The sequence below is a fragment of the Primulina eburnea genome, chromosome 3 (assembly GCF_022965805.1).
Source record: "Primulina eburnea isolate SZY01 chromosome 3, ASM2296580v1, whole genome shotgun sequence".
NCBI lineage: Eukaryota > Viridiplantae > Streptophyta > Magnoliopsida > Lamiales > Gesneriaceae > Primulina > Primulina eburnea.
The window spans coordinates 40,752,756-41,041,113 of NC_133103.1; positions in this window are offsets into that span (position 1 = coordinate 40,752,756).

The window sequence follows — 288,358 nt, forward strand, 5'->3', positions numbered from 1 at the left end:
GTTGGAGAAGTTATGATTTTGTTAGAGATATGTGTTCTTGGTATATTGAGTATCGTAGAAATACAATTGGATCGATTTTCAGATAACGTATGACGTTGTTTCGATTTTCCAGCATATTTATTGAGTTGAGATGGAATAAATTCAGTATGATATTGTGTTTTGATGAGATTACGAATTGTTGATATTGAGCTTGGTGTTGTTGAGTTATCGGTATGGAAGAAGTACGTCGTTATGCCGTCGATTTTATATCGAGACCGATTATTGAATTGCACAAGATTGTTTGAGTTGTGTTTTGATATTTATAGCACATTGATTATGCCATTTCAGATTTGTATTGGCTATTGTTTACGCAAGACTCCGACTACGACACCGACTATTCGACAAGAAAGGTATAATTCATGTGGTCACGGGATTGCACAACTCGATTCAGATTTGATATGAGTTTCCCTAAATCACATACTAGATTGTTATTGCATTGATTATGTAATGTCTTGTTTATTGATTTATATTCGAGTCCTGAGATAGGAGATATTGGCAGATTGGCCAAAACTAGACGTTTCGGTGTATCGACGCATAGGAGTAGATTTGATCTATGTGTAGACCATCGATACAGAATTGACCGAAGTCTAGGAATAAGACGTACCGTCACCCCGAGTGGTTGGGTAGGTGACAGACCATCTTATTCACACCGGGATCCCTAGATTAGAAATGAGTCGAGTCAAGATTTAAATGTTGAATACAGATTTGTATTCTTCTACATGTTTAGATTTGCATTCATGTTACTTGATATATGATATGCTTTTGTATATGATTATTACATTGCATGCAACCATGTTTTATACTGGGATATGTTCTCACCGGAGTCATCCGGCTGTTGTCGTGTCTGTATGTGTGCATGGCAACAGGTGGGGCAGGATCTGGGTCACGAGGAAGATGAGAGATTGTTGATAGCGTGGAGATCTCGGGCGTTGCAGTTTACTAGTTGTTTGTACTAGACTTGTACTGAGACTTTTAAACATTAGTGGATGATTGTACTAAACAGACTTGTATGTACAGTATGTTGTTTTATTATTATAAAATGATGTCATGTTTTAATTACACATTTGAGTTAATGTTAAAAGCAAAATTTTGACCCACATTTTCGAGCAAAGATCCAATAAATCCCAATAAGAATTGAGTTAGAGCCCGGGTCCCCACAGTCAATTTCCAAGTTCTTTTTAAGAATAGCACGCAAAAGTGTTCCCAAAGTTTTATTGACAACTTCAGTTTATCCATCCGTTTGATGATGACAAGTAGTAGAAAACAACAATTTTGTGCCAAGTTTAGCCCATAAAGTCTTCCAAAAGTAACTCAAGAATTTAACATCGCGACCAGAAACAATAGTCCTAGGCATGCCATGCACCCTAGCGACTTCTCTGAAGAACAAATCCGCAATGTTTGAAGCATCATCGGTTTTATGACAAGCTAAAAATGTGCCATCTTAGAGAATCTATCCACAACAACAAAAATAGAATCCCTCCCCTTCTTAGTTCTAGGCGGCCCCAAAATAAAGTCCACAGAAATGTCAATCCAAGTCCTTTTTAAGAATAGCACGCAAAAGTGTTCCCAAAGTTCTATTGACAACTTCTGTTTTTCCATCCGTTTGAAGATGACAAGTAGTAGAAAACAACAATTTTGTGCCAAGTTTAGCCCATAAAGTCTTCCAAAAGTAACTCAAGAATATAACATCGCGATCAGAAACAATATTCCTAGGCATGCCATGCAACCTAGCGACTTCTCTAAAGAACAAATCCGCAATGTTGGAAGCATCATCGGTATTATGACAACCTATGACAACCTATAAAATGGACCACATTTCCATGGATTTCGTGACGAAGTTACCTCGATCATCCAGAGGTTGCGATGCGATTTGGGTCATTATTGACAGATTGACCAAATCTGCTTGTTTCATCCCTTATAGAATGACGTATAGACAGGATCAGATGGCGGAGATTTATATTCGTGAGGTAGTCAGATTGCATGGAGTGCCGAAGTCTATCGTATCAGATCGTGATCCACGATTCACTTCACACTTCTGGCACAGTTTACAGCAGGCGTTAGGTACGACCTTACACCTTAGCACTGCTTACCATCCTCAGACAGACGGACAGTCAGAACGGACTATCCAGACATTAGAGGATATGTTGAGAGCCGTCGTGCTAGATTTTGGCATTAGTTGGCAAGATTCCCTACCTCTTTGCGAATTCTCGTATAATAACAGCTATCAGACGAGCATTGAGATGGCACCGTTTGAAGCGTTGTATGGCAAGAAGTGCAGATCTCCGCTATATTGGGATGACGTTTCAGAGGTACCAGAACTTGGGCCAGATATGATTCGTGACATGACTGAGAAGGTAAAGATCATTCAGAAACGAATGAAGACAGCACAAGATCGACAAGCAAAGTACGCCAATATCAGACGTAGACCGTTAGTATTTGAGGCGGGAGATAGAGTGTTTTTAAAGATTTCTCCATTCAGAGGCGTTGTTCGATTTGGCAAACGCGGAAAACTCTCTCCTCGATACATTGGTCCTTACGAGATTCTTGAAAAGATTGGCGATCGAGCTTATCGACTTGCTCTTCCTCCTTCTTTATCCGGAATACATGACGTATTTCATATATCCATGTTACGAAGATATATGCCAGATGTTTCTCATGTTATTCAACCGAACGAAGCTGAACTTGATCAAACCTTAAGCTATATAGAACGACCGATACAGATTCTTGATCGAAAGGACAAACAGCTCAGAACGAAGACCATTCCACTTGTGAAAGTTCAGTGGAGTCGACATGGCATTGAGGAAGCGACGTGGGAAACGGAAGAAAACATGAGGCAGAAACACCCCGAGTTATTTATATGATATGAGTATGTATTCAGTTTTAGATTATCAAACTGTTTTAGATACTTTGTATGGTTACTTCAGTTCGAGGACGAACTTCTGTCTTAGAGGGGGAGAAATGTAATGCCCAGAACAATGATTGACATATACGAATATGTTGTGAAGATTGTACATAACCATAAGAAATAAGAAATGATATCATATATGATTTTCAGTATGATTATGACTTGTTGGGACAGAAGTACTGTATTGGATTATGATTGAGAATATGATAGTGTTGATATCTATTGAGAATTAGATTGACCGATATCGAGAATATTGGAGTATTTATATTTCGGTGAGACCGGAAGGACCGAACCGAGATCGGAACGTACGATCAGAGTTCGCATCGTCCGTTCGGAGTTCGGAGCGTCCGAGCCAGGTGGCTGGACACATGGATGGCATGCAATAGTTCGGATCGACCGATCGTAGTTCGGATCATCCGAGACAGTTGGCTAGAGACGTGGAAGACATGCAGGATTCGGAACGTCCGAAGTAAGTTCGGAGCGTCCGACGTGTGTCAGATCGGATCGTCCGAAGTGGATCGGATCTTCCGATCGTTGTCTATAAATAGAGACGCGAGGTCTCAGTTTAGAGTCATTCCTACGAGCTCTCAGTAGAAGTAGAAGTGTTAAGAGTCATTTCTATTTCAGATTCATCTTCTCGACTGTGACAGCAATTCTACGACGAAAGGTATAATACATGTTTTGTTTTGGGGAATCACGACTCAAATGAGATCACATTTGAGTTTCCCAACCAAAACCACATACGAGTTTTATTGTTTATATCTTGATATAGGTATTATTATTATAGATTTGTTTATAGATCTTGTATGCAAATCTCGCTATGCTTTGTTTACAGATCATGTTACATTGCATTAGATGTTTATTAGAACTTGTATTCAATTCTTATTATGCTTTGTTTACAGATCATGTTACATTGCATTAGATGATTATGCTTGTTTACAGATTTTGTATTCATGCATTAAGATAGGACAGTCTGGAGATCAGGCAGACTTCTAGATGTTCGGTTCTATCCCAGCTTAGGGGAAGATCACCGCCCCTTTGTAGACGTGGATACAGATCAGGCCGAAGTCTAGGAATAAGACGTACCGTCACCCCGATTGGGAGGGTAGGTGATAGATCGTCTTATTCACACCGGGATCCCTAGAGTTTTAGTCGAGTCGCATCTAGACATGATTAGGCTCGCATTTCATGATTATATATGAATGACATTCATATCAGCATGTTTCATGTTTTAGATGGTTTTATTGCATGTTTACATGTTTATACTGGGATTTGTTCTCACCGGTTTTCCGGCTGTTGTTATGTCTGTATGTGTGCATAACAACAGGTGGGGCAGGATCTGGGTCGAGACAGAGATGATCGTGTTAGCGTGGAGATCTCGGGCCTAGCAGATGGACCAGTAGTTGTCTTTTGGTTATGTATTGTATTACTGGTTAGGTGAGGACATACAGAATAATACATGTATTTGATGTTTGTATGTTGTATTTAAATAAAGAACTCATGCTCGTTTGTTTACATTAGATTTAAGGTAAAAAGCGAAAAATTGACCCACGTTTTTAATAACAATCCATTTAATCCCAAGAAAAAGAATTAGAGCCCGGGTCCCCACAACAGGTGGTATCAGAGCCGATAGTTCCGTTAGACTGAAATAGGATAGAATGAGCGGGGTAGATCGAGTCTTCTTCCTTGCTTGATGATGTGCTAGCATGATTATTGCTTTCTTATTACATGTTGTTTGGTATTTGATTAATTTCAGCATATGATTGACTGAATCAGAACCGATTCTAGATCAGAGGTAACTGACTAGATGATGGCGGAGACAGTTGTATATCTTGTTTACTAATCAGTTGGATTATTAGATATGCCTCCTAGAAGAGCAGCCGTACCTCTACGACCAGCAGCGCCAGAGCAGGGGAGTACATCCGGAGATCCTATGGATGTTACGGCGACCCCTATGGAGACGTTGCTGAAGCGATTCCAATCCTTTCGACCTCCCACTTTAAAAGGTACCGAGAATGCCATCGAGTGCGAAAGTTGGCTTGAAGATATTGAGATGCTATTCGACTCGTTGGAGTACAGTGATGAGAAGAGGATCAAGCTAATTGGCCATCAATTGCAAGATATAGCAAAGAATTGGTGGTTGAACATTAGGAGAGCTTTAGAGCAGCGGGGTACCGAAATTTCTTGGAAGGTATTCAAGACCGAGTTTTATCAGCGATTCTTCCCTGTATCCTACCGTAAAGATAAAGGCGCTGAATTCGCAAACCTGAGGCAAGGGCCATTGAACATTGAGGAGTACGTTGCTAAATTCTCTTCTTTGCTTCGTTTTGCACCCCATGTTTCAGGAAATGACGAGGCCATGGCGGATCAGTTTATAAATGGCCTGAATCCAGATATCTTTACGTTGGTCAATACTGGGAGACCCGATAACTTCTCGGATGCATTGAATCGTGCCAAAGGAGCTGAAGCAGGATTGCTTAGACAACGGAGTGCTCCGTATGTTGCACCGAGTTCGAGACCGCCACTACCTCCATCCCAAGTTCCTCCTCCTCGATTCGAAAGTGGTGGTAGTGGTAGTGGACGCAAAGAACAGTTGAAGGCGAAGGGGAAGCAGTTTAAGCGACCTGGGAGCAGTTCATCCAGCTCCAGCGGATCAAGACAGACTGGTTTTGATCAAAGTTCAAGGACTTCAGGTGTATATTGCAATAATTGTGGAGGTAGGCATGCGACTGAACAGTGCCAAGGAGTTACAGGCCGATGCAACATTTGTAGGCAACCGGGGCATTTTGCCAAAGTCTGTCCACAGAGAGGTGTACAGCAAGGCCAGAGTGGAAGAGCATCCGGTTCAGTACCTCAGTTTGAGCGGCAGGCATCGTCGGTTCACTCTTTTCAGCCTCCACCAGCACCGACTCCACCCAGAGGCCGAGGTAGTCAGACTGTGACTCAACCTCCGAGGCAACAGGCCCAAGTGTTTGCGTTGACAGAGGAGCAAGCACAAGATGCACCAGATGATGTTATAGCAGGTAACTGTCTCCTTTATGGTTATCCTGCTTATATCTTGATAGATACAGGTGCATCGCATACATTCATCTCAGAACGATTTGCATTGTTGCATTCATTGCCTGTTGAGTCTTTGTTAGACGTTGTGTCTATTAATTCTCCGTTGGGAAGTGGATTAATATCTGTAACTACGGTTAGACATTGCATTCTACAGTTTGAGGGGCATGAGATTGACCTAGATTGTATAGTGTTGGGTCTAGCTGATTTTGATTGTATAGTCGGTATTGACATGCTAACGAAGTACAGAGCCACCGTGGATTGTTTCCACAAGATTGTCAGATTCAGACCCGAGATGACAGACGAGTGGAAATTCTACGGGAAGGGTTCCAGATCTCGGATTCCCTTGATTTCGGCTCTTACTATGAACAGACTGTTACAGAAAGGAGCGGATGGTTTCTTTGTTTATGCTGTAGATATGCAGAAGTCGAGCCCGGCATTGGCAGATCTGCCAGTAGTACGGGAATTTCCAGATATTTTTCCAGATGAGATCCCAGGATTACCTCCGGTTCGTGAGGTAGATTTCAGCATTGAACTTGCGCCAGGTACCGTACCTATTTCGAGAGCTCCATATAGGATGGCACCCATCGAACTCAAAGAATTGAAAGCACAATTAGAAGATCTTCTAGCCAAGGGATATATCAGACCTAGTGTATCTCCTTGGGGCGCGCCGGTGCTGTTCGTGCGAAAGAAAGATGGGTCGATGCGGTTGTGTATCGATTACCGGCAGTTGAACAAGGCAACGATCAAGAATAAATATCATTTGCCTAGGATCGATGACCTATTTGATCAGTTGCAGGGATCCTCGGTCTATTCTAAGATTGATTTACGTTCTGGTTATCATCAGCTCAGAGTTCGAGATATAGACATACCAAAGACAGCGTTTCGAACCAGGTATGGACATTACGAATTTATTGTCATGCCTTTTGGTTTAACAAATGCTCCTGCGGTATTTATGGGCTTGATGAACCAAGTGTTTCAGAGATATCTAGATGAATTTGTGATTGTCTTCATTGATGACATTTTGGTGTATTCGAAGAACAGAAATGAGCATGCAGAGCATCTCAGAATTGTTTTGCAGACGTTGAGAAACGAGCGACTGTATGCTAAATTGTCAAAGTGTGAGTTTTGGTTGAATAGAGTTGTCTTCTTAGGACATATCATTTCTGGAGATGGTATTTCTGTTGATCCGAGTAAAGTGGAAGCTGTGATTAGTTGGTCGAGACCGACTTCTGTACCAGAAATACGCAGTTTCATGGGCTTAGCCGGATACTACAGAAGATTTATCAAAGATTTCTCCAGTATTGCAAAACCAATAACTCAATTAACACAAAAGAATGCACCATTTGTTTGGTCAGAGGAGTGTGAGTCTAGCTTTGTTGAATTGAAGAAAAGGCTGACCAGTGCTCCAGTATTGACGATACCTTCAGGTACAGGTGATTTTGTTGTATATTGTGATGCTTCTCATAGAGGTTTGGGATGTGTTCTTATGCAGCGAGGTCATGTGATCGCATACGCCTCGAGACAATTGAAGCCACATGAAGTTCGATACCCCATTCATGATCTTGAATTGGCGGCTATCGTGTTTGCATTAAAGATTTGGCGTCATTATCTCTATGGCGAGAAATTTGAGATCTTTTCCGATCACAAGAGCTTAAAGTACCTATTTTCTCAATCAGAATTGAATATGAGGCAACGTAGATGGCTAGATCTTCTGAAAGACTTTGACTGTGAAATCAAATATTATCCAGGAAAGTCAAATGCAGCAGCCGATGCCTTGAGTCGTAAGGTATGTTCTTTGTCCTTATCGACGATAGGTGTTAACAAGTTAGTTGAAAATTGCTGTACATCTGGATTAGAATTTGATACAGATAGTAAGCCACTACGACTCTTTACGATCCAAGTTGAGCCCAATTTGATTATGAGGATTAAGGAAGCACAAAGAACTGATCAGAATGTGCAAAGATCAATCCAAATGGTCAGATCAGGGCATGTATCAGAATATCAGGTACGAGATCATGTGTTGTACGTGAATAACCGTCTAGTTGTGCCAGATGTTGCAGATTTGAGACAGCAGATTCTGACGGAGGCACATTGTAGTCGGTTCAGCATCCATCCTGGTGGCAGAAAGATGTACAATGACTTGAAGACACAGTTCTGGTGGAAGCAAATGAAGTCAGACATTGCCGAATTTGTGTCTAAATGCTTGAACTGCCAACAGGTGAAGGCCGAGAGGAAGAAGCCGGGGGGTTTACTTCAGAGTTTATCCATTCCAGAATGGAAATGGGACCACATTTCCATGGATTTCGTGACGAAGTTACCTCGATCATCCAGAGGTTGCGATGCGATTTGGGTCATTATTGACAGATTGACCAAATCTGCTTGTTTCATCCCTTATAGAATGACGTATAGACAGGATCAGATGGCGGAGATTTATATTCGTGAGGTAGTCAGATTGCATGGAGTGCCGAAGTCTATCGTATCAGATCGTGATCCACGATTCACTTCACACTTCTGGCACAGTTTACAGCAGGCGTTAGGTACGACCTTACACCTTAGCACTGCTTACCATCCTCAGACAGACGGACAGTCAGAACGGACTATCCAGACATTAGAGGATATGTTGAGAGCCGTCGTGCTAGATTTTGGCATTAGTTGGCAAGATTCCCTACCTCTTTGCGAATTCTCGTATAATAACAGCTATCAGACGAGCATTGAGATGGCACCGTTTGAAGCGTTGTATGGCAAGAAGTGCAGATCTCCGCTATATTGGGATGACGTTTCAGAGGTACCAGAACTTGGGCCAGATATGATTCGTGACATGACTGAGAAGGTAAAGATCATTCAGAAACGAATGAAGACAGCACAAGATCGACAAGCAAAGTACGCCAATATCAGACGTAGACCGTTAGTATTTGAGGCGGGAGATAGAGTGTTTTTAAAGATTTCTCCATTCAGAGGCGTTGTTCGATTTGGCAAACGCGGAAAACTCTCTCCTCGATACATTGGTCCTTACGAGATTCTTGAAAAGATTGGCGATCGAGCTTATCGACTTGCTCTTCCTCCTTCTTTATCCGGAATACATGACGTATTTCATATATCCATGTTACGAAGATATATGCCAGATGTTTCTCATGTTATTCAACCGAACGAAGCTGAACTTGATCAAACCTTAAGCTATATAGAACGACCGATACAGATTCTTGATCGAAAGGACAAACAGCTCAGAACGAAGACCATTCCACTTGTGAAAGTTCAGTGGAGTCGACATGGCATTGAGGAAGCGACGTGGGAAACGGAAGAAAACATGAGGCAGAAACACCCCGAGTTATTTATATGATATGAGTATGTATTCAGTTTTAGATTATCAAACTGTTTTAGATACTTTGTATGGTTACTTCAGTTCGAGGACGAACTTCTGTCTTAGAGGGGGAGAAATGTAATGCCCAGAACAATGATTGACATATACGAATATGTTGTGAAGATTGTACATAACCATAAGAAATAAGAAATGATATCATATATGATTTTCAGTATGATTATGACTTGTTGGGACAGAAGTACTGTATTGGATTATGATTGAGAATATGATAGTGTTGATATCTATTGAGAATTAGATTGACCGATATCGAGAATATTGGAGTATTTATATTTCGGTGAGACCGGAAGGACCGAACCGAGATCGGAACGTACGATCAGAGTTCGCATCGTCCGTTCGGAGTTCGGAGCGTCCGAGCCAGGTGGCTGGACACATGGATGGCATGCAATAGTTCGGATCGACCGATCGTAGTTCGGATCATCCGAGACAGTTGGCTAGAGACGTGGAAGACATGCAGGATTCGGAACGTCCGAAGTAAGTTCGGAGCGTCCGACGTGTGTCAGATCGGATCGTCCGAAGTGGATCGGATCTTCCGATCGTTGTCTATAAATAGAGACGCGAGGTCTCAGTTTAGAGTCATTCCTACGAGCTCTCAGTAGAAGTAGAAGTGTTAAGAGTCATTTCTATTTCAGATTCATCTTCTCGACTGTGACAGCAATTCTACGACGAAAGGTATAATACATGTTTTGTTTTGGGGAATCACGACTCAAATGAGATCACATTTGAGTTTCCCAACCAAAACCACATACGAGTTTTATTGTTTATATCTTGATATAGGTATTATTATTATAGATTTGTTTATAGATCTTGTATGCAAATCTCGCTATGCTTTGTTTACAGATCATGTTACATTGCATTAGATGTTTATTAGAACTTGTATTCAATTCTTATTATGCTTTGTTTACAGATCATGTTACATTGCATTAGATGATTATGCTTGTTTACAGATTTTGTATTCATGCATTAAGATAGGACAGTCTGGAGATCAGGCAGACTTCTAGATGTTCGGTTCTATCCCAGCTTAGGGGAAGATCACCGCCCCTTTGTAGACGTGGATACAGATCAGGCCGAAGTCTAGGAATAAGACGTACCGTCACCCCGATTGGGAGGGTAGGTGATAGATCGTCTTATTCACACCGGGATCCCTAGAGTTTTAGTCGAGTCGCATCTAGACATGATTAGGCTCGCATTTCATGATTATATATGAATGACATTCATATCAGCATGTTTCATGTTTTAGATGGTTTTATTGCATGTTTACATGTTTATACTGGGATTTGTTCTCACCGGTTTTCCGGCTGTTGTTATGTCTGTATGTGTGCATAACAACAGGTGGGGCAGGATCTGGGTCGAGACAGAGATGATCGTGTTAGCGTGGAGATCTCGGGCCTAGCAGATGGACCAGTAGTTGTCTTTTGGTTATGTATTGTATTACTGGTTAGGTGAGGACATACAGAATAATACATGTATTTGATGTTTGTATGTTGTATTTAAATAAAGAACTCATGCTCGTTTGTTTACATTAGATTTAAGGTAAAAAGCGAAAAATTGACCGACGTTTTTAATAACAATCCATTTAATCCCAAGAAAAAGAATTAGAGCCCGGGTCCCCACAATCAGAAACAATAGTCCTAGTCATGCCATGCGACCTAGAGACTTCTCTAAAGAACAAATCTGCAATGTTTGAAACATCATCAGTTTTATGACAAGCTATAAAATGTGTCATCTTAGAGAATCTGTCCACAACAACGAAAATATAATCCCTCCCTTTCTTAGTCCTAGGCAACCCCAAAATAAAGTCCATAGAAGTGTCAATCCAAGTTCTTTTTAAGAATTGCATGCAAAAGTGTTCCCAAAGTTCTATTGACAACTTCATTTTGTCCATCCGTTTGAAAATGACAAGTAGTAGAAAACAACAATTTTGTGCCAAGTTTAGCCCATAAAGTCTTCCAAAAGTAACTCAAGAATATAACATCGCGATCAGAAACAATAGTTCTAGGCATGCCATGTAACCTTGCGACTTCTCTAAAGAACAAATCCGCAATGTTTGAAGCATCATCGGTTTTATGACAAGCTATAAAATGTGCCATCTTAGAGAATCTATCAACAACAACAAAAATAGAATCTCTCCCCTTCTTAGTCCTAGGAAACCCCAAAATAAAGTCCATAGAAATGTCAATCCAAGTTCTTTTTAAGAATAGCACGCAAAAGTGTTCCCAAAGTTTTATTGACAACTTCAGTTTATCCATCCGTTTGATGATGACAAGTAGTAGAAAACAACAATTTTGTGCTAAGTTTAGCCCATAAAGTCTTCCAAAAGTAACTCAAGAATTTAACATCGCGACCAGAAACAATAGTCCTAGGCATGCCATGCAACCTAGCGACTTCTCTAAAGAACAAATCCGCAATGTTTGAAGCATCATCGGTTTTATGACAAGCTATAAAATGTGCCATCTTAAAGAATCTATCCACAACAACAAAAATAGAATCCCTCCCCTTCATAGTTCTTGGCGGCCCCAAAATAAAGTCCATAGAAATGTCAATCCAAGTCCTTTTTAAGAATATCACGCAAAAGTGTTCCCAAAGTTCTATTGACAACTTCTGTTTTTCCATCCGTTTGAAGATGACAAGTAGTAGAAAACAACAATTTTGTGCCAAGTTTAGCCCATAAAGTTTTCCAAAAGTAACTCAAGAATATAACATCGCGATAAGAAACAATAGTCCTAGTCATGCCATGCAACCAAACGACTTCTCCAAAGAACAAATCCGCAATGTTTGAAGCATCATCGGTTTTATGACAAGTTATAAAATGTGCCATCTTAGAGAATCTATCCACAACAACGAAAATAGAATCCTTCCCTTTCTTAGTCCTAGGCAACCCCAAAATAAAGTCCATAGAAATGTCAATCCAAGTTCTTTTTAAGAATAGCACGCAAAAGTGTTCCCAAAGTTCTACTGACAAATTCATTTTGTCCATCCGTTTGAAGATGACAAGTAGTAGAAAACGACAATTTTGTGCCAAGTTTAGCCCATAAAGTCTTCCAAAAGTAACTCAAGAATATAACATCGCGATCAGAAACAATATTCCTAGGCATGCCATGCAACCTAGCGACTTTTCTAAAGAACAAATCCGCAATGTTGGATGCATCATCGGTATTATGACAAGCTATAAAATGTGTTATCTTAGAGGATCTATCCACAACAACAAAAAAAAGAATCCCTCCCCTTCTTAGTCCTAGGCAACCCCAAAATAAAGTCCATAGAAATGTCAATCCAAGTTCATTTTAAGAATAACACGCAAAAGTGTTCCCAAAGTTCTATTGACAACTTCAGTTTGTATATCCGTTTGAGGATGACAAGTAGTAGAAAACAACAATTTTGTGCCAAGTTTAGCCCATAAAGTCTTTTAAAAGTAACTCAAGAATTTAACATCGCGACCAGAAACAATAATCCTAGGCATGCCATGCAACCTAGCGACTTCTCTGAATAACAAATACGCAAGGTTTGAAGCGTCATCGGTTTTATGACAAGCTATAAAATGTGCCATCTTAGAGAATCTATCCACAACAACGAAAATAGAATCACTCCCTTTCTTAGTCCTAGGCAACCCCAAAATAAAGTCCATAGAAATGTCAATCCAAGTTCTTTTTAAGAATAGCACGCAAAAGTGTTCCCAAAGTTCTATTGACATATTCAGTTTGTCCATCCGTTTGAGGATGACAAGTAGTAGAAAACAACAATTTTGTACCAAGTTTAGCCCATGAAGTATTCCAAAAGTAACTCAAGAATATAACATCGCGATAAGAAACAAGAGTCCTAGTCATGCCATACAACCTAACGACTTTTCTAAAGAACAAATCCGCAATGTTTGAAGCATTATCGGTTTTATGACAAGCTATAAAATGTGCCATATTAGAGATTCTATCCACAACAACGAAAATAGAATCCCTCCCCGTCTTAGTCCTAGGCAACCCCAAAATAAAGTCCATAGAAATGTCAATCCAAGTTCTTTTCTAGAATAACACGCAAAAGTGTTCCCAAAGTTCTATTTACAACTTCAGTTTGTCCATCCGTTTGAGGATGACAAGTAGTAGAAAACAAAAATTTTGTGCCAAGTTTAGCCCATAAAGTCTTCCAAAAGTAACTCAAGAATATAACATCGCGACCAAAAGCAATAGTCCTAGTCATACCATGCCATGCAACCTAACGACTTCTCTAAAGAACAAATCCGCAATGTTTGAAGCATCATCGATTTTATGACAAGCTATAAAATGTGCCATCTGAGATAATCTATCCACAACAACAAAAATAGAATCCCTCCCCTTCTTAGTCCTAGGCAACCCCAAAATAAATTCCATAGAAATGTCAATCCAAATTCTTTTTAAGAATAGCACGCAAAAGTGTTCCCAAAGTTCTATTGACAACTTCAGTTTGTCCATCCGTTGAGGATGAAAAGTAGTAGAAAACAACAATTTTGTGCCAAGTTTAGCCCATAAAGTTTTCCAAAAAAAACTCAAGAATTTAACATCGCGACCAAAAGCAATAGTCCTAGTCATGCCATGCAACCTAGAGACTTCTCTAAAGAACAAATCCGCAATGTTTGAAATATCATCGGTTTTATGACAAGCTATAAAATGTGTCATCTTAGAGAATCTATCCACAACAACAAAAATAGAATCCCTCCCCTTCTTAGTCCTAGACAACCCCAAAATAAAGTTCATAGAAATTTCAATCCAAGTTCTTCTTAATAATAGCACGCAAAAGTGTGCCCAAAGTTTTATTGACAACTTCAGTTTATCCATCCGTTTGAGGATGACAAGTAGTAGAAAACAACAATTTTGTGCTAAGTTTAGCCCATAAAGTCTTCCAAAAATAACTTAAGAATTTAACATCGCGACCAGAAACAATAGTCCTAGGCATGCCATGCAACATAGCGACTTCTCTAAAGAACAAATCCGCAATGTTTGAAGCATCAACGGTTTTATGACAAGCTATAAAATGTTACATCTTAGGGAATCTATCCACAACAACAAAAATAGAATCCCTCTGTGACACCTCGGCTCAATTTAAAAAATACAGCGGAATTTAAAATTTTCTTTCAAAAGAAAGGAGGTTTCAAATTACATTTCCATAAAACATTTACATCCAAAATGAATACATGATCATTCAAATGATATAACAAAAATATAAAATATCATTCTTATGATCATGTCCAAAAATACCAACAAAATATCATCTTCCTCCTTCTCTATATGCATATGACTCCGGCCCACAGTCAATGTCCTGGCCCGTCACTCTGATCTGCATCACTTGAAATAACTGAAATGAGTATAAAACTCAGCAAGTGGAACTCTTACATAGCAATAGACATAGCATACTCTGAAAATCATAGCTTTAAAAACATAAATACCATTGTAGTGACCCGTTCCAGAATCACCTACTAATCAAGAACTAAGCATGCGATTAACTTAATTAAAAACAATCAGAAATAAAGGCGGAAAACTGTCACCAAAAGATAGTTATACAACCCAATCGAAAATCCAGGACAACTCAACTAAAATGAAATATACGGTACAACTATATCGAATCAAAAAGATACCGAAGAACTAAACCAACCAGCTACTCAACGTCCTCCTCCTCCTCCTCCTGAGCTATCCAACCTGAGGCCTGCCCCGTGGGAATGGGGTGTCCAAGATAAACAAAACCGAGGACATGAGCGATAAGAACGCCCAGTACAAAAGCATGAGTATACAAGCCTATATGACATGCACATGCTATGAAATGATACCAGGGTAGTCAAGAAACAGGAGTCACAAAAGATCTCAAAATGCTCAGTCTAGAGGCGCCAAGTGGATAGTGCCGCGCGGTACTCCTCTGGGTCACTGCATCCACTACAAGAACAGACGTGGACCAAAAATGTCCCGGATCACCGAAGCCCTCCCGACCCGTCGGCCACTGTGTACTCTCGGTGTCCATGCGTCCACAAGACAAGACAGGGCTGAGCGGCCCCACATGATATAGCTTATCTCGAAAGAGATACAGCTCAACAGTAAAGGCTATCTCGAAGGAGATACGGCTCAACATGAAATGCAACATGCATCATAAAACATGACATAATAGCATGCATCATATGACATATATCAATGCACCACATAATCATGCAACACATATAAGGATGTATACTCGACCAGGATATCTCGGATAGTACTTTCGTACCTCTATCACTGAAATCCTAATCCACTGTAAAACCAGACAAACAGGTCTATTCCAAGCCTATTCATCAAGTGAAAACCATCACTAAAACTTATCTACCAGACTTAACTAGATAATCCTGAAATAATAATGATACAATTCCAAACCTTCGTCCGTCGCTAGCCCGCTGATGCCGCTAGCTCCCAACTAGAGCACAGCTCCGCTACAAAGCCAGTAGCTCCCTGCTAGTGCCTGAACCTCGGGAAAGACTAGAAACCTCTCAGAAACGACTAAAACGCTCTGGAACGCTCTGAAATGGCGAGTAAGAAATGAAGCCTCGCGCCTCTATTTATAGCCAATGTTCGGACGATCCGATCCACTTCGGAGGCTCCGATCCGGTACACTTCGGACGATCCGAACCCACTTCGGACGATCCGAACCTTGCATGCGTTCTACGTGTCCAGCCACCTGTCTCGGACGATCCGAACCCTTGCTCGGACGATCCGAATTCTGCATGTCTGCCACGGGTCCAGCCACCTGGCTCGGACGATCCGAACCCACCTCGGACGATCCGAACCATGATCGGACGATCCGAACCCGGTTCGGTCCTTCCGATCCCACCGAAAAATAATTAATCCAATAATTAACTCAAATTAGGAATCGGGATACTACAACCATCAACTCTGAAATATGAATATCATAGACTGAATAATAATAACGATGGTATTTCTCTTTTCTCTGGTATGGATTGATATCAATAGTATCTCTGTCTCTTACCTATATCCCATCGATATAAATCGACAACTCTGAGGGATATAAGCCTATGGTCGTTGATCAACTAATTGCATGCAATCTCTGACTATGTATCTATCAATCAATTGAACTCTTTCTTTGACATTTCATCAAACACTTTGAAAGCATTAATCTCTTGTATTCCCTTTCACAAATTGAGACATAAAATGCCTCCAATATATATAACAAGTGTATCAATACATAACCATGAATCAAATGAAAGGGAATAACATGTTAAAACCATTGAAACACAATACATATACTATCATGTGAGCACAAGGAATGAAATTCCACTTACAACCACTTGGAACCTTGTATCTAATCTCTTGATAGCAATCCTATAACAATAAACCATGTATTGAACCATCAACAACTCAATAATCATAAACCCATATCAATTAATCCATAAAACCAACAAATCACCAAACCCATGATTTCTCCCAACTCCAAAACCAAGAATAAACTAAACAAAAAGCTTACCTTAGCTTCCTTGTACGCAAAATAACCTTTCTCTCACTCCAATAATCCAACAAGAGGCTTGAATCAAGAGAATAAAAGAATGAAATTGGAACCCTAGCTCACCCCTTGAGAGAAGAATCGAGAATGAGGGAAGAAATGAGAGAAAATAGAGCAACACTTGTATATAAGCACTTAAAACTCTAAAAACACGCTTTTTGAAAATCGCTGGCCGCTGGGGCGGACATCTTTTTCCGCCCGGGCGCGGAACTCTCGGCCAAAATACCAAATTTTCGAGCAAGGCTCGCTGGGGCGGACAACAATTCCCGCCCGGGCGCGCGCTCTGCGCACTGCCACTCCAAAGATCGCTTCCGAAACGCCTCTTCCCGACATAATTTGGAAAAATGGTAAACTACAAAGTTGTAGCTCTATGTCTTATCTTGAATCCCTCAAAGTTTCATATCATTTGGACGTTTGAGTAAAACGTTATGCCCATTCTCCCAACATGTGTCACTGGAGGAACGTCGAAACACACGACACACTTCGGGGCACTTTTGGCTTACCTTCCACAATGATTTGAACAAAACTCAAAATATAGAAGGTTATACCTCTATGTCTTATCTAATCACTCCAATTTGCCTCATACCAATTGGCTCAATATACGAATTATCATGAATTTAATCGTAACGCCGCTACAATAGCACTACACATCATCTAAAACCAACCATACTATAAATCCTAAATCGAAACTCTTAACATCCAAACTATACTTAAACTTGACCAAGTAGTCAATAAACATACGAAATCTTAAACCCTACCGTACACCAGGCTCGGCTATTACAATCTCCCCTCCTTAAGGGAATTTCGTCCTCGAAATTGACATCACTGTGAAAACAACTCAGGATACTTCTCTCTCATCTCATCCTCTGGTTCCCACGTGGCCTCTTCGATCAAATGATTCCTCCAAAGAACTTTAACGATGCCGATATCTTTCTTCCTCAAAACTTTAACTTTGCGGTCCAGAATCTGAACCGGAATCTCTTGGTACGTAAAATTCGGCGTCAAGTCCAATGGCTCGTGGTGAAGAACACGGGAAGGATTTGCAATATACTTCCTGAGCATCGATACGTGAAAAACATTATGGACTCTGTCAAGATCTGGCGGTAAGGCTAACCTGTAGGCTCGGTCACCAACTCTGTCCAAGATCTCAAAGGGGCCAATAAATCTCGGACTCAACTTTCCCTTCTTGCCAAATCGCATCACACCCTTAAGAAGTTCTATCTTCAAGAACACATGGTCGCCAACCTCAAACTGCAACGGCCTACGACGCACATCAGCATAGCTCTTCTGTCTCGACTATGCTGTCTTCATCCTCTCTCGAATAGCAGCAACAACATCAGCTGTCTGTTGGACCAACTCGGGACCCAACATCTTCCTCTCACCAACCTCATCCCAATACAAGGGAGATCTACACTTCCGGCCAAAAGTGCTTCATACTGTGCCATGCCAATCGTCGCTTGGTAACTATTATTGTACGTGAACTCAACCAAAGGCAATTTGGAATCCCAGCTACCAGGATAATCAATAGTACAAGCTCTGAGCATATCCTCTAGAATCTGAATGACTCTCTCTGATTGACCGTCGCTCTGAGGGTGATATGATGTACTGAAAGCTAACCGTGAACCCATAGCTCTGTGCAAACTCTTCCAAAACTCTGAGGTAAATCTAGGGTCACGATCAGACACAATCGACACAGGGACACCGTGAAGTCTAACAAACTCTGCTATAAAATCCTCGACATACTGGTTCATAGAATACGTCGTCTTGACTGGGAGAAAATGCGCTGACTTGGTCAATCGATCAACAATAACCCAAATAGAGTTGAAACCTTTCTGGGTCTTGAGAAGACCAGTCATGAAGTCCATCATAATATGCTCCCACTTCCACTGAGGAATCGGCAATGACAACAATGTCCCAGCAGGTCTCTAGTGCTCAATCTTCACCTGCTGACAAGTTAGGCACTGAGAAATAAACATGGCGATATCTTTCTTCATACCTGGCCACCAATAAAGTCGACGAAGATCCTGATACATCTTGGTACTACCTGGATGTATCGAGTATGGCGCGGTATGTGCCTCTGTTAAGACGTCTCTCCGAATATCATCACCAGTAGGAACACAAATATGGCCTCTGAAAGTCATCAAACCATATCCATTCAATCCAAACTCTGAATTACCTCTCTCCTCTGCTCTAGCTCTCATTTCTGCAAACTGCAAATCATTGACCTGCTCTCTACGGATCCTGTCCGTCAAAGTAGCCCGAATAACCAATGCTGAAAAGCGAGCAATGGTCCCCGGAACTACCAAAGCTATATCCTCTCTCTGCAAGTCCAACAACAATGGCTTCTGGATCATAGAACTCAAAGAAGAACTTGACTTACGGCTCAAAGCATCCGCTACAACATTCGTCTTCCCTGGGTGGTAATTAATCGTCACATCATAATCTTTGACAAGCTCTAACCACCGCCTCTGTCGCATGTTGAGCTCTTTCTGAGAGAACAAATACTTCAAACTCTTGTGGTCCGTGAAAATTTCACACTTTTCGCCATATAAATAATGTCTCCAAATCTTCAAGGCGAAAACCACAGCTGCTAGCTCCAAATCATGCGTAGGATAATTCTTCTCATAGTCCTTCAACTGGCGAAAAGCATAGGCTAAGACCTTACCACGTTGCATCAGCACTGCACCAAGACCCTTCTTCGACGCGTCAGTATAAACAACAAAGTCCTCTGAACCATTGGGCAATGCTAGAACAGGAGCTGTCTTCCGCTTATCTTTCAACTCTTGCAATCCACTCTGGCAATCATTGGACCACTCAACCTTCACAGTCTTCCTCGTCAGATTGGTTAACGGCAGGGCAATCTTGGAGAAATGTGAAATGAAATGACGATAATAACCCGCCAAACCAAGGAAACTGCGTACCTCTGATACAGTGGTAGGGATAGGCCATTTCTGAATCTACTCGATTTTGGCTGGATCAACAGATATGTCATCCTTCGAAACAACATGGCCTAGAAAAGAAATCCGCTCCAACCAGAACTCACACTTCTTCAACTTATAATACAGCCTCTTCCCTCTCAACAACTGAAGAACAACTCTGAGGTGCTCTACATGAAGCTCTTTGGTCTTCGAATAGATCAAGATGTCGTCGATGAAAACAATGACGAAGCTATCCAAATACGGCTTGAACACACGGTTCATCAGATCCATGAAGACCGAAGGAGCATTGGTCAGAACAAAAGACATCACAAGAAATTCATAATGACCGTACCTGGTCCGGAACGCCGTCTTAGGGATATCAGACTCCCTAACTTTCAACTGATAATAGCCAGATCGCAGATCAATCTTTGAAAACACGGTAGCCCCCTGCAGCTGATCGAACAAATCATCTATCCGTGACAACGGATATTTATTCTTGATCGTCACTTTGTTGAGCTCCCTATAATCAATGCAAAGCCGCAACGACCCATCTTTCTTCTTGACGAAAACAACTGGAGCTCCCCAAGGCAAAGAACTCGGTCGAATGAAACCTTTATCCAAAAGATCTTGCAACTGCGTCTTCAACTCCTTCATCTCTGTAGGGGCCATTCTGTACGGAGCCTTGGAAATAGGAACCGTACCTGGAACTAGATCAATCACAAACTTCACATCTCTGTCCGGCGGTAAACCCGGCACCTCATCCTCAAAAACATCAGAGAACTCTCTCACCACATCAATATCATCAATATTTAACTTCACAATCTTATCCACATCCACAATAGAAGCCAAAAACCCATCACATCCTCTACACAACAATTTCTCAGCCTCAAGACAAGAAATAAAAGGAAGGACCAGCGAAGTACCTGCACTGGCGAGCAAACCTTCCCTATTGCCATCATCTGCAAACGACACCGTTTTAGCAACGCAATCAATCACTGCACGATAAGTCGATAGCCAATCCATGCCAAGTATAATATCAAATGCAACCATTGGGATAACAATCATATCAGCATAAACCACTCGTTCATCTATTTGAACAGAGCATGCATACACAATAGACGTCGGGCACAACACATCCCCCGAAGGCAAAACAACATTGAACTGGAGGGGAAGAACAGAAGGAACTATACCCAAAGATCTCAAAAACAATTCAGACATAAAAGAATGAGTAGCACCTGTATCAATCAAAGTCGTAGCTACTCTGCCTGAAATTAAAATAGTGCTAGAGATCACAGAAGAATCATGGTTTATACCTTCCTTCGTCATGGTAAAGATGCGACCCTGAACCTTCTCTTTACTCGCTCCTCTTGGACAGTCTTTGGCAATATGGCCTGCAGTGCCACAACGATAGCAAGTATGAGTACCAAATCTGCACTCTCCTCTATGATGTCGACTGCACTTGGGATACAAAGGCTTCTCGGGATCAAATGGAACTGCCGGTGGTTTTGGACTCGGCTCTATCTTGCCTTTCCCCTTCAAACGATCCTTCCCTCTTGGACTTGAGCCTTGGCCTCTCTGAGCAATGGCCTGTTGTCTCGCTTGTCTTTCTCTGGCAATGTCTTTCTCATCCTGTTCGGCCAACAAAGCCTTAGACACAATTTCCTTGAACGTCACAGCCTTTGACATGTTGATATCTCTTCTGATCTCCGCTTGAAGACCTCTGATGAAATGAGCACCTTTGTCCTTGTCGTTGGAAGCAATATACGGGGAAAACAAACAGCCCTCCTCAAACTTGAGAATATACTCATCAACATTCTTACCTCCCTGTCGAAGCTCCAATAACTCAGTCACCTTGCGGGCTCGAAGTGCATCAGGGAAATACTTATCGTAGAAAAGCTCGGTGAACTCTTGCCACTTCAATGTCGGAACATCAACACCCACCTTGGTAGCATTCCACCAAATGCGTGCAGCCTTGACCAACATGAACACTGCACAACTGATTCTATCTTTGTCTTCGTAGTTGAGATGATCAAAAATCGCTTCAAGAGCTTTGATCCACTCTACAGCTACCAAAGGATCAGTGCTACCTGCAAATTCAGGCGGATCCATCCTCTTGAAAGCAGTAAAGATCCCATCGGTACCAACTGTTTGATGTGGGGACCCGGGCTCTAACTCTTTTCTTCGGGATTAAATGGATCATTAATATAAAAAGTGGGTCAAATTTTTGCTTTGACATTAACTCAAATGAAAGCTCACACAAGAAGATTCTATGTTATTCAACAACATAATATACAAACATAAAATACAAATATGTTTGGTTCCAAACCATATTCGACAACTAGTAATTAAATACAGTACATGCCAAAAGTACAACTACTAGTTCTTCTGCTATGCCCGAGATCACCACGCTATGTCCATCTCTCATCCTCTGCGTGACCCAGATCCTGCCCCACCTGTTGTTATGCACACATACAGACATAACAACAGCCGGAAACTCCGATGAGAACAAATCCCAGTATAAACATGTATACATGCATATAATCAATTAAACATGAAACATGCTATCATGAATGACATCATATGCACATGCAATGCAATGCGAATCAAATCATGTCTGGACTCGACTCGACTAGAACTCTAGGGATCCCGGTGTGAATAAGACGTCAATGGTTGTCACCTACCCTCCCACTCGGGGTGACTGTACGTCTTATTCCTAGACTTCAGTCTGAGCTGTATCAACGACTGCAATAGGAGTCAAGGCTGCTCCTAAGCTGAGATACACCGAACATCTAGATAGTTGACAATGGCTGTCAACGACTCTCCTATCTTAAATGCAATGATTATCAACCTGTAACAAAGCATGCTCATACTCATATCTGAATATCACAATAATCTTACATGCTTGAATACAATTCTATAATCAAAGCATAATCATGTAACAAGATTTGAATATAATTCTATAAACAAGTCATAAACATGTTACTATATATACAAAAATACTAGTATGTGATTTTGGTTGGGAAATTCAAATAATATCTTATTTGAGTTGTGGCTTCCCAAACAAACATGGCTTATACCTTTCTTGCACAATCCGTGTCGGAGTCGAAGTCTCGAAGGCGAATATGTCAATATCAAATCTGAAATGGAAATGTTGATACATAATCTATCAATCTCTAATCTCAATCAACACATATCCCATTCAATACTTGACCACGGTATAATTTAACGGCATAACGACGCAATTTCTCGATACCGATCAATCTATATCTCAACCTATATCCACAATTCATAAATCTCAACTCATAATTATCATCCCAAACATGTAATTGTACTCAAAATCTGCATATTTAGCTCTAAACATGAAGAACCTAAATGGGGGGGTGAATAGGTTCTTTAAGGCCCTTTAGCGTTTTTAAAACGAGTTTGCAAAAATTGCAAGCGGAAGACTTGAGGGACAATCACAAATAAAAATGAATGCGTAAAGTAAGTGCGTAAAATAAATGCGTAGTAAAGTAAATGCGTAAAGTAAAGAGGGATAGAGATGTTTATGGAAGTTCGACGAAGAATCGTCTACGTCTCCCCTTCTCGATGAGGATCGAGGTATCACTATGAAGACTTGGCTTTAGGAGCTCCAAGCTAGCTTTTACAACCACGCCTCGATGCGTCTACTTGGCCTTGAGGGCTCCAAGGATAGCCACAAACTTTACAACCCACTCGAGAGTATTACTTTCACTCTTTTTCTACAACTCTTTTGATATTACAACTCTTTTAATCAACGCACACAAGAGATAGTAGAAAGCTTTGTAAGAGACAAGAGAGAATGGAGTGGGATGATTGAGAATGCATCCTCAAAGGCCTATTTATACTAGTCTTGGACGCCAAGGTTCGGATCTTCTGTTTATACTTCGGAACGTCCGATGTGATTGAAATCAATTTGCGTAATTCTGGAATGACTTCGGATCTTCCGTTCTTGACTTCGTAGGGTCCGAACATATGCTTCGGAGGGACCGATCAAACTTCGTTTCTTCTGAACAGTTCTTTTAGACAGTGTATGAACAACTTCGGAAGGTCCGAACTCCAGTTCGTACCGTCCGAACATTCCCGCGTTTCCGGAGATTTGAAATCTTCAACACTTCGTAGCTTCCGATCATGTCCATCGTAGCGTCCGAAATCTACTCAATCAACAGTCAGATCAATTTGTCTCCGGATTGAAGTGATTTGATTGCTTGTGTTCGGAACGTCCGATCCAGTCTTCGGAACGTCCGAACTTGCTCCTCGCAGCTTCCGAACAACTTCTATTTTGCTTCTGATTGGCACAATTTCGGAACGTCCGAACCAAATTTCGGATCTTCCGAACGTAACCTTGTTCTTAATTTCCTGCATGCCTCAATATAAAACATTAGTACATTTTTAATCCAAGTTTTGGTATCATCAAAACAAAAACTTTGGGATATGTTACAGCATTAAAAACATTAATCTCATCCTCGAGATTTGTATGCGTTTAAGGCGTAACAAAACATGCTATAAAAATCGTAACAATTACATACAACATCCGTTCTTCGATCCGGTAGCGTTTCTACAATGGCTATATTCTTAAGAACATCTAATAGCAATCACATCTTAATTTCTCCAACACATAAAATTTGAATCATGTTGGAATTCAAAGATACTTACATCCTCTTAAAGCCTTTGATGAGAGGAACAAGAATCTCCACTTGTATCAAAGTTTGGATGTGTAAATCTTGTAAAATCAAAGTTCTAAAATGATTGAAGCTTGAGGAATTGCTCTGGAGTTTCCCGGTGGTTTTTAGCTGAAATGAGAAGGAAATAAGCCACACACTATATATACCTTGCATGTCTAAGAACACATGGCTCATCCTTTGGGGTACACGTCTCGCGCATATGCGCGGCATTACTCGCGCATGTGCGCGAGACCTACGGTCTCAACAATTCAACACCTCGCGCATATGCGCCATTCTTTTCGCGCATATGCGCCCAAGCTTCTGGACGGACCGCGCATATGCGCGACTAAACTCGCGCATGTGCGCCACAGCTGCTGGAGGTGTCGCGAATATGCGCCACTTCATTCCGCGCATATGCGCCAATGCCTCTGGACATGTCGCGCATGTGCGCCACTTTCTTCGCGCATATGCGCCGATGCTACTGTAATTCTCATGCATATGCGCGCATTTCTTCGCGCATATGCGCCATAGCTTCGGCCCTTTTACATTTATTCTTAACCTTTCACATCTTTTCTCATGTATTTTCTACTCTCATTTTCGTTAGTGTTTCTCATGCAATGTCATGCACTCTCACATCTTCGAATATCGCATAAATGAAGACTAATAAATCTTGAGCCTTACATTTGAGCTACTTGGCCTCTACCCTGACCTCTACCTTGGCCTGTACCTTGCATACGGAGCAACTGCTGGATCTGCTCACTATGGACCTTGGCATGCTCTTTCAACAACTTTCCGAACTCATCGAAAACTCTAGAGGAAGAACTATCCTTACCCTCTACGGCTTTCCTCTTAGGAGGCATACTCTACAATGTGCTCACAAAATACAAATCAAAAAATAACAATGAATAGATGTAGAAGAAGAGATACCCCGGACTGTTGAAAGTAGACGAAGTCATATGCATTTGTCCGAAAAACGGTGCTCTGATACCACTAAATGTGACACCTCGACCCAATTTAAAAAATACAGCGGAATTTAAAATTTTCTTTCAAAAAGAAGGAGGTTTCAAATTACATTTCCATAAAACATTTACATCCAAAATGAATATATGATCATTCAAATGATATAACAAAAATACAAAATATCATTCTTATGATCATGTCCAAAAATACCAACAAAATATCATCTTCCTCCTTCTCTATATGCATATGACTCCGGCCCACAGTCAACGTCCTGGCCCGTCACTCTGATCTGCATCACATGAAATAACTGAAATGAGTATAAAACTTAGCAAGTGGAACTCTTACATAGCAATAGACATAGCATACTCTGAAAATCATAGCTTTAAAAACATAAATACCATCAACTCTGAAATATGAATATCATAGCATGAATAATAATAACGATGGTATTTCTCTTTTCTCTGGTATGGATTGATATCAATAGTATCTCTGTCTCTTACCTATATCCCATCGATATAAATCGACAACTTTGAGGGATATAAGCCTATGGTCGTTGATCAACTAATTGCATGCAATCTCTGACTATGTATCTATCAATCCATAAAACAATTGAACTCTTTCTTTGACATTTCATCAAACACTTTGAAAGCATTAATCTCTTGTATTCCCTTTCACAAATTGAGACATAAAATGCCTCCAATATATATAACAAGTGTATCAATACATAACCATGAATCAAATGAAAGGGAATAACATGTTAAAACCATTGAAACACAATACATATACTATCATGTGAGCACAAGGAATGAAATTCCACTTACAACCACTTGGAACCTTGTATCTAATCTCTTGATAGCAATCCTACAACAATAAACCATGTATTGAACCATCAACAACTCAATAATCATAAACCCATATCAATTAATCCATAAAACCAACAACATCACCAAACCCATGATTTCTCCCAACTCCAAAACCAAGAATAAACTAAACCAAAAGCTTACCTTAGCTTCCTTGTACGCAAAATAACCTTTCTCTCACTCCAATAATCCAACAAGAGGCTTGAATCAAGAGAATAAAAGAAAGAAAATGGAACCCTAGCTCACCCCTTGAGAGAAGAATCGAGAATGAGGGAAGAAATGAGAGAAAAATAGAGCAACACTTGTATATAAGCACTTAAAACTCCAAAAACACGCTTTTTTTGAAAATCGCTGGCCGCTGGGGCGGACATCTTTTTCCGCCCGGGCGCGGAACTCTCGGCCAAAATACCAAATTTTCGAGCAAGGCTCGCTGGGGCGGACAACAATTCCCGCCCGGGCGCGCCCTCTGCGCCCCGGGCGCGCCCTCTGCGCACTGCCACTCCAAAGATTGCTTCCGAAACGCCTCTTCCCGACATAATTTGGAAAAATGCTAAACTATAAAGTTGTAGCACTATATCTTACCTTGAATCCCTCAAAATTTCAGATCATTTGGACGTCTGAGTAAAAAGTTATGCCCATTTTTCCAACATGTGTCACTGGAGGAACGTCGAAACACACGACACACTTCAGGGCTCTTTTGGCTTACCTTCCACAATGATTTGAACAAAACTCAAAATAAGAAAGTTATACCTCTATGTCTTATCTAATCACTCCAATTTGATTCATACCAATTGGCTCAATATACGAATTATCATGAATTTAATCGTAATGCCGCTACAATAGCACTACACATCATCTAAAACCAACCATACTATAAATCCTAAATCAAAACTCTTAATATCAAAACTATACTTAAACTTGACCAAGTAGTCAATAAACATACGAAATCTTAAACCGTACCGTACACCAGGCTCGGATATTACACCCTCCCCTTCTTAGTTCTAGGCAACCCCAAAATAAAGTCCATAGAAGTGTCAATCCAAGTCCTTTTTAAGAATAGCACGCAAAAGTATTCCCAAAGTTCTATTGACAACTTCAGTTTGTCCATCCGTTTGAAGATGACAAGTAGTAGAAAACAACAATTTTGTGCCAAGTTTAGCCCATAAAGTTTTCCAAAAGTAACTCAAGAATATAACATCGCGATCAGAAACAATAGTCCTTGTCGTGCCATGCAACCTAACGACTTCTCCAAAGAACAAATCCGCAATGTTTGAAGCATCATCGGTTTTATGACAAGCTATAAAATGTGCCATCTTAGAGAATCTATCCACAAAAACGAAAATAGAATCCCTCCCTTTCTTAGTCCTAGGCAACCCCAAAATAAAGTCCATAGAAATGTCAATCCAAGTTCTTTTTAAGAATAGCACGCAAAAGTGTTCCCAAAGTTCTATTGACAACTTCATTTTGTCCATCCGTTTGAAGATGACAAGTAGTAGAAAACAACAAATTTGTGACAGGTTTAGCCCATAAAGTCTTACAAAAGTAACTCAAGAATATAACATCGCGATCAGAAACAATAGTCCTAGGCATGCCATACAACCTAGCGACTTCTCTAAAGAACAAATCCGCAATGTTGGAAGCATCATCGGTATTATGACAAGCTATAAAATGTGCCATCTTAGAGAATCTATCCACAACAACAAAAAAAAATCCCTCCCCTTCTTAGTCCTAGGCAACCCCAAAATAAAGTCCATAGAAATGTCAATCGAAGTTCTTTTTAAGAATAACACGCAAAAGTGTTCCCAAAGTTCTATTGACAACTTCAGTTTGTCCATGCGTTTGAGGATGACAAGTAGTAGAAAACAACAATTTTGTGCCAAGTTTAGCCCATAAAGTCTTTTAAAAGTAACTCAAGAATTTAACATCGCGACCAGAAACAATAATCCTAGGCATGCCATGCAACCTAGCGACTTCTCTAAATAACAAATCCACAATGTTTGAAGCGTCATCGGTTTTATGACAAGCTATAAAATGTGCCATCTTAGAGAATCTATCCACAACAACGAAAATAGAATCCCTCCCTTCCTTAGTCCTAGGCAACCCCAAAATAAAGTCCATAGAAATGTCAATCCAAGTTCTTTTTAAGAATAGCATGCAAAAGTGTTCCCAAAGTTCTATTGACATATTCAGTTTGTCCATCCGTTTGAGGATGACAAGTAGTAGAAAAAAACAATTTTGTGCCAAGTTCAGCCCATAAAGTATTCCAAAAGTAACTCAAGAATTTAACATCGCGATAAGAAACAGTAGTCCTAGTCATGCCATACAACCTAACGACTTCTCTAAAGAACAAATCCGCAATGTTTGAAGCATTATCGGTTTTATGACAAGCTTTAAAATATGCCATCTTAGAGATTCTATCCACAACAACGAAAATAGAATCCCTTCCTTTCTTAGTCCTAGACAACCCCAAAATAAAGTCCATAGAAATGTCAATCGAAGTTCTTTTTAAGAGTAGCACGCAAAAGTGTTCCCAAAGTTCTATTGACAACTACAGTTTTTCCATTCGTTTGAGGATATTAAGTAGTAGAAAACAACAATTTTGTGCCAAGTTTAGCCCATAAAGTCTTCCAAAAGTAACTCAAGAATATAACATCGCGATCAGAAACAATAGTCCCAGGCATTCCATACAACCTAACGACTTCTCTAAAGAACAAATCCGCAATGTTTGAAGCATCATCGATTTTATGACAAGCTATAAAATGTGCCATCTAAGAGAATCTATCCACAACAACAAAAATAGAGTCCCTCCCCTTCTTAATCCTAGGCAACCCCAAAATAAAGTCCATAGAAATGTCAATCCTAGTTCTTTTTAAGAATAGCACGCAAAAGTGTTCCCAAAGTTCTATTGATTACTTCAGTTTGTCCATCCGTTGAGGATGAAAAGTAGTAGAAAACAACAATTTTGTGCCAAGTTTAGCCCATAAAGTGTGACACCTTGACCCGTTACAATTAAAATACAGCGGAATTTAAAATTTTCGTTCAAATATATGGAAGGAGTTTCAAAATACATTTCTTCAAACATCTTTACAATAAAATATATACATGATCATTTAAATGACAAAGCAAAATACAAAATATCATTCTTATGATCATGTCCAAAAATCTTCCTTCCAACATGGCATGCATATGACCCCCTGTCCACAGTCAACGTCCCGGTCCGTCGCTCTTATCTGCATCACATGAAATTACTGAAATGAGTATAAAACTCAGCAAGTGGAACTCTTACATAGCAATGAACATAGCATACTCTGTAAAACATGGCTTTAAAACATTGAATACCATCAATCTATGAATCATAATTAACATAGCAATAACAATAACAATGAGATGGTATTTCTCTTTTCTCTGGTATGGATTGATATCAATAGTAACTCTGCCTGTGGTGCTCGTATCCCATCAATATAAATCGACAACTCTGAGGGATATAAACCTATGGTCGTTGATCAACCAATTGCATGCAATCTCTGACTATGTCTCTATCAATCCATAAAACATTTGAATCACCTCTCTTTGACATTTATTAAACACTTTGGAAACTATACTCTTTGTATTCCCTTTTTAATTACAATTGAGACATACAATGCCTCCAATAGATATACAAGTGAATCAATACATAATTATGAAGCCAATGAAGGGAATAACGCATTAAAACCTTTGAAATACAATACATATACATCATGTGAGCACAAGGGATGAAATTCCACTTACAAACCACAAGAACACCTCAATCTAAGCTCTTGATACACCACCTACAACAATAATCCATTAATAACACCATCATCAACTCAATATCCAAGAACTCAAGTCAATAGATCCATAAAACCAACATAAAAATCAAACCCAAATCATCTCTTCTCCAAAACCAAGAAATAATAACACCAAAAGCTTACCTTAGCTTCCTAGCACCAAGAAGAACTTCGATCACAACTCTTATCGCCAACTAAAAGCTTGAATCGAAGATAGGAAGCAAAAGAAATGAGGGAAAACCCTTGTCTTCCAAGAGAAAATCGAGAATGGAGAGGAAAGAAAAGGGGAAAAGTGAAGTCAACTCATTCAAAAAGCACTTTAAATCTCGACCATACCTCTACTGTTCATCACGCGGGTGCGCTACTCTTGTACCGCGGGTGCGGTAAGCTCACGGCACACCAATAATTCTGAAATCGATGACCGCGGGTGCGGTCCTGCAATTACCGCGGGTGCTGGACTAACATCACCGCGGGTGCGGTGAATCCACGGTAAAACCCACAAAATCAAACAATTATGACCGCGGGTGCGGTCCTTACACTGAGCGCGGGTGCGGTCTGGTCACGGCCAAGACAAAATCTAAGGCAACTAAAATCGAACCTAAACACTGAAACAACGCAACAACCAACAACTAACAATACCTCAAGACAATAATAACCAATAATACTATGGACCATAATCACAACACTTAACATCACAACTAAACTTAAACTTAATCAATAAATCTATAACATACGAAAACTTAAACCGTACCGTACACCGGGCTCGGCTATTACAATCTCCCCTCCTTAGAGTAATTTCGTCCTCGAAATTGACGTCACTGCACGAACAACTCAGGATACTTCTCTCTCATCTCATCCTCCGGTTCCCACGTAGCCTCTTCGATCAAATGGTTTCTCCAAAGAACTTTGATGATGCCGATCTATTTGCTCCTCAAAACTTTAACTTTGCGGTCCAGAATCTGAACCGGAATCTCTTGGTACGTCAAATTCGGCGTCAAGTCCAATGGCTCGTGGTGAAGAACATGGGAAGGATTCGCAATATACTTCCTGAGCATCGATACGTGAAAAACATTATGGACTCTGTCAAGATCTGGCGGTAGGGCTAACCTGTAGGCTCGATCACCAACTCTGTCCAATATCTCAAATGGACCAATAAACCTCGGACTCAACTTACCCTTCTTGCCAAATCGCATCACACCCTTGAGAGGAGCTATCTTCAGGAACACGTGATCGCCAACCTCAAACTGCAAAGGTCTACGACGAATATCTGCATAACTCTTCTGTCTCGACTGCGCAGTCTTCATCCTCTCACGGATAACAGCAACAACATCGGCCGTCTGTTGGACCAACTCTGGTCCCAACATCTTCCCCTCACCAACCTCATCCCAATACAAAGGAGATCTGCACTTCCTGCCATAAATCGCTTCGTACGGTGCCATCCCAATCGTCGCTTGGTAGCTATTATTGTACGTGAACTCAACAAGAGGCAACTTATAGACCCAGCTACCAGAATAATCGATAGTACAAGCTCTGAGCATATCCTCTAGAATCTGAATGACTCTCTCTGATTGACCGTCGCTCTGAGGATGATAAGCTGTACTGAAAGCTAACCGTGAACCCAAAGCTCTGTGCAAGCTCTTCCAAAACTCTGAAGTAAATCTAGGGTCACGATCAGACACAATCGACACAGGGACACCGTGAAGTCTAACATTCTCTGCTATGTAATCCTCGGCATACTGGATCATGGAATACGTCGTCTTGACTGGAAGAAAGTGAGCTGACTTTGTCAATCGATCAACGATAACCCAAATGGAATTATAACCCTTCTGCGTCCTGGGAAGACCAGTAACGAAATCCATCGTAATATGCTCCCACTTCCACTGAGGAATCGGCAATGACAACAATGTCCCAGCAGGTCTCTGGTGCTCAATCTTAACCTGCTGACAAGTTAGGCACTGAGAAATGAACAAAGCAATATCTTTCTTCATATCTGGCCACCAATAAAGTCGACGAAGATCCTGATACATTTTGGTGCTGCCTGGATGTATCGAATATGGCGTGGTATGAGCCTCTGTCAAGACATCTCGCCGAATATCATCGCCAACAGGAACACAAATACGGCCTCTGAAAGTCACCAAACCATCACCATTCAATTCAAACTCTGAGTTACTCCTCTCCTCGGCTCTAGCTCTCAACTCTAACAACTACAAATCAGTAGCTTGCTCTCTACGGATCCTGTCCGTCAATATAGCCCGAATGACCAACGCTGAAAGACGAGCAATGGTCCCCGGAACTACCAAATCAATCTCCTCTCTCTGCAAGTCCATCAACAAAGGTCTCTGAATCAAAGAACTCAATGAAGAACTCGACTTACGGCTCAAAGCGTCTGCTACAACATTCGCTTTCCCTGGGTGGTAACTGATAGTCACATCATAGTCTTTAACAAGCTCTAACCACCTTCTCTGCCGCATGTTGAGCTCCTTCTGGGAAAACAGATACTTCAAACTCTTGTGGTCAGTGAAGATCTCACACTTTTCGCCATACAAATAATGTCTCCAAATCTTCAAGACGAAAACCACAGCTGCCAGCTCCAAATCATGCGTCGGATAATTCTTCTCATAGTCTTTCAACTGGCGAGAAGCATAGGCTATAACCTTACCTCGCTGCATCAGCACTGCGCCAAGACCCTTCTTCGACGCATCGGTAAACACAACGAAATCCTCTGAACCACTGGGCAATGAAAGAACAGGAGCTGTCGTCAACTTATCCTTCAACTCTTGAAATGCACTCTGGCAATCAATGGACCACTCGAACTTCACAGTCTTCCTCGTCAAATTGGTCAATGGCAAGGCAATCTTGGAAAAATCTGAAATAAAGCGACGATAATAACCCGCCAAACCAAGGAAACTGCGTATCTCAGAAAAAGTAGTAGGAATAGGCCACTTCTGAACTACCTCAATCTTCACTGGATCAACAGCTATGCCATCCTTCGAAACAACATGGCCTAGAAAAGAAATCCGATCCAACCAAAATTCACACTTCTTCAACTTGGCAAACAACCTCTTCTCTCTCAACAATCGAAGAACTACTCTGAGATGCTCTGCATGAAGCTCTCTGGTCTTGGAATAGATCAAGATGTCGTCGATGAAGACAATGACGAAGCTATCCAAATATGGCTTGAACACTCGGTTCATCAGTTCCATGAAAACTGAAGGAGCATTGGTCTGACCAAAAGACATCACAAGAAACTCATAATGACCGTACCTGGTCCGGAACGCTGTCTTAGGGATACCGGACTCCCTAACCTTCAACTGATAGTAGCCAGACCGAAGATCAATCTTCGAAAATACAGTGGCACCCTGAAGTTGGTCAAATAGATCGTCTATCCGTGGCAACGAATACTTATTCTTGATAGTCACTTTGTTGAGCTCTCTGTAATCAATACACAGCCGCAACGACCCATCTTTCTTCTTGACAAACAGAACCGGAGCTCCCCAAGGCGAAGAACTCGGTCGAATAAAACCCTTGTCCAAAAGATCCTGCAACTGCGTCTTCAACTCCTTCATCTCGGTAGGGGCCATCCTATACGGAGCCTTAGAAATAGAAACCGTACCAGGAGCTAGATCAATAAAAAACTCAACATCTCTGTCCGGCGGCAAACCCGGCACATCATCCTCAAACACATCAGCAAACTCCCTCACAACATCGATATCATCAATATTCAACTTAATCAATCTATCCACATCCACAATCGAAGCCAGAAACACATCACAACCTCTACACAGCAACTTCTCAGCCTCAAGACAAGAAATAAAAGGAAGGACCAGCGAAATACCTGCACTGGCGAGCACTCCTCCCTTAATCCCATCATCTGCAAAGGTCACCGTCTTAGCAACGCAATCAATCACTGCACGATAAGTCGAAAGCCAATCCATGCCAAGAATAACATCGAATGCAACCATATGGATAACAATCGAATCAGCAAAAGCAACTCGCTCCTCAAAACGAACAGGGCATGCATACACAATAGAAGTCAGGCACAACACGTCCCCCGAAGGCAAAACAACATTGAACTGGAGGGGAAGAACAGAAGGAACTATACCCAACGATCTCAAAACAATTCAGACATAAAAGAATGAGTAGCACCTGTATCAATCAAAGTGGTAGCTACTCTGCCTGAAATCAAAATAGTGCGAGAGATCACAGAAGAATCATAGTTTATACCTTCCTTGGTCATCGAAAAGATACGACCCTGCACCTTATCCTTGCTCGCTCCCCTTGGGCAATCTTTAGCAATATGGCCAGCCGTGCGACAACGATAACAAGAATGAGTGCCAAATCTGCACTCTCATCGATGATGTCTACTGCACTTAGGACACAGCGGCTTCTCGGGATCAACTGGAATTGACGGTGGTCTAGGACTCGATTCTATCTTGCCCTTCCCTTTGAAACGATCCTTGCCTCTCTGATTCGAGCCCTGGCTTCTCTGAGCAATAGCTTGATGCCTCTCCTCCCTCTCTCTGGCGATATCTTTCTCGTCTTGCTCGGCCAGCAACGCCTTCGACACGATCTCTTTGAAAGTCACAGCCTTGGACATGTTGATATCTCTCCTGATCTCTACACGAAGGCCTCGAATGAAGTGAGCACCTTTGTCCTTGTCGTTTGAAGCAATATACGGAGCAAATAGGCAACTTTCTTCGAACTTGAGAATGTACTCATCAACGTTCATACCTCCCTGTCGAAGCTCCAAGAACTCAGTCACCTTCCTAGTTCGAAGGGCGTCTAGGAAGTACTTGTCATAGAAAAGATCAGTGAACTCTGACCACTTCTGTAATGCCTGGATTCTTGTAGATAGTTGAATACGAAACGCAAGAACAGACGGGGCGAAACGATGCGATAAATATGAAATGTTAGCTATGCAAGACCGCTCCCGCGGTCTGGCAAGCACCGCACCCGCGGTGCAATGGGCAGGAAGTTAGTAAAATTCCCGTAGCCACACCGCACCTGCGGTAGAATGAGACCGCACCCGCGGTGCTGAGACCGCACCCGTGGTGTTTACATGACCGCACCCACGGTCGACAGTTTTAGGAAAATGGGAGAACTGCCGAAAGCTAGGCGCACCCACGCTCCTTACAGTACCGCACCCGCGGTGCTGCATGCGAGACATCCACCCTTTCTTCTTAACTTGACACATGGCCTATATATATATAGATGAGGTGCTGAGCTTGCATTTTCTTCGTTTCAGCAAGGACAGACCCGAAAGCCTCCTTAGATTCTTCAAGTTTTCAAGGCGTTGAAGTAAGATTTCTCAAGATTTAGTTATCCGAATTTTATTTCGATTATAGATTCTTGTTCCTTGCTTCAATGGCTACAAGAGGATGTAAATATCTTTCAAATTCAACATGGTTGGAAGATTTCATGTTGGGAAAATTTTAATATACTTGTAAATGCGTGTTCTTGAACTCATTGGCATGGTAGAATCGTAAACGGTTAAAATATCGGATATCATATGTAATTATTATGAATTTCCAGCAAAGATTGAATGGAAATTGTACAGATTTTGGGAGATTATGAAGATATTAAGATGTTATGAGATAGATTATATTGTGTATGACTTGAGAATTATACAATGTTGAGGTATTGATTAGATTAGAATTTGATAGAGTGTGTATCAATGTATCTCTTTCAGATTTGATTGACAGAATTGATACCAACTTCGAGACTACGACAAGAAAGGTATAGTACATGTTTTGTTTGGGGAATTACGACTCAAATGAGATCACATTTGAGTTTCCCAACCAAAATCACATACTTGTTTTATTGTTTATATCTAGATATGATTATGATTGTTATAGATTTGTTTATAGAACTTGTATACAAATCTTGCTATGCTTTGTTTACAGATCATGTGGCATTGCATTAGAATGATTATGCTTGTTTACAGATTGTGTATTCATGCATTAAGATAGGACAGTCTGGAGATCAGGCAGACTACTAGACGTTCGGCGATATCACAGCTTAGGGGAAGATCACCGCCCCTATTGTAGACGCGGATAGAGATCAGGCCGAAGTCTAGGAATAAGACGGTCAGCACCTCGATTGGGAGGGTAGGTGACAGACAGTGCCGTCTTATTCACAACGGGATCCCTAGAGTTCTAGTTGAGTCGAGTCTAGACATGATTAGATTCGCATTGCATGATTTTATATGAATGACATTCATATTAGCATGTTTCATGTTTTAGATTGTTTGAATGCATGTATACATGTTTATACTGGGATTTGTTCTCACCGGTTTTTCGGCTGTTGTTATGTCTGTATGTGTGCATAACAACAGGTGGGGCAGGATCTGGGTCGAGACAGAGATGATCGTGTTAGCGTGGAGATCACGGGCGTAGCAGATGAACCAGTAGTTGTCTTTTATTATGTATTGTCTTTTAATACTGGTTAGTTAAGGACATACAGAGCAAGACATGTATTTTGTGTTTGTATGTTGTAAATTTACTACAGAACTTATACTTGTTTAGTTACATTTGAATTAATGTAAAAAGCGAAAAATTGACCCATATTTTAGAATAACGATCCATTTAATCCCAAGAAAAAGAATTAGAGCCCGGGTCCCCACAACAGGTGGTATCAGAGCGATAGATCCTTTAGAGTGAGATAAGATAGAATGAGCGGGGTAGATTGAGTCTTCTTCCTTGCTTTATGATGTGCTAGCATGATTAGTGCTTTCCTTATTGCGTGTGTGTTATCTGATTTGATTATGACACGTGCTTAACTGAATCAGAACCGATTCTAGATCAGAGGTAACTGACTAGAGGAGGGCTGAGACGATCGTATATTTGGTATACTAATCAGTTGGATTATTAGATACATGCCTCCTCGAAGAGCAGCAGTGCCTCTACGACCCATAGCACCAGAACATGGTAGCACATCCGGAGATCCAATGGACGTTACTGCTACGCCAATGGAGACGCTGCTCAAAAGATTTCAATCCTTTCGACCGCCAACCTTGAAAGGTACAGAACTGGCAGTGGATTGTGAAAGTTGGCTTGAGGACATTGAGATGTTATTCGAGTCTTTGGAGTATGGTGACGAAAAAAAATAAAGCTTATTGGCCATCAACTCCAGGATGTAGCTAAGAACTGGTGGTTGAACATGAAGAGAGCACTAGAGCAACGTGGTACCGAAATTACATGGAAAGTGTTCAAGACGGAGTTCTATCTGCGTTTCTTTCCTGTATCCTACCGTAAAGATAAAGGCGCTGAATTTGCAAACTTGAGGCAAGGGCAACTGAATATTGAAGAGTATGTTGCTAAATTTTCTTCTTTGCTTCGCTTTTCACCTCACGTTTCAGGTAATGATGAGGCCATGGCGGATCAATTTATAAATGGCCTAAATCCAGATATCTTTACGTTGGTAAACACGGGGAGACCGAATAATTTCGCAGATGCGTTAAATCGGGCCAAAGGAGCAGAAGCAGGATTGATAAGACAGCGGAGTGCTCCATATGTTGCTCCTATGCCAAGACCACCACAACCTTCAGTGCAATCTCCTCCTCCTAGATTTGAAAGCGGCGGTAGTAGCAGTTGCAGAAAGGAACAGCTGAAGGCGAAGGGGAAACAGTTTAAAAGACCTGGGAGCAGCTCTTCAAGCTCCAGTGGATCAAGACAGATTGGTTTTGATCAGAGTACCAGGTATTCAGATGTTTATTGTAGTTCCTGTGGAGGAAAACATGCAACTGAACAGTGCCAGGGAGTTACAGGCCGATGCAACATTTGTAGGCAACCGGGGCATTTTGCCAAAGTATGCCCACAGAGGAGTGTACAGCCAGCCCAGAGTGGACGAGCATCCGGGCCAGTACCTCAGTTTGAGCGGCAGGCATCATCGGTTCACTCTTTCCAGCCTCCACCAGCACCGACTCAACCCAGAGCTCGAGGTAGTCAGACAGTGATTCAACCTCCGAGGCAACAGGCTCAAGTGTTTGCATTGAAAGAAGAGCAAGCACAAGATGCACCAGATGATGTTATAGCAGGTAACTGCTCTCTTTATGGTTATCCTGCTTATATCTTGATAGATACAGGTGCATCGCATACATTCATTTCGGAGCGATTTGCATTGTTGCATTCATTGCCTGTTGAGTCTTTGTTAGAGGTTGTATCTATTAATTCTCCGTTGGGAAGTGGATTGATATCTGTAACTACGGTTAAACATTGCATTCTACAGTTTGAGGGGCATGAGATTGACCTAGATTGTATAGTATTGGTCTAGCTGATTTTGATTGTATAGTCGGTATTGACATGCTAACGAAGTACAGAGCCACTGTAGATTGTTTCCATAAGATTGTCGGATTCAGACCCGAGATGACAGACGAGTGGAAATTCTACGGGAAGGGTTCCAGATCTCGGATTCCCTTGATTTCGGCTCTTACTATGAACAGATTGTTACAAAAAGAAGCAGATGGTTTCTTTATTTATGTTGTAGATATGCCGAAGTCGAGCCCAGCATTGGCGGATTTGCCAGTAGTACGGGAATTTCCAGATATTTTTCCAGATGAAATCCCAGGATTACCTCCAGTGCGAGAGGTAGATTTTAGTATTGATATTGTACCAGGTACCGTCCCTATTTCGAGAGCTCCGTATAGGATGGCACCCATCGAACTAAAAGAATTGAAAGCACAATTAGAAGATCTTCTGGCCAAGGGATATATCAGACCTAGTGTATCTCCTTGGGGCGCTCCGGTGCTGTTTGTGCGAAAGAAAGACGGTTCGATGCGATTATGTATAGACTACCGGCAACTGAATAAGGCAACAATCAAGAATAAATATCCATTGCCTAGAATTGACGATCTATTTGATCAGTTGCAGGGATCCTCTGTCTATTCTAAGATTGATTTGCGTTCTGGGTATCATCAACTCAGAGTTCGAGATGTAGATATACCGAAGAAAGCATTTCGAACCAGGTATGGACATTACGAATTTATTGTCATGCCTTTTGGTTTAACAAATGCTCCAGCGGTATTTATGGGCTTGATGAATCAAGTGTTTCAGAGGTATTTAGATGATTTTGTGATCGTTTTCATAGATGATATTCTGGTGTATTCTAAGAACAGGAATGAGCATGCAGATCATCTCAGAATTGTGTTGCAGACACTAAGAAATGAGATATTGTATGCAAAATTATCAAAGTGTGAGTTTTGGCTGAATCGAGTTGTATTCTTGGGGCATATCATTTCTGGTGATGGTATTTCTGTTGATCCGAGTAAAGTGGAAGCTGTGATCAATTGGCCAAGACCGACTTCGGTGCCAGAAATACGCAGTTTCATGGGTCTAGCAGGATACTATAGACGATTCATCCAAGATTTCTCTAGTATTGCAAAGCCAATCACACAATTGACACAGAAGAATATTCCATTCGTTTGGTCAGAGGAATGCGAGTCTAGCTTCCTAGAACTGAAGAAAAAGCTGACTAGTGCTCCAGTGTTGACGATACCTTCAGGTACGGGTGATTTCATTGTATATTGCGATGCTTCTCACAGAGGTTTGGGATGTGTTCTTATGCAACGAGGTCATGTGATCGCATACGCCTCAAGACAATTGAAGCCAAATGAAGTTCGATACCCCATTCATGATCTGGAATTGGCGGCTATCGTATTTGCATTAAAGATTTGGCGTCATTATCTCTACGGCGAGAAATTTGAGATCTTTTCCGATCACAAGAGCCTAAAGTACCTATTTTCTCAGTCAGAATTGAACATGAGGCAGCGTAGATGGCTTGATCTATTAAAAGATTTTGATTGTGAAATCAAATATTATCCAGGAAATCAAATGCAAGCGGACGCCTTGAGTCGAAATGTTTGTTCTCTATCCTTATCGACGATAGGTGTTACAAAACTCGTTGAAAATTGCTGTTTCTCTGGACTAGAATTTGATACAGATAGGAGGCCACTACGACTTGCTGCTATTCAAGTTGAGCCAGATTTGATCACGAGGATCAAAGAAGCACAGAGAAGAGATCAGAACGTGCAAAGATCGATTCAAATGGTCAGATCAGGGCATATGTCAGAATATCAGGTACATGATCATGTGCTATACGTGAATAACCGTCTTGTTGTACCAGATGTTGCCGAGTTGAAACAGCAGATTCTGTCAGAGGCACATTGTAGTCGGTTCAGTATTCATCCTGGTGGCAGGAAGATGTATAATGACTTGAAGACACAATTCTGGTGGAAACATATGAAATCAGATATTGCAGAATTCGTGTCTAAGTGTTTGAACTGCCAACAGGTAAAAGCTGAAAGGAAGAAGCCCGGAGGGTTACTTCAGAGTTTATCTATTCCAGAATGGAAATGGGATCACATTTCCATGGATTTTGTGACGAAGTTACCTCGATCATCCAGAGGTTGCGATGCGATTTGGGTTATTATTGACAGATTGACCAATTCTGCTTGTTTCATTCCGTACAGAATGACGTATAGACAAGATCAAATGGCGGAGATATATATTCGAGAGGTAGTCAGGTTGCATGGAGTGCCGAAGTCTATCGTATCAGATCGTGATCCACGATTCACTTCTCACTTTTGGCACAGTTTACAGCAGGCCTTAGGTTCGACATTACACCTGAGTACTGCTTACCATCCTCAGACAGACGGACAGTCAGAGCGGACTATCCAGACATTAGAGGATATGTTGAGAGCCGTTGTGCTAGATTTTAGCATTAGTTGGCAAGATTCCCTACCTCTTTGCGAATTTTCTTACAATAATAGCTATCAGACGAGTATCGAGATGGCACCGTTTGAAGCTTTGTATGGCAAGAAGTGCAGATCTCCGCTATATTGGGATGATATCTCAGAAGTACCAGAACTGGGGCCAGACATGATTCGTGACATGAATGAGAAAGTGAAAGTTATTCTGAAAAGAATGAAGACAGCACAGGATAGACAAGCGAAATACGTCAATGTCAGACGTAGACCGTTGGTATTCGAGCAAGGAGACAGAGTATTCTTGAAGATTTCTCCTTTCTGAGGCGTTGTTAGATTTGGCAAACGAGGGAAGCTGTCTCCTAGATACGTCGGTCCTTACGAAATTCTTGAAAAGATTGGCGATCGAGCTTATAGACTTGCTCTTCCTCCTTCTCTATCCGGTATACATGACGTGTTTCATGTATCAATATTGTGAAGATATATGCCAGATATTTCTCATGTCATTCAACCCGACGAAGCTGAACTTGATCAGACTTTGAGTTATGTGGAACAACCAATACAGATTCTTGATCGGAAAGATAAGCAGCTCAGAACAAAGATTATTCCACTTGTCAAGGTTTGGTGGAGTCGTCATGGCATCGAAGAAGCGACTTGGGAAACAGAAGCAGATATGCGCCAGAAACATCCCGAGTTATTTCAATAATGTAAGTATTTGTTTAGTTTTGATGTGATTACTTTTATACTTGCATTGATAGAATAACATGCGATTTCGAGGACGAAATCATTTCTTAGAGGGGGAGAAATGTAATGCCTGAGATTCTTGTAGATAGTTGAATACGAAACGCAAGAACAGACGGGGCGAAACGATGTGATAAATATGAAATGTTAGCTGTGCAAGACCGCTCCCGCGGTCTGGCAAGCACCGCACCCGCGGTGCAATGGGCAGGAAGTTAGTAAAATTCCCGTAGCCACATCGCACCTGCGGTAGAATGAGACCGCACCCGCGGTGCTGAGACCGCACCCGCGGTGTTTACATGACCGCACCCGCGGTCGACAGTTTTAGGAAAATGGGAGAACTGCCGAAAGCTTGGCGCACCCGCGCTCCTTACAGTACCGCACCCGCGGTGCTGCATGCGAGACATCCACCCTTTCTTCTTAACTTGACACATTGCCTATATATATATAGATGAGGTGCTGAGCTTGCATTTTCTTCGTTTCAGCAAGGACAGAACCGAAAGCCTCCTTGGATTCTTCAAGTTTTCAAGGCGTTGAAGTAAGATTTCTCAAGATTTAGTTATCCGAATTTTATTTCGATTATAGATTCTTGTTCCGTGCTTCAATGGCTACAAGAGGATGTAAATATCTTTCAGATTCAACATGGTTGGAAGATTTCATGTTGGGAAAATTATAATATACTTGTAAATGCGTGTTCTTGAACTCATTGGCATGGTAGAATCGTAAACGGTTTAAATATCGGATATCATATGTAATTATTATGAATTTCCAGCGAAGATTGAATGGAAATTGTACAGATTTTGGGAGATTATGAAGATATTAAGATGTTATGAGATAGATTATATTGTGTATGACTTGAGAATTATAAAATGTTGAGGTATTGATTAGATTAGAATTTGATAGAGTGTGTATCAATGTATCTCTTTCAGATTTGATTGACAGAATTGATACCAACTTCGAGACTACGACAAGAAAGGTATAGTACATGTTTTGTTTGGGGAATTACGACTCAAATGAGATCACATTTGAGTTTCCCAACCAAAATCACATACTTGTTTTATTGTTTATATCTAGATATGATTATGATTGTTATAGATTTGTTTATAAAACTTGTATACAAATCTTGCTATGCTTTGTTTACAGATCATGTGGCATTGCATTAGAATGATTATGCTTGTTTACAGATTGTGTATTCACGCATTAAGATAGGACAGTCTGGAGATCAGGCAGACTACTAGACGTTCGGCGATATCACAGCTTAGGGGAAGATCACCGCCCCTATTGTAGACGCGGATACAGATCAGGCCGAAGTCTAGGAATAAGACGGTCAGCACCTCGATTGGGAGGGTAGGTGACAGACAGTGCCGTCTTATTCACAACGGGATCCCTAGAGTTCTAGTTGAGTCGAGTCTAGACATGATTAGATCCGCATTGCATGATTTTATATGAATGACATTCATATTAGCATGTTTCATGTTTTAGATTGTTTGAATGCATGTATACATATTTATACTGGGATTTGTTCTCACCGGTTTTTCGGCTGTTGTTATGTCTGTATGTGTGCCTAACAACAGGTGGGGCAGGATCTGGGTCGAGACAGAGATGATCGGGTTAGCGTGGAGATCACGGGCGTAGCAGATGAACCAGTAGTTGTTTTTTATTATGTACTGTCTTTTAATACTGGTTAGTTAAGGACATACAGAGCAAGACATGTATTTTGTGTTTGTATGTTGTAAATTTACTACAGAATTTATACTTGTTTAGTTACATTTGAATTAATGTAAAAAGCGAAAAATTGACCCATATTTTAGAATAACGATCCATTTAATCCCAAGAAAAAGAATTAGAGCCCGGGTCCCCACAACTTCAAAGCCGGTAGATCAACACCAACCTTGGTCGCATTCCACCAGATACGTGGAGCCTTGACTAACATGAATACTGCACAGCTGATCCTGTCTTTATCTTCATACTGGAGATGGTCGAAGATTGCTTAAAGCGCTTTGACCACTCGACAGCCACTAATGGATCAGTGCTACCTGCGAATTCTGGTGGATCCATCCTCTTGAAAGCAGAAAAGACGGCACCAGTGCCAACTGCCTGAGCTACTTGTCCTCTCACTTGGCCTCTACCCTGTCCTGTTCCTTGTAATCGAAGCAGCTGCTGAATCTGCTCGCTATGGACTTTGGCCTGCTCCTTAAGCAACTTGCCGAACTCGTCGACAACTCTCGAGGAAGAACTATCCTCACCCTCTACAGCTTTCCTCTTAGGAGGCATACTCTACAATGTGCTCACAAAAATAAATCAATAGATAACAATGGATAGATGCAAAGAAAACATACCCGGACAGTTGAAAGTAGACGAAGTCATATGCATTGGTCCGAAGAACGGTGCTCTGATACCAATAATGTGACACCTTGACCCGTTAAAATTAAAATACAGCGGAATTTAAAATTTTCTTTCAAATATATAGAAGGAGTTTCAAAATACATTTCTTAAAACATCTTTACAATAAAATATATACATGATCATTTAAATGACAAAGCAAAATACAAAATATCATTCTTATGATCATGTCCAAAAATCTTCCTTTCAATATGGCATGCATATGACCACCTGTCCACATTCCACGTCCCGGTCCGTCGCTCTTATCTGCATCAAATGAAATAACTGAAATGAGTATAAAACTCAGCAAGTGGAACTCTTACATAGCAATGAACATAGCATACTCTGTAAAACATGGCTTTAAAATATTGAATACCATCAATCTATGAATCATAATTAACATAGCAATAACAATAACAATGTAAGGCTCGAGATTATTAGTTTCATTTAAATACGACTCGGAGGATAGGAGAATGCATGAAATGCAATGAGGGAAGAAAATACATGAGAAATGAGGGTTTTGCAAGACTGCACCCGCGCTTAGTACAAGAGTGCACCCGCGGTCATGCAATTGTGGATTTGAACAAGAAAAGTCGAAGCTACACAGCACCCGCGGTGCCACTAAGACCGCACCCGCGGTGCATGTCCAGTAGGGGGCATGTTTTTGACATTTCGAGACCGCACCCGCGGTGCAAAGACCGCACCCGCGGTCTTGCAGTGACCGCACCCGCGGTCTATGTTCTGCATTTTTGGATAGAATGGCCGAGAGCTTGGCGCACCCACGTTCCTTACAGCTACCGCACCCGCGGTCATGCGTGTAATGTGAAAAATATAGACACTTGTTCCTACCATGCAAATTTAATGAGTTGTCTTCATTTCCTTGCCATTTCAGAACTTTGAGGGCCGAGAGAATCCAGGAAGAAAGTCTCCATTTCCTTTGATCTTTGAAGTTAGAATTCTCAAGGTTTAACCATCCGATTTTCACTCCGAGTTGAGATTCTTGTTCTTCGCATCAAGGGCTTCAAGGTGATGTAAGTTTCCTTCAATTCAAGCATGAGTTGAGATATTAGTGTTAGGGAAACTTGAATATGCTTGTAGATATATGTTCTTATGAGTATAAGCATTATATATTCGCAAGCGGATCGATTATCGGATGTCCTACACAATTGTTACGATTTTCCAGCATATTTAGAGCTAAATTATGCAGATTTTGGATAGTATCATATGATTATGATGATGAATATAAGTTGAGATTATTGATTATTGATATATGATGAGATTTGGATAGACCGGTATTGAGAAATCATGTCGTTATGCTGTCCGACTGTACCAAGATCACGTATAGAATTAGATAGGTGTTGAATTGAGTTGGGAATTGATATTGTATGTCTCTGCATTGTCATTTCAGATTGGGAGTGACAGAGTTTAGATCCCGACTTCGAGACTTCGATTTAATTCAACACGAAAGGTATAAGCAATGTTTGTTTGGGAAGTCACAACTCAAATAAGATATTATTTGAGTTTCCCAAACTAAAATCACATACTAGAATTGTTGTATTTGTTGAATCATGTTTATGAATTGTTTATAGAATTATATTCAAATGTTGTAACATGATTATGCTTTGATTATAGAATTGTATTCAAGCATATAAGATTATTGTGATATTCAGATATGAATATGAGCATGCTTTGTTTACAGATTGATATTCATTGCATTTAAGATAGGAGAGTCGTTGACAGCCATCGTCAACTATCTAGATGTTCGGTGTATCTCAGCTTAGGAGCAGCCATGACTCCTATTGCAGCCATAGATACAGCTCAGACCGAAGTCTAGGAATAAGACGTACAGTCACCCCGAGTGGGAGGGTAGGTGACAGCCATTGACGTCTTATTCATACGGGATCCCTAGATTTCTAGTCGAGTCGAGTCCAGACATGGTTTGATTCGCATTGCATTGCATGTGCATATGATGTCATTCATGATAGCATGTTTCATGTTTAATTGATTATATGCATGTATACATGTTTATACTGGGATTTGTTCTCACCGGAGTTTCCGGCTGTTGTTATGTCTGTATGTGTGCATAACAACAGGTGGGGCAGGATCTGGGTCACGCAGAGGATGAGAGATGGACTTAGCGTGGTGATCTCGGGCATAGCAGAAGAACTAGTAGTTGTACTTTTGGCATGTACTGTATTTAATTACTAGTTGTCGAATATGGTTTGGAACCAAACATATTTGTATCTTATGTTTGTATATTATGTTGTTGAATAACATAGAATCTTCTTGTGTTAGCTTTCATTTGAGTTAATGTGGGGACCCGGACGCTAATCATGTTCTTAATCATCATAGGGGACTAATTAATCAATTATAAAACAGGGTCTAAATTTTTTTTTTTAAAATACAAAGCGGAAACGTAATGTAATTTACTCAAATTACATATTAAACATGAATATACAAATCTTGCGTTATCTACAAGAATTCAACTAGGTTCAACTACATATCAGTGCTGAATCCTATATTGCTTCGAAGCCCGGATCTCCACGTTATCTAATCTTCTCTCATCCTCTTCTTGACCCTGATCCAGTGTAAGGCTCGAGAATTATCCGTTGTCATCGATGTGAGACTTGAAACCATGAGAATGCATGACATTTAGAGTGGAATTTTTGAAGTATGGCCGAAGCCACACCGCACCCGCGGTGTTAGAGATACAGCACCCGCGGTGCATTGAGAGGAAATTGGTGAAATTGTGCGAACAGACACCGCACCCGCGGTGTTAGCAAGACCGCACCCGCGGTGTGAGACCGCACCCGCGGTCATGTAAGGACCGCACCCGCGGTCTAGGTGCTGCAATGTTAGATTAAATTGCCGTGAGCACAGCGCACCCGCGCTCTTGAGTTGCCGCACCCGCGGTTTGCATGCGAAAATGCCACCTTTGAATTTCGTCTTGACACATGGCACGTATATATATATGACAAGCTGCTGAGTCTTCATTTTCAGAATTGTTCCATAGCAATAACCGAGAGCTCCCAAGAAATCCTTCAAACTTCTTTCAAGTTGTGATTTAGATTGTGCAAGATTTAGAGATCCGATTTTTATTCCGAGCCCGGATTTATGATCCTTGCAACAAGAGCTAGCTAAGGATGTAAGTTTCGATTATTTTCAGCATGGTTCGAAATCTATGTATTGGGGAAATTATGATTTTGTTAGAAATATGTGTTTTTGGTATATCGAGCATCGTAGATTCGTTATCAGATTGATTTTCGGATATCGTATGCTTTTGTTCGAAATTCCAGCATGTATTATGTGAAGATTTTACAGATTCTAGCTGGTGGATTGAGGTGTAGATGAGATTATGAGTTGTTGGGAATGAATTATGATTGTGTATTATTGTTTGAGTTGATCGGTATTGCGAGAATACGCCGTTATGCCGTCAATTTGTAGCAAGACTGATTATTGATTATTCCAAGATTTGCTTGAGTTATGGTTTGATATAGAACATTTGTATATCGCCATTTCAGATTTGAAGTAACAGGTTTGACATTTGATTCAAGATCTCGACAGACAGTACGACAAGAAAGGAATAATTCATGTGGTCACGGGATTGCACAACTCGATTCAGATTTGATACGAGTTTCCCTAAATCACATACTAGATTGTTATTACATTTGATTATGTAATGCCTGGTTTATTGATTTATATTCGAGTCCTGAGATAGGAGAGATTGGCAGACTTGCCAAAACTAGACGTTTCGGTGTATCGACGCATAGGAGCAGATTTGCTATATGTGTAGACCCTCGATACAGAGTTGACCGAAGTCTAGGAATAAGACGTACCGTTGCCCCGAGTGGTTGGGTAGGTAACAGACCGTCTTATTCACACCGGGATCCCTAGATTAGAAAAGAGTCGAGTCAAGATTTGAATGTTGAATACATATTTGTATTCTACTACATGTTTAGATTTATATTCACGTTACTTGATTTATGCTATGCATTTGTACATGATTATGACATTGCATGCATCCATGTTTTATACTGGGATATGTTCTCACCGGAGTTATCCGGCTGTTGTCGTGTCTGTATGTGTGCATGGCAACAGGTGGGGCAGGATCGGGGTCACGAGCTAGATGAGAGATGATGATAGCGTGGAGATCTCGGGCATTGCAGATTACTAGTGTTTTCTTATGAAACTTGTACTACTTATGTTTGTAGTTGTCATTTGAACACTAGTGTATGTTTGTACGAACAGACTTGTATGTACATTACGTTGTTTAATTTCTATCGAGATATGTTATGCTTTAGTTAATACATTTGAATTAAAGTTAAAAGCAAAATTTTGACCCACATTTTCGAACAAAGATCCAATTAAATCCCAAAAGAATTGAGTTAGAGCCCGGGTCCCCACAACAGGTGGTATCAGAGCAGTAGGTTCTGTAGATTGAGATAGAATAGAATGAGCGGGGTAGATCGAGTCATCTTCCTTGCTTTTGAGATGCTAGCATGATTATTGCTTTCCCTATTATATGTTGTGTTGTATTATCTGAATTGATTTACAGCATTTCAAGCCTGAATCAGAACCGATTCTCTATCAGAGTCTATGATCAGAGGAGGGCTGAGACAGATGATATTGATTGTGTACTAATCAGTTTGATAATCAGATTTATGCCGCCTAGACGTGTACCACAGCCAGAGCAGGGTAGCACATCAGGTGCACAGATGGATGTTACCGCTACGCCGATGGAGACCTTATTGAAGAGATTTCAGTCTTTTCATCCGCCTACCCTGAAGGGCACAGAGAGTGCAGTAGAGTGCGAGAGCTGGCTTGATGATATCGAGATGTTGTTTGAGTCTTTGGCATATACTGATGAGCGACGTGTGAAACTGATAGGGCATCAGATGCAAGAGGTTGCCAAGAGCTGGTGGTTGACTACGAAGAGAGCCTTGGAGCACCGAGGCATTGACATCACGTGGAAAGTCTTCAAAGATGAGTTCTATCAGCGCTTCTTCCCCGTTTCCTACCGAAAAGATAAAGGAGCTGAATTTGCGAATTTAAGGTAGGGACAGTGGAACATCGAGGAGTATGTGGCTAAATTTTCTGCGTTGCTTCGATTTGCACCGCATGTAGCAGGGAACGATGAGGCAGTGGCTGATCAGTTCATCAACGGGCTGAACCCCGATGTTTTTACTTTGGTGAACACGGGACGACCTAATACTTTTTCAGAGGCGCTGAACAGAGCTAAGGGAGCAGAGGCTGGCTTGATCAGGCAGCGAGGCGCTTCTTACGGTGTTCAGGGGCAGAGACCGCCACAGTCCACGACCGTACAGTTTCCACCACCTTCTCCTCGTTTTGACAGTGGAGCTAGTGGTAGTGGCAAGAAGGAATTTCTGAAGGCTAAGGGCAGACAGTTTAAGAAGTCCGGGAGTAGTTCATCGAGTTCGAGTGGATCTCGACAGAGAGGTCAGGGTTCAGATTACAGTGGCCTATATTGTAGCTCGTGTGGAGGACGACATGCGACGGAGCAGTGTCAAGGAGTTATGGGACGCTGCAACATCTGTAGGCAACAGGGACACTTCGCTAGAGTTTGTCCCCAGAGAGGTGCACAACGATTCCAGAGCACAGGATCATCAGCACCAGCGCCACAGATGGAGAGACAGGCATCTTCTGTACACTCCTTTCAGCCACCGTCTACACAGACCCAGCAGAGACCAGGAGGTAGTCAGACGGTGAGTCAGCCTCCCAGACAGCAGGCACGCGTTTTTGCCCTGACAGAGGAGCAGGCGCAGGAGGGACCAGATGACGTCATTGCAGGTAGCTGTTTTCTTTGCGGTTATCCTGCATATGTGTTGATTTACACAGGGGCATCTCATACATTTATATCTGAACATTTTGCATTGAGACATTCATTGCCTGTTGAGTCGTTGTCGACAGTAGTGTCTATAGCTTCTCCATTGGGAAGTGGTTTGATATCTGTGACTACTGTTAGACACTGTATGCTTCAGTTTGAGGGGCATGAGATTGATCTTGATTGTCTAGTACTTGGTTTAGCTGCTTTTGACTGTATAATTGGTATAGACATGTTAACCAAGTACAGGGCCACGGTAGATTGTTTCCACAAAATTGTCAGATTCAGACCTGAAATGACAGAGGAGTGGAAATTCTACGGCAAGGGTTCCAGATCTCGGATTCCCTTAGTATCTGCTCTGACTATGAGTAGACTGCTTCAGAGAGGAGCAGAGGGCTTTCTTGTATATTCAGTAGATCTACTGAAGTCGAGCCCAGCATTGGCAGATCTGCCAGTGGTTTGCGAGTTTGCAGATGTGTTTCCTGATGAGATTCCAGGGTTGCCTCCAGTTCGAGAGGTTGATTTCAGCATAGATCTTATGCCCGGTTCTGTTCCTATTTCGAGAGCTCCGTATAGGATGGCACCGATAGAGCTGAAAGAGTTGAAAGCACAGTTGGAGGATCTTCTGTCCAAGGGATATATCAGACCCAGTGTATCACCTTGGGGTGCTCCGGTGCTTTTCGTTAGAAAGAAAGATGGTTCGATGCGACTGTGTATTGATTATAGGCAGCTGAATAAGGCAACAGTGAAGAACAAGTATCCTTTGCCTCGCATCGACGATCTGTTTGATCAGTTACAGAGATCTTCGGTATACTGGAAAATTGATTTGAGATCAGGGTATCATCAGCTCCGAGTTAGAGACGTTGATATTCCGAAGACTGCATTCCGAACCAGGTATGGGCATTACGAGTTTATTGTTATGCCTTTCGGTTTGACGAATGCACCAGCGGGTTTCATGAGTTTGATGAACCATATTTTTCAGAGCTATTTAGATGAGTTTGTTATTGTGTTCATTGACGACATTTTGGTGTATTCAAAGAGTTTGACTGAGCATGCAGATCATCTGAGGATCGTATTGAAGACTTTAAGAAAAGAGCAGTTGTATGCCAAACTGTCTAAGTGTGAATTCTGGCTGAGACAGGTTGTCTTCTTGGGGCATATTATATCTGGAGAGGGTATTGCGGTAGATCCGAGTAAAGTTGAGGCTGTGATCAGTTGGCCGAGACCGACTTCTGTGCCTGAGATACGCAGTTTCATGGGTCTAGCCGGGTTTTATCGACGTTTTATCCGAGATTTCTCCAGTATAGCGAAGCCTATTACCCAGTTGACACAGAAGAATATGCCATTTGTATGGTCAGAAGAGTGTGAGAGCAGTTTTGTAGAGTTGAAGAAGAGACTGACTAGTGCGCCTGTCTTGACGATTCCTGCAGGTACAGGTGAGTTCGTTGTATACTGTGACGCATCTCACAGAGGGTTAGGATGTGTTCTTATGCAGCGAGGGCACGTGATAGCATACGCCTCTAGACAGCTGAAGCCGCACGAGACTCGTTACCCGATTCATGATCTTGAATTGGCGGCGATTTTTTTTGCACTTAAAATCTGGCGTCATTATCTGTATGGCGAGAAATTTGAGATCTATTCCGATCATAAGAGTTTGAAATATCTCTTTTCTCAGTCAGAGTTGAACATGAGGCAGCGACGATGGCTTGATTTGCTGAAAGATTTTGATTGCGAGATCAAGTACCATCCAGGAAAGTCGAATGCAGCAGCAGACGCCTTGAGTCGAAAGGTATGTGCTCTTTCCTTGTCGACAGTAGGTGTATCAAATTTAGTAGAAGATTGTTGCTTGTCTGGATTGACATTTGATACAGAGAGTAGACCGCTGCGACTTGCTGCGATTCAGATTGAGCTAGATCTGATTTCGAGGATCAAAGAAGCGCAGAGGACTGATCCGAGTGTGCAGAAATCGATTGATATGGTCAGAGCTGGACATATCTCAGAATATCAGGTCAGAGATTCTGTTCTATATGTGAATAACCGCTTAGTAGTGCCAGAGATTTCAGATTTGAGACGACAGATCATGTCGGAGGCACACTGTAGTCGGTTCAGCATTCATCCTGGTGGCAGGAAGATGTATAACGACTTGAAGACACAATTCTGGTGGAAGCAGATGAAGACAGACATTGCAGAATTTGTGTCTAAGTGCCTGAATTGCCAGCAGGTGAAGGCAGAGAGAAAGAAGCCCGGAGGTTTACTTCAGAGTTTTTCTGTTCCTGAATGGAAATGGGATCACATTTCCATGGATTTCGTGACGAAGTTACCTCGATCATCACGGGGCTGTGATTCGATTTGGGTCATCATTGACAGATTAACCAAATCAGCGTGCTTTATTCCGTACAGAATGACTTATCGACACGATCAGATGGCAGAGTTGTATGTCAGAGAGGTCGTCAGATTGCACGGTGTGCCGAAGTCGATCGTATCAGATCGTGATCCACGATTCACTTCTCACTTTTGGCACAGTTTGCAGCAGGCTTTGGGTACGACTTTACACCTGAGCACTGCTTATCATCCCCAGACAGACGGACAGTCAGAGCGGACTATCCAGACTTTAGAGGATATGCTGAGAGCTGTAGTACTAGACTTTGGTACTAATTGGCAAGATTCATTGCCGTTGTGTGAGTTTTCATACAACAACAGCTATCAGACGAGCATAGAGATGGCACCGTTCGAAGCTTTATACGGAAAGAAGTGCAGATCTCCTCTATATTGGGATGATATCTCTGAGGTACCAGAGTTGGGGCCTGATATGATTCGTGAGATGACAGAGAAAGTGAGGATCATTCAGAAGCGGATGAAGACGGCACAGGATAGGCAAGCGAAATACGCCAATGTCAGACGTAGACCGTTGGTATTTGAGCAGGGAGACAGAGTATTTTTGAAAATTTCACCTTTCAGAGGCGTTGTCAGAATTGGCAAGCGAGGAAAGTTGTCTCCTAGATACGTCGGTCCGTACGAGATCCTTGAGAAGATTGGCGATCGAGCTTACAAATTTGCTCTTCCTCCTTCACTGTCCGGTATACATGATGTTTTTCATGTATCGATGTTGCGCAAATATATGCCGGATGATTCTCATGTCATTCAGACTGACGAAGCCGAGTTAGATCAGACTTTGAGCTATGTTGAGCGACCGATACAGATTCTTGATCGGAAAGAAAAACGACTCAGAACGAAGACCATTCCGCTTGTGAAGGTTCAGTGGAGTCGTCATGGCATCGAGGAAGCAACTTGGGAGACAGAGTCTGAGATGAGACAGAGGCATCCCGAGCTATTTTTATGATGTGAGTCTTTCTTCCCGTTTTGACTTTACAATTTTGTATATACTTGCATGATTTATTGTGTATGAGTTCGAGGACGAACTCTTGTCTAAGAGGGGGAGAAATGTAAGGCTCGAGAATTATCCGTTGTCATCGATGTGAGACTTGAAACCATGAGAATGCATGACATTTAGAGTGGAATTTTTGAAGTATGGCCGAAGCCACACCGCACTCGCGGTGTTAGAGATACAGCACCCGCGGTGCATTGAGAGGAAATTGGTGAAATTGTGCGAACAGACACCGCACCCGCGGTGTTAGCAAGACCACACCCGCGGTGTGAGACCGCACCCACGGTCATGTAAGGACCGCACCCGCGGTCTAGGTGCTGCAATGTTAGATTAAATTGCCGTGAGCACAGCGCACCCGCGCTCTTGAGTTGCCGCACCCGCGGTTTGCATGCGAAAATGCCACCTTTGAATTTCGTCTTGACACATGGCACGTATATATATATGACAAGCTGCTGAGTCTTCATTTTCAGAATTGTTCCATAGCAAGAACCGAGAGCTCCCAAGAAATCCTTCAAACTTCTTTCAAGTTGTGATTTAGATTGTGCAAGATTTAGAGATCCGATTTTTATTCCGAGCCCGGATTTATGATCCTTGCAACAAGAGCTAGCTAAGGATGTAAGTTTCGATTATTTTCAGCATGGTTCGAAATCTATGTATTGGGGAAATTATGATTTTGTTAGAAATATGTGTTTTTGGTATATCGAGCATCGTAGATTCGTTATCAGATTGATTTTCGGATATCGTATGCTTTTGTTCGAAATTCCAACATGTATTATGTGAAGATTTTACAGATTCTAGCTGGTGGATTGAGGTGTAGATGAGATTATGAGTTGTTGGGAATGAATTATGATTGTGTATTATTGTTTGAGTTGATCGGTATTGCGAGAATACGCCGTTATGCCGTCAATTTGTAGCAAGACTGATTATTGATTATTCCAAGATTTGCTTGAGTTATGGTTTGATATAGAACATTTGTATATCGCTATTTCAGATTTGAAGTAACAGGTTTGACATTTGATTCAAGATCTCGACAGACAGTACGACAAGAAAGGTATAATTCATGTGGTCACGGGATTGCACAACTCGATTCAGATTTGATACGAGTTTCCCTAAATCACATACTAGATTGTTATTACATTTGATTATGTAATGCCTGGTTTATTGATTTATATTCGAGTCCTGAGATAGGAGAGATTGGCAGACTTGCCAAAACTAGACGTCTCGGTGTATCGACGCATAGGAACAGATTTGCTATATGTGTAGACCCTCGATACAGAGTTGACCGAAGTCTAGGAATAAGACGTACCGTTGCCCCGAGTGGTTGGGTAGGTAACAGACCTGTTAGAGTAGGTGCACGTCGAGCCAAGTGTTGGCCGACTGTTCACAATGAAACTCTTTGTATAAACGATCTTTATTTTAATAATATTTCAATTTATTAATTTGGCGCATCTTTATCTTTATACCCATGCTAGTTGCATAGATAAAGTCCTTGAATATACAAATAGTAGAAAGAATATGAGATGCTCATATGATGAGTATCATGAAACTCATATTTGGAATACTGTATATTCTAAACCGTTTCTAGTCGATTCAGCCGCCACTAAGAAGGATAAAGGCCGCTCGAGTTAGAGACTAGTATCTGCGATGTGAGTACCATGTTTCATTGGTAGGGGACATTTTGATGTCCGAGCATGCAGATAGGTGCTCCTGGTAGAGTGCACTGAACAACCCTCTATAAAGGATTTTCCAAGTGGTTCTCACTTATCGAGTGGAAAAAATCCTAGTTTATGGTTGTACACCATTAGTCCTTATGACCCGGGACAACATTGAGACTCTATATGCTAGCGTTTCACTTTGACTTGTTTACCGACTCTTATGGGGTCATCAGGTGGCAAGGTTGGGTGTTACGGCGAAACATATAGGAGTCGATGCATTGTAGCCGGGGATACACCGCTTACCTACGGGTATGATTATCCTATGTGTTTTTCATGTATGTGTGGGTTGAAATCTCTGATCAGAGTATGGTGGTAATTATGAAAGGGGTTTCATAGATTACACTATCGATGCAACCACAACATGACACATAGTATCGATTCATTGACAACTCTCGATAGACCAATAGTTGTCGAATCGGTCGGGATATATGAGTTGAAGGGACCGTACTGTACGCTAACCATAATTGAATGGTTCTTGCAGGCACTATCATGTGATACCTAGGGAATCACGTAAGCGATGCTGCTAGGCGTTTAAAGTGATTGGTTGGGTACTATCAGACTTGAGTTCTGACGTTCTTACTATCAAGGAGTTGATAAGTAAGAATGGAGCAATTGGGGTATGCTCGAATAAGGACATGTTTAGTCCGAATCACATAGAGATGTGAACCCACGGCTAGTTGTATCAATGAACCATTGAGGGCCACACAAGTACTTGCTTTGTAAATCCCGATGAGAAGTAAAATAGTTCAATGTGTTGAACGGCTTATAAATGTGTTTATAAGCGTTAAGAAAAATAGAAGTATGACTTCTAAGAGAGAAATATAAATTTTAATTTATGGAAGTGTTCCTAAGATTAAAATTTGGCCAAGTAAATAATGTAGTTGAAAATTGTGATTTTCATAAACATTATTGGAGACTAAATTAAATTAATTCAAGTGTTGAATTAATTAAACACTAGTGGACCTAGTAGAGTCCAAATAATTAAAAATAATTCAAGTGTTGAATTAATTATATTGAGTCTTGTAGAGCTCAATTTAAAATAATTATTTAACTAGTGGGACTTGAATAAATTCAAGTAATATTTAATTAATCTCAAAATGTTTGAGATAATTAAAATTTAGTCCATGGTTTTTAATGTGTTAAAAACCATATTATATATGCATGACATGCTAGGGTTTGCATGCTTGGGAGGTGAAGAGGTGTGGAATATTTTTTATTAAAAAATTCAAAAGGCATGCAACTTTTGAGAGACAACTTTTCACAATACCTAGGCTAGTCTCCCACTCTCCCTTGCACACACACTTGGCCGAAACTTGCTTGTTCTTTTCTCTCATTTTTTTCAAGTTTTTGTTCTTCATTTTGGAGAGCAAAAATCATTCTCTTTGAAAAATCCTCAAGTTTTTCTAGTGCAAAACTTGAGGGGATTTACCTTGTTAAGTGGTTGGCTTGATTTTTGGAGGAATGAAGCTTGTAGACTTATCTTGCCAAGAAGAGCTTAGTTGCTTGCAACTAAGTTGGAGCCATCATCAACTTCTATGGTGGGCTTGAAGTTGATAGGTAAAAATTCTAAAACATCCTATGCATGTTTTTAGTTTTTGTAAATATTACACAAAATTCTATGGTGGCCGAAAATTCTTGATGAAACTTAAATATTTTTTACTTCCGTTGCGCTTCCGGCCATCGTAACCGGTCCGCTTTCAAGTGGTATCCGAGCTATGGTTACGGTTTTTGTGTAATATTTGCATAATATTATGTTGAGATTGATTTCTAACCGCTTGAGAAATTTTTGTGCATAAAATACAAGGACCGAAATTTTACAAAACAAAAAAAAAATAAAATTTTCGGGGCTGCCCGAGGGCTGCCCGAGGGGGCTGCCCGAAAATTTCGGGCAGCCAAGGGGCAGCCCAAGGGGCTGCCCGAAATGTGCAGTTTTTAAATAAAAAAAAAATTTTTTTGTTGCCGGAATCCGGCGACGGAGCTCCGGCGACGACGATGACGGCTAGGGTTTCCAAAAGTGTTTTGGACAATCTTAGTGTCATGGGCCTTAAGATGTTGGGCCATTAGATGGTCAACATATTTTGTGAAATTTAAATGGGCCTAAGTATTTTTGTGAAAAATGAGTTTTGGGCCCTTAAGTTTAAATTTACAATTGTTGCACATATTTTCTCATAAAATAAATAATTGAAGTTGGACTTCAATTATTTATAGTAAATTGTGATTTACAAGAAATTCGATTATAAATAAATTAATTTGAAAGTAGACAAAGGTGTTTGTATACTTTGTTAATTTAATTTATAATTGTAGCGGTTAGTGATTGGATCAAGATATATAATATTGGATCAATTAATTATAGTGATAATTAATTGATGGTGTATGATATGTGATATTATGCATGAAGGATGATCAAAAGCCCAAGCCCAATTTGCTAGGTGTATGCTAGGATATTTGTGTTGTATGATTGTAATAATTATCAATTTATAAAGTGGGCTTGGTTTATGGCCCGTTCCCACCCCCATGAGATGTATCCCTATGTGCCATGGATATTTAAATGTAAATATTAGAATAGTGGAAGATCAAGATTGGAAGATGGTGGCCTTGGTGATTATGAAGATCGAAGACATGTAATATTGGATGCTAATGTAATAATTTAGTTGCATTGCATCCCTGCATTTACCCTAGGATTGGACCTAGGCCCGTGTTTGGCTCACACGGGCCATTAGTTTTGGGACAATTGATCATCCTTGTACTGTTTTCTATTTATAATATATGCATGATATGTTATAAATAATGAGTATGTGCGTTATTATTATTATAATAACAAAGTTGCATGAATCCGGCAAACATACGATCAAACATGGCGAGCTTTTAAAATAAAATTAATGATGAGACATTTCAAAATTAAAAAACCCTCATTTTGAATAAGATTCAAAATTAATATCAAGTCCGAAAAGGAGAATTATAAATTTGTTTATAATTTCCTTGTCTTCCATCGACAATGGATGCATGATGAACGCTACCCGTACTCGGGGCTCGGCTCATATTATTGAGGGGGCCTTGGGTGCCGGAAAGCTGTGACATCCATTGACATGGTGATGTGAACTACGTGGAACTCCCATGATTTCGGCTCATATTATTGAGGGAACTCATGGCGACCGTCCATTAAGGTTCAATATCGATGGGTTAGGCTTGACACGTAAAGATGAACGACGTCATATTATTGGGTCCTAATCAAACGTGAGACAAAAGTATACGTAGAGGGTTGCATGGCGATGCAATTGGAAACTACCTTTTAGGAGTTGTGATGGCCGATATTATTCGGGATCACAATTCGCTAATTGGACCTTACGTACCTACTGAGGAAAGTGTTTCCCGTTTTCACTAGAGGGTAGTGAAAATGTCAAAACAGTGGGAGCGATAATTTATAAAGTAAAAGTCCAAACTTTATATCTTATTAAATATTTTAAAATAGTCATTAACATTTATCTGTTTTACTTTTCAGTACAAATCTGTGACAATGTCATCAATTCGCAACCCGTTTTCCGTTATTCTCGAAAAACACGTTCTAACCGGACCAAACTATATCACTTGGCTAAGAAATTTAAAGATCGTCCTAAACTCGGAGAGAATCGCATACACACTGACTGAGTCGCCCCCTGATGAGGCTCCGACTAACTGCAGTCCCGAGGAACTGCAGACCTACAAGGATTGGTGCGACCATGACTTGAAGGCGAAGTGTTACATGCAGGCTTCGATGAACGATGAGCTGCAAAGGCGATTCGAGGATGCAAAGAATGCTGCTGACATTCATATGCACCTCAAGGAGCTCTTCGGAGAGCAGACTCGGCCTTTGAGGCATGCAACAGTAAAGGAGCTCATCACTTTACGCATGCGAGATGGGACTTCGGTCCATGAGCATGGCCTAAAGTTGATTGGGCTCGTGGACAAGCTCGTGGGCATGGATTTGATCTTGCCATCAGAGTTGACCACGGATGTGCTACTGTTGTCACTGCCTAGCTCTTTCGATCCTTTTGTCGTGAACTTCAATATGAACAAGCTCGAGCCCAGCCTTGAAGAGTTGGTGAACATGCTTGTGACCTTTGAGTCCACCATCAAGTAGGAGAAGTCGGTTCTTTATGTGGGCTCTTCATCTGGCACGAAGACCGGTCCACATGGGAAGGGAAAGAAGCGTTCTTTCCAGCGCCCCAAGAAGAGCGAGCCCTTGAAGAGGCAGACTCCGAGTCCCGTAGTGGCAGCCGCGCCAGCCAAGGCTGAGAAGACTGTTGACATCTGTCACCACTGCAAGAAGCCTGGACATTGGAGGCGTAACTGCAGGGAATATCTTGCGCAGAAGTTTTCTGGCAAGGGTATGTTCTATATTGAAGTAAATATCTCGATTAATTCTACTTCTTGGGTATTAGATACCGGCTGTGGCTCACATCTCTGTAATGATTTGCAGGTGATGGGAAGAAGTAGGAGGCTCCGAGAGGGTGAGACCTTCCTGAGGATGGGCAATGGAGCAAGGGTTGCTGCCAAAGCCGTAGGAGATGTTTATTTAATATTGAACAATGATTTTAAGCTTGTTTTGAGAGATGTTTTGTATGTACCAGACTTGGTTAAAAACATTATTTCCATTTCTATGCTTGATATTGATGGATTTTCTTGTTTATTTAGCAAAGGTGTTTGCAATATTTACAAGAATGAATGTTTAGTTGGTACGGGTGAACTTGAAAACAATCTCTACACCTTAAAATTAAAAGATATTCCACTTAACAATGTCCAAACGATAACAACAACAAATAAGCGCAAACAAGATACTCTTAATTTTTATGGCATGCTCGATTAGGTCATATTTCCTCAAGAAGGATGAACAAGATAGTGGGAGTTGGCATGTTTGATATGTCTGATATTAACGCTCTCACGACTTGTGAATCCTGTCTGAAAGGAAAGATGACCAAAATTCCCTTTAAGGGCCATGCGGAGCGAGCCAAAGGGTTATTGGATTTGATCCATACCGATGTGTGCGGTCCGCTTAGCATCACCACTAAGCATGGACATGCCTACTTCATCACCTTTACCGATGACCATTCGAGGTATGGGTATGTGTATTTGATGAAATACAAGTCTGAAGCCTTTGAAAGGTTCAAAGAATTCAGAAGTGAAGTAGAGAAGCAATTGGGACGAAGCATCAAGACACTTCGATCGGATCGAGGTGGTGAGTACTTGAGTGCCGAGTTCCAAGAGTATCTTAGAGAGAATGGGATTCTCTCGCAGTGGACTCCGCCCGCTACACCGCAGTTGAATGGTGTTTCGGAGCGTCGTAACCGGACTTTGATGGACATGGTTCGGTCTATGATGGGGTTCACGGAGTTGTCGCCATCCTTTTGGGGATATGCGCTTGAAACAGCGGCACTGTTGTTGAACAATGTCCATACAAAGGCAGTTGACAAGACTCCATATGAGATATGGATGGGTAAGCCTCCCAAGTATTCTTATCTTAGAATATGGGGGTGTCCTGCTTATGTGAAGCAGACAGTGGGAGATAAATTGGATAGTCGATCCATTTTATGCTACTTTGTGGGATATCCAAGAAATTCCATTGGATATTATTTCTATCATCCCCAAGAAACAAAGGTGTTTGTTTCTAGGAACGCAACCTTTTTGGAAAAGGAATTTCTATTAGATAGAAAAGGCGAGATGATAGAACTCGAAGAGGTTCGAGAGGCACCCACAGTTGTAGAACCCACACCCAATGAGCTAAGTGAGGAGATACAAGCTCCTAGGAGATCCGAGAGGATCTTGAGACCACCTATGAGGTATGGTCTGCTTCTTGAAGAGGGCCATGATGAGCCTAATCTTGGATGTGATCCAAGGACCTTCAAGGAAGCGTTATCGGATGCTGATTCATCCAAGTGGCTTGAAGCAATGGAATCTGAGATGAATTCCATGCATTCGAACCAAGTGTGGAATCTTGTGGATCCACCTGAGGGAACTGTTCCCATAGGGTGTAAATGGATTTACAAGAGGAAACTTGGGGCGGATGGGAAGGTATTGACCTTCAAGGCGCGATTGGTAGCAAAAGGGTATACTCAAAGACAAGGTGTTGACTATGAGGAAACCTTTTCTCCAGTTGCGATGTTCAAGTCCATTAGGATATTGCTAGCCATAGCTGCATGGTTTGACTATGAGATATGGCAGATGGATGTGAAGACAACCTTCCTTAATGGGGATATTAAGGAAGAAATTTACATGTCTCAACCTGAAGGGTTTACATCCATCGGAAGTGAGCATATGGTATGCAAACTTCAAAGATCTATTTATGGTCTTAAGCAGGCATCGAGGAGCTGGAACCTCAGATTCGATAGTACAATCAAAGAGTTTGGTTTTACTAAGAATCCTGAGGAACCCTGTGTGTATAAGAAGGTCAGTGGGAGTGCTGTGACATTCCTTGTTCTTTATGTTGATGACATTCTACTCATTGGGAATGATGTAGGAATGTTGCAATCAACAAAGATATGGTTAGCAAGTAAGTTCTCAATGCAGGACTTGGGTGAAGCATCTTTTGTATTGGGAATACAAATCTATAGAGATAGATCAAGAAGATTGCTTGGTCTCACCCAGTCCACATACATTGATACCATCGTGAAGCGGTTCTCGATGGATGAGTCCAAGAGAGGACATCTACCAATGTGTCATGGCGTGTCCCTATCCAAGTCTATGTCTCCCAAGACTGATGCAGAGATAGCGGCGATGACACGAATTCCGTATGCTTCGGCTATTGGTAGTATCATGTATGGGATGATATCTACACGTCCTGACGTGGCATTTGCACTAAGTGTAGTGAGTAGATATCAATCCAACCCTGGTCTTCCACACTAGAAAGCTGTGAAAGACATCCTCAAGTATTTGAGAAGGACCAATAAGTTGTTTTTGGTCTATGGGGGTGGAGAACTAAAATTGGAAGGCTATACCGACTCTAGCTTCCAAAGCGATGTTGATGACTCGAAGTCAACCTCCGGATTCATATTCATGCTCAATGGTGGTGCTGTCTCTTGGAAGAGTTCCAAGCAAGATAGTACTGCGGATTCCACCACTGAGGCAGAATACATTGCTGCATCGGCTGCAGCAAAGGAGGCTGTTTGGATTAGGAATTTCGTCCAAGAGTTGGGCGTCATTCCTAATGGAGTTGCTCCTATCCCGGTGATGTGTGACAACACGGGAGCCATAGCTCAGGCGAAGGAGCCAAGGTCTCATCAGAAGTCCAAACATGTATTGAGAAAGTACCACATCCTCAGAGAGATCGTGGAAAGAGGAGATGTCGTGATTGACAAAGTCGGCTCCGCAGATAATGTTGCTGATCCACTAACTAAGCCTTTACCAGGACCATCGTTCGAGAAGCATCGCGAATCAATGGGTCTAAAGTATATAGGTAGTTGGCTCTAGTGCAAGAGGGAGATTGTTAGAGTAGGTGCACGTCGAGCCAAGTGTTGGCCGACTGTTCACAATGAAACTCTTTGTATAAACGATCTTTATTTTAATAATATTTCAATTTATTAATTTGGCGCATCTTTATATTTATACCCATGCTAGTTGCATAGATAAAGTCCTTGAATATACAAATAGTAGAAAGAATATGAGATGCTCATATGATGAGTATCATGAAACTCATATTTGGAATACTGTATATTCTAAACCGTTCCTAGTCGATTCAGCCGCCACTAAGAAGGATAAAGGCCGCTCGAGTTAGAGACTAGTATCTGCGATGTGAGTACCATGTTTCATTGGTAGGGGACATTTTGATGTCCGAGCATGCAGATAGGTGCTCCTGGTAGAGTGCACTGAACAACCCTCTATAAAGGATTTTCCAAGTGGTTCTCACTTATCGAGTGGAAAAAATCCTAGTTTATGGTTGTACACCATTAGTCCTTATGACCCGGGACAACATTGAGACTCTATATGCTAGCGTTTCACTTTGACTTGTTTACCGACTCTTATGGGGTCATCAGGTGGCAAGGTTGGGTGTTACGGCGAAACATATAGGAGTCGATGCATTGTAGCCGGGGATTCACCGCTTACCTACGGGTATGGATATCCTATGTGTTTTTCATGTATGTGTGGGTTGAAATCTCTGATCAGAGTATGGTGGTAATTATGAAAGGGGTTTCATAGATTACACCATCGATGCAACCACAACATGACACATAGTATCGATTCATTGACAACTCTCGATAGACCAATAGTTGTCGAATCGGTCGGGATATATGAGTTGAAGGGACCGTACTGTACGCTAACCATAATTGAATGGTTCTTGCAGGCACGATCATGTGATACCTAGGGAATCACGTAAGCGATGCTGCTAGGCGTTTAAAGTGATTGGTTGGGTACTATCAGACTTGAGTTCTGACGTTCTTACTTTCTTACTATCAAGGAGTTGATAAGTAAGAATGGAGCAATTGGGGTATGCTCGAATAAGGACATGTTTAGTCCGAATCACATAGAGATGTGAACCCACGGCTAGTTGTATCAATGAACCATTGAGGGCCACACAAGTACTTGCTTTGTAAATCCCGATGAGAAGTAAAATAGTTCAATGTGTTGAACGGCTTATAAATGTGTTTATAAGCGTTAAGAAAAATAGAAGTATGACTTCTAAGAGAGAAATATAAATTTTAATTTATGGAAGTGTTCCTAAGATTAAAATTTGGCCAAGTAAATAATGTAGTTGAAAATTGTGATTTTCCTAAACATTATTGGAGACTAAATTAAATTAATTCAAGTGTTGAATTAATTAAACACTAGTGGACCTAGTAGAGTCCAAATAATTAAAAATAATTCAAGTGTTGAATTAATTATATTTAGTCTTGTAGAGCTCAATTTAAAATAATTATTTAACTAGTGGGACTTGAATAAATTCAAGTAATATTTAATTAATCTCAAAATGTTTGAGATAATTAAAATTTAGTCCATGGTTTTTAATGTGTTAAAAACCATATTATATATGCATGACATGCTAGGTTTTGCATGCTTGGGAGGTGAAGAGGTGTGGAATATTTTTTATTAAAAAATTCAAAAGGCATGCAACTTTTGAGAGACAACTTTTCACAATACCTAGGCTAGTCTCCCACTCTCCCTTGCACACACACTTGGCCGAAACTTGCTTGTTCTTTTCTCTCATTTTTTTTCAAGTTTTTGTTCTTCATTTTGGAGAGCAAAAATCATTCTCTTTGAAAAATCCTCAAGTTTTTCTAGTGCAAAACTTGAGGGGATTTACCTTGTTAAGTGGTGGGCTTGATTTTTGGAGGAAGGAAGCTTGTAGACTTATCTTGCCAAGAAGAGCTTAGTTGCTTGCAACTAAGTTGGAGCCATCATCAACTTCTATGGTGGGCTTGAAGTTGATAGGTAAAAATTCTAAAACATCCTATGCATGTTTTTAGTTTTTGTAAATATTACACAAAATTCTATGGTGGCCGAAAATTCTTGATGAAACTTAAATATTTTTGACTTCCGTTGCGCTTCCGGCCACCGTAACCGGTCCGCTTTCAAGACCGTCTTATTCACACCGGGATCCCTAGATTAGAAAAGAGTCGAGTCAAGATTTGAATGTTGAATACGGATTTGTATTCTACTACATGTTTAGATTTATATTCACGTTACTTGATTTATGCTATGCATTTGTACATGATTATGACATTGCATGCATCCATGTTTTATACTGGGATATGTTCTCACCGGAGTTATCCGGCTGTTGTCGTGTCTGTATATGTGCATGGCAACAGGTGGGGCAGGATCGGGGTCACGAGCTAGATGAGAGATGATGATAGCGTGGAGATCTCGGGCATTGCAGATTACTAGTGTTTTCTTATGAAACTTGTACTACTTATGTTTGTAGTTGTCATTTGAACACTAGTGTATGTTTGTACGAACAGACTTGTATGTACATTACGTTGTTTAATTTCTATCGAGATATGTTATGCTTTAGTTAATACATTTGAATTAAAATTAAAAGCAAAATTTTGACCCACATTTTTGAACAAAGATCCAATTAAATCCCAAAAGAATTGAGTTAGAGCCCGGGTCCCCACATCCAGCCCCACCTGTCGTCATGCACACATACAAAACAAGACAACAGCCGGATAACTCCGGTGAGATATAAATATCCCAGTATAAACAATGTACACATGCAATCATATAAAAGCATATACGAAAGCATATAAGAATTATTCATAACATGTCTCAAATCAGAAACATAAATCCATATCAAACATTCAATAATCATGAATGGTATAAACAATGTGAATCAACATGTCATATCAGACTCAACTCAACCGACGCGTCGTCTCAGACTCGACTCCACTGACGCGTCGTCTCAGACTCGACTCATTCTAACCTAGGGATCCCGATGTCTGGATATAGGTAATTATATCGAATCTCAGTCGATAGGAATGAATCAATCCCTAAACGGCATCGATATAATTAATATCTCCAGTGTCTGGGCGAATCAGCCGCAGAATTGACGACTCAGTCAATAACCTGACGAATCAGCCAGTAATTAGGCGAATCAGACAATAATCAGACAACTCAGCCTGTATTTAAGCGAATCAGCTTAAATTTAGACGAATCAGTCAATCACCAGATGAATCAGCCGGTGACTAGGCGAATCAGCCTATAATGGACGAATCAGTCAATAACCCGACGAATCAGCCGGTGACTAGGCGAATCAGCCTATGACTCAACGACTCAGTAATCAATACATACTGTCAGTATCTAAGCAAATCAATCAATGACTAGCGAATCAGCAGTCATTACATGCAGTGGCTATAAATCAATAGACTACAATCATCAATCTCATCCATTACAAGAATCAATGTAATAAACTAAGTATGTGATTTAGGGAAACTCGAGTCAAACCTTCCTCGAGTTGTGCAATCCCAACACAACATTAATTTATACCTTTCTTTCTGATACTCTGGCTCTGTCGAAATCTCGAATCCCAAGCCTGTCAATACTCAATCTGACAAGAACAATATCGAGGAGTATGGTATCAATACACCACTCAATTAATACTGGATACAAACAGAATTCAATCAAATTCTGTTTCAACAACATAACATCATAATCTTAATATATCCAGCCCTATCATATCAGTCAGATATCAATTCTAATATCCCATGGTCGATAACCACTCAATCTGGATATCAATTCTTATTCAATCTTATTCTGAAACCATAACAAGTTCATAATCAGTCCGTTTCTTAATCTGACTTCGATTCTACGCTGTCTAACATGTCAAGAACAACATATATGAGTTCCATTCAATTCTGACAATACCATAATTTCAAAGCATGTCAAAACGTAGTAAAACTTACGTCCAGTTGTAGCCTACATTGCTAGGAACTCGATACCGAAGTCGGATTCAAATTCAGACGGACGGATTTCTCACAAAAGGCGTAAGGAGTTCTCGTGCCAAAGCTTCGACCCTTTTCCTCAATTCTGAATGAATTTCGAATGGATTACCACCTATATATATCATTGCATGCATGTCAAGAGGTGGCGCATTCTTTGCAAAGCACGTCGTACCGCGGGTGCGGTAAGTGTAAGACCGCGGGTGCGGTGTTATCATTACCGCGGGTGCGGTGTCTTGACCGCAGGTGCGGTGTATTCAAGACCGCGGGTGCGGTCTTGCTTCGCCCAAAATCCCTACCCTACTGGACTTACACCGCGGGTGCGGTGTCTCCTAGACCCGCGGGTGCAGTCCTTTATTTTTTAAAAATCCACATTTTTAATCCTTGTAACATCTCATAATCTTATCTGATTAATTCTACAAGTCTTGGGCATTACATTAATCTTGTCTGATCAATTCTACAACAATTCTTGGGCATTACATTTCTCCCCCTCTTAGATCTGAGTTCGTCCTCGAACTCTCCACAAGCAATCCAAATCTATTAGAAGAAATGAATAACAGAGTTTAACATCCAAACTCGTTTTACTAACATCATTCTGAGGTATTTTTCTTTGATCAAGCTCTGATTCTGGTCTGGAATCAGAAGTCAAGAATTATAATATCATAATCCTTCTTCAACTCGTTCTAGCCGAATCAATCCCGCATTACTGGCTATACAACATCCGTATATGCCAATCTGCAAGCTATAACAAAACAATACCATCTGTAGTTGTTATCCTATCTGTTTATCCCAATCTAGAACATAATAAATCTTCATCTTCAATTACCAATCGTTATTATCCAACGTTGGTTTCTTAAATCTGTCCATTCTGAACTATCTTGATAGCTACTGTCATACAATCAATCATGTCATGACAATAATCTATATCAACTAGTACTAACATTCAGTACCAAAGCTCTACAATTATCGGACTATCTGTCAATCCGAAATAAATCTGCACAAGAGAGCTTAGGATATAATCTATCACAAGTACAACTCCATCAAAATCACAATCTGATATCATCTAATTCTTGCATTCTCGTCAATCTGACTATTTCTTTGACCTTGATCTATGCCATCTGGTTCTGTTTGTACGTAATCTGGTACAAACTGATAGATATAGATTGAATAATCTGTCAATCATAATCATATCATATCATAATCTAAAGAAAATGGCGGTACTTTCATTACGAAAGCCATAGAAATGTACTCCATTTCTATTCAGAACTATACAAAATCTGTAATAATCTTCTGATTTCTATCTTTTTGTCTTCTTCTGTTAGCAATTCAGACTTATCAGTACACTTTCTGCCAACATTTCTGTACAAATTCTGTTACAACTGATCTAATCTGTTTATATCACGACTATCTGTTCGAATACAATACATTCTCAATCATCAGACTGAATAGTGAATCCATTACTGTAAGTTTCTGACACTATCTGTCCTTTCTAATTCGAACTATTTGACATATACAATCAGTTAATAACATAAAGTAAAGAGGAAATACCTACCTGGTATTCGGCTCTGACTATCACTATAAATCTTTGCTGTACAATTCTGACACATCTGACATCACAGAATAATCAATCTCATACAATACAGTATTACTTGCCTGATATTCTGATCGACACTCTGTTCTGACTATCGATATTGAGTTCGAAACATTCTAATCAGCGTTTTGAACTGCTAACATTTCGAAATCAACTCTGGTTCGGACTGTACAATATAATCTTGATTGTCTACTATCTTTCTCAATCAGGATTCAAAATTTCAACAATTTCTAAGATCAATTCAAGACTAAAATCAATCTCTCTGATTGGAATCAGATCTGAAATCTTATCAGAGAAAACATCGAGAACTTTCTTATCATTGGTAACTCAGTCAATGATAGACTCAACTTCAGTAAATCAACTGAATACATAAGGAGTCACTCTGCTCCTTTCTGGAATAATCCAGTCATAGTTAGTACGAATATCAAAGAAATTCTCAGTCTAGAATTCTCATCGTATTATATTCATCCTTTGGTCATCTCAGGTCTGATTCTTACCATCTTCTGGAATCAATCTATGGTAGCTTCGTACTTGATCAGCATATCAATATCAGTAATGCAGTTCTAAAATCATAGAACACCAGTACAACCCAAGCTACTACACGATCTAACTCGATCTCCTTCTCATCCTACTGTAGTATACAAGATCTAACAGAAATCGCAGATACAAGATCTTTTCTCAAGGAAAGAAACACTACTACAGTAAATAGGGACTCAACAAATAATGCATACATCAATGCAAGTCTTTCAGAAATATTAGTATGTGAAGCACCAGTATTCCTCAATACATATGCAGGAAAATTAAACAAATCAGTTACCTGCAACATCATCATCTGGTGCTTCCTGAGCCTGTTCCTCGGTCAAAGCAAATACTCTGGCCTGCTGTCTAGGAGGCTGGCCAACTGTCTGGCTTCCTCCTGGCCTCTGCTGTGACTGAGATAGTGCTGGCTGAAATGAAGGAACGACAACTGATCGGCTACTCCACTGTGCCGCTGGTCCAGATGGTTCAGCTCCCTGGGATCTTTGGGAACCCCTCTGTGGACATACTCTGGCAAAATGTCCCTGTTGCTTGCAGAAGTGGCAGCTACCAAGTACTCCTTGGCATTGCTCAGTGGAATGTCTCCCTCCACAATTTCCACAGTAAACACCAGTATAACTCTGCTGAGAACTACTAGAGCTAGAAGAACTGCCACCAGACTTCTTAAATTGCTTTCCTCTAGCCTTTAAAAAATCTGTCTTTCCACTACTGCTACTACCGCCCTCGAATCGAGGAAGTGGTTGCTGTGGTCTCGCCACTGGAGGAACAAATTCAGCTCCTCTTTGCCTTATCAGGCCCGCCTCAGCGCCCTTTGCTCTATTCATGGCATCATCAAAGTTATTGGGTCGCCCTGTGTTCACCAATGTAAAAATATCGGGGTTCAAACCATTGATAAACTGATCGGCAACGGCTTCGTCATTTCCAGCCACATTTGGAGCAAACTTCAACAAGGTAGAGAACTTGGTCACATATTCTTCAATGTTCAGCTGACCCTGTCTCAAATTGGCAAACTCCGCCCCCTTGTCCTTTCTGTACGATATTGGGAAGAATCTCTGATAAAACTCAGTTTTAAATACTTCCCAAGTAATAATCGTACCTCGTTGCTCCAAGGCCCTCTTCATTGTAACCCACCAGCTTTGTGCAACATCAAGCAACTGGTGCCCAATCAATTTAATCCGGCGCTCATCACTGTACTCTAGTGAATCAAACAGCAACTCAATACTACCTAACCAACTCTCACACTCGACCGATGTCTCAGTACCTTTCAAAGTGCGTGGTTTGAATGACTGAAACCTCTTCAGCAAGGTTTCCATTGGAGTTGGTGTTACATCCATTGGAGGATTCGATGTACTACCCTGTTCTGGGATTCGTCTAGGAGGCATATCTGAAACTCAAAAGGATTAGTAATCCAATCCAACAAACCTGTTTCAATTCAGTCTCTCCTCCGATCATCTTACTGCTGATCGAGAATCAATTCAGATTCGTTCCCAATAATACATATTACAAAATCAAATCAGATAAATCAAGTAACATGTATTATATAAAGCAGTACGACATGCTAGCATTCAAAAGCAGGAAAGAATACCTCAATATACCCCGCTCACTAGCCTCTTCTATCTCAATCTCAAGAATCTACAGTTCTAGTACCTACAGCTCTGATACCACCTGTTGTGGGGACCCGGACGCTAATCATGTTCTTAATCATCATAGAGGACTAATTAATCAAATATATAACAGGGTCTAAATTTTTTTTTTAAAATACAAAGCGGAAACGTAATGTAATTTACTCAAATTAAATATTAAACATGAATATACAAATCTTGCGTTATCTACAAGAATTCAACTAGGTTCAACTACATATCAGTGCTGAATCCTATATTGCTTCGAAGCCCGGATCTCCACGCTATCTAATCTTCTCTGTGGGGACCCGGGCTCTAACTCTATTCTTTTCGGATTTAATTGGATCTTTGTTCGAAAATGTGGGTCAAAATTTTGCTTTTAACCTTAATTTAAATGTATAACTAAGGCATATCATGTCTTGATATTAAATAAACAACATAATATACATACATGTCTGTTTGGTAAAATCATACGCTAGTGTTCAAATCCCAACCACAACATAAGTAGTACAAGTCAAAAGGAAAACACTAGAAATCTGCAACGCCCGTGATCTCCACGCTATCGTCAATCTCTCATCTAGCTCGAGACCCATATCCTGCCCCACCTGTTGCCATGCACACATACAGACACGACAACAGCCGGATAACTCCGGTGAGAACATATCCCAGTATAAAACATGGATGCATACAATGTCATAATCATGTACAAAAGCATAGTATATATCAAGTAACATGAATGAAAATCTAAAACATGTAAATGAATACAAATCTGTATTCAACCTCTAATTCTCGACTCGATTCATTTCTAATCTAGGGATCCCGGTGTGAATAAGACGGTCTGTCACCTACCCAACCACTCGGGGCAACGGTACGTCTTATTCCTAGACTTCGGTCAACTCTGTATCGAGGGTCTACACATATAGCAAATCTGCTCCTATGCGTCGATACACCGAAACGTCTAGTTTTGGCAAATCTGCCAATATCTCCTATCTCAGGACTCGAATATAAATCAATAAACAAGACATTACATAATCAATGTAATAACAATCTAGTATGTGATTTAGGGAAACTCGTATCAAATCTGAATCGAGTTGTGCAATCCCGTGACCACATGAATTATACCTTTCTTGTCGCACTGTCTGTGTCGTAGTCGAAGGCTTGAGTTCACAATAGCCAATACAATCTGAAATAGCATAATCGATATGTACTCTATCAATATATATCTCAAGCAACTCAATATACAAAGCTGAAATCGGTTTCAAAACAATTTGACGGCGTAATGACGTAGTTCTTCGATACTGGTAACACCACCATAACATGCTCAATCATAATCAACTCATAAACTCATCAACCTCAATACATAAGCTGAAATCTGTACCATCTTAGTTTAATACATGCTGGAAACTAACAATCGTAGCAAATAACATCCGTTTCTTGATGCGGTTACGAATATACCATGCTCAATACCTCAAGAACACAATATAACTAACATATTAAAATTTTTCCAACATCTATAATTCGAAACATGTTGGAATTGAATAAAACTTACTTCACCTTGTATCCGTCGATGTAAGGAGTACAAATCTTACCTCGGAACACAACTCGAATAGCTAAATCTCGCACAATCACCACTCCAAGATCAAAAGAAATGGAAGCTCTCTCCTTGAAGTTCCCTCGGCCTCAGCATTCTGAAATGGAGGAGGTGAAGACACATAATCATATATGCATGACAAGAAACAAGTGGTTTATTTTTCACTTGACACGCAAGACCGCGGGTGCGGTACACTAGCAGCGCGGGTGCGCTGTGCTTTCGGCAGCCCGTCTATTTTCTGAATCTCGATCACCGCGGGTGCGGCGCTTGCATCACCGCGGGTGCGGTCTCACCACCGCGGGTGTGGTCTTGCACGCACCGCGGGTGCGGTGTTGCTTCGCACATTTCCCTCAATTTTCTATCACCTACACCGCGGGGGCGGTAGTCCTAGCACCGCAGGGGCGGTGTGGCTTCGGCCATGCTTGCTCAAACTCTCATTTTTCATGTCACGCATTCTCCTCTTCAAGTCTCACATCGATGACAACGGATAATGCTCGAGCCTTACATTTCTCCCCCTCTTAGACAGGAGTTCGTCCCCGAACTCGTAAACAATTAATCATGCAAGTATATACAAACGCAGTAAAATCAAACTAACGAAATAATTACATCAACTGAATAGCTCGGGATGGCTCTGTCTCATCTCAGACTCTGTCTCCCAAGTTGCTTCTTCGATGCCATGACGACTCCATTGAACCTTTACTAACGGAATAGTCTTCGTCCTGAGCTTCTTTTCTTTCCGATCAAGGATCTGTATCGGTCGCTCAACATAGCTCAAAGTATGATCTAACTCGGTTTCGTCAGGCTGAATGACATGAGAATCATCCGGCATATATTTGCGCAACATCGATACATGAAAAACATCATGTATACCGGACAGTGAAGGAGGAAGAGCAAGTTTGTAAGCTCGATCGTCAATCTTCTCAAGGATCTCGTACGGACCGACGTATCTAGGAGACAACTTTCCTCGCTTGCCAAATCTGACAACGCCTCTGAAAGGTGAAATCTTCAGAAATACTCTGTCTCCCTGTTCGAATACTAACGGTTTGCGTCTGATATTGGCGTATTTCGCTTGTCTATCTTGTGCCGTCTTCATTTGTTTCTGAATGATCTTCACTTTTTCGGTCATCTCACGAATCATATCAGGCCCTAACTCTGGTACCTCAGAGATATCATCCCAGTACAACGTAGATCTGCACTTCTTTCCATATAAAGCTTCGAACGGTGCCATCTCAATGCTAGTCTGATAGCTGTTGTTGTATGAAAACTCACACAACGGCAATGAATCTTGCCAATTAGTACCAAAGTCTAGTACTACAGCTCTCAGCATGTCCTCTAAAGTCTGGATAGTCCGCTCTGACGGTCCGTCCGTCTGAGGATGATAAGCAGTGCTCAGGTGTAAAGTCGTACCCATAGCCTGCTGCAAGCTGTGCCAGAAGTGAGAAGTAAATCGTGGATCACGATCTGATACGATCGACTTCGGCACACCGTGCAATCTGACGACCTCTCTGACATATAACTCTGCCATCTGATCGTGTCGATAGGTCATCTTGTACGGAATGAAACAGGCAGATTTGGTCAATCTGTCAATTATGACCCAAATCGAATCACAGCCCTTCGAAGATCGAGGTAACTTCGTCACGAAATCCATGGAAATGTGGTCCCATTTCCATTCAGGAATAGACAACTCTGAAGTAAACCCCCGGGCTTCTTTCTTTCTGCCTTCACTTGCTGGCAATTCAGACATCTAGACACAAATTCTGCAATATCTGTCTTCATCTGTTTCCACCAGAATTGTGTCTTCAAGTCATTGTACATCTTCCTGCCTCCAGGATGAATGCTGAACCGACTACAGTGTGCCTCTGACATGATCTGTCGTCTCAAATCTGAAATCTCTGGCACTACTAAGCGGTTATTCACATACAGAACCGAATCTCTACCTGATACTCTGATTTATGACCAGCTCTGACCATATCAATCGATCTCTGCACGCTCGGATCAGTTCTCTGTGCTTCTTTGATCCTCGAAATCAGATCTGGCTCAATCTGAATCGCAGCAAGTCGCAGCGGTCTACTCTCTGTATCAAATGTCAATCCAGACAAGCAACAATCTTCTACTAAACTCGATACACCTATAGTCGTCAAGGACAAAGAACATACCTTTCGACTTAAGGCGTCTGCCGCTGCATTCGACTTTCCTGGATGGTATTTGATCTCGCAATCAAAATCTTTCAGCAGATCAAGCCATCGTCACTGCCTCATATTCAACTCTGACTGAGAAAAGAGATACTTCAGGCTCTTATGATCGGAATAGATCTCAAATTTCTCGCCATACAGATAATGACGCCAGATTTTGAGTGCAAAAACAATCGCAGCCAATTCAAGATCATGAATCGGATAACGGGTCTCGTGCGGCTTCAATTGTCTAGAGGCGTACGCTATCACGTGCCCTCGCTGCATAAGAACACATCCTAACCCTCTGTGAGATGCGTCACAGTATACAACAAACTCACCTGTACCTGCAGGAATTGTCAAGACAGGCGCACTAGTCAGCCTCTTCTTCAGCTCTACAAAACTGGCTTCACAATCTTCGGACCACACAAATGGCATGTTCTTCTGTGTCAACTGGGTGATAGGCTTCGCTATACTGGAGAAATCTCGGATAAAACGACGATAATACCCGGCTAGACCCATGAAACTGCGTATCTCCGGCACAGAAATCGGTTTCGGCCAACTGATCACAGCCTCAACTTTACTCGGATCTACCGCAATACCATCTCCAGATATAATATGCCCCAAGAAGACAACCTGTCGCAACCAGAATTCACACTTGGACAGTTTGGCATACAACAGCTCTTTTCTTAAAGTCTTCAATACCATCCTCAGATGATCTGCATGCTCAGTCAAACTCTTCGAATATACCAAAATATCATCAATGAACACAATCACAAAATCATCTAAATATCTCTGAAAAATGCGGTTCATCAAACTCATAAAAACCGCTGGTGCATTCGTCAAACCGAAAGGCATAACAACAAACTCGTAATGTCCATACCTGGTTCGGAATGCAGTCTTCGGTATATCAATATCTCTAACTCGGAGTTGATGATACCCTGATCTCAAATCAATCTTCGAATAAACAGAAGATCCCTGTAACTGATCAAACAAATCATCGATGCGAGGCAACGGATACTTGTTATTCACTGTCGCCTTGTTCAACTGTCTATAATCAATGCACAGTCGCATCGAACCATCTTTCTTTCGAACGAAAAGCACCGGAGCACCCCAAGGAGATACACTAGGTCTGATATATCCCTTGGACAAAAGATCCTCCAACTGTGCTTTCAACTCTTTCAGCTCTATCGGTGCCATCCTATATGGAGCTCTCGAGATAGGAACACTGCCTGGCACAAGATCAATGCTGAAATCAACCTCTCGAACTGGAGGCAACCCTGGAATTTCGTCAGGAAAAACATCTGCAAACTCGCAAACCACTGGCAAATCTGCCAATGCTGGGCTCGACTTCAGTAGATCTACTGAATATACGAGAAAGCCCTCTGCTCCTCTCTGAAGCAATCTACTCATAGTCAGAGCAGATACTAAGGGAATCCGAGATCTGGAACCCTTGCCGTAGAATTTCCACTCATCTGTCATGTCGGGTCTGAATCTGACAATCTTGTGGAAACAATCTACTGTGCCCCTGTACTTGGTCAACATGTCTATGCCAACTATACAGCCAAATCAGCTAAACCAAGTACTACACAATCAAGATCAATCTCATGCCCCTCAAACTGAAGCATACAGTGTCTAACAGTAGTCACAGATATCAAACCACTTCCCAACGGAGAAGCTATAGACACTACCGTAGACATCGACTCAACAGGCAATGAATGTCTCAATGCAAAATGTTCAGATATGAATGTATGAGATGCCCTTGTGTCAATCAACACATATGCAGGATAACCGCAAAGAAAACAGCTACCTGCAATGACGTCATCTGGCGCCTCCTGCGCCTGCTCCTCTGTCAGGGCAAAAACACGTGCCTGCTGTCTGGGAGGCTGACTCACCGTCTGACTACCTCCTGGTCTCTGCGGGGTCTGTGTAGAGGGTGTCTGAAAGGAGTGTACAGAAGATGCCTGTCTCTCCATTTGTGGCGCTGGTGCTGATGATCCGGTGCTCTGGAATCGTTGTGCACCTCTCTGGGGACAAACTCTAGCAAAGTATCCCTGTTGCCTACAGATGTTGCAGCGTCCCATAACTCCTTGACACTGCTCCGTCGCATGTCGCCCTCCGCACGAACCACAGTATGCGCCACTATAATCTGACCCCTGACCTCTCTGTCGAGATCCACTCGAACTCGATGAACTACTCCCAGATTTCTTAAACTGTTTGCCTTTAGCCTTCAGAAACTCCTTCTTGCCACTACCACTAGCTCCGCTGTCAAAACGAGGAGGAGGTGGTGGAAACTGTACGGTAGTAGGCTGTGGCGGTCTCTGCCCCTGAACACTGTAGGAAGCTCCTCGCTGCCTGATCAAGCCAGCCTCTGCTCCCTTCGCTCGGTTCAGTGCCTCTGAAAAAGTACTAGGCCGGCCCGTGTTCACCAGGGTAAAGACATCGGGGTTCAGCCCGTTGATGAACTGATCGGCCACTGCCTCGTCGTTCCCGGCAACATGCGGTGCAAATCGTAGCAATGCAGAGAATTTAGCAACATACTCCTCGATGTTCCACTGCCCCTGTCTCAGTTTCGCAAATTCAGCTCCCTTATCTTTCCGGTAGGAGACGGGGAAGAAGCGCTGATAGAACTCATCTTTGAAGACTTTCCACGAAATATCAATGCCTCGGTGCTCCAAGGCCCTCTTCGTAGTCAACCACCAGCTCTTCGCAACCTCTTGCATCTGATGCCCTATCAGCTTCACACGTCGCTCATCAGTATATGCCAACGACTCAAATAACATCTCGATATCATCAAGCCAGCTCTCGCACTCTACTGCACTCTCTGTGCCCTTCAGGGTAGGCGGATGGAAAGACTGAAATCTCTTCAATAAGGTCTCCATCGGCGTAGCGGTGACATCCATCTGTGCACCGGATGTGCTACCCTGCTCTGGCTGTGGTATACGTCTAGGCGGCATAAATCTGAATATCACACTGATTAGTACACAATTAATATCATCTGTCTCAGCCCTCCTCTGATCATAGACTCTGATCGAGAATCGGTTCTGATTCAGGCTTGAAATGCTGTAAAACAATTCAGATAATACAACACAACATATAATAGGGAAAGCAATAATCATGCTAGCATCTCAAAAGCAAGGAAGATGACTCGATCTACCCCGCTCATTCTATTCTATCTCAGTGTACAGAACCTACTGCTCTGATACCACCTGTTGTGGGGACCCGGGCTCTAACTCTATTCTTATGGGATTTAATTGGATCTTTGTTCGAAAATGTGGGTCAAAATTTTGCTTTTAACCTTAATTTAAATGTATAACTAAGGCATATCATGTCTTGATATTAAATAAACAACATAATATACATACATGTCTGTTTGGTAAAATCATACGCTAGTGTTCAAATCCCAACCACAACATAAGTAGTACAAGTCAAAAGGAAAACACTAGAAATCTGCAACGCCCGTGATCTCCATGCTATCGTCAATCTCTCATCTAGCTCGAGACCCAGATCCTGCCCCACCTGTTGCCATGCACACATACAGACACGACAACAGCCGGATAACTCCGGTGAGAACATATCCCAGTATAAAACATGGATGTATGCAATGTCATAATCATGTACAAAAGCATAGTATATATCAAGTAACATGAATGAAAATCTAAAACATGTAAATGAATACAAATCTGTATTCAACCTCTAATTCTCGACTCGATTCATTTCTAATCTAGGGATCCCGGTGTGAATAAGACGGTCTGTCACCTACCCAACCACTCGGGGCAACGGTACGTCTTATTCCTAGACTTCGGTCAACTCTGTATCGAGGGTCTACACATATAGCAAATCTGCTCCTATGCGTCGATACACCGAAACGTCTAGTTTTGGCAAATCTGCCAATATCTCCTATCTCAGGACTCGAATATAAATCAATAAACAAGACATTACATAATCAATGTAATAACAATCTAGTATGTGATTTAGGGAAACTCGTATCAAATCTGAATCGAGTTGTGCAATCCCGTGACCACATGAATTATACCTTTCTTGTCGCACTGTCAGTGTCGTAGTCGAAGGCTTGAGTTCACAATAGCCAATACAATCTGAAATAGCATAATCGATATGTACTCTATCAATATATATCTCAAGCAACTCAATATACAAAGCTGAAATCGGTTTCAAAACAATTTGACAGCGTAATGACGTAGTTCTTCGATACCGGTAACACCACCATAACATGCTCAATCATAATCAACTCATAAACTCATCAACCTCAATACATAAGCTGAAATCTGTACCATCTTAGCGTAATACATGCTGGAAACTAACAATCGTAGCAAATAACATCCGTTTCTTGATGCGGTTACGAATATACCATGCTCAATACCTCAAGAACACAATATAACGAACAAATTACAATTTTTCCAACATCTATAATTTGAAACATGTTGGAATTGCATAAAACTTACTTCACCTTGTATCCGTCGATGTAAGGAGTACAAATCTTACCTCGGAACACAACTCGAATAGCTAAATCTCGCACAATCACCACTCCAAGATCAAAAGAAATGGAAGCTCTCTCCTTGAAGTTCCCTCGGCCTCAGCATTCTGAAATGGAGGAGGTGAAGACACATAATCATATATGCATGACAAGAAACAAGTGGTTTATTTTTCACTTGACACGCAAGACCGCGGGTGCGGTACACTAGCAGCGCGGGTGCGCTGTGCTTTCGGCAGCCCGTCTATTTTCTGAATCTCGATCACCGCGGGTGCGGCGCTTGCATCACCGCGGGTGCGGTCTCACCACCGCGGGTGCGGTCTTGCACGCACCGCTGGTGCGGTGTTGCTTCGCACATTTCCCTCAATTTTCTATCACCTACACCGCGGGGGCGGTAGTCCTAGCACCGCAAGGGCGGTGTGGCTTCGGCCATGCGTGCTCAAACTCTCATTTTTCATGTCACGCATTCTCCTCTTCAAGTCTCACATCGATGACAACGGATAATTCTCGAGCCTTACATTTCTCCCCCTCTTAGACAGGAGTTCGTCCCCGAACTCGTAAACAATTAATCATGCAAGTATATACAAACGCAGTAAAATCAAACTAACGAAATACTTACATCAACTGAATAGCTCGGGATGGCTCTGTCTCATCTCAGACTCTGTCTCCCAAGTTGCTTCTTCGATGCCATGACGACTCCATTGAACCTTTACTAACGGAATAGTCTTCGTCCTGTGCTTCTTTTCTTTCCGATTAAGGATCTGTATCGGTCGCTCAACATAGCTCAAAGTATGATCTAACTCGGTTTCGTCAGGCTGAATGATATGAGAATCATCCGGCATATATTTGCGCAACATCGATACATGAAAAACATCATGTATGCCGGATAGTGAAGGAGGAAGAGCAAGTTTGTAAGCTCGATCGCCAATCTTCTCAAGGATCTCGTACGGACCGACGTATCTAGGAGACAACTTTCCTCGCTTGCCAAATCTGACAACGCCTCTGAAAGGTGAAATCTTCAGAAATACTCTGTCTCTCTGTTCGAATACTAACGGTCTGCGTCTGATATTGGCGTATTTCGCTTGTCTATCTTGTGCCGTCTTCATTTGTTTCTAAATGATCTTCACTTTTTCGGTCATCTCACGAATCATATCAGGCCCTAACTCTGGTACCTCAGAGATATCATCCCAGTACAACGGAGATCTGCACTTCTTTCCGTATAAAGCTTCGAACGGTGCCATCTCAATGCTAGTCTGATAGCTGTTGTTGTATGAAAACTCACACAACGGCAATGAATCTTGCCAATTAGTACCAAAGTCTAGTACTACAGCTCTCAGCATGTCCTCTAAAGTCTCGATAGTCCGCTCTGACTGTCCGTCCGTTTGAGGATGATAAGCAGTGCTCAGGTGTAAAGTCGTACCCATAGCCTGCTGCAAGCTGTGCCAGAAGTGAGAAGTAAATCGTGGATCACGATCTGATACGATCGACTTCGGCACACCGTGCAATCTGACGACCTCTCTGACATATAACTCTGCCATCTGATCGTGTCGATAGGTCATCCTGTACGGAATGAAACAGGCAGATTTGGTCAATCTGTCAATTATGACCCAAATCGAATCACAGCCCTTCGAAGATCGAGGTAACTTCGTCACGAAATCCATGGAAATGTGGTCCCATTTCCATTCAGGAATAGACAAACTCTGAAGTAAACCCCCGGGCTTCTTTCTTTCTGCCTTCACTTGCTGGCAATTCAGACATCTAGACACAAATTCTGCAATATCTGTCTTCATCTGTTTCCACCAGAATTGTGTCTTCAAGTCATTGTACATCTTCCTGCCTCCAGGATGAATGCTGAACCGACTACAGTGTGCCTCTGACATGATCTGTCGTCTCAAATCTGAAATCTCTGGCACTACTAAGCGGTTATTCACATACAGAACCGAATCTCTAACCTGATACTCTGATTTATGACCAGCTCTGACCATATCAATCGATCTCTGCACGCTCGGATCAGTTCTCTGTGCTTCTTTGATCCTCGAATTGTGCAAGTCGCAGCAAGTCGCAGCGGTCTACTCTCTGTAAGAATTATTCATAACATGTATCAAATTAGAAACATAAATCCATATCAAACATTCAATAATCATGAATGGTATAAACAATGTGAATCAACATGTCATATCAGACTCAACTCAACCGACGCGTCGTCTCAGACTCGACTCCACTGACGCGTCGTCTCAGACTCGACTCATTCTAACCTAGGGATCCCGATGTCTGGATATAGGTAATTATATCGAATCTCAGTCGATAGGAATGAATCAATCCCTAAACGGCATCGATATAATTAATATCTCCAGTGTCTGGGCGAATCAGCCGCAGAATTGACGACTCAGTCAATAACCTGACGAATCAGCCAGTAATTAGGCGAATCAGCCAATAACCAGACAACTCAGCCTGTATTTAAGCGAATCAGCTTAAGTTTAGACGAATCAGTCAATCACCAGATGAATCAGCCGGTGACTAGGCGAATCAGCCTATAATGGACGAATCTGTCAATAACCCGACGAATCAGCCGGTGACTAGGCGAATCAGCCTATGACTCAACGACTCAGTAATCAATACATACTGTCAGTATCTAAGCAAATCAATCAATGACTAGCGAATCAGCAGTCATTACATGCAGTGGCTATAAATCAATAGACTACAATCATAGATCTCATCCATTACAAGAATCAATGTAATAAACTAAGTATGTGATTTAGGGAAACTCGAGTCAAACCTTCCTCGAGTTGTGCAATCCCAACACAACATTAATTTATACCTTTCTTTCTGATACCCTGGCTCTGTCGAAATCTCGAATCCCAAGCCTGTCAATACTCAATCTGACAAGAACAATATCGAGGAGTATGGTATCAATACACCACTCAATTAATACTGGATACAAACAGAATTCAATCAAATTCTGTTTCAACAACATAACATCATAATCTTAATATATCCAGCCCTATCATATCAGTTAGATATCAATTCTAATATCCCATAGTCTATAACCACTCAATCTGGATATCAATTCTTATTCAATCTTATTCTGAAACCATAACAAGTTCATAATCAGTCCGTTTCTTAATCTGACTTCGATTCTACGCTGTCTAACATGTCAAGAACAACATATATGAGTTCCATTCAATTCTGACAATACCATAATTTCAAAGCATGTCAAAACATAGTAAAACTTACGTCCAGTTGTAGCCTACGTTGCTAGGAACTCGATACCGAAGTCGGATTCAAATTCAGACGGACGGATTTCTCACAAAAGGCGTAAGGAGTTCTCGTGCCAAAGCTTTGACCCTTTTCCTCAATTCTGAATGAATTTCGAATGGATTACCACCTATATATATCATTGCATGCATGTCAAGAGGTGGCGCATTCTTTGCAAAGCACGTCGTACCGCGGGTGCGGTAAGTGTAAGACCGCGGGTGCGCTCATGCAATGTCTATCCTTTCTTTTTCCCGAAAGCTTAGACCACGGGTGCGGTGTTATCATTACCGCGGGTGCGGTGTCTTGACCGCAGGTGCGGTGTATGCAAGACCGCGGGTGTGGTCTTGCTTCGCCCAAAATCCCTACCCTACTGGACTTACACCGCGGGTGCGGTGTCTCCTAGACCGCGGGTGCAGTCCTGCATTTTCTAAAAATCCACATTTTTAATCCTTGTAACATCTCATAATCTTATCTGATTAATTCTACAAGTCTTGGGCATTACATTAATCTTGTCTGATCAATTCTACAACAATTCTTGGGCATTACAGTTAATGTAAAAGCAAAAATTTGACCCACTTTTTATATTAATGATCCATTTAATCCCGAAGAAAAGAATTAGAGCCCGGGTCCCCACAAACAATGAGATGGTATTTCTCTTTTCTCTGGTATGGATTGATATCAATAGTAACTCTGCCTGTGGTGCTCGTATCCCATCAATATAAATCGACAACTCTGAGGGATATAAGCCTATGGTCGTTGATCAACCAATTGCATGCAATCTCTGACTATGTATCTATCAATCCATAAAACATTAGAATCACCTCTCTTTGACATTTATTAAACACTTTGGAAACTATACTCTTTGTATTCCCTTTTTAATTACAATTGAGACATACAATTGAAAGGGATCGATATACGGTGTTCAAAATCGCAACGGAAGCACAAAATGTTTTCAAAACATGAAAAACCGAAATTTTGGTATAAAAATTTTTCAAAATTGAACACCATGTACTAGTTGTGCAAACATATACAAAAATCTCAACTTTCAAGCATAGGGTGTTGAGAAAATTACCTATCAATCACAAGGATTGATTTTATGGCTCCAACTAAGGTGTAAACACCTTAGCTCTTGAATGGCATGAAGATCTACAAGCTCTCCTCCAAAAACTTGAAACTTTCCTTCAAAATAAGGCCCACCACTAACTAGGTAAATCCCCTCTTAATTTGCACTAGAAAACTAAGAGGATTTTTCAAAGAAAAGTGTGTGTATTCTTCAACAATTGAAGAACACAAAAAAATGGAGAAAACTTGGAGAGAATTGGTGTGTGTATTTCGGCCAACATACATGTGTAATGAGGGAGGAGAGACTAGTCTTGGGGTTGCAAAAAGTTGATTCAAAAAGTTGCATGCCAACCATTATTTTAATCAAAAGTATTCCCCAACTCTTCACCTCCCATGCATGCATATTATATAGTTTTTAATCAAATTAAAAACTTTGGACTAAATTTAAATATCTCAAACACATTTGAGACTATTTAAACATTACTTGAATTTACCCAAGTCCCACTAGTTAAATAATTATTTTAATTGAGCTCTACAAGACTCAATATTATTTAATTAATCCAACACTTGAATTAAGTTAATTATTTGGGCTCTACTAGGCCCACTAGTGTTTAATTAATTCAACACTTGAATTAATTTAATTTAGTCCATAATAATGTTTATGAAAATCACAATTTTCAAAAACATTAGTCACTTGACCAAATTTTAATCTAGGAACACTTCCATAAATTAAAATTTATATTTCTCTCATAGAAGTCATACTTCTATTTTTCTTTACACTTATAAACTCATTTATAAGTCGTTCAACACATTGAACTATTTTCTCCTTTATAGAAGTCATACTTCTAATTTTTCTTACACTTATAAACTCCTTTATAAGCCGTTCAACACATTGAACTATTTTTACTTCTCATCGGGATTTACAAAGCTAGTACTTGTGTGGCCCTCAATGGTTCATTGATACAACTAGCCGTGGGTTCACATCTCCATGTGATTCGGACTAAACATGTCCTTATTCGAGCATACCCCAATTGCTCCATTCTTACTTATCAACTCCTTGATAGTAAGAACGTCAGAACTCAAGTCTGATAGTACCCAACCAATCACGTTAAACGCCTAGCAGCATCGCTTACGTGATTCCCTAGGTATCACATGATAGTGCCTGCAAGAACCATTCAATTATGGTTAGCGTACAGTACGGTCCCTTCAACTCATATATCCCGATCGATTCGACAACCATTGGTTTATCGAGAGTTGTCAATGAATCGATACTATGTGTCATGTCGTAGTTGCATCGATGGTGTAATCTATGAAACACCTTTCATAATTACAACCATACTCTGGCCAGAGATTTCGATCTACATACACATGATAACACATAGGATATCCATACCCGAAGGTAAGCGGTGAATCCCCGACTACAATGCATCGACTCCTATGTGTTTCGACAGAACACCCAACCTTGCCACCTGATGACCCCATGAGAGTCGGTAAACAAGTCAAAGTGTAATTCTAGCACATAGAGTCTCAATGTTGTCCCGGGTCATAAGGACTAATTCTGTACAACCATAAACCAGGACTTTTCCACTCGATAAGTGAGAACCACTTGGAAAGTCCTTTTATGGAGGGTTGTTCAGTGCACTCTACAAGGAGCACCTATCTGCATGTTCGGACATCACAATGTCCCCTACCAATGAAACATGGTACTCACATCGCAGATACTAGTCTCTAACTCGAGCGGCCTATATCCTTCTTAGTGGCGGCTGAATCGACTAGGAACCGTTTAGAATATACAGTATTACAAATATGAGTTTCATGATACTCATCATATGAGCATCTCATATTCTTTCTACTATTTGTATATTCAAGGGCTTTATCTATGCAGCTAGCATGGGTATACAGATAAAGATTTGCCAAAATAATAACTTCAAATATTATTAAAATAAAGACTGCTTATACATAGAGTTTCATTGTGAACACTCGGCCAACACTTGGCTCGACGGGCACCTACTCTAACAATCTCCCACTTGCACTAGAGCCAACTACCCATATGCTTAAAACCCATTGATTCGCGATGCTTGTCGAATAATGGTCCAGGTAAAGGCTTAGCTAGTGAATCAACAACATAATCTGCGGAGCCGACTTTGTCAATAGACACTACTCTTCTTTCCACAATCTCTCCGAGGATGTTGTACCTTTTCAATACTTGTTTGGATTTCTGATGAGACCTAGGCTCCTTTGCTTGAGCTATAGCTCCCGTGTTGTCACACAACACCGGGATAGGAGCAATTCCATTAGGAATGACGTCCAACTCTTGGACGAAATTCCTTATCCAAACAGCCTCTCTTGCTTCATCTGATGCAGCAATGTATTCGGCCTCTGTGCTGGAATCCGTAATATTGTCTTGCTTGGAACTCTTCCAAGAGACAGCAGCACCGTTGAGCATGAATACGAAACTAGAGGTTGACTTCGAGTTATCGATATCGCTTTGGAAGCTAGAGTCGGTATAGCCTTCCAATTTCAGTTCTTTACCCCCATAGACCAAGAACAACTTATTGGTCCTTCTCAACAACTTGAGGATGTCTTTCACAGCTTTCTAGTTGTGGAAGACCGGGGTTCGATTGATATCTTTTCACTACACATAGTGAAAACGCCACGTCAGGACGTGTAGATATCATCCCATACATGATGTTACCAATTGCCGAAGCATACGGAATGCGTGTCATCGTCACTATCTCTGCATCAGTCTCAGGAGACAGACTTGGATTGGGACACGCCATGACACATTGGTAGATGTCCTCTCAAGGACGCATCCATCGAGAACCGCTTCACGATGGTATCATGTATGTGGACTGGGTGAGACCAAGCCATCTTTTCGATCTATCTCAATAGATCTGTATCCCAATACAAAAGATGCTTCACCCAAGTCCTTCATCGAGAACTTACTCGCTAACCATATCTTTGTTGATTGCAACATTCCTACATCATTCCCAATGAGTAGAATGTTATCAACATATAACACCAGGAATGTCACAACACTCCCACTGACCTTCTTATACACATAGGGTCCCTCATGATTCTTAGTAAATCAAACTATTTGATTGTACTGTCGAATCTGAGGTTCCAACTCCTAGATGCCTGCTTTAGATCATAAATAGATCTCTGAAGTTTGCATACCATATGCTCACTTCCAATAGATGTAAACCCTTCAGGTTAAGACATGTAAATAACTTTCTTAAAATCCCCATTTAAGAAAGTTTGTCTTGACATCCATCTGCCATATCTCATAGTCATACTATGCAGCTATGGCTAATAAAATCCTTATGGACTTGAACATTGCGATTGGGAAAAGGTTTCCTCAAAGTCAACTCCTTGTCTTTGAGTACATCCTTTTGCCACCAATCGCACCTTGAAGGTCAACACCTTCCCATCCTCCCCAAGTCCCTGTGGGAACAGTTCCCACAGGTGGATCAACAAGATCCTACACTTGGTTCGAATGTATGGAATTCAACTCAGATTCCATTTCTTCAAGTCACTTGGATGAATTGGCATCAGATAACGCTTCCTTGAAGGTCCATGGATCACATCCATGGTTAGGCTCATCATGGCCTTCTTCAAGAAGCTGACCATACCTCATAGGTGGTCTCGAGACTTTCTCTTATCTGCTAGGAGCTTGTATCTCCTCTCTTGGCTCATCGGGTGTGGGTTCTATAATTGTGGGTTTCTCTCGAACTCCTTCGAGTTCTATCATCTGCCTTTTTCTATCCAATAGAAAATCCCTTTCCAAAAAGGTTGCATTCCTAGAAACAAACACTTTTGTTTCTTGGGGATGATAGAAATGATATCCAACTTAATTCCTTGGATATCCCACAAAGTAACATAAAATGGATCAACAATCCAATTTATCTCCCACTTACCTGCTTCACATAAGCAGGGCTCCCCATATTCTAAGATAAGAATATTTGGGAGGCTTACCCATCCATATCTCATATGGTGTCTGCCTTTGAATGGACATTTAATGGAATATCTTTTAATTTTAAGTTATAGAGATCGTTTTCAAGTTCTCAAGTACCAATTAAACATTCATTCTTGTAAATGTTGCAAACACCTTTGCTAAATAAACAAGAATATCCATCTTTATCACAATAGAAATGGAAATAATGTTTTTTTCATCAAAAAGGTACAAACAAACATCTCTTAATTAACTTAAAACTATTGTTCAACAATAAGTAAACATCTCTTAAGGTCTTGGCAGCAACTCTTGCTCCATTGCCCATCCTCAAGAAGGTAACACCTTCCTTAAGCTTCCTACTTCTTCCCATCACCTGTAACCCATTACAGAGATGTGAGTCACAACCGGTATCTAATACCCAAGAAGTAGAGTTAATTAAAATGTTTACTTAAATTTAGAACATACCGTTTCCAGAACACTTCTGGGCAAGATATTCTTTGCAATTTCGCCTCCAATGTCCAGGCTTCTTGCAGTGATGACAAACATCACCAGTCTTGTCAGCCTTAACTGGTCTGGCTGCCACAACGGGATTCGGAGATTGCCTCAACAAGGGCTCGTTCTTCTCGGGACGTTGGAAAGAACGCTTCTTTCCATTCCCATGTGGATCAATCTTCGTACCAGATGAAGAACCCACATAAAGAACCGACTTCTCTTTCTTGATAGTGGACTCAAAGGTAACAAGCATGTTTACCAACTCCTCAAGGGTCGGTTCCATCTTGTTCATGTTGAAGTTCACCACAAAAGGATCAAATGAGCTAGGCAGCGATAACAGCAACACGTCCGTGGTCAACTCCGAAGGCAAGATCAAATCCATGCCAACGAGCTTGTCCACGAGCCCGATCACCTTTAAGCCATGCTCATGGACCGAGGCCCCATCTCGCATGCGCAAAGTGATCAGCTCCTTGACGGTAGCATGCCTTAGAGGTCGTGTTTGCTCACCAAAGAGCTCTTTGAGATGCAAATGAATGTCAGCAGCACTCTTTGCACCCTCAAAACGCCTCTGAAGCTCATCGTTCATAGAAGTCAGCATATAACACCTGGCTATCAAGTCATGGTCACACCATTCCTTGTAAGCCTGCAATTCCTCAGGATTGCAGTCAGTCGGAGCCTCAACAGGGGGCGACTGAGTTAGTGTATATGTTACCCTTTCCGAATTCAAGACGATTTTTAGGTTTCTTAGCCAAGTGAGGTAATTAGGTCCGGTTAACATGTGTTTGTCGAGTATTGCAGATATCGGATTGCGAATCGAAGACATTGTCAAAATTTGTACTGAAAAGTAAAACAGATAAATGTTGATGACTATTTAAAATATTTGGTAAGATATAAAGTATGGACTTTAACTTTATAAATATTTACTCCCACTGTTTTGACATTTTTCACTACCCTCTAGTGAAAACGGGAAACTCCTTTCCTCAGTAGGTACGTAAGGTCCAATTAGCGAATTATGATCCCGAATAATATCAGCCAATCACAATTCCTAAAAGGTAGTTTCCAATTGCATCACAATGCAACCCTTAACGTAAACTTTTGTCTCACGTTTGATTAGGACCCAATAATATGACGTCGTTCATCTTCACGTGTCAAGCCTTACCCATCGATGTTGAACCTTAATGGACGGTCGCCATGAGTTCCCTCAATAATATGAGCCGAAATCATGGGAGTTCCACGTAGTTCACATCACCATGTCAATGGATGTCACAGCTTTCCGGCACCCAGGGCCCCCCCAATAATATGAGCCGAGCCCCGAGTACGGGTAGCGTTCATCATGCACCCATTGTCGATGGAAGACAAGGAAATTATAAACAAATTTATAATTCCCCTTTTCGGGCTTGATATTAATTTTGAATCTTATTCAAAATGAGGGTTTTTAATTTTGAAAGGTCTCATCATTAATTTTATTTTAAAAGCTCGCCATGTTTGATCGTATGTTTGCCGGATTCATGCAACTTTGTTATTATAATAATAATAACGCACATACTCATTATTTATAACATATCATGCATATATCATAAATAGAAAACAATACAAGGATGATCAATCGCCCCAAAACTAATGGTCCGTGTGAGCCAAACACGGGCCTAGGTCCAATCCTAGGGTAAATGCACGGGATGCAATGCAACTAAATTATTACATTAGCATCCAATATTACATGTCTTCGATCTTCATAATCACCAAGGCCACCATCTTCCAATCTTGATCTTCCCCTATTCTAATATTTACAAATAAATATCCATGGCACATAGGGATACATCTTATGGGGTGGGAACGGGCCATAAACCAAGCCCACTTTAAAAATTGATAATTATTACAATCATACAACACAAATATCCTAGCATACACCTAGCAAATTGGGCTTGGGCTTTTGATCATCCTTCATGCATAATATCACATATCATACACCATCAATTAATTATCACTATAATTAATTGATCCAATATTATATATCTTGATCCAATCACTAACCGCCACGATTATAAACTAAATTAACAAAGTATACAAACACCTTTGTCTACTTTCCAATTAATTTATTTATAACCGAATTTCTTATAAATCACAATTTACTATAAATAATTAAAGTCCAACTTCAATTATTTATTTTATGAGAAAGATTTGCAACTTTTGTAATTTTAAACTTAAGGGCCCAAAAACTTATTTTTCACCAAAAACATTTTGGCCCATTTAAAATTCACAAATATGTTGACCATCTAATGGCCCAACAACTCAAGGCCCATGACACTTTGATATTCCAAAACACTTTTGGAAACCCTAGTCGTCATCGCCGTCGCCGGAGTTCCGTCGCCGGATTCCGGCCAACATTCCGGCCAACATGCAAAATTTTTTTTTTTTTTATTAAACTTTAGGGGCTGTTCGGGCAGCCCCTCGGGCTGCCCTTGCTGCCCGAAATGGGCAGCCCTCGGGCAGCCCGAGCTGCCCGAAACGGGCAGCAACATGCTGCCCGAAATTCCCCACAAGAAGGCCTCGGTTTTGTTGCAAATTTTCATCTCAAACGGTTAGAAATCGCCCTCAATATAATATCTTGTATATGTTGCACAAAAACTAGTAACCTTAGCTCTTGATACCACTTGAAAGGGATCGATATACGGTGTTCAAAATCGCAACGGAAGCACAAAATGTTTTCAAAACATGAAAAACCGAAATTTTGGTATAAAAATTTTTCAAAATTGAACACCATGTACTAGTTGTGCAAACATATACAAAAATCTCAACTTTCAAGCATAGGGTGTTGAGAAAATTACCTATCAATCACAAGGATTGATTTTATGGCTCCAACTAAGGTGTAAACACCTTAGCTCTTGAATGGCATGAAGATCTACAAGCTCTCCTCCAAAAACTTGAAACTTTCCTTCAAAATAAGGCCCACCACTAACTAGGTAAATCCCCTCTTAATTTGCACTAGAAAACTAAGAGGATTTTTCAAAGAAAAGTGTGTGTATTCTTCAACAATTGAAGAACACAAAAAAAATGGAGAAAACTTGGAGAGAATTGGTGTGTGTATTTCGGCCAACATACATGTGTAATGATGGAGGAGAGACTAGTCTTGGGGTTGCAAAAAGTTGATTCAAAAAGTTGCATGCCAACCATTATTTTAATCAAAAGTATTCCCCAACTCTTCACCTCCCATGCATGCATATTATATAGTTTTTAATCAAATTAAAAACTTTGGACTAAATTTAAATATCTCAAACACATTTGAGACTATTTAAACATTACTTGAATTTACCCAAGTCCCACTAGTTAAATAATTATTTTAATTGAGCTCTACAAGACTCAATATTATTTAATTAATCCAACACTTGAATTAAGTTAATTATTTGGGCTCTACTAGGCCCACTAGTGTTTAATTAATTCAACACTTGAATTAATTTAATTTAGTCCATAATAATGTTTATGAAAATCACAATTTTCAAAAACATTAGTCACTTGGCCAAATTTTAATCTAGGAACACTTCCATAAATTAAAATTTATATTTCTCTCATAGAAGTCATACTTCTATTTTTCTTTACACTTATAAACTCATTTATAAGTCGTTCAACACATTGAACTATTTTCTCCTTTATAGAAGTCATACTTCTAATTTTTCTTTACACTTATAAACTCCTTTATAAGCCGTTCAACACATTGAACTATTTTTACTTCTCATCGGGATTTACAAAGCTAGTACTTGTGTGGCCCTCAATGGTTCATTGATACAACTAGCCGTGGGTTCACATCTCCATGTGATTCGGACTAAACATGTCCTTATTCGAGCATACCCCAATTGCTCCATTCTTACTTATCAACTCCTTGATAGTAAGAACGTCAGAACTCAAGTCTGATAGTACCCAACCAATCACGTTAAACGCCTAGCAGCATCGCTTACGTGATTCCCTAGGTATCACATGATAGTGCCTGCAAGAACCATTCAATTATGGTTAGCGTACAGTACGGTCCCTTCAACTCATATATCCCGATCGATTCGACAACCATTGGTTTATCGAGAGTTGTCAATGAATCGATACTATGTGTCATGTCGTAGTTGCATCGATGGTGTAATCTATGAAACACCTTTCATAATTACAACCATACTCTGGCCAGAGATTTCGATCTACATACACATGATAACACATAGGATATCCATACCCGAAGGTAAGCGGTGAATCCCCGACTACAATGCATCGACTCCTATGTGTTTCGACAGAACACCCAACCTTGCCACCTGATGACCCCATGAGAGTCGGTAAACAAGTCAAAGTGTAATTCTAGCACATAGAGTCTCAATGTTGTCCCGGGTCATAAGGACTAATTCTGTACAACCATAAACCAGGACTTTTCCACTCGATAAGTGAGAACCACTTGGAAAGTCCTTTTATGGAGGGTTGTTCAGTGCACTCTACAAGGAGCACCTATCTGCATGTTCGGACATCACAATGTCCCCTACCAATGAAACATGGTACTCACATCGCAGATACTAGTCTCTAACTCGAGCGGCCTATATCCTTCTTAGTGGCGGCTGAATCGACTAGGAACCGTTTAGAATATACAGTATTACAAATATGAGTTTCATGATACTCATCATATGAGCATCTCATATTCTTTCTACTATTTGTATATTCAAGGGCTTTATCTATGCAGCTAGCATGGGTATACAGATAAAGATTTGCCAAAATAATAACTTCAAATATTATTAAAATAAAGACTGCTTATACATAGAGTTTCATTGTGAACACTCGGCCAACACTTGGCTCGACGGGCACCTACTCTAACAACAATGCCTCCAATAGATATACAAGTGAATCAATACATAATTATGAAGCCAATGAAGGGAATAACGCATTAAAACCTTTGAAATACAATACATATACATCATGTGAGCACAAGGGATGAAATTCCACTTACAAACCACAAGAACACCTCAATCTAAGCTCTTGATACACCACCTACAACAATAATCCATTAATAACACCATCATCAACTCAATATCCAAGAACTCAAGTCAATAGATCCATAAAACCAACATAAACATCAAACCCAAATCATCTCTTCTCCAAAACCAAGAAATAATAACACCAAAAGCTTACCTTAGCTTCCTAGCACCAAGAAGAACTTCGATCACAACTCGAATCGCCAACTAAAAGCTTGAATCGAAGATAGAAAGCAAAAGAAATGAGGGAAAACCCTTGTCTTACAAGAGAAAATCGAGAATGGAGAGGAATGAAAAGGGTAAAAGTGAAGTCAACTCATCCAAAAAGCACTTTAAATCTCGACCATACCTCTACTGTTCATCACCGCGGGTGCACTACTCTTGTACCGCGGGTGCGGTAAGCTCACGGCACACCACCAATAATTCTGAAATCAATGACCGCGGGGGCTGTCCTGCAATTACCGCGGGTGCGGTACTAACATCACCGCGGGTGCGGTGAATCCACAGTAAAACCCACAAAATCCAACAATTACGACCGCGGGTGCGGTCCTTACACTGAGCGCCGGTGCGGTCTGGTCACGGCCAAGACAAAATCTAAGGCAACTAAAATCGAACCTAAACACTGAAACAACGCAACAACCAACAACTAACAATACCTCAAGACAATAATAACCAATAATACTATGGCCCATAATCACAACTCTTAACATCACAACTAAACTTAAACTTAATCAATAAATCTATAACATACGAAAACTTAAACCGTATCGTACACCGGGCTCGGCTATTACATAAAGTATTCCAAAAGTAACTCAAGAATTTAACATCGCGACCAAAAGCAATAGTCCTAGTCATGCCATGCAACCTAGAGACTTCTCTAAAGAACAAATCCGCAATGTTTGAAGCATCATCGGTTTTATGACAAGCTATAAAATGTGTCATCTTAGAGAATCTATCCACAACAACAAAAATAGATCCCTCCCCTTCTTAGTCCTAGACAACCCCAAAATAAAGTTCATAGAAATGTCAATCCAAGTTCTTTTTAATAATAGCACGCAAAAGTGTGCACAAAGTTTTATTGACAACTTCAGTTTATCCATCCGTTTCAGGATGCCAAGTAGTAGAAAACAACAATTTTGTGCCAAGTTTAGCCCATAAAGTCTTCCAAAAGTAACTTAAGAATTTAACATCACGACCAGAAACAATAGTCCTAGGCATGCCATGCAACCTAGCGCCTTCTCTAAAGAACAAATCCGCAATGTTTGAAGCATCATCGGTTTAATGACAAGCTATAAAATGTGCCATCATAGAGAATCTATCCACAACAACAAAAATAGAATCCCTCCCATTCTTAGTTCTAGGCAACCCCAAAATAAAGTCCATAGAAATGTCAATCCAAGTCCTTTTTAAGAATAGCACGCAAAAGTGTTCCCAAAGTTCTATTGACAACTTCAGTTTGTCCATCCGTTTGAAGATGACAAGTAGTAGAAAACAACAATTTTGTGCCAAGTTTAGCACATAAAGTTTTCCAAAAGTAACCCAAGAATATAACATCGCGATCAGAAACAATAGTCCTTGTCATGCCATGCAACCTAACAACTTCTCCAAAGAACAAATCCGCAATGTTTGAAGCATCATCGATTTTATGACAAGCTATAAAATGTGCCATCTTAGAGAATCTATCCACAAAAATGAAAATAGAATCCCTCCCTTTCTTAGTCCTAGGCAACCCCAAAATAAAGTCCATAGAAATGTCAATCCAAGTTCTTTTTAAGAATAGCACGCAAAAGTGTTCTCAAAGTTCTATTGACAACTTCATTTTGTCCATCCGGTTGAGGATGACAAGTAGTAGAAAAAAACTTTTTTCTGCCAAGTTTAGCCCTTAAAGTCTTCCAAAAGTAACTCAAGAATATAACATCGCGATCAAAAACAATAGTTCTAGGCATGCCATGCAACCTAGCGACTTCTCTAAAGAACAAATCCGCGATGCTGGAAACATCATCGGTTTTATGACAAGCTATAAAATGTGCCATCTTAGAGAATCTATCAACAACAACAAAAAAAAATCCCTCCCGTTATTAGTCCTAGGCAACCCCAAAATAAAGTCCATAGAAATGTCAATCCAAGTTCTTTTTAAGAATAACACGCAAAAGTGTTCCCAAAGTTCTATTGACAACTTTAGTTTGTCCATCCGTTTGAGGATGAAAAGTAGTAGAAAACAACAATTTTGTGCCAAGTTTAGCCCATAAAGTCTTTTAAAAGTAACTCAAGAAATTAACATCGCGACCAGAAACAATAGTCCTAGGCATACCATGCAACCTAGCTACTTCTCTATATAACAAATCCGCAATGTTTGAAGCATCATCGGTTTAATGCCAAGCTATAAAATGTGCCATCTTATAGAATCTATCCACAACAACGAAAATAGAATCTCTATCTTTCTTAGTCCTAGGCAACCCCAAAATAAAGTCCATAGAAATGTCAATCCAAGTTCTTTTTAAGAATAGCACGCAAAAGTGTTCCCAAAGTTCTATTGACATATTCAGTTTGTCCATCCGTTTGAGGATGACAAGTAGTAGAAAACAACAATTTTGTGCCAAGTTTAGCCCAAGAAGTATTCCAAAAGTAACTCAAGAATATAATATCGCGATCAGAAACAATAGTTCTAGTCATGCCATACAACCTAACGACTTCTCTAAAGAACAAATCTGCAATGTTTGAACCATTATCGGTTTTATGACAAGCTATAAAATGTGCCATCTTAGAGAATTATCCCCAACAACGAAAATAGAATCCCTCCCTTTCTTAGTCCTAGGCAACCCCAAAATAAAGTCCATAGAAATGTCAATCCAAGTTCTTTTTAAGAATAGCACGCAAAAGTGTTCCAAAAGTTCTATTGACAACTTTAGTTTGTCCATCCGTTTGAGGATAACAAGTTGTAGAAAACAACAATTTTGTGCCAAGTTTAGCCCATAAAGTATTCCAATAAGAAACTCAAGAATATAATATCGCGATCAGAAACAATAGTCCTTGGCATGCCATGCAACCTAACGACTTCTCTAAAGAACAAATCCGCAATGTTTGAAGCATCATCGGTTTTATGACAAGCTATAAAATGTGCCATGTAAGAGAATCTATCCACAACAACAAAAATAGAATCCCTCCCCTTCTTAGTCCTAGGCAACCCCAAAATAAAGTCCATAGAAATGTCAATCCAAGTTCTTTTTAAGAATAGAACGCAAAAGTGTTCCCAAAGTTCTATTGACAACTTCAGTTTGTCCATCGGTTTGAGGATGACAAGTAGTAGAAAACAACAATTTTGTGCCAAGTTTAGCCCATAAAGTCTTTTCAAAGTAACTCAAGAATTTAACATCGCTACCAGAAACAATAGTCCTAGGCATACCATGCAACCTAGCTACTTCTCTAAATAACAAATCCGCAATGTTTGAAGCATCATCGGTTTAATGACAAGCTATAAAATGTGCCATCTTAGAGAATCTATCCACAACAACGAAAATAGAATCCCTATCTTTCTTAGTCCTAGGCAACCCCAAAATAAAGTCCATAGAAATGTCAATCCAAGTTCTTTTTAAGAATAGCACGCAAAAGTGTTCCCAAAGTTCTATTGACATATTCAATTTGTCCATCCGTTTGAGGATGACAAGTAGTAGAAAACAACAATTTTGTGCCAAGTTTAGCCCAAGAAGTATTCCAAAAGTAACTCAAGAATATAATATCGCGATCAGAAACAATAGTTCTAGTCATGCCATACAACCTAACGACTTCTCTAAAGAACAAATCTGCAATGTTTGAACCATTATCGGTTTTATGACAAGCTATAAAATGTGCCATCTTAGAGAATTATCCCCAACAACGAAAATAGAATCCCTCCCTTTCTTAGTCCTAGGCAACCCCAAAATAAAGTCCATAGAAATGTCAATCCAAGTTCTTTTTAAGAATAGCACGCAAAAGTGTTCCAAAAGTTCTATTGACAACTTTAGTTTGTCCATCCGTTTGAGGATAACAAGTTGTAGAAAACAACAATTTTGTGCCAAGTTTAGCCCATAAAGTATTCCAAAAAGAAACTCAAGAATATAATATCGCGATCAGAAACAATAGTCCTTGGCATGCCATGCAACCTAACGACTTCACTAAAGAACAAATCCGCAATGTTTCAAGCATCATCGGTTTTATGACAAGCTATAAAATGTGCCATGTAAGAGAATCTATCCACAACAACAAAAATAGAATCCCTCCCCTTCTTAGTCCTAGGCAACCCCAAAATAAGGTCCATAGAAATGTCAATCCAAGTTCTTTTTAAGAATAGAACGCAAAAGTGTTCCCAAAGTTCTATTGACAACTTCAGTTTGTCCATCGGTTTGAGGATGACAAGTAGTAGAAAACAACAATTTTGTGCCAAGTTTAGCCCATAAAGTCTTTTCAAAGTAACTCAAGAATTTAACATCGCGACCAGAAACAATAGTCCTAGGCATACCATGCAACCTAGCTACTTCTCTAAATAACAAATCCGCAATGTTTGAAGCATCATCGGTTTAATGACAAGCTATAAAATGTGCCATCTTAGATAATCTATCCACAACAACGAAAATAGAATCCCTATCTTTCTTAGTCCTAGGCAACCCCAAAATAAAGTCCATAGAAATGTCAATCCAAGTTCTTTTTAAGAATAGCACACAAAAGTGTTCCCAAAGTTCTATTGACATATTCAATTTGTCCATCCGTTTGAGGATGACAAGTAGTAGAAAACAACAATTTTGTGCCAAGTTTAGCCCAAGAAGTATTCCAAAAGTAACTCAAGAATATAATATCGCGATCAAAAACAATAGTTCTAGTCATGCCATAAAACCTAACGACTTCTCTAAAGAACAAATCTGCAATGTTTGAACCATTATCGGTTTTATGACAAGCTATAAAATGTGCCATATTAGAGAATCTATCCCCAACAACGAAAATAGAATCCCTCCCTTTCTTAGTCCTAGGCAACCCCAAAATAAAGTTCATAGAAATGTCAATCCAAGTTCTTTTTCAGAATAGCACGCAAAAGTGTTCCAAAAGTTCTGTTGACAACTTTAGTTTGTCCATCCGTTTGAGGATAACAAGTAGTAGAAAAGAACAATTTTGTGCCAAGTTTAGCCCATAAAGTATTCCAAAAAGAAACTCAAAAATATAATATCGCGATCAGGAACAATAGTCCTTGGCATGCCATGCAACCTAACGACTTCTCTAAAGAACAAATCCGCAATGTTTGAAGCATCATCGGTTTTATGACAAGCTATAAAATGTGCCATCTAAGAGAATCTATCCACAACAACAAAAATAGAATCCCTCCCCTTCTTAGTCCTAGGCAACCCCAAAAATAAAGTCCATAGAAATTTCAATCCAAGTTCTTTTTAAGAATAGCACGTAAAAGTGTTCCCAAAGTTCTTTTGACAACTTCAGTTTGTCCATCCGTTTGAGGATGACAAGTAGTAGAAAACAACAATTTTGTGCCAAGTTTAGCCCATAAAGTATTCCAAAAGTAACTCAAGAATTTAACATCGCGACCAGAAGCAATAGTCCTAGTCATGCCATGCAACCTAACGACTTCTCTAAAGAACAAATCCGAAATGTTTGAAGCATCATCGGTTTTATGACAAGCTATAAAATGTGCCATCTAAGAGAATCTATCCAAAACAACAAAAATAGAATCCCTTCCTTTCTTAGTCCTAGGCAACCCCAAAATAAAGTCCATAGAAATGTCAATCCAAGTTCTCTTTAAAAATAGCACGCAAAAGTGTTCCCAAAGTTCTATTGACAAATTCAGTTTGTCCATCCGTTTGAGGATGACAAGTAGTATAAAACAACAATTTTGTGCCAAGTTTAGCCCATAAAGTATTCCAAAAGTAACTCAAGAATTTAACATCGCGACCAGAAGCAATAGTCCTAGTCATGCCATGCAACCTAGAGACTTCTCTAAAGAACAAATCTGCAATGTTTGAAGCATCATCCGTTTTATGACAAGCTATAAAATGTGCCATCTTAGAGAATCTATCCACAACAAGAAAAATAGAATCCCTCCCCTTCTTAGTCCTAGGCAACCCCAAAATAAAGTCCATAGAAATGTCAATCCAAGTTCTTTTTTAGAATAGCACGCAAAAGTGTTCCCAAAGTTCTATTGACAACTTCAGTTTGTCCATCCATTTGAGGATGACAAGTAGTAGAAAACAACAATTTTGTGCCAAGTTTAGCCAAAAAGTATTCCAAAAGTAACTCAAGAATTTAACATCGCGACCAAAAGCAATAGTCCTAATCATGCCATGCATCCTAGAGACTTCTCTAAAGAACAAATCCGCAATGTTTGAAGCATCATCGGTTTTATGACAAGCTATAAAATGTGCCATCTTAGAGAATCTATCCACAACAACAAAAATAGAATCCCTCCCCTTCTTAGTCCTAGACAACCCCAAAATAAAGTTCATAGAAATGTCAATCCAAGTTTTTTTTAAGAATAGCACGCAAAAGTGTTCCCAAAGTTCTATTGACAACTTCAGTTTGTCCATCCGTTTGAGGATGACAAGTAGTAGAAAACAACAATTTTGTGCCAAGTTTAGCCCATAATGTCTTCCAAAAGTAATTCAAGAATATAACATCGCGACCAGAAACAATAGTCCTAGGCATGCTGTAATGCCCAAGATTTTATTACCGTAATCTGAGATTAGTCTGAAATGATTTATAGATTAATCGACATGATTATAGACAGAACGAATCAGACCGGGAAAGTCGAGAAAAGAATTGACATAATGTGCCAAGACAAGTCCTCGCGCACATGCGCGATATGTTTAGGCGCACATGCGCGGAGGAGGCAGAACACTTGGCGCACATGCGCGGCGTGTGGGCGCGCATATGCGCGGGTGGTCCAGAAGCTTTGGCGCATATGTGCGGATGAGTGGCGCGCATATGCGCGAGAGTTGTTGCCGAGACACGCACCAAGAATTGTGTCTCGCGCATATGCGCCGATGATGGTCGCGCATATGCGCGAGACGTGCTGCACAAAAGAGTGTGCCATGTTTTGTACATGCATGGTGTATATATATATATTTACAATCATCCGATTTTCCTTTAGAATGAAGGCAAAGAATTAGAGAAAGGAAGTTCCAAGTTCTTCCGAGGGAAAAATCGTGAGTTACGTAAAATCCGTCCGTCTGATTTTGAATCAGACTTCGGTATCGTGTTTCTAGCGATGACAGCTACAATTGGACGTAAGTTTTGTTACGTTTAGACATGTTTTGAATTTAAGATATTGTCAGAACTGAATATGAATCAGATATGGTGTTTCTGCTACCGTGGACATTATAGAATTAAAGTCAGATTAAAGAACAGACCGTTTCTGTATTTGTTATGATTTTTGAAAGATAGTGACTGCGATTCTATATCAGAATTGTGTTAATATTCACAGTATGAATTATATTGACACAGATTAGGAAGTCCAGTATTATATTTGTGATGTTCAGATTGACGGGGTTATTCAGATTGTATTAGCATGCCGTCGAAACATCAGTTGATTTAGATTAATCAGATTCCGATATGATTCAGATTGTATTGTGATAGCGATGACATGAATTGAATTGTATATTGCTCAGATATTGATCAGATTATGTACTGAGTTGAGTATTGATCAGAACAGATTGTATATTGAGTTATTTACTGATACGTTGTATTCGATATTGTCATTTCAGAATTGAAATGGACAGAGTTGAATACAGGTCATCGTCTTCGTCAGACAGGGACGACAAAGGTATAATTCATGTGATATTCGGGAAGACATAACTAAAATCAGATCTCATTTGAGTTTCCCAATAAAATCACATACTAGAATTATTGTTGTTTATTTTATGATATGATTATGCTTTGGTTACAGATTTTTATTCATTGCATTTGAGATAGGAAAGTTTGACAGAAACAGTCAGACTTCTAGACGTTCGGTGTATCGTTACATAGGAGCAGACATTTTCCTATTGTATATTATTCGATACAGCTCAGACCGAAGTCTAGGAATAAGACGTACAGTCACCCCGAGTGGGAGGGTAGGTGACAGCCATTGACGTCTTATTCACACAGGGATCCCTAGAGTTATAGTTGAGTCGAGTCTAGACATGATTTGACTAGAACTGCATGTGTTTATAGAGGTGGTTTCATAGACTATGAAACCCATGTTTATTGCTTTCAGTTATGATAGCATGTTTATATGATTTGATTTAAATAGCATGTTTAGCTGATTGAGTTGCATGCTTATTTTGATTTAATTTCATAGACTATGAAATCTATTGCTTTAATTTCATTCATGATAGAATATTTCATGATTTGATTATGTATATGCATGTTACCATGTTTTATACTGGGATTTATTCTTACCGGAGTTATCCGGCTGTTGTCTTGTTTTGTATGTGTGCATGACAACAGGTGGGGCTGGATCAGGGTCAAGAAGACGATAAGAGAAGACGAGTTAGCGTGGTGATTTCGGACTTACTGTAGACTTGTTTTATTACTGGAACTTAGTAACTAAACTTTAGACTTAGGTTGTACAGTATTGTACTTTTCTACAGAATTGTAGTTATTATAAAGGGATGTATATTATTTAGATTCCACTACCTTCCGCATTTACATTTTAAAAAGAAAAAATTTTAGACCCTGTTTTATCAGAACTGATAATTAAATCCCGACGACGATTAAGAAGATGATTAGCGTCCGGGTCCCCACAACAGGTGGTATCAGAGCGATAGATCCTTTAGATTGAGATAGTCAGAGTTGATAGAACCTTTAGATTGGGTTAGACTGAGATAGAAGAGAATGAGCGGGGTAGATTGAATTTTCTTTCCTTGCATGTGATTGCTAGCATGAGATTTATTTCAATGTTGATTTACATTGTGTGTGCTAGCATGATTTATTGCTTTCCCTATTACATGTTGTTTGTTATATGAGTTGATTACAACATGTAATTACCAAGACTGGATCAGAACCGAGTCTGAATCAGAGATATATGATCAGAGGAGGGCTGAGACAGAATATATAGATTGTATATTAATTTGTTTGATATTCAGATATGCCGCCTCGGAGAATTTCAGAAAAGGGCAGTACTTCGTCTGAACAGATAGATGTATCAGAAACTCAGATGGAAGTAAAGTTGGCAGAACTTCAGTTGTTACAGCAGCCAATTCTGAGTGGTACCGAGACATCTGAAGATTGTCAGAACTGGGTTGATGACATAGAAATACTATTTGATTTACTGGATTGTACAGATGAACAGAAAGTTAAATTGGTATTTCACCAGTTACGAGAGACTGCCAGAAATTGGTGGATTACAATCAAAGGAGTATTAGCACAACGCGGTACTGTGATCACTTGGGAAGTGTTCAAGATTGAATTTTATCGACGATTATTCTCAGTCTCGTACCGAGAGGACAAGAGAACAGAATTTGAGAATTTGAGCCAAGGTCAATTGAATATTGATGAATATATCACCAAATTCTCTACTTTACTGCATTTTGTTCTTCAGATAGCTGGAAATGATGAAGCTGTAGTAAATCCGTTCATCAGAGGGTTGAATTCGGAGGTAGTTGCATTTATGAATTTGCAGCGACCTTACCATTTTGCTGACATCCTGAGTAGAGCGAAGAGAGCTGATGCGAGTCTGATTAGACAGCTAGGGATGTTGTGTGTGAAACAATCCCAGACAAAACAATCCCCTCTTCGATATGATCGCGGCAGTACGAGTGGAAAGCAAGATTTGCTGAAAGCTCGAAAGAAGCCATTCAAGAAACTAGGAAGCGGTTCATCTAGCTCCAGTGGTTCTATCCCGAGTTATACTGGAGTGTATTGCAGAACTTGCGGAGGAAGACATCCCACGGAGTTATGCCAGGGAGTTACTGGTAGTTGTCGTATCTACCGACAGCCAGGGCACTTTGCTAGAGTTTGTCCTCAGAGAGATTCCCGAAGATTTCAAGGACCAGGACAATCTGGTGGCAATGACCGAAGAACAGACCCAAGAGGCACCTGATGATATAGTGACAGGTACTATTCTTTTATGATTAGATTGCATATGTATTGATATATACTAATGCATTCCTTAAGATTATCCTTGAAGGAGTTGCATGGAGATATGCATTATCTGTTGGGTCTGTATTACTGTAATACTGATGTACTTGTGTTTCTAATTTGATTGCATTATTGATGTTAATATGCTAAACAAGTACAGAACTATTATAGATTCCAGTCAGGAAAGTATAAGATTCAGACCAGATATGGCTGATGAGTAGAGATTTCATGATAAGGATTCTAGATTTAGAATTCCTTTGATATTCGTATTGTATATTACTCGATTAATACAGAAAGGAGCAGATTGCATCCCTATGTATCCAGTAGACCTACTGAAATCGAGCCTAACATTGGCAGATTTGCCAATGATATACGAATTGGCTGATGCTTGCCTAGATAAGATTTTAGAATTGCTTTATATCAGAAAGATAGATTTCAGAATTGAATTCAGATCAGATATTGAGCGTGTTTTAGAATTTAAGGCAGAATAGCATTGAAGGTACATAATGACATTGAATGTACAGAATGCTACAGAAAGAATTGAAAGATCAGTAGAAGAGTATTGACAAGGAGTTACATCTGATTTAGTGTTTCTCTTTGGCATGTGTCCGTATCTTCAGAGATGTTCTGATAACTCTATGCTTGTTATATCTATGAAATTGTGATATAATTGCAGCATTTGATTGATTAAATCAAATATCTGAAGATTGTATTGAATATTCTGAGAACTGTAATGATTATATACAGAAATTATTCAGATAAGAATCCTGCTTGAAACAGATTGTATTCAGAATATGCGATATCTGAAGTTAGTATACAGATTGATTTCGTTACAGTTGAGATTGCAATCAGTGACTGATAAGATACCGATATCAGAAAGACCAGAAAGTTCAGAAATGTCAGAATTGTCAGATATATATATATTTTTTGTCTGATTTGGCAGATTATTTTATTCGACTGTTGCTTTATATCTGCTGAGTATCATTATTGCTCTAAATCAGTATTTGAGATATCTTATATTTTTTGGGGAGCATATTTTATTTGCATATGAGATATACCAGTTGATCAGAATGACATGAAGATATTTATCAGAAATCCTTGTTTTATGAGTTCACTGAACTCACTAGATCTGTATAGGATATTGATATTTCATTTCTGATTTGATATTACTGTGGTATTGAATCCGTATATGCTGCAGATTAGTGTGAACTAGAGGGAGTATATACAGTTTTCCACCGAATCAGAGTTGAATTCAAGAGTTACAGTAATTCAAGAATGTGATCAGAATGTTCAGAACTTGATAGTAATAGCCAGATCAGAGTAACAGAGATGTGATTCTGTGTTTTGTATGAGACTGATTATCTTGTAATGTCAGATGTGTCAGAATTGTACAGCAAAGCTTGATATCGATAATCAGAACCGAATACCAGGTAGGTATATTTTCTTTCATTTATGTTATTAACTGATTTGTTTGTATCAAATAGTTCGAAGTTGAAATCACAAATAATTTCAGAAAGGCACTGTAGTGACTTCAGTTGTCATGTTTGTGACTGAGAATGTACAATATTTGAATAGACAGTTTTGATATAGACAGATTAGATCAGCTATGACAGAATTTGTACTGAAATGTTGGCAGAAATTGTACTGATATGTCTAACTTGCTAACAGAAAAGATAGAAAGATAGAAATCAGAAGATTATTACAGATGTGTATGTTTCTGAATAGAAATGGGAGTACATTTCTATGGCTTTTGTAATGAAATTACTGCCATTTGCTACAGATTGTGATATGATATGATTAAGATTGACAGATTGTTCAATCTATATCCATCAGTTGTACCAGATAACGTACAAACATAACCAAATGACACAGATCGGTGTCAGAAAAGTGGTCAGAAAGATCGGAATGCCACAGTAGATTATGTCAGATTGTGATTTTGCTTGAGTTTGTATTCGGGACAGAATATATCATGAACTCTCTTTTAGATTGTTTCACAGATTGACAGGCAGTCAGAATGTGTTATCCAGATATTGGGAGACTTTGATACAGCTTTAGTGCTGGATGTTAGCACTAATTATTATGACTTATTGTTACTATATGAATTACTGTATGACAATAGCGATTAAGACAGTTCAGAATAGACAGATTTAAGAAACCAACGTCGGATGATGACGATTAGTAGTTAAAGCTAAAGACAGTATATGTCTTTGGTTGAGATAAACAGATTTGATAACAGCTGATGATACGGATATATGATGAGCTGTAGATTGGTTTATACGGAAGATGTATAGCCAGTAACGTGAGATTGATTCCGTCAGAGGATTGGAGAAGTATTATGATATGATACTTAGTGAATTCTTATTCCAGATAGGAATCAAATATTTGAGTTTTGGCTTAAACTCTGTTATGCATTTTTTTTAATATATCTGAATTGATTACTTGCGAGTTCGAGGACGAACTCAGATTTAAGAGGGGGAAAAATGTAATTCCGAAGATTTTATTACTGTAATCTGAGATTAGTCTGAAATAATTTATAGATTAATCGAGATGATTATAGACAGAACGAATCAGACCGGGAAAGTCGATATAAGAATTGACATAATGTGCCAAGACAAGTCCTCGCGCACATGCGCGATATGTTTAGGCGCACATGCACGGAGGAGGCAGAACACTTGGCGCACATGCGCGGCATGTGGGCGCGCATATGCGCGGGTGGTCCAGAAGCTTTGGCGCATATGTGCGGATGAGTGGCCCGCATATGCGCGAGAGTTGTTGCCGAGACACGCGCCAAGAATTGTGTCTCGCGCATATGCGCCGATGATGGTCGCGCATATGCGCGAGACGTGCTGCACAAAAGAGTGTGCCACGTTTTGTACATGCTGTTAGAGTAGGTGCCCATCGAGCCAAGTGTTGGCCGAGTGTTCACAATGAAACTTTATGTATAAGCAATCTTTATTTTAATAATATTTGAAATTATTGTTTTGGCAAATCTTTATCTGTATACCCATGCTAGTTGCATAAATAAAGCACTTGAATATACAAATAGTAGAAAGAATATGAGATGCTCATATGATGAGTATCATGAAACTCATATTTGGAATACTGTATATTCTGAACAGTTCCTAGTCGATTCAGCCGCCGCTAAGAAGGATATAGGCCGCTCGAGTTCGAGACTAGTATCTGCGATGTGAGTACCATGTTTCATTGGTAGGGGACATTGTGATGTCCGAGCATGCAGATAGGTGCTCCTGGTAGAGTGCACTGAACAACCCTCCATAAAAGGACTTTCCAATTGGTTCTCACTTATCGAGTGGAAACGTCCTGGTTTATGGTTGTACACCATTAGTCCTTATGACCCGGGACAACATTGAGACTCTATGTGCTAGCATTACACTTTGACTTGTTTACCGACTCTCAAGGGGTCATCAGGTGGCAAGGTTGGGTGTTCTGTCGAAACATATAGGAGTCGATGCATTGTAGTCGGGGATTCACCGCTTACCTTCGGGTATGGATATCCTATGTGTTCTTATGTGTATGTAGGTTGAAATCTCTGATCAGAGTATGGTGGTAATTATGAAAGGGGTTTCATATATAACACCATCGATGCAACTACAACATGACACATAGTATCGATTCATTGACAACTCTCGATAAACCAATGGTTGTCGAATCGGTCGGGATATATGAGTTGAAGGGACCGTACAGTACGCTAACCATAATTGAATGGTTCTTGCAGGCACTATCATTTGTTACCTAGGGAATCATGTAAGCGATGCTGCTAGGCGTTTAACATGGTTGGTTGGGTACTATTAGACTTGAGTTCAGACATTCTTGTTATCAAGGAGTTGATAAATAAGAATGGAGCAATTGGTGTATGCTCATATAAGGACATGTTTAGTCCGAATCACATGGAGATGTGAACCCACGGCTAGTTGTATCAATGAACCATTGAGGGCCACACAAGTACTAGCTTTCTAGATCCCGTTGAGAAGAGAAATAGTTCAATGTGTTGAACGGCTTATAAAGGAGTTTATAAGCGTAAAGAAAAATTAGAAGTATGACTTCTATAAAGGAGAAATTAGTTCAATGTGTTGAACGGCTTATAAATGAGTTTATAAGCATAAAGGAAAAATAGAAGTATGATTTCTATGAGAGAAATGTAAATTTTAATTTATGGAAGTGTTCCTAAATTAAAAGTTGGTCAAACAAATAATGTATTTGAAAATTGTGATTTTCATAAACATTATTATGGACGAAATTAAATTAATTCAAGTGTTGAACTAATTAAACACTAGTGGGCCTAGTAGAGTCCAAATAATTAAATTAATTCAAGTGTTGAATTAATTAAACAATATTGGGTCTTGTAGAGCCAAATTAAAAATAATTATTAGACTAGTGGGCTTGAGTAAAATCAAGCAATGGTTAAATGGTCTCAAATGTGTTTGGGACATTTAAATAAAAGTCCATGGGCTTTGTAAATGTTACAAACCCAAATAGAAAGGCATGCAAGGGAGGTGAAAGGTTGGGAGACAATTTTTGTATAACCAAAGCTTGGCATGCAACTTTTTTACTTTAACTTTTCCCACAACCAAAAAAAATGTCTCTCCTTCTCTCCTAGCATGAATAGTGGCCGAAAAAACTATTCATCCTCTTCAATTTTTTGTTCTTCAATTGTTGAAGAAACACTACACTTCTCAAAGAAAAATGCTCTAATTTTTCTAGTGCAAAATTAGAGTGGTTCTAGCTAGTTGGTGGTGGACCTAATCTGAAGGAAAGATTCAAGAACAAGGAGAGCTTGTAGATAGTTTCTACCATTGAAGAGCTAAGGTGTTTACACCTTAGTTGGAGCAATACATCAATCTTTGTGATTGATAGGTACATTTCTTAACACAATATGTATGTCATTTTGTGTTTTATTGTATTTGCTACACACTTTCACTAGGTGGCCGAAATTTCTTGATGAAAATTAAAAATTTTAAACTTCCGTTGCACTCCCGGTCACCGTAACCGATCCCCTTTCAAGTGGTATCCGAGCCAGGTTACGATTTTGTGTAGCAATGACAAGATATTATGTCGATATTGATTTCTAACCGCATGAGAACAAAATTTTGCAACGAATTCAATGCCGGATTGGGGCGGGTTTTGGGCAGCAAGTTGGCTGCCCATTACGGGCAGCCGAGGGGCTGCCCGAACAGCCCCTACACTTTAATAAAAAAAAAAGTTTTTGTTGCCGGAATCTGGCGACGGCGATGATGACTAGGGTTTTCAAAAGATGTTTTGAAATATCAAAGTGTCATGGGCCTTGAGTTGTTGGGCCATTGGATGGCCAACATATTTGTGAATTTTAAATGGGCCAAAACATTTTTGGTGAAAAATGAATTTTTGGGCCTTTAAGTTTAAAATTATAAAAGTTGCAAATATTTTCTCATGAAATAAATATTTTAAGATGGACTTTAAATATTTATAGTAAATGGTGATTTACAAGAAATTCGGTTATAAATAAATTAATTTGAAAGTAGACAAAGGTGTTTGTATACTTTGTTAATTTAGTTTATAATCGTGGCGGTTAGTGATTGGATCAAGATATATAATATTGGATCAATTAATTATTGTGATAATTAATTGATGGTGTATGATATGTGATATTATGCATGAAGAATGATCAAAAGCCCAAGCCCAATTTGCTAGGTGTATGCTATGATATTTTGTGTTGAACGATTGTAATAATTATCAATTTATAAAGTGGGCTTGATTTATGGCCCGTTCCCACCCCATGAGATGTATCCCTATTTGCCATGGATATTTATTTGTAAATATTAGTATAGTGGATGATCAAGATTGGAAGATGGTGGCCATGATGATTATGAAGATCGAAGACATGTAAATATTGGAAGCTTATGTAATAGTTGCATTTGCATCCCGTGCATTTCCCTAGGATTGGACCTAGGCCCGTGTTTAGCTCACACGGTCCGTTAGTATTGGGGCGATTGATCATCCTTGTTTGTTTACTGTTTATAATATATGCATGATATGTTATAAATAATGAGTATGTGCGTTATTATTATGATAATAGCAAAGTTGCATGAATCCGGCAAACATACGATCAAACATGGCGAGCTTTTAAAATAAAATTAATGATGAGACCTTTCAAAATTAAAAACCCTCATTTTGAATAAGATTCAAAATTAATATCAAGCCCGAAAAGGGGAATTATAAATTTGTTTATAATTTCCATGTCTTCCATCGACAATGGGTGCATGATGAACGCTACCCGTACTCGGGGCTCGGCTCATATTATTGGGGGAGCTTTGGGTGCCGGAAAGCTGTGACATCCATTGACATGGTGATGTGAACTACGTGGAACTCCCATGATTTCGGCTAATATTATTGGGAGAACTCATGGCGACCGTCCATTAAGTTTCAACATCGATGGGTAAGGCTTGACACGTGAAGATGAACGACGTCATATTATTGGGTCCTAATCAAACGTGAGACAAAAGTTTACGTAGAGGGTTGCATTGTGATGCAATTGGAAACTACCTTTTAGGAATTGTGATTGGCTGATATTATTCGGGATCATAATTCGCTAATTGGACCTTACGTACCTACTGAGGAAAGGAGTTTCCCGTTTTCACTAGAGGGTAGTGAAAGATGTCAAAACAGTGGGAGCGAATATTTATGAAGTAAAAGTCCAAACTTCATATCTTACTAAATATTTTAAAATAGTCATCAACATTTATCTGTTTTTACTTTTCAGTACAAATTGACAATGTCTTCGATTCGCAATCCGATATCTGTAATACTCGACAAACACATATTAACTGGACCTAATTACCTCACTTGGCTAAGAAACCTGAAAATCGTCTTGAATTCGGAAAGGATAGCATGTACAATGACTGAGTCGCCCCCTGTTGAGGCTCCGACTGACTGCAATCCTGAGGAATTGCAGGCTTACAAGGAATGGTGTGACCATGACTTGATAGCCAGGTGTTATATGCTGACTTCTATAAATGATGAGCTGCAAAGGCGTTTTGAGGGTGCAAAGAATGCTGCTGACATTCATTTGCACCTCAAGGAGCTCTTTGGTGAGCAGACTCGGCCTCTTAGGCATGCTACCGTCAAGGAGCTGATCACTTTACGCATGCGAGATGGATCCTCGGTCCATGAGCATGGCCTCAAGATGATCGAGCTCGTGGACAAGCTCGTTGGCATGGATCTGATCTTGCCTTCGGAGTTGACCACCGACGTGTTGCTCTTATCGCTGCCTAGCTCATTTGATCCTTTTGTGGTGAACTTCAACATGAACAAGCTAGGGCCGGCCATTGAGGAGTTGGTGAATATGCTTGTTACGTTTGAATCAACCATCAAGAAAGAGAAGTTGGTTCTTTATGTGGGTTCTTCATCTGGTACGAAGATTGATCCACATGGGAAGGGAAAGAAGTGTTCTTTCCAACTTCCCAAGAAGAACGTGCCCTTGATGAGGCAATCTCCGAAACCTGTTGAGGCAGCCAGACCAGTTACGGCGGACAAGACTACTGATGTATGTCATCACTGCAAGAAGCCTGGACATTGAAGGCGTAACTGCAGGGAATATCTTGCCCAGAAGAGTTCTGGAAACGGTATGTTCTAAATTGAAGTAAACATTTCAATTAACTCTACTTCTTGGGTATTGGATACCGGATATGGATCACATCTCTGTAATGTGTTGCAGGTGATGGGAAGAAGTAGGAGACTAAGGGAAGGTGAGACCTTCTTGAGGATAGGCAATGGAGCAAGAGTTGCTGCCAAGACCTTAAGAAATGTTTACTTATTGTTGAACAATGATTTTAAGTTAATTTTTTAAGAGATGTTTTGTTTGTACCTTTTTTTTGGTGAAAAAACATTGTTTCCATTTCTGTTGTGATAAAGATGGATATTCTTGTCTATTTAGCAAAGTTGTTTGCAACATTTACAAGAATGAATGTTTAATTGGTACTTGAGAACTTGAAAACGATCTCTACAACTTAAAATTGAAAGATATTCCATTAAATGTCCATTCAAAGGCAGACACCATATGAGATATGGATGGGTAAGCATCCCAAATATTCTTATCTTAGAATATGGGGAGCCCTGCTTATGTGAAGCAGGTAGTGGGAGATAAATTGGATAGTTGATCCATTTTATGTTACTTTGTGGGATATCCAAAAAATTCGGTTGGATACTACTTCTATCATCCCCAAGAAACAAAGGTGTTTGTTTCTAGGAATGCAACCTTTTAGGAAAAGGAATTTCTATTAGATAGAAAAGGGGAGATGATAGAACTCAAAGAGGTTCGAGAGACACCCACAATTGTAGAACCCACACCCGAAGAGCCAAGAGAGGAGATACAAGCTCCTAGAAGATCCGAGAGAGTCTTGAGACCACCTATGAGGTATGGTCTGCTTCTTGAAGAGGGCCATGATGAGCCTAACCATGGATATGATCCAAGGACCTTCAAGGAAGCGTTATCTGATGCCGATTCATCCAAGTGGCTTGAAGCAATGGAATCTGAGATGAATTCCATGCATTCGAACCAAGTGTGGAATCTCGTGGATCCACCTGAGGGAATTGTTCCCATAGGGTGTAAATGGATTTACAAGAGGAAACTTGGGGCGGATGGGAAGGTATTGACCTTCAAGGCGCGATTGGTGGCAAAATGATATACTCAAAGACAAGGAGTTGACTTTGAGGAAACCTTTTCACCAGTTGCAATGTTCAAGTCTATAAGGATATTGCTAGCCATAGCTGCATGGTATGACTATGAGGTATGACAGATGGATGTTAAGACAGCCTTTCTTAATGGGGATATTAAGGAAGAGATTTACATGTCTCAACCCGAAGGGTTTACATCTGTCGGAAGTGAGCATATGGTATGCAAACTTCAAAGATCTATTTATGGTCTAAAGCAGGCATCTAGGAGTTGGAACCTCATATTCGATAGTACAATCAAAGAGTTTGATTTACTAAGAATCCTGAGGAACCCTGTGTGTATAAGAAGGTCAGTGGGAGTGTTGTGACATTCCTGGTGCTTTATGTTGATGACATTCTAATCATGTGGAATGATGTAGGAATGTTGCAATCAACTAAAATATTGTTAGCAAGTAAGTTCTCGATACAGGACTTGGGTGAAGCATCTTTTGTATTGGGAATACAGATCTATAGAGATAGATTAAGAAGATTGCTTGGTCTCACCTAGTCCACATACATTGATACCATCGTGAAGCGGTTCTCGATGGATGAGTCCAAAAGAGGACATCTACCAATGTGTCATGGCGTGTCCCTATCCAAGTCTATCTTTCAAGACTGATGCAGAGATAGCGGCGATGACAAGCATTCCTTATGCATCTGCGATTGGTAGCATCATGTATGAGATGATATCTACACGTCCTGACGTGGCTTTCGCACTAAGTGTAGTGAGTAGATATCAATCGAACCCCGGTCTTCCACATTGGAAAGCTGTGAAAGACATCCTCAAGTAGTTGAGAAGGACCAATAAATTGTTCTTTGTCTATGGGGTGGAGAAATGAAATTGGAAGGCTATACCGACTCTAGCTTCCAAAACGATATCGATGACTCGAAGTCAACCTCTGGGTTTGTATTAATGCTCAATGGTGCTGATGTCTCTTGGAAGAGTTCCAAGCAAGACAATACTGCGGATTCCAGCACAGAGGCCGAATACATTGCTGCATTAGATGCAGCAAGGAAGGCTGTTTGGATAAGGAATTTCGTCTAAGAGTTGGACGTCATTCCAAATGGAGTTGCTCCTCTCCCGGTGTTGTGTGACAACACGGGAGATTTAGCTCAATCAAAGGAGCCAAGGTCTCATCAGAAGTCCAAACATGTATTGAGAAAGTACCACATCCTCGGAGAGATTGTGGAAAGAGGAAGAAGTGTCTTTTGACATAGTCAGCTCCGCAGATAATGTTGTTGATCCACTAGCTAAGCTGTGACACCCTGATCCGATACAATTAAAATACAGCGGAATTTAAAATTTTCTTTCAAACATGGAAGGGGTTTCAAAATACATTTTATAAAAGTGTTTACAAAATAACAACATGATCATTCCAATGACATAACAAAATACAAAATATCATTAGTGTGATCATGTTACAAAATGGTACAAAATAATCATCCTTCCAATCTTCGTATGCATATGACCTCCATCCACAGTCAACGTCCCGGTCCGTCGCTCTTATCTGCATCACATGAAAATAACTGAAATGAGAATAAATCTCAGCAAGTGGAACTCTTACATAGCAATGATACATAGTATACACTGTAAAACATGGCTTTTAAATCATAAATACCATCGACTCTGAAACATGAATAACGTAGCAATAACTGTAGCAATAGCAATGGCAATAGATAGCAAAACGATGGTATTTCTCTTTTCTATGGTTGGATTGATATCAATAGTATCTGTGACTGTGGTTGCCAATATCCCATCGATATAAATCGATAACTGTGAGGGGATAAAAGCCTATGGTCGATGATCATCTAATTGCATGCAATGCTATGGCTATGATTAATCAATCCAATAAAACATTTGAATTCTCAATAGCATTTAAGGCCGTCGTTTCGCAATCTCATAATATATCTTGTATTCCCTTTATAACAATGGTGAGACATACAATGCCTCCAATAGATAATCAATGAAACGAATACATAGCAATGGATCAATGGAAGGGAATAACGCTTTGAAACCTTTAAAACACAATACATATAATATCATGTGAGCAAAAAGGATGAAATTCCACTTACAAACCAATAGAACACCTCCAACTATACTCTTGGTACACCACCTACAACAATAATCCATAAATAACACCAATATCAAGACTAAATCCAAAAGTCCATGCTAAATAATCCATAGAACCATCAAAACATCAAATCCAAAATAACCCTTAACTCGAAACCTCATTAGAATCGCACCAAAAACTTACCTAAGCATCCTTATACCACGGAGAACGATGATCTCAAGTCGGAAATCGAAACAAAGCCAAGAATCAAAGGTGGGAAGCAATTGAAATGGATGAAAACCCTTGCCAAAAGAGAGAAAATCGGAAATGGAGGAAAGAAGATAAGGTAGGTATGGCCAACAACTCCCAAAAAGTCACTTAAAAACTCGCCCATACTTACACCGCGGGTGCGGTCCCACAAGCACCGCGGGCGCGCTAAGCTCACGGCAACCAAAATAAATCCCATGCACGAACACCGCGGGTGCGGTGCTACAATTACCGCGGGAGCGGTCTCACCGCGGGTGCGGTCCTTGCACTGCCGCGGGTGCGGTGATGCCACGGCCCTCCAAAACCAAAATCATGAATAGTACACCGCGGGGGCACTCATCTAAGAGCGCGGGTGCACTCTACTCACGGCAATGAACAGTAACAAAACAACTAAAAATCGATTCGAAACGCTGAAACGAACAATCAACACCAACTAACACCTCAAATAAATAATAACCAATAATACTATAGCCCAAAACACAACTATAATCATCTAATCACAAAACCCAATTAACACAATAAAGCTTAAACCGTACCGTACACCGGGCTCGGCTATTACAATCTCCCCTCCTTAGAGGAATTTCGTCCTCGAAATTGACGTCACGGCACGAACAACTCAGGATACCTCTCTCTCATCTCAATCTCTGGTTCCCACGTAGCCTCCTCAATCAAATGGTTCCTCCAAAGGACTTTAACGATGCCGATCTCTTTGTTCCTCAGAACTCTAACTGTGCGATCCAGAATCTGAATCGGAATCTCATGGTAAGTCAAACTCGGCGTCAAGTCCAATGGCTCATGGCGAAGAACATGGGAAGGATCTGCAATATACTTCCTGAGCATCGATACGTGAAACACATTATGGACTCTGTCAAGATCGGGCGGTAGGGCTAATCTGTAGGCTCGGTCACCCACTCTGTCCAATATCTCGAATGGACCAATGAATCTAGGGCTCAACTTGCCCTTCTTGCCAAATCGCATCACACCCTTGAGAGGTGCTATCTTCAGAAAAACATGATCGCCATCCTCGAACTGCAAAGGTCTACGACGAACGTCTGCATAGCTCTTCTGTCTGGACTGAGCAGTCTTCATCCTCTCTCTGATAACTGCAACAACATCGGCAGTCTGTTGGACCAACTCGGGACCCAACATCTTCCTCTCTCCAACCTCATCCCAAAACAAAGGAGATCTGCACTTCCTGCCATAAAGTGCCTCATACGGTGCCATGCCAATCGTCGCCTGGTAGCTATTGTTGTACGTAAATTCCACAAGAGGCAACTTGGAATCCCAGCTACCAGAATAGTCAATAGTACAAGCTCTGAGCATATCCTCCAGAATCTGAATGACTCTCTCCGACTGACCGTCGCTCTGAGGATGATAAGCTGTACTGAAAGCTAATCGAGAACCCATAGCTCTGTGCAAACTCTTCCAAAACTCGGAGGTAAATCTAGGATCACGATCAGACACAATCGACACGGGCACACCATGAAGTCTAACAATCTCGGCAATGTAGTCCTCGGCATACTGAGACATCGAATACGTCGTCTTGACTGGGAGAAAGTGCGCTGACTTGGTCAATCTATCAACAATAACCCAAATGGAATTGAAACCCTTCTGCGTCCTGGGTAAACCAGTCACGAAATCCATAGTGATATGCTCCCACTTCCACTGAGGAATCGGCAAAGAAAGCAATGTCCCAGCAGGTCTCTGGTGCTCAATCTTTACCTGCTGACAAGTAAGGCACTGAGAAATGAACAAAGCAATATCTCTCTTCATACCTGGCCACCAGTAGAGTCGACGAAGATCCTGATACATCTTCGTACTGCCTGGATGAATCGAATAAGGTGCGGTATGAGCCTCTGTCAAGACGTCTCTACGAATATCGTCGCCAGAAGGAACACAAATGCGGCCTCTGAAAGTTACCAAATCATCACCATTCAGACTAAACTCTGAATTCCCTCTAGCCTCAGCTCTAGCTCTCAACTCTGTCAACTGAACATCAGTCGACTGCTCTCTACGGATCCTGTCCGTCAAAGTAGATCGAATGACCAACGCTGAAAAGCGAGCAATTGTCCCTGGAATCACCAGATCAATCTCCTCTCTCTGCAAATCCATCAACAATGGTCTCTGAATCAAAGAACTCAATGAAGCACTCGACTTGCGGCTCAAAGCATCAGCCACAACATTCGCCTTCCCTGGGTGATAACTGATCGTCACATCGTAATCCTTGACAAGCTCTAACCACCTCCTCTGTCGCATATTGAGCTCTTTCTGCGAGAACAGATACTTCAAACTCTTGTGGTCTGTGAAGATCTCACACTTTTCGCCATACAGATAATGTCTCCAAATCTTAAGGGCGAAAACCACAGCTGCAAGCTCCAAATCGTGCGTCGGATAATTCTTCTCATAATCCTTCAACTGGCGAGACGCATAGGCAATGACCTTACCTCGCTGCATCAACACTGCACCAAGGCCTCTCTTCGACGCATCGGTATAGACCACAAAATCCTCTGAACCACTGGGCAAAGAAAGAACAGGAGCTGTCGTCAATCTGTCCTTCAACTCCTGAAATGCACTCTGGCAATCGATAGACCACTCGAACTTCACAGTCTTCCTCGTCAGATTGGACAATGGCAGGGCAATCTTGGAGAAACCTGAAATGAAACGACGATAGTAACCCGCCAAACCAAGGAAACTGCGAACCTCTGAAACAGTGGTAGGAATAGGCCAACTCTGAATCGCCTCTATCTTCAACGGATCAACAGCAATGCCATCTCTCGAAACCACATGGCCTAGAAAAGAAATCTGATCTAGCCAAAACTCACACTTCTTCAACTTGGCAAACAACCTCTTCTCTCGCAACAACTGAAGCACCACTCTGAGATGCTCTGCATGAAGCTCTCTGGATTTGGAATAGATCAGGATATCGTCGATGAAAACAATAACGAAGCTATCCAGATAAGGCTTGAACACACGGTTCATCAGATCCATGAAGACTGAAGGGGCATTGGTCAAACCAAAAGACATGACAAGAAACTCATAGTGACCGTACCTGGTCCGGAAAGCTGTCTTAGGGATATCAGACTCCCTAACCTTCAACTGATAGTAGCCAGACCGAAGATCAATCTTCGAGAACACAGTAGCACCATGGAGCTGATCAAACAAATCATCTATCCGAGGCAACGGATACTTGTTCTTGACAGTTACTTTGTTAAGCTCCCTGTAGTCGATACACAGTCGCAAAGAACCATCCTTCTTCTTGGCAAATAGAACCGGAGCTCCCCAAGGCGAAGAACTCGGACGAATAAAGCCCTTGTCTAAAAGATCCTGCAACTGAGTCTTCAACTCCTTCATCTCGGTAGGGGCCATTCGGTACGGAGCCTTAGAAATAGGAACCGTACCTGGAGCTAAATCGATCACAAACTCAACATCTCTATCCGGCGGCAAACCCGGAACATCATCCTCAAACACATCAGCAAACTCTCTCACCACATCAATATCATCTACATTCAACTTAATCAATCTATCAACATCCACAATAGAAGCAAGAAACCCATCGCAACCTCTACACAACAATCTCTCAGCCTCAAAGCAAGAAATAAAAGGAAGGACCAGCGAAGTACCTGTGCTGGCGAGCGCTCCTCCCTGGCCATCATCTGCAAAAGTCACCTTCTTAGCAACACAATCGATAACTGCACGGTAAGTCGAAAGCCAATCCATGCCAAGAATAACATCGAAGGCAACCATAGGGATAACAATCAAATCAGCGAATACAACTCGCTCCTCAATACGAACAGGGCACGCAAAGACAATTGATGTCGGGCACAAGACATCCCCCGAAGGTAAAACAACATTAAGCTGAATGGGAAGAACAGAAGGAACTATACCCAAAGATCTCAAAAATAATTCAGACATAAAAGAATGAGTAGCACCAGTATCAATCAAAGTAGTAGCTACTCTGCCTGAAATCAAAATAGTACTAGAGATCAATGAAGAATCACGATTAATACCTTCCTTGGTCATCGCAAAGATACGACCCTGCACCTTCCCTTGGCTATCTCCCCTCGGGCAATTCCTAGCAACGTGACCCGCCGCGCCACAACGAAAACAAGTATGAGTGCCCAATCTGCACTCTCCTCGATGATGCTTACCACACTTTGGACACAGTGGCTTCTCGGGATCAAATGGAACTGGCGGTGGTCTGGAACTCGGCTCCATCTTGCCCTTGCCCTTGAAACGATCCCTGCCCCTCTGATTCGAACCCTGGCCTCTCTGAGCAATGGCCTGGTGCCTCTCTTGCCTCTCCCTGGCGATGTCCTTCTCGTCCTGCTCGGCCAACAGTGCCTTGGACACAATCTCCTTGAAAGTAACAGCTTTGGACATGTTGATATCACGACGAATCTCCGCTCTAAGGCCTCGAATGAAATGAGCGCCCTTGTCCTTGTCGTTCGAAGCAATATACGGAGCAAATAGGCAACCCTCCTCGAACTTCAGAATATACTGGCCAACATCCAAGCTCCCCTGTCTAAGTTCCAAGAACTCCGTAACCTTCCTCGCTCGAAGTGCGTCGGGGAAATACTTGTCGTAGAACAAGTCAGTGAACTCTGACCACTTCAGTGTCGCAACATCAACTCCAACTTTCGTAGCATTCCACCAAATGCGGGCAGCCTTAACCAACATGAACACTGCACAGCTAATCCTGTCTTTGTCCTCATACTGGAGATGATCGAAGATAGCTTCAAGCGCCTTGACCCACTCGACAGCAACTAGAGGATCGGTGCTACCTGCGAATTCTGGTGGATCCATTCTCTTAAAAGAAGAAAAGACGGCATCAGTGCCAACAGCCTGAGCAACTTGACCTCTCACTTGGCCTCGACCCTGTCCTGCTCCTTGCAATCGGAGCAACTGTTGAATCTGATCGCTATGCACCTTAGCCTGCTCCTTAAGCAACTTGCCGAACTCGTCGACAACTCTCGAGGAAGAACTATCCTCACCCTCTGCCGCCTTACGCTTAGGAGGCATACTCTACAATTGCTCACAAGACACCAATCAATATATATAACAATGGATAGATGCAAGAAAACATACCCGGACAGTTGAAAGTAGACGAAGTCATATGCATTGGTCCGAAGAACACCGCTCTGATACCACTAAATGTGACACCCTGATCCGATACAATTAAAATACAGCGGAATTTAAAATTTTCTTTCAAACATGGAAGGGGTTTCAAAATACATTTTATAAAAGTGTTTACAAAATAACAACATGATCATTCCAATGACATAACAAAATACAAAATATCATTAGTGTGATCATGTTACAAAATGGTACAAAATAATCATCCTTCCAATCTTCGTATGCATATGACCCCCATCCACAGTCAACGTCCCGGTCCGTCGCTCTTATCTGCATCACATGAAAATAACTGAAATGAGAATAAATCTCAGCAAGTGGAACTCTTACATAGCAATGATACATAGTATACACTGTAAAACATGGCTTTTAAATCATAAATACCATCGACTCTGAAACATGAATAACGTAGCAATAACTGTAGCAATAGCAATGGCAATAGATAGCAAAACGATGGTATTTCTCTTTTCTATGGTTGGATTGATATCAATAGTATCTGTGACTGTGGTTGCCAATATCCCATCGATATAAATCGATAACTGTGAGGGGATAAAAGCCTATGGTCGATGATCATCTAATTGCATGCAATGCTATGGCTATGATTAATCAATCCAATAAAACATTTGAATTCTCAATAGCATTTAAGGCCGTCGTTTCGCAATCTCATAATATATCTTGTATTCCCTTTATAACAATGGTGAGACATACAATGCCTCCAATAGATAATCAATGAAACGAATACATAGCAATGGATCAATGGAAGGGAATAACGCTTTGAAACCTTTAAAACACAATACATATAATATCATGTGAGCAAAAAGGATGAAATTCCACTTACAAACCAATAGAACACCTCCAACTATACTCTTGGTACACCACCTACAACAATAATCCATAAATAACACCAATATCAAGACTAAATCCAAAAGTCCATGCTAAATAATCCATAGAACCATCAAAACATCAAATCCAAAATAACCCTTAACTCGAAACCTCATTAGAATCGCACCAAAAACTTACCTAAGCTTCCTTATACCACGGAGAACGATGATCTCAAGTCGGAAATCGAAACAAAGCCAAGAATCAAAGGTGGGAAGCAATTGAAATGGATGAAAACCCTTGCCAAAAGAGAGAAAATCGGAAATGGAGGAAAGAAGATAAGGTAGGTATGGCCAACAACTCCCAAAAAGTCACTTAAAAACTCGCCCATACTTACACCGCGGGTGCGGTCCCACAAGCACCGCGGGCGCGCTAAGCTCACGGCAACCAAAATAAATCCCATGCACGAACACCGCGGGTGCGGTGCTACAATTACCGCGGGAGCGGTCTCACCGCGGGTGCGGTCCTTGCACTGCCGCGGGTGCGGTGATGCCACGGCCCTCCAAAACCAAAATCATGAATAGTACACCGCGGGGGCACTCATCTAAGAGCGCGGGTGCACTCTACTCACGGCAATGAACAGTAACAAAACAACTAAAAATCGATTCGAAACGCTGAAACGAACAATCAACACCAACTAACACCTCAAATAAATAATAACCAATAATACTATAGCCCAAAACACAACTATAATCATCTAATCACAAAACCCAATTAACACAATAAAGCTTAAACCGTACCGTACACCGGGCTCGGCTATTACATAAGCCTTTACCTGGACCATTATTCGAGATGCATCGCGAATCAATGGGTTTGAAGCATATGGGTAGTTGGCTCTAGTGCAAGTGGGATATTTTTAGAGTAGGTGCCCATCGAGCCAAGTGTTGGCCGAGTGTTCACAATGAAACTCTATGTATAAGCAATCTTTATTTTAATAATATTTGAAATTATTGTTTTGGCAAATCTTTATCTGTATACCCATGCTAGTTGCATAGATAAAGCCCTTGAATATACAAATAGTAGAAAGAATATGAGATGCTCATATGATGAGTATCATGAAACTCATATTTGGAATACTGTATATTCTCAACAGTTCCTAATCGATTCAGCCGCCGCTAAGAAGGATATAGGCCGCTCGAGTTCGAGACTAGTATCTGCGATGTGAGTACCATATTTCATTGGTAGGGGACATTGTGATGTCCGAGCATGCAGATAGGTGCTCCTGGTAGAGTGCACTGAACAACCCTCCATAAAAGGACTTTCCAAGTGGTTCTCACTTATCGAGTGGAAACGTCCTGGTTTATGGTTGTACACCATTAGTCCTTATGACCCGGGACAACATTGAGACTCTATGTGCTAGCATTACACTTTGACTTGTTTACCGACTCTCAAGGGGTCATCAGGTGGCAAGGTTGGGTGTTCTGTCGAAACATATAGGAGTCGATGCATTGTAGTCGGGGATTCACCGCTTACCTTCGGGTATGGATATCCTATGTGTTCTTATGTGTATGTAGGTTGAAATCTCTGATCAGAGTATGGTGGTAATTATGAAAGGGGTTTCATATATTACACCATCGATGGAACTACACCATGACACATTGTATCGATTCATTGATAACTCTCGATAAACCAATGGTTGTCGAATCGGTCGGGATATATGAGTTGAAGGGACCGTACTGTACGCTAACCATAATTGAATGGTTATTGCAGGCATTATCATTTGATACCTAGGAAATCATGTAAGCGATGCTGCTAGGCATTTAACATGGTTGGTTGGGTACTATCAGACTTGAGTTCTGACATTCTTGTTATCAAGGAGTTGATAAATAAGAATGGAGCAATTGGGGTATGCTCATATAAGGACATGTTTAGTCCAAATCACATGGAGATGTGAACCCACGGCTAGTTGTATCAATGAACCATTGAGGGCCACACAAGTACTAGCTTTCTAGATCCCGTTGAGAAGAGAAATTGTTCAATGTGTTGAACGGCTTATAAAGGAGTTTATAAGCGTAAAGAAAAATTAGAAGTATGACTTCTATAAAGGAGAAATTAGTTCAATGTGTTGAACGGCTTATAAATGAGTTTATAAGCAAAAAGGAAAAATAGAAGTATGACCTCTATGAGAGAAATATAAATTTTAATTTATGGAAGTGTTCCTAAATTAAAAGTTGGCCAAACAAATAATGTATTTGAAAATTGTGATTTTCATAAACATTATTATGGACTAAATTAAATTAATTCAAGTGTTGAACTAATTAAACACTAGTGGGCCTAGTAGAGTCCAAATAATTTAATTAATTCAAGTGTTGAATTAATTAAACAATATTGGGTCTTGTAGAGCCCAATTAAAATAATTATTAGACTAGTGGTGTGAGGACCCGGACGCTAATCATCTTCTTAATCATCGTTAGGATTTAATTATCAGTTCTGACAAACAGGGTCTAAAAATTTTTCTTTTTAAAATACACCTGCGGAAGGTAATGGAATCTAAATAATATACATCTCTGTATAAACACTACATTTCATTATAAAAGTACAATACTGTATAAACTAAATCTAAGGTTCAATTACTAAATTCAAGTAAGAAAACCAAGTCTACAATAAGTCCGGAATCACCACGCTAACTCGTCTTCTCTCATCAGCTTCTTGACCCCGATCCAGCCCCACCTGTTGTCATGCACACATACAAAACAAGACAACAGCCGGATAACTCCGGTGAGAATAAATCTCAGTATAAAACATGGTAAACATGCATATACATAAAGTAAATCATGAAATATTCTATCATGAATATACTAAAAGCAATAGGTTTCATAATCTATGAAATCAAATCAAATAAGCATGCAACACAAATCAGTTAAACATGCTACTCAAATCAAATCATAACACATGATATCATAACTGAAAGCAAAATTAATGGGTTTCATAGTCTATGAAACCACATCCATAAACGCATGCAGTTCTAGTCCAATCATGTCTAGACTCGACTCCACTATAACTCTAGGGATCCCAGTGTGAATAAGACGTCACTAGCTGTCACCTACCCTCCCACTCGGGGTGACTGTACGTCTTATTCCTAGACTTCGGTCTGAGCTGTATCGAATAATCTACAATAGGACAATGTCTGCTCCTATGTAACGATACACCGAACGTCTAGAAGTCTGACTGTTTCTGTCAAACTTTCCTATCTCAAATGCAATGAATAACAATCTGTAAACAAAGCATAATCATATCATAAAATAAACAACAATAATTCTAGTATGTGATTTTATTGGGAAACTCAAATGGGATCTATTTGAGTTGTGTCTTCCCGAATATCACATGAATTATACCTTTGTCGTCCCTGTCTGACGAAGACGAAGTCTAGTATTCAACTCTGTCCATATCAAATCTGAAATGACAATATCGAATACGCTGTGTCAGTGAATAACTCATTACACAATCTGTTCTGATCAATACTCAAATCAGTATATAATCTGATCAATATCTGAACAAGACACAATTCAATTCATATCATCGATATCACAATATAATCTGAATAATTACCGAGTCTGATCAATCTCAATCAATACTGAATCTGATCAATATCGATCTACTGATGTTTCGACGGCATAACAATACAATCTGAATAACCCCGTCAATCTGAACATCACAACTATAATACTGAAACTCATAATCTCAAGTGTTGAACTAATTAAACACTAGTGGGCCTAGTAGAGTCCAAATAATTTAATTAATTCAAGTGTTGAATTAATTAAACAATATTGGGTCTTGTAGAGCCCAATTAAAATAATTATTAGACTACTGGTGTGAGGACCCGGACGCTAATCATCTTCTTAATCATCGTTGGGATTTAATTATCAGTTCTGATAAACTGGGTCTAAAAATTTTTCTTTTTAAAATACACCTGCGGAAGGTAATGGAATCTAAATAATATACATCTCTGTATAAACACTACATTTCATTATAAAAGTACAATACTGTATAAACTAAATCTAAGGTTCAATTACTAAATTCAAGTAAGAAAACCAAGTCTACAATAAGTCCGGAATCACCACGCTAACTCGTCTTCTCTCATCAGCTTCTTGACCCCGATCCAGCCCCACCTGTTGTCATGCACACATACAAAACAAGACAACAGCCGGATAACTCCGGTGAGAATAAATCTCAGTATAAAACATGGTAAACATGCATATACATAAAGTAAATCATGAAATATTCTATCATGAATATACTAAAAGCAATAGGTTTCATAATCTATGAAATCAAATCAAATAAGCATGCAACACAAATCAGTTAAACATGCTACTCAAATCAAATCATAACACATGATATCATAACTGAAAGCAAAAGTAATGGGTTTCATAGTCTGTGAAACCATATCCATAAACGCATGCAGTTCTAGTCCAATCATGTCTAGACTCGACTCAACTATAACTCTAGGGATCCCGGTGTGAATAAGACGTCACTAGCTGTCACCTACCCTCCTACTCGGGGTGACTGTACGTCTTATTCCTAGACTTCGGTCTGAGCTGTATCGAATAATCTACAATAGGACAATGTTGAAAGGGTATCGGTTACGGTGACCGGAAGCGCAACGGAAGTTCAAAAATCTAAAATTTTTAGCTAAAATTTTCGGCCACCAAGAGTATAATGTGTAGCAAATACATAAACACCAAATAATGACATTCATAGTGTGTTTAGAAATGTACCTATCAATCTTAAAAGATTGATGATGGCTCCAACTTAGTTGATATACAACTAAGCTCTTCAATGGAAAGACAATCTTCAAGCTTCCTCCTACCATGAATCTTTCCTTCAAATTAGGCCCACCACCAACTAGGTAGATCCCCTCATATTTTGCACTAGAAAAATATGAGGATTTTTCAAAGAGAAGTATTTTTCATTCCTCAACACTTGAAGAAGAAAAAATGGAGAAAAATTTTGGAGAGAAAAGAGTGTTTCTTCAACCATTGAAGAAAGAAAAATGTGAGAGAGAAAAATGAATAGTATTTTCGGCACTATTCATCCTAGGAGAGAAGGAGAGACATTTTTTTGGTTGTGGGAAAAGTTAAGTAAAAAGGTTGCATGCCAAGCCTTGGTTATACAAAAAGTTGTCTCCCAACCTTTCACCTCCCATGCATGCATAATATATGGTTTTTACCAAATTAAAAACCATGGACTAAATTTAATTATCTCAAACATATTTGAGACTAACTAAACATTACTTGAATTTACCCAAGTCTCACTAGTTAAATAATTAATTTAAATTGAGCTCTACAAGACTCAATATAATTTAATTAATTCAACACTTGAATTAATTTAATTATTTGGACTTACTAGGTCCACTAGTGTTTAATTAATTCAACACTTGAATTAATTTAATTTAGTCCATAATAATGTTTATGAAAATCACAATTTTCAAATACATTATTCAATTGGCCAACTTTTAATTTAGGAACACTTCCATAAATTAAAATTTACATTTCTCTCATAGAAGTCATACTTCTATTTTTCTTTACACTTATAAACTCATTTATAAGTCGTTCAACACATTGAACTATTTTCTCCTTTATAGAAGTCATACTTCTAATTTTCCTTACGCATATAAACTCCTTTATAAGCCGTTCAACACATTGAACTATTTTTACTTCTCAACGGGATCTAGAAAGCTAGTACTTGTGTGGCCCTCAATGGTTCATTGATACAACTAGCCGTGGGTTCACATCTCTATGTGATTCGGACTAAACATGTCCTTATATGAGCATACCCCAATTGCTCCATTCTTACTTATCAACACCTTGATAACAAGAACGTCAGAACTCAAGTCTGATAGTACCCAACCAATCATGTTAAACGCCTAGCAGCATCGCTTACATGATTCCCTAGGTATCAAATGATAGTGCCTGCAAGAACCATTCAATTATGGTTAGCGTACAGTACGGTCCCTTCAACTCATATATCCCGATCGATTCGACAACCATTGGTTTATCGAGAGTTGTCAATGAATCGATACTATGTGTCATGTCGTAGTTGCATCGATGGTGTTATCTATGAAACCCCTTTCATAATTACCACCATACTCTGGCCAGATATTTCAACCTACTAACACATGATAACACATAGGATATCCATACCCGAAGGTAAGCGGTGAATCCCCGACTACAATGCATCGACTCTTATGTTTTTCGACAGAACACCCAACCTTGCCACCTGAAGAACCCCATGAGAGCCGGTAAACAAGTCAAAGTTTAATTCTAGCACATAGAGTCTCAATGTTGTCCCGGGTCATAAGGACTAATTCTGTACAACCATAAACTAGGACATTTCCACTCGATAAGTGAGAACCACTTGGAAAGTCCTTTTATGGAGGGTTGTTCAGTGCACTCTACAAGGAGCACCTATCTGCATGTTCGGACATCACAATGTCCCCTACCAATGAAACATGGTACTCACATCGCAGATACTAGTCTCGAACTCTAGCGGCCTATATCCTTCTTAGTGGCGGCTGAATCGACTAGGAACCGTTTAGAATATACAGTATTACAAATATGAGTTTCATGATACTCATCATATGAGCATCTCATATTCTTTCTACCATTTGTATATTCAAGGGCTTTATCTATGCAACTAGCATGAGTATACAGATAAAGATGTGCCAAAATAATAATATCAAATATTACTAAAATAAAGATTGCTTATACATAGAGTTTCATTGTGAACACTCGGCCAACATTTGGCTCGACGGGCACCTACTCTAACAAATGTCTGCTCCTATGTAACGATACACCGAACGTCTAGAAGTCTGACTGTTTTTGTTAAACTTTCCTATCTCAAATGCAATGAATAACAATCTGTAAACAAAGCATAATCATATCATAAAATAAACAACAATAATTCTAGTATGTGATTTTATTGGGAAACTCAAATGGGATCTATTTGAGTTGTGTCGTCCCGAATATCACATGAATTATACCTTTGTCGTCCCTGTCTGACGAAGACGAAGTCTGGTATTCAACTCTGTCCATATCAAATCTGAAATGACAATATCGAATACGCTGTGTCAGTGAATAACTCATTACACAATCTGTTCTGATCAATACTCAAATCAGTATATAATCTGATCAATATCTGAACAAGACACAATTCAATTCATATCATCGATATCACAATATAATCTGAATAATTACCGAGTCTGATCAATCTCAATCAATACTGAATCTGATCAATATCGATCTACTGATATTTCGACGGCATAACAATACAATCTGAATAACCCCGTCAATTTGAACATCACAACTATAATACTGAAACTCATAATCTCAATATCGGTATATTCAAAATCAGTAATACACAATTCTGATATCAAATCTCGATCAATATCTTTCAAAAATCATAACAATTATATAAACAGTCTGTTCTTTAATCTAGCTTCAATTATACAATATCTACGGTAGTAGAAACAATATATCTGCTTCATATTCAGTTCTGACAATATCATAAATTCAAATCTTGTCTAAACGTACCAAAACTTACGTCCAGTTGTAGCTGTCGTTGCTAGAAACACGGTCCCGAAGTCAGATTCAAAATCTGACGGACACATTTCTCGTACTTAATTTCCAAACTCAAGAACGAAGCCTTTCCCCAACTACTCGATTTCCTTCTGAATATTCTGAAAGACTTGCATGTGTATATATATATATATATATATATATATACATCCATGACATGCATGAAAGCAAGTGGCGCACTTCATGATTTCCAGGTGGCGCTCGGGCGGTCAAGAATTACCGCCCAGGCACCGAACCTTCTGCCCGGTTACTTATCTTACAATTCCCTGGCGCTCCAGCGGTCAATTTCTACCGCTCGGGCGCCACACGTTCTGTCCAAAGATCAATTTGCGATGCATTGGCGCTCGGGCGGTCCTTTTCTACCGCTCGAGCGCCGAAGGTTCTGTCCAAATTCTTGGCTAACCATGCAACGATGCCCGGCCTCGTCATTTGAATTCTTATAACCACAATTATGTCAATTAATCAACGTCTGATTACAATAATTAAATCTCGGGCATTACAAGTGGGCTTGAGTAAAATCAAGCAATGGTTAAATGGTCTCAAATGTGTTTGGGTGCGATTCTTTTAAGGTTTTGAGTTAAGAGTTGACTTGGGTTTGTTGTTCTTGTGGATTTATGGATTATTTAGCTTGGATTCTTGGATATAGAGTTGATGTTGGTGTTATTTATGGATTATTGTTGTAGGTGGTGTTCAAGAGCTTTGATTGAGGTGTTCTATTGGTTTGTAAGTGGAAATTCATCCCTTTTGCTCACATGATGTTATATGTATTGTGTTTTAAAGGTTTTAATGTGTTATTCCCTTCAATTGATTCATTGTTATGTATTGATTCCATTGCTATGCATATTGGAGACTTTTATGTCTCATTATTGTTCAAAGGGAATACAAGAGAAAAGAAAGAGTTTCAAAGTGATTGTTAATGCCAAGAAAGAGTTTAAATGTTTTATTGGATTGATAGATACATAGTCTGTGGAGACCCGGGCTCTAATTCTTTTCTTTGGGATTAAAACGGATCATTAATATAAAAAGTGGGTCAAATTTTTCGCTTTGTAATATTAAATCTAAGGTATATAAACAACATACATGCCTTATTTAAAATACAAACAGAAGGTACAATATGTCTTGTTCCAACTACTCTGAACAACTAGTAATAAAATACAGTACATGTCAAAGTACAACTACTAGTTTTTCTGCTAAACCCGAGATCACCACGCTATGTCCATCTCTCATCCTCTGCGTGACCCAGATCCTGCCCCACCTGTTGTTATGCACACATACAGACATAACAACAGCCGGAAAACCGGTGAGAACAAATCCCAGTATAAACATGTATACATGCATATAATCAATTAAACATGAAATATGTTATCATGAATGACATCATATGCACATGCAATGCAATGCGAATCAAACCATGTCTGGACTCGACTCGACTAGAACTCTAGGGATCCCGGGGTGAATAAGACGTCACTACCTACCCTCCAATCGGGGTAATGTACGTCTCATTCCTAGACTTCGGTCTGAGCTGTATCAACGGCGGCAATAAGAGTAATGCCTACTCCTATGCTGAGATACACCGAAAGGTCTAGATATTTGACAATGCCTGTCAAAGACTCTCCTATCTCAAATGCAATGAATATCAATATGTAAACAACGTATAATCATATTCATGGCTGAATATCATACTGATCATACATGCTTGAATACAATTCTGAAATCAAAGCATAACATGTTAAAGGATTGAATATAATGCTATACACAATTCATAAACATGTTACAAAATATTTAATAATACTCGTATGTGATTTTGGTTGGGAAACTCAAATAATATCTTGTTTGAGTTACATCTCCCCAAACAAAACATGACTTATACCTTTCGTCGCACACTATCTGTCGATGCCAATTACTCGATGTCAAAGTCGTCGACACCAATCTGAAATAGCAATATAATATGTGTTTCATCAATTCCTAACCCAATCAATACATATACTATCAATTCACTAGTACATTTCAACACCATTGACGACATAACGGTGTATTTCTCGATACCGGTCAATCCAATTCTCCCTAATCCAAATTGTATCATTCCTCAATTCATAATCATCACCATATCCAAGACAAGATCTCAAAATCTGCATATACTTCCTTCTATACATGCTGAAAAATCATAATAATAACATACGATATCCGTTCTTCGATCCGATTGTGTTTCTACGATAACAATTCTCTCAAGAACACATATATATAAGCATATCAGCATTTCCCCAATATGTAATTCTCAAAACATGCTAGACTTGAACAATACTTACATTACTTTGTAGCTAACAATGAGAGGAGCTCAAAACCGCAATCGGATTAAAGTTTGGAGGTATAAATCTTACAAAATCTCAATTTGAAGTGAAAGAGAACTTTGAAGCTTCTCTCTGAATTCTCTCGGTGGTTTGCTGATAAAATGGCAAGGAATTCGTACAATTGTATATATACATTGCATGATCCGAGACACATGGCAAATCCTTGGATGTACACGGCTCTCGCTCGGGCGGACATAAATTTCCGCCCGGGCGAGAAACTCTCGGCCCTGGACTAATTTACAAGCTCGCTCGGGCGAGCAAAAACGTCCGCCCGGGCGAACAACTCTCGGCCTTTCTCTTCCCGCAGCCTCGCTCGGGCGGTCAAAAACATCCGCCCGGGCGAGTGACTTTTGGCCCTCTTCTCCGAGGCACTCTCGCTCGGGCGGTCGAAAACGTCCGCCCGGGCGAGTCACTTTCGCCCAACACTAATATGATCTCACTTTAAACTTTTAAATCTCAACATAATCTGGTTGCATTCATATCTCAAACTAACGTGTTTTAAAATCTTGGGCATTACATAGTCAGAGATTGCATGCAATTAGTTGATCAACGACCATAGGCTTATATCCCTCATAGTTATCGGTTTATATCGATTTGGGATACGAGCACCCCAGAGCAGAGATACTATTGATATCAATCCAACCAGAGTAAAGAGAAATACCATCTCATTTATATGCTATTGCTATGATATTCACGTTCAGAGTTTATGATTCAAAGTTGATGGTATTTATGATTTCAAAGCTATGTTTTACAGAGTTTATTGTCATTGCTATGTAAGAGTTCCACTTGCTGAGATTTATTCTCATTTCAGTTATTTCATGTGATGCAGATCAGAGTGGTGGCCGGGGACGTTGACTGTGGACAGGGGGTCATATGCATACACCGTTGGAAGGAAGATTTTACCATGATCATAGGAATGATGTTTTGTATTTTGTTATGTCATTCAAATGATCATGTATTGTTATTTTGTAAAGATGTTTAAAGAAATGTATTTTGAAACCCCTTCCGTATTTTAAAGAAAATTTTAATTTCCGCTGTGTATTTTATTTAAAGAGGTCAGAGGTGTCACATTTAGTGGTATCAGAGCGGTGTTCTTCAGACCAATGCATATGACTTCGTCTACTTTCAACTGTCCGGGTATGTTTCTTGCATCTATCCATTGTTATATATTGATATGTCTTTTGTGAGCCCATTGTAGAGTAGAGGATGCCACCTAAGAGGAAAGCAGTAGAGGGTGAGGATAGTTCTTCCTCGAGAGTTGTCGATGAGTTCGGCAAGTTATTGAAAGAGCAGGCCAAGGTCCATAGTGAGCAGATCCAGCAGTTGCTCCGATTGCAAGGAGCAGGTCAGGGCAGAGGTCAAGCAAGAGGGAAAGTTGCTCAGGCTGTTGGCACTGATGCCATATTTTCTGCTTTTAAGAGGATGGATCCGCCGGAATTTTCAGGGAGCACCGATCCTTTAGTTGCAGTCGAGTGGGTCAAGGCTTTAGAGGCGATCTTCGATCATCTCCACTACGAGGATAGAGACCGTATCAGCTGTGCTGTATTCATGTTGGTTAAATCTGCTCGCATATGGTGGAATGCGACCAAGGTTGGAGTTGATGTCTCGACATTGAAGTGGTCAGAGTTTACAGAGTTGTTCTATGACAAGTATTTCCCCGACTCACTTCGAGCGAGGAAGGTTTCGGAGTTCTTGGAGCTTTGACAGGGGAGCTTGAATGTGGATGAGTATATTTTGAAGTTTGAAAAGGGTTGCTTGTTTGCTCCGTACATTGCTTCCAACGACAAAGACAAAGGTGCTCATTTCATTCGAGGCCTTAGAGCTGAGATTCGTCGAGATATCAATATGTCCAAGGCTGTGACTTACAAGGAGATCGTGTCCAAGGCTTTGTTGGCCGAGCAGGACGAGAAGGACATTGCTAGGGAGAGGCAGGCGAGGCATCATGCCATTGCTCAGAGGGGACAGAGTTCGAGTCAGCGTGGCAGAGATCGATTCAAGGGGAAAGGTAAGATGGACTCAAATCCTAGACCACCGACAGTTCCAGTTGCTCCATCTGATCCCGAGAAGCCTTTATGTCCCAAGTGTGGGAGACATCATAGGGGAGAGTGCAGATTTGGCACTCATTCTTGTTATCGTTGTGGCACGGCAGGCCACATTGCCCGAGATTGTCCAAGAGAAGCTAGCCAAGAGAAGGTTCAGGGTCGCATCTTTGCGATGACCAAGGAAGGTATTAATCATGATTCTTCTGTGATCTCTAGCACTATTTTAATTTCAGGCAGAGTAGCTACGACTTTGATTGATACTGGTGCTACTCATTCTTTTATGTCTGAATTGTTTTTGAGATCTTTGGGTATAGTTCTTTCTATTCTTCCCCTCCAGTTGAATGTCTTATTTCCTTCGGGGGACGTGTTGTGCCTGACGTCTATTGTGTATGCATGCCCTGTTCGTATTGATGATAGAGAGGTCTTTGCTGATTTGATTGTGATCCCGATGGTTGCTTTTGATGTTATTCTTGGCATGGATTTGAAAGGGGATCGGTTACGGTGGCCGGAAACGCAACGGAAGCAACAAAATTTTCGAAAATCAAATTTTCTAGCAAGAAAATTTCGGCCACCCCTCTCACAATTTGTGTAGCAAATACAAAACAAACACCAAAATGCATAGGGTGTTAAGAAAAATATACCTATCAACCTCTTGAGGTTGATGATGGCTCCAACTAAGGTATAAACACCTTAGCTCTTGAAGGTAGACAATCTACAAGCTTCACCTTTCTTTTGGACTCCTTCCTTCCAATCAAGCCCACCACCAACTAGGTAGATCCACCTTACACTTGCACTAGAAAATGTATGGCATTTTTCTTTGAGAAGTGAATGTTTTTCTTCAACAACTTGAAGAACAAAGTGGAGAGAAAAATATGGAGATAAACCCTTAGGAAATTTCGGCCATGTCTTGCTCTAGACAAGGGAGAATGAGTTGTCTTGGACTTGCAAAAAGCAAAAGACAAAAGTAGCATGCCAAGCCTTGGAGATTGAAAAAGTTGTCTCCCAACCCTTCACCTCCCATGCATGCATATTATATGGTTTTTTAATCAAATTAAAAACCTTGGACTAAATTTAATCATCTCAAACATATTTGAGACTAATTAAATATTACTTGAATTTACCCAAGTCCCACTAGTTAAATAATTATTTAATTGAACTCTACAAGACTCAATATTATTTAATTAATTCAACACTTGAGTTAATTTAATTATTTGGACTCTACTAGGTCCACTAGTGTTTAATTAATTCAACACTTGAATTAATTTAATTTAGTCCATAATAATGTTTATGAAAATCACAATTTTCAAATACATTATTTATTTGGCCAACCTTTTAATTTTAGGAACACTTCCTTAAATTAAAAGTTACATTCTCTCATAGAAGTCACACTTCTATTTTTCCTTTCGCCTATAAACTCATTTATAAGCCGTTCAACACATTGAACTATTTTCTCTTTTATAGAAGTCACACTTCTAATTTTCCTTACGCTTATAAACTCCTTTATAAGCCGTTCAACACATTGAAATTATTTTACTTCTCAACGGGATCTACAAAGCTAGTACTTGTGTGGCCCTCAATGGTTCATTGATACAACTAGCCGTGGGTTCACATCTCCATGTGATTCGGACTAAACATGTCCTTATACGAGCATACCCCAATTGCTCCATTCTTACTTATCAACACATTGATAACAAGAACGTCAGAACTCAAGTCTGATAGTACCCAACCAATCATGTTAAACGCCTAGCAGCATCGCTTACATGATTCCCTAGGTATCAAATGATAGTGCCTGCAAAAACCATTCAATTATGGTTAGCGTACAGTACGGTCCCTTCAACTCATATATCCCGACCGATTCGACAACCATTGTTGAAGAACCTAAAGGGGTGGGCGGGTGAATGGGTTCTTTAAGGCCCTTTAGCGTTTTTAAAACGAGTTTGCAAAAATTGCAAGCGGAAGACTTGAGGGACAATAACAAATAAATACGATAAATGAATGCGTAAAGTTAGTGCGTAAAATAAATGCGTAATTTAAATGCAATAAAGTAAATGCGTAAAGTAAAGAGGGATAGAGATGTTTATGGAAGTTCGACGAAGAATCGTCTACGTCTCCCCTTCTCGATGAGGATCGAGGTATCACTATAACGACTTGGCTTTAGGAGCTCCAAGCTAGCTTTTACAACCACGCCTCGATGCGTCTACTTGGCCTTGAGGGCTCCAAGGATAGCCACGAACTTTACAACCCACTCGAGAGTATTACTTTCACTCTTTTTCTACAACTCTTTTGATATTACAACTCTTTTAATCAACACACACAAGAGATAATAGAAAGCTTTGTAAGAGACAAGAGAGAATGGAGTGGGATGATTGAGAATGCATCCTCAAAGGCCTATTTATACTAGTCTTGGACGCCAAGGTTCGGATCTTCCGTTTGTGCTTCGGAACTTCCGATGTGATTGAAATCAATTTGCGTAATTCTGGCATGACTTCGGATCTTCCGTTCTTGACTTCGTAGGGTCCGAACATATGCTTCGGAGGGACCGATCAAACTTCGTTTCTTCCGAACAATTCTTTCAGACAGTGTATGAACAACTTCGGAAGGTCCGAACTCCAGTTCGTATCGTCCGAACATTCCCGCGTTCCGGAGATTTGAAATCTTCAACACTTAGTAGCTTCCGATCATGTCCATCGTAGCGTCCGAAATCTACTCAATCAATCAGTCAGATCAAATTGTCTCCGGATTGAAGTGATTTGATTGCTTGTGTTTGGAACGTCCGATCCAGTCTTCGTAACGTCCGAACTCGCTCCTCGCAGCTTCCGAACAGCTTCTATTTTGCTTCTGATTGGCACAATTTCGGAACGTCCGAACCAAATTTCGGATCTTCCGAACGTAACCTTGTTCTTAATTTCCTGCATGCCTCAATATAAAACATTAGTACATTTTTAAGCCAAGTTTTGGTATCATCAAAACAAAAACTTTGGGATATGTTACAGCATTAAAAACATTAATCTCATCCTCGAGATTTGTATGCGTTTAAGGCGTAACAATTGGTTTATCGAGAGTTGTCAATGAATCGATACTATGTGTCATGTCGTAGTTGCATCGATGGTGTAATCTATGAAACCCCTTTCATAATTACAACCATACTCTGGCCAGAGATTTCAACCTATATACACATGATAACACATAGGATATCCATACCCGAAGGTAAGCGGTGAATCCCCGACTACAATGCATCGACTCCTATATGTTTCGACATGACACCCAACCTTGCTACCTGATGACCCCATAAGAGTCGGTAAACAAGTCAAAGTGAAATGCTAGCACATAGAGTCTCAATTTTGTCCCGGGTCATAAGGACTAATGGTGTACAACCATAAACTAGGACGTTTCCACTCGATAAGTGAGAACAACTTGGAAAGTCCTTTAATGGAGGGTTGTTCAGTGCACTCTACCAGGAGCACCTATCTGCATGCTCGGACATCACAATGTCCCCTACCAATGAAACATGGTACTCACATCGCAGATACTAGTCTCTAACTCCAGCGGCCTATATCCTTCTTAGTGGCGGCTGAATCGACTATGAACCATTTAGAATATATAGTATTACAAATATGAGTTTCATGATACCCATCATATGAGCATCTCATATTCTTTCTACCATTTGTATATTCAAGGGCTTTATCTATGCAACTAGCATGGGTATACAGATAAAGATGTGCCAAAATAATAATATCAATTTTACTAAAATAAAGATTGCTTATACATAGAGTTTCACTTTGAACACTCGGCCAACACTTGGCTCGACGAGCACCTACTCTAGCAATCTCCCACTTGCACTATAGCCAACTACCCATATGCTTTAAACCCATTGATTCGCGATGCTTGACGAATAATGGTCCAGGTAAAGGCTTAGCTAGTGGATCAACAACATTATCTGCGGAGCCGACTATGTCAAAAGACACTTCTCTACTTTCCACAATCTCTCCGAGGATGTGGTACTTTCTCAATACATGTTTGGACTTCTGATTAGACCTAGGCTCCTTTGCTTGAGCTATAGCTCCCGTGTTGTCACACAACACCGGGACAGGAGCAACTCCATTAGGAATGACGTCCAACTTTTAGACGAAATTCCTTATCCAAACAGCCTCCCTTGCTGCATCCGATGCAGCAAAGTATTCGGCCTCTGTGCTGGAATCCGCAGTATTGTCTTGCTTGGAACTCTTCCAAGAGACATCAGCACCATTGAGCATGAATACAAACCTAGAGGTTGACTTCGAGTCATCGATATCGCTTTGGAAGCTAGAGTCGGTATAGCCTTCCAATTTCAGTTCTCCACCCCATAGACCAAGAACAATTTATTGGTCCTTCTCAACTACTTGAGAATGTCTTTTACAGCTTTCAGTGTGGAAGACTAGGGTGCTATTGATATCTACTCACTACACTCAGTGCGAAAGCCACGTCAGGACGTGTAGTTATCATCCCATACATGATGCTACCAATTGACGAAGCATATGGAATGCGTGTCATTGCCACTATCTCTGCATCAGTCTTGGGAGACAGACTTGGATAGGGACACGCCATGACACATTGGTAGACGTCCTCTCATGGACTCATCCATCGAGAACCGCTTCACGATGGTATCAATGTATGTGGACTGGGTGAGACCAAGCAATCTTCTCGATCTATCTCAATAGATTTGTATTCCCAATACAAAAGATGCTTCACCCAAGTCATGCATCGAGAACTTATTTGCTAACCATATCTTAGTTGATTGCAACATTCCTACATCATTCCCAATGAGTAGAATGTCATCAACATAAAGCATCAGGAATGTCACAACACTCCCAGTGACCTTCTTATACATACACGGTTCCTCAGGATTCTTAGTAAAACCAAACCTTTTGATCGTACTATCGAATTTGAGGTTCCAACTCCAAGATGCCTTCTTTAGACCATAAATAGATCTCTGAAGTTTGCATACCATATGCTCACTTCCGACAGATGTAAACCCTTCAGGTTAAGACATGTAAATCTCTTCCTTAATATCCCAATTAAGAAAGGCTGTCTTGACATCCATCTGCCATATCTCATAGTCATACCATGCAGCTATGGCTATCAAAATCTTTATGGACTTGAACATTGCAACTGGTGAAAAGGTTTCCTCAAAGTCAACTCCTTGTCTTTGAGTATATCCTTTTCACCAATCGCGCCTTGAAGGTCAATACCTTCCCATCCGCCCCAAGTCCCTGTGGGAACAGTTCCCTCAGGTGGATCCACAAGATCCTACACTTGGTTCGAATGCATGGAATTCAACTCAGATTCCATTGCTTCAAGCCACTTGGATGATTCGGCATCAGATAATGCTTCCTTGAAGGTCCTTGGATCACATCCATGGTTAGGCTCATCATGGCCCTATTCAAGAAGCTGACCATACCTCATAGGTGGTCTCGAGACTTTCTTGTATCTGCTAGGAACTTGTATCTCCTCTCTTGGCTCTTCGGGTGTGGGTTCTATAATTGTGGGTGTCTCTCGAACCTCTTCGAGTTCTATCATCTCCCATTTTCTATCCAATAGAAATTCCTTTTCCAAAAAGGTTGCATTCCTAGAAACAAACACCTTTGTTTCTTGAGGATGATAGAAGTAGTATCCAACCGAATTCATTGGATATCCCACAAAGTAGCATAAAATGGATCGACTATCCAATTTATCTCCCACTACCTGCTTCATAAGCAGGGCACCCCCATATTCTAAGATAAGAATATTTGGGAGGCTTACCCATCCATATCTCATATGGTGTCTGCCTTTTGAATGGACATTTAATGGAATATCTTTCAATTTTAAGTTATAGAGATCGTTTTCAAGTTCTCAAGTACCAATTAAACATTCATTCTTGTAAATGTTGCAAACACCTTTGCTAAATAAACAAGAATATCCATTTTTATCACAATAGAAATGGAAACAATGTTTTACACCAAACAGGTACAAACAAAACATCTCTTAAAATTAACTTAAAAATCATTGTTCAACAATAAGTAAACATTTCTTAAGGTCTTGGCAGCAACTCTTGCTCCATTGCCTATCCTCAAGAAGGTCACACCTTCCCTAAGCTTCCTACTTCTTCCCATCACCTGCAACACATTACAGAGATGTGATCAACATTTGGTATCCAATACCCAAGAAGTAGAGTTAACTGAAATGTTTACTTCAATGTAGAACATACCAATTCCAGAACTCTTCTGGGCCAGATATTCCTTGCAATTTCGCCTCCAATGTCCAGGCTTCTTGCAGTGATGACAAACATCACTAGTCTTGTCAGCCTTAACTGGTGTGGCTGCCACAACGGGATTCGGAGATTACCTCAACAAGGCCACGTTCTTCTTGGGACGTTGGAAAGAACTCTTCTTTCCCTTCCCATGTGGATCAATCTTCGTACCAGATGAAGAACCCACATAAAGAACCAACTTCTCTCTCTTGATGGTTGATTCAAACGTAACAAGCATATTCACCAACTCCTCAAGGGTCGGCTCCATCTTGTTCATGTTGAAGTTCACCACAAAAGGATCAAATGAGCTAGGCAATGATAACAGCAACATGTCGGTGGTCAACTCCGAAGGCAAGATCATATCCATGCCAACGAGCTTATCCACGAGCCCAATCAACTTCAGGCCATGCTCATGGACCGAGGCCCCATCTCGCATGCGCAAAGTGATTAGCTCCTTGACGGTAGCATGCCTAAGAGGCCGAGTCTGCTCACCAAAGAGCTCCTTGAGGTTCAAATGAATGTCAGCAGCATTCTTTGCACCCTCAAAACGCCTCTGCAGCTCATCATTCATAGAAGTCAGCATATAACACCTGGCTATCAAGTCATGGTCACACCATTTCTTGTAAGCCTACAATTCCTCAAGATTGCAGTCAGTCGGAGCCTCAATAGGGGGCGACTCAGTCAGTGTATATGCTACCCTTTCCGAATTCAAGACGATTTTAAGGTTTCTTAGCCAAGTGAGGTAATTAGGTCCGGTTAATATGTGTTTGTCGAGTATTGCAGATATCGGATTGCGAATCGAAGACATTGTTAATTTGTACTGAAAAGTAAAAACAGATGAATGTTGATGACTATTTTAAAATATTTAGTAAGATATGAAGTTTGGACTTTTACTTCATAAATATTTGCTCCCACTGTTTTGACATCTTTCACTACCCTCTAGTGAAAACGGGAAACTCCTTTCCTCAGTAGGTACGTAAGGTCCAATTAGCGAATTATGATCCCGAATAATATCAGCCAATCTCAATTCCTAAAAGGTAGTTTCCAATTGCATCACAATGCAACCCTTAACGTAAACTTTTGTCTCACGTTTGATTAGGACCCAATAATATGACGTCGTTCATCTTCACGTGTCAAGCCTTACCCATCGATGTTGAACCTTAATGGACGGTCGCCAAGAGTTCCCTCAATAATATGAGCCGAAGTCATGGGAGTTCCACGTAGTTCACATCACCATGTCAAATGGATGTCACAGCTTTCCGGTACTAAGGGCCCCCCCAATAATATGAGCCGAGCCCCGAGTACGGGTAGCGATTCGTCATGCACCCATTTGTCGATGGAAGACATGGAAATTATAAACAATTTTATAATTCCCCTTTTCGGGCTTGATATTAATTTTGAATCTTATTCAAAATGAGGGTTTTTAGTTTTGAAAGGTCTCATCATTAATTTTTTTTAAAAGCTCGCCATGTTTGATCGTATGTTTGCCGGATTCATGCAACTTTGTTATTATCATAATAATAACGCACATACTCATTATTTATAACATATCATGCATATATTATAAACAGTAAACAAACAAGGATGATCAATCGCCCCAATACTAACGGACCGTGTGAGCTAAACACGGGCCTAGGTCCAATCCTAGGGAAATGCACGGGATGCAAATGCAACTATTACATAAGCTTCCAATATTTACATCTCTTCAATCTTCATAATCATCATGGCCACCATCTTCCAATCTTGATCATCCACTATACTAATATTTACAAATAAATATCCATTGCAAATAGGGATACATCTCATGGGGTGGGAACGGGCCATAAACCAAGCCCACTTAATAAATAGATAGTTATTACAATCATTCAACACAAAATATCCTAGCATACACCTAGCAAATTGGGCTTGGGCTTTTGATCATCCTTCATGCATAATATCACATATCATACACCATCAATTAATTATCACAATAATTAATTGATCCAATATTATATATCTTGATCCAATCACTAACCGCCACGATTATAAACTAAATTAACAAAGTATACAAACACCTTTGTCTACTTTTAAATTAATTTATTTATAACCGAATTTCTTGTAAATCACCATTTACTATAAATATTTAAAATCCAACTTAAAATATTTATTTCATGAGAAAATATTTGCAACTTTTGTAATTTTAAACTTAAGGGCCCAAAAACTCATTTTTCACCAAAAACGTTTTGGCCCATTTAAAATTCACAAATATGTTAGCCATCCAATGGCCCAACAACTCAAGACCCATGACACTTTGAAAACTAAAAACACTTTTGGAAACCCTAGTCGTCATCGTCGTCGCCCGAGCTCCGTCGCCGGATTCCGGCAAGAAAAAAATTTTTTTTATATTAAAAGTAGGGGCTGTTCGGGCAGCCCCTCGGGCAGCCCCAGCTGCCCGACACGGGCAGCAACATGCTGCCCGAAAAAATCCCCATCGAACCTTGAATTTTGTTGCAAAATTTCATCCTCATGCGGTTAGAAATCAATCTCAATATAATATCTTGTACTTGCTACACAAAATCGTAACCATAGCTCGGATACCACTTGAAAGGGGATCGGTTACGGTGGCCGGAAACGCAATGGAAGCAACAAAATTTTCGAAAATCAAATTTTCTAGCAAGAAAATTTCGGCCACCCCTCTCACAATTTGTGTAGCAAATACAAAACAAACACCAAAATGCATAGGGTGTTAAGAAAAATATACCTATCAACCTCTTGAGGTTGATGATGGCTCCAACTAATGTATAAACACCTTAGCTCTTGAAGGTAGACAATCTACAAGCTTCACCTTTCTTTTGGACTCCTTCCTTCCAATCAAGCCCACCACCAACTAGGTAGATCCACCTGACACTTGCACTAGAAAATGTATGGCATTTTTCTTTGAGAAGTGAGTGTTTTTCTTCAACAACTTGAAGAACAAAGTGGAGAGAAAAATATGGAGATAAACCCTTAGGAAATTTCGGCCATGTCTTGCTCTAGACAAGGGAGAATGAGTTGTCTTGGACTTGCAAAAAGCAAAAGACAAAAGTAGCATGCCAAGCCTTGGAGATTGAAAAAGTTGTCTCCCAACCCTTCACCTCCCATGCATGCATATTATATGGTTTTTTAATCAAATTAAAAACCTTGGACTAAATTTAATCATCTCAAACATATTTGAGACTAATTAAATATTACTTGAATTTACCCAAGTCCCACTAGTTAAATAATTATTTAATTGAGCTCTACAAGACTCAATATTATTTAATTAATTCAACACTTGAATTAATTTAATTATTTGGACTCTACTAGGTCCACTAGTGTTTAATTAATTCAACATTTGAATTAATTTAATTTAGTCCATAATAATGTTTAAGAAAATCACAATTTTCAAATACATTATTTATTTGGCCAACCTTTTAATTTTAGGAACACTTCCTTAAATTAAAAGTTACATTCTCTCATAGAAGTCACACTTCTATTTTTCCTTTCGCCTATAAACTCATTTATAAGCCGTTCAACGCATTGAACTATTTTCTCTTTTATAGAAGTCACACTTCTAATTTTCCTTACGCTTATAAACTCCTTTATAAGCCGTTCAACACATTGAACTTATTTTACTTCTCAACGGGATCTACAAAGCTAGTACTTGTGTGGCCCTCAATGGTTCATTGATACAACTAGCCGTGGGTTCACATCTCCATGTGATTCGGACTAAACATGTCCTTATACGAGCATACCCCAATTGCTCCATTCTTACTTATCAACACATTGATAACAAGAACGTCAGAACTCAAGTCTGATAATACCCAACCAATCATGTTAAACGCCTAGCAGCATCGCTTACATGATTCCCTAGGTATCAAATGATAGTGCCTGCAAGAACCATTCAATTATGGTTAGCGTACAGTACGGTCCCTTCAACTCATATATCCCGACCGATTCGACAACCATTGGTTTATCGAGAGTTGTCAATGAATCGATACTATGTGTCATGTCGTAGTTGCATCGATGGTGTAATCTATGAAACCCCTTTCATAATTACAACCATACTCTGGCCAGAGATTTCAACCTACATACACATGATAACACATAGGATATCCATACCCGAAGGTAAGCGGAGAATCCCCGACTACAATGCATCGACTCCTATATGTTTCGACATGACACCCAACCTTGCCACCTGATGACCCCATAAGAGTCGGTAAACAAGTCAAAGTGAAATGCTAGCACATAGAGTCTCAATGTTGTCCCGGGTCATAAGGACTAATGGTGTACAACCATAAACTAGGACGTTTCCACTCGATATATGAGAACCACTTGGAAAGTCCTTTAATGGAGGGTTGTTCAGTGCACTCTACCAGGAGCACCTATCTGCATGCTCGGACATCACAATGTCCCCTACCAATGAAACATGGTACTCACATCGCAGATACTAGTCTCTAACTCCAGCGGCCTATATCCTTCTTAGTGGCGGCTGAATCGACTAGGAACCGTTTAGAATATACAGTATTACAAATATGAGTTTCATGATACCCATCATATGAGCATCTCATATTCTTTCTACCATTTGTATATTCAAGGGCTTTATCTATGCAACTAGCATGGGTATACAGATAAAGATGTGCCAAAATAATAATATCAAATATTACTAAAATAAAGTTGCTTATACATAGAGTTTCACTGTGAACACTCGGCCAACACTTGGCTCGACGGGCACCTACTCTAACAGGATTGGCTATCAACTTATCGTGCAGTGATCGATTGCGTTGCTAAGACGGTGACTTTTGCAGATGATAGCAATAAGGGAGGTTCGCTCGCCAGTGCAGGTACTTCGATGGTCCTTCTTTTTATTTCATGTCTTGAGGCTGAGAGATTGCTGTGTAGAGGTTGCGATGGGTTTCTTGCTTCTATTGTGGATGTGGATGGTGTGGTTAAGTTGAATATTGATGATATCGATGTGGTGACTGAGTTTGCTGATGTGTTTGAGGATGATGTGCCGAGTTTGCCGCCGGACAGAGATGTTGAGTTCGTTATTGATTTAGCTCCAGGTACGGTTCCTATTTCTAAGGCTCCGTATAGGATGGCCCCTACCGAGATGAAGGAGTTGAAGACGCAGTTGCAGGATCTTCTAGACAAGGGTTTCATTCGTCCGAGTTCTTCGCCTTGGGGAGCTCCGGTTCTATTTGTCAAGAAGAAAGATGGGTCGTTGCGGCTGTGTATCGATTACCGAGAGCTTAACAAAGTGACTATCAAGAACAAGTATCCGTTGCCACGGATTGATGATTTGTTTGACCAATTGCATGGTGCTACTCTCTTTTCGAAGATTGATCTTCGGTCTGGCTACTATCAGTTGAAGGTTAGGGAGTCCTGTAACGACCCATTACAGGCCCAGTGGACCGCCCATACGGCCCACTGCCCCAATCGACCCAAGGCTATCCCGATCTTGTGACTTGGCCCGTAGGCCCAGTGGGCTTGCCCACCCTGTGGTGTCACTCACGGGCTTTCCATAGGCGTCGTATGGGTTACTCATAGAACTCTTAAGCCCATGAACTTAAGTTTGTGCCTCCCCAGGATCGAACCCAAGATCACATGGATATATAGATACTTGGCACAATCCTGGTATCTATATATCCATGTGATCTTGGGTTCGATCCTAGGGAGGCACAAACTTAAGTTCATGGGCTTAAGAGTTCTATGAGTAACCCATACGACGCCTATGGAAAGCCCGTGAGTGACACCACAGGGTGGGCAAGCCCACTGGGCCTACGGGCCAAGTCACAAGATCGGGATAGCCTTGGGTCGATTGGGGCAGTGGGCCGTATGGGCGGTCCACTGGGCCTGTAATGGGTCGTTACAATAAAAGGCGCCTTTTATTGTAAGCAGTGCCTTACTTGTCAGCAGGTGAAGATCGAGCATCAGAGACCTGCTGGGACATTGCTATCATTGCCGATTCCTCAGTGGAAGTGGGAGCATATTACTATGGATTTCGTGACTCGTCTTCCCAGAGTGCAGAGAGGTTTCAATTCCATTTGGGTTATCGTTGATCGATTGACCAAGTCAGCGCACTTTCTTCCAGTCAAGACGACGTATTCCATGAACCAGTATGCTGAGGACTATATTGCAGAGATTGTTAGACTTCATGGTGTTCCTGTGTTGATCGTGTCTGATCGTGACCCCAGGTTTACTTCAGAGTTTTGGAAGAGTTTGCATAAAGCTATGGGTTCGCGGTTAGCGTTTAGTACAGCTTATCACCCTCAGAGCGACGGTCAATGTAAGGCTCGAGAATTATCAACTGGCATTGATGTTAGACTTGTAAAGGTAAGAATGCATGACATTTAAATCAGAATTGTGAGGTTTGGGCCGAAGCCACACCGCACCCGCGGTACAGGAAGGACCGCACCCGCGGTGTATTGACAGAAAATTTGGTGAATTTGTGCGAAGCAAGACCGCACCCGCGGTGCTAGTAAGACCGCACCCGCGGTGGTGCGACCGCACCCGCGGTCATGCAAGGACCGCACCCGCAGCCCGAGAATTTCAGAAAATACAAGGGCTGCCGAGAGCATAGCGCACCCGCGCTCTTGAGACACCGCACCCGCGGTGCTGCATGCGAAGTGCCACCTTTGTTTGTGCTTATGACACATGGCACCTATATATATATATAATTGTGCTGAGTCTTGCATTTCAACATTTCTTCAGGCAAGAACCGGGAGAATCTCAAGAAAGGAACAAGCTTCTTCATTTCTTAGGATTTGTATTGTGCAAAATTTACACATCCGAATTGGAAACCGAGTTGAGATTATTGTTCCTTACACCAAGAGCTATCTAAGGATGTAAGTATATTCCATTTTCAGTATGATTCAGATTTTAGATGTTGGGGAAATCATGATTTTGTTGCGAATATGTGTTCTTGATATATAGAGCATCGTATATTCGTTGTCAGAGTGATCTTCGGACACAGTATGCTATTGTTTTGATTTTCAGCATGTATTTTTGAAGAATATATCGATTTTCAGAGTTGAAGAGGATTATGTCATTGATATTGTGATGAGATTATGATATTGTTATATGTTGAGATTGAGTTATCGGTATCGCGAGACTACGCCGTTACGCCGTTGAATTGTATTGAAATCAATTACAGATTCGTACATTGAATTGATTAAGATGTATTTTGATAGAATGTTTCTACACATTATCATTTCAGATTAGTCTTGACAGAGTGACATTCCGACTTCAAGATCTCGACAGACATTGTGCGACGAAAGGTATAATTCATGTGGTCTCGGGATTGCACAACTCGATTCAGATTTGATACGAGTTTCCCTAAATCACATACTAGATTGTTATTACATTTCATTATGTAATGCCTTGTTTATTGATTTATATTCGAGTCCTGAGATATGAGATATTGGCAGAATGGCCAAAACTAGACGTTTCGGTGTATCGACGCATAGGAGTAGATTTGCTCTATGTGTAGACCCTCGATACAGAGTTGACCGAAGTCTAGGAATAAGACGTACCATCACCCCGAGTGGTTGGGTAGGTGACAGACCGTCTTATTCACACCGGGATCCCTAGATTAGAAATGAGTCGAGTCAAGATTTAAATGTTGAATACAGAATTGTATTCTTCTACATGTTTAGATTTGCAATAATGTTACTTGATATATGCTATGCTCTTGTACATGATTATTACATTGCATGCATCCATGTTTTATACTGGGATATGTTCTCACCGGAGTTATCCGGCTGTTGTCGTGTCTGTATGTGTGCATGGCAACAGGTGGGGCAGGATCTGGGTCACGAGCTAGATGAGAGGTTGATGATAGCGTGGAGATCTCGGGCATGGAAGATTTCTAGTGGTTTCTATTTAGACTTGTATCACCTATGTTTGTAGTTGGTATGTAAACACTAGTGTATGGTTGTACTAGACAGACATGTATGTACATGATGTTTTTTAATTATTATAGAGACAGATTATGTTTTAATTATACATTTGAATTAATGTTAAATGCAAAATTTTGACCCACATTTTCGAGCAAAGATCCAATAAATCCCAGAAGAATAGAGTTAAAGCCCGGGTCCCCAAAACAGGTGGTATCAGAGCCGTAGGTTCTGTAGACTGAGATAGAATAGAATGAGCGGGGTAGATCGAGTCATCTTCCTTGCTTTTGAAGTGCTAGCATGATTTAATGCTTTCTCTATTATATGTTGTATTGTTATCTGAATTGATTTACAGCATATAAAGCCTGAATCAGAACCGATTCTCGATCAGAGGTATATGATCAGAGGAGGGCTGAGACAGATGATATTGACTGTATACTAATCAGTGTTATAATCAGATTTATGCCGCCTAGACGTATACCACAGCCAGAGCAGGGTAGCACATCAGGTGCACCGATGGATGTCACCGCTACGCCGATGGAGACCTTATTGAAGAGATTTCGGTCTTTCCATCTGCCTACCTTGAAGGGCACAGAGAGTGCAGTAGAGTGCGAGAGCTGGCTTGATGATATCGAGATGTTGTTCGAGTCTTTGGCATATACTGATGAGCGACGTGTGAAACTGATAGGGCATCAGATGCAGGAGGTTGCAAAGAGCTGGTGGTTGACTACGAAGAGAGCCTTGGAGCACCGAGGCATTGACATCACGTGGAAAGTCTTCAAAGATGAGTTCTATCAGCGCTTCTTCCCCGTTTCCTACCGAAAAGATAAAGGAGCTGAATTTGCGAATTTAAGGCAGGGACAGTGGAACATCGAGGAGTATGTGGCTAAATTTTCTGCGTTGCTTCGATTTGCACCGCATGTAGCAGGGAACGACGAGGCAGTGGCTGATCAGTTCATCAACAGGCTGAACCCCGATGTTTTTACTTTGGTGAACACGGGACGGCCTAATACTTTTTCAGAGGCACTGAACAGAGCTAAGGGAGCAGAGGCTGGCTTGATCAGGCAGCGAGGCGCTTCTTACGGTGTTCAGGGGCAGAGACCGCCACAGTCCACGACCGTACAGTTTCCACCACCTCCTCCTCGTTTTGACAGTGGAGCTAGTGGTAGTGGCAAGAAGGAATTTTTGAAGGCTAAGGGCAAGCAGTTTAAGAAATCCAGGAGTAGTTCATCGAGTTCGAGTGGATCTCGACAGAGAGATCAGGGTTCAGATTACAGTGGCGTATATTTTAGTTCGTGCGGAGGGCGACATGCGACGGAGCAGTGTCAAGGAGTTATGGGACGCTGCAACATCTGTAGGCAACAGGGACACTTCGCTAGAGTTTGTCCCCAGAGAGGTGCACCACGATTCCAGAGTGCAGGGTCATCCGCACCAGCGCCACAGATGGAGAGACAGGCATCCTCTGTACATTCCTTCCAGCCACCATCTACACAGACCCAACAAAGACCAGGAGGTAGTCAGACAGTGAGTCAGCCTCCCCAACAGCAGGCTAGGGTGTTTGCCCTGACAGAGGAGCAGACGCAGGAGGCGCCAGATGACGTCATTGCAGGTAACTGTTTTCTTTGCGGTTATCCTGCATATGTGTTGATAGACACAGGGGCATCTCATACATTCATATCTGAACATTTTGCATTGAGAGATTCATTGCTTGTTGAGTCGATGTCTACGGTAGTGTCTATAGCTTCTCCGTTGGGAAGTGGTTTGATATCTGTGACTACTGTTAGACACTGTATGCTTCAGTTTGAGGGACATGAGATTGATCTTTATTGTGTCGTACTTGGGTTAGCTGATTTTGATTGTATAGTTGGTATAGATATGTTAACTAAGTACAGGGCCACTGTAGATTGTTTCCACAAGATTGTCAGATTCAGACCCGACATGACAGATGAGTGGAAATTCTACGGCAAGGGTTCCAGATCTCGGATTCCCTTAGTATCTGCTCTGACTATGAGTAGATTGCTTCAGAGAGGAGCAGAGGGCTTTCTCGTATATTCAGTAGATCTACTGAAGGCGAGCCCAGCATTGGCAGATCTGCCAGTGGTTTGCGAGTTTGCAGATGTGTTCCCAGATGAGATTCCAGGGTTACCTCCAGCTCGAGAGGTTGATTTCAGCATAGATATTATGCCCGGTTCTGTTCCTATTTCGAGAGCTCTGTATAGGATGGCACCGATAGAACTGAAAGAGCTGAAAGCACAGTTGGAAGATCTTTTGTCCAAGGGATACATTAGACCAAGCGTGTCTCCTTGGGGTACTCTGGTGCTTTTCGTTCGAAAGAAAGATGGTTCGATGCGACTGTGTATTGATTACCGACAGTTGAACAAAGCGACAGTGAAGAACAAGTATCCGTTGCCTCGCATCGATGATCTGTTTGATCAGTTACAGGGATCTTCTGTATACTCGAAGATTGATTTGAGATCAGGGTGTCATCAGCTCAGAGTTAGAGACGTTGATATTCCGATGACTGCATTCCGAACCAGGTATGGGCACTACGAGTTTATTGTTATGCCTTTCGGTTTGACGAATGCGCCAGCGGTATTTATGAGTTTGATGAACCGCATTTTTCAGAGATATTTAGATGATTTTGTGATTGTGTTCATTGATGATATTTTGGTGTATTCGAAGAGTCTGACTGAACATGCAGATCATCTGAGAATTGTACTGAAGACTTTGAGAAAAGAGCAGTTGTATGCTAAACTGTCCAAGTGCGAATTTTGGCTGAGACAGGTTGTCTTCTTGGGGCATATTATATCTGGAGAGGGTATTGCAGTAGATCCGAGTAAAGTTGAGGCTGTTATCAGTTGGCCGAGACCGACTTCTGTGCCTGAGATACGCAGTTTCATGGGTCTAGCCGGGTATTATCGTCGTTTTATCCTAGATTTCTCCAGTATAGCGAAGCCTATCACCCAGTTGACACAGAAGAATATGGCATTTGTGTGGTCTGAAGATTGTGAAGCCAGTTTTGTAGAATTGAAGAAGAGGCTGACCAGTGCGCCTGTCTTGACGATTCCTTCAGGTACAGGTGAGTTCGTTGTATACTGTGACGCATCTCACAGAGGGTTAGGATGTGTTCTTATGCAGCGAGGGCACGTGATAGTGTACGCCTCTAGACAGCTGAAGCCGCACGAGACCCGTTATCCGATTCATGATCTTGAATTGGCGGCGATTGTCTTTGCACTCAAGATCTGGCGTCATTATCTGTATGGCGAGAAATTTGAGATCTATTCAGATCATAAGAGCCTGAAGTACCTATTCTCTCAGTCAAAGCTGAATATGCGACAGCGCAGATGGCTTGATCTGCTGAAAGATTTTGATTGCGAGATCAAGTATTATCCAGGGAAGTCGAATGCAGCGGCGGACGCCTTGAGTCGAAAGGTATGTGCTCTTTCCTTGTCGACCGTAGGTGTATCGAATTTAGTAGAAGATTGTTGCTTGTCTGGATTCACATTTGATACAGATAGTAGACCGTTGCGACTTGCTGTGATCCAGATTGAGCCAGATCTGATTTTGAAGGTCAAAGAAGCGCAGAGAACCGATCCGAGTGTGCAGAGATCGATTGATATGGTCAGAGCTGGACATATCTCAGAATATCAGGTCAGAGATTTTGTTCTGTATGTGAATAACCGCTTAGTTGTGCCAGAGGTTTCAGATTTGAGACGACAGATCATGTCAGAGGCACACTGTAGTCGGTTCAGCATTCATCCTGGTGGCAGGAAAATGTACAATGACTTGAAGACACAATTCTGGTGGAAGCAAATGAAAACCGATATTGCAGAATTTGTGTTTAAATGTTTGAATTGCCAGCAGGTGAAGGCAGAAAGAAAGAAGCCCGGGGGTTTACTTCAGAGTTTGTCTGTTCCTGAATGGAAGTGGGACCACATTTCCATGGATTTTGTGACGAAGTTACCTCGATCTTCGCGAGGCTGTGACGCGATTTGGGTAGTGATAGACAGATTAACCAAATCAGTGTGCTTTATTCCGTACAGAATGACCTATCGACACGATCAGATGGCAGAGTTGTATGTCAGAGAGGTCGTCAGATTGCACGGTGTGCCGAAGTCGATTGTATCAGATCGTGATCCACGATTTACTTCCCACTTCTGGCACAGCTTGCAGCAGGCTTTGGGTACGACTTTACACCTAAGCACTGCTTATCATCCTCAGACGGACGGACAGTCAGAGCGGACTATCCAGACTTTATAGGATATGCAGAGAGCTGTAGTACTAGACTTTGGTACTAGTTGGCAAGATTCATTGTCGTTGTGTGAGTTTTCATTCAACAACAGTTATCAGACTAGCATTGAGATGGCACCGTTCGAAGCTTTGTATGGTAAGAAGTGCAGATCTCCGTTGTACTGGGATGATATCTCTGAGGTACCAGAGTTGGGGCCTGATATGATTCGTGAGATGACCGAGAAAGTGAAGATCATTCAGAGGAGAATGAAGACAGCACAGGATAGACAGGCGAAGTACGCCAATATCAGACGCAGACCGTTAGTATTCGAGCAGGGAGACAGAGTGTTTTTGAAGATTTCTCCTTTCAGAGGCATTGTCAGATTTGGCAAGAGAGGGAAGTTGTCTCCTAGATACGTCGGTCCGTATGAAATCCTTGAGAAGATTGGCGATCGAGCTTACAGACTTGCTCTTCCTCCTTCATTGTCTGATATACATGACGTTTTTCATGTATCGATGTTGCGCAAATACATGCCAGATGATTCTCATGTCATTCAACCTGACGAAGCCGAGCTGGATCAGACTCTGAGCTATGTTGAAAGACCGATACAGATTCTTGATCGGAAGGAAAAACAACTCAGAACAAAGACTATTCCACTTGTGAAGGTTCAGTGGAGTCGTCATGGCATCGAGGAAGCGACCTGGGAGACAGAGTCTGAGATGAGACAGAAACATCCCGAGCTATTCATATGATGTGAGTCCTCCTTTCAATCTTGATTATACTGTGTTGTATATACTTGCATGATTAATTGCTTACGAGTTCGAGGTCGAACTCCGATCTAAGAGGGGGAGAAATGTAAGGCTCGAGAATTATCAACTGGCATTGATGTTAGACTTGTAAAGGTAAGAATGCATGACATTTAAATCAGAATTGTGAGGTTTGGGCCGAAGCCACACCGCACCCGCGGTACAGGAAGGACCGCACCCGCGGTGTATTGACAGAAAATTTGGTGAATTTGTGCGAAGCAAGACCGCACCCGCGGTGCTAGTAAGACCGCACCCGCGGTGGTGCGACCGCACCCGCGGTCATGCAAGGACCGCACCCGCGGTCCTAGAATTTCAGAAAATACAAGGGCTGCCGAGAGCATAGCGCACCCGCGCTCTTGAGACACCGCACCCGCGGTGCTGCATGCGAAGTGCCACCTTTGTTTGTGCTTATGACACATGGCACCTATATATATAGAATTGTGCTGAGTCTTGCATTTCAACATTTCTTCAGGCAAGAACCGAGAGAATCTCAAGAAAGGAACAAGCTTCTTCATTTCTTAGGATTTGTATTGTGCAAAATTTACACATCCGAATTGGAAACCGAGATGAGATTATTGTTCCTTACACCAACAGCTATCTAAGGATGTAAGTATATTCCATTTTCAGTATGATTCAGATTGTAGATGTTGGGGAAATCATGATTTTGTTGCGAATATGTGTTCTTGATATATAGAGCATCGTATATTCGTTGTCAGAGGGATCTTCGGACACAGTATGCTATTGTTTCGATTTTCAGCATGTATTTTTGAAGAATATATCGATTTTCAGAGTTGAAGAGGATTATGTCATTGATATTGTGATGAGATTATGATATTGTTATATGTTGAGATTGAGTTATCGGTATCGCGAGACTACGCCGTTACGCCGTTGAATTGTATTGAAATCAATTACAGATTTGTACATTGAATTGATTAAGATGTATTTTGATAGAATGTGTCTACACATTATCATTTCAGATTAGTCTTGACAGAGTGACATTCCGACTTCAAGATCTCGACAGACATTGTGCGACGAAAGGTATAATTCATGTGGTCTCGGGATTGCATAACTCGATTCAGATTTTATACGAGTTTCCCTAAATCACATACTAGATTGTTATTACATTTCATTATGTAATGCCTTGTTTATTGATTTATATTCGAGTCCTGAGATAGGAGATATTGGCAGATTGGCCAAAACTAGACGTTTCGGTGTATCGACGCATAGGAGTAGATTTGCTCTATGTGTAGACCCTCGATACAGAGTTGACCGAAGTCTAGGAATAAGACGTACCGTCACCCCGAGTGGTTGGGTAGGTGACAGACCGTCTTATTCACACCGGGATCCCTAGATTAGAAATGAGTCGAGTCAAGATTTAAATGATGAATACAGAATTGTATTCTTCTAAATGTTTAGATTTGCATTAATGTTACTTGATATATGCTATGCTCTTGTACATGATTATTACATTGCATGCATCCATGTTTTATACTGGGATATGTTCTCACCGGAGTTATCCGGCTGTTGTCGTGTCTGTATGTGTGCATGGCAACAGGTGGGGCAGGATCTGGGTCACGAGCTAGATGAGAGGTTGATGATAGCGTGGAGATCTCGGGCATGGAAGATTTCTAGTGGTTTCTATTTAGACTTGTATCACCTATGTTTGTAGTTGGTATGTAAACACTAGTGTATGGTTGTACTAGACAGACATGTATGTACATGATGTTGTTTAATTATTATAGAGACAGATTATGTTTTAATTATACATTTGAATTAATGTTAAATGCAAAATTTTGACCCACATTTTCGAGCAAAGATCCAATAAATCCCAGAAGAATAGAGTTAGAGCCCGAGTCCCCACAACAAGTGGTATCAGAGCCGTAGGTTCTGTAGACTGAGATAGAATAGAATGAGCGGGGTAGATCGAGTCATCTTCCTTGCTTTTGAAGTGCTAGCATGATTTAATGCTTTCTCTATTATATGTTGTATTGTTATCTGAATTGATTTACAGCATATAAAGCCTGAATAAGAACCGATTCTCGATCAGAGGTATATGATATGAGGAGGGCTGAGACAGATGATATTGACTGTATACTAATCAGTGTTATAATCAGATTTATGCCGCCTAGACGTATACCACTGCCAGAGCAGGGTAGCACATCAGGTGCACAGATGGATGTCACCGCTACGCCGATGTAGACCTTATTGAATAGATTTCAGTCTTTCCATCCGCCTACCTTGAAGGGCACAGAGAGTGCAGTAGAGTGCGAGAGCTTGCTTGATGATATCGAGATGTTGTTTGAGTCTTTGGCATATACTGATGAGCGACGTGTGAAACTGATAGGGCATCAGATGCAGGAGGTTGCAAAGAGCTGGTGGTTGACTACGAAGAGAGCCTTGGAGCACCGAGGCATTGACATCACGTGGAAAGTCTTCAAAGATGAGTTCTATCAGCGCTTCTTCCCCGTTTCCTACCGAAAAGATAAAGGAGCTGAATTTGCGAATTTAAGGCAGGGACAGTGGAACATCGAGGAGTATGTGGCTAAATTTTCTGCGTTGCTTCGATTTGCACCGCATGTAGCAGGGAACGACGAGGCAGTGGCTGGAGTCTTTTCTATTACTGTTGGTCGATTTGCTTCGATCTGCCGTTCATTCCTTTCTCGACGTGGATAGAACTGGAGTCTTTTCTATTACTGTTGGTCGATATGGAATGCCAATGTCTGGAAACCGGGATCCCTAGGCTAGGATTGAGTCTAGTCTGAGTCGTGGAGTCACGAGCATTGTCGACAGTTTGATATTGATTATGTTTCAGATATTGATACATATCTTTTGTGGGGACCCGAACGCTAATCAAGTTCTTAATCATGTTTGGGACTAATTAATCAATTATAAAACAGGGTCTAAATTTTTTTTTTAAAATACAAAGCGGAAACGTAATGTAATTTACTCAAATTACATATTAAACATGAACATACAAATCTTGTGTTATCTACAAGAATTCAACTAGGTTCAACTACATATCAGTGCTGAATCCTATGTTGCTTCGAAGCCCGGATCTCCACGCTATCTAATCTTCTCTCATCCTCTTCTTGACCCTGATCCAGCCCCACCTGTTGTCATGCACACATACAAAACAAGACAACATCCGGATAACTCCGGTGAGATATAAATATCCCAGTATAAACAATGTAAACATGCAGTCATATAAAAGCATATACGAAAGCATATAAGAAGTATTCATAACATGTCTCAAATCAGAAACATAAATTCATATCAAACATTCAATAATCATGAATGGCATAAACAATGTAAATCAACATGTCATATCAGACTAAACTCAACCGACGCGTCGTCTCAGACTCGACTCCACTGACGCGTCGTCTCAGACTCGACTCAACTCTATCCTAGGGATCCCGATGTCTGGATATAGGTAATTATATCGAATCTCAGTCGATAGGAATGAATCAATCCCTAAACGGCATCGATATAATTAATATCTCCAGTGTCTGGGCGAATCAGCCGCAGAATTGACGAATCATAACCTGACGAATCAGCCAGTAATTAGGCGAATCAGCCAATAATCAGACAACTCGGCCTGTAATTAAGCGAATCAGCTTAAGTTTAGACGAATCAGTCAATCACCCGACGAATCAGCCGGTGACTAGGCGAATCAGCCTATAATAAGACGAATCAGTCAATAACCCGACGAATCAGCCGGTGACTAGGCGAATCAGCCTATGACTCAACGACTCAGTAATCAATACATACAGTACGTATCTAAGCAACTCAATCAATGACTAGCGAATCAGCAGTCATTACATGCAGTGGCTATAAATCAATAGACTACAATCATCAATCTCATCAATTGCAATTATCAATGCAATAATTGAAAGTATGTGATTTAGGGAGACTCGAGTCAAACCTCACTCGAGTTGTGCAATCCCAACTCAACATTAATTTATACCTTTCTTTCTGTTACTCTGTCGCAGTCTCGAACCCCAAGCCTGTCAATACTCAATCTTCTAATAACAATATCGAGGAGTATAATATCAATACACCACTCGAATCAAATCTGTTCTGCTCAATACTTAACCTAATTCAATATCGATGGCATAACGGTATAATATCAATATACCCAACAATACCATATCAATCAGATATTAATTCTAATATATCATACTCGATAACAACTCAATTCTGATATCAATTCTCCATCAACTCAACTCTAAAAATCATAACAATTTCATGTGGTATCTGTTCCTCAGTCCGGTTTCGATTATACGATGTCTAACATGCCAAGAACATCATATACGAATCATATCAGATTCTGACGATACCATAATTTCAATCATCTCAAAACGTAGGAAAACTTACGTCCAGTCGTAGCCTACGTCGATAGGAACACAGTACCGCAGTCAGATTTAAAATCAGACGGACGGATTTCTCACAAAAGGCGTAAGGATTTTCCACTCCTTTCCGAAACCCTTTCCTCGATTTCTTCTGTTCCTTTCCTTCTGAAGACTCATGTATATATATATAAATACATACACGTACATGCACTAAGCCAAGTGGCTCAATTTCAGGCTGCATGCCGTGCGCATATGCGCGCTCAGCACCGCGCATATGCGCCGAAGGCTCGGCCTAGCAATTCCATCCTCGCGCATATGCGCGCATTACTCGGCGCATATGCGCCCAACCCTCTGGACAACATCAGTACATGGTCGCGCATATGCGCGCTTCCAACCGCGCATATGCGCCCAAGGCGCTGGAATACTCGCGCATGTGCGCGCTTACGAACCGCGCATGTGCGCGCCCCTCGCGCATGTGCGCGCTCACGTACCGCGCATGTGCGCCCAACTTTTTGCCCACTCGTTCTTGTAGCTCGTCTCCTCGCGCATATGCGCGCACCAACCTCGCGCATATGCGCCACAATCTCTGGCCATACGACAAGCTCAACTCAACAAGTCCTAATCCCGGTCTCGACATACTCCGTCTATAATTACATCAATTTATCGATTAATCCCATTCCATTATTGCCAAATCATCTCAGATTAATAAAAAGTAAATCTCGGGCATTACATTTCTCCCCCTCTTAGATCTGAGTTCGTCCTCGAACTCTCAAATAATCAATTCAGATATATCAGAAGAAATGTATACAGAGCTTAAATCAAACTCTCATCTTAATGAATCCATTCTGAAATCAATCTCACAATATTGGCTATACAACATCCGTATATACCAATCAATAGTTCGTAACAACTCAACTTCATCAGCTGTTATCGAATCTGTTTATCTTAATCAACGATATATTCGATCTTTGGTCTCAGGTACCAACAGTCATCGTCCGACGTTGGCATATTCAGTGTGTTTACAATGAACTATTTTCATTCTCTTCTGAATTAGCTTCATCTTTTCAGTCATATCTCTGATCATTTCAGATCCAATCTCAAGAACCTCAGAGATATCATTTCAATAAAGAGAGAATCCACATAGCTTTCCGTACAACGCTTCGAAAAGAGTTATCTCAATACTCGTTTGATAGCTGTTATTGTACGAAAATTCACAAATGACCATAAATCATGTCAACTAGTGCTAAAATCTAGCACTACAGTTCCTGGGTATTCTCCAGTATACGGATAATTCGCTCTGATTATCCGTCAATCTATAGACGATAGGTGAAAGAGTTTGTGATCTATTCTACCAAAATACAGAATCAACCAAAAATCATGGCATGATATCGTCAATTTAGGCATTCAGTGCAGTCTAATCATTCTTCTGATACATTCTATGGTGGCATTCTGATCTTTCTGACCACTTCTCTGACATCAATCGGTGTCATTTGATCATGTTTGTACATTATCTAGTACAAACTGATAGATATAGATTGAACAATCTGTCAATCTGAATCATATCATATTACAATCTGTAAAATGACGGTAATTTCATTACGAAGGCTATAGAAATGTACTCTCATTTCTATTTAGAACTTTACAATTCTGTAATAATTCTCCTGATTTCTATCTTTCTATCTTTTCTGTTAGCAATTTAGACATATCAGTACAATTTATGCCAACATTTCAATACAATTCTGTTATAACTGATCTCATCTGTCTATATCACCACTATCTGTTCGAATACAATACAATATCAATCATCAGACTGAACACAGAATCCATGACTGTAAGCTTCTGACAATATCTGTTCTTTCTAATTCGAACTATTTGATATACACAATTCAGTTAATAACATAAATTAAAGAGGAAATACCTACCTGGTATTCGGCTCTGACTATCACTATCAAGCTTTGCTCTACAATTCTGACACATCTGATATCACAGAATAATCAATCTCATACAACATACACAATCACATATCTGTTACTCTGATCGACACTCTGTTCTGATTATCGATATTGAGTTCTAAACATTCTAATCAGCTTTTTGAACTGCTATCGTTTCAAAATCAGCTCTGATTCGGACGATACAACATAATCTTTATTGTCTACTATCTGTCTCAACCACTTATTCCGAATATCATCAATATTCAATCAGATTCAAACATGCTAAATTCATAAATATATCATTTTCAGACATAAAAATCCTGAACACAATCTTTCTCAATCAGGATTCAAAATTTCAACAATTTCTATTATCAGTTCAAGGCTAAAATCAATCTTTCTGACTGAAATTAGATCTGAAATCTTATCTGGGGAAAACATTAATAACTTCCTTATCATTGGTAAATCAGCCAATGATAGACTCAACTTCAGTAAATCAACTGAATACATAAGGAGTCACTCTTCTCCTTTCTGTCGAGTCATAGCTAGTACGAATATCAAAGAAATTCTCAGTCTAGAATTCTTATCGTACAATATTTATCTCTTGGTCATCTCAGATCTGATTCTTACCATCTTCTGGAACTAATCTATGGTAGCTCTGTACTTGATCAGCATAGCAATATCAGTAATGCAGTTCCAAAATCATAGAACACCAGTACAATCATCTACCACACAATCTAACTCGATCTCATTCTCATCCTACTGTAGTATACAAGATCTAACAGAAATCACTGATACAAGATCTTTTCCCAAAAGAAAGAAACAAATACTACAGTCAATAGGGACTCGACAGATAGTGCATACATCAATGCAAGTCTTTCAGAAATAATAGTATGTGAAGCACCGGTATTCCTCAATACATATGCAGGATAATTAAACAAATCAGTTACCCGCAACATCATCATCTGTTGCTTCCTGAGCCTGCTCCTCAGTCAAAGCAAATACTCTGGTCTGCTGTCTAGGAGGTTGGCCAACTGTCTGGCTTCCTCCACAATTTCCGCAGTAAACGCCAGCATAACTCTGCTGAGAACCACTGGAGCTAGAAGAACTTCCGCCAGACTTCTTAAATTGCTTTCCTCTAGCCTTTAGAAAATCTTTCTTTCCAATACTGCTACTACCACCTTCGAATCGGGGAAGTGGTTGCTATGGTCTCGACACTGGAGGAACAAATTCAGCTCCTCTATGCCTTATCAGGCCCGCCTCAGCGCCCTTTGCTCTATTCATGGCATCAGCAAAGTTATTGGGTCGCCCTGTGTTAACCAATGTAAATATATCGGGATTCAAGCCATTGATGAACTGATCGGCAACGGCTTCGTCATTTTCAGACACATGAGGAGCAAACTTCAACAAGGTAGAGAACTTGGTCACATATTCTTCAATGTTCAGTTGACTCTGTCTCAAATTGGCAAACTCCGCCCCCTTGTCTTTTCTGTACGATATTGGGAAAAATCTCTGATAAAACTCAGTTTTAAATACATCCCAAGTAATAATCGTACCTCGTTGCTCCAAGGCTCTCTTCATCGTACCCCACCAGCTCTTTGCAACATCATGCAACTGGTTTCCAATCAATTTAATCCGGCGCTCATCACTGTATTCGAGTGAATCAAACAGCAACTCAATGCTACCTAACCAACTCTCACACTCGACTGATGTCTTAGTACCCGTCAGAGTGGGTGGTTTGAATGACTGAAACCTCTTCAGCAAGGTTTCCATTGGAGTCGGTGTTACATCCATTGGAGGATTCGATGTACTACCCTGTTCTGGAATTCGTCTAGGAGGCATATCTGAAACTCAAAAGGATTAGTAATCCAATCCAACAAACCTGTTTCAATTCAGTCTCTCCTCCGATCATCTTACTGCTGATCGAGAATCAATTCAGATTCGTTCCCAATAATACATATTACAAAATCAAATCAGATAAGTCAAGAACATGTATTATATAACGCAGCTAGACATGCTAGCATTCAAAAGCAGGAAAGAAAACCTCAATCTACCCCGCTCACTAGCCTCTTCTATCTCAATCTCAAGAATCTACAGTTCTAGTACCTATAGCTCTGATACCACCTGTTGTGGGGACCCGGACGCTAATCAAGTTCTTAATCATGTTTGGGACTAATTAATCAATTATAAAACAGGGTTTAAATTTTTTTTTTAAAATACAAAGCGGAAACGTAATGTAATTTACTCAAATTACATATTAAACATGAACATACAAATCTTGTGTTATCTACAAGAATTCAACTAGGTTCAACTACATATCAGTGCTGAATCCTATGTTGCTTCGAAGCCCGAATCTCCACGCTATCTAATCTTCTCTCATCCTCTTCTTGACCCTGATCCAGCCCAACCTGTTGTCATGCACACATACAAAACAAGACAACAGCCGGATAACTCCGGTGAGATATAAATATCCCAGTATAAACAATGTAAACATGCAGTCATATAAAAGCATATACGAAACCATATAAGAAGTATTCATAACATGTCTCAAATCAGAAACATAAATTCATAACAAACATTCAATAATCATGAATGGCATAAACAATGTAAATCAACATGTCATATCAGACTCAACTCAACCGACGCGTCGTCTCAGACTCGACTCCACTGACGCGTCGTCTCAGACTCGACTCAACTCTATCCTAGGGATCCCGATGTCTGGATATAGGTAATTATATCGAATCTCAGTCAATAGGAATGAATCAATCCCTAAACGGCATCGATATAATTAATATCTCCAGTGTCTGGGCGAATCAGCCGCAGAATTGACGAATCAGTCAATAACCTGACGAATCAGCCAGTAATTAGGCGAATCAGCCAATAATCAGACAACTCAGCCTGTAATTAAGCGAATCAGCTTAAGTTTAGACGAATCAGTCAATCACCCGACGAATCAGCCGGTGACTAGGCGAATCAGCCTATAATAAGACGAATCAGTCAGTAACCCGACGAATCAGCCGGTGACTAGGCGAATCAGCCTATGACTCAACGACTCAGTAATCAATACATACAGTACGTATCTAAGCAACTCAATCAATGACTAGCGAATCAGCAGTCATTACATGCAGTGGCTATAAATCAATAGACTACAATCATCAATCTCATCAATTGCAATTATCAATGCAATAATTGAAAGTATGTGATTTAGGGAGACTCGAGTCAAACCTCACTCGAGTTGTGCAATCCCAACTCAACATTAATTTATACCTTTCTTTCTGTTACTCTGTCGCAGTCTCGAACCCCAAGCCTGTCAATACTCAATCTGCTAATAACAATATCGAGGAGTATAATATCAATACACCACTCGAATCAAATCTGTTCTGCTCAATACTTAACCTAATTCAATATCGATGGCATAACGGTATAATATCAATATACCCAACAATACCATATCAATCAGATATTAATTCTAATATCTCATACTCGATAACAACTCAATTCTGATATCAATTCTCAATCAACTCAACTCTAAAAATCATAACAACTTCATGTCGTATCTGTTCCTCAGTCCGGTTTCGATTATACGATGTCTAACATGTCAAGAACATCATATATGAATCATATCAGATTCTGACAATACCATAATTTCAATCATCTCAAAACGTAGCAAAACTTATGTCCAGTCGTAGCCTACGTCGATAGGAACACAGTACCACAGTCAGATTTAAAATCAGACGGACGGATTTCTCACAACCCTTTCCTCGATTTTCCACTCCTTTCCCAAACCCTTTCCTCGATTTCTTCTGTTCCTTTCCTTCTGAAGACTCATGTATATATATATAAATACATACACGTACATGCACCAAGCCAAGTGGCTCAATTTCAGGCTGCATGCCGCGCGCATATGCGCGCTCAGCACCGCGCATATGCGCCGAAGGCTCGGCCTAGCAATTCCATCCTCGCGCATATGCTCGCATTACTCGGCGCATATGCACCCAACCCTCTGGACAACATCAGTACATGCTCGCGCATATGCGCGCTTCCAGCCGCGCATATGCGCCCAAGGCGCTGGAATACTCGCGCATGTGCGCGCTTACGAACCGCGCATGTGCGCGCCCCTCGCGCATGTGCGCGCTCACGTACCGCGCATGTGCGCCCAACTTTCTGCCCACTCGTTCTTGTAGCTCGTCTCCTCGCGCATATGCGCGCACCAACCTCGCGCATATGCGCCACAATCTCTGGCCATACGACAAGCTCAACTCAACAAGTCCTAATCCCGGTCTCGACATACTCCGTCTATAATTACATCAATTTATCGATTAATCCCATTCCATTATTGCCAAATCATCTCAGATTAATAAAAAGTAAATCTCGGGCATTACATCTTTGTTACCTGATTACATGCTTTATATTTGTTTATATGATTGCATGTTTCGTTGATTTATACTGGGATTATATTCTCACCGGAATTATCCGGCTGTTGTATTGTCTGTATGTGTACTTGACAACAGGTAGGACAGGTTCAGGGTCGAGGAGATGAGGAGAGATCGAGTTAGAGTGGATACTTCGGACTTTGATCTGAGATAGGGTTTGGACACTGGATATTAGTTGTTAAACTCTAGTTTGAATACATGTTTATGATACATGACTTGTATTTTATATACTGATATGTATATATGTCTTGATTTCACTACGTTCCGCATTTTAAAAAGAAAAATTTTTAGACCCTGTTTTATAATCTATTAATTAGTCCCAATGATGATTAAGAACTTGATTAGCGTCCGGGTCCCCACAAAAACTACCGCCCGGGCGCCAACTCTTCTGCCCACAACGTAAATTTGATGAACACTGGCGCTCGGGCTGTCAAAAACTACCGCTCGGGCGCCAGACTCTCTGTCCCCAAGTTATGCCATTCGTATACTTGGCTCAATTTGGTCTCGTAATGGCCCGGCCATAATCACATTAATTCAACTTCAATAATCTCATGTTAATATAATTAAAATCTCATAGTAACAGAATTAAGATCTTGGCCCTTACAAATACAAACCGGAAGGATTGGGCTATAAAATTGGATGATGCACTGTGGGCTTATAGGACAGCGTTCAAGACGCCTATTGGGATGTCTCCCTATAGGTTGGTTTTTTGTAAATCCTGTCACTTGCCAATGGAATTGGAGCATCGAGCATTCTGGGCAGTTAAAAAGTTGAACTAAGACTTGAAAGCAGCTGGCGATGAAAGAAAACTTCAATTAACTGAAATGGAGGAATTCCGCAATGAATCCTACGAAAATGCCAAGATTTTTAAAGAACAGACCAAAAAGTGGCACGATAAGCTCATTGTACGAAAGGAACTAAAACCAGGACAACAAGTACTCTTGTTCAATTCCCGTCTAAAGTTGTTTCCTGGTAAGTTGAAATCGCGTTGGTCAGGTCCATTTTTGGTGGAGACAGTGTATCCTCATGGAGTGATCGAGCTAAAATGCAGTGATGGGAGGACTTTAAAAGTGAACGGGCAAAGAGTTAATCCATACTATGGAAATGAAGTAAGGCACCTTGACAACATTCCTTTGTGCGGATCAACTTGATATAGACTGATGGTAGTCAGGCTGATGACGTTAAACCAAGCGCTTATTGGGAGGCAACCCATATTTTTGTTTCTCTTTTGCATTTTTATTTTTGTTTTGATTTTATTTTTGTATCATGATTATTTTTGGTTGTGTATTTTTAAAATAGTGTGTGCTTATATCCTCCCAAATTTAATGAATCCCAATTGTTTCATTTCAGGACTGAAAATTTGAGAAGAAAATAATTTTGACGAAGCAACACCGCACCCGCGGTGCTAACTTTACCGCACCCGCGGTCGTGCAATGTTTAATAATGCAAGAAATGCCGAAACACAACCGCACCCGCGGTCCCTCCTAGCACCGCACCCGCGGTCGATGAATTTTGAAAAATACAAGAACTGCCGAGAAAGCACCGCACCCGCGGTCGCACAACGTGGAACAAAAAAATAAATCGAAGCAGCACCACACCCGCAGTCCTGATTTCACCGCACCCGCGGTCGATGATTTTTAACACAGATTTGGGCAGAATTTGACACAATCGAAGAACACCTATCACAAAACCCTTCCTCCATTTCGAAATCCTCACTCAAAAAAACACTTTTCACTCTAAATTTTTGTCATTCCTTCAACAAATTTACCACTACAACCTAAATTGCTTCACTCATTTCCTCAAATATCACTTTCTTTCCACAAGAATCAACAACAAACCTAGGGTTTGAAAAGGGGATCGAAAATTTCTTCAAAATTTGGTTGGAGCTTTGATTTGTTCTTCAAGAAACAATTCAACACACTCAAGGTGAGCAAATTCATTGCATATTTGTTGAAGAATTGAAATTATTGGTGTTAGTTGTTATGGAAGGATTTTAAATTTGGTGAAGTACATTCTTGGTATTGTGGATATTGTTGATTGATTGTTGGGTAAATTGTTAAGGTGTGGGTATTGTTTGTATTGAGTTTGGGGGAGTGCTAGAATCATTGAAGTTTGAGAATTGGATTGAAGTAAATTTGGTGTTTGAAAGGTGTTCGACACAATGCCTCCAAGAAGAAAACAATATAAGGGTGCATCATCCTCATCAATTGTGAATTACAAAGCCAGTCGGTTTTATGATGAGAAGGCGGAGGAGCAATATGGCAAGATTTTGAATAGAAGCATTATAAAAGAAAGGGGATTTGATCTTAGTGCCCCTCATACTGAAATTGGACAAATGCTTAGGGCTCGGCAGTGGGAGGAGTTTGGCAAGCAGCCACAGGACGCTGTCATTTCATTGGTGAGAGAGTTCTATGCTAACCTCAAGGTTAGGTATGATCGGTTGACGGTTTTTGTGCAAGGAAAATGGGTAGCCTTTGATGCACATACGATTAACACGTTATATGGTATCCCTGCAATAATGCACGATGAATATGAAGAATACCGGAACGAGCATGTTGATTATAATAGTATTCTTCAAACAATTTGTATACAGGGAACCGAGTGGAGAATGAGGGACGATGTGCACGTCAGCCTAGCAAAGTCTGATCTGAAGACTGTTGCGAAAAATTGGTATTCATTCATTTCTGCTAGGATCAAGCCTACCGAACACACCACTACCGTCATCAAGGAGAGGGCTATCCTCACGTTTTGCATTATGACAGGGAAGGCAATTGATTTAGGTCAATTGCTTCAGCATTCGATAATTGATTATGCAAGAGGTAACTCTCCGAGTGGACTTCTCTACCCCTCTCTCATCACTGTTTTATGCCAACATGCGAGAGTGACTTGGGCAGCGAACGAAGAATTGTTAAAGCCAAAGAATGAAATTTTGGTGATTCAACCATATGGGGCAGTCAGAGGTTACCAAGCTGCAGCACGCAGAGCCGAAAGAGAATTCAATAGGAGAGCTGCAGAGAGACGAGCCCAAGCTCAGGCTCAAGAACCAGCACCGCAACAAAGGCACAGGAGAGATAGATTGACTCAGTTCGAAGAGGATATGCGAGTCCAACGCCAAGAGATGGATGCGTTTCGGTTTAGGGCCGATACATTCATGGGGTATATGATGGATTTCACATCGGTCTTGGCTCAGCAATTTCCATCTGCTTCCACCTCGGGCAATCCATTTCCACCTCCTCCATAGTGGCCACCCATTTACCACCCGCCAGAGTTCCAACCACCCCACGACGACGAAGATGAGGATGATGGCAATGACCACCGACGGTCGTTGCCCAGTGTATGTGTATTTTCCTAATTTTCATGCTTATTTACATCGAGGACGATGCACATGTTTAAGTTTGGGGGAGATTTAGTTTATTCTATTTGGTGTGTTTAAATTTTTTGTGTTTTATTTTATTTTATTTGGTGTGTTTAAATTTTTTGTGTTTTATTTTATTTTATTTGGTGTGTTTATTTATTTAGGTTATTTTGTGTGTTTTTAGTCATGAAATTTTTTTATTTCGAATTGGCCAATGATGAAAATATTTTTTTGAATTGAAAAGAAAGGTCATGCATTATATTCATGTTAATCGATCAATTTGAAAAATTTAGAGAATAATCATGAGAATTGGTAAGTTTGAGACTTATAATTTTTATAAAACTTTGTGATTTTCATTGGATATTGAAATAAATTTTTTTGCAAACACATAAATAATTGAGGCAATCTTTGATTTTATTTGGGCCATTTATATTGTTCATAAACATTCATTTGAAGCCCTTTTGAGCCTATATGAACAAAGAATTGTGTTTTTGAAATTCCTTGGAAGCCAAGCACTTTTCTTTTTGAATATATATGTATTTGGTTGATGCATTGAGACACCATTTTCACGATGATTAGATTCTACTCTGTGTTGGTGAATTGAGATTTTGTCTAGAACTATCCAAACATCATTCGAGGCTAAATACGGACAACTTATGATTTAGGAATGATTTAGGTGATTTTTGGATCGATTGAGCCTTTCAAGCTACCAAATAAAATTAATTTATCATTTGTCATCTCTTTGAGCTTATATGAATTTGAATGGCACACATAAATATGTGTAAAAGACCCCCATTCGAATATTTTTTCAAGTATCCCACAATTACCAACCTTTTGAATATCTTGTACAATTATTTCCTACCTTCTCAAGGGAGTAAGAATTCAAAAGATTGAAGAAAGTGATATTCTCCTACAAAAGAAAACAAAAGAAAAAAATGAATGATTATACATTGATGAAGTTGGAGAAAAAGGGGAGAAAAAGAGATGAAATGAATAAAAAATGGAGATAAAAGAAATAGTGGAGTTTGCAAAAAGAAATGAAATTCAATTTACTCCCTTATTTGAACTCCTAATTTTTATTTGTAGGCATGAACCAAGGCCTAACATTACAACCATGTAAAATCCTATTAACCTAGTCATAGTTGTCCAATATATTAGTGGAGAGTGATTGGGAGGATCTAGCCTATGGACAATCGATAAACACTTTCATTGAGTAAGAATCTTGATCAATTTTACACACACCTCATTGCATCAAATATTTATTGGGTATCCATTTCTTGAATGAATATTGTTTTGAACCCAATCTTTACCGAAAAAGACCTTGTGATGTGTGTTTGTAAAAATTTGAAATCAATTGAAAATGATTTGAAACATGGTTGAAGAGATTAGAAGTTAAGAGAATTAACCGATCACATGATTTTATCCGGATGAACAAGTGGTTGAATTGATGTGAATTGTGAATGCATGAAAGTTTTTAAATTTATTTTGAGGCCAAGTTCTATAAAATATTTCATGATTTGTTTGGTTGTTTTTGTTGTTTTGTTTTGCTCGGGACTAGCAAAATCTTAAGTTTGGGGGAGTTTGATAAGTGCAATTTATTGTACTTTTATTACTTGTTTTTAACTTGGAATTTTGTGATTCTTGAGCAGGTTTTATTTGATTTGTTGTTGTTTTTGTTATTGTAGTTTGGAAGCTTAGACATGAGAGTTTGGAGTAGTATAGTGATAAATTAGAAGGTGCAAAGGACAAAATTTGACAAAGCAGGACCGCACCCGCAGCCCCTAGCACACCGCACCTGCGATGCAAAGCCGAAGCATGACCGCACCCGCGGTCATGCTAGGACCGCACCCGCAGTCTCACACGCTGGAAAGGAGGAATTCCGCCAAACGTACACCACACCCGCGGTCCTACTCTTACCGCACCCGTGGTCGTGCACCAACAGCATTCCGGAAATTCTGAAACTTTGTGGACTTTGAATAAAAGTAGAGGAAAATGGTGTGCTACATGGGGAATCTTGTCTGGACTATAAAAGGATGCTCTTATTCATCATCTAGGTCATATGGAGGAGCAAGAAAATGGGTGGAGGCTACAAGGAAAGGATTGAAGATCAAGCTCATTTTCTTCAACAAAGTTCTTGCACACTTTTGGACAAAAACTTCATACACTCCAAAACTCTTGTTCTAAGTTCTTCTTTCTTTATTTTTACTTTTATTTGATATGTCTTGTTTAAGATTTATGTGTTGTTGTGTTATTTGTATTATTATGAACTAAATATTAATTCTAGAGGAATGATGGAACAAAACTAGAAACCATGTGTTGAAATTTATACTTTATGCTATATAAGTTTCATTTCTTGTTCATTTGTATTTTTCCAATCTTAATGCTTTCATTTTATTGGCCATATCTTGAATGATTTGTATGTTTATAAATTATCACTTGGAAAAGGGAATTTATAAACAAGAAAGGGAAAAATACATCGATGGTATTTATATAATTCGGGAGGACATATCTTGCTATTGAAGCCATTGAAAGAATTTAGTGCTTATTGTGTTATTTAATTATAGATTGTTGACAGGGATGTTACAATCATTTGTTAGATAATTAGTATCTACTTAGCACTCGGGAGAGGGAGTAGATAATTATAGAATTCTTGGTTAATGAATAAGAAGGACAATTATAATATAGCTACACAAAATAGCACATGGTGGATAGTTGCGTGAAGTCAGACCTCTAGATCTTTTATTCCATTGTTCAACTTTGTTTGGTACTACAATTAAATTTATTTTCAATCTAGTTATTGGTATAAACAAATCTATCAATTGATTATTCTAAATAAAATCGAAACTATTTTAATTACAAGCATTAATATAAATTTAGAAAGACATTCCTCGTGGGATCGACACTTGTACTCAAAATTATATTTTACTATAACTTGACGTCGTGCGCTTGCGAGCAATCAAGAAAACACGCAACACCTAACGACTTCTCTAAAGAACAAATCCGCAATGTTTGAACCATTATCGGTTTTATGACAAGCTATAAAATGTGCCATCTTAGAGAATCTATCCACAACAACGAAAATAGAATCCCTCCCTTTCTTAGTCCTAGGCAACCCCAAAATAAAGTCAATAGAAATGTGTAATAGCCGAGCCTGGTGTACGGTACGGTTTAAGCTTTATATGTTTATTGGGTTATTTGATTTAGATGTTAAGAGTTGTGTTTATGGGTTATAGCATGGTTAGTTATTATTGTTTTGTGGCCTTGTTGGCGTCCGTTGTTAGTAGTTGTATTGTTTCAGCGCCTCAGTTCGATTTTAGTTGCTTTGGTATTGTTCTTGGCCGTGACCAGACCGCACCCGCGCTCAGTGCAGGACCGTACCCGCGGTCGTAATTCATGATTTTGGGGAAAATTGCCGTAGCAACACCGCACCCGCGGTGGAGAGGATACCGCACCCGCGGTGATGCACCGCACCCGCGGTCAGGTTAAGAGCGCACCCGCGGTCGCTGTTTTTAGAATTTTGAGTGGTTGGCCGTGAGCTCAGCGCACCCGCGGTATTGGTAGGAGCGCACCCGCGGTCGCGCACATCTCGAGTTTTAAGTGACTTATTTGGATGATTGGTTCACTTTTCCTCATTTCTCTTTCCTCTTTTTCGTTTTTCTCTCCTTGGAGACTAGGGTTTCCTTCATTTCTTTCATTTCCTACCTTTGATTCTTGGATTTAGTTGGTGATTTGAGTTGAGATCAAGGTTCTTGGTTGTTCAAGGAACTAAGGTAAGTCTTTTGGTTTAGTTATTTCTTGGTATTGGAAGAGATATGATATGGGTATGTTGGATTAGTTGGATTTATGGGTTAATTGTCATGGGTGTTTGATTATTTAGATGTTGATGGTTTTATTTATGGATTATTGTTGTAGGTGGTGTACCAAGAGCTTAGATTCGAGTGTTTCAAGTGGTTGTAAGTGGAATTTCATCCTTTGTGCTCACATGATAATATATGTATGGTATTCCAAAGGTTTTAATATGCTATTCCCTTCATTTGATTCTTGAGTATGTATTGATTTCATTGTTATGTATATTGGAGACAATTTATTGTCTCAATTATGAAAAGGGAATACAAGAGAAAAGAAAGAGTATGCAAAGTGTTTGTTTAAATGCCAAGAGAGAGTTTCAAATGTTTTATTGAATTGATAGATACATAGTCAGAGATTGCATGCAATTAGTTGATCAACGACCATAGGCTTATATCCCTCAGAGTTATCGGTTTATATCGATAGGGATACGAGCACCAGAGCCAGAGATACTATTGATATCAATCCAACCAGAGTAAAGAGAAATACCATCTCATTGTTATGCTATTGCTATGATATTCATGTGTCAGAGTTGATGGTATTTAATGTTTTCAAAGCTATGTTTTACAGAGTACACTATGTATCATTGCTATGTAAGAGTTCCACTTGCTGAGTTTTATACTCATTTCAGTTATTTCATGTGATGCAGATAAGAGCGACGGACCAGGACGTTGATTGTGGCCCGGAGTCATATGCATACGAAGTTGGAAGGATGCCATTTTTTTGGACATGATCCTAAGAATGATATTTTGTATTTTTGTTATGTCATTTGAATGATCATGTAATTTCTTTTGATGTAAACATTTTATGGAAATGTACTTGAAACTTCCTTCCATTTTAAAGAAAATTTTTATTCCACTGCTATTTTATTTAATTGGGTCGAGGTGTCACATTTAGTGGTATCAGAGCACCGTTCTTCGGACCAATGCATATGAGTTCGTCTACTTTCAACTGTCCGGGTATGTTTTTTTTTTTTTTTGCATCTATTCATTGATATCTATTGATATGTCTTTTGTGAGTACATTGTACAGTATGCCTCCTAAGCGTAAGGCGTCAGAGGGTGAGGATAGTTCTTCCTCGAGAGTTGTCGACGAGTTCGGCAATTTGCTTAAAGAGCAGGCCAAAGTCCATAGCGAGCAGATTCAGCAGTTGCTTCGGTTGCAAGGAACAGGACATGGTAGAGGTCAAGTGAGAGGCAAAGTAGCTCAGGCAGTTGGCACTGATGCCGTCTTTTCTGTTTTTAAGAGAATAGATCCACCGGAATTCGCAGGTAGCACTGATCCGTTAGTGGCTGTCGAGTGGGTCAAAGCGCTGGAAGCAATCTTCGACCATCTCCAGTATGAAGATAAAGACAGAATCAGCTGTGCAGTATTCATGTTGGTAAAGGCTGCACGTATCTGGTGGAATGCCACTAAGGTTGGTGTCGATGTTTCAGCTTTGAAGTGGCAAGAGTTCATAGACCTGTTCTATGACAAGTACTTTCCCGACGCACTTCGAGCTAGGAAGGTGACTGAGTTTCTGGAGCTTCGATAGGGAGGCTTGAATGTTGATGAGTACATTTTAAATTTCGAGGAGGGTTGTCTATTTGCTCCGTATATTGCTTTAAACGACAAGGAAAAAGGTGCTCATTTCATTCGAGGCCTTAGAGCAGAGATCAGAAGGGATATCAACATGTCCAAGGTCGTGACATTCAAAGATATTGTGTCAAAGGCTTTATTGGCCGAACAAGACGAGAAGGATATCGCCAGAGAAAGGCAGGAGAGGCATCAAGCTATTGCTCAGAGAGGCCAGGGCTTGAATCAAAGAGGCAAGGATCGTTTCAAAGGGAAGGGCAAGATGGTGTTAGAGTAGGTGCCCGTCGAGCCAAGTGTCGGCCGAGTGTTCACAATGAAACTCTATGTATAAGCAATCTTTATTTTAGTAATATTTGATATTATTATTTTGGCACATCTTTATCTGTATACCCATGCTCGTTGCATAGATAAAGCCCTTGAATATACAAATAGTAGAAAGAATATGAGATGCTCATATGATGAGTATCATGAAACTCATATTTGTAATACTGTATATTCTAAACAGTTCCTAGTCGATTCAGCCGCCACTAAGAAGGATATAGGCCGCTCGAGTTAGAGACTAGTATCTGCGATGTGAGTACCATGTTTCATTGGTAGGGGACATTGTGATGTCCGAGCATGCAGATAGGTGCTCCTGGTAGAGTGCACTGAACAACCCTCCATTAAAGGACTTTCCAAGTGGTTCTCACTTATCGAGTGGAAATGTCCTGGTTTATGGTTGTACAGAATTAGTCCTTATGACCCGGGACATCATTGAGACTCTATGTGCTAGAATTACACTTTGACTTGTTTACCGACTCTCATGGGGTCATCAGGTGGCAAAGTTGGGTGTTCTGTCGAAACACATAGGAGTCGATGCATTGTAGTCGGGGATTCACCGCTTACCTTCGGGTATGGATATCCTATGTGTTATCATGTGTATGTAGGTTGAAATCTCCGGCCAGAGTATGGTGGTAATTATGAAAGGGGTTTCATAGATTACACCATTGATGCAACTACGACATGACACATAGTATCGATTCATTGACAACTCTCGATAAACCAATGGTTGTCGAATCGATCGGGATATATGAGTTGAAGGGACCGTACTGTACGCTAACCATAATTGAATGGTTCTTGCAGGCACTATCATTTGATACCTAGGGAATCATGTAAGCGATGCTGCTAGGCGTTTAACATGATTGGTTGGGTACTATCAGACTTGAGTTCTGACGTTCTTGTTATCAAGGAGTTGATAAGTAAGAATGGAGCAATTGGGGTATGCTCATATAAGGACATGTTTAGTCCTAATCACATGGAGATGTGATCCCACGGCTAGTTGTATCAATGAACCATTGAGGGCCACACAAGTACTAGCTTTCTAGATCCCGTTGAGAAGTAAAAATAGTTCAATGTGTTGAACGGCTTATAAAGGAGTTTATAAGCGTAAGGAAGAATTAGAAGTATGACTTCAATAAAGGAGAAATTAGTTCAATGTGTTGAACGACTTATAAATGAGTTTATAAGTGTAAAGAAAAATAGAAGTATGACTTCTATGAGAGAAATGTAAATTTTAATTAATGGAAGTGTTCCTAAATTAAAATTTGGCCAAGTGAATAATGTATTTGAAAATTGTGATTTTCATAAACATTATTATGGACTAAATTAAATTAATTCAAGTGTTGAATTAATTAAACACTAGTGGACCTAGTAGAGCCAAATAATTAAATTAATTCAAGTGTTGAATTAATTAAATTATATTGAGTCTTGTAGAGCTCAATTTAAATTAATTATTTAACTAGTGGGACTTGGGTAAATTCAAGTAATGTTTAATTAGTCTCAAATATGTTTGAGGTAATTAAATTTAATCCATGGTTTTTATTTTGATAAAAACCATATAATATGCATGCATGGGAGGTGAAAGGTTGGGAGACTACTTTTTGAGTTTTCAAGGCATGGCATGCAAAAAGTGATTCAACTTTTCCCACAACCAAGGCTAGTCTCCCTCCCCCTCATTCACAACCATGTTGGCCGAAATCTTTCTAAAGATTTTCTCTCCATTTTTCTTCTCATTTTGTTCTTCAATTGTTGGAGAATAATACTCACTTCTCAAAGATAAATCCTCATATTTTTCTAGTGCAAAATATGAGGGGATCTACCTAGTTGGTGGTGGGCTTAATTTGAAGGAAAGATTCAAGGTAGGAGGAAGCTTGTAGATTTCTTCATGCCATCCAAGAGCTTTGTTGTTCAACAACAAAGTTGGAGCCATCATCAACATCAAGAGGTTGATAGGTAAAAAAATTTCTAAACACACTATGAATGTCATTTTTGTGTTTTATTGTATTTGTTGCACAAAATCTTGAGGTGGCCGAAAATATTGTATGAAAAATTAAAATTTTTGACTTCCGTTGCGCTTCCGGTCACCGTAACCGATCCCCTTTCAGATGGAATCGAGTCCTAGACCACCGCCAGTTCCAGTTTATCCTGAGAAGCCGCTGTGTCCTAAATGCAGCAGACATCATCGAGGAGAGTGCAGATTTGGCACTCATATTTGTTATCGTTGTGGCACTGCAGGCCACAATCCTAAAGATTGTCCAAGGGGAGCGAGCAAGGATAAGGTGCAGGGTCGCATCTTTACGATGACCAAAGAAGGTATAAACCCTGATTCTTCTGTGATCTCTAGCACTATTTAAATTTCAGGCAGAGTAGCTACGACTTTGATTGATACTGGTGCTACTCGTTCTTTTATGTCTGAATTGTTTTTGAGATCGTTGGATATAGTTCCTTCTGTTATTCCCCTCCAGTTTAATGTTGTTTTACCTTCGGGGGATGTGTTGTGCCCGACATCTATTGTGTATGCGTGCTCTGTTCAAATTGATGGGCGAATGTTTTTTGCTGATTTGATTGTCATCCCAATGGTTGCATTTGATGTTATACTTGGCATAGATTGGCTATCAACCTATCGTGCAGTGATTGATTGCGTTGCTAAGACGGTGACTTTTGCAGATGATGGCAATAGGGAAGGTATGCTTGCCAGTGCAGGTACTTCGCTGGTCCTTCCTTTTATTTCTTGTCTTGAGGCTGAGAAGTTGCTGTGTAGAGGTTGTGATGTATTTCTGGCTTCTATTGTTGATGTGGATAGAATGATTAAGTTGAATATAGATGATATCGATGTTGTGAGGGAGTTTGCTGATGTGTTTGAGGATGATGTGCCGGGTTTGCCGCCGGACAGGGATTTTGAGTTTATGAATGATCTAGCTCCAGGTACGGTTCCTATTTCTAAGGTTCCGTACAGAATGGCCCCTACCGAGATGAAGGAGTTGAAGACGCAGTTGCAGGATCTTTTGTGCAAGGGTTTTATTCGACCGAGTGCTTCGCCTTGGGGAGCTCCGGTTCTTTTTGTCAAGAAGAAAGATGGGTCGTTGCGGCTGTGTATCGACTACAGAGAGATCAACAAAGTGACTATTAAGAACAAGTATCCGTTGCCGCGGATAGATGATTTGTTTGATCAGCTGCAAGGTGCTACTGTATTTTCGAAGATTGATCTTCGATCTGGCTACTATCAGTTGAAGGTTAGGGAGTCTGATATCCCTAAGACGGCGTTCCGGACCAGTTATGGTCACTACGAGTTTATGGTTATGTCTTTTGGTCTGACCAACGCCCCTTCAGTCTTTATGGACCTGATGAACCGTGTGTTCAAGCCTTATTTGGAAAGCTTCGTCATTGTTTTCATCGACGATATCTTGATCTATTCCAAGACCAGAGAGCTTCATTCAGAGCATCTCAGAGTTGTTCTTCAGTTGTTGAGTGAGAGGAGGTTGTTTGCTAAGCTGAAGAAATGTGAGTTCTGGTTGGAGCAGATTTCTTTTCTAGGCCATGTTGTTTCGAAGGATGGCATAGCTGTTGATCCTACGAGGATTGAGGCGGTTCAGAAGTGGCCTATTACTACCACTGTATCTGAGGTTCGCAGTTTCCTTGGATTGGCGGGTTATTATCGTCGTTTCATTTCAGGCTTTTCCAAGATTGCCCTGCCATTGTCCAATCTGACGAGGAAGACTGTGAAGTTCGAGTGGTCCAATGATTGTCAGAGTGCATTCCAAGAGTTGAAGGAGAAGTTGACGACAGCTCCTGTTCTTTCATTGCCCAGTGGTTCAGAGGATTTTGTTGTGTATACCGATGCGTCGAAGAAGGGTCTTGGTGCAGTTTTGATGCAGCGTGGTAAGGTCATAGCCTATGCTTCTCGCCAGTTGAAGGATTACGAGAAGAATTATCCTACGCACGATTTGGAGCTGGTAGGTGTGGTTTTCGCCTTGAAGATTTGGAGACATTTTTTGTATGGCGAAAAGTGTGAAATTTTCACAGACCACAAGAGTTTGAAGTGTTTGTTCTCTCAGAAGGAACTCAACATGCGGCAGAGGAGGTGGTTAGAGCTTGTCAAAGACAATGATGTGACGATCAGTTACCACCTGGGGAAGGCGAATGTAGTCGCTGATGCTTTGAGCCGTAAGTCGAGTTCTTCTTTGAGTTCTTATTTCAGAGGCCGTTGTTGATAGATTTGCAGCGAGAGAAGATTGATTTAGTGATTCCGGGGAGCATTGCTCGCTTTTCAGCGTTGGTCATTCGGGCTACCTTGACGAACATGATCCGTAGAGAGCAGACTGTTGATGTTCAGTTGACAGAGTTGAGAGCTAGAGCAGAGGAGAAAGGTAACTCAGAGTTTGGATTGAATGGAGATGGTTTGGTGACTTTCAGAGGCCGTATTTGTGTTCCCGCTGGTGATGATATTCGGAGAGACATCTTGACAGAGGCACATACCGCGCCATATTCGATACATCCAGGCAGCACTAAGATGTATCAGGATCTTCGTAGACTCTGTTGGTGGCCATGTATGAAGAAAGATATTGCCATGTTTATTTCTCAGTGCCTAACTTGTCAGCAGGTGAAGATTGAGCACCAGAGACCTGCTGGGACATTGCTATCATTGCCGATTCCTCAGTGGAAGTGGGAGCATATTACGATGGATTTCGTGACTGGTCTTCCTAGGACGCAGAAAGGTTTTAACTCCATTTGGGTTATTGTTGATCGGTTGACCAAGTCAGTGCACTTTCTTCAAGTCAAGACGACGTACTCTATGAATCAGTATTCCGAAGAGTACGTAGCTGAAATCGTTAGACTTCATGGTGTTCCAGTGTCTGATCGTGACCCCAGATTTACTTCAGAGTTTTGGAAGAGTTTGCACAGAGCTATGGGTTCACGGTTAGCTTTCAGTACAGCTTATCATCCCCAGAGTGACGGTCAATCAGAGAGAGTTATTCAGATTCTAGAGGATATGCTCAGAGCTTGTACTATTGATTATCCTGGTAGCTGGGATTCCAAATTGCCTCTTGTGGAGTTCACGTACAATAACAGTTACCAGGCGACGATTGGCATGGCACCGTATGAGGCACTTTATGGCAGGAAGTGTAGATCTCCCTTGTTTTGGGATGATGTTGGCGAGAGAAAGATGTTGGGTCCAGAGTTGGTCCAACAGATAGCTGATGTTGTTGCTGTTATTCGAGAGAGGATGAAGACAGCGCAGTCGAGACAGAAGAACTAAGCTGATGTGCGCCGTAGGCCGTTGCTGTTTGAGGTTGGCGACCATGTGTTTTTGAAGATTGCACCTCTCAAGGTTGTGATGCGGTTTGGCAAGATGGGCAAGTTGAGTCCGAGATTTATTGGCCCATTTGAGATCTTGAACAGAGTTGGTGATCGAGCCTACAGGTTAGCCCTACCGCCAGATCTTGACAGAGTTCACAATGTTTTTCACGTATCGATGCTCAGGAAGTATATTGCGAGCCCTTCCCATGTTCTTCATCACGAGCCATTGGACTTGACGCCGAATTTGACCTACCAAGATATTCCGGTCCAGATTCTGGATCGCAAAGTCAGAGTTTTGAGGAACAAAGAGATCGGCATTGTTAAAGTTCTTTGGAGGAACCATTTGATCGAAGAGGCTACGTGGGAACAAGAGGATGAGATGAGAGCGAAGTATCCTGAGTTATTTGTGCAGTGACGTCAATTTCGAGGGCGAAATTCCCTTAAGGAGGGGATATTTTAATAGCCGAGCCTGGTGTACGGTACGGTTTAAGCTTTATATGCTTATTGGGTTATTTGATTTAGATGTTAAGAGTTATGTTTATGGGTTATAGCATGGTTAGTTATTATTGTTTTGTGGCCTTGTTTGCGTTCGTTGTTAGTAGTTGTATTGTTTCAGCGTCTCGGTTCCATTTTAGTTGCTTTGGTATTGTTCTTGGCCGTGACCAGACCGCACCCGCGCTCAGTGCAGGACCGCACCCGCGGTCGTAATTCATGATTTTGGGGAGAATTGCCGTAGCAACACCGCACCAGCGGTAAAGAGGATACCGCACCCGCGGTGATGCACCGCACCCGCGGTCAGGTTAAGAGCGCACCCGCGGTCACTGTTTTTAGAATTTTGAGTGGTTGGCCGTGAGCTCAGCGCACCCGCGGTATTGGTAGGAGCGCACCCGCGGTCGCGCACAGCTCGAGTTTTTAAGTGACTTATTTGGATGATTGGTTCACTTTTCCTCATTTCTCTTTCCTCTTTTTCGTTTTTCTCTCCTTGGAGACTAGGGTTTCCTTCATTTCTTTCAATTCCTACCTTTGATTCTTGGATTTAGTTGGTGATTTGAGTTGAGATCAAGGTTCTTGGTTGTTCAAGGAACTAAGGTAAGTCTTTTGGTTTAGTTATTTCTTGGTATTGGAAGATATATGATATGGGTATGTTGGATGAGTTGGATTTAAGGGTTAATTGTCATGGGTGTTTGATTATTGAGATGTTGATGGTTTTATTTATGGATTATTGTTGTAGGTGGTGTACCAAGAGCTTAGATTCAAGTGTTTCAAGTGGTTGTAAGTCGAATTTCATCCTTTGTGCTCACATGATAATATATGTATGGTATTCCAAAGGTTTTAATATGCTATTCCCTTCATTTGATTCTTGAGTATGTATTGATTTCATTGTTATGTATATTGGAGACAATTTAATGTCTCAATTATGAAAAGGGAATACAAGAGAAAAGAAAGAGTATGCAAAATGTTTGTTTAAATGCCAAGAGAGAGTTTCAAATGTTTTATTGGATTGATAGATACATAGTCAGAGATTGCATGCAATTAGTTGATCAACGACCATAGGCTTATATCCCTCAGAGTTATCGGTTTATATCGATAGGGATACGAGCACCAGAGCCAGAGATACTATTGATATCAATCCAACCAGAGTAAAGAGAAATACCATCTCATTGTTATGCTATTGCTATGATATTCATGTGTCAGAGTTGATGGTATTTAATGTTTTCAAAGCTATGTTTTACAGAGTACACTATGTATCATTGCTATGTAAGAGTTCCACTTGCTGAGTTTTATACTCATTTCAGTTATTTCATGTGATGCAGATAAGAGCGACGGACCAGGACGTTGATTGTGGCCCGGAGTCATATGCATAAGAAGTTGAAATGTAAGGCTAGAGAATTATCAGTTGTCATTGATGTTAGATTTGAAGAGGTGAGAATGCATGACATAAAAATGAGAATTTTTAAAGAATGGCCGAAGCCATACCGCACCTGCGTCTCGGACAAGACCGCACGCGCGGTGTATTATTCAGAATTATGAAGTTTGGCCGTAGCATCACCGCACCCGCGGTCTTGCAGAGACCGCACCCGCGGTCGACCATTTCTGGAAAATGAAATGCTGCCGAAACATGAGCGCACCCGCGCTAAGAAACTTACCGCACCTGCGGTGCTGCATGCGAGAATGCCACCTTCGATTTTAATGTTGACACATGGCGGGTATATATATATATATTTTGTGCTGAGTCTTCATTCTTCTACTTCATCAGACTGAACCGAGAGATTCTTTCATTGTCTTCAAGCTTCTTCAAGGCAATATTGTGCAAGATTTAACCATCCAAAGTTTGATTCAAGTATAGATTCTTGTTCCTTGCATCATAGGCTTCAAAAGGGTATACTTTTATTACCTTGCAGCATGTTTTGAAATATGCATGTTGAAAGAAATTCAGATTTGAGCTTTAGATTATGTTCTTGACATGTTGAACTTGATAGATTCACTAGCGGATCGAATTACGAATGTCGTATGCTATTATTTTGGAATTCCAGCATGTATATCGAATTGGATGGGAAGAATTGAGCATGTTATATTGGGTTTTGATGAGAGATTATTGTTTGAGTTATCGGTATCGCGAGACTACGCCGTTATGCCGTCGAATTGTATCAAAACCAAGTATTGATTTGTATATGAGTTGATTGAGATGTATTTTGATAGAATGTGTCTACACATTGAAATTTCAGATTGGTATTGGCTACATTGAATTCGAGAACTTGTCTACGACCGATTGTTCGACAAGAAAGGTATAATTCATGTGGTCACGGGATTGCACAACTCGATTCAGATTTGATACGAGTTTCCCTAAATCACATACTAAATTGTTATTACATTTGATTATGTAATGTCTTATTTATTGATTTATATTCGAGTCCTGAGATAGGAGATATTGGCAGATTGGCCAAAACTAGACGTTTCGGTGTATCGACGCATAGGAGCAGATTTACTCTATGTGTAGACCCTCGATACAGAGTTGACCGAAGTCTAGGAATAAGACGTACCGTCACCCCGAGTGGTTGGGTAGGTGACAGAACGTCTTATTCACACCGGGATCCCTAGATTAGAGAATCGAGTCAAAAACTAGACGTTGAATACAGATTTGTATTCCTTTACATGTTGTAGATTTTATATTCATGTGCATTGATATATGCTATGCATTGGTGTGATTTATTACATTGCATGCGTATGTTTTATACTGGGATTTGTTCTCACCGGAGTTATCCGGCTGTTGTCGTGTCTGTATGTGTCCATGGCAATAGGTGGGGCAGGATCTGGGTCTCGAGCTAAATGAGACATTGACGATAGCGTGGAGATCTCGGGCGTTGAAGATTTCTAGTGTTTTTCTATTAGACTTGTACTACTTATATTTTTAGTCGGGATTTGAACCCTAGTGTATGATTGTACTAAACAGACTTGTATGTACCTGATGTTGTTAAATTATTATAAAGACATGTTATGCTTTAATTATAAATTTGAATTAATGTTAAAAGCAAAATTTTGACCCACATTTTCGAGCAAAGATCCAATAAAATCCAAAAGAATTGAGTTAGAGCCCGGGTCCCCACAACAGGTGGTTTCAGAGCAGTAGGTTCTGTAGACTGAGATAGAATAGAATGAGCGGGGTAGATCGAGTCATTTTCCTTGCTTTTGATGTGCTAGCATGATTTATTGCTTTCCCTATTATATGTTGTTGCATAATGTGAGTTGATTTACAGCATATACTTGTCAAGCCTGAATCAGAACCGATTCTCGATCAGAGGTTATGATCAGAGGAGGGCTGAGACAGATGATATTGATTGTGTACTAATCAGTTTGATAATCAGATTTATGCCGCCTAGACGTATACCACAGCCATAGCAGGGTAGCACATCAGGTGCACAGATGGATGTTACCGCTACGCCGATGGAGACCTTACTGAAAAGGTTTCAGTCTTTCCATCCTCCTACGCTGAAGGGCACAGAGAGTGCAGTAGAGTGCGAGAGCTGGCTTGATGATATCGAGATGTTGTTTGAGTCTTTGGAATATACTGATGAGCGACGTGTGAAATTGATAGGGCATCAGCTGCAAGAGGTTGCAAAGAGCTGGTGGTTGACTACGAAGAGAGCTTTGGAGCACCGAGGTATTGACATTACGTGGAAAGTCTTCAAAAATGAGTTCTATCAGCGCTTCTTCCCCGTCTCCTACCGAAAAGATAAAGGGGCTGAATTTGCGAATCTGAGGCAGGGACAGTGGAACATCGAGGAGTATGTTGCTAAATTTTCTGCGTTGCTTCGATTTGCACCGCATGTGGCTGGGAACTACGAGGCAGTGGCTGATCAGTTCATCAACGGGCTGAACCCAGATGTCTTTACCTTGGTAAACACCAGGAGACCCAATACTTTTTCAGAGGCACTGAACCGGGCGAAGGGAGCAGAGGCTGGCTTGATCAGGCAGCGAGGAGCTTCCTATGGTGTTCAGGGGCAGAGACAGCCATAGCCTACCGCCGTTCAGTTTCCACCACCTCCTCCTCGATTTGATAGCGGATCTAGTACTAGTGGCAAGAAGGAATTTCTGAAGGCTAAGGGCAAGCAGTTTAAGCGATCTGGGAGCAGTTCATCGAGTTCGAGTGGATCTCGACAGAGAGGTAAGGTTTCAGATTACAGTGGCGCATAATGTAGTTCGTGCGGAGGGCGACATGCCACGGAGCAATGTCAAGGAGTTATGGGACGCTGCAACATCTGTAGGCAACCGGAACACTTTGCCAGAGTTTGTCCCCAGAGAGGTGCCCAATGATTCCAGAGTACAGGGTCATCAGCACCAGTGCCACAGATGGAGAGACAGGCATCATCTGTACACTCCTTCCAGCCACCACCTACACAGACCCAGCAGAGACCAGGAGGTAGTCAGACAGTGAGTCAACCTCCCAGACAGCAGGCTAGGGTGTTTGCGCTGACAGAGGAGCAGGCGCAGGAGGCACCAGACGATGTCATTGTAGGTAACTGTTTCCTTTGCGGTTATCCTGCATATGTGTTGATAGACACAGGTGCATCCCATACATTTATATCTGAACATTTTGCATTGAGACATTCATTGCCTCTTGAGTCTTTGTCGACGGTAGTGTCTATAGTTTCTCCGTTGGGAAGTGGTTTGATATATGTGACTACTGTTAGACATTGTATGCTTCAGTTTGAGGGGCATGAGATTGATCTAGATTGTGTAGTACTTGGTTTAGTTGATTTTTATTTTGTAGTTGGCATAAATATGTTAACCAAGTACAGGGCCACTGTAGATTGTTTCCACAAGATTGTCAGATTCAGACCCGAAAATACAGATGAGTGGAAATTCTACATAAAGGGTTCCAGATCTCGGATTCCCTTAGTATCTGCTTAGACTATGAGTAGATTGCTTCAAAGAGGACCAGAGGGCTTTCTCGTGTATTCAGTAGATCTACTGAAGTCGAGCCCATCATTGACAGATCTGCCAGTAGTTTGCGAGTTTGCAGATGTTTTTCCAGATGAGATTCCGGGATTGCCTCCAGTCCGAGAGGTAGATTTTTTGCATAGATCTTGTGCCAGGCAGTGTTCCTATCTCGAAACTCCATATAGGATGGCGCCTATTGAACTGAAAGAATTGAAAGCACAGTTGGAAGATCTTCTGTCCAAGGGATATATCAGACCCAGTGTATCTCCTTGGGGTGCTCCGGTGCTTTTCGTTAGAAAGAAAGATGGTTCGATGCGGTTATGTATTGATTACAGACAGTTGAACAAGGCAACAGTAAAGAACAAGTATCCTTTGCCTCGCATCGAAGATTTATTTGATCAGTTACAGGGATCTTCTGTATACTCGAAGATTGATCTGAGATCAGGGTATCATTAGCTCAGAGTGAGAGACGTTGATATACCGAAGACTGCATTCCGAACCAGGTATGGACATTAAGAGTTTATTGTTATGCCTTTCGGTTTGACGAATGCACCAGCGGTATTTATGAGTTTGATGAACCGCATTTTTAAGAGATATTTAGATGATTTTGTGATTGTGTTCATTGATGATATTTTGGTATATTCGAAGAGTCTGATTGAGCATGCAGAGCATTTGAGAATTGTATTGCGGACTTTGAGAAAAGAGCAGTTATACGCCAAATTGTCCAAGTGCGAATTCTGGCTGAAACAGGTTGTCTTTTTGGGGCATATTATATCTGGAGATGGTATTGCGGTAGATCCGAGTAAAGTTGAGGCTGTGATCAATTGGCCGAGACCGACTTCTGTGCCAGAGATACGCAGTTTCATGGGTCTAGCCATGTATTATCGTCGTTTTATCCGAGATTTCTCCAGTATAGCGAAGCCTATCACCCTGTTGACACAGAAGAACATGCCATTTGTGTGGTCCGAAGATTGTGAAGCCAGTTTTGTGGAGTTGAAGAAGAGGCTGACTAGTGCGCCTGTCTTGACGATTCCTTCAGGTACAGGTGAGTTTGTTGTATATTGTGACGCATCTCACAGAGGGCTAGGATGTGTTCTTATGCAGTGAGGGCATGTGATAGCGTACGCCTCTAGACAGCTAAAGCCGCACGAGACCCGTTATCCGATTCATGATCTTGAATTGGCGGCGATTGTCTTTGCCTTGAAGATCTGGCGTCATTATCTGTATGGCGAGAAATTTGAGATCTACTCGGACCATAAGTGCTTCAAGTACCTCTTTTCTCAGTCAGAGTTGAACATGAGGCAGCGACGATGGCTTGATCTGTTGAAAGATTTTGATTGCGAGATCAAGTACTATCTAGGGAAGTCGAATGCAGCGGCAGATGCTTTGAGTCGAAAGGTATGTGCCTTTTCGTTGTCGACAGTAGGTGTATCGAATTTAGTAGAGGATTGTTGCTTGTCTGGGTTGACATTTGATACAGAGAGTAGACCGTTGCGACTTGCTGCGATTCAGATTGAGCCAGATTTGATTTTGAGGGTCAAAGAGGCGCAGAGAACTGATCCGAGCGTTCAGAAATCGATTGATATGGTCAGAGCTGGTCATATATCAGAGTATCAGGTTAGAGATTCTGTTCTGTATGTGAATAACCGTCTAGTAGTGCCAGATGCTCCCGATTTGAGAAGACAGATCCTGGCAGAGGCACACTGTAGTCGGTTTAGTATTCATCCTGGTGGCAGGAAGATGTACAATGATTTGAAGACGCAATTCTGGTGGAAGCAGATGAAGACAGACATTGCAGAATTTGTGTCTAAATGCCTGAATTGCCAGCAGGTGAAAGCAGAAAGAAAGAAGCCCGGAGGTTTACTTCAGAGTTTGTCTATTCCTGAATGGAAATGGGATCACATTTCCATGGATTTCGTGACGAAGTTACCTCGATCTTCGCGGGGCTGTGACGCGATTTGGGTTGTGATAGACAGACTGACCAAACCAGCGTACTTTATTCCGTACAGAATGACCTATCGACACGATCAGATGGCATAGTTGTATGTCAGAGAGGTCGTTAGATTGCACGGTGTGCCGAAGTCGATCGTATCAGATCGTGATCCACGATTCACTTCTCACTTCTGGCACAGTTTGCAGCAGGCTCTAGGTACAACTTTACACCTGAGCACTGCTTATCATCCTCAGACGGACGGACAGTCAGAGCGGACTATCCAGACTTTAGAAGACATGCTAAGAGCTGTAGTACTAGACTTTGGTACTAGCTGGCAAGATTCATTGCCGTTGTGTGAGTTTTCATACAACAACAGCTATCAGACTAGCATTGAGATGGCATCGTTCGAAGCTTTATACGGAAAGAAGTGCAGATCTCCGTTGTACTGGGATGATATCTCTGAGGTACCAGAGTTGGGGCCTGATATGATTCGGGAAATGACCGAGAAAGTGAAGATCATTCAGAAGCGAATGAAGACGGCATAGGATAGGCAAGCGAAATACGCCAATATCAGACGCAGACCGTTGATATTTGAGCAGGGAGACAGAGTATTTTTGAAAATTTTACCCTTTCAGAGGCGTCGTCAGATTTGGCAAGCGGGGAAAATTGTCTCCTAGATACGTCGGTCCGTATGAGATCCTTGAGAAGATTGGCGATCGAGCTTACAGACTTGCTCTTCCTCCTTCTTTGTCGGGAATACGTGATGTTTTTCATGTATCGATGTTGCGCGGATATATGCCAGATGATTCTCATGTCATTCAGCCTAACGAAGCCGAGCTAGATCAGGCTCTGAGCTATGTTGAAAGACCCATACAGATTCTTGATTGGAAAGAGAAACAGCTTAGAACCAAGACCATTCCGCTTGTGAAGGTTCAGTGGAGTCGTCATGGCATCGAGGAAGCAACTTGGGAGACAGAATCTGATATGAGACAGAAAGATCCCGAGCTATTCATATGATGTGAGTCTTCCTTTCAGTTTTGACTATACTGTTTTGTATATACTTGCATGATTATTTGCTTACGAGTTCGAGGACGAACTCCTGTCTAAGAGGGGGAGAAATGTAAGGCTCGAGAATTATCAGTTGTCATAGATGTTAGATTTGAAGAGGTGAGAATGCATGACATAAAAATGAGAATTTTTAAAGAATGGCCGAAGCCATACCGCACCTGCGTCTCGGACAAGACCGCACCCGCGGTGTATTATTCAGAATTATGAAGTTTGGCCGTAGCATCACCGCACCCGCGGTCTTGCAGAGACCGCACCCGCTGTCGACGATTTCTGGAAAATGAAATGCTGTCGAAACATGAGCGCACCCGCGCTAAGAAACTTACCGCACCCGCGGTGCTGCATGCGAGAATGCCACCTTCGATTTTAATGTTGACACATGGCGGGTATATATATATTTTTTGATGAGTCTTCATTCTTCTACTTCATCAGACTGAACCGAGAGATTCTTTCATTGTCTTCAAGCTTCTTCAAGGAAATATTGTGCAAGATTTAACCATCCAAAGTTTGATTCATTTATAGATTCTTGTTCCTTGCATTATAGGCTTCAAAAAGGTATACTTTTATTACCTTGCAGCATGTTTTGAAATATACATGTTGAAAGAAATTCAGATTTGAGCTTTAGATTATGTTCTTAACATGGTGAACTTGATAGATTCACTACCGGATCGAATTACGAATGTCGTATGCTATTATTTTGGAATTCCAGCATGTATATCGAATTGGATGGGAAGAATTGAGCATGTTATATTGGGTTTTGATGAGAGATTATTGTTTGCGTTATCGGTATCGCGAGACTACGCCGTTATGCCGTCGAATTGTATCAAAACCGAGTATTGATTTGTATATTAGTTGATTGAGATGTATTTTGATAGAATTTGTCTACACATTGCCATTTCAGATTGGTATTGGCTACATTGAATTCGAGAACTTGTCTACGACCGATTGTTCGACAAGAAAGGTGTGGGGACCCGGACGCTAATCAAGTTCTTAATCATAATTGGGACTAATTAATCAATTAAAACAGGGTCTATTTTTTTTTTTTTAAAATTGCGGAACGTAGTGACATCAAACTCATATACATATCAGTATAAAATACAATACAAGTCCTGTACTGCATGCATTCAAAATAAACTAAGGTTTAACAACTAATGTCAAGTGTTCAACCCTATCTCGAATCCAAGTCCGGAGCCTCCACTCTAATCACGATCTCTCCTCATCTCCTGGACCCTGATCCTGTCCCACCTGTTGTCATGTACACATACAGACAAGACAACAGCCGGATAATTCCGGTGAGAATATAATCCCAGTATAAATCAATGAAACATGCAATCATATAAAACAATATAAAGCATGTAATCAGGTAACAGATATATGTATCAAAATCTGAAACATAATCAATATCAATCTGTCGACATAATTCTATAATTCAGACTAGACTCAATCCTAGTCTAGGGATCCCGGTTTCCAGATGTGGTGTTCCTATATCGAATTCCGTAATAGAAGGAACTGTATTCCTATTACTCGATATAACCAATATCCTGGTATTCCTATATCGAATTCCGTAATAGACGAATTCCCATTTCCTATTACTCGATATAACCAAACATCGCAATCGAATTCTGTACATTCTGATCAATTTTCTGAGCTGTTTTAATTTTCAAAAGCAGCTCTGGTTCAGCTTGAACAGCACACAATCTCAGAGGCTGACGATCTCTCTCAAATATTAATCCAGACAAACCAGTAGTCTTCTATCAAATTCGAGACACCTATCGTCGATAAGGATAGTGCACATACCTTTCGACTCAGCGCATCTGCTGCTGCATTGGATTTCCCTGGATAATATTTGATTTCACAATCAAAGTCTTTCAGTAAATCCGGCCATCTCCGCTTTCTCATATTCAGCTCTGATTGCGAAAACAGATATTTCAAGCTCTTGTGATCAGAATATATTTCAAATTTCTCACCGTAGAGGTAATGTCGCCATATCTTCAATGCAAAGACTATGGCTGCCAATTCAAGATCATGAATTGGATAACGAGTTTCATGGGGTTTCAACTGTCTCGAGGCATAAGCAATCACATGCCCCCGCTGCATTAAAACACAACCCAATCCTCGGTGAGATGCATCACAATAAACAATAAAGTCACCAGTACCTGATGGAATCGTCAACACCGGAGCACTGGTCAATCTCTTCTTTAATTCCAGAAAACTAGACTCACAGTCTTCTGACCACACAAAAAGAGCATTTTTCTGAGTCAGCTGAGTGATTGGCTTGGCAATACTCGAGAAATCTTGAATAAATCGACGATAATATCCCGCCAAACCCATAAAACTGCGAATTTCTGGCACAGATGTAGGTCTAGGCCAAGAAATCACTGCCTCAACCTTACTAGGATCAACTGATATACCATCTCCGGATATAATATGACCCAAAAACACCACCTGTTTCAGCCAAAACTCGCATTTCGACAATTTAGCATATAATTTCTCCGTCTTCAAAATTCTCAACACAGTCCTTAGATGATGAGCATGCTCAATCATATTCTTTGAATAAATCAATATATCATAAATGAATATGATAACAAAATCATCCAAGTATTTCTGAAAGACGCGGTTCATCAATTCCATAAATACCGCCGGTGCATTCGTCAAACCAAAAGGCATGACAATAAACTCATAGTGTCCATACCTGGTTCTGAATGCTGTCTTTGAGATATCAGAGTCCCTGACTCTCAATTGATGGTATCCAGATCTCAAATCGATCTTGGAATATACAGATGAACCTTGCAATTGATCAAATAAATCATCAATACGAGGCAAGGGATATTTATTCTTTACCGTTGCCTTGTTCAGTTGCCGGTAGTCGATACAAAGTCTTATCGACCCATCCTTCTTTCTCACGAACAGTACTGGAGCACCCCAAGGAGATACACTCGGTCTGATATACCCCTTGGCCAGTAAATCCTCCAACTGTTCTTTCAATTCTTTCAATTCGATCGGTGCCATCCTGTATGGAGCTCTCGAAATCGGAACTGTTCCTGGCATTAACTCAATGCTGAAGTCTATTTCTCGAATCGGAGGTAATCCAGGAATCTCCTCTGGAAAGACATCAGCAAACTCACACACCACTGGCAAGTCCGCCAATGATGGGCTCGTTTTCAGTAAATCAACTGAATATACCAGGAATCCATCCGCTCCCTTCTGCAATAATCGAGTCATATTCATTGCAGATATCAAAGGAATTCTGGCACGAGAACCCTTACCATAAAATTTCCACTCCTCAGCCATCTCAGGTCTGAATCGAACAATCTTGTGGAAGCAATCGACTGTAGCTTGGTAATTGGTCAACATATCGATACCGACAATACAATCAAAATTGGATAAACCAAGTACAATACAGTCAAATTCAATCATATGCCCATCGTACTGCAGTATACATGATTTAACAGATTTCACTGACATCAAACCTGTCCCTAACCGCGAAGAGACAGACACTACTGCAGACAATGACTCAATAGGTAACGCATGACTCAATGCAAACCTCTCAGAAATAAAGGTATGCGATGCACCAGTATCAATCAATACATATGCAGGATAACAAGAAATAAAGCAGTTACCTGCCACAACATCATCAGGTGCATCCTGTGCCTGCTCCTCAGTCAAAGCAAACAATCGGGCCTGCTGTCTAGGAGGCTGGCTCATGGTCTGGCCCCCTCCTGGCCTCTGCTGTGACAGAGTAGACGGTACTAGCTGAAAGGAATGAACGACAGATAGTCGTCTACCTGCCTAAGCCACTGATCCAGATGACTCAGCTGCCTGCGATCCCTGGGCACCTCGCTGTGGACACACTCGGGCAAAGTGTCCCTGCTGTCTACAGATACGACAGCTGCCAACTACTCCTCGGCACTGATCTGTGGAATGCCTCCCTCCGCAAGTACCACAGTACGGTCCTGCATAGCTCTGGCCCTGACTGATCTGTCTAGAGCCACTCGAACTGGACGAACTAGTACCAGATTTCTTGAATTGCTTCCCTCTAGCCTTCAAGAAATCTCTCTTCCTGCTACTGCTGCTACCACCTTCAAATCCAGGAGGTGGTTGTTGTCCCTGTACTGGAAGCACGAACGAAGCCTCTTTCTGCCTCATCAGGCCTGCCTCAGCTCCCTTGGCTCTGTTCAGGGCATCGGTGAAATTACTGGGCCTCCCGGTGTTCACCAAAGTAAAAATTTCAGGATTTAGGCCATTTATAAACTGGTCTGCAACGGCCTCATCACTCCCAGCCACATGAGGAGCAAATCGGAGCAATGTCGAAAACTTAGCCACATAATCCTCAATGTTTAACTGGCCTTGTTTCAAGTTTGCAAATTCCGCTCCTTTGTCCTTCCTATAAGAAACTGGAAAGAACCGTAGATAAAATTCAGTCTTATACACATTCCAAGTAATAGCCGTACCTCGTTGTTCCAATGCCCTTCTAGTCGTGATCCACCAGTGTTTAGCAACGTCATGCAACTGGTGTATTATCAGTTTCACCCTCTTTTCCTCAGTGTACTCCAAAGATTCAAAAAGCGATTCAATATCGTCCAACCAACTTTCACATTCCACGGAGTTTCCGTACCTTCCAAAGTCGGTGGATGAAATGACTTAAATCTTTTCAGCAATTTCTCCATTGCTGTAGGTGTCACATCCATGGGAGGATTCGAGGTACTCCCCTGTTCTGGTATTCTTCTCGGAGGCATATCTGAAATCAAAAGGATTAGCAATCCCAAACCAAAGTTCTATTTCAATCCTCCTCCGATCATCTTACTGCTGATCCAGAATCGGCTCTAATTCGTTCTCAATAACACATGTTTTCAAATCAAATCAGATAAACAAATAAACATGCATTATAAAGCAGTAAATCATGCTAGCAATCAAAAGCAAGGAAAGAAAATCTCATTCTACCCCACTCACTAGCTCCTATCTCAATCTCAAGGATCTATCGCTCTGATACCACCTGTTGTGGGGACCCGGACGCTAATCAAGTTCTTAATCATAATTGGGACTAATTAATCAATTAAAACAGGGTCTATTTTTTTTTTTAAAATTGCGGAACGTAGTGACATTAAACTCATATACATATCAGTATAAAATACAATACAAGTCCTGTACTGCATGCATTCAAAATAAACTAAGGTTTAACAACTAATGTCAAGTGTTCAACCCTATCTCCAATCCAAGTCCGGAGCCTCCACTCTAATCACGATCTCTCCTCATCTCCTGGACCCTGATCCTGTCCCACCTGTTGTCATGTACACATACAGACAAGACAACACCCGGATAATTCCGGTGAGAATATAATCCCAGTATAAATCAATGAAACATGCAATCATATAAAACAATATAAAGCATGTAATCAGGTAACAGATATATGTATCAAAATCTGAAACATAATCAATATCAATCTGTCGACATAATTCTATAATTCAGACTAGACTCAATCCTAGTCTAGGGATCCCGGTTTCCAGATGTGGTGTTCCTATATCGAATTCCGTAATAGAAGGAACTGTATTCCTATTACTCGATATAACCAATATCCTGGTATTCCTATATCGAATTCCGTAATAGACGAATTCCCATTTTCTATTACTCGATATAACCAAACATCCGGTGTCCTGACCTATCCGTCATGGACTGCAGTTCTATCTTTAATAACCTATCTTGAGACATCGTGCAATGTGCCGTGGCGATACCACCACTATCCGGCACTTCTGTCACAAGATAAATCGTCTACTACCTGTCATCTAAAATCAAGAGAACAAGTATATCATCAATTCAATGCAAATATCAATGCAATAAAGTAAAGTATGTGATTTAGGGAAACCCAAGTCTAAACCGACTCAAGTCCATCTCCCAATACCACGTTGACTTATACCTTTCTTTCGTCGGTTTCTGGCTCAGTCGATGTCCTGAACTCACAGCCTGTCTGGCAATGACAATATCAATAATCTCATGTCAATATACCGTTCAACTCAATAACAATCTGATGAATCTGGATTTAATTCAAATCAACGGTATAACGGTACAATTTCAATATCCCTGTCAATACCGATTCAACAGATAATAGTTACAATCCATAACCCATATCTGATACCATCTGTAATCCAATCACAATTCAGATTTGTCTGGTATAAATCAATATACCCTAAAAATTCATAACAATTCCATAATCAGTCCGTTTCTTAGTCTGACTTCGATTCTATAATGTCTCATATGTCAAGAACAACATATATGAGTTCCATTCAGTTCTGACAATATCATAATTCTAAAACATGTCAAAACGTAGTAAAACTTACGTCCAGTTGTAGCCTACGTCGCTAGGAACTCGATACCGAAGTCGGATTCAAATTCGGACGGACGGATTGAAAGATAAAGGCGTAAGGATTTTCTCCTTTCTTCTTCAGACCCTTCTCTCGATTTTTACCTTCTGAAAACCGACTTGCATGCTGCTATATATATCCGTTCATGCATAAGGCGAAGTGGCAAAATTTCCGCGCAACACGCAGCACCGCGGGTGCGGTCGTTGCTGCACCGCGGGTGCGGTCTTGCACCGTGGGTGCGGTCTCGTAAGCACCGCGGGTGCGGTCACCCTACGATCTCGATGCACAATATTTCCCGAAGCACAACCGCAGGTGCGGTGCTTCCCAGGCCGCGGGTGCGGTGTCCCCTCGGCCTCACCTTCACCATTTCATTTCTAATTCTTTTCTCAATGTCCCGATTAATCCTTTTGTAATCCTATCAATTATAAATCAATAATTACAGCTTACTGGGATTAAATTTCCGGGCATTACAAAAGGTATAATTCATGTGGTCACGGGATTGCACAACTCGATTCAGATTTGATACGAGTTTCCCTAAATCACATACTAGATTGTTATTACATTTGATTATGTAATGTCTTATTTATTGATTTATATTCGAGTCCTGAGATAGGAGATATTGGCAGATTGGCCAAAACTAGACGTTTCGGTGTATCGACGCATAGGAGCAGATTTACTCTATGTGTAGACCCTCGATACAGAGTTGACCGAAGTCTAGGAATAAGACGTACCGTCACCTCGAGTGGTTGGGTAGGTGACAGACCGTCTTATTCACACCGGGATCCCTAGATTAGAGAATCGAGTCAAAAACTAGACGTTGTATACAGATTTGTATTCCTTTACATGTTGTAGATTTTATATTCATGTGCATTGATATATGCTATGCATTGGTGTGTGATTTATTACATTGCATGCATACATGTTTTATACTGGGATTTGTTCTCACCGGAGTTATCTGGCTGTTGTCGTGTCTGTATGTGTGCATGGCAACAGGTGGGGCAGGATCAAGGTCTCGAGCTAGATGAGAGATTGACGATAGCGTGGAGATCTCGGGCGTTGAAGATTTCTGGTGTTTTCCTATTAGACTTGTACTACTTATATTTGTAGTTGGGATTTGAACCCTAGCGTATGATTGTACTAAACAAACTTGTATGTACCAGATGTTGTTAAATTATTATAAAGACATGTTATGCTTTAATTATACATTTGAATTAATGTTAAAAGCAAAATTTTGACCCACATTTTCGAGCAAAGATCCAATAAATCCCAAAAGAATTGAGTTAGAGCCCGTGTCCTCACAATGGAAGGATGACATTTTTTTGGACATGATCCTAGGAATGATATTTTGTATTTTGTTATGTCATTTGAATGATCATGTAATTTCTTTTGATGTAAACATTTTATGGAAATGTACTTGAAACTTCCTTCCATTTTAAAGAAAATTTTTATTCCGCTGCTATTTTATTTAATTGGGTCGAGGTGTCACAAAATGTCAATCCAAGTTCTTTTTAAGAATAGTATGCAAAAGTGTTCCCAAAGTTCTATTGACAACTTTAGTTTGTCCATTTGTTTGAGGATAACATGTAATGCCCGAGAATTAATCACTGTTAATCAAGGATTATTGACGTATAATTTAACGTGATTACGAAAGGGTAAACGGAGACACGATTTAAGATAATGTGCGGCCATTTATTTTGAATTTCAGAATGTGTTGCCGAAGCAACACTGCACCCGCGCCCTTGCATGTACCGCACCCGCGGTGCATGGACAGAAACTTGGTCAGTTTTATCGAAGGGTCACCGCACACGCGGTGCAAGTATTACCGCACCCGCAGTGCAACGTGTGTAGCGAAAATTGTGACACCTCAAGACATGCATGCATTGATATATATAGTGCTGTAATTCCTTCGAAATTGATTCAGAATTGAGGAAAAGGTCCGAGGAGGAAGAAAGAAAATCCTTACGCATTTTGCGAGAAATCTGCCCGTTCGATTTTGAATCTGACTTCGGTATCGAGTTCCTATCGACGTAGGTTACAACTGGACGTAAGTTTTGCTACGTTTTGATATGAATTGGAATTATGGTATTGTCAGAATCTGATATGATTCATATATGATGTTCTTGTCATGTTAGACATCGTATAATTGGAATCGGATTAAAGAACAGATACCATATGAAACAGTTATGATTTTCGGAGTAGTTTTGGAGCCGATTTGATATCAGAATTGAGTTATTATTGATTATGAGATATTAGAATTGATATCTGACTGATATGATATGGCTGGATATATTGAGATTATGCCGTTATGTTGTTGAAACAGAATTTGATTGAATTCTGATTATATCCAGTAGTACTTGAGTGGTGTATTGATACGGTACCCTCAATATTGTTATTGTCAGACTGAGTATTGACAGGCTTGGGGTTCGAGACTTCGACAGAGCCAGAGTATCAGAAAGAAAGGTATAAATTAATGTTGAGTTGGGATTGCACAACTCGAGTGAGGTTTGACTCGAGTCTCCCTAAATCACATACTTTCATTTATTGCATTGATATTTGCAATTGATGAGACTTATGATTTTAGTCTATTGATTTATAGCTAATGTATGATAAGATTGATATTTGTAGTCTATTGATTTATAGCCACTGCATGTAATGACTGCTGATTCGCTAGTCATCGATTGATTTGCTTAGATACTGAATGCATGTATTGATTACTGAGTTGTTGAGTCATGGGCTGATTCGCTTAGTCACAGGCTGATTCGTCTTGTTATTGACTGATTCGTCTAAACTTAAGCTGATTCGCTTAATTACAGGCTGATTCGTCTGGTGCTGATTCGCTTAATTACAGGCTGATTCGTCTGGTTATTGACTGATTCGTCTAAACTTATGCTGATTCGCTTAATTACAGGCTGATTCGTCTGGTTATTGGCTGATTCGCCTAATTCTTGAATGATTCGTCAATTCTGCGGCTGATTCGCCCAGGCACTGGATATATGAATTATATCGATGCCGTTAGGGATTGATTCATTCCTATCGACTGAGATTCGGTATAATTATTATTATTCAGACATCGGGATCCCTAGGTTAGAGTTGAGTCGAGTCTGAGACGACGCGTCAGTTGAGTCGAGTCTGAGACGACGCGTCGGTTGAGTTGAGTCTGATACGACATGTTGATTTACATTGTTTATATCATTCATGATTATTGAATGTTGGATATTGATTTATGTTTCTGATTTGAGACATGTTATGAGTAATTCTTAAATGCTTTCGTATATGCTTTTATATGATTGCATGTGTACATTGTTTATACTGGGATATTTATATTCACCGGAGTTATCCGGCTGTTGTCTTGTTTTGTAGGTGTGCATGACAACAGGTGGGGCTGGATCAGGGTCAAGAAGAGGATGAGAGAAGATTAGATAGCGTGGAGATCCGGGCTTTGAAGCAACATAGGATTCAGCACTGATATGGAGTTGAACCAAGTTGAATTCTTGTAGATAACACAAGATTTGTATGTTCATGTTTAATATGTAATTTGAGTAAATTACATTACGTTTCCGCTTTGTATTTTTTAAAAAAAATTTAGAACCTGTTTTATAATTGATTAATTAGTCCCAATAATGATTAAGAACTTGATTAGCGTCCGGGTCCCCACATAACAAGTAGTAGAAAACAAAAATTTTGTGCCAAGTTTAGCCCATAAAGTCTTCCAAATGTAACTCAAGAATATAACATCGCTATCAGAAAAAATAGTCCTAGGCATGCCATGCAACCTAATGACTTCTCTAAAGAACAAATCCGTAATGTTTGAAGCATCATCGGTTTTATGACAAGCTATAAAATGTGCCATCTAAGAGAATTTATCCACAACAACAAAAATAGAATCCCTCCCCTTCTTAGTCCTAGGCAACCCCAAAATAAAGTTCATAGAAATGTCAATCCAAGTTCTTTTAAAGAATAGCACGCAAAAGTGTTCCCAAAGTTATATTGACAACTTCAGTTTGTCCATCCGTTTGAGGATGACAAGTAGTAGCAAACAACAATTGTGTGCCAAGTTTAGCCCATAATGTCTTCCAAAAGTAACTCAAGAATTTAACATCGCGACCAAAAAAAATAGTCCTAGGCATGCCATGCAACCTAGCGACTTCTCTAAAGAACAAATCCGCAATGTTTGAAACATCATCGGTTTTATGACAAGCTACAAATTGTGCCATCTTAGAGAATCTATCCACAACAACAAAAGTAGAATCCTTCCCATTCTTAGTCCTAGGCAACCCCAAAATAAAGTCCATAGAAATGTCAATCCAAGTTCTTTTTAAGAATAGCACGCAAAGTGTTCCTAAAGTTCTATTGACAACTTCAGTTTGTCCATCCGTTTGAAGATGACAAGTAGTAGAAAACAACAATTTTGTGCCAAGTTTAGCCCATAAAGTATTACAAAAGTAACTCAAGAATTTAACATCGCGATCATAAGCAATAGTCCTAGTCATGCCATGCAACCTAACGACTTCTCTAAAGAACAAATCCACAATGTTTGAAGCATCATCGGTTTTATGACAAGCTATAAAATGTGCCATCTTAAAGAATCTATGCACAACAACGAAAATAGAATCCCTCCCTTTCTTAGTCCTAGGCAACCCCAAAATAAAGTCCATATAAATGTCAATTCAAATTCTTTTTAAGAATAGCACGCAAAAGTGTTCCCAAAGTTCTATTGACAACTTCAGTTTGTCCATCCGTTTGAGGATGACAAGTAGTAGAAAACAACAATTTTGTGCCAAGTTTAGCCCATAAAGTCTTCCAAAAGTAACTCAAGAATATAACATCGCGATCAGAAACAATAGTCCCAGGCATGCCATGCAACCAAACGACTTCTCTAAAGAACAAATCCGCAATGTTTGAAGCATCATCGGTTTTATGACAAGTTATAAAATGTGTCATCTTAGAGAATCTATCCACACCAACAAAAAATAGAATCCCTCCCCTTCTTAGTCCTAGGCAACCCCAAAATAAAGTCCATAGAAATTTCAATCCAAATTCTTTTTAAGAATAGCACGCAAAAGTGTTCCCAAAGTTCTATTGACAACTTCAGTTTGTCCATCCGTTTGAGGATGACAAATAGTAGAAAACAACAATTTTGTGCCAAGTTTAGCCCATAAAGTATTCCAAAAGTAACTCAAGAATTTAACATCGCGACCAGAAGCAATAGTCCTAGTCATGCCATGCAACCTAATGACTTCTCTAAAGAACAAATCCGCAATGTTTGAAGCATCATTGGTTTTATGACAAGCTATAAAATGTGCCATCTTAAAGAATCTATCCACAACAACGAAAATAGAATCCCTCCCTTTCTTAGACCTAGGCAACCGCAAAAAAAAGTCCATAGAAATGTCATTTCAAGTTCTTTTTAAGAATAGCACGCAAAATTGTTCCCAAAGTTCTATTGACAACTTCAGTTTGTCCATCCGTTTGAGGATGACAAGTAGTAGAAAACAACAATTTTGTGCCAAGTTTAGCCCATAAAGTAATCCAAAAGTAACTCAAGAATATAACATCGCGATCAGAAACAATAGTTCTAGGCATGCCATGCAACCTAAAAACTTCTCTAAAGAACAAATCCGCAATGTTTGAAGCATCATCGATTTTATGACAAGCTATAAAATGTGCCATCTTAGAGAATCTATCCACAACAACAAACATAGAATCCCTTCCCTTCTTAGTCCTAGACAACCCCAAAATAAAGTCCATAGAAATGTCAATCCAAGTTCTTTTTAAGAATAGCACGCAAAAGTGTTCCCAAAGTTCTATTGACAACTTCAGTTTGTCCATCCGTTTAAGGATGACAAATAATAGAAAACAACAATTTTGTGCAAAGTTTAGCCCATAAAGTCTTCCAAAAGTAATTCAAGAATATAACATCGCGATCAGAAACAATAGTCCTAGGAATGCCATGCAACCTAGCGACTTCTCTAAAGAACAAATCCGCAATGTTTGAAGCATCATCGGTTTTATGACAACTATAAAATGTGCCATCTTAGAGAATCTATCCACAACAAAGAAAATAGAATTCCTCCCTTTCTTAGTCCTAGGCAACCCCAAAATAAAGTCCATAGAAATGTCAATCCAAGTTCTTTTTAAGAATAGCACGCAAAAGTGTTCCCAAAATTCTATTGACAACTTCACTTTGTCCATCCGTTTGAGGATGACAAGTAGTAGAAAACAACAATTTTGTGCCAAGTTTAGCCCATAAAGTCTTCCAAATGTAACCCAAGAATATAACATCGCTATCAGAAAAAATAGTTCTAGGCATGCCATGCAACCTAATGACTTCTCTAAAGAACAAATCCGTAATGTTTGAAGCATCATCGGTTTTATGACAAGCTATAAAATGTGCCATCTAAGAGAATTTATCCACAACAACAAAAATAGAATCCCTCCCCTTCTTAGTCCTAGGCAACCCCAAAATAAAGTTCATAGAAATGTCAATCCAAGTTCTTTTAAAGAATAGCACGCAAAAGTGTTCCCAAAGTTATATTGACAACTTCAGTTTGTCCATCCGTTTGAGGATGACAAGTAGTAGAAAACAACAATTTTGTGCCAAGTTTAGCCCATAATGTCTTCCAAAAGTAACTCAAGAATTTAACATCGCGACCAAAAAAAATAGTCCTAGGCATGCCATGCAACCTAGCGACTTCTCTAAAGAACAAATCCGCAATGTTTGAAACATCATCGGTTTTATGACAAGCTACAAATTGTGCCATCTTAGAGAATCTATCCACAACAACAAAAGTAGAATCCTTCCCCTTCTTAGTCCTAGGCAACCCCAAAATTAAGTCCATAGAAATGTCAATCCAAGTTCTTTTTAAGAATAGCACGCAAAGTGTTCCTAAAGTTCTATTGACAACTTCAGTTTGTCCATCCGTTTGAAGATGACAAGTAGTAGAAAACAACAATTTTGTGCCAAGTTTAGCCCATAAAGTATTACAAAAGTAACTCAAGAATTTAACATCGCGATCATTAGCAATAGTCCTAGTCATGCCATGCAACCTAACGACTTCTCTAAAGAACAAATCCACAATGTTTGAAGCATCATCGGTTTTATGACAAGCTATAAAATGTGCCATCTTAAAGAATCTATGCACAACAACGAAAATAGAATCCCTCCCTTTCTTAGTCCTAGGCAACCCCAAAATAAAGTCCATATAAATGTCAATTCAAATTCTTTTTAAGAATAGCACGCAAAAGTGTTCCCAAAGTTCTATTGACAACTTCAGTTTGTCCATCCGTTTGAGGATGACAAGTAGTAGAAAACAACAATTTTGTGCCAAGTTTAGCCCATAAAGTCTTCCAAAAGTAACTCAAGAATATAACATCGCGATCAGAAACAATAGTCCCAGGCATGCCATGCAACCAAACGACTTCTCTAAAGAACAAATCCGCAATGTTTGAAGCATCATCGGTTTTATGACAAGCTATAAAATGTGTCATCTTAGAGAATCTATCCACACCAACAAAAAATAGAATCCCTCCCCTTCTTAGTCCTAGGCAACCCCAAAATAAAGTCCATAGAAATTTCAATCCAAATTCTTTTTAAGAATAGCACGCAAAAGTGTTCCCAAAGTTCTATTGACAACTTCAGTTTGTCCATCCGTTTGAGGATGACAAATAGTAGAAAACAACAATTTTGTGCCAAGTTTAGCCCACAAAGTATTCAAAAAGTAACTCAAGAATTTAACATCGCGACCAGAAGCAATAGTCCTAGTCATGCCATGCAACCTAATGACTTCTCTAAAGAACAAATCCGCAATGTTTGAAGCATCATTGGTTTTATGACAAGCTATAAAATGTGCCATCTTAAAGAATCTATCCACAACAACGAAAATAGAATCCCTCCCTTTCTTAGACCTAGGCAACCGCAAAAAAAAGTCCATAGAAATGTCATTTCAAGTTCTTTTTAAGAATAGCACGCAAAATTGTTCCCAAAGTTCTATTGACAACTTCAGTTTGTCCATCCGTTTGAGGATGACAAGTAGTAGAAAACAACAATTTTGTGCCAAGTTTAGCCCATAAAATAATCCAAAAGTAACTCAAGAATATAACATCGCGATCAGAAACAATAGTTCTAGGCATGCCATGCAACCTAAAAACTTCTCTAAAGAACAAATCCGCAATGTTTGAAGCATCATCGATTTTATGACAAGCTATAAAATGTGCCATCTTAGAGAATCTATCCACAACAACAAACATAGAATCCCTTCCCTTCTTAGTCCTAGACAACCCCAAAATAAAGTCCATAGAAATGTCAATCCAAGTTCTTTTTAAGAATAGCACGCAAAAATGTTCCCAAAGTTCTATTGACAACTTCAGTTTGTCCATCCGTTTAAGGATGACAAATAGTAGAAAACAACAATTTTGTGCAAAGTTTAGCCCATAAAGTCTTCCAAAAGTAATTCAAGAATATAACATCGCGATCAGAAACAATAGTCCTAGGAATGCCATGCAACCTAGCGACTTCTCTAAAGAACAAATCCGCAATGTTTGAAGCATCATCGGTTTTATGACAACTATAAAATGTGCCATCTTAGAGAATCTATCCACAACAAAGAAAATAGAATTCCTCCCTTTCTTAGTCCTAGGCAACCCCAAAATAAAGTCCATAGAAATGTCAATCCAAGTTCTTTTTAAGAATAGCACGCAAAAGTGTTCCCAAAATTCTATTGACAACTTCACTCCGTTTGAGGATGATAAGTAGTAGAAAACAACAATTTTGTGCCAAGTTTAGCCCATAAAGTATTCCAAAAGTAACTCAAGAATATAATATCGCGATCAGAAACAATAGTCCTAGTCATGCCATGCAACCTGACGACTTCTATAAAAAACAAATCCGCAATGTTTGAAGCATCATCGGTTTTATGACAAGCTATAAAATGTTTCATCTTAGAGAATCTATCCACAACAACAAAAATAGAATCCCTCCCTTTCTTAGTCCTAGGCAACCCCAAAATAAAGTCCATAGAAATGTCAATCCAAGTTCTTTTTAAGAATAGCACGCAAAAGTGTTCCCAAAGTTCTATTGACAACTTCAGTTTGTCCATCCGTTGAGGATGACAAGTAGTAGAAAACAACAATTTTGTGCCAAGTTTAGCCCATAAAGTATTCCAAAAGTAACTCAAGAATATAAAATCGCGATCAGAAACAATAGTTCTGGACATGCTATGCAACCAAAAAACTTCTCTAAAGAACAAATGCGCAATGTTTGAAGCATCATGATTTTATGACAAGCTATAAAATGTGACATCTTAGAGAATCTATCCACAACAACAAAAATAGAATCCCTCCCCTTCTTAGTCCTCGACAACCCCAAAATAAAGTCCATAAAAATGTCAATCCAAGTTCTTTTTAAGAATAATACACAAAAGTGCTCCCAAAGTTCTATTGACAACTTCAGTTTGTCCATCCGATTGAGGATGACAAGTAGTAGAAAACAAAAATTTTGTGCCAAGTTTAGCCCATAAAGTATTCCAAAAGTAACTCAAGAATATAACATCGAGATCAGAAACAATAGTCCTAGTCATGCCATGCAACCTAACGACTTCTCTAAATAACAAATCCGCAATGTTTGAAGCATCATCGGTTTTATGACAAGCTATAAAATGTGCCATCTTAGAGAATCTATCCACCACAACAAAAATAGAATCCCTCCCTTTCTTAGTCCTAGGCAACCACAAAATAAAGTCCATAGAAATGTCAATTCAAGTTCTTTTTAAGAATAACACGCAAAAGTGTTCCCAATGTTCTATTGACAACTTCATTCTGTCCATCCGTTTGGGGATGACAAGTAGAAGAAAACAACAATTTTGTGCCAAGTTTAGCCCATAAAGTCTTCCAAAAGTAACTCAAGAATATAACATCGCGATCAGAAACAATAGTCCTAGGAATGCCATGCAACCTAGCGTCTTCTCTAAAGAACAAATTCGCAATGTTTGAAGCATCATCGGTTTTATGCCAAGCTATAAAATGTGCCATCTTAGAAAATCTATCAACAACAAAGAAAATAGAATCCCTCCCTTCCTTAGTCCTAGGAAACCCCAAAATAAAGTCCATAGAAATGTCAATCCAAGTTCTTTTTAAGAATAGCACGCAAAAGTGTTCTCAATGTTCTATTGACAACTTCATTATGTCCATCCGTTTGAGGATGACAAGTAGTAGAAAACAACAATTTTGTGCCAAGTTTAGCCCATAAAGTCTTCCAAAAGTAACTCAAGAATATAACATCGCGATCAGAAACAATAGTCCTAGTCATGCCATGCAACCTAACGACTTCTCTTAAGAACAAATCCGCAATGTTTGAAGCATCATCGGTTTTATGACAAGCTATAAAATGTGCCATCTTAGAGAATCTATCCACAACAACGAAAATAGAATCCCTCCCTTTCTTAGTCCTAGGCAACCCCAAAATAAAGTCCATAGAAATGTCAATCCAATTTTTTTTTAAGAATAGCACGCAAAAGTGTTCCCAAAGTTCTATTGACAACTTCAGTTTGTCCATCTGTTGAGGATGACAAGTAGTAGAAAACAACAATTTTGTGCCAAGTTTAGCCCATAAAGTCTTTTAAAAGAAACTCAAGAATTTAACATCGCGACCAGAAACAATAGTGCTAGGCATGCCATGCAACCTAGCGACTTCTCTAAATAACAAATCCGCAATGTTTGAAGCATCATCGGTTTTATGACAAGCTATAAAATGTGCCATCTTAGAGAATCTATCCACAACAACGAAAATAGAATCCCTCACTTTCTTAGTCCTAGGCAACCCCAAAATAAAGTTCATAGAAATGTCAATCCTAGTTCTTTTTAAGAATAGCACGCAAAAGTGTTCCCAAAGTTCTTTTGACATATTCAGTTTGTCCATCCGTTTGAGGATGACATGTAGTAGAAAACAACAATTTTGAGCCAAGTTTAGCCCAAGAAGTATTCCAAAAGTAAGTCAAGAATATAACATCGCGATCAGAAACAATAGTCCTAGTCATGCCATACAACCTAACGACTTCTCTAAAGAACAAATCCGCAATGTTGGAACCATTATCGGTTTTATGACAAGCTATAAAATGAGCCATCTTAGAGAATCTATCCACAACAACGAAAATAGAATCCTTCCCTTTCTTTGTCCTAGGCAACCCCAAAAGAGAAGTCCATAGAAATGTCAATCCAAGTTCTTTTTAAGAATAGCACGCAAAAGTGTTTCCAAATTTCTATTGACAACTTTAGTTTGTCCATCCGTTTGAGGATAACAAGTAGAAGAAAACAACAATTTTGTGCCAAGTTTAGCCCATAAAGTATTCCAAAAGTAACTCAAGAATATAACATCGCGATCAGAAACCATAATCCTAGTCATGCCATGCAACATAACGACTTCTCTAAAGAACAAATCCGCAATGTTTGAAGCATCATCGGTTTTATGACAAGCTATAAAATGTGCCATTTTAGAGAATTATCCACAACAACGAAAATAGAATCCCTCCCTTTCTTAGTCCTAGGCAACCAAAAAATAAAGTCCATAGAAATGTCAATCCAAGTTCTTTTTAAGTATAGCAAGCAAATGTGTTCCCAATGTTCTTCTGTTGACAACTTCATTCTGTCCATCCGTTTGAGGATGACAAGTAGTGGAAAACAACAATTTTGTGCCAAGTTTAGCCCATAAAGTATTCCAAAAGTAACTAAAGAATATAACATCGCGATCAGAAACAATAGTCCTAGACATGCCATGCAACCTAACGACTTCTCTAAAGAACAAATCCGAAATGTTTGAAGCATCATCGGTTTTATGACAAGCTATAAAATGTGTCATCTTAAAGAATCTAACCACAACAAAGAAAATAGAATCCCTCCCTTTCTTAGTCCTAGGCAACCCCAAAATAAAGTCCATAGAAATGTCAATCCAAGTTCTTTTTAAGAATAGCACGCAAAAGTGTTCCCAAAGTTCTATTGACAACTTCACTTTGTCCATCCGTTTGAGGATGACAAGTAGTAGAAAACAACAATTTTGTGCCAAGTTTAGCCCATAAAGTATTCCAAAAGTAACTCAAGAATATAACATCGCGATCAGAAACAATAGTCCTAGTCATGCCATGCAACCTAACGACTTCTCTAAAGAACAAATCCGCAATGTTTGAAGCATCATCGGTTTTTTGACAAGCTATAATGTAAGGCTCTAGAATTATCGGTTGTTATTGATGTGAGACTTGAAACGACGAGAATACATGATATTTAGATCAGAATTTGTAAAGCAGGGCCGAAGCCACACCGCACCCGCGGTACAGGAAGGACCGCACCCGCGGTGCATTGACAGAAAATTTGTAAAATTGTGCGAACAGACACCGCACCCGCGGTAATAACATCACCGCACCCGCGGTCCAAGAATTTCAGAAAATGCAAGGGCTGCCGTGAGCACAGCGCACCCGCGCTGCTAGTGTACCGCACCCGCGGTCATGCGTGTCAAATGAAAAATCAAGACACTTGTTCCTTGCCATGCAATACAAGGGTATGTGGCTTCATTTCCTTCCATTTTCAGTAGTAAGCACCGATGGAGAATTCAGAAGAGAGTCCAAGGCTTCTTCCATCTCACAATTTATCTTTTGCAAGATTCGGCCATCCAAACTTGAATTCGAGTTCAGTTTGGTACTCCTCTCAACCAAAGCTACAAGAGCCGAGCCCCGAGTACGGGTAGCGTTCATCATGCACCCATTGTCGATGGAAGACAAGGAAATTATAAACAAATTTATAATTCCCCTTTTCGGGCTTGATATTAATTTTGAATCTTATTCAAAATGAGGGTTTTTAATTTTGAAAGGTCTCATCATTAATTTTATTTTAAAAGCTCGCCATGTTTGATCGTATGTTTGCCGGATTCATGCAACTTTGTTATTATAATAATAATAACGCACATACTCATTATTTATAACATATCATGCATATATCATAAATAGAAAACAATACAAGGATGATCAATCGCCCCAAAACTAATGGCCCGTGTGAGCCAAACACGGGCCTAGGTCCAATCCTAGGGTAAATGCACGGGATGCAATGCAACTATACTATTACATTAGCATCCAATATTACATGTCTTCGATCTTCATAATCACCAAGGCCACCATCTTCCAATCTTGATCTTCCCCTATTCTAATATTTACAAATAAATATCCATGGCACATAGGGATACATCTCATGGGGTGGGAACGGGCCATAAACCAAGCCCACTTTAAAAATTGATAATTATTACAATCATACAACACAAATATCCTAGCATACACCTAGCAAATTGGGCTTGGGCTTTTGATCATCCTTCATGCATAATATCACATATCATACACCATCAATTAATTATCACTATAATTAATTGATCCAATATTATATATCTTGATCCAATCACTAACCGCCACAATTATAAATTAAATTAACAAAGTATACAAACACCTTTGTCTACTTTCAAATTAATTTATTTATAATCGAATTTCTTGTAAATCACAATTTACTATAAATAATTAAAGTCCAACTTCAATTATTTATTTTATGAGAAAACATGTGCAACAATTGTAAATTTAAACTTAAGGGCCCAAAAACCATTTTTCACCAAAAATACTTTGGCCCATTTAAATTTCACAAATTATGTTGTCCATCCAATGGCCCAACATCTCAAGGCCCATGACACTTGGATTAACCAAAACACTTTTGGAAACCCTAGCCGTCATCGCCGTCGCCGGAGCTCCGTCGCCGGATTCCGGCAACAACAAAAAAATTTTTTTTTTTATTTTAAAAACTGAACATTTCGGGCAGCCCCTCGGGCTGCCCTATGCTGCCCGAAATATTGGGGCATAGGGGCTGCCCGAAAAATATTTTTTTTTTTTTGTTTTTCTTCAAAAATTTCGGCCCTATCAAATCTTGCACCAAAAAATTTCTCAAGCGGTTAGAAATCGATCTCAACATAATATTACGTAAATATTACACAAAATCCGTAACCTTAGCTCTGATACCACTTGAAAGCGGACCGGTTACGGTGGCCGGAAACGCAACGGAAGCACAAAAATCAAATTATATTATGTAAAATTTCGGCCACCCCATGAAAAATCTTGTGTAATATTTACAAAAATCAAACCATACAAAGGATGTTAAAGAAATGTACCTATCAACTTTAAAAAGTTGATTGTGGCTCCAACTTTGTTGACTAGCAACAAAGCTCTTGAATGGATGAAGATCTTCAAGCCTCCTCCTTACTCCAAAATTAAGCCCACCACCAACTAGGTAAATCCCCTCACAATTTGCACTAGAAAAATGTGAGGATTTATCAAAGAGAAGTGTGTGTTCTTAAACAATTCAAGAACACAAAGAAGAGAGAAAGATGGGAGAGAATTTTTAGAGCATGTTTCGGCCATCTCATGGTTGAGGGAAGGGAGAATGAATTCAATTCCTTGTCTTGGTGTTGCAAAAAGCAAAAATGAAAAGTAGCATGCCTTGCATTATTTTATTAAAAAGTAATCTCCAACCCTTCACCTTCCATGCATGCATATTATATAGTTTTTAATCAAATTAAAAACTTTGGACTAAATTTAAATATCTCAAACACATTTGAGACTATTTAAACATTACTTGAATTTACTCAAGTCCCACTAGTTTAAATAATTATTTTAATTGAGCTCTACAAGACTCAATATTATTTAATTGATCCAACACTTGAATTAATTTAATTATTTGGGCTCTACTAGGCCCACTAGTGTTTAATTAATTCAACACTTGAATTAATTTATTTAGTCCATAATAATGTCTATGAAAATCACAATTTTCAATTACATTATTCACTTGGCCAAATTTTAATTTAGAAACACTTCCATAAATCAAAATTTACATTTCTCTCATAGAAGTCATACTTCTATTTTTCTTTACACTTATAAACTCATTTATAAGTTGTTCAACACATTGAACTATTTTCTCCTTTATAGAAGTCATACTTCTAATTTTACTTACGCTTATAAACTCCTTTATAAGCCGTTCAACACATTGAACTATTTTACTTCTCATCGGGATTTACAAAGCTAGTACTTGTGTGGCCCTCAATGGTTCATTGATACAACTAGCCGTGGGTTCACATCTCCATGTGATTCGGACTAAACATGTCCTTATTCGAGCATACCCCAATTGCTCCATTCTTACTTATCAACTTCTTGATAGTAAGAACGTCAGAACTCAAGTCTGATAGTACCCAACCAATCACGTTAAACGCCTAGCAGCATCGCTTACGTGATTCCCTAGGTATCACATGATAGTGCCTGCAAGAACCATTCAATTATGGTTAGCGTACAGTACGGTCCCTTAAACTCATATATCCCGATCGATTCGACAACCATTGGTTTATCGAGAGTTGTCAATGAATCGATACTATGTGTCATGTCGTAGTTGCATCGATGGTGTAATCTATGAAACACATTTCATAATTACAACCATACTCTGGCCAGAGATTTCAACCTACATACACATGATAACACATAGGATATCCATACCCGAAGGTAAGCGGTGAATCCCCGACTACAATGCATCGACTCCTATGTGTTTCGACAGAACACCCAACCTTGCCACCTGATGACCCCATGAGAGTCGGTAAACAAGTCAAAGTGTAATTCTAGCACATAGAGTCTCAATGTTGTCCCGGGTCATAAGGACTAATTCTGTACAACCATAAACTAGGACTTTTCCACTCGATAAGTGAGAACCACTTGGAAAGTCCTTTTATGGAGGGTTGTTCAGTGCACTCTACAAGGAGCACCTATCTGCACGTTCGGACATCACAATGTCCCCTACCAATGAAACATGGTACTCACATCGCAGATACTAGTCTCAAACTCGAGCGGCCTATATCCTTCTTAGTGGCGGCTGAATCGACTAGGAACCGTTTAGAATATACAGTATTACAAATATGAGTTTCATGATACTCATCATATGAGCATCTCATATTCTTTCTACTATTTGTATATTCAAGGGCTTTATCTATGCAGCTAGCATGGGTATACAGATAAAGATGTGCCAAAGTAATAATTTCAAATATTATTAAAATAAAGACTGCTTATACATAGAGTTTCATTGTGAACACTCGGCCAACACTTGGCTCGACGGGCACCTACTCTAACAGAATACAGATTTGTATTCTTCTACATGTTTAGATTTACATGCATGCTACTTTATACTTATGCTATGCTTTTGTACATGATTATTACATTGCATGAATCCATGTTTTATACTGGGATATGTTCTCACCGGAGTTATCCGGCTGTTGTCGTGTCTGTATGTGTGCATGGCAACAGGTGGGGCAGGATCAGGGTCACGACGAGGAAGAGAGAGTTGATAGCGTGGTGATGCCGGGTGTAGCAGCAGATTACTAGTAGTTTTTGTCAAGATCTGAACTACTTGTATTTGAGATTCGAACATTAGTTGTATCGTTGTACTAGACAGACTTGTATGTATCTGATGTTGTTTAATTATTATAAATATATGTCATGCTTTTATTATACATTTGAATTAATGTTAAAAGCAAATTTTTGACCCACATTTTCGAACAAAGATACAATTAAATCCCAAAAGAATTGAGTTAGAGCCCGGGTCCCCACATATAAAATGTGCCATCTTAGAGAATCTATCCACAACAACGAAAATAGAATCCCTCCCTTTCTTAGTCCTAGGCAACCCCAAAATAAAGTCCATAGAAATGTCAATCCAACTTCTTTTTAAGAATAGCACGCAAAAGTGTTCCCAAAGTTCTATTGACAACTTCAGTTTGTCCATCCGTAGAGGAAGACAAGTAGTAGAAAACATCAATTTTGTGCCAAGTTTAGCCCATAAAGTATTCCAAAAGTAACTCAAGAATATAACATCGCGATCAGAAACTGTAATGCCCGAGATTTAATCATTTTAATCAGACGTTGATTAATTGTAATGCCCGAGATTTAATCATTTTAATCAGACGTTGATTAATTGACGTAATGGAAGTCATAGGAACTCAAATGACGAAGCCGGGCGTTGGTTTATTTTAAGCCAAGATGTTCAACCTAACATCTCGAGATGTTCGACCGAACATCTCGCGCCCGAGCGGTAAATTTTATCCGCCCGACGCGCATGTATAATTTTTGAGGGCCGAGAGTGCTTCGCCCTAGCGAGCAATTTTGACCGCCCGAGCGACTGGAGATGTTCAGCCGAGGATCTCGACCGAAACTCCCTCGCCCTAGCGGACGTTTTTGACCGCCCTAGCGAGCGACGTGCAGCATGAAGAATGAGCCACTTGCCTTGCATGCGAATTGGGATATATATATGTATATTCAAGCCATTTCTCTCAGATTGAGAAGAGAAGCACCGAGGATTGAGCTTAGTATATTTCTTTGTCTTTCGAAGCTTTTAAATTTAATTTTTGAAGAATCCGCCCGTCCGATTTTAAATCCGACTACAGTACTGTGTTCCTATCAAAGCAGGCTTCATCTGGACGTAAGTTTTGTTACGTTTAGACAAGATTTGAATTTATGATATTGTCAGAATTGAATATGATTCAGATATAGTGTTTCTGCTACCGTAGACATTATAGAATTGAAGTCAGATTAAAGAACAGATGGTTTCTGTAATTGTTATGATTTTTAAAAGATATTGACTGAGATTCTATATCAGAATTGTGTTAATATTCAGAGTATGAATTATGTGGGCACAGATTATGAGTTCAGTATTATATTTGTGATGTTCAGATTGACGGGGTTACTCAGACTTGTATTATTATACCGTCGAAACATCAGTTTATTTAGATTGATCAGATTGTGTATTGATCAGATTCAGTAGTGAATTAGATTGTGCCTTGTTCAGATATTGGTCAGATTATGTACTGAACTGAGTATTGATCAGAACAGGTTGTGTATTGAGTTATTCATTGACACAGTGTATTCAATATTGTCATTTCAGATTGGATATGGACAGAGTGGAATACAGGTCATCGTCTTCGTCAGACAGGGACGACAAAGGTATAATTCATGTGATATTCGGGAAGAAACAACTCAAATGAGACATCATTTTGAGTTTCCCAATAAAATCACATACTAGATTATTGTTTATATTGTTACCTGATTATGCTTTGATTATAGAATTGTATTCAAGCATGTAAGATAATTGTGATATTCAGTTATGAATATGATTATGCTTTGTTTACAGATTGTTATTCATTGCATCTAAGATAGGAGAGTCTTTGACAGGCATTGTCAAATAACTAGACGTTTCGGTGTATCTCAGCATAGGAGTAGGTATTACTCTTATTGCCGCCGTTGATACAGATCAGACCGAAGTCTAGGAATGAGACGTACATTACCCCGATTGGAGGGTAGGTAGTGACGTCTTATTCACACCGGGATCCCTAGAGTTCTAGTCGAGTCAAGTCTAGACATGATTTGATTAGGACTGCATGCTTATATGGATGTGGTTCCTAGATCATGGGGCCCATCGTTATTGATTTCAGACATGATAGCATGTTTGTATGATTTATATTGTTTATGCATGTTTATCGGATTTGAGTTGCATGCTTATTTGATTTAATTTCATAGATTATGAAATATATTGATTTATTCATGACAGCATGTTTCATGAATTATTATGTGTATATGCATGTTTACCATGTTTTATACTGGGATTTATTCTCACCGGAGTTATCCGGCTGTTGTCTTGTTTTGTATGTGTGCATGACAACAGGTGGGGCTGGATCAGGGTCGAGATGACGATGAGAGAAGACGAGTTAGCGTGGTGATTCCGGACTTGTAGTAGACTTGGTTTATTACTTGAATTTAGTATTTGAACCTTAGACTAGTTTGAATTAGAAGTATGTTGTACAAGACTTGTATAATTATTATACTGATTTGTATAATAGATAGATGCCATTACCTTCCGCACTTTATTTTGAAAAAGAAAAATTTTTAGACCCTGTTTTATCGTAATTAATAATTAAATCCCAAAGATGATTAAGAAGAAAGATCAGTGTCCGGGTCCCCACAACAGGTGGTATCAGAGCTGATAGTTCCTTTAGCGATAGATCTTTTAGAGATAGATCTTTTAGGTTAAGATAGTCAGAGCTGATAGATCTTTTAGACTGAGATAGAAGAGAATGAGCGGGGTAGATTGAGTCTTTCTTACCTTGCATGTGATTGCTAGCATGAGATTTATGTTAATGTTGATTGGCATGGTGTGTGCTAGCATGATTATTGCTTTCCCTATTACATGTTGGTTGTTATCTGAGTTGATTGCAGCATGTAATTGTTAAGCCTGGATCAGAACCGAGTCTGAATCAGAGGTATATGATCAGAGGAGGGCTGGGACAGATTGTATAGATTGTGTACTAATCTGTTTGATATTCAGATATACCGCCCAGAAGAATTCCAGAAAGAGGCAGTACTTCATATGATCAGACAGGTAGGTCAGAACCTCAGATAGACGTGTCAGAAATTCAGATAGAAATACAGGTACAGAGGTTCCAGTCGTTTCAGCCGCCGGTTCTGAAGGGAAATGAGACGTCAGCAGATTGTGAGAAGTGGCTAGAGGAGACAGAAATGTTATTTGAATTCCTAGGTTTCACAGATGAGTGTAGAATTAGGCTTATTGAGAACCAGTTGCACGAAGCTGCCAGGAAATGGTGGTTACTCACCAAAGGAGCTTTAGAGCAGAGTCGTTCAGTGATTACATGGAAGATTTTCAAAGTTGAGTTCTACCAAAGATTCTTCCCCGTGTCATATAGAGAGGACAGAAGTGCAGAGTTCACGAACCTAAGACAAGGACAGATGAGTATCGATGAGTATTTGGCACAGTTCTTCACCTTGTTACGTTTTTCCACTCTTATAGCTAGAAATGATCATGCTATATCTAGTCAGTTCATTCAGGGATTAAATCCAGAAATACGTACATTGGTGAATGTGAAGCAATCGAGTAGTTTTGCTGATACCTTGAACAAGGCCAAAAGAGCAGAAACGGTTCTGACAGGACAACAGGGAGTCTTATATGATCTTCCCACATCAAATCCACAACAAATGCCTTCTAGAGTTGGGATTGGCAGCAGCAGTGATAGGAAGAAAGAACCATTGAAGATTCAAAAGAAACAGTTCAAGAAATTAGGAAGTGATTCCTCTAGTTCCAGCAGTCCTAGTCCGAGCTATACCGGAGTGTATTGTAGGACGTGTGGAGGGCGACATTCCACAGAACAATGTAAAGGAGTGCTTGGTAAATGTAATGTGTGTAAGCAAACGGGACACTTTGCTAAGGTTTGTCCCCAGAAGGGTTCTCGAAGATCTTAAAGAGCAGGGTCATTGGTGATAATGACTGAAGAGCAGACTCAGAATTCACAACAGGTACTATTTCTTGTATGATTATATTGCATACGTATTGATGTGTACTAATGCATTCTTCATGAGTATCTGTGATTGAGTAGCATGGTGATATGCTATGTTTGTGGGGTCTGTGTATACTGTAGTATTGATTACTTGGTTGTTGAGGAATATGTTGATATCAGAGATCTCTGTGACATGTTATATACTACAGTGAAATGAACCCGAGATTGGGTTAGATTATGATGTACTGGTGTTATATGATTTCGATTTCATTATTGACATATAATGCTAAACAAGTACAAAAATATTGTGGAATGTGTTCCAGAAAATGGTAAGATTAAGATCAGATCTAGTTGAGAAATGAGGATTCTAGATCCAGAATTCCTTAGATCATTGTACTGTTATGACTCGATTATCACAGAAAGGAACAGATGGTATCCTTATGTGTTTGGTAGATATACTGAAATCGAGTCTAACGGTGACAGATTTTCCAGTAATAGATGAGTTGACGGATGTTTGTCAGATAAGATTTTAGATTTTCTTTATATCCGAAAGATAGATTTCAGAATTGAATCGAGAGTTGATACTGAATGTTGTTTTAGAATTCAGTACAGAATGATATTGAAGATTAATAGAAGGGTACAGATTGCTAACTCTTAGATTCAGAGATATTCTGTAATAGCCGAGCCCAGTGTACGGTACGATTTAAGTTTCGTTTGTTAATTGGGATATTTGATTAGATGTTCAGAGTTGTATTTTTGGGCTATAGTATTGTTAGTTTTATTGTCTTGAGGTGTTAGTTGATGTTGGTTGTTCGTTTCAGAGTTTCGGATCGATTTTAGTTGCATTGGAGGTGATCTTGGCCGTGACCTTAGTGCACCCGCGGTAGTGCAAGGAGTGCACCCGCGGTCGACTGTTCCAGTTTTTGTGTTGGAGGGCCGTAGCATCACCGCACCCGCGGTGATGCAGTGACCGCACCCGCGGTGTGTAGCGCACCCGCGGTGCTTGCAGTACCGCACCCGCGGTGTCTGTGGTTCAGGATTTTTGTGGACTGCCGAAAGCTCAGCGCACCCGCGGTCCTTGTGTTGGCGCACCCGCGGTGAAGGTATGGGCGAGATATTTAGTCGATTTTGGAGTGGTTGGCCATCACTTTTCCTTTTTCTTTCCTTCTCATTTTCGCATTTCTCTCCATTGCAAGGGTTTTTGGTCATTTCTTTCACTTCCTATCTTCGATTCAAGCGTTTGTTTGGAATTTCGACTTGAGTTCGACGTTCTCCTTGGTGCTAGGAAGCTTGGGTAAGCTTTTGGTGCGATTCTGTTAAGGTTGTAAATTAAGAGTTGTTTAGGTTGGTTGTTTATGTGGATTTATGGATTATTTAGCTTGTAATCTTGGATATTTAGTTGATATTGGTGTTATTTGTGGATTATTTGTTGTAGGTGGTGATCAAGGGCTAAGTTGAGGTGTTTGTTGTGGTTTGTAAGTGGAAATTCATTCCTTTTGCTCACATGATTTTATATGTATGTGTTTCAAAGAGTTTATTGTGTTATTCCCTTTCATTTGATCCATAGTATGTATTGTTATATGTATTGGAGGCATTGTATGTCTCATTATTGATTAAAGGGAATACAAAGAGATATATAGAGTTCAAAGTGATTGTTAAAACCAGAGAAGAGTTTAAATGTTTTCGGATTGATAAATACATAGTCAGAGATTGCATGCAATATTAGATGATCATCGCCCAGAGGCTTATATCCCTCAGAGTTATCGGTATTTATATCGATTTGGGATACGAGCAACCCCAGAGCAGAGATACTATTGATATCAATCCCCAGAGCAAAAGAGAAATACCATCATATTTTATGCTATTGCTATATTATTGATATTCAGAGTTTACAGTTCAGAGTTGATGGTATTTATGATTTCAAAGAGATGTTTTACAGAGTTATTGTTCATTGTTATATAAGAGTTCCACTTGCTGAGATTTATTCTCATTCCAGTTATTTTCATGTGATGCACATCAGAGTGGTGCCTCGGGACGTTGACTGTAGATCGGGGGTCATATGCATACACCGTTGGAAGGAGGATTTTGGCATGATCATAGGAATGATATTTTGTTTTTGTTATGTCATTTAAATGATCATGTATTTATTTTGTAAAGATATTTGATGAAATGTATTTTGAAACTCCTTCCGTATATTTTAAAGAGAAAATTTTATTTCCGCTGCGTATTTATTTTAAAAGAGGATCGGGGTGTCACATATTCTGATGATTATATGCTTGTTATATCCATGATATTTGATATGTTAACAGCATCTGATTGATTAAATGGAATATTTGATGATTTTATTGAATATTTAGAGAACCGTGATTATTGTATACAGAAATTAGGCCGGTATGAATCATAATTGAAACAGATTGTATTCAGAAAATGTGATATCTGCAGTTTGTATACCGAATTATTTGCACAGTTGAGACAGAAATCAGCAACTGTAAACGACACAGGTAACAGATATATCAGAATTAGTAGAAATGTCAGAAAGTCAGAATTTCTGAGTTTTACAGATTTCCTTATTCTCTTATTCCCTTATTATGTTATATCTACTTGCATATTGGGATTGATCTAAATCAGTATTTGAGACATCTTATATTGTTTGGGAGCATATTCTATTTGCAGATGAGGTATGACAGATGATTTGGGCACTGTGAAGATTGATCAGTAGTCAGAATTATCAGTATTGCCAGCAATTGTTGTTTATGAGTTTTCTTAAACTCACTAGATCTGTATAGGTTGTTTGTATTTTGAATCTGATTGATATTACTGTGGTTTACATGTATGTTTGATACAGATTAGTGTAAACAGTCAGATATGTGATCAGAATGTTCAGAATTTGTTTGTAATAATCAGAACAGAGCATCAGTCAGAATAACAGATATTTGATTTTGTGTTATATGGGACTGATTATGCTATGATATCAGAATGTTTCAGAATTGGTTACAGATTTTGATATTGATAGTCAGAGCCGAATACCAGGTAGGTATTTCTTCTTTAATTTATGATTATTTACTGATTTGTTTATACAGGATAGTTCGAATCTGAACTCACAGATGGTGTCAGAAACAGATAGTAATAGATTCAGTTTTCAGTTTGATGATTGAGAATGTATTTTATTCGAACAGATAGTTTTGATATAAACAGATTAGATCAGCTATGACAGAAATTGTACGGAAATGTTGGCAGAAATTGTACTGATATGTCTGAATTACTAACAGAATAGGCAGAAAGATAGGAATCAGAAGATCTATTACAGAATTGTATATTTCTGAATAGGAATGGGAGTGCATTTCTATGGCTTTCGTAATGACATTACTGCCATTTTTTTTTACAGATTGTGATATGATATGATTAAGATTGACAGATTGTTCAATCTATATCTATCAGTTTGTATCAGATTACGTACAAACAGAACTAGATGACATAGATCGATGTCAAAGAAAGGTTCAGATGGAACATAAAATTTAAGTAGATTATATCAGATTGTGATTTTGCTTGAATTGTATTCGTGATAGAGTATATCATGAATTCTCTCTTAGATTGTTTCACAGATTGACAGGCAGTCAGAATGTGATATCCAGAGATTGGAAGATTTTGTACAGCTTTAGTGCTGGATGTTAGCACTAATTGATATAATTCAGTATTACTGTGTGACAATAGCTATCAGCTTATCAGAAGAGTAATGAGATAGTATAGACAAGACAGTATACGATGAGTACTACAGATTTCTTTTGAAGACAATTCGAAGGAAGATGCAGATAGCTCAGAATAGACAGATTTAAGAAACCAACGTCGGATGATGACGATTGGTAGTTGAAGTTAAATATTGTTTATGTCTTTGTTTGAGGCAAACAGATTTGTTAACAGCTGATGATACTGATAGGTGATGAGTTGTAGATTGGTTTATACGGATGTTGTATAACCAGTAATGCGAGATTGATTCTGTCAGAATTTAAGAAGTATTATGATATGATACTTCGTGAATTCTTATTCCAGACTGGAATCAGATATTTGAGTTTTGGTTTAAACTCTATTATACATTTCTTCTAGTATATCTGACTTGAATTACTTATGAGTTCGAGGACGAACTCAGATCTAAGAGGGGGAGAAATGTAATGCCCGAGATTTAATCATTTTAATCAGACGTTGATTAATTGTAATGCCCGAGATTTAATCATTTTAATCAGACGTTGATTAATTGACGTAATGGAAGTCATAGGAACTCAAATGACGAAGCCGGGCGTTGGTTTATTTTAAGCCAAGATGTTCAACCTAACATCTCGAGATGTTCGACCGAACATCTCGCGCCCGAGCGGTAAATTTTATCCGCCCGACGCGCATGTATAATTTTTGAGGGCCGAGAGTGCTTCGCCCTAGCGAGCAATTTTGACCGCCCGAGCGACTGGAGATGTTCAGCCGAGGATCTCGACCGAAACTCCCTCGCCCTAGCGGACGTTTTTGACCGCCCTAGCGAGCGACGTGCAGCATGAAGAATGAGCCACTTGCCTTGCATGCGAATTGGGATATATATATGTATATTCAAGCCATTTCTCTCAGATTGAGAAGAGAAGCACCGAGGATTGAGCTTAGTATATTTCTTTGTCTTTCGAAGCTTTTAAATTTAATTTTTGAAGAATCCGCCCGTCCGATTTTAAATCCGACTACAGTACTGTGTTCCTATCAAAGCAGGCTTCATCTGGACGTAAGTTTTGTTACGTTTAGACAAGATTTGAATTTATGATATTGTCAGAATTGAATATGATTCAGATATAGTGTTTCTGCTACCGTAGACATTATAGAATTGAAGTCAGATTAAAGAACAGATGGTTTCTGTAATTGTTATGATTTTTAAAAGATATTGACTGAGATTCTATATCAGAATTGTGTTAATATTCAGAGTATGAATTATGTGGGCACAGATTATGAGTTCAGTATTATATTTGTGATGTTCAGATTGACGGGGTTGCTCAGACTTGTATTATTATACCGTCGAAACATCAGTTTATTTAGATTGATCAGATTGTGTATTGATCAGATTCAGTAGTGAATTAGATTGTGCCTTGTTCAGATATTGGTCAGATTATGTACTGAACTGAGTATTGATCAGAACAGGTTGTGTATTGAGTTATTCATTGACACAGTGTATTCAATATTGTCATTTCAGATTGGATATGGACAGAGTGGAATACAGGTCATCGTCTTCGTCAGACAGGGACGACAAAGGTATAATTCATGTGATATTCGGGAAGAAACAACTCAAATGAGACATCATTTTGAGTTTCCCAATAAAATCACATACTAGATTATTGTTTATATTGTTACCTGATTATGCTTTGATTATAGAATTGTATTCAAGCATGTAAGATAATTGTGATATTCAGTTATGAATATGATTATGCTTTGTTTACAGATTGTTATTCATTGCATCTAAGATAGGAGAGTCTTTGACAGGCATTGTCAAATAACTAGACGTTTCGGTGTATCTCAGCATAGGAGTAGGTATTACTCTTATTGCCGCCGTTGATACAGATCAGACCGAAGTCTAGGAATGAGACGTACATTACCCCGATTGGAGGGTAGGTAGTGACGTCTTATTCACACCGGGATCCCTAGAGTTCTAGTCGAGTCAAGTCTAGACATGATTTGATTAGGACCGCATGCTTATATGGATGTGGTTCCTAGATCATGGGGCCCATCGTTATTGATTTCAGGCATGATAGCATGTTTGTATGATTTATATTGTTTATGCATGTTTATCGGATTTGAGTTGCATGCTTATTTGATTTAATTTCATAGATTATGAAATATATTGATTTATTCATGACAGCATGTTTCATGAATTATTATGTGTATATGCATGTTTACCATGTTTTATACTGGGATTTATTCTCACCGGAGTTATCCGGCTGTTGTCTTGTTTTGTATGTGTGCATGACAACAGGTGGGGCTGGATCAGGGTCGAGATGACGATGAGAGAAGACGAGTTAGCGTGGTGATTCCGGACTTGTAGTAGACTTGGTTTATTACTTGAATTTAGTATTTGAACCTTAGACTAGTTTGAATTAGAAGTATGTTGTACAAGACTTGTATAATTATTATACTGATTTGTATAATAGATAGATGCCATTACCTTCCGCACTTTATTTTGAAAAAGAAAAATTTTTAGACCCTGTTTTATCGTAATTAATAATTAAATCCCAAAGATGATTAAGAAGAAAGATCAGCGTCCGGGTCCCCAAAGAAACAATAGTCCTAGTCATGCCATGCAACCTAACGACTTCTCTAAAGAACAAATCCGCAATGTTTGAAGCATCATGATTTTATGACAAGCTATAAAATGTGTCATCTTAGAGAATCTATCCACAACAACAAAAATAGAATCCCTCCCCTTCTTAGTCCTCGACAACCCCAAAATAAAGTCCATAGAAATGTCAATCCAAGTTCTTCTTAAGAGTAGTACGCATAAGTTCTCCCAAAGTTCTATTGACAACTTCAGTTTGTCCATCCGATTGAGGATGACAAGTAGTAGAAAACAAAAATTTTGTGCCAAGTTTAGCCCATAAAGTATTCCAAAAGTAACTCAAGAATATAACATCGCGATCTGAAACAATAGTCCTAGTCATGCCATGCAACCTAACGACTTCTCTAAAGAACAAATCCGCAATGTTTGAAGCATCATCGGTTTTATGACAAGCTATAAAATGTGCCATCTTAGAGAATCTATCCACAACAACAAAAATAGAATCCCTCCCCTTCTTAGTCCTCGACAACCCCAAAATAAAGTCAATAGAAATGTCAATCCAAGTTCTTTTTAAGAATAGTACGCCAAAGTGCTCCCAAAGTTCTATTGACAACTTCAGTTTGTCCATCCGATTAAGGATGACAAGTAGTAGAAAACAAAAATTTTGTGTCAAGTTTAGCCCATAAAGTATTCCAAAAGTAACTCAAGAATATAACATCGCGATCAGAAACAATAGTCCTAGTCATGCCATGCAACCTAACGACTTCTCTAAATAACAAATCCGTAATGTTTGAAGCATCATCGGTTTTATGACAAGCTATAAAATGTGACATCTTAGAGAATCTATCCACAACAACAAAAATAGAATCCCTCCCTTTCTTAGTCCTAGGCAACCACAAAATAAAGTCCATAGAAATGTCAATCCAAGTTCTTTTTAAGAATAGCACGCAAAAGTGTTCCCAAAGTTCTATTGACAACTTCAGTTTGTCCATCTGTTGAGGATGACAAGTAGTAGAAAACAACAATTTTGTACCAAGTTTAGCCCATAAAGTCTTTTTAAAGAAACTCAAGAATTTAACATCGCGACCAGAAACAATTGTCCTAGGCATGCCATGCAACCTAGCGACTTCTCTAAATAACAAATCCGCAATGTTTGAAGCATCATCGGTTTTATGACAAGCTATAAAATGTGCCATCTTTGAGAATCTATGCACAACAACGAAAATAGAATCCCTCACTTTCTTAGTCCTAGGCAACCACAAAATAAAATCCATAGAAATGTCAATCCAAGTTCTTTTTAAGAATAGCACGCAAAAGTGTTCCCAATGTTCTGTTGACAACTTCATTCGGTCCATCCGTTTGAGGATGACAAGTAGTAGAAAACAACAATTTTGTGCCAAGTTTAGCCCATAAAGTCTTCCAAAAGTAACTCAAGAATATAACATCGCGATCAGAAACAATAGTTCTAGGAATGCTGTGGGGGCCCGGACGCTAATCAAGTTCTTAATCATCATTGGGACTAATTAATCAATTATAAACAGGGTCTAATTTTTTTTTTTTTATGCGGAACGTAGTGAAATCAAACTAATATACAACTCAGTAAATAAAAGTACAAGTCCTGTACTACAAACATACATTCAACTAAGGTTTAAACAACTAATGTCAAGTGTCCAACCCTATCTACAATACAAGTCCGGAGCCTCCACTCTAATCACGATCTCTCCTCATCTCCTGGACCCTGATCCTGTCCCACCTGTTGTCAAGTACACATACAGACAAGACAACAGCCGGATAACTCCGGTGAGAATAAATCCCAGTATAAATCAACGAAACATGCAATCATATAAACAAATATAAAGCATGTAATCAGGTAACAGAATATGTAAAAAATCTGAAACATAATCAATATCATGCTATCGACAATACTCGTAGATCTACAATTCAGACTAGACTCAATCCTAGTCTAGGGATCCCGATTTCCAGATGTGGTATTCCTATATCGAATTCCGTAAAGGATGGAACCATAATCTCTATTACTCGATATAACCAGTGCCCTGGTATTCCTATATCGAATTCCGTAATAGAAGAATTCCAATACCCTTTACTCGATATAACCAAATATGGTGTTCCTATATCGAATTCCGTAATAGATTCCATTACTCGATATAACCAAACATCCAGTGTCCTGACCTAACCGTCAAGGACTGTAGCTCTATCGCTAGCATCATATCTTGTGACATCGTGCAATGTGCTGTGGCGATACCACCACTATCCGGCACGGTGTGTCACAAGACAGTTCGACCAATACCTGTTGTCTAGATATCAAGAGAACAAGTATATTAATCAAATCAATGCAAATATCAATGCACTAAAGTAAAGTATGTGATTTAGGGAAACCCAAGTCCATACCGACTCAAGTCCATCTCCCAATACCACATTGACTTATATCTTTCTTTCGTCGGTGTCTGGCTCAGTCGAAGTCCTCAACTCACAGCCTGTCTGATACTGACAATACCAACAATCTCATGTCAAGATACCGTTCAAATCAATAACAATCTGATCAATCTGGATTTAATTCAAAATCAACCGTATAATGGTACAATTTCAGTATCCGCGTCAATACAACATCACCAGATAATAGTTACAATCCATAACCCATATCCAGTATAATCCGTAATCCAATCACAATTCAAATCTGTCCGGTATAACTCAATATACCCTAAAAAAATTCATAACAATTCCATAATCAGTCCGTTTCTAAATTTGACTTCGATTCTATGATGTCTAACATGTCAAGAACATCATATATGAATTCCATTCAATTCTGACAATAGCATAATTTCAAATCATGTCAAAACGTAGCAAAACTTACGTCAAGTTGTAGCCTACGTCGCTAGGAACTCAATACCGAAGTCGGAATCAAAATCAGACGGACGGATTTTGCACGGTTGGAATTTGAAATCACAAAAGCTACGCTTTATTCCTCGGTTGATCTTTGCTGTTTCTAATCAAGAATGAAGCAATTGTTCCTATAAATATTGCATGCAAAATTCCATACGTGTCATTCTCACAATTTTTGCCCAAATTATTCAATAATTACGAAAATGCCATCCAATATTTACGAAAATGCCATTGCCATCCAATAATTACGAAAATGTCATTGTCATCCAATAATTACGAAAATGCCATTGCCATCCAATAATTTTATTTTCGGGGTCTCACAAAAATGATAACATCTCGGGCCTTACAAATGCCATGCAACCTAGCGACTTCACTAAAGAACAAATTCGCAATGTTTGAAGCATCATCGGTTTTATGACAAGCTATAAAATGTGACATCTTAGAGAATCTATCCACAACAAAGAAAATAGAATCCCTCACTTTCTTAGACCTAGGCAACCCCAAAATAAAGTCCATAGAAATGTCAATGCAAGTTCTTTTTAAGAATAGCACGCAAAAGTGTTCCGAAAGTTCTATTGACAACTTCAGTTTTTCCATCCGTTTGAGGATGAAAAGTAGTAGAAAACAACAATTTTGTGCCAAGTTTAGCCCATAAAGTATTCCAAAAGTAACTCAAGAATATAACATCGCGATCACAAACAATAGTCCTAGTCATGCCATGCAACCTAACGACTTCTCTAAAGAACAAATCCGCAATGTTTGAAGCATCATCGGTTTTATGACAAGCTATAAATTGTGCCATCTTAGAGAATCTATCCACAACAACGAAAATAGAATCCCTCCCTTTCTTAGTCCTAGGCAACCCCAAAATAAAGTCCATAGAAATGTCAATCCAAGTTCTTTTTAAGAATAGCACGCAAAAGTGTTCCCAAAGTTCTATTGACAACTTCAGTTTGTCCATCTGTTGAGGATGACAAGTAGTAGAAAACAACAATTTTGTACCAAGTTTAGCCCATAAAGTCTTTTTAAAGAAACTCAAGAATTTAACATCGCGACCAGAAACAATTGTCCTAGGCATGCCATGCAACCTAGCGACTTCTCTAAATAACAAATCCGCAATGTTTGAAGCATCATCGGTTTTATGACAAGCTATAAAATGTGCCATCTTTGAGAATCTATGCACAACAACGAAAATAGAATCCCTCACTTTCTTAGTCCTAGGCAACCACAAAATAAAATCCATAGAAATGTCAATCCAAGTTCTTTTTAAGAATAGCACGCAAAAGTGTTCCCAATGTTCTGTTGACAACTTCATTCGGTCCATCCGTTTGAGGATGACAAGTAGTAGAAAACAACAATTTTGTGCCAAGTTTAGCCCATAAAGTCTTCCAAAAGTAACTCAAGAATATAACATCGCGATCAGAAACAATAGTCCTAGGAATGCCATGCAACCTAGCGACTTCTCTAAAGAACAAATCCGCAATGTTTGAAGCATCATCGGTTTTATGACAAGCTATAAAATGTGCCATCTTAGAAAATCTATCAACAACAAAGAAAATAGAATCCCTCCCTTTCTTAGTCCTAGGCAACCCCAAAATAAAGTCTATAGAAATGTCAATCCAATTTTTTTTTAAGAATAGCACGCAAAAGTGTTCTCAAAGTTCTATTGACAACTTCAGTTTGTCCATCTGTTGAGGATGACAAGTAGTAGAAAACAACAATTTTGTGCCAAGTTTAGCCCATAAAGTCTTTTAAAAGAAACTCAAGAATTTAACATCGCGACCAGAAACAATAGTCATAAGCATGCCATGCAACCTAGCGACTTCTCTAAATAACAAATCCGCAATGTTTGAAGCATCATCGGTTTTATGACAAGCTATAAAATGTGCCATCTTAGAGAATCTATCCACAACAACGAAAATAGAATCCCTCACTTTCTTAGTCCTAGGCAACCCCAAAATAAAGTTCATAGAAATGTCAATCCAAGTTCTTTTTAAGAATAGCACGCAAAAGTGTTCCCAAAGTTCTTTTGACATATTCAGTTTGTCCGTCCGTTTGAGGATGACAAGTAGTAGAAAACAACAATTTTGAGCCAAGTTTAGCCCAAGAAGTATTCCAAAAGTAAGTCAAGAATATAACATCGCGATCAGAAACAATAGTCCAAGTCATGCCATACAACCTAACGACTTCTCTAAAGAACAAATCCGCAATGTTTGAACCATTATCGGTTTTATGACAAGCTATAAAATGTGTCATCTTAGAGAATCTATCCACAACAAAGAAAATAGAATCCCTCCCTTTATTAGTCCTAGGCAACCCCAAAATAAAGTCCATAGAAATGTCAATCCAAGTTCTTTTTAAGAATAGCACGCAAAAGTGTTCCCAAAGTTCTATTGACAACTTCACTTTGTCCATCCGTTTGAGGATGACAAGTAGTAGAAAACAACAATTTTGTGCCAAGTTTAGCCCATAAAGTATTCCAAAAGTAACTCAAGAATATAACATCGCGATCAGAAACAATAGTCCTAGTCATGCCATACAACCTAACAACTTCTCTAAAGAACAAATCCGCAATGTTTGAAGCACCATCGGTTTTATGACAAGCTATAAAATGTGCCATCTTAGAGAATCTATCCACAACAACGAAAATAGAATCCCTCCCTTTCTTAGTCCTAGGCAACCCCAAAATAAAGTCCATAGAAATGTCAATCCAAGTTGTAATAGCCGAGCCCGGTGTACGGTACGATTTAAGTTTCGTATGTTATTTGGGTTATATGATTAGATGTTTAGAGTTGTGTTTTGGGCCATAGTATTATTGGTTATTATTGTTCTTGAGGTGTTAGTTGTTGTTGGTTGATTGTTTCAGAGTTTCGGATCGATTTTAGTTGCGTTGGTTTTGTTCATTGCCGTAGCAAGAGTGGACCCGCGCTCTTAGAGGAGTGCGCCCGCGGTGTACTGTTCATGATTTTGGATTTGGGAGGCCGTGGCATCACCGCACCCGCGGCAGTGCAAGCACCGCACCCGCGGTAATTGCAGGACCGCACCCGCGGTCATCGAGTTCAGGGAATTGTTTGGATTGCCGTGAGCTTAGCGCACCCGCGGTGCTTGTGGCAGCGCACCCGCGGTGGAGGTATGGGCGAGATATTTAGTTGCTTTTTGGAGTGGTTGGCTGAAAGCGGACCGGTTACGGTGGCCGGAAACGCAACGGAAGCATAAATTTCGAAAAATAGCATAGAAATTTTCGGCCACCTTGATAATTTGTGCAACATTTACAAAAAAACTAAAAACATGCATAGGATGTTTTAAGAAATATACCTATCAACTCCTTAGAGTTGATGAAATGGCTCCAACTTTGTTTTAAATAACAAAGCTCTTGTTTGGTGGACAAATCTACAAGCTCACCTTCTTCTCCCCAAAGAATTAGGCCCACCACTCAACAAGGTAAATCCCCTCAAGTTTTGCACTAGAAAAACTTGAGGATTTTTCAAAGAGAATGATTTTCTTCCAAGAAAATGAAGAACAAAAGAGAAAGAAAAATGGAGAGAAAAATCTCCAAGAAATTTCGGCCAAGTGATGATAGTGGGAGTGTGGGAGAATAGCCTAGGTATTGTGAAAAGTTGTCTCTCAAAAGTTGCATGCCTTTTGAATATTTTATTAAAAAGTAATCAAGGCTCTTCACCTCCCAAGCATGCAATCCCTACATGTCTCACTTGTATATTATATGGTTTTTAACACATTAAAAACCATAGACTAAATTTTATTATCTCAAACACATTTGAGATAAATTAAATATTACTTGATTTTACTCAAGTCCCACTAGTTAAATAATTATTTAAATTGAGCTCTACAAGACTCAATATTATTTAATTAATTCAACACTTGAATTAATTTAATTATTTAGACTCTACTAGGTCTACTAGTGTTTAATTAATTCAACACTTGAATTAATTTAATTTAGTCCACAACAATGTTTATGAAAATCACAATTTTCAACTACATTATTTACTTGGCCAAATTTTAATCTTAGGAACACTTCCATAAATTAAAATTTATATTTCTCTCATAGAAGTCATACTTCTATTTTTCTTTACGCTTATAAACATATTTATAAGCCGTTCAACACATTGAACTATTTTACTTCTCTTCGGGATTTACAAAGCAAGTACTTGTGTGGCCCTCAATGGTTCATTGATACAACTAGCCGTGGGTTCACATCTCAATGTGATTCGGACTAAACATGTCCTTATTCGAGCATACCCCAATTGCTCCATTCTTACTTATCAACTCCTTGATAGTAAGAACGTCAGAACTCAAGTCTGATAGTACCCAACCAATCACGTTAAACGCCTAGCAGCATCGCTTACGTGATTCCCTAGGTATCACATGATAGTGCCTGCAAGAACCATTCAATTATGGTTAGCGTACAGTACGGTCCCTTCAGCTCATATATCCCGACCGATTCGACAACTATTGGTTTATCGAGAGTTGTCAATGAATCGATACTATGTGTCATGTCGTGGTTGCATCGATGGTGTAATCTATGAAACCCCTTTCATAATTACCACCATACTCTGATCAGAGATTTCAACCCACACATACATGATAAACACATAGGATATCCATACCCGTAGGTAAGCGGTGAATCCCCGACTACAATGCATCGACTCCTATATGTTTCGCCGTAACACCCAACCTTGCCACCTAATGACCCCATAAGAGTCGGTAAACATGTCAAAGTGAAACGCTAGCACATAGAGTCTCAATGTTGTCCCGGGTCATAAGGACTAATTCTGTACAACCATAAACCAGGACTTTTCCACTCGATAAGTGAGAACCACTTGGAAAGTCCTTTTATGGAGGGTTGTTCAGTGCACTCTACAAGGAGCACCTATCTGCATGCTCGGACATCACAATGTCCCCTACCAATGAAACATGGTACTCACATCGCAGATACTAGTCTCTAACTCGAGCGGCCTTTATCCTTCTTAGTGGCGGCTGAATCGACTAGGAACAGTTTAGAATATACAGTATTCCAAATATGAGTTTCATGATACTCATCATATGAGCATCTCATATTCTTTCTACTATTTGTATATTCAAGGACTTTATCTATGCAACTAGCATGGGTATAAAGATAAAGATGCGCCAAATTAATAAATTCAAATATTATTAAAATAAAGATTGTTTATACAAAGAGTTTCATCGTGAACAGTCGGCCAACACTTGGCTCGACGTGCACCTACTCTAACAATCTCCCACTTGCACTAGAGCCAACTACCCATATACTTTAGACCCATTGATTCGCGATGCTTCTCGAATGATGGTCCTGGTAAAGGCTTGGTTAGTGGATCAGCAACATTATCTGCGGAGCCGACTTTGTCGATCGACACTTCTCCTCGTTCCACGATCTCTCTGAGGATGTGGTACTTTCTCAATACATGTTTGGACTTCTGATGAGACCTCGGCTCCTTCGCCTGAGCTATGGCTCCCGTGTTGTCGCACATCACCGGGATAGGAGCAACTCCATTTGGAATGACGCCCAACTCTTGGACGAAATTCCTAATCCAAACAGCCTCCTTTGCTGCAGCCGATGCAGCAATGTATTCTGCCTCAGTGGTGGAATCCGCAGTACTAGTCTTGCTTGGAACTCTTCCAAGAGACAGCACCACCATTGAGCATGAATATGAATCCGGAGGTTGACTTCGAGTCATCAACATCGCTTTGGAAGCTAGAGTCGGTATAGCCTTCCAATTTTAGTTCTCCACCCCCATAGACCAAGAACAACTTATTGGTCCTTCTCAAATACTTGAGGATGTCTTTCACAGCTTTCCAGTGTGGAAGACCAGGGTTGGATTGATATCTACTCACTACACTTAGTGCAAATGCCACGTCAGGACGTGTAGATATCATCCCATACATGATACTACCAATAGCTGAAGCATACGGAATTCGTGTCATCGCCGCTATCTCTGCATCAGTCTTGGGAGACATAGACTTGGATAGGGACACGCCATGACACATTGGTAGATGTCCTCTCTTGGACTCATCCATCGAGAACCGCTTCACGATGGTATCAATGTATGTGGACTGGGTGAGACCAAGCAATCTTTTTGATCTATCTCTATAGATCTGTATTCCCAATACAAAAGATGCTTCACCCAAGTCCTGCATTGAGAACTTACTTGCTAACCATATCTTTGTTGATTGCAACATTCCTACATCATTCCCAATGAGTAGAATGTCATCAACATAAAGAACAAGGAATGTCACAGCACTCCCACTGACCTTCTTATACACACAGGGTTCCTCAGGATTCTTAGTAAAACCAAACTCTTTGATTGTACTATCGAATCTGAGGTTCCAGCTCCTAGATGCCTGCTTAAGACCATAAATAGATCTTTGAAGTTTGCATACCATATGCTCACTTCCGATAGATGTAAACCCTTCAGGTTGAGACATGTAAATCTCTTCCTTAATATCCCCATTAAGGAAGGCAGTCTTGACATCCATCTGCCATATCTCATAGTCATACCATGCAGCTATGGCTAGCAAAATCCTAATGGACTTGAACATCGCAACTGGAGAAAAGGTTTCCTCATAGTCAACACCTTGCCTTTGAGTATACCCTTTTGCTACCAGTCGCGCCTTGAAGGTCAATACCTTCCCATCCGCCCCAAGTTTCCTCTTGTAAATCCATTTACACCCTATGGGAACAATTCCCTCAGGTGGATCCACGAGATTCCACACTTGGTTCGAATGCATGGAATTCATCTCAGACTCCATTGCTTCAAGCCATTTGGATGAATCGGCATCAGATAACGCTTCCTTGAAGGTCCTTGGATCACATCCAAGATTAGGCTCATCATGGCCCTCTTCAAGAAGCAGACCATACCTCACAGGTGGTCTCGAGACTCTCTCGGTTCTTCTAGAAGCTTGTATCTCCTCACTTGGCTTCTCGGGTGTGGGTTCTACAACTGTGGGTGTCTCTCGAACCTCTTCGAGTTCTATCATCTCGCCTTTTCTATCCAATAGAAATTCCTTTTCCAAAAAGGTTGCGTTCCTAGAAACAAACACCTTTGTTTCTTGGGGATGATAGAAGTAATATCCAATTGAATTCTTTGGATATCCCACAAAGTAGCATAAAATGGATCGACTATCCAATTTATCTCCCACTGTCTGCTTCACATAAGCAGGACACCCCCATATTCTTAGATAAGAATACTTGGGAGGCTTACCCATCCATATCTCATATGGAGTCTTGTCAACTGCCTTTGTATGGACATTGTTCAACAACAGTGCCGCTGTTTCAAGCGCATATCCCCAAAAGGATGGCGGCAACTCCGTGAACCCCATCATAGACCGAACCATGTCCATCAAAGTCCGGTTACGACGCTCCGAAACACCATTTAACTGTGGTGTAGCGGGCGGAGTCCACTGCGAGAGAATCCCATTCTCTCTAAGATACTCTTGGAACTCGGCACTCAAGTACTCACCACCTCGATCCGATCGAAGTGTCTTGATGCTTCGTCCCAATTGCTTCTCTACTTCACTTCTGAATTCTTTGAACCTTTCAAAGGCTTCAGACTTGTATTTCATCAAATACACATACCCATACCTCGAATGGTCATCGGTAAAGGTGATGAAGTAGGCATGTCCATGCTTAGTGGTGATGCTAAGCGGACCGCACACATCGGTATGGATCAAATCCAATAACCCTTTGGCTCGCTCCGCATGGCCCTTAAAGGGAATTTTGGTCATCTTTCCTTTCAGACAGGATTCACAAGTCGTGAGAGCGTTAATATCAGACATATCAAACATGCCAACTCCCACTAGCTTGTTCATCCTTCTTAGGGATATATGACCTAATCGAGCATGCCATAATTGTGCCGAATTAAGAGTATCTTGTTTGCGCTTATTTGTTGTTGTTATCGTTTGGACATTGTTAAGTGGAATATCTTTTAATTTTAAGGTGTAGAGATTGTTTTCAAGTTCACCGGTACCAACTAAACATTCATTCTTGTAAATATTGCAAACACCTTTGCCAAATAAACAAGAATATCCATCAATATCAAGCATAGGAATGGAAATAATGTTTTTAATCAAGTCTGGTACAAATAAAACATCTCTTAATACAAACTTAAAATCATTGTTCAAAATTAAACAAACATCTCCTATGGCCTTGGCAGCAACTCTTGCTCCATTGCCCATCCTTAAGAAGGTCTCACCCTCTCGGAGCCTTCTACTTCTTCCCATCACCTGCAAATCGTTACAGAGATGTGAGCCACAGCCGGTATCCAATACCCAAGAAGTAGAGTTAATCGAGATATTTACTTCAATAAAGAACATACCTTTGGCAGAACCCTTCTGCGCAAGATATTCCCTGCAATTACGCCTCCAATGTCCAGGCTTCTTGCAGTGGTGACAGATGTCAACAGTCTTTTCAGCCTTCACTGGCGCGGCTGCCACTACGGGACTCGAAGTCTGCCTCTTCAAGGGCTCGCTCTTCTTGGTACGCTGGAAAGAACGCTTCTTTCCCTTCCCAGGTGGACCGGTCTTCGTGCCAGATGAAGAGCCCACAAAAAGAACCTGCTTCTCCTTCTTGATCGTGGACTCAAAGGTCACAAGCATGTTCACCAACTCTTCAAGGCTGGGCTCAAGCTTGTTCATGTTGAAGTTCACGACAAAAGGATCGAAAGAGCTGGGCAGTGACAACAGCAACACATCCGTGGTCAACTCCGATGGCAAGATCAAATCCATGCCTACGAGCTTGTCCACGAGCCCAATCAACTTTAGGCCATGCTCATGGACCGAAGTCCCATCTCGCATGCGTAAAGTGATGAGCTCCTTCACTGTGGCATGCCTCAAAGGCCGAGTCTGCTCACCGAAGAGCTCCTTGAGGTGCATATGAATGTCAGCAGCATTCTTAGCATCCTCAAATCGCCTTTGCAGCTCATCGTTCATCGAAGCCTGCATATAACACTTCGCCTTCAAGTCATGGTCGCACCAATCCTTGTAGGTCTGCAATTCCTCAGGAGTGCAGCCTATAGGAGCCTCAGCAGGGGGCGCCTCAGTAAGTGTATATGCGATCTTCTCCGAGTTTAGGACAATCTTTAAATTTCTTAGCCAAGTGATATAGTTTGGTCCGGTTAGAATGTGTTTTTCGAGAATGACCGAAAACGGGTTGCGAATTGATGACATGTCAAAGATTGTACTGAAAAGTAAAACAGATAAATGTTAATGACTATTTTAAAATATTTAATAAGATATAAAGTTTGGACTTTTACTTTATAAATAATCGCTCCCACTGTTTTGACATTTTCACTACCCTCTAGTGAAAACGGGAAACACTTTCCTCAGAAGGTACGTAAGGTCCAATTAGCGAATTGTGATCCCGAATAATATCGGCCATCATAATTCCTAAAAGGTAGTTTCCAATTGCATCGCCATGCAACCCTCTACGTATACTTTTGTCTCACGTTTGATTAGGACCCAATAATATGACGTCGTTCATCTTTACGTGTCAAGCCTAACCCATCGATATTGAACCTTAATGGACGGTCGCCATGAGTTCCCTCAATAATATGAGCCGAAATCATGGGAGTTCCACGTAGTTCACATCACAATGTCAATGGATGTCACAGCTTTCCGGCACCCAAGGCTCCCCCAATAATATGAGCCGAGCCCCGAGTACGGGTAGCGTTCATCATGCATCCATTGTCGATGGAAGACAAGGAAATTATAAACAAATTTATAATTCCCCTTTTCGGACTTGATATTAATTTTGAATCTTATTCAAAATGAGGGTTTTAAATTTTGAAAGGTCTCATCATTAATTTTATTTTAAAAGCTCGCCATGTTTGATCGTATGTTTGCCGGATTCATGCAACTTTGTTATTATAATAATAATAACGCACATACTCATTATTTATAACATATCATGCATATATTATAAATAGAAAACAGTACAAGGATGATCAATCGCCCCAAAACTAATGGCCCGTGTGAGCCAAACACGGGCCTAGGTCCAATCCTAGGGTAAATGCAGGGATGCAATGCAACTAAATTATTACATTAGCATCCAATATTACATGTCTTCGATCTTCATAATCACCAAGGCCACCATCTTCCAATCTTGATCTTCCACTATTCTAATATTTACAATTAAATATCCATGGCACATAGGGATACATCTCATGGGGGGTGGGAACGGGCCATAAACCAAGCCCACTTTATAAATTGATAATTATTACAATCATACAACACAAATATCCTAGCATACACCTAGCAAATTGGGCTTGGGCTTTTGATCATCCTTCATGCATAATATCACATATCATACACCATCAATTAATTATCACTATAATTAATTGATCCAATATTATATATCTTGATCCAATCACTAACCGCCACAATTATAAATTAAATTAACAAAGTATACAAACACCTTTGTCTACTTTCAAATTAATTTATTTATAATCGAATTTCTTGTAAATCACAATTTACTATAAATAATTAAAGTCCAACTTCAATTATTTATTTTATGAGAAAATATGTGCAACAATTGTAAATTTGAACTTAAGGGCCCAAAAACCATTTTTCACCAAAAATATTTAGGCCCATTTAAATTTCACAAATTATGTTGGCCATCCAATGGCCCAACATCTCAAGGCCCATGACACTAAGATTGTCCAAAACACTTTTGGAAACCCTAGCCGTCATCGCCGTCGCCGGAGCTCCGTCGCCGGATTCCGGCAACAACAAAAAAATATTTTTTTTATTTTAAAAGCTGGATTTATTCGGGCAGCCCCTCGGGCTGCCCTTTGCTGCCCGAAATTTCAGGGCAGCTCGGGCAGCCCTCGGGCAGCAACATGCTGCCCGAAAAATCATTTTTTTTTTTGTTTTTCTTCAAAATTTTCGGCCCTTTGATTTTCTTGCACAAAAAATCTCAAACGGTTAGAAATCGATCTCAACATAACATTATGCAAATATTACAAAAAAATCGTAACCTTAGCTCGGATACCACTTGAAAGCGGACCGGTTACGGTGGCCGGAAACGCAACGGAAGCATAAATTTCGAAAAATAGCATAGAAATTTTCGGCCACCTTGATAATTTGTGCAACATTTACAAAAAAACTAAAAACATGCATAGGATGTTTTAAGAAATATACCTATCAACTCCTTAGAGTTGATGAAATGGCTCCAACTTTGTTTTAAATAACAAAGCTCTTGTTTGGTGGACAAATCTACAAGCTCACCTTCTTCTCCCCAAAGAATTAGGCCCACCACTCAACAAGGTAAATCCCCTCAAGTTTTGCACTAGAAAAACTTGAGGATTTTTCAAAGAGAATGATTTTCTTCCAAGAAAATGAAGAACAAAAGAGAAAGAAAAATGGAGAGAAAAATCTCCAAGAAATTTCGGCCAAGTGATGATAGTGGGAGTGTGGGAGAATAGCCTAGGTATTGTGAAAAGTTGTCTCTCAAAAGTTGCATGCCTTTTGAATATTTTATTAAAAAGTAATCAAGGCTCTTCACCTCCCAAGCATGCAATCCCTACATGTCTCACTTGTATATTATATGGTTTTTAACACATTAAAAACCATAGACTAAATTTTATTATCTCAAACACATTTGAGATAAATTAAATATTACTTGATTTTACTCAAGTCCCACTAGTTAAATAATTATTTAAATTGAGCTCTACAAGACTCAATATTATTTAATTAATTCAACACTTGAATTAATTTAATTATTTAGACTCTACTAGGTCTACTAGTGTTTAATTAATTCAACACTTGAATTAATTTAATTTAGTCCACAACAATGTTTATGAAAATCACAATTTTCAACTACATTATTTACTTGGCCAAATTTTAATCTTAGGAACACTTCCATAAATTAAAATTTATATTTCTCTCATAGAAGTCATACTTCTATTTTTCTTTACGCTTATAAACATATTTATAAGCCGTTCAACACATTGAACTATTTTACTTCTCTTCGGGATTTACAAAGCAAGTACTTGTGTGGCCCTCAATGGTTCATTGATACAACTAGCCGTGGGTTCACATCTCAATGTGATTCGGACTAAACATGTCCTTATTCGAGCATACCCCAATTGCTCCATTCTTACTTATCAACTCCTTGATAGTAAGAACGTCAGAACTCAAGTCTGATAGTACCCAACCAATCACGTTAAACGCCTAGCAGCATCGCTTACGTGATTCCCTAGGTATCACATGATAGTGCCTGCAAGAACCATTCAATTATGGTTAGCGTACAGTACGGTCCCTTCAGCTCATATATCCCTACCGATTCGACAACTATTGGTTTATCGAGAGTTGTCAATGAATCGATACTATGTGTCATGTCGTGGTTGCATCGATGGTGTAATCTATGAAACCCCTTTCATAATTACCACCATACTCTGATCAGAGATTTCAACCCACACATACATGATAAACACATAGGATATCCATACCCGTAGGTAAGCGGTGAATCCCCGACTACAATGCATCGACTCCTATATGTTTCGCCGTAACACCCAACCTTGCCACCTAATGACCCCATAAGAGTCGGTAAACAAGTCAAAGTGAAACGCTAGCACATAGAGTCTCAATGTTGTCCCGGGTCATAAGGACTAATTCTGTACAACCATAAACCAGGACTTTTCCACTCGATAAGTGAGAACCACTTGGAAAGTCCTTTTATGGAGGGTTGTTCAGTGCACTCTACAAGGAGCACCTATCTGCATGCTCGGACATCACAATGTCCCCTACCAATGAAACATGGTACTCACATCGCAGATACTAGTCTCTAACTCGAGCGGCCTTTATCCTTCTTAGTGGCGGCTGAATCGACTAGGAACAGTTTAGAATATACAGTATTCCAAATATGAGTTTCATGATACTCATCATATGAGCATCTCATATTCTTTCTACTATTTGTATATTCAAGGACTTTATCTATGCAACTAGCATGGGTATAAAGATAAAGATGCGCCAAATTAATAAATTCAAATATTATTAAAATAAAGATTGTTTATACAAAGAATTTCATCGTGAACAGTCGGCCAACACTTGGCTCGACGTGCACCTACTCTAACATTGGCTTCATTTCTACCTTTCCTTTTCCTCCATTCTCGATTTCCTCTCATTTTCTTAGTGTTTTCTACCATTTCATTCATTTCCTACCTTTGATTCTTGGATCTAGTTGGATTTCCGAGTTGAGATCGAGCTTCTACGTGGTGAGAGGAAGCTTAGGTAAGTTTTTGATTGAGTTCTGTCATGGTTTTTGGTAATGAGATGCTTTAGGTTGATGTATTGGTTGGTTTAATGGATTATTTGACTTATATTTTTGGATATAGAGTTGATATTGGTGTTATTTATGGATTATTGTTGTAGGTGGTGTTCAAGAGTATAGTTTGGAGGTGTTCTATTGGTTTGTAAGTGGAAACTCATCCCCTTTGCTCACATGATTGTATATGTATTGTGTTTCAAGGGTTTCAATGTGTTATTCCCTTCAATTGATTCATTGTTATGTATTGTTATCATTGTTGATTATTGGAGACTTTTATGTCTCATATTTATTAAAAAGAGAATACAAGAGCAAAGATAGAGTTTCAAAGTGATTGTTAAAGCCAGAGAGAGTTTAAATGTTTTCGGATTGATAAATATATAGTCAGAGATTGCATGCAATATTAGTTGATCAACGACCATAGGCTTTTATCCCTCAGAGTTATCGGTTTATATCGATAGGGGTATTAGCACCAGAGTAGAGAAACTATTGATATCAATCCCCAGAGTAAAGAAAATACCATCTCATTGCTATTGCTATTGCTATGATATTCATGTTTTAGAGTTGATGGTATTTATGATTTCAAAGCCATGTTTTACAGAGTATATTGTATCATTGCTATGTTAGAGTTCCACTTGCTGAGATTTATTCTCATTTCAGTTATTTTCATGTGATGCAGATAAGAGCGACGGACCAGGACGTTGACTGTGGTCAGAGGTCATATGCATACGAAGATTGGAAGGAAGATTATTTTGTTATCATTTTGGGACATGATCATAGAAATGATTATTTTGTATTTTGTATATCATTTGAATGATCATGTATTTATTTTGTAAACATTTTATGAAATGTATTTTGAAACTCCTTCCATTTGAAAGAAAATTTTAAATTCCGCTGTATTTTTATCGTTACGGGTCAGGGTGTCACACAAGTTCTTTTTAAGAATAGCACGCAAAAGTGTTCCCAAAGTTCTATTGACAACTTCAGTTTGTCCATCCGTTGAGGAAGACAAGTAGTAGAAAACAACAATTTTGTGCCAAGTTTAGCCCATAAAGTAATCCAAAAGTAACTCAAGAATATAAAATCGCGATCAGAAACAATAGTTCTGGACATGCCATGCAACCAAAAAACTTCTCTAAACAACAAATCCGCAATGTTTGAAGCATCATGATTTTATGACAAGCTATAAAATGTGCCATCTTAGAGAATCTATCCACAACAACAAAAATAGAATCCCTCCCCTTCTTAGTCCTCGACAACCCCAAAATAAAGTCCATAGAAATATCAATCCAAGTTCTTTTTAAGAATAGTACGCAAAAGTGCTCCCAAAGTTCTTTTGACAACTTCAGTTTGTCCATCCGATTGAGGATGACAAGTAGTAGAAAACAAAAATTTTGTGCCAAGTTTAGCCCATAAAGTATTCCAAAAGTAACTCAAGAATATAACATCGCGATCAGAAACAATAGTCCTAGTCATGCCATGCAACCTAACGACTTCTCTAAAGAACAAATCCGCAATGTTTGAAGCATCATCGGTTTTATGACAAGCTATAAAATGTGCCATCTTAGAGAATCTATCCACAACATCGAAAATAGAATCCCTCCCTTTCTTATTCCTAGGCAACCACAAAATAAAGTCCATAGAAATGTCAATCCAAGTTCTTTTTAAGAATTGCACGCAAACGTGTTCCCAATGTTCTATTGACAACTTCATTCTGTCCATCCGTTTGGGGATGACAAGTAGTAGAAAACAACAATTTTGTGCCAATTTTAGCCCATAAAGTTTTCCAAAAGTAACTCAAGAATATAACATCGCGATCAGAAACGATAGTCCTAGGAATGCCATGCAACCTAGCGACTTCTCTAAAGAACAAATCCAGAATGTTTGAATCATCATCGGTTTTATGACAAGCTATAAAATGTGCCATCTTAGAGAATCTATCCACAACAAAGAAAATATAATCCCTCCCTTTCTTAGTCTTAGGCAACCCCAAAATAAAGTCCATAGAAATGTCAATCCAAGTTCTTTTTAAGAATATCACGCAAAAGTGTTCCCAATGTTCTATTGACAACTTCATTCTGTCCATCCGTTTGAGGATGACAAGTAGTAGAAAACAACAATTTTGTGCCAAGTTTAGCCCATAAAGTCTTCCAAAAGTAACTCAAGAATATAACATCGCGATCAGAAACAATTGTCCTAGGAATGCCATGCAACCTAGCGACTTCTCTAAAGAATAAATTCGCAATTTTTGAAGCATCATCGGTTTTATGACAAGCTATAAAATGTGCCATCTTAGAGAATCTATCCACAACAAAGAAAATAGAATCCCTCCCTTTCTTAGACCTAGGCAACCCCAAAATAAAGTCCATAGAAATGTCAATACAAGTTCTTTTTAAGAATAGCACGCAAAATTGTTCCCAATGTTCTATTGACAACTTCAGTTTGTCCATCCGTTTGAGGATGACAAGTAGTAGAAAACAACAATTTTTGCCAAGTTTAGCCCATAAAGTCTTCCAAAAGTAACTCAAGAATATAACATCGCGATCAGAAACAATAGTCATAGGTGTTAGAGTAGGTGCCCGTCGAGCCAAGTGTTGGCCGAGTGTTCACAATGAAACTCTATGTATAAGCAATCTTTATTTTAGTAATATTTGATATTATTATTTTGGCACATCTTTATCTGTATACCCATGCTAGTTGCATAGATAAAGCCCTTGAATATACAAATAGTAGAAAGAATATGAGATGCTCATATGATGAGTATCATGAAACTCATATTTGTAATACTGTATATTCTAAACGGTTCCTAGTCGATTCAGCCGCCACTAAGAAGGATATAGGCCGCTCGAGTTCGAGACTAGTATCTGCGATGTGAGTACCATGTTTCATTGGTAGGGGACATTGTGATGTCCGAACATGCAGATAGGTGCTCCTTGTAGGGTGCACTGAACAACCCTCCATAAAAGGACTTTCCATGTGGTTCTCACTTATCGAGTGGAAATGTCCTAGTTTATGGTTGTACAGAATTAGTCCTTATGACCTGGGACAACATTGAGACTCTATGTGCTAGAATTACACTTTGACTTGTTTACCGACTCTTATGGGGTCATCAGGTGGCAAGGTTGGGTGTTCTGTCGAAACACATACGAGTCGATGCATTGTAGTCGGGGATTCACCGCTTACCTTCGGGTATGGATATCCTATGTGTTATCATGTGTATGTAGATCGAAATCTCTGGCCAGAGTATGGTTGTAATTATGAAAGGTGTTTCATAGATTACACCATCGATGCAACTACGACATGACACATAGTATCGATTCATTGAAAACTCTCGATAAACCAATGGTTGTCGAATCGATCGGGATATATGAGTTGAAGGGACCGTACTATACGCTAACCATAATTAAATGGTTCTTGCAGGCACTATCATGTGATACCTAGGGAATCACGTAAGCGATGCTGCTAGGCGTTTAACGTGATTGGTTGGGTACTATCAGACTTGAGTTCTGACGTTCTTGTTATCAAGGTGTTGATAAGTAAGAATGGAGCAATTGGGGTATGCTCATATAAGGACATGTTTAGTCCGAATCACATGGAGATGTGAACCCACGGCTAGTTATATCAATGAACCATTGAGGGCCACACAAGTACTAGCTTTCTAAATCCCGATGAGAAGAAAAATAGTTCAATGTGTTGAACGGCTTATAAAGGAGTTTATAAGCGTAAGAAAAAATTAGAAGTATGACTTCTATAAAGGAGAAAATAGTTCAATGTGTTGAACGGCTTATAAATGAGTTTATAGGCGAAAGGAAAAATAGAAGTGTGACTTCTATGAGAGAAATATAAATTTTAATTTATGGAAGTGTTCCTAGATTAAAATTTGGCCAAGTGAATAATGTATTTGAAAATTGTGATTTTCATAAACATTATTATGGACTAAATTAAATTAATTCAAGTGTTGAATTAATTAAACACTAGTGGACCTAGTAGAGTCCAAATAATTAAATTAATTCAAGTGTTGGATTAATTAAATTATATTGAGTCTTGTAGAGCTCAATTAAAATAATTATTTAACTAGTGGGACTTGGGTAAATTCAAGTAATGTTTAATTAGTCTCAAATATGTTTGAGATAATTAAATTTAGTCCAAGGTTTTTAATTTGATTAAAAACCATATTATATAATATGCATGCATGGGAGGTCAAGAGTTGGAGACTACTTTTTGGGATATCAAGGCATGGCATGCAAAAAGGTGTTTTTGCTTTTTGCTTTTTGGACATCCAAGACAAGTCTTCCTTCCCCATTCTTGCAATGCACTTGGCCGAAATATTCACCTAGAATTCTCCCTCATTTTTCTCTCTTTTGTTCTTCAAATTGTTGGAGAATAAAATACTTCTTTTCATTGAAAAAACTTCTTGTTTTTCTAGTGCAAAACAAGAAGGGATTTACCTAGTTGGTGGTGGGCTTAATTTTGGAGTAAGGAGGAGGCTTGAAGATCTTCATCCATTCAAGAGTTTTGTTGTTTAACAACAAAGTTGGAGCCAAATCAATCTTTTAAAGATTTATAGGTAAAACTTCTAAACACCCTATGTATGACATGTTTTTGGTGTTTGTTGTATTTTGCTACACAAGATGCAAGGGGGCCGAAATTTTAAAATAAAATTATGCTTCCGTTGTGCTTTCGGTCTCCCTAAATCGTTCTCTTTCAAGTGGTATCAGAGCTATGGTTACCATTTTGTGTAGCATAATACATGATATTATATTGAGATCATTTTCTAACCGCTTGAGATATTTTTTGCTACCAAAATCAAGGCCATATTTAAGAAAAATTTCGGCAGCATGTTGCTGCCCATTTCGGGCACCTCGGGCTGCCCGAGGGGCTGCCCGAAACGGGCAGCCCCTGGGGCTGCCTGAAACCTCTAGTTTAATAAGAAAAAAAAAAAAAAAATTTTGTTGCCGGAATCCGGCGACGGAGCTCCGGCGACGGCGATGACGACTAGGGTTTCCAAAAGTGTTTTGGATTACCAAAGTGTCATGGGCCTTGAGTTGTTGGGCCATTGGATGGCCAACACATTTGTGATTTTAAATGGGCCAAAAATGTTTTTGGTGAAAAATTGAGTTTTTGGGCCCTTAAGTTTAAAATTACAAAAGTTGCAAATATTTTCTCATGAAATAAATAATTTAAGTTGGACTTTAATTATTTATAGTAAATTTTGATTTATAAGAAATTCGGTTATAAATAAATTAATTAGAAAGTAGACAAAAGTGTTTGTATACTTCGTTAATTTAGTTTATAATCGTGGCGGTTAGTGATTGGATCAAGATATATAATATTGGATCAATTAATTATTGTGATAATTAATTGATGGTGTATGATATGTGATATTATGCATGAAGGATGATCAAAAGCCCAAGCCCAATTTGCTAGGTGTATGCTAGGATATTTGATGTTGAATGATTGTAATAATTATCAATTTTTAAAGTGGGCTTGGTTTATGGCCCGTTCCCACCCCCATGAGATGTATCCCTATGTGCCATGGATATTTAATTGTAAATATTAGAATAGTGGAAGATCAAGATTGGAAGATGGTGGCCTTGGTGATTATGAAGATCGAAGACATGTAATATTGGATGCTAATGTAATAATGTAGTTGCATTTGCATCCCGTGCATTTACCCTAGGATTGGACCTAGGCCCGTGTTTAGCTCACACGGGCCATTAGTATTGGGGCAATTGATCATCCTTGTCTTGTTTTCTATTTATAATATATGCATGATATGTTATAAATAATGAGTATGTGCGTTATTATTATGATAATAACAAAGTTGCATGAATCCGGCAAACATACGATCAAACATGGCGAGCTTTTAAAATAAAATTAATGATGAGACCTTTCAAAATTAAAAACCCTCATTTTGAATAAGATTCAAAATTAATATCAAGTCCGAAAAGGGGAATTGTAAATCTGTTTATAATTTCCTTGTCTTCCATCGACAATGGATGCATGATGAACGCTACCCGTACTCGGGGCTCGGCTCATATTATTGAGGGGGCCCTGGGTGCCGGAATGCTGTGACATCCATTGACATAGTGATGTGAACTATGTGGAACTCTCATGATTTCGGCTCATATTATTGAGGGAACTCATGGCGACCGTCCATTAAGGTTCAATATCGATGGGTTAGGCTTGACACGTAAAGATGAACGACGTCATATTATTGGGTCCTAATCAAACGTGAGACAAAAGTATACGTAGAGGGTTGCATGGCGATGCAATTGGAAACTACCTTTTAGGAATTGTGATGGCCGATATTATTCAGGATCACAATTCGCTAATTGGACCTTACGTACCTTCTGAGGAAAGAGTTTCCCGTTTTCACTAGAGGGTAGTGAAAGATGTCAAAACAGTGGGAGCAAATATTTATGAAGTAAAAGTCCAAACTTCATATCTTACTAAATATTTTAAAATATTCATCAACATTTATCTGTTTTACTTTTCAGTACAAATTGACAATGTCTTCGCTTCGCAATCCGATATCCATAATACTCGACAAACACATATTAACCAGACCTAATTACCTCACTTGGATAAGAAACTTAAAAATCGTCTTGAATTCGGAAAGGGTAGCATATACACTGACTGAGTCGCCCCCTGTTGAGGCTCCGACTGGCTGCACTCCTGAGGAATTGCAGGCTTACAAGGAATGGTGTGACCATGACTTGATAGCCAGGTGTTATATGCTGACTTCTATGAATGATGAGCTGCAGAGGCGTTTTGAGGGTGCAAAGAGTGCTGCTGACATTCATTTGCATCTCAAAGAGCTCTTTGGTGAGCAACACGACCCCTAAGGCATGCTACCGTCAAGGAGCTGATCATTTTGCGCATGCGAGATGGGGCCTCGGTCCATGAGCATGGCCTAAAGGTGATCGGGCTCGTGGACAAGCTCGTTGGCATGGATTTGATCTTGCCTTCGGAGTTGACCACCGACGTGTTGCTGTTATCGCTGCCTAGCTCATTTGATCCTTTTGTGGTGAATTTCAACATAAACAAGATGGAACCGACCCTTGAGGAGTTGGTAAACATGCTTGTTACGTTTGAATCCACCATCAAGAAAGAGAAGTTGGTTCTTTATGTGGTTCTTCATCTGGTACGAAGATTGATCCACATGGGAAGGGAAAGAAGAGTTCTTTCCAACGTCCCAAGAAGAACGTGCCCTTGTTGAGACAATCTCCGAATCCCGTTGAGGCAGCCAGACCAGTTAAGGCTGACAAGACTGATGATGTATGTCATCACTGCAAGAAGCCTGGACATTGGAGGCGTAATTGCAAAGAATATCTTGCCCAGAAAAGTTCTGGAAATGGTATGTTCTAAATTGAAGTAAACATTTCAATTAACTCTACTTCTTGGGTATTAGATACCGGTTATGACTCACATCTCTGTAATGGGTTACAGGTGATGGGAAGAAGTAGGAAGCTTAAGGAAGGTGTGACCTTCTTGAGGATGGGCAATGGAGCAAGAGTTGCTTCCAAGGCTATTGAAGATGTTTACTTATTATTGAACAATAGTTTAAGTTAATTTTATGAGATGTTTTGTTTGTACCTAATTTTGTAAAAACTTTGTTTCCATTTCTATGGTGATAAAAATGGATATTCTTGTTTATTTTGCAAAGGTGTTTGCAACATTTACATGAATGAATGTTTGATTGGTACTTGAAAACTTGAAAACAATCTCTATAACTTAAAATTAAAAGATATTCTACTAAATGTCCATTCAAAGGCATACACCATATGAGATATGGATGGGTAAGCCTCCTAAGTATTCTTATCTTAGAATATGGGGTGCCCTGCTTATGAAGCAGGTAGTGGGAGATAAATTGGATTGTTGATCCATTTTATGTTACTTTGTGGGATATCCAAGGAATTTAGTTGGATATCACTTCTATCATCCCCAAGAAACAAAGGTGTTTGTTTCTAGGAATGCAACCTTTTTGGAAAAGGAATTTTCTATTGGATAGAAAAGGGGAGATGATAGAACTCGAAGAGGTTCGAGAGACACCCACAATTATAGAACCCACACCCGAAGAGCCAAGTGAGGAGATACAAGCTCCTCAAAGATCCGAGAAAGTCTCGAGACCACCTATGAGGTATGGTCAGCTTCTTGAAGAGGGCCATGATGAGCCTAACCATGGATGTGATCCAAGGACCTTCAAGGAAGCGTTATCTGATGCCGATTCATCCAAATGGCTTGAAGCGATGGAATCTGAGATGAATTCCATGCATTCGAACCAAGTGTGGAATCTCGTGGATCCACCTGAGGGAATTGTTCCCACAGGGTGTAAATGGATTTACAAGAGGAAACTTGGGGCGGATGGGAAGGTATTGACCTTCAAGGCGCGATTGGTGGCAAAAGGATATACTCAAAGACAAAGAGTTGACTTTGAGGAAACCTTTTCACCAGTTGCAATGTTCAAGTCTATAAGGATATTGCTAGCCATGGCTGCATAGTATGACTATGAGATATGGCAGCTTGAAAGCGCACCGGTTACGGTGGCCGGAAGCGCAACGGAAGTCAAAAATTTTTAATTTTCTACAAGAAATTTCGGCCACCATGGTTTTTGCACAATATTTACAAAACAACATCAAACATAGGATGTTTAGAGATTTACCTATCAATCTCAAGAGATTGATGAATGGCACCAACTAAAGTGTAAACACTTTAGCTCTTGTATGGATGAGTTGATCTACAAGCTACCTCCTTGAACACTCCTTGTTCAAAAATCAAGCCCACCACAAGCTATGTAAATCCCTTCTTGCTTTGCACTAGAAAAGCAAGAAGATTTTTCAATGAGAGGACTTTTATTCTCCAACACTTGAAGAACAAAAGAGAGAAGAAAAATTGGAGAGAATTTTGAAAGAGGTTTCGGCCAAGTGAGTGTGGAATGAGGGAGTGAAGTCTAGACTTGGGTGTGGGAAAAGTGAAAAAGTTGATCCCCATGCCATGCATTATTTTATTAAAAAGTTTTCAAAGTCTCTTCACCTCCCAAGCATGCAAACCCTAGCATGTCTCACATATATTATATGGTTTTTTAACACATTAAAAACCATGGACTAAATTTTAATTATCTCAAACACATTTGAGATTAATTAAATACTACTTGAATTTATTCAAGTCCCACTAGTTAAATAATTATTTTAATTGAGCTCTACAAGACTCAATATTATTAATTCAACACTTGAATTATTTTTAATTATTTGGACTCTACTAGGTCCACTAGTGTTTAATTAATTCAACACTTGAATTAATTTAATTTAGTCCCCAATAATGTTTATGAAAATCACAATTTTCAACTACATTATTTACTTGGCCAAATTTTAATCTAGGAACACTTCCTTAAATTAAAATTTATATTTCTCTCATAGAAGTCATACTTCTATTTTTCTTTACACTTATAAACACATTTATAAGTCGTTCAACACATTGAACTATTTTACTTCTCATCGGGATTTACAAAGCCAGTACTTGTGTGGCCCTCAATGGTTCATTGATACGACTAGCCGTGGGTTCACATCTCCATGTGATTCGGACTAAACATGTCCTTATTCGAGCAAACCCCAATTGCTCCATTCTTATTTATCAACTCCTTGATAGTAAGAACGTCAGAACTCAAGTCTGATAGTACCCAACCAATCACGTTAAACGCCTAGCAGCATCGCTTACATGATTCCCTAGGTATCACATGATAGTGCCTGCAAGAACCATTCAATTATGGTTAGCGTACAGTACGGTCCCTTCAACTCATATATCCCGACCGATTCGACAACTATTGGTTTATCGAGAGTTGTCAATGAATCGATACTATGTGTCATGTTGTGGTTGCATCGATGGTGTAATCTATGAAACCCCTTTCATAATTACCACCATACTCTGATCAGAGATTTCAACCCACACATACATGAAAAACACATAGGATATCCATACCCGTAGGTAAGCGGTGAATCCCCGGCTACAATGCATCGACTCCTATGTGTTTCGCCGTAACACCCAACCTTGCCACCTGATGACCCCATAAGAGTCGGTAAACAAGTCAAAGTGAAACTCTAGCACATAGAGTCTCAATGTTGTCCCGGGTCATAAGGACTAATGGTGTACAACCATAAACTAGGACTTTTCCACTCGATAAGTGAGAACCACTTGGAAAGTCCTTTATAGAGGGTTGTTCAGTGCACTCTACAAGGAGCACCTATCTGCATGCTCGGACATCACAATGTCCCCTACCAATGAAACATGGTACTCCCATCGCAGATACTAGTCTCTAACTCGAGCGGCCTATATCCTTCTTAGTGGCGGCTGAATCGACTAGGAACCGTTTAGAATATACAGTATTACAAATATGAGTTTCATGATACTCATCATAAGAGCATCTCATATTCTTTCTACTATTTGTATATTCAAGGATTTTATCTATGCAACTCGCATGGGTATAAAGATAAAGATGCGCCAAATTAATAAATTCAAATATTATTAAAATAAAGATCGTTTAATACAAAGAGTTTCATCGTGAACAGTCGGCCAACACTTGGCTCGACGTGCACCTACTCTAACAATCTCCCACTTGCACTAGAGCCAACTACCCATATACTTAAGACCCATTGATTCGCGATGCTTCTCGAATGATGGTCCTGGTAAAGGCTTAGTTAGTGGATCAGCAACATTATCTGCGGAGCCGACTTTGTCGATCGACACTTCTCCTCGTTCCACGATCTCTCTGAGGATGTGGTACTTTCTCAATACGTGTTTGGACTTCTGATGAGACCTTGGCTCCTTCGCCTGAGCTATGGCTCCCGTGTTGTCGCACATCACCGGGATAGGAGCAACTCCATTTGGAATGACGCCCAACTCTTGGACGAAATTCCTAATCCAAACAGCCTCCTTTGCTGCAGCTGATGCAGCAATATATTCTGCTTCAGTGGTGGAATCCGCAGTACTGTCTTGCTTGGAACTCTTCCAAGAGACAGAACCACCATTGAGCATGAATATGAATCCGGAGGCTGACTTCGAGTCATCAACATCGCTTTGGAAGCTAGAGTCGGTATAGCCTTCCAATTTCAGTTCTCCACCCCCATAGACCAAAAACAACTTATTGGTCCTTCTCAAATACTTGAGGATGTCTTTTACAGCTTTCCAGTGTGGAAGACCAGGGTTGGATTGATATCTACTCACTACACTTAGTGCAAATGCCACGTCAGGACGTGTAGATATCATCCCATACATGATACTACCAATAGCCGAAGCATACGGAATTCGTGTCATCGCCGCTATCTCTGCATCAGTCTTGGGAGACATAGACTTGGATAGGGACACGCCATGACACATTGGTAGATGTTCTCTCTTGGACTTATCCATCGAGAACCGCTTCACGATGGTATCAATGTATGTGGACTGGGTGAGACCAAGCAATCTTCTTGATCTATCTCTATAGATCTGTATTCCCAATACAAAAGATGCTTCACCCAAGTCCTGCATTGAGAACTTACTTGCTAACCATATCTTTGTTGATTGCAACATTCCTACATCATTCCCAATGAGTAGAATGTCATCAACATAAAGAACAAGGAATGTCACAGCACTCCCACTGACCTTCTTATACACACAGGGTTCCTCAGGATTCTTAGTAAAACCAAACTCTTTGATTGTACTATCGAATCTGAGGTTCCAGCTCCTCGATGCCTGCTTAAGACCATAAATAGATCTTTGAAGTTTGCATACCATATGCTCACTTCCGATGGATGTAAACCCTTCAGGTTGAGACATGTAAATTTCTTCCTTAATATCCCCATTAAGGAAGGCTGTCTTCACATCCATCTGCCATATCTCATAGTCATACCATGCAGCTATGACTAGCAATATCCTAATGGACTTGAACATCGCAACTGGAGAAAATGTTTCCTCATAGTCAACACCTTGTCTTTGAGTATATCCTTTTGCTACCAATCGCGCTTTGAAGGTCAATACCTTCCAATCCGCCCCAAGTTTCCTCTTGTAAATCCATTTACACCCTATGGGAACAGTTCCCTCAGGTGGATCCACAAGATTCCACACTTGGTTCGAATGCATGGAATTCATCTCAGATTCCATTGCTTCAAGCCACTTGGATGAATCGGCATCCGATAACGCTTCCTTGAAGGTCCTTGGATCACATCCAAGATTAGGCTCATCATGGCCTTCTTCAAGAAGCAGACCATACCTCACAGGTGGTCTTGAGACCCTCTCGGATCTTCTCAGAGCTTGTATCTCCTCACTTTGCTCATTGGGTGTGGGTTCTACAACTGTGGGTGTCTCTCGAACCTCTTCGAGTTCTATCATCTCGCCTTTTCTATCCAATAGAAATTCCTTTTCCAAAAAGGTTGCGTTCCTAGAAACAAACACATTTGTTTCTTGGGGATGATAGAAGTAATATCCAAATGAATTCCTTGGATATCCCACAAAGTAGCATAAAATGGATCGACTATCCAATTTATCTCCCACTTTCTGCTTCACATAAGCAGGACACCCCCATATTCTAAGATAAGAATACTTGGGAGGCTTACCCATCCATATCTCATATGGAGTTTTGTCAACTGCCTTTGTATGGACATTGTTCAACAACAGTGCCGCTGTTTCAAGCGCATATCCCCAAAAAGATGGCGGTAACTCCGTGAACCCCATCATAGACCGAACCATGTCCATCAAAGTCCGGTTACGACGCTCCGAAACACCATTCAACTGTGGTGTAGCGGGCGGAGTCCACTGCGAGAGAATCCCATTCTCTCTAAGATACTCTTGGAACTCGGCACTCAAGTACTCACCACCTCGATCCGATCGAAGTGTCTTGATGCTTCGTCCCAATTGCTTCTCTACTTCACTTCTGAATTCTTTGAACCTTTCAAAGGCTTCAGACTTGTATTTCATCAAATACACATACCCATACCTCGAAAAGTCATCGGTAAAGGTGATGAAGTAGGAATGTCCATGCTTAGTGGTGATGCTAAGCGGACCGCACACATCGGTATGGATCAAATCCAATAACCCTTTGGCTCGCTCCGCATGGCCCTTAAAGGGAATTTTGGTCATCTTTCCTTTTAGACAGGATTCACAAGTCGTGAGAGCATTAATATCGGACATATCAAACATGCCAACTCCCACTAGCTTGTTCATCCTTCTTAGGGAAATATGACCTAATCGAGCATGCCATAATTGTGCCGAATTAAGAGTATCTTGTTTGCGCTTATTTGTTGTTGTTATCGTTTGGACATTGTTAAGTGGAATATCTTTTAATTTTAAGGTGTAGAGATTGTTTTCAAGTTCACCCGTACCAACTAAACATTCATTCTTGTAAATATTGCAAACACCTTTGCCAAATAAACAAGAAAATCCATCAATATCAAGCATAGAAATGGAAATAATGTTTTTAACCAAGTCTGGTGCATACAAAACATCTCTTAAAACAAGCTTAAAATCATTGTTCAATATTAAATAAACATCTCCTACGGCTTTGGCAGCAACCCTTGCTCCATTGCCCATCCTCAGGAAGGTCTCACCCTCTCGGAGCCTTCTACTTCTTCCCATCACCTGCAAATCATTACAGAGATGTGAGCCACAGCCGGTATCTAATACCCAAGAAGTAGAATTAATCGAGATATTTACTTCAATATAGAACATACCCTTGCCAGAACCCTTCTGCGCAGGATATTCCCTGCAGTTACGCCTCCAATGTCCAGGCTTCTTGCAGTGATGACAGATGTCAACTGTCTTCTCAGCCTTGGCTTGCGCGGCTGCCACCATGGGACTCGGGTTCTGCCTCTTCAAGGGCTCGCTCTTCTTGGGGCGCTTGAAAGAACCTTCTTTCCCTTCCCAGGTGGACCGGTCTTCGTGCCAGATGAAGAGCCCACATAAAGAACCGACTTCTCCTTTTTGATGGTGGACTCAAAGGTCACAAGCATGTTCACCAACTCTTCAAGGCTGGGCTCGAGCTTGTTCATATTGAAGTTCACGACAAAAGGATCGAAAGAGCTAGGCAGCGACAGCAACAGCACATCCGTGGTCAACTCCGATGGCAAGATCAAATCCATGCCAACAAGCTTGTCCACGAGCCCAATCAACTTTAGGCCATGCTCATGGACCGAACTCCCATCTCGCATGCGTAAAGTGATGAGCTCCTTTACTGTGGCATGCCTCAAAGGCCGAGTTTGCTCACCGAAGAGCTCCTTGAGGTGCATATGAATGTCAGCAGCATTCTTAGCATCCTCGAATCGCCTTTGCAGCTCATCGTTCATCGAAGCCTGCATATAACACCTCGCCTTCAAGTCATGGTCGCACCAATCCTTGTAGGTCTGCAATTCCTCAGGAGTGCAGCTGGTCAGAGCCTCAGCAGGGGGCGACTCAGTCAGTGTGTATGCGATTTTCTCCGAGTTTAAGACAATCTTTAAATTTCTTAGCCAAGTGATATAGTTTGGTCCGGTTAGAACGTGTTTTTCGAGAATTACGGAAAACGGGTTGCGAATTGATGACATTGTCACAGATTTGTACTGAAAAGTAAAACAGATAAATGTTAATGACTATTTTAAAATATTTAATAAGATATAAAGTTTGGACTTTTACTTTATAAATTATCGCTCCCACTGTTTTGACATTTTCACTACCCTCTAGTGAAAACGGGAAACACTTTCCTCAGTAGGTACGTAAGGTCCAATCAGCGAATTGTGATCCCGAATAATATCGGCCATCACAATTCCTAAAAGGTAGTTTCCAATTGCATCGCCATGCAACCCTCTACGTAAACTTTTGTCTCACGTTTGATTAGGACCCAATAATATGACGTCGTTCATCTTCACGTGTCAAGCCTAACCCATCGATATTGAACCTTAATGGACGGTCGCCATGAGTTCCCTCAATAATATGAGCCGAAATCATGGGAGTTCCACGTAGTTCACATCACTATGTCAATGGATGTCACAGCTTTCCGGCACCCAGGGCCCCCTCAATAATATGAGCCGAGCCCCGAGTACGGGTAGCGTTCATCATGCATCCATTGTCGATGGAAGACAAGGAAATTATAAACAAATTTATAATTCCCCTTTTCGGACTTGATATTAATTTTGAATCTTATTCAAAATGAGGGTTTTTAATTTTGAAAGGTCTCATCATTAATTTTATTTTAAAAGCTCGCCATGTTTGATCGTATGTTTGTCGGATTCATGCAACTTTGTTATTATCATAATAATAACGCACATACTCATTATTTATAACATATCATGCATATATTATAAATAGAAAACAGTACAAGGATGATCAATTGCCCCAAAACTAATGGCCCGTGTGAGCTAAACACGGGCCTAGGTCCAATCCTAGAGTAAATGCAAGGGATGCAATGCAACTACATTATTACATTAGCATCCAATATTACATGTCTTCGATCTTCATAATCTCCAAGGCCACCATCTTCCAATCTTGATCTTCCACTATTCTAATATTTACAATTAAATATCCATGGCACATAGGGATACATCTCATGGGGTGGGAACGGGCCATAAACCAAGCCCACTTTAAATTGATAATTATTACAATCATTCAACACAAATATCCTAGCATACACCTAGCAAATTGGGCTTGGGCTTTTGATCATCCTTTATGCATAATATCACATATCATACACCATCAATTAATTATCACTATAATTAATTGATCCGATATTATATATCTTGATCCAATCACTAACCGCCACAATTATAAATTAAATTAACAAAGTATACAAACTCCTTTGTCTATTTTCAAATTAATTTATTTATAATCGAATTTCTTGTAAATCACAATTTACTATAAATAATTAAAGTCCTACTTCAATTATTTATTTTATGAGAAAATATGTGCAACAATTGTAAATTTAAACTTAAGGGCCCAAAAACCATTTTTCACCAAAAATATTTTGGCCCATTTAAATTTCACAAATTATGTTGGTCATCCAATAGCCCAACATCTCAAGGCCCATGACACTAAGATTGTCCAAAACACTTTTGGAAACCCTAGCCGTCATCGCCGTCGCTGGAGCTCCGTCGCCGGATTCCGGCAACAACAAATATATATTTTTTTTTATTTAAAAAACTGGAATTTTCCGGGCAGCCCGAAGGCTGCCCCATATGCTGCCCGAAATTCTCGGGCAGTCCGAGACTTCACGGGCAGCAGCAAGCTGCCCGAAACATTTTTTTTTTTTTGTAAAATTTCGGCCCTTGTAATTTTTATGCACAAATTTCTCAAGCGGTTAGAAATCGATCTCAACATAATATTATGCAAATATTACACAAAAACCGTAACCATAGCTCGGATACCACTTGAAAGCGGACCGGTTACGGTGGCCGGAAGCGCAACGGAAGTCAAAAATTTTTAATTTTCTACAAAGAATTTCGGCCACCATGGTTTTTGCACAATATTTACAAAACAACATCAAACATAGGATGTTTAGAGATTTACCTATCAATCTCAAGAGATTGATGAATGGCACCAACTAAAGTGTAAACACTTTAGCTCTTGTATGGATGAGTTGATCTACAAGCTACCTCCTTGAACACTCCTTGTTCAAAAATCAAGCCCACCACAAGCTATGTAAATCCCTTCTTGCTTTGCACTAGAAAAGCAAGAAGATTTTTCAATGAGAGGACTTTTATTCTCCAACACTTGAAGAACAAAAGAGAGAAGAAAAATTGGAGAGAATTTTGAAAGAGGTTTCGGCCAAGTGAGTGTGGAATGAGGGAGTGAAGTCTAGACTTGGGTGTGGGAAAAGTGAAAAAGTTGATCCCCATGCCATGCATTATTTTATTAAAAAGTATTCAAAGTCTCTTCACCTCCCAAGCATGCAAACCCTAGCATGTCTCACATATATTATATGGTTTTTTAACACATTAAAAACCATGGACTAAATTTTAATTATCTCAAACACATTTGAGATTAATTAAATACTACTTGAATTTATTCAAGTCCCACTAGTTAAATAATTATTTTAATTGAGCTCTACAAGACTCAATATTATTAATTCAACACTTGAATTATTTTTAATTATTTGGACTCTACTAGGTCCACTAGTGTTTAATTAATTCAACACTTGAATTAATTTAATTTAGTCCCCAATAATGTTTATGAAAATCACAATTTTCAACTACATTATTTACTTGGCCAAATTTTAATCTAGGAACACTTCCTTAAATTAAAATTTATATTTCTCTCATAGAAGTCATACTTCTATTTTTCTTTACGCTTATAAACACATTTATAAGCCGTTCAACACATTGAACTATTTTACTTCTCATCGGGATTTACAAAGCCAGTACTTGTGTGGCCCTCAATGGTTCATTGATACGACTAGCCGTGGGTTCACATCTCCATGTGATTCGGACTAAACATGTCCTTATTCGAGCATACCCCAATTGCTCCATTCTTATTTATCAACTCCTTGATAGTAAGAACGTCAGAACTCAAGTCTGATAGTACCCAACCAATCACGTTAAACGCCTAGCAGCATCGCTTACGTGATTCCCTAGGTATCACATGATAGTGCCTGCAAGAACCATTCAATTATGGTTAGCGTACAGTACGGTCCCTTCAACTCATATATCCCGACCGATTCGACAACTATTGGTTTTCGAGAGTTGTCAATGAATCGATACTATGTGTCATGTTGTGGTTGCATCGATGGTGTAATCTATGAAACCCCTTTCATAATTACCACCATACTCTGAACAGAGATTTCAACCCACACATACATGAAAAACACATAGGATATCCATACCCGTAGGTAAGCGGTGAATCCCCGGCTACAATGCATCGACTCCTATGTGTTTCGCCGTAACACCCAACCTTGCCACCTGATGACCCCATAAGAGTCGGTAAACAAGTCAAAGTGAAATGCTAGCACATAGAGTCTCAATGTTGTCCCGGGTCATAAGGACTAATGGTGTACAACCATAAACTAGGACTTTTCCACTCGATAAGTGAGAACCACTTGGAAAGTCCTTTATAGAGGGTTGTTCAGTGCACTCTACAAGGAGCACCTATCTGCATGCTCGGACATCACAATGTCCTCTACCAATGAAACATGGTACTCCCATCGCAGATACTAGTCTCTAACTCGAGCGGCCTATATCCTTCTTAGTGGCGGCTGAATCGACTAGGAACCGTTTAGAATATACAGTATTACAAATATGAGTTTCATGATACTCATCATATGAGCATCTCATATTCTTTCTACTATTTGTATATTCAAGGACTTTATCTATGCAACTCGCATGGGTATAAAGATAAAGATGCGTCAAATTAATAAATTCAAATATTATTAAAATAAAGATCGTTTAATACAAAGAGTTTCATCGTGAACAGTCGGCCAACACTTGGCTCGACGTGCACCTACTCTAACAAGATGGATGTCAAGACAGCCTTTCTTAATGGGGATATTAAGGAAGTGATTTACATGTCTCAAACCTGGAGGGTTTACATCTGTCGGAAGTGAGCATATGGTATGCAAACTTCAGAGATCTATTTATGGTCTAAAGCAGGCATCTAGGAGTTGGAACCTTAGATTCTATAGTACAATCAAAGAGTTGATTTACTAAGAATCCTGAGGAACCCTATGTGTATAAGAAGGTTAGTGGGAGTGTTGTGACATTCCTGGTGTTGTATGTTGATGACATTCTACTCATTGGGAATGATGTAGAAATGTTGCAATCAACTAAGATATGGTTAGCGAGTAAGTTCTCGATGCACGACTTGGGTGAAGGATCTTTTGTATTGGGAATACAGATCTATAGAGATAGATCGAGAAGATTGCTTGGTCTCACCCAGTCCACATACATTGATACCATCGTGAAGCCGTTCTCGATGGATGAGTCCAAGGGAGGACATCTACCAATGTGTCATGGCGTGTCCCTATCCAAGTCTGTCTCCCAAGACTGATGCAGAGATAGTGGCGATGACATGCATTGCGTATGCTTCGGCAATTGGTAGCATCATGTATGGGATGATATCTACACGTCTTGACGTGGCTTTCGCACTAAGTATGGTGAGTAGATATCAATCGAACCCTGGTCTTCCACACCTGAAAGCTGTGAAAGACATCCTCAAGTAGTTGAGAAGGACCAATAAGTTGTTCTTGGTCTGTGGGGTGGAGAACTGAGATTGGAAGGCTATACCGACTCTAGCTTCCAAAGCGATATCGATGAATCGAAGTCAACCTCTGGGTTTGTATTCATGCTCAATGGTGCTGATGTCTCTTGGAAGAGTTCCAAGCAAGACAATATTACGGATTCCAGCACAGAGGCCGAATACGTTGCTGCATCAGATGCTGCAAGGGAGGCTGTTTGGATAAGGAATTTCGTCTAAGAGTTAGACGTCATTCCTAATGGAGTTGCTCCTATCCCGGTGTTGTGTGACAACACGGGAGCTTTAGCTCAAGCAAAGGAGCCAAGGTCTCATCAGAAGTCCAAACATGTATTGAGAAAGTACCACATCCTCGGAGAGATTGTGGGAAAAGGAGAAGTCTCGATTGACACAGTCGGCTCCGCAGACAATGTTGTTGATCCACTAGCTAAGCCTTTACCTGGACCATTATTCGACAAGCATCGCGAATCAATGGGTTTAAAGCATATGGGTAGTTGGCTCTAGTGCAAGTGGGAGATTGTTAGAGTAGGTGCCCGTCGAGCCAAGTGTTGGCCGAGTGTTCACAATGAAACTCTATGTATAAGCAATCTTTATTTTAGTAATATTTGATATTATTATTTTGGCACATATTTATCTGTATACCCATGCTAGTTGCATAGATAAAGCTCTTGAATATACAAATAGTAGAAAGAATATGAGATGCTCATATGATGAGTATCATGAAACTCATATTTGTAATACTGTATATTCTAAACGGTTCCTAGTCGATTCAGCCGCCACTAAGAAGGATATAGGCCGCTCGAGTTCGAGACTAGTATCTGCGATGTGAGTACCATGTTTCATTGGTAGGGGACATTGTGATGTCCGAACATGCAGATAGGTGCTCCTTGTAGAGTGCACTGAACAACCCTCCATAAAAGGACTTTCCAAGTGGTTCTCACTTATCGAGTAGAAATGTCCTAGTTTATGGTTGTACAGAATTAGTCCTTATGACCCGGGACAACATTGAGACTCTATGTGCTAGAATTACACTTTGACTTGTTTACCGACTCTTATGGGGTCATCAGGTGGCAAGGTTGGGTGTTCTGTCGAAACACATAGGAGTCGATGCATTGTAGTCGGGGATTCACCGCTTACCTTCGGGTATGGATATCCTATATGTTATCATGTGTATGTAGATCGAAATCTCTGGCCAGAGTATGGTTGTAATTATGAAAGGTGTTTCATAGATTACACCATCGATGCAACTACGACATGACACATAGTATCGATTCATCGACAACTCTCGATAAACCAATGGTTGTCGAATCGATCGGGATATATGAGTTGAAGGGACCGTACTGTACGCTAACCATAATAGAATGGTTCTTGCAGGCACTATCATTTGATACCTAGGGAATCATGTAAGCGATGCTGCTAGGCGTTTAACATGATTGGTTGGGTACTATCAGACTTGAGTTCTGACGTCCTTGTTATCAAGGTGTTGATAAGTAAGAATGGAGCAATTGAGGTATGCTCATATAAGGACATGTTTAGTCCGAATCACATGGAGATGTGAACCCACGGCTAGTTGTATCAATGAACCATTGAGGGCCACACAAGTACTAGCTTTCTAAATCCCGATGAGAAGAAAAATAGTTCAATGTGTTGAACGGCTTATAAAGGAGTTTATAAGCGTAAGAAAAAATTAGAAGTATGACTTCTATAAAGAAGAAAATAGTTCAATGTGTTGAACGGCTTATAAATGAGTTTATAGGCGAAAGGAAAAATAGAAGTGTGACTTCTATGAGAGAAATAAATTTTTATTTATGGAAGTGTTCCTAGATTAAAATTTGGCCAAGTGAATAATGTATTTGAAAATTGTGATTTTCATAAACATTATTATGGACTAAATTAAATTAATTCAAGTGTTGAATTAATTAAACACTAGTGGACCTAGTAGAGTCCAAATAATTAAATTAATTCAAGTGTTGGATTAATTAAATTATATTGAGTCTTGTAGAGCTCAATTAAAATAATTATTTAACTAGTGGGACTTGGGTAAATTCAAGTAATGTTTAATTAGTCTCAAATATGTTTGAGATAATTAAATTTAGTCCAAGGTTTTTAATTTGATTAAAAACCATATTATATAATATGCATGCATGGGAGGTCAAGAGTTGGAGACTACTTTTTGGGATATCAAGGCATGGCATGCAAAAAGGTGTTTTTGCTTTTTGCTTTTTGGACATCCAAGACAAGTCTTCCTTCCCCATTCTTGCAATGCACTTGGCCGAAATATTCACCTAGAATTCTCCCTCATTTTTCTCTCTTTTGTTCTTCAAATTGTTGGAGAATAAAATACTTCTTTTCATTGAAAAATCTTCTTGTTTTTCTAGTGCAAAACAAGAAGGGATTTACCTAGTTGGTGGTGGGCTTAATTTTGGAGTAAGGAGGAGGCTTGAAGATCTTCATCCATTCAAGAGCTTTGTTGTTTAACAACAAAGTTGGAGCCACAATCAATCTTTTAAAGATTGATAGGTAAAACTTCTAAACACCCTATGTATGACATGTTTTTGGTGTTTGTTGTATTTTGCTACACAAGATGCAAGGGGGCCGAAATTTTAAAATAAAATTATGCTTCCGTTGTGCTTTCGATCTCCCTAAATCATTCCCTTTCACTAGGAATGCCATGCAACCTAGCGACTTCTCTAAAGAACAAATCCGCAATGTTTGAAGCATCATCGGTTTTATGACAAGCTATAAAATGTGCCATCTTAGAGAATCTATCCACAACAAAGAAAATAGAATCCCTCCCTTTCTTAGTCCTAGGCAACCCCAAAATAAAGTCAATAGAAATGTGAATCCAAGTTCTTTTTAAGAATAGCACGCAAAAGTGTTCCCAATGTTCTGTTGACAACTTCATTCTGTCCATCCGTTTGAGGATGACAAGTAGTAGAAAACAACAATTTTGTGCCAAGTTTAGCCCATAAAGTCTTCCAAAAGTAACTCAAGAATATAACATCGCGATCAGAAAAAATTGTCCTAGTCATGCCATGCAACCTAACGACTTCTCTAAAGAACAAATCCGCAATGTTTGAAGCATCATCGATTTTATGACAAGCCATATTATGTGCCATCTTAGAGAATCTATCCACAACAATGAAAATAGAATCCCTCCCTTTCTTAGTCCTAGGGAACCCCAAAATAAAGTCCATAGAAATTTCAATCCAATTTTTTTTTAAGAATAGCACGCAAAAGTGTTCCCAAAGTTCTATTGACAACTTCAGTTTGTCCATCTGTTGAGGATGACAAGTAGTAGAAAACAACAATTTTGTGTCAAGTTTAGCCCATAAAGTCTTTTAAAAGAAACTCAAGAATTTAACATCGCGACCAGAAACAATAGTCCTAGGCATGCCATGCAACCTAGCGACTTCTCTAAATAACAAATCCGCAATGTTTGAAGCATCATCGGTTTTATGACAAGCTATAAAATGTGCCATCTTAGAGAATCTATCCACAACAACGAAAATAGAATCCCTCCCTTTCTTAGTCCTAGGCAACCACAAAATAAAGTCCATAGAAATGTCAATCCAAGTTCTTTTTAAGAATAGCACGCAAAAGCGTTCCCAATGTTCTATTGAAAACTTCATTCTGTCCATCCGTTTGGGGATGACAAGTAGTAGAAACCAACAATTTTGTGCCAATTTTAGCCCATAAAGTTTTCCAAAAGTAACTCAAGAATATAACATCGCGATCAGAAACGATAGTCCTAGGACTGCCATGCAACCTAGCGACTTCTCTAAAGAACAAATCCAGAATGTTTGAATCATCATCGGTTTTATGACAAGCTATAAAATGTGCCATCTTAGAGAATCTATCCACAACAAAGAAAATAGAATCCCTCCCTTTCTTAGTCTTAGGCAACCCGAAAATAAAGTCCATAGAAATGTCAATCCAAGTTCTTTTTAAGAATATCACGCAAAAGTGTTCCCAATGTTCTATTGACAACTTCTTCTGTCCATCCGTTTGAGGATGACAAGTAGTAGAAAACAACAATTTTGTGCCAAGTTTAGCCCATAAAGTCTTCCAAAAGTAACTCAAGAATATAACATCGCGATCAGAAACAATTGTCCTAGGAATGCCATGCAACCTAGCGACTTCTCTAAAGAATAAATTCGCAATGTTTGAAGCATCATCGGTTTTATGACAAGCTATAAAATGTGCCATATTAGAGAATCTATCCACAACAAAGAAAATAGAATCCCTCCCTTTCTTAGACCTAGGCAACCCCAAAATAAAGTCCATAGAAATGTCAATCCAAGTTCTTTTTAAGAATAGCACGCAAAAGTGTTCCCAAAGTTCTATTGACAACTTCAGTTTGTCCATCCGTTTGAGGATGACAAGTAGTAGAAAACAACAATTTTGTGCCAAGTTTAGCCCATAAAGTATTCCAAAAGTAACTCAAGAATATAACATCGCGATCAGAAACAATAGTCCTAGTCATGCCATGCAACCTAACGACTTTTCTAAAGAACAAATCCGCAATGTTTGAAGCATCATCGGTTTTATGACAAGCTGTAAAATGTGCCATCTTAGAGAATCTATCCACAACAACGAAAATAGAATCCCTCCCTTTCTTAGTCCTAGGCAACCCCAAAATAAAGTCCATAGAAATGTCAATCCAAGTTCTTTTTAAGAATAGCACGCAAAAGTGTTCCCAAAGTTCTATTGACAACTTCAGTTTGTCCATCTGTTGTGGATGACAAGTAGTAGAAAACAACAATTTTGTGCCAAGTTTAGCCCATAAAGTCTTTTAAAAGAAACTCAAGAATTTAACATCGCGACCAGAAACAATAGTTCTATGCATGCCATGCAACCTAGCGACTTCTCTAAATAACAAATCTACAATGTTTGAAGCATCATCGGTTTTATGACAAGTTATAAAATGTGCCATCTTAGAGAATCTATTCACAACAACAAAAATAGAATCCCTCACTTTCTTAGGAATACCGCACCCGCGGTGTATGTGACAGTAAGTTGAACAATTTGTGCGAAGCACGACCGCACCCGCGGTCGTGCAACGACCGCACCCGCGGTCCTCGAAATTCAGAAAATGATAGGGTGGCCGAGAGCATGGCGCACCCGCGCTCCTAAGATCACCGCACCCGCAGTCATGCGTGGCCTTTGAAGAATAAGCCATGTGTTACAAATCATGCAAGTTATATATAGAGGTGGCATCATTTTCTTCTTGCTCAGAGAGAATAGCCGAGAGAGGGAGAGAAAGGGAAAAGCTTGGGGGAAAAAGGAGAAGTCTTGCACTTGAATTCAGATTTCTCACGATTTAGTCACCCGAATCGTATTCCGAGTTAAGATTTGAATTGCTCTCATCATTAGCTTCAAAGTGATGTAAGTTTACGTTGATTTCATCATGATTCAGATTTTATGGATTGGGGAAATTGTAATATGATGATTATATTGTGTTCTTGGCATAGGGAGCATTGTATATTCACTAGCGGGTTGAGTATCGGATATCGTATGCGATTGTTACTATTTTCCAGCATATTTAGAGTTAAATATGCAGATTTTGGATAATATCTCATGGCTAAGTTGATAATTATGAGTGTTGTTATTGATACAATGGCTTGTAGAGAATATACTGATTATTGGTTGAGTTATCGGTATTGAGAATCACGTCGTTATGCCGTCAATTGTTACCAAGATTGAATATGGATTTCATATGAGTTGCTTGGAGTTGTATATTGATAGAATGCATCTCTACATTGCCATTTCAGATTTATCAAACCTCACTTCGACATCGAAACCTCGACATCGATAAAGGTTTAGCAACAAGAAAGGTATAAACCATGTTGTTTGGGAAGCCACAACTCAAATAAGATATTATTTGAGTTTCCCAAACCAAAATCACATACTAGTATTGTTGTATATATGGTAACATGTTTATGACTTGTTTATAGAATTATATGCAAATCTTGTTACATGATTATGCTTTGATTATAGAAATGTATTCAAGCATGTAAGAGTATTGTGATATTCAGATATGAATATGAGCATGCTTTGTTACAGATTGATAGTCATTGCATTTAAGATAGGAGAGTCGTTGGCAGTCATTGTCAACTATCTAGATGTTCGGTGTATCTCAGCTTAGGAGCAGCCTCGACTCCTATTGCCAGCCGTTGATACAGCTCAGACCGAAGTCTAGGAATAAGACGTACAGTCACCCCGAGTGGGAGGGTAGGTGACAGCCATTGACGTCTTATTCACACCGGGATCCCTAGAGTTCTAGTCGAGTCGAGTCCAGACATGGTTTGATTCGCATTGCATTGCATGTGCATATGATGTCATTCATGATAGCATGTTTCATGTTTAAATGATTATATGCATGTATACATGTTTATACTGGGATTTGTTCTCACCGGAGTTTCCGGCTGTTGTTATGTCTGTATGTGTGCATAACAACAGGTGGGGCAGGATCTGGGTCACGCAGAGGATGAGAGATGGACATAGCGTGGTGATCTCGGGCATAGCAGAAGAACTAGTAGTTGTACTTTTGGCATGTACTGTATTTAATTACTAGTTGTCGAATATGGTTTGAAACCAAACATATTTGTATCTTATGTTTGTATATTATGTTGTTGAATAACATAGAATCTTCTTGTGTTAGCTTTCATTTGAGTTAATGTAAAAGCGAAAAATTTGACCCACTTTTTATATTAATGATCCATTTAATCCCGAAGAACAAGAATTAGAGCCCGGGTCCCCACAACAGGTGGTATCAGAGCATAGGTTTTGTAGATTGAGACAGAATAGAATGAGCGGGGTAGATCGAGTCTGTGACACCCTGACCCGATACAATTAAAATACAGCGGAATTTAAAATTTTCTTTCAAACATGGAAGGAGTTTCAAAATACATTTTATAAAAGTGTTTACAAAATAACAACATGATCATTCCAATGACATAACAAAATACAAAATATCATTAGTGTGATCATGTTACAAAGTGGTACAAAATAATCATCCTTCCAATCTTCGTATGCATATGACCCCCATCCACAGTCAATGTCCCGGTCCGTCGCTCTTATCTGCATCACATGAAAATAACTGAAATGAGAATAAATCTCAGCAAGTGGAACTCTTACATAGCAATGATACATAGTATACACTGTAAAACATGGCTTTTAAATCATAAATACCATCGACTCTGAAACATGAATAACGTAGCAATAACTGTAGCAATAGCAATAGCAATAGATAGCAATACGATGGTATTTCTCTTTTCTATGGTTGGATTGATATCAATAGTATCTGTAACTGTGGTTGCCAATATCCCATCGATATAAATCGATAACTGTGAGGGGATAAAAGCCTATGGTCGATGATCATCTAATTGCATGCAATGCCATGGCTATGATAAATCAATCCAATAAAACATTTGAATTCTCAATAGCATTTAAGGCCGTCGTTTCGCAATCTCATAATATTTCTTGTATTCCCTTTATAACAATGGTGAGACATCAATGCCTCCAATAGATAATCAATGAAATCAATACATAACAATGGATCAATGGAAGGGAATAACACTTTGAAATCTTTAAAACACAATACATATAATATCATGTGAGCAAAAAGGATGAAATTCCACTTACTACCAATAGAACACCTCAAATAAGCTCTTGGTACACCACCTACAACAATAATCCATAAATAACACCAATATCAAGACTAAATCCAAAAGTACAAGCCAAATAATCCATTAAACAACTCAAACATCAAATCCAAAATAACCCTTAACTCAAAACCTCGTTAGAATCGCACCAAAAACTTACCTAAGCTTCCTTATACCACGGAGAACGATGATCTCAAGTCGGAAATCGAAACAAAGCCAAGAATCAAAGGTGGGAAGCAATTGAAATGGATGAAAACCCTTGCCAATGGAGAGAAAATCGGTAAAGAAGAGAAGGAATAGGATAAGGTATGGCCAACAACTCCCAAAAAGTGACTTAAAAACTCGCCCATACTTACACCGCGGGTGCGCCAACACAAGCACCGCGGGTGCGCCATGCTCTCGGCATACCAAAATAATTCTCATGCACGATCACCGCGGGTGCGGTGCTACAATTACCGCGGGTGCAGTGCACACCGCGGGTGCGGTCCTTGCACTGCCGCGGGTGCGGTCATGCCACGGCCCTCAAAATGCAAAATGATGAATAGTACACCGCGGGGGCACTCATCTAAGAGCGCGGGTGCACTCTACTCACGGCAATGAATAGTACAAACTCAACTAAAATCGATCCGAAACGCTGAAACGAACAATCAACACCAACTAATACCTCAAATAAATAATAACCAATAATACTATAGCCCAAAACACAACTATAAACGACTAATCATAAACCCAATTAACACAATAAAGCTTAAACCGTACCGTACACCGGGCTCGGCTATTACAATCTCCCCTCCTTAGAGGAATTTCGTCCTCGAAATTGACGTCACGGCACGAACAACTCAGGATACCTCTCTCTCATCTCAGTCTCTGGTTCCCACGTAGCCTCCTCGATCAAATGGTTCCTCCAAAGGACTTTAACGATGCCGATCTCTTTGTTCCTCAATACTCTGACAGTGCGATCCAAAATCTGGACCGGAATCTCTTGGTAAGTCAAATTCGGCGTCAAGTCCAATGGCTCATAGCGAAGAACATGGGAAGGATCTGCAACATACTTCCTGAGCATCGATACGTGAAACACATTATGGACTCTGTCAAGATCGGGCGGTAGGGCTAATCTGTAGGCTCGGTCACCAACTCTGTCCAATATCTCGAATGGACCAATGAATCTAGGGCTCAACTTGCCCTTCTTGCCAAATCGCATCACACCCTTGAGAGGTGCTATCTTCAGAAAAACATGATCGCCAACCTCGAACTTCAAAGGTCTGCGACGAACATCTGCATAACTCTTCTGCCTCGATTGAGCAGTCTTCATCCTCTCTCTGATAACTGCAACAACATCGGCAGTCTGCTGGACCAACTCGGGACCCAACATCTTCCTCTCTCCAACCTCATCCCAAAACAAAGGGGATCTGCACTTCCTGCCATAAAGTGCCTCATACGGTGCCATGCCAATCGTCGCCTGGTAGCTATTGTTGTATGTGAACTCCACAAGTGGCAGCTTAGAATCCCAACTACCAGAATAGTCAATAGTACAAGCTCTGAGCATATCCTCCAGAATCTGAATGACTCTCTCTGACTGACCGTCGCTCTGAGGATGATAAGCTGTACTGAAAGCTAATCGAGAACCCAAAGCTCTGTGAAGACTCTTCCAAAACTCGGAGGTAAATCTAGGGTCACGATCAGACACAATCGACACGGGCACACCATGAAGTCTAACAATCTCGGCAATGTAGTCCTCGGCATACTGAGACATCGAATACGTCGTCTTGACTGGGAGAAAATGAGCCGACTTGGTCAATCTATCAACAATGACCCAAATGGAATTATAACCCCTCTGAACTCTGGGCAGACCAGTCACGAAATCCATGGTGATGTGCTCCCACTTCCACTGAGGAATCGGCAAAGATAGCAATGTCCCAGCAGGTCTCTGATGCTCAATCTTAACCTGCTGACAAGTAAGGCACTGAGAAATGAACAAAGCAATATCTCTCTTCATACCTGGCCACCAGTAAAGTCGACGAAGATCCTGATACATCTTCGTACTGCCTGGATGAATCGAATAAGGTGCGGTATGAGCCTCTGTCAAGACGTCTCTACGAATATCGTCGCCAGAAGGAACACAAATACGGCCTCTGAAAGTCACCAAACCATCACCATTCAGACTAAACTCTGAATTCCCTCTAGCCTCGGCTCTAGCTCTCAACTCTGCCAACTGAACATCAGTCGACTGCTCTCTACGGATCCTGTCCGTCAAAGTAGATCGAATGACCAACGCTGAAAAGCGAGCAATGGTACCTGGAATCACTAGATCAATCTCCTCTCTCTGCAAATCCATCAACAATGGTCTCTGAATCAAAGAACTCAATGAAGCACTCGACTTGCGGCTCAAAGCATCAGCCACAACATTCGCCTTCCCTAGGTGATAACTGATCGTCACATCGTAATCCTTGACAAGCTCTAACCACCTCCTCTGTCGCATATTGAGCTCTTTCTGCGAGAACAAATACTTCAAACTCTTGTGGTCTGTAAAGATCTCACACTTTTCGCCATACAGATAATGTCTCCAAATCTTCAGGGCGAAAACCACAGCTGCGAGCTCCAAATCATGCGTCGGATAATTCTTCTCATAATCCTTCAACTGGCGAGACGCATAGGCAATGACCTTACCTCGCTGCATCAACACTGCACCAAGGCCTCTCTTCGACGCATCGGTATAGACCACAAAATCCTCTGAACCACTGGGCAAAGAAAGAACAGGAGCTGTCGTCAATCTGTCCTTCAACTCCTGAAATGCACTCTGGCAATCGATAGTCCACTCGAACTTCACAGTCTTCCTCGTCAGATTGGACAATGGCAGGGCAATCTTGGAGAAACCTGAAATGAAACGACGATAGTAACCTGCCAAACCAAGGAAACTGCGAACCTCTGAAACAGTGGTAGGAATAGGCCAACTCTGAATCGCCTCTATCTTCAATGGATCAACAGCAATGCCATCTCTCGAAACCACATGGCCTAGAAAAGAAATCTGATCTAGCCAAAACTCACACTTCTTCAACTTGGCAAACAACCTCTTCTCTCGCAACAACTGAAGCACCACTCTGAGATGCTCTGCATGAAGCTCTCTGGTCTTGGAATAGATCAAGATATCGTCAATGAAGACAATGACGAAGCTATCCAGATAAGGCTTGAACACACGGTTCATCAGATCCATGAAGACTGAAGGGGCATTGGTCAAACCAAAAGACATGACAAGAAACTCATAGTGACCATACCTGGTCCGGAAAGCTGTCTTAGGGATATCAGACTCCCTAACCTTCAACTGATAGTAGCCAGACCGAAGATCAATCTTCGAGAACACAGTGGCACCATGAAGCTGATCAAACAAATCATCTATCCGAGGCAACGGATACTTGTTCTTGACAGTCACTTTGTTGAGCTCCCTGTAGTCGATACACAGCCGCAAGGAACCATCCTTCTTCTTGACAAACAGAACCGGAGCTCCCCAAGGCGAAGAACTCGGACGAATAAAGCCTTTGTCTAAAAGATCCTGCAACTGAGTCTTCAACTCCTTCATCTCGGTAGGGGCCATCCTGTACGGAGCTTTAGAGATAGGAACCGTACCTGGAGCTAAATCGATCACAAACTCAACATCCCTATCCGGCGGCAAACCCGGAACATCATCCTCAAACACATCAGCAAACTCCCTCACCACATCAATATCATCTACATTCAACTTAATCAATCTATCAACATCCACAATAGAAGCAAGAAATCCATCGCAACCTCTACACAACAATCTCTCAGCCTCAAGACAAGAAATAAAAGGAAGGACCAGCGAAGTACCTGCACTGGCGAGCGCTCCTCCCTGGCCATCATCTGCAAAAGTCACCTTCTTAGCAACACAATCGATAACTGCACGGTAAGTCGAAAGCCAATCCATGCCAAGAATAACGTCGAAAGCAACCATAGGGATAACAATCAAATCAGCGAAGACAACTCGCTCCTCAATACGAACAGGGCACGCAAAGACAATCGATGTCGGGCACAACACGTCCCCCGAAGGCAAAACAACATTAAGATGAAGGGAAAGAATAGAAGGAACTATACCCAAAGATCTCAAAAATAATTCAGACATAAAAGAATGAGTAGCACCAGTATCAATCAAAGTAGTAGCTACTCTGCCTGAAATCAAAATAGTACTAAGGATCAATGAAGATTCACGATTAATACCTTCCTTCGTCATGGAAAAGATACGACCCTGCACCTTCCCTTGGCTATCTCCCCTCGGGCAATTCCTGGCAACGTGGCCTGCCGCGCCACAACGAAAACAAGTATGAGTGCCCAATCTGCACTCTCCTCGATGATGCTTACCACACTTTGGACACTGCGGCTTCTCAGGATCAAATGGAACTGGAACTGGCGGAGGTCTAGGACTCGACTCCATCTTGCCCTTGCCCTTGAAACGATCCCTGCCCCTCTGATTAGAACCCTGGCCTCTCTGAGCAATGGCCTGGTGTCTCTCTTGCCTCTCCCGGGCAATGTCCTTCTCATCCTGCTCGGCCAACAAAGCTTTGGACACAATCTCCTTGAAAGTAACAGCTTTGGACATGTTGATATCACGACGAATCTCAGCTCTAAGGCCTCGAATGAAATGAGCGCCCTTGTCCTTGTCGTTCGAAGCAATATACGGAGCAAATAGGCAACCCTACTCAAACTTCAGGATATACTGGCCAACATCCAAACTCCCCTGTCTAAGTTCCAAGAACTCCGTAACCTTCCTCGCTCGAAGTGCGTCGGGGAAATACTTGTCGTAGAACAAGTCAGTGAACTCTGACCACTTCAGTGTCGCAACATCAACTCCAACTTTCGTAGCATTCCACCAAATGCGGGCAGCCTTAACCAACATGAACACTGCACAGCTAATCCTGTCTTTATCCTCGTACTGGAGATGATCGAAGATAGCTTCAAGCGCCTTGACCCACTCGACAGCAACTAGAGGATCGGTGCTACCTGCGAATTCCGGTGGATCCATTCTCTTGAAAGTAGAAAAGACGGCATCAGTGCCAACGGCCTGAGCAACTTGACCTCTCACTTGGCCTCGACCCTGACCTGCTCCTTGCAATCGGAGCAACTGCTGAATCTGATCGCTATGCACCTTAGCCTGCTCCTTAAGCAACTTGCCGAACTCGTCGACAACTCTCGAGGAAGAACTATCCTCACCCTCTGCCGCCTTACGCTTAGGAGGCATACTCTACAATTGCTCACAAGACACCAATCAATAAATATAACAATGGATAGATGCAAGAAAACATACCCGGACAGTTGAAAGTAGACGAAGTCATATGCATTGGTCCGAAGAACACCGCTCTGATACCACTAAATGTGACACCCTGACCCGATACAATTAAAATACAGCGGAATTTAAAATTTTCTTTCAAACATGGAAGGAGTTTCAAAATACATTTTATAAAAGTGTTTACAAAATAACAACATGATCATTCCAATGACATAACAAAATACAAAATATCATTAGTGTGATCATGTTACAAAGTGGTACAAAATAATCATCCTTCCAATTTTCGTATGCATATGACCCCCATCCACAGTCAATGTCCCGGTCCGTCGCTCTTATCTGCATCACATGAAAATAACTGAAATGAGAATAAATCTCAGCAAGTGGAACTCTTACATAGCAATGATACATAGTATACACTGTAAAACATGGCTTTTAAATCATAAATACCATCGACTCTGAAACATGAATAACGTAGCAATAACTGTAGCAATAGCAATAGCAATAGATAGCAATACGATGGTATTTCTCTTTTCTATGGTTGGATTGATATCAATAGTATCTGTAACTGTGGTTGCCAATATCCCATCGATATAAATCGATAACTGTGAGGGGATAAAAGCCTATGGTCGATGATCATCTAATTGCATGCAATGCCATGGCTATGATAAATCAATCCAATAAAACATTTGAATTCTCAATAGCATTTAAGGCCGTCGTTTCGCAATCTCATAATATTTCTTGTATTCCCTTTATAACAATGGTGAGACATCAATGCCTCCAATAGATAATCAATGAAATCAATACATAACAATGGATCAATGGAAGGGAATAACACTTTGAAATCTTTAAAACACAATACATATAATATCATGTGAGCAAAAAGGATGAAATTCCACTTACTACCAATAGAACACCTCAAATAAGCTCTTGGTACACCACCTACAACAATAATCCATAAATAACACCAATATCAAGACTAAATCCAAAAGTACAAGCCAAATAATCCATTAAACAACTCAAACATCAAATCCAAAATAACCCTTAACTCAAAACCTCGTTAGAATCGCACCAAAAACTTACCTAAGCTTCCTTATACCACGGAGAACGATGATCTCAAGTCGGAAATCGAAACAAAGCCAAGAATCAAAGGTGGGAAGCAATTGAAATGGATGAAAACCCTTGCCAATGGAGAGAAAATCGGTAAAGAAGAGAAGGAATAGGATAAGGTATGGCCAACAACTCCCAAAAAGTGACTTAAAAACTCGCCCATACTTACACCGCGGGTGCGCCAACACAAGCACCGCGGGTGCGCCATGCTCTCGGCATACCAAAATAATTCTCATGCACGATCACCGCGGGTGCGGTGCTACAATTACCGCGGGTGCGGTGCACACCGCGGGTGCGGTCCTTGCACTGCCGCGGGTGCGGTCATGCCACGGCCCTCAAAATGCAAAATGATGAATAGTACACCGCGGGGGCACTCATCTAAGAGCGCGGGTGCACTCTACTCACGGCAATGAATAGTACAAACTCAACTAAAATCGATCCGAAACGCTGAAACGAACAATCAACACCAACTAATACCTCAAATAAATAATAACCAATAATACTATAGCCCAAAACACAACTATAAACGACTAATCATAAACCCAATTAACACAATAAAGCTTAAACCGTACCGTACACCGGGCTCGGCTATTACAGAGTCATCTTCCTTGTTTATATCATGCTAGCATATCATGATTTATTGTTTTCCCTATTATGTGTTGTATTATCTGATTTGATTGCAGCATGTATTGGTTAAGACTGAATCAGAACCGATTCTGGATCAGAGGTAAATGATCAGAGGAGGACTGAGACAGTTAGTATAGATTGTATACTAAACTGTTTGTATAGCAGATTCATGCCTCCTAAAAGAGCAGCTGTCCCTTTACGACCACCGGTACCAGAACAGGGTAGCACATCTGGTGATACGATGGATGTCACTGCTACGCCTATGGAGACTCTATTAAAGCGATTCCAGTCATTCCGACCACCGACTTTAAAGGGTACAGAAAATGCAATTGAATGTGAAAGTTGGTTGGAGGATATCGAGATGTTATTCGAGTCTCTGGAATATAGTGACGAGAAGCGAGTAAAACTCATTGGCCATCAACTGCAAGACGTGGCTAAGTATTGGTGGGTGAATATAAGGAGAGCACTAGAACAGCGTGGCACCGAGGTTACATGGAAAGCATTCAAGACGGAGTTTTATCAGCGATCCTTTCCTGTATCCTATCGTAAAGATAAAGGCGCTGAATTTGCAAACCTGAGGCAAGGGCAATTGAACATTGAGGAGTACGTTGCTAAATTTTCTTCTTTGCTTCGCTTTGCCCCTCACGTTTCAGGTAGTGATGAGGCCGTAGCAGATCAGTTTATAAATGGCCTGAATCCAGATATCTTTACGTTGGTAAATACGGGGAGACCCAATAATTTCGCTGAAGCATTGAACCGTGCCAAAGGAGCTGAAGCAGGGTTGCTTAGGCAACGGAGTGTTCCGTATGTTGCTCCGAGTCCGAGACCGCCACTACCTTCAGTACAACCTCCTCCTCGATTCGAAAGTGGTGGTAGCAGTAGTGGACGCAAAGATCAGTTGAAAGCAAAGGGCAAACATTTTAAGAGGGCAGGGAGCAAGTCATCGAGCTCCAGCGGGTCAAGACAGAGAGGTCCTGGCCAGAGTTTAGAGTTGATGAGTGGGTATTGCAGTACTTGTGGAGGTAAGCATGCCACAGAACAGTGTCAGGGTGTAGTGGGCAGGTGTAACATATGCAAGCAACCGGGGCATTATGCCAAGGTCTGTCCTCAGAGAAGTGGTGCTTCGAGATTCCAGGCTGCAGGATCGTCTGCCTCCGTGACTCAGCCTGAGAGGCAAGCTTCATCTGTTCACTCATTTCAGCCGTCAACTACACAGACTCAGCCTCGAGCCAGAGGTGGTCAGACCGGGAGCCAGCCGACCCGACAACAGGCTCAAGTGTTTGCCTTGACAGAGGAGCAAGCACAAGATGCCCCAGATGATGTCATAGCAGGTAACTGTTCTCTTTGCGGTTATCCTGCTTATATGTTGATAGATACGGGCGCATCGCATACATTCATATCAGAACGATTTGCATTATTACATTCCTTGCCTGTTGAGTCTTTGTTAGATGTTGTGTCTATTACTTCTCCGTTGGGAAGTGGTTTGATAGCTGTGACCACGGTTAGACATTGCATCTTACGGTTTGAGGGTCATGAAATTGATCTAGATTGCATAGTACTCGGGTTAGATGATTTTATTGTATTGTTGGAATTGACATGTTAACAAAGTACAGAGCCACCGTGGATTGTTTCCACAAGATTGTCAGATTCAGACCAGAAATGACAGACGAGTGGAAATTCTACGGAAAGGGTTCCAGATCTCGGATTCCCTTAGTATCGGCTTTGACTATGAATAAGTTGTTGCAGAAAGGAGCAGATGGGTTCCTTGTGTATGCTGTAGATGAACAGAAATCGAGCCCGACATTGGCAGACTTGCCAGTAGTACGGGAATATGCAGATGTGTTTCCAGAGGAGATTCCAGGGTTACCTCCGGTGCGAGAGGTAGATTTTAGTATTGATTTGATTCCAGGTACCACTCCTATTTCGAGAGCTCCGTATAGGATGGCACCGATAGAAGTTGAAAGAATTAAAGGCACAGTTGGAAGATCCTCTAGCCAAGGGATATATCAGACCTAGTTTATCTCCTTGGGGCGCTCCGGTGCTATTTGTGCGAAAGAAAGATGGATCGATGCGGTTGTGTATCGATTACAGGCAACTGAATAAGGCAACGATAAAGAATAAGTATCCTTTGCCTAGAATTGATGACTTATTTGATCAACTACAGGGATCGTCTGTTTATTCTAAGATTGATTTACGATCCGGATATCATCAGCTCCGAGTTCGAGATGTAGACATACCGAAGACAGCATTTCGAACCAGGTATGGGCATTACGAATTTATTGTCATGCCTTTTGGTTTAACAAATGCTCCGGCGGTATTTATGGGCTTGATGAATCAAATCTTTCAGAGGTATTTGGATGATTTTGTGATTGTCTTTATCGATGATATTCTGGTGTATTCTAAGAACAGGAATGAGCATGCAGAGCATCTCAGAATTGTGTTGCAGACACTTAGAAATGAGAGATTGTATGCCAAATTGTCAAAGTGTGAATTTTGGTTGAATCGAGTTGTCTTTTTGGGACATATCATATCTGGAGATGGTATTTCTGTAGATCCGAGTAAAGTGGAAGCTGTGATCAATTGGCCGAGACCGACTTCCGTGCCAAAGATACGCAGTTTCATGGGTCTAGCAGGATACTATAGACGATTCATCCAAGACTTCTCCCGTATTGCCAAGCCAATTACACAATTGACACAGAAGAATGCGCCATTCCTATTGTCTGAAGAGTGTGAGTCTAGCTTTCTAGAATTGAAGAAGAGGCTAACCAGTGCACCTGTATTGATGATTCCTTCAGGTACGGGTGATTTCGTTGTATATTGTGATGCCTCTCACAGAGGTTTGGGATGTATTCTTATGCAGCGAGGTCATGTGGTCGCATATGCCTCAAGACAGTTGAAGACTCACGAGACTCGATACCCCATTCATGATCTTGAATTAGCGGCTATCGTATTTGCACTCAAGATCTGGCGTCATTATCTTTATGGCGAGAAATTCGAGATCTATTTAGATCATAAAAGCCTAAAGTACTTGTTTTCTCAGTCGGAGTTGAACATGAGGCAGCGTAGATGGCTTGATCTGTTAAAAGACTTTGATTGCGAGATCAAATATTATCCAGGGAAGTCAAATGCAGCAGCAGATGCCTTAAGTCGAAAGGTTTGTTCCTTATTCTTATCGACGATAGGTGTTACGAAGCTTGTTGAAAATTGCTGTTTCTCTGGATTAGAATTTGATACAGATAGGAGGCCACTACGACTTGCTGTTATTCAAGTTGAGCCAGACTTGATCATGAGGATTAAAGAAGCACAACGAACAGATCAGAATGTGCAAAGATCGATTCAAATGGTCAGATCCGGACACTTGTCAGAATATCAGGTGCGTGAGCATATCTTGTACGTGAATAACCGTCTTATTGTGCCAGATGTTTCAGATTTGAAGCATCAGATTATGTCCAAAGCACACTGTAGTCGGTTCAGCATTCATCCTGGTGGCAGGAAGATGTACAATGATCTGAAGACACAGTTCTGGTGGAAACAGATGAAGTCAGACATCGCAGGGTATGTGTCTAAATGCTTGAACTGCCAACAGGTGAAGGCCGAGAGGAAGAAGCCCGGAGGGTTACTGCAGAGTTTGTCTATTCCAGAATGGAAATGGGACCACATTTCCATGGATTTCGTGACGAAGTTACCCCGATCTTCCCGAGGCTGTGATGCGATTTGGGTCATTATTGACAGATTGACCAAATCAGCTTGCTTCATCCCATACAGAATGACTTACAGACATGATCAGATGGCGGAGATATATGTTCGAGAGGTAGTCAGATTACATGGTGTGCCGAAGTCTATCGTATCTGATCGTGATCCACGATTCACTTCACACTTTTGGCACAGTTTACAGCAGGCCTTAGGTACGACATTACACCTGAGTACTGCGTATCATCCTCAGACAGACGGACAGTCAGAAAGGACTATCCAGACTTTAGAGGATATGTTGAGAGCCGTGGTGCTAGATTTTGGCACTAGTTGGCAAGATTCCTTACCTCCTTGTGAATTCTCTTACAATAATAGCTATCAGACGAGCATTGAGATGGCACCGTTTGAAGCGTTATATGGTAAGAAGTGAAGATCTCCGCTATACTGGGATGACATCTCAGAGGTACCAGAACTTGGGCCAGATATGATTCGTGATATGGCTGAGAAGATCAAGATTATTCAGAAAAGAATGAAGATAGCACAGGATAGGCAAGCCAAGTACGCCAATATCAGACGTAGACCGTTGGTATTTGAACAAGGAGATAGAGTATTCTTGAAAATTTCCCCGTTCAGAGGCGTTGTCAGATTTGGCAAGCGTGGGAAATTGTCTCCGCGATATATTGGTCCTTACGAAATTCTTGAAATGATTGGAGATCGAGCTTATCGACTTGCTCTTCCTCCTTCGTTATCTGGGATACATGACGTCTTTCATGTATCGATGTTGCGTAAATACATGCCTAATCGTCCTGACGAAGCTGAGCTTGATCAGACTTTAAGCTACGTTGAACAACCGATACAGATTCTTGATCAAAAGGAAAAGAAGCTCAGAACGAAGACTATTCCTCTAGTGAAAGTCCAATGGAGTCGTCATGGCATCGAAGAAGCGACTTAGGAAACAGAAGCCGACATGCGACAGAAACACCCCGAGTTATACCAATGATGTAAGTATTAATCTAACTTTGATGTTATTACTTTTGATGCTTGCATTGATAGAATGATATTTGATTTCGAGGGCGAAATCATTTCTCAGAGGGGGAGAAATGTAAGGCTCGAGATTATTAGTCTTCATTGACGTACGACTCGGAAGATATGAGAATGCATGTCATAAGATGAAAGTATAAACAATTGCATGAATTATGGAATTTTGAGCAAGCATGGCCGAAGCCACACCGCACCTGCGGTGCTAGGAATACCGCACCCGCGGTGTATGTGACAGTAAGTTGAACAATTTGTGCGAAGCACGACCGCACCCGCGGTGCGGTCAAGACCGCGCCCGCGGTGGTGCCACCGCACCCGCGGTCGTGCAGCGACCGCACCCGCGGTCCTCGAAATTCAGAAAATGATAGGGTGGCCGAGAGCATGGCGCACCCGCGCTCCTAAGATCACCGCACCCGCGGTCATGCGTGGCCTTTGAAGAATAAGCCATGTGTTACAAATCATGCAAGGTATATATAGAGGTGGCATCATTTTCTTCTTGCTCAGAGAGAATAGCCGAGAGAGGGAGAGAAAGGGAAAAGCTTGGGGGAAAAAGGAGAAGTCTTGCACTTGAATTCAGATTTCTCACGATTTAGTCACCCGAATCGTATTCCAAGTTAAGATTTGAATTGCTCTCATCATTAGCTTCAAAGTGATGTAAGTTTACGTTGATTTCATCATGATTCAGATTTTATGGATTGGGGAAATTGTAATATGATGATTATATTGTGTTCTTGGCATAGGGAGCATTGTATATTCACTAGCGGGTTGAGTATCGGATATCGTATGCGATTGTTACTATTTTCCAGCATATTTAGAGTTAAATATGCAGATTTTGGATAATATCTCATGGCTAAGTTGATAATTATGAGTGTTGTTATTGATGCAATGGCTTGTAGAGAATATACTGATTATTGGTTGAGTTATCGGTATTGAGAATCACGTCGTTATGCCGTCAATTGTTACCAAGATTGAATATGGATTTCATATGAGTTGCTTGGAGTTGTATATTGATAGAATGCATCTCTACATTGCCATTTCAGATTTATCATACCTCACTTCGACATCGAAACCTCGACATCGATAAAGGTTTAGCAACAAGAAAGGTATAAACCATGTTGTTTGGGAAGCCACAACTCAAATAAGATATTATTTGAGTTTCCCAAACCAAAATCACACACTAGTATTGTTGTATATATGGTAACATGTTTATGACTTGTTTATAGAATTATATGCAAATCTTGTTACATGATTATGCTTTGATTATAGAAATGTATTCAAGCATGTAAGAGTATTGTGATATTCAGATATGAATATGAGCATGCTTTGTTACAGATTGATAGTCATTGCATTTAAGATAGGAGAGTCGTTGGCAGTCATTGTCAACTATCTAGATGTTCGGTGTATCTCAGCTTAGGAGCAGCCTCGACTCCTATTGCCAGCCGTTGATACAGCTCAGACCGAAGTCTAGGAATAAGACGTACAGTCACCCCGAGTGGGAGGGTAGGTGACAGCCATTGACGTCTTATTCACACCGGGATCCCTAGAGTTCTAGTCGAGTCGAGTCCAGACATGGTTTGATTCGCATTGCATTGCATGTGCATATGATGTCATTCATGATAGCATGTTTCATGTTTAATTGATTATATGCATGTATACATGTTTATACTGGGATTTGTTCTCACCGGAGTTTCCGGCTGTTGTTATGTCTGTATGTGTGCATAACAACAGGTGGGGCAGGATCTGGGTCACGCAGAGGATGAGAGATGGACATAGTGTGGTGATCTCGGGCATAGCAGAAGAACTAGTAGTTGTACTTTTGGCATGTACTGTATTTAATTACTAGTTGTCGAATATGGTTTGAAACCAAACATATTTGTATCTTATGTTTGTATATTATGTTGTTGAATAACATAGAATCTTCTTGTGTTAGCTTTCATTTGAGTTAATGTAAAAGCGAAAAATTTGACCCACTTTTTATATTAATGATCCATTTAATCCCGAAGAACAAGAATTAGAGCCCGGGTCCCCACAGAAACAATAGTCCTAGTCATGCCATGCAACCTAACGACTTCTCTAAAGAACAAATCCGCAATGTTTGAAGCATCATCGGTTTTATGACAAGCTGTAAAATGTGCCATCTTAGAGAATCTATCCACAACAACGAAAATAGAATCCCTCCCTTTCTTAGTCCTAGGCAACCCCAAAATAAAGTCCATAGAAATGTCAATCCAAGTTCTTTTTAAGAATAGCACGCAAAAGTGTTCCCAAAGTTCTATTGACAACTTCAGTTTGTCCATCTGTTGAGGATGACAAGTAGTAGAAAACAACAATTTTGTGCCAAGTTTAGCCCATAAAGTCTATTAAAAGAAACTCAAGAATTTAACATCGCGACCAGAAACAATAGTCCTAGGCATGCCATGCAACCTAGCGACTTCTCTAAATAACAAATCTGCAATGTTTGAAGCATCATCGGTTTTATGACAAGCTATAAAATGTGCCATCTTAGAGAATCTATTCACAACAGCGAAAATAGAATCCCTCACTTTCTTAGTCCTAGGCAACCACAAAATAAAATCCATAGAAATGTCAATCCAAGTTCTTTTTAAGAATAGCACGCAAAAGTGTTCCCAATGTTCTATTGACAACTTCATTCTGTCCATCCGTTTGAGGATGACAAGTAGTAGAAAACAACAATTTTGTGCCAAGTTTAGCCCATAAAGTCTACCAAAAGTAACTCAAGATTATAACATCGCGATCAGAAACAATAGTCCTAGGAATGCCATGCAACCTAGCGACTTCTCTAAAGAACAAATCCGCAATGTTTGAAGCATCATCGGTTTTATGACAAGCTGTAAAATGTGCCATCTTAGAGAATCTATCCACAACAAAGAAAATAGAATCCCTCCCTTTCTTAGACCTAGGCAACCCCAAAATAAAGTCCATAGAAATGTCAATCCAAGTTCTTTTTAAGAATAGCACGCAAAAGTGTTCCCAATGTTCTATTGACAACTTCATTCTGTCCATCCGTTTGAGGATGACAAGTAGTAGAAAACAACAATTTTGTGCCAAGTTTAGCCCATAAAGTCTTCCAAAAGTAACTCAAGAATATAACATCGCGATCAGAAACAATAGTCCTAGTCATGCCATGCAACCTAACGACTTCTCTAAATAACAAATCCGCAATGTTTGAAGCATCATCGATTTTATGACAAGCTATATTATGTGCCATCTTAGAGAATCTAGCCACAACAACGAAAATAGAATCCCTCCCTTTCTTAGTCCTAGGCAACCCCAAAATAAAGTCCATAGAAATGTCAATCCAATTTTTTTTTAAGAATAGCACGCAAAAGTGTTCCCAAAGTTCTATAGGCAACTTCAGTTTGTCCATCTGTTGAGCATGACAAGTAGTAGAAAACAATAATTTTGTGCCAAGTTTAGCCCATAAAGTCTTTTAAAAGAAACTCAAGAATTTAACATCGCGACCAGAAACAATAGTCCTAGGCATGCCATGCAACCTAGCGACTTCTCTAAATAACAAATCCGCAATGTTTGAAGCATCATCGATTTTATGACAAGCTATAAAATGTGCCATCTTAGAGAATCTATCCACAACAACGAAAATAGAATCCCTCACTTTCTTAGTCCTAGGCAACCCCAAAATAAAGTTCATAGAAATGTCAATCCAAGTTCTTTTTAAGAATAGCACGCAAAAGTGTTCCCAAAGTTCTTTTGACATATTCAGTTTGTCCATCCATTTGAGGATGACAAGTAGTAGAAAACAACAATTTTGAACCAAGTTTAGCCCAAGAAGTATTCCAAAAGTAAGTCAAGAATATAACATTGCGATCAGAAACAATAGTCCTAGTCATGCCATACAACCTAACGACTTCTCTAAAGAACAAATCCGCAATGTTTGAACCATTATCGGTTTTATGACAAGCTATAAAATGAGCCATCTTAGAGAATCTATCCACAACAACGAAAATAGAATCCTTCCCTTTCTTTGTCCTAGGCAACCCCAAAAGAGAAGTCCATAGAAATGTCAATCCAAGTTCTTTTTAAGCCTGTGGTTGGATTGATATCAATAGTATCTCTGACTGTGGTTGCTCGTATCCCAAATCGATTATAAACCGATAACTCTGAGGGATATAAGCCTATGGGCGTTGATCAACTAATTGCATGCAATGCTCTGACTATGATTCAATCAATCCAATAAAACATTTGAATTCTCAATAGCATTTAAACAATCACTTTGGAAACTATATATTTTCTCTTGTATTCCCTTTTCAATAAATGAGACATACAATGCCTCCAATAGATAATCCATGGAATCAATACATAACAATAGATCAATTGAAGGGAATAACACTTTGAAACCTTTGAAATACAATACATATAACATCATGTGAGCAAAGGGATGAAATTCCACTTACAAACCAATAGAACTCCTCCAAACTATACTCTTGAACACCACCTACAACAATAATCCATAAATAACACCAATATCAACTCTATATCCAAAAATACAAGTCAAATAATCCATTAAACCAACAACAACATCAACCTATAGCATCTCAACTCCAAAAACCATGATAGCACTCAACTAAAAACTTACCTAAGCTTCCCAGCACCAAGGAGAACGTCGATCTCAACTCGGAAATCCAAACAAATCCAAGAATCAAAGGTAGGAAGCAATTGAAATGGGAGAAAACCCTTGCTAGAAGAGAGAAATCTCGAAAATGAGGGAAAGATAAGGATAAGGTATGGCCAACAAATCCAAAAAGTAACTTAAAAACTTGCCCATACCAAGACCGCGGGTGCGACAACACAAGGTCCGCGGGTGCGCTGAGCTCACGGCAATCCACAAAAATCCTGAACCACTTACACCGCGGGTGCGGCGCTGCAAGCACCGCGGGTGCGGTAATGCTACGGCCCTCCAACTCTAAAATCAAGAACAGTCGACCGCGGGTGCACTCCTTGCACTACCGCGGGTGCACTATGGCCACGGCAATGAACAAAATTCAACCATCCAAAATCGATCCGAAACTCTGAAACGAACAACCAACAACCACTAACACCTCAAGAGCAATAATAACCAATAATACTATGGCCCAAAACACAACTCTAAACATCTAATCATAAAACCCAATAAACACATAAAGCTTAAACCGTACCGTACACCGGACTCGGCTATTACAATTCTGTCCATCCGTTTGAGGATGACAAGTAGTAGAAAACAACAAAATATTTGTGTCAAGTTTAGCCCATAAAGTCTTCCAAAAGTAACTCAAGGATATAACATCGCGATCAGAAACAATAGTCCTATGAATGCCATGCAACCAAGCGACTTCTCTAAAGAACAAATCCGCAATGTTTGAATCATCATCGGTTTTATGACAAGATATAAAATGTGCCATCTTAGAGAATCTATCCACAACAAAGAAAATAGAATCCCTCCATTTCTTAGTCCTAGGCAACACCAAAATAAAGTCCATAGAAATGTCAATCCAAGTTCTTTTTAAGAATAGCACGCAAAAGTGTTCCCAAAGTTCTATTGACAACTTCAATTTGTCCATCCGTTTGAGTATGACAAGTAGTAGAAAACAACAATTTTGTGCCAAGTTTAGCCCATAAAGTCTTTTAAAAGAAACTCAAGAATTTAACATCGCGACCAGAAACAATAGTCCTAGCATGCCATGCAACCTAGCGACTTCTCTAAGTAACAAATCCGCAATGTTTGAAGCATCATCGGTTTTATGACAAGCTATAAAATGTGCCATATTAGAGAATCTATCCACAACAAAGAAAATAGAATCCCTCCCTTTCTTAGTCCTAGGCAACCCCAAAATAAAGTCCATAGAAATGTCAATCCAAGTTCTTTTTAAGAATAGCACGCAAAAGTGTTCCCAAAGTTCTATTGACAACTTCACTTTGTCCATCCGTTTGAGGATGACAAGTAGTAGAAAACAACAATTTTGTGCCAAGTGTAGGTCATAAATTATTCCAAAAGTAACTCAAGAATATAACATCGCGATCAGAAACAATAGTCCTAGTCATGCCATGCAACCTAACGACTTCTCTAAAGAACAAATCCGCAATGTTTGAAGCATCATCGGTTTTATGACAAGCTATAAAATGTGCCATCTGAGAGAATCTATCCACAACAACGAAAATAGAATCCCTCCCTTTTTTAGTCCTAGGCAACCCCAAAATAAAGTCCATAGAAATGTCAATCCAAGTTCTTTTTAAGAATAGCACGCAAAAGTGTTCCCAAAGTTCTATTGACAACTTCAGTTTGCCCATCTGTTGAGGATGACAAGTAGTAGAAAACAACAATTTTGTGCCAAGTTTAGCCCATAAAGTCTTTTAAAAGAAATTCAAGAATTTAACATCGCGACCAGAAACAATTGTCCTAGGCATGCCATGCAACCTAGCGACTTCTCTAAATAACAAATCCGCAATGTTTGAAGCATCATCGGTTTTATGACAAGCTATAAAATGTGCCATCTTAGAGAATCTATCCACAACAACGAAAATAGAAGCCCTCCCTTTTTTAGTCCTAGGCAACCACAAAATAAAGTCCATAGAAATGTCAATCCAAGTTCTTTTTAAGAATAGCACGCAAAAGTGTTCCCAATGTTCTATTGACAACTTCATTCTGTCCATCCGTTTGGGGATGACAAGTAGTAGAAAACAACAATTTTGTGCCAAGTTTAGCCCATAAAGTTTTCCAAAAGTAACTCAAGAATATAACATCGCGATCAGAAACGATAGTCCTAGGAATGCCATGCAACCTAGCGACTTCTCTAAAGAACAAATCTAGAATGTTTGAAGCATCATCGGTTTTATGACAAGCTATAAAATGTGCCATCTTAGAGAATCTATTCACAACAACGAAAATAGAATCCCTCACTTTCTTAGTCCTAGACAACCACAAAATAAAGTCCATAGAAATGTCAATCCAAGTTCTTTTTAAGAATAGCACGCAAAAGTGTTCCCAATGTTCTGTTGACAACTTCATTCTGTCCATCCGTTTTAGGATGACAAATAGTAGAAAACAACAATTTTGTGCCAAGTTTAGCCCATAAAGTCTTCCAAAAGTAACTCAAGAATATAACATCGCGATCAGAAACAATAGTCCTAGGAATGCCATGCAACCTAGCGACTTCTCTATAGAACAAATCCGCAATGTTTGAAGCATCATCGGTTTTATGACAAGCTATAAAATGTGCCATCTTAGAGAATCTATCAACAACAAAGAAAATAGAATCCCTCCCTTTCTTAGTCCTAGGCAACCCCAAAATAAAGTCCATAGAAATGTCAATCCAATTTTTTTTTAAGAATAGCACGCAAAAGTGTTTTCAAAGTTCTATTGACAACTTCAGTTTGTCCATCTGTTGAGGATGACTAGTAGTAGAAAACAACAATTTTGTGCCAAGTTTAGCCCATAAAGTCTTTTAAAAGAAACTCAATAATTTAACATCGCGACCAGAAACAATAGTCCTAGGCATGCCATGCAACCTAACGACTTCTCTAAAGAACAAATCCGCAATGTTTGAAGCATCATCGGTTTTATGACAAGCTATAAAATGTGCCATCTTAGAGAATCTATCCACAACAACGAAAATAGAATCCCTCACTTTCTTAGTCCTAGGCAACCCAAAAATAAAGTCCATAGAAATGTCAATCCAAGTTCTTTTTAAGAATAGCACGCAAAAGTGTTCCAAAAGTTCTATTGACAACTTCAGTTTGTCCATCCGTTGAGGAAGACAAGTAGTAGAAAACAACAATTTTGTGCCAAGTTTAGCCCATAAATTAATCAAAAAGTAACTCAAGAATATAAAATCGCGCTCAGAAACAATAGTTCTGGACATGCCATGCAACCAAAAAACTTCTCTAAAGAACAAATCCGCAATGTTTGAAGCATCATGATTTTATGACAAGCTATAAAATGTGCAATCTTAGAGAATCTATCCACAACAACAAAAATAGAATCCCTCCCCTTCTTAGTCCTCGACAACCCCAAAATAAAGTCCATAGAAATGTCAATCCAAGTTATTTTTAAGAATATTACGCAAAAGTGCTCCCAAAGTTCTATTGACAACTTCAGTTTGTCCATCCGATTGAGGATGACAAGTAGTAGAAAACAAAAATTTTGTGCCAAGTTTAGCCCATAAAGTATTCAAAAGTAACTCAAGAATATAACATCGCGATCAGAAACAATAGTCCTAGTCATGCCATGTGTTGCGACTTTGATTGTTGCACTCCCAAGAGCAGGTTGTCCACAAGTAGTATAATTCGGTGAGTCCGAATATCGTATCCACAGGGAAGCTAAGGTAATTACAAGTCCACTACAATGTCTTTTTGTTTTTGTTTTTGTTTCTTTTTAATTTTAATTGAATCTTTAATGGGTAAATTTTAATTGTTCAAATTTAAATTTAAGTAGTTGAGATTAAAGGATCCACTCTTGGTATTTTAATAAAGTTAACATTAACGAAAAATATTGAAATCCACTTAATAAAATGGTTCCAATATATTAAATAATCATATTTATATTATGTTATAAATTATAATCTTATAAGTACATAATATATACCAAAACTTATAAATGTGGTCAAGTATTTATTGTGCTATATATATTTGTAAACACTAAATCAAGGTTCCCACTTTAAATGGTTGGTAAAACCAAACAAACATTTAAATGGTACCAATAAATTAATACTATAATATATTCATATATAATAAATCAAGGAATCCAAGTTAAATGGTTGGTAAAACCAAACTAACATTTAAATGGTTCCAAGAATTTAATATTATAATATATTTATATATAATAACTCAAGGCATCCATTTTAAATGGTTGGTAATACCAAACTAACATTTAAATGGTTCCAAGAATTTAGTGTAACATATAGCAACAATAAATCAAAACTCCCACTTATAAGTAGGGTATAAAAATGCTTAAAGAAATAAATATAACATAAACAATAAATAATGATTAAATAATATAAAACATAGATTCTTACCTTATAATAACCTTATTATCATGCCAAGAGCTTCACCTTATCATCTCAACTTTAGGAAGTTAGCTATTCATTATTCAAAGTGTAAAACTTTGAATATGAAATTAACATGCTAATTATATTTAAATGAAGAAATAAAAGAAAAATATAGAGAGAAATATTATGAACTCAAAGATTTGTTCATAGAATGAGGGATATCTCAATACATTACAATGCACACCTATTTATAGCCAAATTTGGGGAGACAATCACAAATAAAATATTATTTTTTACACATAAGTCTTCATTGGTGTTCCAAGAAATTAATATTATATTGCACATCACTTTTGACAAGCATCTTCTCCGAATTTTCTTCTTCACATAAAATGAAACATGTGGATAATTGAGTTGTCTAGTTGTGGTATTTTTTTCAGAATATTTGACCAAGTAGTTTGAGAGATATGGTCAAAATACTAGAGCATGGTAAAACTGCCACTCCTTCGGTAACTTTAATTGTTGCTTAATTTGATCCCAATTGTGAGAGGATTTTTATCTCATGCTTGCCACCAATATTGTAGATATTAACATCAACTTTCTACAGGTCCAAGAATCATCTTAATCCCATTTGCAACGCCAAGGTTATTCTTGTTTTATCGAACCTGTAAAAATAGTAAAAACTTATAATTACACAACAACTTATATTTTATACAATTTATTATAAAACATATAATATTTAAAAATTTAATAAAACAAAAACTATATATTTATATTATAAAACATTTAATTAATGTACAATTTTTATGTTTATCACACCTCCCAACCAGCTTATTGCTAGTCCCTAGCAATTTAAGCGTTAATAGCAATACAAAACATATTGATTAATTTAAATAGAAATGTAATCAGAACTATCTAAGTGTTTAAATAAAATTTGAAAACTGTCAAAGTTATATCAAGATCATCATAATTATAATTTATGAAATAATTTGAGATGATTAATTCAAAGCTTATTTTAGGTAGTTAAATGTACACGGCCTTCAGAAATTCCTAGTAAGAGTCTCAACTCCATATCCTCACAGGTTAATAAATGTTTCAATTTATGGCAACGATTTCTCTCATGGAGTTGGAATACAGATAAATGCTCAGAAAAATGGTTTACAGAATGCAGACAGACAAACGAGCCAAACTAATCAAAAGATAGAAAATCAATTGATTTAAAATCCAGTTGTTCTTATTATATTTTTTTTTCCTGATTTTTTTTTTTTTACATCATGGAATCAGACTAAGTTTATGCTTTTTGACCACATATTTATTTAATTTGTACAATGTATTTCTCTCTTTCTTTTTTTATTTTTTTTTTTATTTTTTTATTCTTATGAGAGAAAAATGGGTCGCAGCATATAACTTAAAAATTACATAGATCTTCAACATCTTTCTTTTTGTATTTTTCTTTTTTTTTCTTTTTTTTTTTCAGGAAATATATATTTTTTTTTTCAAAATAAGAACTCAAGATCTAAACAATAGATAGTCTCTCTCATGATCAATAAAGGCTCGAAAGCTGTTTTCTCAGTCCTCTCCACTCACTCACAAAATATGTGTGAGTTCAAAAATTTTAGGCACTCTTATAAGGTATATCTTGGGCCATATACTTTACTACCTAATTTTATCACAATGGTTAATCACTCAAAAAGATTTCATAAATCATATTTTTATATTGATCAGAATATTAAAAATGACCTTTTTTCAAATAAAATTTAAACATTCTTAAATAGATTAATGCATGTTCTAATTTAAATCTTTCAAATATGTAATGTATGACATTTTTGCAAAAAATTACTAAGGTACAAACAATAAACATGGTTTTATTTTAAAATAATATTTAATTTTTTTTTTAAATTTGTTTTTTTTTTTTTTTATATGTGTTCTCCCCCCAATCAGAATATGACATTGTCCCTAATGTCAAAATAGCTATTAATAAAGAGTACATAATGAAAGAGATATCACCTGGAACTTTATTGAAGATAACAAACTGAAACAAACGCAAACCAATCCACGACTTTTGAATCAATGATCCAACTTCCTTTTCTTACTGCTTGATTGCGACCAATTGATCTTTGTTATCATCGGATCAGGCTTATGAACAAAAGCTTCCAAATCATCAATTAATTGATCGGCAGTCGAAGCACAGATGAGCATCCGTCGTGAATTTTCTGAAATGAAATTCTGTTCCACAGCTTTATCAAGAAATGTCAACAAACTGTCATAATAATTATTGATATTCAACAAGCCCACGGGTTTATTATGGATATTAAGTTGTGCCCAAGAAACAGTGTGAAAAATTTCTTCTAATGTACCAAAACCACCTGGTAGTGCGATAAAAGCATCAGAATTTTCAATCATTTGAGTGATTCTTTCATACATAGAAGAAACTTTTAATTCCTCCCCAATCGTAACACCTGTAATATTTCCTTCAGCTAAAGCTATAGGAATAATACCCAATACCTGACTACCTCCAAGATGAGCAGATGTTGAAACAGATCCCATTAACCCAATATTACCTCCCCCATATACCAAGTGAATTTTTCTCTCAGCCAATATCTTTCCAAGATTATTCGCTGCTTCTACAAACACTTCATTTTTTCCAGGACTCGACCCACAAAATACACAAATATTTTTCAATGTTTGTGCAGAGGATCCAGTCATGTTTTTACTTTCCTTTTTTTTTTTTTCTGCGAAAGTAGAAAGAAAGATGAGAGATTTTATAGGGGTAATATGTTATCATGACAAAACTATGGGTCACAGCTGTAAACAGAATAAATAGTAAAAAAATAATGACACACATGCTTATAAACAGTAGTGTGATTGTGGCTCACAATTTTCCTCTGGTTTTACGTCCAGAAACGGCTTCAACGCCTTCTATGAGTCGAGGATATGCTTCCCATCCAATTTTCTTATAAATTGGCAAACAGGGTCTTTTTTAGTCAGATTCCCAAGACTATGACGCTCATCTTGAAATTGTTTCCATAAACGGAGAAGTTCAATATGCACATGTCCACTAGAATGCGTCTCAAGAGTCAATAAGATGTTATCTAAAGACTCCTTACTCAGCCCATTCTTAATGAAATCAATTTTATCTTCTCTGTTATTGGAAACACATCCCAAAGATCTGCATCGTTTGTCACAAGTCCATCTTGCACACTTATGACAAACCCCTAAACTTTTGGCCCTTCGTTTTTTCGCATAAGTGCTTTTTCCTAATCCAGGCAAATACCGAATAAGCAATGATTGTGGAACTTCTCCTCCTAATCGGACCTTAGCTTCTATTACAAGACGAATAACTTCTGGAATTCCTTTTTGCATTAGTAATCTCAATCTTTCACACCTTCCTGCATAAATTTTTCTTAGAACATTTTCAGAAACAGAGGGAAAATATTTACAAATTTTTGAGAGAATTTCATCCATTTTGAAAAGAAAAGAAATGATTTTTTTTTTTTTAAATTTTTGTATCAGCAATTGTGGGAAACTGATTTAACCGACTATGAGAGTCACGGAGTACCGTTATCCGCCATTTAACCGGGAAAATAAAAAGATTAAGAAAACCTGAAATAAAAACAAACAATAATCAAATGCAACACAAAAAAAAAATCAAGGATCAGAAAGGGAAATAAACTCTTCTTGAAAGATTTCATTTTCCAAAAATGGTTTAAGCCTTTGTCCATTCACTTTAAAAACATCACCATTTTTAGGATTTTCAATATCCACAGCTCCATAAGGATACACATGCTTTATAACATATGGGCCTGTCCATCTTGATCGTAATTTTCCTGGGAATATGTGAAGTCGAGAATTATAAAGCAAAACTTTTTTACCAATCTCAAAAGATTTTCTAAGAATTGTTTTATCATGAAATGATTTGATTTTTGCTTTATAAATCCTTGAATTCTCATACGCATCATTTCTGAGTTCATCAAGTTCATTAAGTTGCAATTTACGCAATTTGTTGGCATCATCCATGCTTGAATTTAAAGTTTTTATCGCCCAATAAGCTTTATGTTCCAATTCCACAGGCAAATGACAATGTTTTCCATAAACCAACCTATAGGGAGACATATTCAATGATGTTTTAAAAGCTGTTCGATATGCCCACAGTGCATCATTAAGTCGCAGAGACCAGTCTTTTCTATTTGAGTTAACAGTTTTTTCCAAAATTTGCTTTATCTCCCTATTAGCTAATTCAACTTGTCCATTTGTTTGAGGATGATAAGGAGTTGTTACTTTGTGAGTAATACCATATTTTTTCATTAATGAAGCAAATGGTTTATTAACAAAGTGAGTTCCCCCATCACTTATCATAGCTCGAGGAATTCCGAATCTACTAAAAATATTTTCTTTCAAAAATTTGATGACGATTTTATGATCATTTGTTCGACATGGAATTGCCTCTATCCATTTGGAAACATAATCAACTGCAACTAAAATATACAAGTATCCAAACGACGGTGGAAAAGGTCCCATAAAATCTATTCCCCAACAATCAAATATTTCAATTTCAATGATAGGATTCAAAGGCATCATGTTTCTTTTTGAAATCGCACCCAATTTTTGACAATTTTCACAGATCTTGCAGATTTCGTGGGTGTCTTTAAACAAAGTGGGCCAATAAAATCCACACTGCAAGATTTTTGCAGCTGTTTTCTTTGAAGAAAAATGTCCCCCGCATGCTTCTGAATGACAAAATTTAATGACACTACTTACCTCATTGTCGGGTATGCAACGTCGAAAAATTTGATCCGGACAATACTTGAACAGATACGGATCATCCCAATAAAAGTTTTTTACCTCATTCAAAAATTTTCTTTTATCTTGGGAACTCCATTGCGGTGGCATTTTTCCTGTCACAAGAAAATTTACTATGTTAGCAAACCAAGGTGTAGTAGTAACTGAAAATAGATGTTCATCAGGAAAATTATCGTTAATTGGTGTCATTTCAAAAGATGATCCTGTTACTAGTCTCGATAAATGATCGGCTACGACATTCTCGGTTCCTTTTTTATCTTTGATTACAATGTCAAATTCTTGGAGCAACAAAATCCATCGTATCAGTCGTGGCTTTGCATCCTGTTTGGTCAACAAATATCTAATAGCAGAATGATCAGTAAACACGATAGTTGTTGATCCAATCAAATAAGAACGAAATTTATCTAATGCAAATATTACAGCAAGTAGCTCTTTTTCAGTTGTGGAGTAATTCATTTGAGCATTGTTTAAAGTTCTACTTGCATAATATATCACATAAGGCTTACCGTTTCTTCTTTGACCCAATACTGCACCGACTGCATAATCACTCGCATCGCACATGATTTCAAATGGTAAAGACCAATCAGGAGGTTGCATGATAGGAGCTGATGTTAAATGTCGAATGATTTTATCAAAAGCATTTTGACATTCTTGAGTCCACTCAAATGCACTGTCTTTTGTTAAGAGGTTACAAATGGGTTTAGAGATTAAACTAAAGTCCTTTATAAACCTCCTATAAAATCCAGCATGTCCCAAAAATGAGCGAATTTCTTTAATGGTTTTTGGAGGGGGTAAATTGGCAATGACATCAACTTTTGCTTTATCGACTTCAATTCCATGAGATGACACGACATGTCCCAAAACAATTCCAGAAGTAATCATGTAATGACATTTTTCCCAATTTAAAATAAGACCTTTTTCCTCGCATCTTTTTAAAACTTTTTCCAAATTTTCAAGACAATTATCAAATGTATTCCCAAAAACAGTTAAATCATCCATAAAAATTTCCAAACAATTTTCAACCATGTCGCAGAAAATGCTTAGCATACATCTTTGAAATGTTGCTGGGGCATTGCATAAACCAAATGGCATCCTTCTGAATGCAAATGTTCCAAAAGGACATGTGAATGTAGTTTTTTCTTGATCTTCGAGTGCAATGGGAATTTGATAATAGCCTGAATATCCGTCAAGAAAACAGTAGTAGGGATGACCTGCTACTCTTTCTAAAATTTGATCCAAAAATGGTAATGGAAAATGATCTTTTCTAGTGGCGTCATTTAATTTTCTATAATCAATACACATCCGCCAACTAGATGGGACTCGACTTGTTAACAATTCACCTTTTTCATTTTTTATCACTGTGATGCCAGATTTTTTTGGAACTACTTGTGTTGGGCTTACCCACTTACTATCAGAAATAGGGTAGATAATTCCAACATCAAGTAGTTTGAGAACTTCAGTTTTCACAACATCTTTCATGTGTGGATTTAATCTCCTTTGTGGTTGTTGAGATGTTTTTGCATTTTCTTCTAAGTGAATTTTGTGTGTGCAAATTAGTGGATTAATGCCCTTAAGATCTTTTAGTGTCCAACCAATTGCATTTTTATGTCTTTTAAGCATATCAACTAATTTACCTTCTTGATTACTTGAGAGTTTGGAAGAAATTACCACCGGATATGTTTCATCTTCTCCAAGAAATGCATACTTCAATTCTTCTGGCAAGGGTTTTAACTCCAATACTGGTGGTTCGTCTTTGTTCTCATATTTTTCATCAAATTCTTTCTCTGATCCTGGTAACGAGTGATACCTGAAAAAATCGTCAAGATCAATTTCAATATTTTCTTTAACAGTTTCAATTGAACAAATATCTAATTGATCACGAGTACTCCCTTCTTGAATGTTTTCTTCCACAAGAGTTTCAATAAGATTTTCATCTTCACTTTCATCTCCTTTGTCATGTGGTTGCTTACAAAGATTAAAAACATTGAGCTCCAAGGTCATGTTACCAAATGACAACTTCATTATTCCATTCCTGCAATTTATAAGAGCATTAGAAGTTGCTAAAAATGGACGACCTAAAATTACAGGAATTGCATTACAAGCTTCAATAGGTTGTGTATCTAAAAGTATGAAATCGACAGGATATACAAAGTTATCAACTTGGACCAACACGTCTTCTACCATACCTCTTGGCACTTTAACAGATCTATCAGCAAGTAAAAGTGTTACCGAAGTAGGTTTTAGCTCGCCTAGATTGAGTTCTTGATAAACTGAATATGGAAGTAAATTCACACTAGCTCCAAGGTCAAGCAAGGCTTTTTTAATCTTTCGTTCTCCAATAATACACGAAATAGTAGGACAACCAGGGTCTTTGTATTTCAAAGCATTATTATTTTGAATGATTGCACTTACTTGTTCGGCTAAAAATGCTTTCTTTTTCACATTCAATTTTCTTTTCACAGTGCACAAGTCTTTCAAAAATTTGGCATATGATGGTACCTGTTTTATTGCATCTAATAAAGGAATATTAACTTTTACTTGTTTAAAAATATCATATATATCAGAATTCAAATTTGATTTTTTTGTATTTTTCAATGCATGAGGGAATGGTGGTGACACTGTCTGTTGAACCTCCTCTTCGCAAGTTATGGGTTCCACTTCCTTACCCTTTGGAGTTGATTTATCATCATCTTCACAAGGTTCAAGAATGGATTTTTCCACAACCTTACCACTTCGAAGGGTAATAACAGATTTTACCTGATCCATCGGTTGAGTTCCAGAAGTTCCAATTTGTGTATGATGATCCTTGGGATTAGGCAGAGGTTGTGAAGGAAATTTACCTTTTTCATGAACATTAAGTGCAGATGCAAATTTAGCAAGAGTATCTTTCAA